This window comes from Danio aesculapii, chromosome 10 (genome assembly GCF_903798145.1).
Source record: "Danio aesculapii chromosome 10, fDanAes4.1, whole genome shotgun sequence".
Classification (NCBI taxonomy): Eukaryota; Metazoa; Chordata; class Actinopteri; order Cypriniformes; family Danionidae; genus Danio; species Danio aesculapii.
Window position 1 is genome coordinate 40,267,877 of NC_079444.1, and position 288,358 is coordinate 40,556,234.

The window sequence follows — 288,358 nt, forward strand, 5'->3', positions numbered from 1 at the left end:
CAGAGTCTTTTAGGTTGCTCCGTGATGGTTGATGTGACACTTCCTGAGATGATAAAATGGAACTTGTCAACCACTTGCCCCTGCTTTAGCACCATGGACCTAGACTTGGAGGGCTTAAAACTCATCCTAGCCCAAGCAATGAGTCTCTCAAGTCCTTGTAGGATCCACCTGCTCCCTGGGACCGTTGTTGTTGTGATGGTAAGGTCATCCATATACGCTCTAATAGGGGCCCTCTGCATTCCACTTTGGCTGACTTGACCACCATGTTCATGGCAAGAGCGAAAAGAAAAACTGAGATGGTGCAGCCTGTTATTATTCCTTTCCCAATGCGATGCCAGTTTGATGTTTCTGACCCAGATGTGACCCGCATCCTGAAATTATTGTAGTAATCCAGAATTAGGTCCTTAATCTTACTAGGAACATGATGGCGGTGAAGAGCGAGCTCGACCAGCTTGTGCGGTATGGACCCATAGACATTTGCCAGGTCCAACCACAAGACAACTAAGTCCCCTTTGTTCTCATGGGCCTCTCTGATGAGTTGTGTAACTACTCCAGTATGTTCTAAGCAGCCAGGCGCTCCAGGAACCCCCCCTTCTGCACTGAAGGATCGATATAATTGTTCTTGAGGAGGAACTCTGTCAGTCTTCGTGAGACGATGCTAAAAAACACTTTCCCTTCAACACTCAATAGAGAGATGGTTCGAAACTGGTTGATGTTTTTCGAGTTTTCCTCTTTAGGGATCCACACTCCCTCGGCACACCTCCACTGCTCAGCAACTCTTCCTCATTGTTAAATTACCTTCAAGATCTTCCACAGATGCCGGAGAAGCCTTGGGCAGCGCTTATATACCAAGTAAGGTATGCCACTAGGGCCTGGAGTAGATGCTGAGCGAGATGCCTGTATGATCTCCTTGACCTCCTTCAGGCTTGGCCCCCTCAAATTGAACTCTCTTTCTGGGGCGGCGGGGCTGATAAGAGCTTTGTTGGGCTCCAGTTCCTGCTCTCTCAGTGGATCGCTCACTGTGTTCTCAAGGAAGCGATTCACCTCCTCTTTTGAGCAATCAAGTCGACCGCTGCGTTTGTCCCAGAGCAGCTGTTTTGTAAAGCCGAAGGGATTGGTGATGAAGGCCGTTCGCTTTCTGGCTCTCTCTCGCCCTCGTCTCCGATGCCACTCCGCCCTGCGTAGGATCATCAGCCTCTTCCGCAAAATGTTTTTCAACTCCACTAATGGTTGCTTCTCCTCATCAGTAGCTTTCTTATACAGCTCCTGACGCAGGTGATGTATGTGGGTAGCCGTACGGTTCATAGTGTAGGAGGTGGGCTTGGTCTTTCCTTTCTCTACGCAACCAAATCTTTCTAGAGCATAGCTGAAGATGATGGTAGTCATAGTTTTGAGTCAGCTATCTGCATCTCCTTTGGCTATGGCTTGAATGATGTTGGACACATCTTCATCAAACTGCAGCCACTCTCTTTGCTTGCTGGCTGGGGGCCATTTAATATGCTGTTGAACTACTTTGCTTGGAATTTGAGGGTCTAGTACATGGAGGGACTTGGCTCTGTGGGTTGCCTCCTGGCCGGGCTCCTCCTGCGTCTCACCAGGTTCAGGACCTGTGCGTTGCACCTTACTCTCCTGCTCCAAAACAGTAACAGAATAGGCAAGGCAAGTTTATTTATATAGCACATATCATACACGGTGGCAATTCAAAGTGCTTTACATAAACGGGAATAAAAGAAACAAGTATAAGAGAAATAAAAACAAATCATAAACATGATAAAAAATAAAACAAATAAGCATAAAAGCAGATAAAATGTGTTATAAAAGAATTAAAAAGAAAAGAAAAACATAATAGTGCGATCTGGCGGACGTAGAACAGTGCTCATTCAGTATAGGCACAGCTAAACAGATGTGTTTTCAGTCTTGATTTGAATGTGCCTAATGTTGGAGCACATCTGATCATTTCTGGAAGCTGATTCCAGCAGTGAGGGGCGTAGTACCTGAAAGCTGATTCACTCTGCTTTGACTGAACTCTTGGAATTTCTATTTTATGATCCTAAAGATCTGAGTGATCTGTTAGGTTTGTATTCAGTGAGCATATCTGTAATGTATTGAGGTCCTAGCCCATTTAGTGATTTATAGACCAGTAATAATACTTTAAAATCTATTCTGAATGTAACTGGGAACCAGTGTAAAGACCTGAGGACAGGTGTGATGTGCTCTGATTTTCTGGTTCTGGTCAGAATTCTGGCTGCAGCATTCTGGATGAGCTGCAACTGTCTGACTGTCTTTTTGGGAAGGCCAGTGAGGAGGCTGTTACAGTAATCCTTCCTGCTGCTGATAAAAGCATGAACAAGTTTCTCCAAGTCTTCACTGGAAACAAAGCATCTGATTCTTGCAATGTTTTTGAGATGATAGTATGCTGATTTACTAACTGCTTTGACATGACTATTGAAACTCAGATTTGACTCCAGAATCACACCAAGATTCTTGACCTTATTTTTTGTTGTTTGACCCTTAGAGCCAAGGTACACATTCACCTTGAGAACCTCATCTCTGTTCCCAAACGCAATCACTTCAGTTTTCTCTTTGTTTAACTGAAGAAAGTTTTGGCACATCCAACTGTTAATTTTATCAATGCATTGGCAGAGGGTGTCAATGGGGCTGTAGTCATTAGGCAGTAAGGCTAGGTAGATCTGAGTGTCATCAGCATAGCTGTGGTAGGAGATTTGTTTTTTTTCCCTCATTATTTGGCTCAGAGGGAGTATATAAAGGTTGAACAGGAGAGGTGCCAGAATCGAGCCTTGTGGGACTCCACATGTTATAGGTGTCCACCTTGACCTATGATCACCTATACTGACATGATAACCTCTCCCTTCAAGGTAAGATCTGAACCATTTGAGGACCGTCCCAGACAGCCCAACCCAGTTTTCCAGCCTATCCAGAAGTATGCTGTGATCGACAGTGTCAAATGCGGCACTGAGATAGAGTAGTACGAGCACTGTTAGTTTGCCTGAATCTGTATTTAGGCGTATATCATTAATTATCTTTATAAGAGCGCTCTCTGTACTGTGATGTGGTCTAAAACCAGATTGAAAATTAACCTAAGGAGAAACTGACAGACATGAGTTTAGATCCCATTCAAAAAAACATATTGGGTCTTTTTGGGAAGTGTTACAAACAATCCTTTAGAGGATTTCAAGGTTATGAATCCAGGTTTGTGTTTTGTGTGTATGCTAATGCAAGAGATGTGTCTTTAATCTAGATTTTAACTGACAGAGTGTGTCTACCTCCCGAAGTGTGCTAGGAAGGCTGTTCCAGAATTTAGGTGCCAAATATGATGTAGCGAAATTAGCTTAAATAATGAATATTAATGATTAAAAATAAGTTGTTATTAATTCTGAATATACATAATTAACTTTGTTACTTTAAAGGGCACCTATGGTAAAAAATCTACTTTTCAAGCTGTTTGGACAGACATGTGTGCATGCATGGTGTATAGACCATCATATTGGGGTGATATAAGCACACCCAGTGCTTTTTTTTTTTTTTCAATTTAACAACATAAAAAACGGTGGACCAATTGGAGCTGTTTTCAAATCAACCGCTACCTGACGTAGGAGAGCGGTCCCCCCGCCCACCAATATTGATTGACAGGCGCGTCATCATATCCTCAGTTTGTTAATTCACATCCGCCATTTTCAGCGTGAGTCGAAGCAATATCACTAAAGGAACACCCTAGCTCTATTTTTAGATGAAAGGCTCATTGGGCTCAACACAAGATCAATATTCTCCACATTATCGCTCTAATCGGAATTATTGGTTGTATCTTTAGGTAGGTTTGCAAACATGTGTACTTCTCATCGAGTCTACCTTATACTTCAGCCATTTGCATTTCTCGTGATCCCAGAAGCTCCCTGTGATCTTAACTAGCATGCGTTTTAGAATTCTAAACATGGCTTTCTATCAGGGTACACTCAAGTCGACGGCTGGGCGCCGCGGGCCGCTGCAGAAACCTATGTTTAGAATTCAAAAATGCGTGGCGCGACGATTCGGGACACTTCATGTTTCTGGTGCGCCGTGTTGCGGCTTCGAGCGGCGCATCCGGTGCCTCAGTCAAAGTTAATTCAGTGTGTGTGGTTATTAGTTTTTGTGTACAAGCTCGGCACTTGAAACTAGCACACAGTTGGCTGTAAAACTGTACAAAGACACAAATGATTTTGTACTCTCTGCTTGGTCTGTGTCAGAGTCGTACATGTACGACTGAATAATGATCCTCTCTCTCTCCTTCTCCGTCTGCCTGTCTGTTGCAAACGCAGAGCGGGTGAGCTCATGGCCCCGCCCCCTTGTTACGTTGGTGGGAAGCCGAAACTAATTTACATGTGAAGCAACACACCCATAAATCAGCGAACTGTGGACACGCCCCCAACATGACACTTTTTAACACATCATAATAAAAAAATCTGAATTGTGTTTTAAACTGAACCTAAACTGACACACTCAGAAGAACCATAATATTAATATTAAATCATAGAAAAAGAGGTAAACTATGTTCCCTTTAACGAAATAAAAAAAGACTTCGTCCCCTCGTCTGAGCAGACTCTTTGATGGTTTATTTATTTAGAAAGCTAATTTTACTTGTGAAGTAGATGAATAGTTTTAGAAATTTTATTAAATATTATAAACGTAGCAGGGATCTTTTACCATTTAAGTGACCGTTTCTGTGAGGTAAAAACAAAGACAATCCAACGTGGTTATAAAGTAGTTTAATGACTTGTCTAAGACATAACAAACAAACATACGGTACACAAAGGAACAGCGAAGAAAATAAGAGAATTTAGATGAAAGAATAACAAATTTCACTCAGTTCCCCTCATGACAAGACCCCCAAGACTACAACAACACCTTTTTGATAAAGGGGCTCAGCTTAAAACACATGACTAATACCTGAATCTGGGTCTCTCTCGTGTTGTGCGAGTTTTCTCTGATGCTTGGAAGATGGATTCTTTAAGGAAGTCCTTTTGTCATTTTCCTGGAGTTTGCGACGTAGCTCGAAGGATATACAAACTTTAAACGGAGTTATAATTTGCTGGAAAATAAGTAACGTGTACTCAGGCGAGTCATGTGTCGGGGACCTTCTGCCAGGATTTTGGGGGTGTAAATGGATTTTGACTATTGGTCAAGTCACCCCTAGTATCTCCTCATTGACCAATGTTGTGAGAGAGAAGTCCCGCAGGAAACTTTCTTCTTTCACTGGTTTTGAGGTCATCCGAAGACACACTGACAGACTTAACTCATGATATAAAATTGCACCAATCATACACATTATCATCAAATGTTCTAGATCCTGAGCTGTAGGATTATGTACAGAGCAGAATGATAACAAATCTGACACTTTTAGAAGAACATAAAACATAATTCATGCATTCTTAGTTTATCTAATGCCCTAAAGTGTATATGCAAGTGTAAGCGAGAGATTAAGAGAGATAATACATAGGTTACGAACACATCACATGCACTTTGGACTGAATTTTTCTTGATTTCTGTGAGTCCATTTCAATAGAGCGTGTCTTTGGGTGTGTGTGGGTTTCCAAGGTGAATAGGGGGTGTCCCTCTGGTATGTCTTTGAAGTTGGGACAGGCTGGCTCTGGCCAGCATTTTGGTATAAGATGTCACAGGCTGAGTTTTACTCTAAGACTTTCCAGAGCCATGTACCATAAATGTCATACTAAGCTAGCCCAGACCCTTTCAGGAAAAAAAAATGGAATTTCACCTCCAGACTATGTTACAATGAGAAGGATCTACCACCTACAGTTGATTTTGATGTTCTGGGCATAATCAATTGTCCTGAATTAATTGAGCGTAGTGGACTTGAGGGGCTGTAATACACCAGGAACCAACTCGAATACTGGGGAGCTAAGCCATTCAGGACTTTGTAGGTAGTCATTAAGATTTAAAAATGTATACGATGTTTAATAGGGAGCCAATGCAATGCTTACAATAGTAATTTAAATAAAGAAAGAGTTCCTACATAATTTGATCACTGAGCTAAGCTGAAGGCGATACAAAACTTGAAGATCTGTAGCTATTGCAGATAAAAATCTGCAGTTGGAAATTTCTGTGCATTGTGTGTCTTAGCAAGTGCTGACAATGCTATGTAATTTTTATTCATTATATTTTACATGGCCTAGCAGCTTTGTGGCTGAGTTACTGCGTTTCCAATTGCTTTCACTTCTTGTTATAATACCACTAAGAGCTGACCATGGAATATTTAGTAGAGGGGAGATTTCACAAGTGGACATACTGTACAAGTGAAAACATACAACGGTACCCCACTTGAATCCACTGAGGTCATGAGAGGGACCCATGTTTTTCAAAGATGGAAAAAAATCATTTATTCCAAAACAAAACATTTTTTAAATATTTATTTATTTCCTCTGTTGTGATAATATTAAGACATTTCATTAGAATTACTGTAACAGTTCATATTTTAGTTAAGAAGACAGGAACCACAGGATAATACATGGAATTTAAATGTCTTATATTAATAACTAAATAAATACAAATACAATATAAAGAAAGCAAGTATTTTGTGGACAGTTGCTTTATTAATATGATCAAAATTTCAACAAAGTGTCTGAGGCCTGGTCCTCTCATCCTTCACTGCTGTCAGCTCTTTTTTCCTGCTGGAGACAGGTGTGCTGCACAGGTTTCGCTTACTACCACTTACATCACTGACCTTATTCTGCTCACACCATTCTGACACTTTTACTTGCATGATCAATAAAACAATATGTATTTTTTTATAAGACATAAAGTGCCGACAAGCAGGTCTGGAGTGGCCATGAGGAGAATTACACTTATTACTTATTTACTGGTGAAATCAACCCAACACCAACACATTTACTTTTAGGATGCAGAGAGCAAGTCTGTCGTCAATGAGCAGGTGGATTTACTAGCAGTGTTTGTTCGTCAATAATCGCAGCACTTGCAAACCGTTTTTGTGGCAGTTACAGATATTGAATATTACTATGGAATATAGAAACATTAAGCAAAAAGCAAAGTGAGAAGCATAATTTCTTGCCCCAGCCTAATTTGCATACATAATAAATGTGTGCTACGTAATTTCTTGAGTAAACTACACAAGCATTTACCAGCATTCATGCCCTCCTGAGTTGCTGGAATGTTTTACAATCTGAAATTGTTATTGATTTTTATTTATTCTCATTTCTGCATACGTGTTAAGCTATTGTGACACAATCTACATTGTAAAAGCGCACTATAAAAGCATAGATGACTTGACTTCAGTTATCGGTCATGCATCATTCATTTGTATTTATGGCAGCACAGAAATAACTTCAGTGTTAGTAAAAATTGCAAATAGAATCAAATATATCGTATCTACATTTATAGTGACAGCTTTGCAAGTAATTATACTTAATTTTCTATAAAAATATTTATCAGAGAGGACACCGGCTGAAATATTTTCAGAGTTACAATGAGTTTTGCTGTCTTTTTAAACCAGGGGTAAAATAAAGCATAAACCAGAGGATTCACACCTGAACTAGCATACAAAATCCACATTAAAACATTTATAGTTGAGGAAGAGATTCCAGTTAGAGAACAGATACAGTAAGGGATATAGCAAAGCAGATAAACTGACACAATGATTCCTAAAGTCAGAGCAGCTTTACTCTCAGATTTCCTCCTCACTGATCCCTCCATTACACGTTTACCACCCTTCATCAGAGAGTTTATAACCTTCACTTGCTGATGAACTACATAGAAAATCCTCAGATATAAAGTGATGATCAGAGTACAAGGAAAAATAAAAGACACAAACAGATCAATGACTATCCAACTGAAACTGATCATGAATGGACACTGTCCATAACAGACATCTGTTCTGTATGATGTGTCAAAATATCCATTATTAATTATAATGGCAGTGTTATATGCTGATAAACAAACCCAGCTCACACAGATGATCTTTAAAGTGTTAGTAATTGTGATTTTATGTGTGTACAGTAGAGGGTGACACACAGACACATAACGATCAACAGCAATTAAAACTAAATTACTAAGAGATGCTGGGAGAAGTAAATCAACAAATAATAAATAGAGTCCGCAGAAATTGTCTCCAAAATACCAACATGTCTCAATTACTCTGATGGCATCTATAGGCATGATGAGTCCAATAAACAGATCAGTTACAGCCAGAGAGAGAATTATCATGTTAGTTGGAGTGTGAAGCTTCTTGAAGTGAGAGATGGAGATGATCACCAGCAGGTTCAGAAACACAGTCCATGCTGTCAGCAATGACACAAACAAATAAATGATGATATATCCATGTCTGGAGCGTTGTTCCTTGACACATGATGAGTTGATGTCAGGAAAGCAGTATTGAGTCTCCTGATCCTCCGTCTCATAGGCCATGAGTGAGTCTCCTCCTGTTAGGAGTTTGTTCTGCTCTCCTTTCTGTCCTTTCATTTATACAGTGTCTGGATCAGACTGACCAACCCATCTACCGCCCACTCTGATGTAACGCATCAAAAAAAAATCCTTCTCTTTCTTGAACCTTAAATTTGAAATATAGTGCAAGTTAAGGTTTTCTGGCTTAAATCAGCAGCTGTCTTTTTAAATTCAGAGTGGCTCTTAAACTTATTTAATGTCACATACTGTATTTATAAGGTATAATTCACCCAGAAAAGTAATTTCTGTCTTCATGTAAGGATGTAGCCGCGGCCGCGAAATGACACGTGTGCTGATGCACTGTTTACTACTGAGAGGACACGTGTGTCTGCCATTGATGTCTACTTCAGTGAACAGAATCTGCATAGGCTGTGAATAACAGCTAATAAAGTTGTAAATAACGTTCAGTTTGTTATACAGCGATCGTTTACGAGTCACGCAGGAAGTTTGATTTGCGTGTGCGTGTGTGTGTTTTATCCCCAAAGTGACTGCAACAATGAGCGCAGTCGGCAGTGAAAGTGAAATCAGCGCGCACATCACTTAAATGATCATATCGTATTTTAGAGTTATGATTATGACAAACGCTTGATCTGTTTTTTCTTTCATAGTGAACACAGAGAAATAAATGTTTACTTGATTAGTATAACTACTCTAGCCTATATAATGTTGAAGATAATGCAAGTCAGAATCTGATAATGACAGATGTTTCATTTTACCAGTGATAAAAACGGTCTAATAATATTGTCAATGACAAATGACAAGTATACGTCTCAAACATAATAATTCAACATCAGAATTAGGAATAGTTGTATTTTGATGTCGTCATTTTACTGTGAATTAACAAACAGGACATATTGAAAGTCTGTTCAAGTCCACCATTCCAAGTTTATACAAAATTTAGCATATTAACCAACAGCAGATCTAAACATAGGCCTAATATTATTATTGTTGTTTACCATATGCTTTAGAATAAAAATAATAGCCTAATCATATTAACATTTATTTTACATCTACAAAATCCTGAGAAAATCGTGATCTTCATTTTAGCCAGAATCTTGCAGCTCTACTGTCATTTTTTTTTTATACTGAGGAATATTTTTTTATACTAGACCCAATCTTTTATTTATATATATATATATATATTCTAGACCATGTGCCCAAAACCCACATCTGAGACATTCAAACTGACCGATCAGAAGGTTAGAGTTTTCTCAGATGTGATGACAGTTACCACTTTTTGCACAAAGTCTTTTTCATTGGCCAAGTCAAAACTCTATCTAAAGCATCCAAATTTAACATGTCCATTTATTTCCCTTAACCTTTTACCAACCTTCAACAGAGTTTATAACCTTTACTTGCCAATGAACTACATAGAAAATCCTCAAATATCAAGTTATTATTGACACAGTGAAAAATACAAATCAGCGAGTATCCAACTAAAGTTCCTCATGACTAAACACTCTCCATAACACACATCAGTTCAGTTTGAAGGGTCAAAATATCCATTGTTTATTACAGCAAACCCAGCTCAGACTAATACTCATTAAGGTTTCAGTGATGGTATTTTCTGTGGGTGCAGTAAAGGGTAACACTTGTTTTTTTTTCAGTATTAATATTAATTTAGAAAATAAATATAATTTGTTGTAATACTGGGCTTGTAAAATGGCGGTGTTGGTACAGTAGGCCTCTCTCCTGGTAGTCACATTGGTTGGTCTGTCTTTGTTTCCTTTACTGATCAATGAAAACATCAGTGATGTAATAACTCTGAGGACCAATTATAATTGTTTTGATTTATTCTCTGTGTGTGTTATTGATATTGTTAGAGGTGATACTCCACTGTTTATTAAAGGTGTGAAATACCATGAACACACACACACAGCACTGAAGTGATGCAATGCTGCCTCAGATACAGTGAGTTAAGCTTTCTTGTTTGACCTGTGGATCAAAAAAGTGAACATAGTGGCTAAATAAAAATGGAATGAATAGCCTGAATTGTAGAGCTGCACAATTCTGGCTAAAATGAGAATCACAATTTTTTTTGGCTTAATCAAGATCACGATTTCCTCATGATTCTGTAGATGTAAAATAAAGGTTAATATGAGTAGACTATTATTACTGTTAATTCTCAAACATATGGTTTAACAACAATAATAATATTAGGCTTATGTTCAGGCTGCTGTTGGTTAATGCTAAGTTTTGAATGGTGGACTTGAACAGACTGTAAATATGTCCTGGTCATTGATGCACAGTTAAGTGATGACATCAGAATACGACTATTCATGATTCTGAAGTTGAATTATTATATGTTTGAGACATGCTTACAATCTGTCATTGACAACATTAATAGACAATTTTTTCACTGGTAAAATGAGACATCTGTCATTATCAGATTCGCTCTTGCATTATATTCATCATTATATAGGCTAGAGTAATTATACTGACACTGTTAAACATTTATTCTCATGCACAACACTGTGTTCGCTATGAAAGAAAAAAAACATATCAAATGCTTGTCGTAATCATAACTTTAAAATGTGAAATGATCATTTAAACGATGCAACGTGCAACAAACCGGACGTTATTAACAATGTTCTCACACCCTATGCAGATTCCGTTCACTAAAGTAGACATCAATGGCGGACACGCGTGTGTAAAACAAAGAAAAAAAATTGTAAATCCAAGGAATCAATTTTGAATATTTGTTTCAGTGTACTTTGACAGAAATCCCGTTTTTGGGTGAATTATACCTTATAAATACAGCATACGACTCTTCCAACACGATTTGGAGGTGTCCATGTTGTTGAGCAACGTTTATAAAACAATGTGAAGACTTGTGCGACCTCATTTATGCTTCTCCCAAACTTGAAAATATAATTAGCTGAATCGTAGAGATGCTGAATAAAGATCGTGTGAGGGGTTGAATCGAAATCGTGATCTTTCATCCATTAATCGTGCAGCCCTACTGTAATGCATTCATTCACTAATGTTATTGCAAATGTTTTGCATGGACAGTGTAATAATTTGGAACAATGCTATCACTGCTTTTTCAATTCTTAAAAATTATCTTAAATTGTGTAATGTTATACATGGTTTATAGCATGTTTTATAGCATTACAGACAATAGATATCTTCCAATATGAGAGACCATTTTACCAGTTTAATTACAATTGATGTTCTGTAAAAATATTGATCAGGGAGGATGCCAGAGTTAAGATGTTTGTTTTGACCAAGGGTGAAATAAAGCCTAAACCAGAGAATTCAGGCCTGAGCTAGCAAACAAAACCCATGTCAAAACACTTATAGTTGTGAACTCAAGGTTTGACTTACATGACTCTAATGTTAACCCTGGTTTAGTTTTAGCCCATGTCTATGAAATCAGGAATGCATTGCTTTATACTCTTGATTTAGCTTTGCTTGTAAATTTGATCTGTGTTTTTGCGCTTGCCTGTTTATAATTTGCTATAATAAAATAATAATAAATGGTCAAATATATGAATGTTTTTATGTATTTATACAATTACAGCATTTTATCCGAGAATTTCTTGTTGTGGTTGTTGTAAAGTACCAATATGTAGTGTATATTAGAAAGTTTGGTTAGAAAATATCATTGGTGAATACCGTTTTATAATTCTCTAAACATGTGGAATAATAATAAAATTTGGGGACGTTTTTGATCTTTCTATGCTGATGCTGTTTCAAGTTTAATATACAGAACAGAAAATCTCACATTTGAGTTTTACCATTTTCGAAATTTTATTCATTCATTTTCCTTCAGCTTCCCTTTATTCATCAGGGGTCACCACAGTGGAATGAACCGCCAACTTATCCAGCATATGTTTTACACAGCGGATGCCCTTCCAGCTGCAACCCAGCACTGGGAAACATCCATACACGCTTACATTCACACTCATACACTACTGCCAATTTAGTTTATTGAATTCAGCTGTACCGCATGTCATTGAACTGTGGGGGAAACTGGAGCACCTGGAGGAAACCCACGCCAACATGGGGAGAACTTGCAAACTCTACACTCCACACAGAGTTTCAGTCCTCTGTGGCAACCCCTGATGAATAAAGGGACTAAGCCAAAGGAAAACGAATGAATGCTCAAGTTGTAATAAATTTGTATTTAAAAATACTTCTTGAATTGCATTAATGTTGTTAAAGTGGTAAAAAAATAAGGAACATTTTTATGACTGTCAAAAACAAAAATGACACAGTATGTTAAATAATTTAACACTGTCTGTATGTGTTAAAAAGAACAACACACTGGGTGAGTTTGCCCTTAACTAGACAAAGGTGTGTTAAGAAAAACAGTTATGTGTTTTAACTCACTAGTTTTACATAACTTTTATTTTGGTTTCACACATTGCTTAATTTTGTGCATCATAAGTTACTTAAACATCAAGCTCATATATTGAAAGAAGCTCTGTAATACTGTATAACATTAGTAGTGAGAATTACAACTAGAAATGAAAACAATAAATATAGTGACAGCTTTGTAAATAATTAGATTTCATGTTTATTGTAAGATATTGATCAGAGAGGATGCCGGCTGAAGAATTTTCAGAGTTAAGATGAGTTTAGCTGTCTTTTTAAACCAGGGGTAAAACAAAGCATAAACCAGAGGATTCAGTCCTGAGTTAGTATACACAGCCCATATTATAACATTCATAGCTGTGGAAGAGATTACAGTTAGAGAGCAGATATAGAAAGGAATCCAGCAAAGCAGATAAACAGACACAATGATTCCTAAAGTCAGAGCAGCTTTACTCTCAGATTTCCTCTTCACTGAACCCTCCGTTACACGTTTACCACCCTTCATCAGAGAGTTTATAACCTTCACTTGCTGATGAACTACATAGAAAATCCTCAGATATAAAGTGATGATCAGAGGGCAAGGAAAAATAAAAGACACAAACAGATCAGTGACTGACCAACTAAAACTCATCATGGCTAAACACTGTCCATAACACTCATCAGATCTGTGTGAAGTGTCAAAATATCCATTATTAATTACAAGGGCAGTGATATAAGCTGATAAACAAGCCCAGCTCAGACAGATACTCACTAATGTTTTAGTGATGGTTATTTTCTGTGGGTACAGTAAAGGGTGACACACAGCCACATAACGATCAACAGCAATTAAAACTAAATTACCAAGAGATGTTGAGAAAAGTAATGAAATTAATAAAAAATAGAGTCCACAGAAAGTGTCTCCAAAATACCAGCACGTCTCAATCTGTCTGATGGCCTCCATAGGCATGGCAAGTCCAATAAACAGATCAGTTACAGCCAGAGAGAGAATAATCATGTTGGTTGGAGTGTGAAGCTTCTTGAAGTGAGAGATGGAGATGATCACCAGCAGGTTCAGAAACACAGTCCATACTGACAGCAGTGACACAAACACATAGATGATGATATATCCATGACTAGAGCGTTTTCCTTTAACACATGATGAGTTGATGTCAGGAAAGCAATATTGAGTCTCCTGATCCTCTGTCTCATAGGCCATGAGTGAGTCTCCTCCTGTTAGGAGTTTGTTCTGCTCTCCTTTCTGTCCTTTCATTTATACAGTGTCTGGATCAGACCGACCAACCCATTTAACACCCACTCTGATGTAATGCATCAAAAAAAATGTAAATCTTTTTCTTGAACATTAGCTTCATCTATGTATTCTGTTCAGGTTAAGTTTTTTTTTTCAGCTTAAAAATGAGTTTGTTTGCTGTAATCAGCTAAAAAAGCATTTTAAAAAGTTATGAACTGATTTCCATTGTAATGAGTGAAATAAGTAATTGATCCCCTATCAATCAGCAGGATTTCTAGCTACCAGATGTCTTTTATGCAGAGAAAAAGCTGAGATTAGAAGCAGTGTTCATTCATTTTCATTTCAGCTTAGTCCCTTTATTTATCAGGGGTTGCCACAGCGGAATGAACTTTACGCAGCGGAAGTCCTTCCAGCCGCAACCGAACACTAGGAAACAACCATACACACTCATCACACACATATGCTATGGTTAATTTAGCTTACCCAATTCACCTGTACCACATGTCTTTGGACTTGTGGGGGAAACCAGAGCACCCGGACGGAACCCGCACCAACACGGGGAGAACATGCAAACTTGACATAGAAATGCCAACTGACCCAGCCGAGGCTCGAACCAGTGACCTTCTTGCTGTGAGGCGACAGTGCTACCCACTGCGCCGCCCGTAGAAGCAGTGTCTAAAAACTAAATCAATTTCAAACTCTTCAGCATGGCAAAGAGCACAAAGGTCCAAAGATGTCAGAGAGAAGATTGCAGATCTGCACAAGGCTGGAATGGGCTACAATCTTGTCAATGATGTCAAGGCAGCTAAGAACTTAGTCACCAAGTTAACATTACATTACACCATCATGAACAGGTCACTCTGCTCGAGAACATGAACAGGCTTATAGTATCTGAAGCATGCCACTGAACATCTGAATGCCTCTTTGGCATCATCCCAGCTTTAGAGGAAAGGGAATGCCGTCTGTGACCCCAGGAACACCATCCCAGCTGTCAAACATGGTGGAAGCATTCAGCTTTGGGGTTGTTTATCTGCTAAGGGAACAGGACAACTGCACTGCATTAAATGGATGATGGACGGGACCATGTACCTTCAGATCTTGGGTGAGAACCATTAAAAACGGGTCGTGGATTGGTATTGCACCACGACAATCAACCAAAACAAATGGCCAAGGCAACATACAGTAGAAGTGACTCAAGAAGAAGCACATTAAGTTTTGGAGCGGCCAAGCCAGTCTCCAGACCTTAATCCCTTAGAAAATTTGGGGAGAAACCCAAAAGTTTGTTACTAACATGAGCCTTAAAACCTTAATGACTTAAATAGGGTCTGCCCAGCCTGATCTCACGAGAAAACGTAAGTATTTTACGTTTTGACAGTTTAGTTTGAGTTTAGTCGTACGAAATTGTACGATTTTAAAAAGGAGGCGTGGCACCTAACCCAACCCCTAAACCCAACCGTCATTGGCGGATGAGCAAATCGTACTAAATTGTACGAATTAGATCGTACGAATTAGCCACTAAATCAAAAAGTTCCGAATTGCCGTGAGATTGTGTTGGTCTGCCAAGAGGAGTGGGACAATATCCCTCTTGAGATGTACAAACCTGGTGGGCAGCTACAAGAAATGCCTGAGCTCTGCGAATTGCAAACTAAAGAAGAACTAACTGTTTTACTAAGATTTTTATTCTGTCACTCAGAGTTCAAATAAACCATTACAGTTTTAGACTGATTACACAGTGACTGCCCTTCCACCCAAAACCCAGTGCAGTGCCAGGAAACATACAAAATCAGCAGGAGATCAAATACCCCCCACTGTATGTTTGCAGGTACATGAATTCCCAAATAACAGATGAACCCTTTTTCTAACCACCTAAATGGGAAATTAGGTTGGTCATTAATATTTGCAAATAATGGCAGTGCTTGAATCATATGAATATGAATCATAGTTACATCACATTTTTCCACAATGGTCTAGAATACTTGATTCTGATTGGTCAGTTGCCACTTTCCAATGTATTATTATGAAACTAATAACACAGACTCATATGGGTACTTAGAATCATATGGTTGTATATCCATATGCTTGTCCCTCATGCCATGTTTTGGATGCTTTGGTCCCATCTTTGGACTGAATAATATGTAGGTTAATATGGAGCCCAACAAATAGATCAGTTACAGCCAGAGAGAGAATAATCATGTTGGTTGGAGTGTGAAGCTTCTTGAAGTAAGAGATGGAGATGATCACCAGCAGATTCAGAAACACAGTCCATGCTGTCAGAAATGACACAAACAAATATATGATGATCGATCCATGACTGGAGCGTCTCCCTTTTACACATGATGAGTTGATGTCAGGAAAGCAGTATTGAGTCTCCTGATCCTCTGTCTCATAGGCCATGAGTGAGTCTCCTCCTGTTAGGAGTTTGTTCTGCTCTCCTTTCTGTCCTTTCATTTATACAGTGTCTGGATCAGACTGACCAACCCATCTACCGCCCACTCTGATGTAATCTATGAAAAAACATCAGGCAATGTAGTTTTCATCTTTGAAACCAAGCAGAGTGAACATGCTGTTATTTATTTTTTTTTGTTCAGAAATCTGTACGGTGGCCAGGAAGTGCAAAACAACATTATAAAGTGTAAAACACTTTTACGAAGCTCGAGACAAATTTACATTTTGAAAAACATTTTCACCATCATAAGACACAATTACATAGGAAAAACTCTTTTACCAAGGACGAATCATTTACATTATTATCATTAGAAAAAAAATTAACAAGACGCAAAACACTTTTACAAGTCCCAAAACAAATTTACAATTACAGATTCCTTATGGAGAGGGAATGTACCACACACTGGAAGTGACGTGATTGTACCACACACTGGAAGTGACGTGATTGTACCACACACTGGAAGTGACGTGATTGTACCACACACTGGAAGTGACGTGATTGTACCACACACTGGAAGTGACGTGATTGTACCACACACTGGAAGTGACGTGATTGTACCACACACTGGAAGTGACGTGATTGTACCACACACTGGAAGTGACGTGATTGTACCACACACTGGAAGTGACGTGATTGTACCACACACTGGAAGTGACGTGATTGTACCACACACTGGAAGTGACGTGATTGTACCACACACTGGGAGTGACGTGATTGTACCACACACTGGAAGTGACGTGATTGTACCACACACTGGAAGTGACGTGATTGTACCACACACTGGAAGTGACGTGATTGTACCACACACTGGGAGTGATGTGATTGTACCACACACTGGAAATGACGTGATTGTACCACACACTGAAAGTGACACGGGGAAAAGTAGTGTTGTTAGTGAGCGTGGTAAATTCGTGCTGTGGAGTACATAGCGTAAATAAAGTTTATGGCAGCAGAACTGCGGTCGAGGGATGTTTTGCCCATTTTTTTGGTAAACGCATGAGCAGGTTAACGCGGTTTTGGTTCACGTGTGGTCGGTGCTTGGAGTTTATAAAGGACGCAGACCGGACAGAAACACCAAACATACAGTACACATCAATGTGTTCAATCTTTTAACGAGGGCCACTTGTACGCTGTAATCGTGGACATGATGTCAAGTCTACAAGGTGTAAATATCTGCTTAGGAACTCTTAACAGTAAACTGAATGAAGCCGATGTTAAGGTTTAACTGGTGTCCGTGTTAACTGGTGACCCTTTCCAGATTTTCACCATTGCAAATTGGCAGATTCGTCATTTTTTCAGAGCAACAAAACATGCCCAAACCAAATAAAGATTCTTGTTACTTGGTGTCAGTGTCATTGTAAATATTATTGATTTTAATATTTGTGTGGCAGAACAGTATATAAACAAAATTAATCTAAAAAATAATTATAATTCATGTCATCAACGGGATTCGAACCCAGGTCAATTTGTTCAGCGCGAGTAACAAGCGACCTATCTGACTGAGCTAACCAGGTTTATATAGTGATGTGGGTTTTGATATCTTTATCAGTCAACATATGCCATGCTCTGATTGTTTCCATGTACTTGCGTTTACATGTTTCTACATACTCTCACGCTGACATTTTCTCAGAATAGCTCTAATATGTTTTATTGCAGTTGGTCAAACCATGATTTTTATAGTTGTAGACTCATGTTAACCTGTGTCTACAAAGTCACACGAGCTGATGTGGTCCAGTGTGTGGAGCATTGCACGTCACTTCCAGTGTGTGGTACATTCCCTTTCCGTAAGGAATCTGTAATTGTAAATTTGTTTTGGGACTTGTAAAAGTGTTTTGCGTCTTGTTAATTTTTTTCTGAAATGTAAATCTGTTTCGTCCTTGGTAAAAGAGTTTTTCCTATGTAATTGTGTCTTATGATAGGTAATAATGTTTTTCAAAATGTAAATTTGTCTTGAGCTTTGTAAAAGTTTTGTAAAGTTGTTTTGCACTTCCCGGCCACCGAAAATCTGTGATGATTTTAGCATGGATGCTGAAATATGTCCAAGCAATCAAGCCATGTTCAATAATAAGACTCTGATTCAAGTGATTTCGTTTGCAGCACGGGATGTGCATCATTCATTGATGTACCTTCGAATCATTCATGTTCTTAAAAGCGCGAAAGAGATCGCATGCTGTTGTGTGTATGCGCTCCGTCTCAGAGACGAGCAGAGCACACACATCTAAAGTCGTCTTAATGTGAGCGCTTAAATGGTCAAATACATGCAAATTTGTGTAAAAACACGGTGTTTAGTGATTATTCTTATTAACCCTCATTTGTATAATAAACAAACGAGTTGAAAATCAAGACGTGAAAGAGAAACTATTAATCTGAACCGCACTGCTCTTAAAGTGACAGTGCACAATATTCCTGCTGCCAATTGTTTTTATCATCAAACAACAAATGGACAAAATCCCTCACTGCTCTTGACTGAAGGACTTTTGTAGCTATAATTAAAGATTTTTTTATTACAGTGAAGATGCTTAAAGCACAGTTTGTTTCATACTTTTATTCTATTGTATTTATTTCCCTTTCCTTATTTACAGTCAGATTTATTAGCCTTCCTAAATTATTAGCGACCCTTTCCCCCCCAATTACTATTTAATGTAAGGGTTTATTTTCAACACATTTCTAAACATAATAGTTTTAATAACTCATTTCTAATAACTGATTTCTTTTCTTTGCTATGATATAAAGTACATTATATTTGACTAGATATTTTTCAAGATACTAGTATTCAGATTAAAGTGCGATTCAAAAGCTTAATTAGGGTAATTAGGCAAGTATTTTCTTCTGCAGACAATCAAATATATATATTGCTTAAAGGGGCTAATAATATTAACTTTAAAACAGAGTTTAAAATATTTAAGCCTGTTTTTATCCTAGCCAAAATAAAACAAAAGACTTTCTCCAGAAGAAAAATTATTATAGGAAATACTGTGAAAAATTCCTCTGTTAAACATCATTTAGGAAATATTTATAAAAAACAAAACAAAAAAAAACACAGGAGGGCAAATAATGACTCCAACTGATAATCGTTTTGAATAATCGTGATTACATTTATGACCAAAATAATCGTGATTATGATTTTTCCCATAATCGAGCAGCCCTAATAAAAACACTTTTTTCCTTATGAATGGCTCCTCAGTTGTTGCACTGATGTGGTCAATTCTGTCTCACAGTCACTGCTGCACATCTGGACTGACTGTATTTGTCAGGAAGAATTACATTACACCCCTACTGTACATGAAGTGAAGTTGAACATCTCCCATGGCCTGCACAGTCACCAGATCTAAATATTATTGTGACACTTTGGGGTGTTTTGAAGGAGCAACTTAGGAAACATCATTAGATTCTGCACTCCTATTTATGGTTTGACGCTCTTTGTAGCTTAAGTCACACTGCAGAAACGTGTCTGAAATCTCCTGATACTGGTAATCACAATGGCCATTAAAGGGCTGTCAGTGAGCATGCCAAGTCAATGATCAAAGACCACAGATTTTAGCCTAGGATTATACAAATCTTTTCTTAAATTAGTCTCAGATGACCAAATTGTGGATAGAATCACACAGTATGAGCAGGGCTTTGGATCAACACTCTCAAGTTTCTTTTAATTTGTTTACATGATTCTGGGAGTCTATTCTATTACATGCCTATTCAGGGAGTTTTACTTGTGACCCAAAGGTCGAGCTTCAAGCCTTGATACCGGCAGTGGTTGTAGATTCAGAGTATGGTACACCATGCTTGGCCTCATATCTTTCTTTTGGTAACAGCATCTCTGAATAAATTGGTCAAGCATTTAGTATAGTAATATGTTGTTATATCTATTGGTTTTGTTTGTGTTATTAAATATTTACGTATGTTGATTGTTCATGTGTACAAACTTTTTCTTTAAAGTGTAAACAAAACAAATATGGACACTCAGTAGATATGGGTTTCCCTTGATTTAGATTCGTATGTACATTTTATCTTTGTTCTGTAAGCTTCTACATGACTGTTTTTACATTATCAACATATTATGAATGCATATAATACACATGACAACCTGAAGAGCTCCTTCCTTATTGTGTTGTGCCTGTAACTGGACTGACACCGTTTACTAGAACTTCTATGTTAAGCTGCTTTGACACAATCTACATTGTAAAAGCGCTGTAGAAATGTGTGAGTGAATTGAACTTAAGCAAGTGTTGTTTTGTAAGGTGCATTACAGAAAGTAATGATCAATGGGAATGGTTAATTATGTTATTCAATTAGTTTTTAATTCACTTCATTATACAATATGATCATTTTAGCATACAAATTATTGTTTTAAACTATTGTTGTGAATATGTGGGGTAATAATAAACAATTTGGTTATAAAATACCATCTGTAAAAAAAAAAAATCATGACTAAGTGACGCTACAGATTGTTGAAACTAGTCCAAACAAAAAAAAAAACCCTTCAGAGTGAATCAAGCTTCTCCATCACAGCACCCCATCTACCACCCTCCACCATCACAGTATATTGATACAGGATAGATCTTTCTGCTTTCAAGTGTAATCAAAGCTCACGGGGTGCCACGTATAACCACTGCAAATGTATGCATTTTAAAATGAAAAGCAGGGTGTGAACAGTCTTAATGTGGAACACGTCTCCCCATGGTCAGTCAGTCAGAGCAGGTGAGAAGCACAGTAATGTTAGTGGTCGATGACTATAAGTCAGTACTCAACAGAGGCTTTTCTTTGTATTTCATCCTATTAATAAATGCATGTGTAGGAGTGCTAAAACAAAACAGCTCAACATGTTTAATGAGGAACTAAAAATGAGACTGACAGGCATCTCCTTAGCCTTAGAAGCTCAGTGATTCTCCTCAGCCATAGTAACATTCATTAATGTTGTGTAAAAATATTGAGCAGAGAGGATGCCGGCTGAAATATTTTCAGAGTTAAGATGAGTTTAGCTGTCTTTTTAAACCAGGGGTAAAATAAAGCATAAACCAGAGGATTCATACCTGAACTAGCATGTACAGCAAATATTAAACCATTTATAGCTGTGGAAGAGATTACAGTTAGAGAGCAGATACAATATGGAATCCAACAAAGCAGATAAATGGACACAATGATTCCTAGAGTCAGAGCAGCTTTACTCTCAGATTTCCTCTTCACCGAACCCTTTGTTACACATTTACCACCCTTCATCAGAGAGTTTATAACCTTCACTTGCTGATGAACTACATAGAAAATCCTCAAATATAAAGTGATGATCAGAGTGCAAGGGAAAATAAAAGACATGAATAGTTCAGTAACTATCCAACTATAACTTATCACGAATAAACACTCTCCATAACACATAACATCTGTTTTGTGTGAAGTGTCAAAATATCCATTATTAATCAGAAGGGCAATGATATAAACTGAGAAGCAAACCCAGCTCAGACAGATACTCATTAGTGTTTTAGTGATGGTTATTTTCTGTGGGTACAGTAAAGGGTGACACACAGCCACATAACGATCAACAGCAATTAGAACTAAATTACTAAGAGATGCTGCAAGAAGCAATGCAACAAATAATAAATAGAGTCCACAGAAAGTGTCTCCAAAATACCAACATTTATCAGTCAGTCTGATGGCCTCTATAGGCATGATGAGTCCAATAAACAGATCAGTTACAGCCAGAGAGAGAATAATCATGTTAGTTGGAGTGTGAAGCTTCTTGAAGTGAGAGATGGAGATGATCACCAGCAGGTTCAGAAACACAGTCCATGCTGACAGCAATGATGCAAACAAATATGTGATGATATATCCATGACTGGAGCGTTTTCCTTTGACACATGATGAGTTGATGTCAGGAAAGCAGTATTGAGTCTCCTGATCCTCTGTCTCATAGGCCATGAGTGAGTCTCCTCCTGTTAGGAGTTTGTTCTGCTCTCCTTTCTGTCCTTTTATTTATACAGTGTCTGGATCAGACCGACCAACCCATCTACCGCCCACTCTGATGTAATCTATTAACAAAAGTATGATTTGTTTTTTATTTCTTAAATATAGGGCTTTAAATACCTTCAGTTCCTTCTGTCCAGGTTAGAATTTTCTCATTCTATTCAAAAGTGAAGGTCAGCTCAAGTGTGCTTTGTTTTGTGTCATTGTCTTGTTATTTTTTATTTTTACATATGTGGTTTAAACTTAGAATGATGCATTGATAAAAATATTACATAAAGGCCAAATTTTGTATACAGTTTGTTAAGATATATATTCTATCTGCAGGCTAAAACACTGAAGCGTTTTAAAGCCATGATTCATCAGTGGATCGCTCGTATGTCAGCTTATAAACAAACTAGCTGATCGACATGACTTTAAAACACTCCAGTGTCCCTGTATCTGTGGTTACACTCAACAGTGGTGAGTTCGATGAACTGATGACATTGATGACCAACCACAGTCATTTCTGTTGAGCATGTGAACACAATGGCAAATCAGCGCTACTTAAGAACATGCTCAACAACGCTGAAATGTGAGCGGGAAACGGACATTTTTAAAACTTCAGTACCGATTGGTACCGAATTGCAGTATCATGACAGCTGTACACAAGATGGCTCCATAGTCACAAAGCAGATACATAGGAATGTGTTTGTAAGTATATGGGTGTGAACATATTCATTTTCAGTCAAGTTCATTAAAGGGTCTTGAAACCCCCAGCATTCAGTTCAACTCCATCTCAGATTTTGAAAAAAAAAAACTGCTCCATGACGAGCGTGGAGCACTGAGAGCTAGGGATGGGTATTGTTAAGGTTTTAACGGTATTACTACTTTTATCAATACCATTTATCGGTTCATTACTTTAATGGTTCTCTTATCGGTACAAACAAAAAAAACAAAAACCAAATTGAACAGAATTAACAACCCTTTATTATTACTTTTTTTTTTTTAAGATTTATTTTTGGCCTTTTTGTCTTTATTTGTTAGAACAGTAATTAGACAGGAAGCGAAGTTGGAGAGAAAGATAGGGTAGGGTAGGGAAATGTCCTCGAGCCGGGATTCGAACTCGTGACGCCCTGACATGCTACATTTTTACGTTTTTAATATAAAATTAAACCAATAATTGTAAAACAAATATGTTTTTCCCTGTAAGAGAATGTACAATGGTTTGAAGGAAAGTGACTCCAGAATTAACCATTCTTCTGGAGAAAAATCAACATGATTGCCTTTTCTGTCAGAAGTCGGGATCTGTCTTGGTTTCTTGTGCTCCCTGCAGTTGAAAAATACCATCTTTGAGTTGCAGAATGCAGTTAAATGAGAGAATGTTTATGATTTGTCATTAAAACATTCACATAAATGAGCTAACTGTGTTTAGGGAGTGAACTGTGTTTTTATACAGATTTGGAGCATCTTGAAATGTAAAAAATACAGTTTTTTTTTTTTTTTTTAAATACCTTCTTAATAAGCGTAGTTTATTATTAGGCTATTTATAGGCTATATTTGTAAATACAGTAATGTAAAATCATTTTTAATGTTTAAGATTTATTTAGGCTACTGCAGAGAAAAATACTGCTTTCAATGTAACCGAATGTGTGTGTGTTTATTTAACTATTAATATTACACTAATTTAGGTGATTGACATAACGAAGGATGATGTAACGTTACTGTTAGTAGCTAGGCAGTCAAAAACGTTTCATTTGTCTTTCTACACTTTTGAAAGATACTTTCACTTAGCCAGATTGCTTGCGTTTTCGCTTATAGAAGAAAACAACAGGTTGCGTTTGTTGGAACGGGCATTGTCGCTGTCCACTCGGGAAATACAACACGTTTGGTTCACTCCGCAAGCTTACGAGCTGTGTGCGCGCATGCGAGTCTGTGTCGCGAGCTATGTGTGTGCACTTAGCACGAGCCTCCATTGAGTGCGTGCGCAGAGCCGAGAACTGTGAAACGTTCATACTTGATGCACTCGCCGGAAACACGAGCATTTCTCATGTGCAGTTGCCTGCTGTGCAGACGAATATCAAATATCGAAAATTAGTAAAGGTTGGCCAATTAAATTACGCTGCTGTAAGTAATGTTTATTCAGCAATAATTCTCCAGTACTGATAGCAGAATCGTTAACGTCAGAGCTTATCGATAATCCGGTCTTTTATAATGTAGCTCCGAAACCGATAAAGTAGGGTACCCATCCCTACTGAGAGCAGAGAGAGGAGTGGGCGTGTCCGGCAGAGAAGGGGAAAAAGAGGGAGATAAACAACTGTCAGTTGGCTCACCAACTCAAGACAAACAAAATGGCACAAATCGTCAGGAGATGCTTGATTTTATAGTTTAAGTTAAAATGTTCCATTTTAAATAAACAGTAAATACTTTAATGCCCTGCTACATATACAATAGGCTATTTAATTTAATTAAATAATCCTAAACACAATTTTATATAAACACTATAAATGAGGAGGACTTCTCCTGAGTCCCTGGGTCTAAATGCAGGCACAATAGATAGCAGTGCAGCAGGTCTCTTTCCTTCTCTGTTAAAACCATTAGCCCTGCCAGTAATCTGGAAGATATTAAACAGGTGCGAACACGGCAGCACAGATAGGTAATGTGTCTGTATGGTAACAAACTCGATTGATAAAAGACAAAGTCTGCCATTCTCCAATTCTCGTACAGCTCTCCCGACAAAAATGCTTGCTGCACACAAACAGCTTGGCTTTATCAGCCCTGACAGCATTGCAGGGAAAACTCTGTTGGTCATAGAAACAAACACATACAACCTTTCACATTCACCTAAATGCTGCGTGCCCTGCGCCGTCTCACAGCTTGGCAGGTCTGTCAATATGAGTCTGTCAAGAAGCACATGCTGTCTTGAATATTTAAGAAGCAAGGTCTTCTCATTGGATAAGAAAACTCAGTCTATGAATAATAATGAGAAACCAACACGTCATCACTGGACAGGCAGACAACATCACTGATTTTGATCCCGTCCCAAAAAAGATTTTAAACCCGAAAGATGAAATTAGCTGACAAAAGCTCAAAATTATCTAGTCTACAAACACACACAAGAAATACACATACGCCAAACATGAAGTTGGCGTGGACCAACGAACATTCTCACGTTCATTCCATCGTTAGTAAATCCAAATGTGAGCGTGAAACCTGGCGTATGCAAAGTTTTTGTGCGTACGCAGCGTTGGTCCCAGGTCAGCTCAAAAGTGTGCTTTGTTTTTTGTGTCATTGTCTTGTTATTTTTTTTTTACTTTTACATATGTGGTTTAAACTTGAAATGATGCATTGATAAAAATATTACATAAAGGCCAAATTTGGTATACAGTTTGTTTAAGTAATTATTCTATCTGCAGGCTAGCAGAAGCTACAGTTTGAACGCAATGCAAGAATGACACACACACACACACACACAAACAAACCCATCATACAAGTAAATATATACTGCTGTATGGAGATTTGTTATAGCAACTGTGCAAAATAAACCTTTTGACCATGTGAACAAAACATCCTCATTTATAGTTATGCACTGACACTGCAGCTGTGGTGATTCGTGCAGTTATAAACTGCCTAGTGATCTACCTTAAAAATATATATTTTTTACTTCTTAAGGTGCAGCTGGATTACAAATAGTTAGAACAGATTGTTTTATCCAAGTTTCTTTGCAAATCTTGTTTTGTGGACAGAAGTTGTGGACAGAGATAAAGTACATCCAAGAGGTTGTTATCACAGAATAAAGCCCTTCAGTCTTAAAAGCCTGAAAATAGACTGGATGTACTTGATCCCGCTTATTACACTACTTTCCACAAGACAAAATTAGACACAAAACATTGTTCTGATCTGTAATCATTTATCAAGAATTTAATTAAATGAAGGGCGTCACAGTAAGAAGATTGCTGGTTTAAGCCTCGGCTGGGTCAGTTGGCGTTTCTGTGTGGAGTTCGCATGCTCTCTCCGTGTTGGCGTGGGTTTCCTCCGGGTGCTCCGCTTTCCCCCACAGTCTAAAGACATGCGCTATAGGTGAATTGGGTAGGCTAAATTGGCCATAGTGTATTTGTGTGAATGTGTATGGGTGTTTCCCAGTGATAGGTTGCAGCTGGAAGGGCATCCACTGTGTAAAACATATGCTGGATAAGTTGGTGGTTCATTCCGCTGTGGCGACCCCTGATCCATAAAGGCACTAAGCCGAAAATAAAAATGAACGAATGAATAATTAAAAGAAAAACTAAACGAAACTCGCTGACTGAAGCTATTGGAGCATATAATAACCTGCATTATTCGGTCACAAGATGGCTCTCTATAGTCAAAAACATCAGTGAGACAGACAAGCAGATACATATGAATGTGTTTGTAAGTATATGGGTGTGAATATATTCACTTACAGTCAAGTTTATTTAAGGTTTCAGGATGAGCCTGTGTTATTTGATGGTTGTTATTTGAAAATACCATCCATTGGAATTTCATGACTGACCAATCAGAATTGAGTATCCCTAAATCTAATCTGCCTAATAATCAGTTCTGGAGGGATCTACAGTTTGGCTTCCCTTCATAAGGTAAAAATATTGTAGTTATTGCAATATTATAGGTACCTGCCATGAAGCTTCTAAATACTATGCATTACTCATTAGCCAAACAAGTGAAAATATTAGTTCTACAGTCAAGGTAATATGGGAAAAAGATTTGGGATGCACATTTGAAGATGATAACTGGGGGAAAATTGCGGGGAGTTTAAAATGAATGTCTAGAGATGTTAGAGCACGTCTTATCCAGTTTAAAATTTTACATGGATTTGACTGGACTCCTAAAAGCTTGTTTAGAGCAGGTTTCAAAAACAATCCAGAATGCTAGCAATGCCAAGAAGAAGCAGGTGACCTATTTCATGTATTATGGCAATGCCCAGAAGTCCAATATTTTTGGAGAGAGGAGAATGAAAACCTTGTAAAGATATTGCAGACCATGTATTTGGTCAAGCTTATACATACTTGGTGAACCCTGTGCCTTAAGCCACACGAATAAAGCTGAATCACAGTGGATACAGAGCTGTATCATGCTAGGCAGACGGGTGGATGTTAAAAACTGGAAATCTTTAAGTAGACCTCTGACCTTTGAGTGGCTCTCAGAGTTAGGACGAGTTGCAGCTTTTGAAAAACTCTCCTACAGTTTACATGGAAGGATTACAATTTATTTTGATAAATGGGGAGTTTTTTTCCGCCCACAATGCTAGCAAACATGTAACGAGAGAAAAAATAATTAAGGCTATGATAGTGCAACCCCCACCCCCTTTTTTATTTATTCATTTATTTGATTAATTTATTCTTTTTTCTTGTATGTGTTTTGGTTTGGTTTTTTATTTTATCAATTTATATGATATTATTTATTTATTGTATTTATTTATTTTGTATCATTCTGCTTTTGTTAATGCTCTGTATTTGATAATCATCTGCATTATTTGACATAAGAAAAATCAATAAAAAGTTCAAATCATAAAACAATTGAGTATCCCAGACAGCTGTATAATAATACGGATTAATACTGAGGCATGATAATATGTGCCTGTCAATCATTGACGGTAGGGAGAGATAACTGCACTGCTACATCACTGTGTCCTTGGCCTTAAAATCACTGGGTTTTGGATCTTGATTTAATTTTCATGAAATAAATAAAAGATTTTGTGTTTATACCACTCTAATACTACTTATAAATGTTGACTCTGTCAGCTATATGAACAAATTGCGGCATCGCTATATTTTATCAGACAAATTTTAGTTTTTTTGAACAATTCATTTCAATTACAGTAACAAATAAAAGGGCAGGTTTAATTAGTCTTATTTGCTTTATTCATTTTATCATGTGATTTGAGCATTTAATTATATGAGCAAACTCTTGTAGGTATTAAATATATTAATATATTTATTTTCTGATTTTGACTGAAATGATGTGCACCTTTGTTAAGCTGCTTCACAACGATAAATCTTGTAAAAAGCCCTATACAAGTAAACATGAATTGATCTTTAAACCGAAATCCATTCTCTCTTTCTCTGTAGCAGTGAATCATTATGAAAGTTTATCAACATTCCTGGATTCTGAATGAATTACAGTGAATTCATGTCTAAAGTCCTGTATCTATACTTCATAAATGCATCTTGATTATTAATATATTAGAGCAAGCATCCTTGCATTACTTTAACGAAGTGCATATTTCAGTAAAGAGGGGGAAGAAACCCCTGAATAAGTAGAAAGGAAATATTGAATGAATGATCATAATGAAATCAAGCGACAGCCTTCGATGCACAGCTGCAGCATAAATATAACCAGAATGGCAACATAAAGTGTCTGAGGCCTGGGGCTGTACCATGAAGTTAGATTAGCTGCAAGTTGTTTCAAAGTACCATCGCAGCTTGGCTTTAATTGCTCTTTGCTGCCATAGTATCATACACTGCAGGAGTTAATCTGCTCCAGGGCAGGTTATGTTCAGGATTAAAGATCCCAAACCCAGATTAAACCAATCAACTCTGAGCAAAGTCATAAATCAAGTTATAAATCAAATAAATAACTTGCTCCAAATTAAAGATTACTATTTAGGCAATAATCAAACATAAAATCATCTAAGTTTAATGAAATTAAATATTATGAAATATTACAATTATTTTAGATTTATATCAGTATTATATTTACAATTTTAGTTTAATTAGCATTTCTTTGTTTCATTAAATTTACAGATATGCATCTGCAATATAAATGTTTTTTTCCCAATCAGGGGAAAATGTAAGAAAAGATTGCACCATCATGGTAAAGGCCCCTGGTCCTCTCTTGATTTATTTTTCTTCTGGAGCTCTTCTGTTGGGTTAGAGACAGGTGTGCTACTCAGGTGACACTTATTCTCACTCACACCACTGTCCTCATTCTGCTCACAGCACTCTGACACACAACACTCTTTACAAATACTTACATTATCAACTAACTAGATCTATTTTTCATGAGCTAAATCACTAATAAGCAGGTCTGAAATGACCATGGGGAGAATTAAAACATATTAATTAGTTTGATGTTATCATTTCAACATTTCCAACATTCACTTTTTGGACAAGCCTCTGCCGAGTTCATTATTAATAAGGAGGTTTTGGCAGTGTTTGTATAGCAACAATCCCTGCACTTGCAAACACATGGTTTTGTGGCAGGTACAGATATCCTGAACATTACTGTAACGTCATTGAGACATATTAAGCAAAAAGCAAGGTGGGCCATATAATCTCCCCATACAGTAACTAATTTAGACAAATAGTAAATGTGACATGTAAATGCTTGATCTTTACTTTGTATTAACAGCATTTTGTATGTTATTTAAATGAGCTTCATGCTACGGCCTGACAATTACAAATAGAAATCAAGGATTATTATATTTACCTTTAATAGTGACAGCTTTGCAAGTTATTATAATTAATGTTGTGTAAAATATTGACCAGAGAGGATGCCGGCTGAAATATTCTCAGAGTTAAGATGAGTTTAGCTGTCTTTTTAAACCAGGGGTAAAATAGAGCATAAACCAGAGGATTCATACCTGAGTTAGCATACACAAGCAATAACAAAACATTTATGGTTGTGGAGGAGTTTACAGTTAGAGAGCAGATACAATATGGAATCCAGCTAAGCATATAACCTGTCACAATGATTCCTAAAGTCAGAGCAGCTTTACTCTCAGATTTCCTCCTCACTGAACCCTCCGTTACACATTTACCACCCTTCATCAGAGAGTTTATAACCTTCACTTGCTGATGAACTACATAGAAAATCCTCAAATATAAAGTGATGATCAGCATACAAGGAAACATAAAACCCACAAACAGATCAATGACTATCCAAGTAAAACTCATCATGAATAAACACTGTCCATAACACACATCTGTTCTGTGTGAAGTGACAAAATGTCCATTATTAACTACAAAAGTAGTGCAGTACGTTGAAAAGCAAACCCAGTTCAGACAGATGCTCATTATTGTTTTAGAGATGGTTATTTTCTGCGGGTACAGTAAAGGATGAGACACAGCCACATAACGATCAACAGCAATTAAAACTAAATTACCAAGAGATGCTGAGAGAAGTAATAAAATAAATATTAAATAGAGTCCACAGAAAGTGTCTCTAAAGTACCAGCACGTCTCAATCTGTCTGATGGCCTCTATAGGCATGACGAGTCCAACAAGAAGATCAGTTACAGCCAGAGAGAGAATAATCATGTTGGTTGGAGTGTGAAGCTTCTTGAAGTGAGAGATGGAGATGATCACCAGCAGGTTCAGACACACAGTCCATACTGACAGCAATGACACAAACACATAGATGATGATATATCCATGACTGGAGTGTTGTTCCTTGACACATGATGAGTTGATGTCAGGAAAGCAGTATTGAGTCTCCTGATCCTCTGTCTCATGGGCCATGAGTGAGTCTCCTCCTGTTAGGAGTTTGTTCTGCTCTCCTTTCTGTCCTTTCATTTATAAAGTGTCTCAGACTGACCAACCCACTCTGATGTAATGCAGTTTTTTTTCCTCTCTCTCTTTCTGAACATTAGGTTTGATATGGTGTTAAATTCTTCCGTCCAGGTTAGGGTTTTCTAATGCCGTTTAAAGTTCACTTCTGCTTGAAAGTGTGTGTTGTTTTTGTGCAGTCTTTTCTTCACTGTTGTGATCACATTAGCTGTCATCGCTGAGAAAGCAGCACTAGTGATTTCTCTCACACACACATACAGTGGTGTAAAAAGGGTCTTTGCCCCCTCACTCATTTCTTATTTGTTTGCATGTTTGTTACACTTTAATGTGTCAGATCATCAAACTAATTTAAATATTAGTCAAAGACAATATTAGTAATAACTAAATGCACTACAGAATGTTACGTTTACAGCGTCATACTCACTACTCTTGAGTACTTATGAAAGGGCTACTTTTTACTCATACTCTGAGTAATATTTACAACAGATACTTTTACTCGCACTACATTTTTAGGCAAGTAATGGTACTTTTACTTGAGTATGATTTTTCAGTACTCTTTCCACCACTGGGTTCTAGTAAGCCCAAATAGCAAAGAGAAATAAAAAATGCATGTAAAAAAACACCTTGGGCCTTAAGAGGATACGTTGCAGACATTTTTACTATATGTCCTCACTTTCCATGTAATAGGTCATGTATTTCACGTATGTCTATTAGGATCTGACATACAGCCGCACTGAAAAGACATGAGGTGAGGCTGGCAGTTGCTCTGCCACAATGAAGAGGGTGCACGTGAGCGTTATTATTCAGTGGTTGCTCTTCTATGTAGTAAAGTAAAATTGTATGTTTTGCTCTGACTGACAGCAAAAATTGTGGATGTAATAGCTCAGTTTCAATCAAAACGTAAATTAATGATTGACGACCACTGCCGGAGCTAAAGGGAGCTTCAAATGACAGGACAGAAGATAATGCAATCTATTCAAAGTAATTCAAGTCATTTCAAGACTTCATTTAAAAGTAAAGGTAAGACCAGTGTGCAAATCCTATGTTTGTGAGTGAGAAAGAGAGAGCGTGCATCCGCCACGGTGCTGTGTGTGTTGCTTGTTATAGTTGTCTGTAGCATCCAGCTGGGTGTTTTGGAGACATATTTAATCGTTATACATTTTACATTCTTCCTTGACCGAGTATGTACCTGTTATGTGTATAGAAAGAATGCTGATATGATATATGAAACACAATCGGTAGTTGGCAAATATATTGGGTGCATATTTTTGAAATCTGACTTTGAAAGAGTCAGTGCCTCACCAGCCACAAACCTCATCGCATGTCAGTGATTCCACCTATATGTTGCAGCGCATTGTGAGACATGCAAAAGCGCTTGAGAACTGAGATAGAAATTTTACATTTAGTCGTTTAGCTGACACTTTTGTCCAAAGTGACTTACAATTTAGGAGGCTTTCAGAAATTCAACAAGAAGAGGCAATACACACAAGAAGAGTTTCTACAGGTGGTTTGTCAAGCCCACTCCCCTGTGCGAGGCACACTCAGAATTTATAATACGGTTAGTGTGTGGTGAGGTGGGGGAGAGAGGAGGGGTCTTGGTTTTATTCACTGGGGTTCAGGTCTAATAGAAACTATTTGGGAGAGTGGCGGTATGATTGTAGGAAGCATTAAATCAAGGTAACTGAAGTATGCAATAGTTTAACTGTGACTTTATCAGAAGAGCAATGTCTTGTGTAGGTCAAGTTGATGGCCAGATTTATGTGTGCTCGTGAACTGGTTGAGGTTGAATGAAGTCATGAGAGAATGGAAATCTGTAGCATAAGGTTTGTCCAAGTAAATGTTGAAGTCACCCAATACTACAAGCCGGTTGTCATACTTAGGAAGGGTTAGGAAAGGAGGAGTCCATTTGATTCTTCAGTAAATACACCCAGCTGACCAGGAGAATGGCCAGAATGCGAAATTTAGTTTGTGAATTTTAGAATGTGCAATCTCCTCCTGATGAGGCAGGGAGTGTGGGTGAACGCAAAATTGTTAGAGAGGGCAGCTGGAGTGACTGAGTCCTGGGGACGAATCCAGGTCTCAGTCAAGGCCAGTATCTGAAGATCAGATTGTGCTGCAAATGCTGAAATGAAGTCTGCTTTGTTTACAGCCGACCAATGGAAACAGATTAGGGTGTATGTGATGATGGTGAGTGCGAAATAGGGTGTACGTTGTTGGTGCAGTGTTGCCATCTGCATGCGTTGTGTGTGCATGTGGTCGTGTGATGAAGAGCCTACTGTAGTGTTGTGTCATTGCTCGGTGGAGTCGCGCAGCTCGGTTCGAGGGTCTTTACTCTCGGCGGTCTTCACACAAGGAGGAGCAACACTACCGCTGGATGCTTCCGCTGACTCTACCGCATCAACATACTATCTAATTATTTACGCTCAAATGCACAAGAGCGTGAACATTGAGTTTCTGTTGTATCTTGCACTGCAATATTTAAACTGAAAAAAACATTTACATAAAATTGATCATTTATGTTAGTTCATAGTACATTAACAGGTACTGTACTCAACATTAAAAACATATCTTTAAATACTGGAAGCAGCAGTTTATTAACCTCACTAATTACACAAATATAAACAGTCATGACCATCATTGTATATCTACACAAGACAGAAGCAGTTAATTAGATTGAATAATATCACAAACATATCACAGTGATATGACTGTTTATTAGCACTATAACTGTTATATGAGTGTGATATTGTGTTTATTCAACAGTTTGATGGCACAAGTGTGTAAAGGCAATCAGAGAGTCTCAAAAACCCTTTTTTGTGAGGAAGTTATGGAAATGCATTCTTGCGCCAGCTGAGCAGAACTAGCCTGATCCCACGAGGAAACATAACTATTTTATGTTTTCTGTTAGTGGAACTTCATTCAGTTTGTGGAGTTCATATGAGTTAAGTCACACAGAAATTAAAGATTTTTAAAAGGAGGCATGGCACCAAACCTCAACCCTAAACCCAACCATCACTGTGATGTGAGTAAATCAGACTAAAATGTATGAATGAGATCACACAAATTATTCATTCGAAATTCATACCAGTTCATATTGTGAAGAGGAAGATGCGATATGCCAGACCCAACAATGCAGAAGAGCTGAAGTCCACTATCAGAGCAACCTGGGCTGTCATAACACCTGAGCAGTGCTACAGACGGATCCAACTCCATGCCGCACCGCATTGCTGCAGTAACCTAGGCAAAAGGAGCCCCAACTAAGTATTGAGTGCTGTGCATGCTCATACTTTTCTTGTTCATTCTTTTCAGTTGGCCGAGATTTCTAAAAATCCTTTTTTGTATTGGTTTTAAGTTACACTCAAATTTTCCGAGACACTGAATTTGGGATTTTCATTAGTTGTAATCTAAATCGTCAACATTAAAAGAAATAAACACTTGAAATATACCAGTCTGTGTGAAATGAATGTATCCATTATACTGTACAAGTTTCACTTCCTGAATAGAATTAGTGAAATAAATTAACTTGTTGAAGATTCTAATTATATGACCAGCACCTGCATAAGAATAACCTGAGGCCTGGTCCCCTTCGCCTTTACTCTGATTTCCCCTTCACTGAACCCTTCATTACCACCCTTCATCAGAGAGTTTATAACCTTCACTTGCTGATGAATATTCTTAAATATAAAGTTATATTTATCAAACAAGAAAAAAATAAAAGACAATAGATCAGAACAGATCAATGAACATCGAACTAAAACTCATCATGACTAAACAGTCCATAACACACGTCTGTTCTGTGTGTCAAAATAACCATTATTAATAACAAAAATCATGTTTTATGCTAAAAAAAGCAAACCCAGCTCAGAGAAATACTCATGAATGTGAGCACAGCAGTATATATCAGGGGCTCGAAATTGTGACTGTTCTGGTCGCATAAACGCCCGAAATTTTATCTATGCGAGCTCAAAATATATTTGGGAGCATTTGTGCGAGTACACAAAATTGTTGCCATGCGACCAGTTTTCACCGCATGAGCGGATTTAGGACACATTCACGCATTATGCATCTTTGCACCTAAAAACACCAAACGCAGCGCTCAGAAATAGATTTTAACAGTTGTCATGTCAACTTGCTGCAGTAAACAAAGCCCGAAATGCTTGCCCCACCTTAAGGGTTCTTCTTATTGGCCCACTGCTCTATAACAGACCGCGAATGGCTTGGTTAATATCTGTTGTCAATTACTCAGTTCAGATGACAAGGAACTACAGCCGCGAAAATGTAAAGCGCTGAAGATGAGAGAATGAATACAACACTGACCAATTTTGAAACCACCTAAAGTTACAAATAATGGCACATCTTATTAATGATCATGTGATGAATGTCACTCCAACATTTACGCTTTTCCAAGAGTGGATAAAAGACTTCCAGTGGTTAAAGTCCGCTATGAAAATGACTAAAGCATTCACCGTTAAGCCGGTGGGACGGAGTCTTCAGGTAACGGTGTTCGTCACATCTACACATTTTAAACACAAGATGTTCTAATGTTTTTTTAATCCTTCATTTAATCTTCACGATGTTGTTAGTCATGCGACTGGCACTGCGTTTACCATTACAAAAGGGCTTGCATTTGCTGAGATTAAACTAATATTGCAGCTCAAGAAAAGACCGGTATTGCTTTTAAGATGACATATGCAAATAATAAGCTCATCTCATTCACATCAAGCAGTGCGTGCAGGGCCGGTGAACGCATGCAGATTTTTGTTTGGTTGTCATTAGTTTTGTTAAATATGTTAATATAAAACATGTAGTAAGTTAAAGGTGCACATAATTTTCAGTGGGTTCGACTAAATTTTGTCTGGTGCGCATACATTTCTGAGGTTAGGAGCACCAATGCTACCAAGAATAAAGATTAAGTTCGAGCCCTGTATATTGAATAGTGTCAACAGAAAATGTAAAATCTAAAATACCAATACTTGTCAATCTGTCTGATGGCTAATGTTTATTGACTTTATAATAACATAAAATGAGCATTCTATTATACAAAATTTTGTTTTAAAGTATAAACATGTAGTGCATTTTAAACCATTTGCTTAGAAAATATCATTTGTAAATAACATTTTTGTTCTCACAACAAGTGGAATAATTATAATTTTTGGGGACATTTTAATGACCTTTCAATCTTTGTTGTTTCAGGTTTTATATACAGAATAGACAAATTCCTAAAGGTACATGTGTATAACTGATGTGACCTATTTAAAATCAGACATGAAGCTGTGTTCTGAATCAGGTTTAGTCTTACTGGTTTGATTGACTTTCAAGGCATTGCAGTAGTTCATTCCTAAAATTATAAGAGCTTGGTTAAGTAGATTTACAATGGGTTTTTTCTAACAGGAGTTTCTAATGCTGTGAAGCATAAGCCAAAATAAATGACTGGATCTTTGCTCAGTTGATCTTCAATTTGAACCGTATTCTCTCTTTGGGTCAGTGAATTATTGTCAAAAATGTGATTTATTTATTTTTTTTTTAATTATTATTATTTTTTTGTAGCTTGTGCTGTATATAGATTTATTCCCTCTGTTGTGATAATATTAAATAGTTATGAATGCTATGAATGATAGAATATGGTATATAGAAACATTAAGCACAAAAACAAGGTGAACCACATAACCTTTAATATCTTTATTTTGTATTTACAAAACATCATGAGTCGCATAAACTTCTTTTTATATATTACTATTTGTAAAAACACATTAGTATTGAAAACTACAAATATACATCATATTTACCTTTATTTGTGACAGCTTTGCAAGTTATTATAATAAGCATTGTGTAAAATATTGATCAGAGAGGATGCCGACTGAAATATTTTCAGAGTTGAGATGTGTTTGGCTGTCTTTTTAAATCAGGGGTAAAATGTTGAAAGTATTTTGAACCCAACTGTAATAGAAGAAAACAGGACAGACAGGATGAGTTTCAGTGTGATTTACCAATAGATGGCTGTAATACACTATTGTAGAGTATGATCTTGTAAGATGACACTGTGCAGCTTTAGAACATTGCAGATTCACTAAATGGAATATGCAGTAGTGGCTGTGGGCACAATTAATCTGTATTCTTAACATATCAATTATGAAATATTATTTCTACATTCACTTCTGGAATGAAGACAGAGCAAGTGTCAAGTTCAATATGAATGAGCAGGTGGCTTTGATAGCAGTGTTTGTGCGTGCATGTGCTTGGATAGTTGGTACACACAGTTTGTGTGGCTGATATGTAAATTCTGACTATTAATGTATAGCATATAGAAACATTAAGCACAAAGCAAGCTGAGCCCAAAAAAAACATTACTCAATTACACACATAATAAACGTGTTCTATGTGTACTGCTTAACTGGTTACTTTAGTTATCAGTCACTTTCTATTCACAGCAGTACACAAGTTACTTAAGCATACACTGATAATTTACTACAAAATTGATTATCATAAGATTATCTTATCTACCATTATTACTGTCAGCTTTGCAATTAAATGCAATTAATATTGTGCAAAAATATTGATCAGAGACGATGTAGACTGAAGTATTCTCAGAGTTAAAATGAGTTTAGATGACTTTTTAAACCAGGGGTAAAATAAAGCATAAACCAGAGGATTCACGCCGGAGTTAGTATACAGAAACCATGTCAAAACACTTATAGCTGTGGAAGAGTTTACAGTTAGAGAACAGATACAATATGGGATATAGCAAAGCAGATAAACTGACACAATGATTCCTAAAGTCAGAGCAGCTTTACTCTCAGATTTCCTCTTCACTGAACCCTCCGTTACACGTTTACCACCCTTCATCAGAGAGTTTATAACCTTCACTTGCTGATGAACTACATAGAAAATCCTCAAATATAAAGTGATGATCAGAGTACAAGGAAAAATAAAAGACATGAACAGATTAATTACTATCCTAGTAAAACTTATCATGACTGAACACTTTCCATAACACACATCTGTTCTCTGTGAAGTGTCGAAATATCCATTATTAATCACAAGGGTAGAACCATAAGCTGAGAAGCAAGCCCAGCTCAGACAGACACTCAATAATGCTTTAGTGATGGTTATTTTCTGTTGGTACAGTAAAGGGTGACACACAGCCACATAACGATCAACAGCAATTAAAACTAAATTACTAAGAGATGATGAGAGAAGTAATGACACAAATAATAAATAGAGTCCACAGAAAGTGTGTCCAAAGTACCAACACTTGTCAATCAGTCTGATGGCCTCTACAGGCATGGCAAGTCCAACAACCAGGTCATTTACAGCCAGAGAGAGAATAATCATGTTGGTTGGAGTGTGAAGCTTCTTGAAGTGAGAGATGGAGATGATCACCAGCAGGTTCAGAAACACAGTCCATACCGACAGCAATGACGCAAACACATATATGATATTATATCCATGTCTGGAGCGTTTTCCCTTGAGACATGATGAGTTCATGACAGGAAAGCAGTATTGAGTCTCCTGATCCTCTGTCTCATAGGCCATGAGTGAGTCTCCTCCTGTTAGGAGTTTGTTCTGCTCTCCTTTCTGTCCTTTCATTTATACAGTGTCTGGATCAGACTGACCAACCCATCTACCGCCCACTCTGATGTAATCTTTCAAACTGCTGTTTTTTTTCCCCCTTCTCCTGCATGAACATTAGCTTACTGTCAATTTCTTCTGTCCAGGTTAGGTTTCTCTGCCGCTGTTCAAAAGTACATTGGGTTTAGTTTTTGTGTCTTATTTTTTCACTGTCTTGTTATTGTTTATTATTTCTACATGAGAGTTACGTTATGGAGATGTCCCAAAGAGGCGTACCACCCAGACTGCTGCAAGGCTAGAGTGATGCATGGGAGTTGTTGGAGTACGTGCTCTATTATTCAATGCATTTTCAATACAAACTCAGGAGGAGGAGATCAATGTCAAAAATATTAGTAATTTATTAAGTACAGATTAATAATTCGATTAGGGCCCTGGGTCGCACAATTGTGTCCTATTGGTTACACAATGCTATCCAAGAGAACACACCAGGCGCTCTGCGAGTGCTTTCTCAGGACCAAAGACCCATTTTATATTCACATATAAAAAATTCCCCTTTTCTGCACAGTAGAACTGAACCAGTTAAATGCACATGCTTAGAGACCTCCATAGGCCCCAATATGTTTTCATAAATGGTTACACAGAAAATCAGAAGCGAGAGACGCACGTTATTTTTATTGTTTCTACTGCATATTTCTTGTCCAAGATAGCTCCTTCTTTGAGATGCTTCATTAGTATGCAAAGCACATCTTCACTCAAAGAAGAGATTTGGTTTATATATCAATTGTCAAAGCGTTCAAAATATTTCAAGTAAAGAATGACTGTAATGAGAATAATTCAGAATTTTTTCAGGGAAAGCACATATAACACACTTCTAATGAAAACATAAAGGATAACTCTATTGAACAAATGAATCTGTGGTATTACATGCGATTGTGAATTGCATAGCAATCTTACAAACACACTGTTTTACTACTGCCTAAGGTGCAGCTGGATTACAAATAGTTGGACATTTTATTCCAAGATTATTTACGAATCCTGTTTTGTGGACAGAAGTTAGGATAAAGTACATCTAAGAGGTTGTTATCGCAGAATAAAGCCCTTGTGTGCAAGATACATCATCTAGATGCACTGGGACGCATTGTCAGTGATGTATCCTGGGGTCATTGGGTGTTTCGGGTCTTTCATGATCAGACACCCTTGTCCAGGTGACCCAGCTGCGATTGATCAAACTTGCGTCCCAGTAGCCATCACGTACGGATCAGCCCTCTATATGCATAGCCATTTTGTGGCTTTCTCTGCAGATTCACAAACACACTTAATGGCCTTCTTCTTAGCTGCTATTGCTTGGCCTATTTAGTTGAAGACTTTACAGAGTGAACGACCTGCTGCTCAATAGGTGCTGTAATGATCCCCTACCAGACCATAATTGGCATGCTGGAGTCTCAATCTTGCCCCCACACGTTGAAGGTTGGCTGGACTGGGTAGTGTATCGAAAACAGCCTGGATGAGGAATCGCATGTGCTGGAAGTCTGCCTGCATTATGTGTTTCCAGGTGACCTTATGGTGTAGGCTACCCTCCTACTTTGTCCATGCCGCCGTTGCCTCAGCCCTGCTCACTCACTCTTCCTCCATGCCAACCTGAACTTCTTCCTGGATTAGCTGGTGTCTATCCTTTCCCCTGGCCTTGTCTACAAGAGTCTTTGGGGAAAAACCCAAGCCAGCTCTCCCTGTTGCCAATGTGCCAACCAATTCCTTCTGTCTGAGGCGAGGCCCCGCCACCTCCACTGCTCTCTGACTTCCACTTCCTCCCTGTTCTCACCACAATGCCAGCTCCAGACACTTTTTGGGAGTCTCTGTATTGCAGCGCTTCTCTTGTGCGTGCCACCTTAAATTCTTAAGTGAGTGCATTGAAAGGCAGCTTTTAGATGTTACTGGTACCATAGAGGGCTGCGCTGCTGAGACTGTGGGGCAGACCTAGCCATCTGCACAGAAAGCTTGTGATCTTTTTTTCCAGGGACTCTACTGTTTACATAGGGACTGAATAACCAACATAGGCTACAGCATGTGTGATAAGATGGAGTGATGGTAGATCCAGGCTTTAAATCTGCCTGGCAGTCCTGACTTGTCAACCTTGGTCAGCCAACTGTCCAACTCTTTGCTGAACTTTTGGATGGTGGTGGTGTCTTTCAGAGATGAGTTAAACAACTTTCCCAAACTCTTCACTGGCTGCTCAGTGATGCAGTTCCAGCCAACGTGAAATTAAATTTGTCTGTCCCCTTTTTTTAACACCATGGATCTTGTTGGCTTTAAGCTCATCCTTTCCCAAGTGATTAATTTCTCAAGAACTTGCAAAATCCACTTCCTTACTAGGACCGATATTGTTGTTACTGTTAGGTCATTTATCAATGCTCTTTTGGGGGCTGCTGCACACCAGACCTGGTTAGAGGGTCTTTACATTCTACCATAGCTCAATTAAACACCATGTTTATTGCCAGGGCAAAAAGGATAACTGAAATTGTACACTCAGTTATTATATGTTTTTCAAATTTATGCCAGTCTGATGTTTTTAAACCAGAAGTTACCCTGATCTTCAGTTTTATAAACTTGAAAAAAAAATCTGCGATGTATTCAATGTAGCTTATTACAGACAAAAAAAATTCTGATCTATATTAATTTATTAATTAAATGCAAAGCTGTCAGTGAGCTTTGGTTTAATATACAATAACCTGCATATGATTCAGTCAGAAGATGACTCCATATAGTCAAAAAAAGTAGTCTGACAGACAAGCAGATCCATATCAAAGATCAAAGCTGTCCCTTCAGGATTAATGTAAGGACTTGTCGGTCACTGGGGTTTTACAGGAATCAGTCTCCACTCCTCTATGACCACCACAGCAGCTGCTCAGGATACGGCCTGGTCCAGGATTATGGAAACCTTGGTAAAAAATAATAATGACTAACATAAGCGCAGATCAGGGGCGATTTTAGGGTTTTCATATAGGGGGGCTCAGCTCATTATAAGGTAAAATTTATATATATATATATATTACATTTATAAGAAATTTAATAGTAATGATACATGAATAGTAAAAAATGTTTGTTTAATATGGGTTGTATACTAGTATTCCACTGTATTACATAGACGGGCATAGCCATGAGTTCTGAATAAGCCAAACAGGTTCAACCCACCTGTTTACTGTAGTAAAACCACTTTTATTTTCAAGTGCATCGATTTCTTTCATGTATTAAATAAATAAACTGCCACTTTTCTAATTCAATGACATGCATATTTTTAAACGTACAGGCTAATTCACATATTTCAAAATCTGAATGATGATGATAATAATAATAAATAAGTATTTTTAATACTAGACAACACAATGTTTCTATCTGTCAGTGACAGTTATAATGACTACATTCACTAAGTGTTTCTGTCACTGTTTAATCCTCTCTGTGCAAGACTGTATGGTATAGCTAATGCCACACAAACTGTAAAGTGTTTAATATTGGTAGTTAATTTTGAAATAAAAATAGCGACATGTTCGTTAAGAATTACATTTTTCGCTGGAGGAAACAGCTGTGCTGATGAGGAGAAAACCCGACTGCTCCTCTGTGACATTGAAATACAGGTGATACAAGACTATCTATATCAAAAAAACTGCACATAAGCAGATATTATAACAATTTATCAATAAAACACACACCTTGTTTTCTCGCTGTCCATGGCTGTGGTTTGCTGATCAAATGAAAAACAAAAGATGGGGAGGAGCCAAATTCTGCCGCCGTTTTCTAATAAAATTTAAAGGGGACTGAGGAGATAATTTAGTGTACAGTTTATGAGCTAATAGCTAAAGTTTTAGGGGGGCTGAGTAGAAATATAGTGGGGCTATAGCCTCCCTAAAATAGGCCTAGCAACGCCCATGGCGCAGATGTTGTTCAAATTAAAATGTCTTTTGGGAAGTGTTCATGGCTCCAGTTGTTCTAAATAATACAGACTAACAATCCTATAGAGCATTTGTGTTTTATTTGTATGCTAATGCAAAGAGATGTGTCTTTAATCTAGGTCATGAAAGCATGAATAAGCTTTACCGCATCAGTCATTGATAGCATATGTCAAAGTTTGTCAACATTTTTAAGATGAAAAAATGCAGTTTTACAGATGCTTGAAATCTGGCCTTCAAATGACAGGTTCTATTAAAAATCACCCCCAAATTTTTGACTGAAGATGAGGACTGAACTAAGAATCCATCAAGGGTTAGACAGTATTCTAGGTTTTTGTGTGTGAGGTTTCTGGGTCCAATAAGCAAGACCTCAGTTTTATCTGAATTTAGTAATAAGAAGTTATTAGTCATCCAATTTTTAATATCAGCTATAGAAACTGTTAATTTCGTAAATTCATGCAAGTTATCAGGTTGAGAGGAGATATAAAGTTGTGTATCATCAGCATAACAGTGGAAGCTAACTCCATGTTTATTAATGATATCGCCTAGCAGTAGTGGATATATAGTGTGAAAAGTAAGGGACCAAGAACTGAGCCTTGTGGTACCCCACCAGTGTACTTTTAATCTGTATGATGCCTCTTCATTAATTGATACAAATTGATAATGTTCAGATAGATAACACCTAAACCAGGCCAATGCAGTTCCTGTAATACCAACATAATTTTCGAGCCCATCAAGGAGAATATTATGATTGATTGTATGAAATGCAGCACTGAGGTCCAATAACACTAAGAGAGAAATGCAACCACAATCAGACGACAGAAATAGGTCATGCCTGGCTATTTTATTTAATTTTTTTCCCTAATCTTTTTAGGTGTAACGGAGCAACTATGTCTAATGTGCTTGAAAGGACACAATCAATAGATTTAGTCGCAGTGTCAAGCTCTTCTAGGCTGCCTGGAATGCTATGGAAATTAAAAAGATCAGGTAGATAACCGAAAAAGTCATCTTTAGTGCTAGTGGTGATCATTCTACCATATTTATAAATAGAAGATGATTTTGTAGACCTATCAATGCACAATAAACAAGAGATTAAATAGTGATCTGAAATGTCATCACTCTGCTGCACAACTTCAACATTTTCAATATCTATACCATGAGATAATATCAGGTCTAAGGTATGATTATGTCGATGAGTAGGGCCTGAGACATGCTGTTTCACTCCAACAGAGGTTAGTATGTCTAGGAAGGCCAGACTTAAAGCATATTTTTCATTATCAATATGAATATTAAAATAACCGACAATTAAAATTTTACCTGTGGCCAGAATTATTTCAGATAAGAAATTAGCTAATTCTTTTGTAAAGTTGCTGTGGTGGCCTCGAGGCCTATATACAGTTGCCAATATAAATTTAGATTGAAATTTATTGTATAAATTGCACACTGAAATATACAACTCTATTACTTAAAAGGAATTATATTTGAAGTCAGATCGCTGAGTATAACTAAAAATATTACTGTATAATATGCCAACGTCTCCACCTTTGCCTTTAAAACGTGATTTGTGTTTATAATGATACCCTTCAGGTAAAGACTCGTTTAGGGGCATGTGATCACCTGGTTTTAGCCAGGTTTCTGTTAGACAAAGTGCATCTAGCTTTAGATCAGTTATCAAATCATTAACAAATTGAGTTTTAGAGGAGAGGTCTTATGTTCAATAATTTGAGTTTTATCTTCTGATAGCTTTTGTTTTTTATTTGATGAACATTAAACAGATTATTACCTTTGAATGGGTTTTGGAGTTTTTTATGTTTAGATGTTCAGGGAACAGACACAGTCTCTATGTTCTTAGGTGGCTCTATGTGCTGCAGATTTTCTGAGTTAGATAAACTATGGAGGCTAGCAGAAAGTTAAGCCAATCTGTCAGCTCCCTGACCTCGTCCCCAGTTAGTCAAGTGCCAACACAAAGGCCCAAACCCAATTCTATTTTTGTACCCCAACGCCTTCCCCTTGGCCCTTAAAACCGATGGTGAAGGGAAAGGGCTTTAAAACTTATTTTTAAAATAAAATTTTTTTGCTTCATATGAGATCAGACAATTAAGATTGCTGTAGTGATTCCAGCTATTTTTTAAATATTTATCTTCAGGAAATCACTGAAGGCATATATTATCATAACGATCTAATGTGGCAATAAGATCGTAACTATATTGCGCATTTACACAGTGGCCATATTCATTTATATAAACACACAAAAAAACAACATTAACATTATAGCAGACACTGTAAAAAGTCATTCCCAGCCACTAAACATTACTGACAGGGTATTGGAGTGTCATCGAGTGTCAGAATGTTGTGGGACTGCTATGGGATTGGGTCTAAGACTATATGCCAGATTACTAGAGAGGAGAGCTGCCCCAGCACGGGTGGAATGAAGACCATCTCTCTTCAACAGGTCAGGTCAACCCCAAAAACTTGGCCAATTGTCTACAAAACCTATGTTATTCAGTGGGCATCACATTGACATCCAGCCATTAAGTGATGAGAGTCGGCTGTGAAACTCGTCACCACGATAAGCGGGAAGGGGACCAGAACATATTATGGTGTCTGACACCGTCTTTGCAAGATCACACACCTCTTTAACATTACTTTTAGTGATCTCTGACATTACAGATAATGTACACTGTCAATTTTAAATTGAAAAAAGATTACATCATCATAGTTAAGGCCCCTGGTCCTCTCGTTCTTCACTGTCATCAACTCTGCTTTATTTTCCTTCTGGAGCCCTTCTGTTGGGCTGGAAACAGGTGTGCTGCACAGGTGATTCTTATTATCACTCACACCACTGTCCTCATTCTGCTCACAGCACTCTCAGACACACAACACTCCTTACAAATACTTAATCAACTAACTAGATTTATTTTTCATGAGATAAATCACTGATAAGCAGGTCTGGAGTGACCATGGGGAGAATTAAACTTATGAATTGGTTTGATATTTTCATTTCAACACATTCAACATTTACTTTTTGGACACAGAATGAACATGTGTCAATTTTATTATCAGTCAGGAGATATGAATATTACTGTAACGTCATATAGAAATATTAAGCACAAAGCAATGTGGGCCATATAATCTCAACAAACAGTGCCTAATTTAAATAAATGTTTAGTAAATGTGACACAACTTAAGTTACATCTTTACTTTGTATTAATAGCAGTATGTATGTTATTTAAATGTCAAACATTCTCTCTCTCTCTCTCTCTCTCTCTCTCTCTCTCTCTCTCTCTCTCTCTCTCTCTCTCTCTCTCTCTCTCTCTCTCTCTCTCTCTCTCTCTCTCTCTCTCTCTCTCTCTCTCTCTCTCTATATATATATATATATATATATATATATATATATATATATATAATATATATAGATATATAGATAGAGAGAGAGAGAGAGAGATTTTCATTGTTGCATGAAGTCAAATATATATATTTGACTTCATGCAACAATGAAAATTACAAATAGAATCAAAGATTAACAAATCTAGCTTTATTGGTTAAAGCTTTGCAAGTAATTATAATTAGTGTTGTGTAAAAACATTGATCAGAGAGGATGCTGAGTGAATATTTTCAGAGTTAAGATGAGTTTAGCTGTCTTTTTAAACCAGGGGTAAAATAAAGCATAAACCAGAGGATTCATACCTGAATTAGCATATACAAGCAATAACAAAACATTAATAGTTGTGGAAGAGATTACGGTTAGAGAACAGATACAGTAAGGAATCCAGCAAAGCATGTAAGCTGTCACAATGATTCCCAAAGTCAGAGCAGCTTTACTCTCAGATTTCCTCTTCACTGAACCCTCCGTTACACATTTACCACCCTTCATCAGAGAGTTTATAACCTTCACTTGCTGATGAACTACATAGAAAATCCTCAGATATAAAGTGATAACCAGGACACAAGGAAAAATAAAAGATACAAACAGATCAATGATTGTCCAAGTAAAACTCATCATGACCGAACACTTTCCATAACACACATCTGTTCTGTGTGAAGTGTCAAAATATCCATTATTAACTACAAAGGCAGTGATATAAGCTGAGAAGCAAGCCCAGTTCAGACAGATGCTCATTAATGTTTTAGTGATGGTTATTTTCTGTGGGTACAGTAAAGGGTGACACACAGCCACATAACGATCAACAGAAAGTAAAACTAAATTACTAAGAGATGCTGAGACCAGAAATGAAATAAATAATATATATATTGCACAGAAAATATCAACAAAATACCAGCACGTCTCAATCAGTCTGATGGCCTCTATAGGCATGACGAGTCCAACAAACAGATCATTTACAGCCAGAGAGAGAATAATCATGTTGGTTGGAGTGTGAAGCTTCTTGAAGTGAGAGATGGAGATGATCACCAGCAGGTTGAGAAACACAGTCCATGCTGACAGCAATGACACAAACACATATGTGATATAACCATGTCTATAGCGTTTCCCTTTGACACATGATGAGTTGATGTGAGGAAAGCAGTATTGAGTCTCCTGATCCTCTGTCTCATAGGCCATGAGTGAGTCTCCTCCTGTTAGGAGTTTGTTCTGCTCTCCTCTCTGTCCTTTCATTTATACAGTGTCTGACTCAGACTGACCAACCCACTCTGATGTAATGCAATAATTTTTTTTCTAGGACAATAGATTTGATAAACAATCGGGTTTTTTTTCTGTCCGGATGTTAGGATGCATTTCAGCTCAAGTGTTTGTTTTTTCTTCATGCTGGTATTTTCACATGAATGAATTACACATGTGGAACTCAGCTGAGGTGCTTGAATTTTATTTAAAATTATTTTTAAATACAAAATATCTTTAAAGAAAGTTTAAGGGTTGAAGAAAACATTCAGTAGCATGTTTATGTTGTAGTTCATGAACGACCACTTCAGGCTACTAAAGGATAATTTTTTAAATTAAAAATGATTGAAAAGTAACATCTACCCCACTTTCACATATTGGATAAATGTGTGTATTGTAGCTTATATACTACAGTGTATGTGTATGTAATATAATCATATATTAAAACATAACAGACAAGTTTCCATGACAAATTTATAACAGTTTTTTCTAGGGCAGTTTTTACCATGACATGACTGTTTTTCCACGAATAGCCAGATTCATCGCATGATAATAAGGTTTTTCAAAAACTTTATTCGTATTTTTCACGGCCCAGTGTCTGTGCCTGTTTTGTTTTTTCTTTCTATCTCTCTAGCTGTCATTCCTTAGGCCCGCCCATTGGTTGAGCTAGATGTCAATCATTGTTACTATTTTAATGATGTCATCATCAATGACCAATCAGATGTGGAATTCCCTATTTAAAAGGAAGCCGGCACAGAAGAACGTTAGTTTGCTTTTGCTTGCTCACTGTTGTGTGTTTTGCTGGGTTGTTTGATAGTTTATTGTGTTAAGTGTGTTCTGTTATCATTTGTGCTGGAATCTACCATAAGTGAGTTTTCCTTATGTTTTTCTTTCTGATCGCCTGATTCACAACATTATTTTGAGGACAGGGTAGATGTCACGTGACCTACATGCTGCTACATGTAGGATCTGCAAATGTACTATACACACTAGATTAGAAGTGTGCGCCAATCATTGTAAGTTTTGTTATACGTTTTGATTAGTAGAAAAGTTTAGATAGGGCGTGAAAACAAAGACTTTTTTTTTTCTTCCTTTTCTTGTTATTTTTTTCTTTGGCACCGCTTTTGTTCCTCTTCCCCTTTATTACAACCATTTATTTTATTTAGTTTTCTTTATTTTGTTTATACTCTGTTTGTTAACATTTACTCACCTTATAAAATAAATACTATTGAGGCATAACTGGTTGTTTGTCTGCTCCATTGCCACCATCATTCTTAAAGGGGTCGTACAATTTTCAATGTTGCTGTAACCCTATAGCGGTTACAATCTAAATAACCGTAATGCTAATAATTCTCATAAACTGACTTTCAAAACAAAACATTCAACTTTTTGTGCCACCTCCATCTCATAAATCATGTTCTCTAAGAGATTAGTTATTTTTACTGCATCACATTTCTGTTAATTAATTAATTTATTAGTTGTGTGCATTGGTTAATTTTGGACCATGTTCATACAGACCCTTTACTGAATTCAGCTATATTCAGTTATATACTTTTTTTTTGTGAATAGGCCTAACACAAATATCAGTCTTACAGATTTTTATTACAATGTGGTGATTATTGATTACGCCACATGGTCACGACCATGACTGCAGCACACTACAAACGCCCTAACCTTGTCTGCTTTGTGTTGAAGTCCAGCCCGCACTGTGCTTGGCTAATCTCATTGACCTCCGTCTGGTCTGCAAACATTGTTCTAGTTAATCACACTTATTGTACTCGTATCGGAGTCAATACATTATTGATTTTCATAATTGGCAAGACAAGCCTTGAGACCGGCCGCATATACAACTCCATGCCTCTTTAATAAAACATGTTACCTATGCATCAGTGTTAATCTCATTGTCGTCATCATTTTTGAACAAGTTTCTTCAGATGAAAACTAAATAAAAATCAAGTGATGATGACGACAACTATAATAAAAATATACTGACATCATGAGATGAGAATGAGTGAGGGATGTTTTTTGCTAAATATGCAATCAGAACTAATCTTGGTCGATAATGCAATATACAAACACGCAAAAAACAGGATACTCTGGTGATTTATATTAGATAGCTCATTTACTAAATCTAAGCAAAAATAAACCTCCACCATTAAAGGTAAAGGATTAAAAAGGCATCTACTTTATTTTTTTGGTCAAATGAAGTGTGTGGCAGAGAGAGCGAGAGCACAGAGCTGCACATTGGAGTAGAGCTCATTAATATTTACAACCCTTCCAAATATGGTCAATATATGGCGCTTCTGATTTTAAGGGGGTTTATGGAGTAATAAATGAGCCTATAAACCAGTTTTACAAAACACAATAGTGATACAAATAATGTTCTGGGAATGTGTTGGTTAATTTGTAGACATTTCTGTCTCAATTAAACATGTCAGTTTTGAGGCCGGGCGATGCAGTGGCGCAGTAGGTAGTGCTGTTGCCTCACAGCAAGAAGGTTGCTGGTTCGAGCCTCGGCTGGGTCAGTTGGCATTTCTGTGTGGAGTTTGCATGTTCTCCCTGCATTTGCGTGGGTTTCCTCCGGGTGCTCCGGTTTCCCCCACAGTCCAAAAACATTCGATACAGGTGAATTGGGTAGGCTAAATTGTCCGTAGTGTATGAGTGTGTGTGGATGTTTCCTAGAGATTGGTTGCAGCTGGAAGGGCATCCGCTGCGTAAAAACGTGCTGGATAAGTTGGCAGTTCATTCCGCTGTGGCGACCCTGGATTAATAAAAGGGACTAAGTTGAAAAAAAAAATGAATGAAATAAATGAATGTTTTGAGGCCAACTCAACGTCTTTAGGTTCATATTTCTTGGGCTTGCAAGAAAAAACACGCAGGGCTCTATTTTAACGATCTAGCCGCAAGGTCTGAAGGGCAGGGCGCAAAAGCATTAAGGCCGTATCCAGATCCCCTTTTGCTATTTTAATGAGGGGAAACTACGTTCTGCTGCGCATGGTCTAACAGGGTTAAGCTTATTCTCTTAATGAGTTATGGGTGTGTTTTGAGCATAAACCATCTCCCATTCCCTTTATGAGTCAGTTGCATCACATTTGCTATTTACATGGCAGACTTTGTTAGTGGAAAAACTGAATGCTTTACTAGCGAGAAAACAGCTAAACAGAGCATCTGCACCGCGAGAATGACAGAATGAACCTCCTCCATACTGCCTTTCACTTTCTCTCTTTCATGGATAAGGAAATGTGTTGTACGCAGAGACATCGATTAGCCTACATAATTAATTTAGTTTGTTGTAGATTTGTTTCAAAACTATTTCTAAATTCAGTTCTAATTTCCAGCAAATTAACAATTATAACAAAGTGTGTGTGTGTGTGTGGCACTTCTAAAAACGAAAGCATAATAGTCATGCACGTCTGTCAAGCATGTGTTCACATTGAAATACATTGGAAAGGTAGCACATTGGAATGGAAAATGCATTATGTGTACTAAATGAGCTCTCTGCATCTTGTCAATTATATAAACTGCCATGACATCAGCCTTGTGGCTCAGTTTCTGATTGGCTGTCTGTTGCCAAGCATTTAGGTGCCACAAAGACAGCTTCACAATGTGAGGTTAACGCCACAAATGTGATATGTGATCTATGTATAACATTGCAGACATGCAGCTCCACATGCTTTAATATAATTGCTCTCACAGAGCTTAGATGCAGTGCCACCCTCCAAAAAATTCTGTTTGTGGTGGACAAAGGAGGAAACAAACAAATAAATAAGGTGAATAAGATAACAACATGATTTTAATTCTCTTCTTCCTTTGCAAATTAACAGCACATTGTCACTAGTCAAGCTAACCTGACAGCTTAGACATAACCTGCTCATGTTAATGTTATGGTAGAGAGAATAAACTGAAATGTGACATACATTTTTCACTGTAAGAAAAGGCAGAGCCCACAGAAAGGGCCCAAAGGAAGCCAGAGGAAGAGTCCGAGAGAAAAGAGAACAATTAGAATGTTCTTTTATACATTTCTTTTGAGCATGTGACCAAAACCCACATCTGAGACATTCAAACTGACCAATCAGAAGATGGAGATCTTCCCCCGCTGTATGACAACATTGCAGACTCCTGATATATACACATTTCAGCCTATAGGCCCTGATCTTATAAGCACATCTGTGCATATAAGAATTCAAGTAATTCATCCCCTCTGTGATGATAAATTCATATTTTATTGCACAAAGTGTCTTTCTGACTGGCAAAGTAAAATGTCTGTAAAAAGCATCCAAATTCAGTATGTTGCTTTTATTTCAGAGTGCTCCACTTCAGCTACCCCACACTACTTTAACAGTTCATTTCCACTGAGCAGTATGATTTGGTACAGTACAGTATGCAATTGTTTCCACTGTCAGAAGTTGTGAATGATACCAGAATGGCGAATTGTACCTTCCCACTTTTTTTAGTACTTGGCACATTACTTAAACATTATTACAATTAATTTTCTGTAAAGATATTTATAAGAGAGGATGCAGACTGAAGTATTTTCAGAGTTAAAATATATTTAGCTGTCTTTTTAAACCAGGGGTAAAATAAAGCATAAACCAGAGGATTCATACCTGAGTTAGCATACACAACCCATGTCAGAACATTTATAGTTGTGGAGGAGTTTACAGCTATTGTACAGATATAGTAAGGAATCCAGCAAAGCAGATAAACTGACACAATGATTCCTAAAGTTAGAGCAGCTTTACTCTCAGATTTCCTCTTCAATGAACCTTCAGTTACACATTTACCACCCTTCATCAGAGAGTTTATAACCTTCACTTGCTGATGAACTACATAGAAAATCCTCAAATATAAAATGATGATCGTGATAAAGGGAAAAATAAAAGACATTATCAGATTAGTGACTATCCAACTAAAAAACATCATGACTGAACCTTGCCCATAACACACATCTGTTCTGTGTGAAGTGTCAAAATATCCATTATTAATAACAAACGTAATGTTATATGCTGAGAAGCAAACCCAGCTCAGACAGACACTCATGAGTGTTTTAGTGATGGTTATTTTCTGTGGGTACAGTAAAGGGTGACACACAGCCACATAACGATCAACAGCAATTAAAACCAAATTACTAAGAGATGCAGAGAGAAGCACTGCAATGCATAATAAATAGAGTGAACAGAAAGTGTCTCCAAAGTACCAACATGTCTCAATCATTCTGATGGCCTCTATAGGCATGGCGAGTCCAATAAACAGATCATTTACAGCCAGAGAGAGAATAATCATGTTGGTTGGAGTGTGAAGCTTCTTGAAATGAGAGATGGAGATGATCACCAGCAAGTTCAGAAACACAGTCCATGCTGACAGCAATGATGCAAACAAATATGTGGTGATATATCCATGACTTGAGTGTTTCCCAGTGACACATGATGAGTTGATGTCAGGAAAGCAGTATTGAGTCTCCTGATCCTCTGTCTCATAGGCCATGAGTGAGTCTCCTCCTGTTTGTAGTTTGTTCTGCTCTCCTTTCATTTATACTGTGTCATCTATTATGTACCACCCATTCTGATGTAATAATAATAATAAAAAAATAAAAAAACCTGAGCAGACCTTCAATCCTCTCAATCTTGATTTATTTTATTTGACCTGTTTTAAACCTAAATGGGGCATCTCTCTGTTTGTGTGCATACTCACATCAGGGTGTTTAATTATTTCTTAGGTTATATATTTTCCAGGTACATACTAAAAACATTCTGAATCACAATATTACCATCAGTTTAGCTTTTGCAATAGACAAGTCTGCTGTCTGTCATATTTTAGCAACCTGTCATAGTAACTAACGAACAATTCCTTAAAGTTCTGCAATATACATTAGAACACAATATTAAAGCTGTAGCCTACGTCACATCATAAAGGTGAACTAGCATCTGCTGATCATATTATATCTACAGATATCAGCAATGGCTGATTGACACATTTAGTTGATCTTGTTAAATAGGTTAAAAGCTGTAACCCAGATGTCATGTTTAGAGCGCTTTGACAAACATGTTTCCACTCTTAACTGCAAAATTGGAATGAATTTAAACTACTACATATGAGAGCTTTTGCTTTAAGTGCGGAAGTATTATGGCTGCCGTAGTCTAAAGCTAAATGCATTATGGGTGATGTAGTGAACAAATGTACTCACCAGAGTGTTTACCATACTGCTGCTAAAAACAAGGAAGAAATGTGTGCGTGCGTGCTTTTTCTCTGAAATTATTATATTCACGTCACCCTGGTGTGTTTGAATTGTACCTCAGATGAAATGGCAGTGTTGGAACAGTAGGCCTCTCTCCAGGCAGTCACATGGGTTGGTCTGCCTTTGTTTACTCAATGAAAGCATCAGTGACTGCGTTTACATGGACATCAGTAATCAAATTATTGCTTTAATTAAGACAATAATAAGATTAAGGTGTTTAGATGAGTTGCTTTTTGAATGTTTCTTTCATGATTCCCTTTTACATGTTGTAGCACATAATTAGATTAACGTCATTGCGTCACCGCGCTATCCGCATTTCCTCCGGAGTTTCATGTAATTTCGGGTGTTTCATTATTAATTTGTCGACTTTAACTGTGGTGGCACTTTCACTTTAATTCGGGCATTGGGGCATGCCCCCCGTGACAAACGAGATATTGGATGCAACTATGAACTGCTGGAAGAATTGTTTTAATGGAAGTTCATACCCGCATGCTGAATGGAAGAAAAAAAAAAACTCTGCATTTGACGATGCAGGTGTCTGTGGTCTGCATTGACTCGGTAGGTGCAAAGAGTGTCGTGTGCGTGGACTTTAAAAAAAAAAAAAAAAAAAATTCCAAATCCTCCAGAAACGCTCTTTTATTACCCCATAAAATTCCCCTAGAATTATAAGGTTCATATTGACTATATTTGGATCTGTTGTGAATATTAATGAGCTTCACTCTTACATACAGCTCTCACAGACACACACACAGCATGATGTATGCTGAAGCTGCTTATGCATTATGCTTTTGCTGCTGTGTAATAAATCAATAGCATTTCTGAGGCTAGTCAGGCAACTTAGACAACATTGAGTGATGCGGTGCTCATTGCTCATACTAGTGGTATTGGTGTAATCGTGGTTATTTTATTTAAAGTGTGAAAATGAAATTTAGTAGGATTAAGTAATATAAAATGATAAGTCAGTTAAAAATATTGATGTTATAAATTGTAAATATGTGGAAAATATTAACCAATTTGGTTAGAAATGATCATTTCTAAATAAATCAACAGATAAAAAAAAACTGTATTGTCATAAATAGACTATTCATAACTGTGCGTTCACACTGAAAGCGGTGAGAGCGTCCAAGGTCGCTTTGGCCGCCCTGGCGACAACGATGTCTGCCTTCAGCTCCGGCGGCGAGAGCGTCAAAATTCGCGACATTGATCTCGTATTTAAAGGAGCCATTGCAGCATATCAGTTACATTCCTGCATAAAACACGCTTTCTAGCATGAAAATGTTGCGCATTTCTTATCAAATTTATTTAACAATGGAAGATCAAGTTGCATGTGATGTGGCTTTGCTCCACTTAAATATCCAATATGTGTCCATATGTCTAAAATATTCTAAAGCAGCAATACTGTTTTGTATTGTCGCATAAAATTCCCGCGTTTTTAAAGATAAATATATACAACATTAATGCACATCAGTAACTCATCAGTAACTTATTTAATGCATGTTCCTGTAAGAAAGCAATGTAAATAATTGAAAATCCGGCAACCGCAATCATCAAACCCTTAGGAACAACTGTGGTCGGAACCAAAGTTCACAGGACTGTGTTCTCTGAACTCCTCTCAAGCGGTGGACTTCTTCATTCTGATTGCTTGCCGCCGAACTGCGTCATAGCTCATTACCATAAAGTTGACTTGATTTCAACTCTCCTCGACGCCCACACTGGCGAAGACGCGCCGCGCTGCTCTTCGCCGCTTATCGCTGCCGGCTCTCATAGAAAATTAATGACTTCCGGCTACTTTGACGCTCTCATAGCTTTCGATGTGAACGTACAGTAACAGTTGGGGACGTTTTAATAAAGCAGCGTTCTGAATCAGGTTTAGTACTGCTGTTTTGAAGGCCTGCTGATGGAGTCATGCGGTCTTAAAATGATAAGAACTTGAAGTTTGCTACATTTTTTTAACAGGAAGGGTATTATTTTTCTGACGTTGTGATTGTGAATCACATCCATAAATCACCGGGTCATTGCTCAGCTGATCTTCAAGCTGAACCTCATTCTCTGAGACTGAATCATTGTGAAAGTTTATCAGCTTTCCTTTATTCTGGATTTTTAGATCAGGGATTCTCAATCGGCCAGTCCAGTTTAAAGCAGAAGCTGGTCTTTTGCAATCTCCCTGTTAATATATAGTAAGTGTTATGGTAAGTAAAGTATTATAGTTAATAGTAAATAAAATTATATATTTTTTATAAAATGCTGATAATAGAAAAATAACAGAAGGCACAACAATATATATCTATTTGTTTTTTATTTGTTAATAAATAAAGGTTTAAATGAGCATTTTATACAAACATTTTAGAGAAAATGTCAGACATGTGGGCCTTAAAAAATTGATCGGATAAAGAAGTGGGCCCCGAAGTGAAAAAGGTTGAGAACTCCCTTTTTTAGAGTAAATATCTTATTTAAACAATGGTTGAATCAAATACATATTAAGTAAATTAAATACAAATGAATCATTAACATCTTGGATCAAGCATCCTCTCTGGGCAGTATTTGTATTGACCATAGCTTGTTTGAGTTTTTCTTTTCTTTCTATTTTCAATCTGGTAAAACACATTGTAGCTCACATTATAAATGTATTTCCTCTGTTCTGATAATATTAATACATATTTAATTAGCATTACTGTACCCTATATGGATATGTACAACAATATATGTGTACATTTTGAAGAGGCAGGACTTATCCAATGATAATCAGAAACTAAATGAAATGAATGAATAAATCATTCTTAACCAGCACCAGGACGTGGATGCACTGTGGCGCTGTTTTTGAACATGTCAGTGTTTACGAATAGATTACGTCAAAAAGAACATGAGTAATCTTGGCGAACTATACATCAGTCTAAAGCTACAACCCTCAACACTAGCTAGTTGTTTGTTATTTGGGAAGCTTATAAAGAATGTACTTGCTAAATTTGTGTAAATTTTACAGAAGACGCTTATTAGAAATGGTGCATATCATCCTTATAACAAGACGCACACATTCATTGCTGTACTCCACGGTTTATTTGGAACGGTAAGAGTCCTCAGAACAACATTCCATCTAACACATTTTGTCCACTGACACAATAGTGTTGAATTACAGATGGCTGTTCGCTTGTTTATGTCACCGTTTCTTCCGGAGACCTGTTGTTTACATTGTCTACTATGTTACTTACACACAAATAAAGGGCATCTTGGTAGTAAATAGCAAGATGATGTCATTGTTTACAGTGTTACAAATAAAATGAGACCACAAACTGAATAAAAAGTCAAAGTTATAGTTACTAAAATCTAAACAAAGCAGTTGAGTGTGTTCACATTCTGCATATGCTGTTTGTGAGCCGCTTTTAACCAGTAACTTACTTTCTAGTTTGACTGATGGAGAAATTGAAAGCAAGTAGTAACCCTTCATGGACAGGTGCTGCATAACTATAAACTGAACAGCAAACAGTTTTTATTGTAGTTAGAGTTTTAAGAATGTTAAAATAGGGCATTTATAGATATTAAACCCAAAGAAAGATTAGGTACCTCCTATCAGCTATTGATCACGTCTCTTCATTTTGTATTACAACATTAATAACTAATATCAAACATGCATTTATGTTTTATTAGTGATAGCTAATAATAAATTTTAATTAATGTTGAGCAAAACTATTGATCAGAGAGGATGCCGGCTGAAATATTTTCAGAGTTAAAATGAGTTTAGCTGTCTTTTTAAACCAGGGGTAAAATAAAGCATAAACCAGAGGATTCAGACCTGAGTTAGCATGAACAGCCCATATTAAAACATTCATAGCCGTGGAAGAGTTTACAGTTAGAGAACAGATATAGAAAGGAATCCAGCAAAGCAGATAAACAGTCACAATGATTCCTAAAGTCAGAGCAGCTTTACTCTCAGATTTCCTCTTAAACAAACCCTCTGTTACACATATTCCACCCTTCATCAGACAGTTTATAATCTTCACTTGCTGATGAACTACATAGAAAATCCTCAAATATAAAGTGATGATCAGTGTGCAAGGAAAAATAAAACCCACAAATAGATCAATGATTGTCCAACCAAAACTCATCATGAATAAACACTGTCCATAACACACATATGTTCTGTGTGAAGTGTCAAAATAGCCATTGTTAACTACAAGGGCAGTGCTATACGCTGAGAAGCAAACCCAGCTCAGAGAGATGCTCGTTAATGTTTTAGTGATGGTGATTTTCTGTGGGTACAGTAAAGGGTAACACACAGCCACATAACGATCAACAGCAATTAAAACTAAATTACTAAGAGATGCTGAGAGAAGTAATACAATAAATATTAAATAGAGCTTACAGAAAGTGTCTCTAAAGTACCAACACATCTCAATCAGTCTGATGGCTTCTACAGGCATGACAAGTCCAACAAACATATCAGTTACAGCCAGAGAGAGAATAATCATGTTGGTTGGAGTGTGAAGCTTCTTGAAGTGAGAGATGGAGATGATCACCAGCAGGTTCAGAAACACAGTCCATGCTGACAGCAATGACACAAACAAATATATAATATTATATTCATCAATGGAGCGTTTCCCCTTGACACATGATGAGTTGATGTTAGGAAAGCAGTATTGAGTCTCCTGATCTTCCGTCTCATAGGCCATGAGTGAGTCTCCTCCTGTTAGTAGTTTGTTCTGCTCTCCTTTCTGTCCCCTTTCTATTTATACTGTCTGGATCAGGCTGACCAACCCATTTATTACCCAGTCTGATGTAATGCATCAGTTTTATTTCCCTTGATCTTTCTTGAACAAAATGTATGAGATGCAGTTAGTTCTTGCAGCCATATTTAATAATTACAAAGGCAGTGCTATTAGCTAATTAGCAAAGCCAGCTCCGACAGATAATCATTATTGTTTTAGTAATGGTTATTTTTGTTGGTACAGTAAAGTATGCATATTGTGTTGTCCCTTCAAGCAAATTTGTTTTTGTGAAGTGTTTTACCTAAGGAGATTTTTATATAATGAGGGATGGTTAAATGTGTGATTATTTATTTTTCTTTGTATTCACTTTATCATACAATATGAGCATTTTATCATACAAAGTATTGCTGAAAAGGTAAATATGTGGTGTGTAACTGGTGTATATTAAAAAGTGTTAGAAAATACCATCTATAAGAAAACCTTTTCATTGTAAAAACAAATGAAATAATCACAACATTTGGAGACTTTGTACTCATTTTTCCATGTGGATGATGTTTCAGGTTTGATATACAGAACAGATAAAATCAAAACTGCACAGGTAAAACATTTTTGGCTGATTCAAGGCCACACATGAAGCTGTTTTCTAGATCAGGTTTAGTTTTTAAGGCATGACGATTGAGTATTGCAGTCCTATCTTGAAATTACAAGAGTTGGTGAAGTGGCTTTGCTGCATTTTGTAACATGAAGAGTTTTTTCTAATGTTGTGATTGTGAAATGCAAACCTAAAAGACCGGTTATTCCACTCAAACTACACACCTGCCACACCACTTTCAGATCTCCTCCTGATTACACAAACACACAGCTGAAGCTAATCAGAATTCCTTGAAAAGACAGTCAGACAGCTGCATCTCATCCAGAATGCTGCTACCAGGATTCTGACCAGAACCAGGAAATCAGAGCACATCACACCTGTTCCCAGGTCTTTACACTTGCTCCCAGTTACATTCAGAATAGATTTGAAAGTATTATTACTTGCCTATAAATCATTAAATGGCATAGGACCTCAATACCTTTAAAAGCTAGCTACTCCCAAACATTGCAAAAAAATATGAAAATTTTACATGGGACATAAAGCATTAATAAGCTGGCCTGGAATGGACATGGTGAGAATTTCACTCACAAATTTAGCTGGCGGTAGCATTTTAACTTTTTGCATGTATAGAGCAAGTGTCAATGTCATTATGAATGAGTTTAATACAGTTTTTGTATACCAACAAGCAAAACATTTCCAGACAAAAATATTCTAAATATTACCGTATGGTATATTAATCCTGAAGCAGACACATAACCCCAAATACCCAATTTAAACACATGATAAATAGGTGCTACATAACTGTTGGCTGGTTTAGGTAACATTAATCACATATCTTTTTTTTTTTTTTTTGATTTTTAACCTTTTGATAATTGATAAGAGAGTGGAAACAGGAATGCACAGGGAACAGGAAGAGGGGAAGATCGGCAAAGGACCTCAAGTCATCAAACAAACTTGGGTCACTGTAAATACCTTAGAGATATGCATCAATGCACTTATCCACTAAGCACACATATACACAGTTGAAGTCAGAATTATTAGCCCCGCTGAATTATTAGCCTCCCTGTTTATTTTTTCCCCAATTTCTGTTTAACAAAGAGAAGATTTTTTTTCAACACATTTCTAAACATAATAGTTTTAATAACTCATTTCTAATAACAGATTTATTTTATCTTTGCCATGATGACAGTAAATAATATTTTACTAGATATTTTTTCAAGACATTTCTGTACAGCTTAACATTTAAAGGCTTAACTAGGTAGGTTAGGGTAATTAGGCAAGTTATTGTATAACGATGGTTTGTTCTGTAGACTATCTAAAAAATATATAGCTTAAAGGGGCTAATAATGTTGACCTTAAAATTGTTTTTAAAAAAATTAAAAACTGCTTTTATTTTAGCCGAAATAAAACAAATAAGACTTTCTCCAAAAGAAAAAATATTATCAGACATACTGTAAAAATTTCATTGCTCTGTTAAACATCATTTGGGAAATATTAAAAAAAATCAAAGGGAGGCTAATAATTCTGACTTCAACTATATATATTGTGTGTGTGTATGTGTGTGTATATATATATATATATATATATATATATATATATATATATATATATATATATATATAAAAAAAATTAATGTTGCATATACATATTGATCAGAGAGGATGCCTGCTGTAATATTTCAGAGTTAAAATGAGTTTAACTGTCTTTTTAAACCAGGGGTAAAATAGAGCATAAACCAGAGGATTCAGACCTGAGTTAGCATGAACAGCCCATATTAAAACATTTATAACCGGGGGAGAGTTTACCGATAAAGAACAGATATAGTAAGGAATCCAGCAGAGCAAATAAACTGACACAATAATTCCTAAAGTCAGAGCAGCTTTACTCTCAGATTTCCTCTTAAACAAACCCTCTGTTACACATTTACCACCCTTCATCAGAGAGTTTTTAACCTTTACTTGCTGATGAACTACATAGAAAATCCTCAGATATAAAGTGATGATCAGCACACAAGGAAAAATAAAACAAATGAACAGATCAGTGACTATCCAACTAAAACTCATCATCACTAAACACTCTCCGTAACACAGATCTGTTCTGTGTGAAGTGTCAGAAAATCCACTATTAATTACAAATGTAGTGTTATAAGCTAATAAGCAAACCCAGCTTAGACAGATAGTCATTAAAGTTTTAGTGATTGTTATTTTCTGTGGTTACTGTAAAGGGTGACACACAGCCACATAACGATCAACAGCAATTAAAATTAAATTACTAAGAGATGTTGTAAGAAGTAATGACACAAATAATAAATAGAGTCCACAGAAAGTGTCTCCAAAGTACCAACACGTCTCAATCAGTCTGATGGCCTCTATAGGCATGACGAGTCCAACAAGAAGATCAGTTACAGCCAGAGAGAGAATAATCATGTTGGTTGGAGTGTGAAGCTTCTTGAAGTGAGAGATGGAGATGATCACCAGCAGGTTCAGAAACACAGTCCATGCTGACAGCAATGACACAAACAAGTATGTGATGATATATCCATTACTGGAGCGTCTCCCTTTAACACATGATGAGTTGATGTCAGGAAAGTAGTATTGAGTCTCCTGATCCTCTGTCTCATAGGCCATGAGTGAGTCTCCTTCTGTTAGGAGTTTGTTCTGCTCTCCTTTCACATTTTCATTGTAAAAGTCTACTATCACCTGCCAACCAGATGATATCTGCAGATTGACTGACACATTTAGGGCGCACTCACACTATGCTATCCGAACCATGCCCAGGCCCGTTTCCCGGATCGTTTGAGAATTGTTAGTGCTCTGAAATGGGCTTAGACGTGGTTCAGTTGGCTGACCCTGGCCCAATTGGAAGAGGTGTGCCAGAGCACGGTTCACTTAGGCTCACTTCAGCGCGGTTCACTTGAGCGCGCTTGAGCCTGAAGATGAGACGTGACTTTTAAGGTACTGCTTCATATGGATTTAATAATCATTCTTACTGTTCAATGAATGCAAACTGTCATAGATTATAAAAAACACAAACCCCTCACTGCACGATAGCTGCACCTTTAGCAAACCTCCTAATTCTTGCAGCACAAGGACTTTTATGATTGTTTATCAGCGTCAAAAGTGGCTGATCTCTTCGGCAAAATATTTGACTGCGTGTCACAGCATCCTGAACCACTAAAACTATATAAAGAAATCTCCACTGTGCTGAGCGAGAGCGCTTCTTAAACTGAACATGTGCTCATGGCCAGGAGTGCGGGCCGCCGGGGGAGATGGGAGGGGGACTTGCTTCGGCCCGGTTCAAGGCAACTGCACATAGTGTGAGTACGCCCTTACTTAATCTAGTTAAATTGGCCAAAAGCTGTAATCTAGATGCATTTACATCGTTTAAGTAGCCAATCTAAATCTGTGCCATTTCAAATCTTCTAAAGCATATAATTGGTGTGATGCCTGGTTCAGACTTATTTATAAACAGATCTTTCAAGCAATCTCACTTAAAAGGGTGGTTCAATGCTGTTTCATGCATGCAAAGTTATTTACGCCATTAATGAGTTAAACTCTCATGCTCAACTATGGGTCAAGTTTAAAAAATATATGATAAATAATTATTTGTAAGTATTGATTTGCAAAAAATGTATTTCCGGGGTGACCAGGTTAAACTTTTTTCAGATTCTGTCTCTATTTTATGTAACTAAGAGTAGACCTGCCCGATCGCGATTAGAAAAGTCATTTTTAAATAGTAAAAGCTGTGATTATTTCGATTAAAACTATGACGACAGCCGCGCTGACCATTAGAACCAATGGCAGGCCCTTTCATTGAGTGCGGAAACACAATGACCAATCACAGGTGTTTAAAAACTCGCTCAGCAGCGCTCAAAAAGCAAGCTGGATATAATTTACATTTATTTATTTGCTATAAATGCGCACGTTGTCTTCTATGAATGTATTCGAGTTTTGTTGATTTAGTTTTTTCTTTGAGCAGGTAAAAATAAAGGCACAGCTCAATATCTGACTGCTTGATTTAAAGGACTTAATTGTATTACAAATAATATATATTCATAAATGTAACATTTTAATACAAAAATTCTTGTGCTGTGAAGAATTTCTGGGATTTGCACATTGTTTGGAAGCATATGAATGTAAAAACATTCCAAAACAGTAATCAAGTCAAATCACATCAGAGCATGCTTATTTTTTCAGTATTGATGTAATGCTGTACTATGTGCTTGTGAAATGGCAGTGTTGGTACAGTAGGCCTCTCTTCAGGCAGTCGCATGAGTTGGTCTGTCTTTTGTTTACTTTTACTGATCAGTGAAAACATCAATGATGTAACAACTCTGAGGACCAATTATAATTGTTTTGATTTATTCTCTGTTATTGATATTATTAGACATGATCCTCTACTGAACTGTTCATTAAATGTGTGAAATACTGTGAACACACACACACACACACGCTAAAGTGATGCAATACTGCCTCGAATACAATGAGTTCAGCTTAATGTGTGACTATAATTGGAAAAATAACATGATGGCTTAAAAAAAATGTAATGAAAAACATAAAGCATTCACTAGTCTTTGTATGCAATGGCCTGCATGAACATTACTAAGAGATGCTGAGAAAAAATACATTTAAATGTCTCCAAAAAATTCCCACACAGAATCTGCACGTGTAGAAATCTGCAGATTTTAATCCCATCCACCATTAAGTCTATTTAGTTACTTGTGTAAATGTGTAAATTTATATTTATTGAATTTTTTTATATGAATTCCAGTAATATTATTGACCAATATAAAAATGTTTATGATTAAATTACAATAAAGTTTGTATATAATATTTTCTGTCTTTAGTAGATATACTATATAAGAGACTTGCTTTGTTTCCCAAATAAGTGGATCTAATTGGATTTGCATTGTAAACATAAAATAAATGTTTTAAATTGTATTATTTTTAATTTCATATTAAGTTTTAGTTTACTGCCAGATTTCTGCTTCTACTGGGGGTTGACAGGTCCTTCCCGATAGGTCGTGTTACTGATCGTGTTGGGCCAGCGAATGTGGACAATCTTTCTGAGAGAGGTGTGGATTCTTTGGGTGGTAGTTTTGGACATCTTCCAGGTTTCGACCCCGTACAACAATACTGACTTCACAATAGAGTTGAACAGACAGGTCTTGTTGGTCAAAGCAAGTTCTCTCGAAGCCCAGATGTTCTTGAGCTTGATGAAAGAGGTTCTTGCTTTGGCGATTCTTGCCTTAACGTCTGTATCTGTTCCACCCTGCTGGTTGATGATGCTGCCCAGGTAGGTAAAAGACTGTATCCCCTCCAGGGCACTTATAATCAGGAGTATTGGATTGTTGCAGCTCCAGTTGATCTTAAGAATCTTGGTCTTCTCTGTGTGAATGTTAGTCCAAACTGTGATGCTGTGGCTACAAACACAATGGTCTTCTCTTGCATCTGTTGTGGCTGTGGGTGCGAGACTGTTGGCAAAGTCTAAGTCTTTCAATTGGCTACACAGGTTCACTGGATTCCGGGCCTGCGTTCAATGGTGGATGTCTTCATGATCCAGTTGATAGTATTACAGAAACGGAATATGGATAACAAGCAACCCTGTCAGATTCCTGTCTTCACTTGAAAGCTGTTGGTGAGCATCCCTTGATGGATCACTCAGCAGGTTTTTCTCTCGTATGAGCTCTTGATCAGGCTGACCACCTTGGCTGGGATACCATAGTGCCAGAAGAGCTTCACAGAGTCCCCTCAGTCAACACTGTCAAACGTCATCTCATAGTTGACAAAGTTGATGTACAAGGGTCTGTTTCACTCCAATGACTGCTTGACTATGATGTGCAGCGTTGCAATCTGGTCCGTGCCTGATCCGTTCTGCAGGAAACCTGCTTGATCATCTCAAAATGGCTGATCGACAATGTCCTTCATCCGCTTTAGGAGGATTCGGTTGAAGTCCGGTTCGGTTGCTTGTCACTGACAGGTGTTTGATTGTCTCTGTAGTTGTTGCAGTTACTGAGGTCCTCTTTTTTATTAAGCTTGATTAAGTAACCCTCCTTCCAGTTGGTCGGTATCTCTTTCCCTCCCAGATCGTTCGAAGAGGGGAAAGAGCAACTCCACTGTTGCATCCAGATTTGCTTTCAGATTTCTGCTGGTATGCTGCCTGGTCAGCTTCCTCTCCATTCTTCATTCGGGTGATAGCCTTCTGCATCTCTCTGGTCAGCTTTTTCGCAGTTGATAGGGAGATCTTTGTTGGTTGTGTTGATGTCTGGAGGGTTTGGTGTACTGGTCTATTCAAAAGCTCCTTGAAATGTTCAGACCATTTAATAATCTGCTGCTCTACTCTTATGATGGCCCTTCCCTCCTGTCTCTGACGGGCCGTTCTGGCCTGTTGTACCCTACAGTTTTTTGTCGTGTTAACGGTTTCATGTTACCTTTATACACTGCCTACTCTGCCTCAGCAGTTAGTCCATCTATATAGTCTTTCTTTTCCTTCCTAATGCTCTTTTTTTTACTGCTCTATGGATTTCTGCATATTACTCTTAGGGCTTGACTTTTGATGCTCTAGTCTTGCTGTTGTTGACTGCCACCTTCTTTTGTTGCCTCTCTTCTAGCTTTTTAAGGTCAGGTGATCCACTCTTTGTTAGTGTTTTTTTCGTTCCACCACTTCTTGACAGTGACCTGCACACTACTTCCTCCCTCTTCCTTGTGCAGTTCATGTTGCACCTCAAACCTGAAGTCCAAACTCTTCCCTGACCTTTAGAGATCTTTAGACTGCTGACGTCATAATTCTCTACACTGTGTTGTTTCCTTCCAGTTCATCTTTAACTTCAGCTGCATGCTGCCTACTACTAGGTTGTTGTCAGAAGCCATGTCTGCTCCTCTTCTATCTCTAACGTTCTTAAGGGATCTACTAAACTTTTTGCTAATGCTGATGTGGTCAATATGTTTCTCTATCAAGCTGTCCGGTGATACCCAGATGCATTTGTGGATCTACTTAAGGTAAAAAAGGTTACCTCCGATGACCAATTTGTTGAGCACGCACAGTTCAAATCATGTTTAAAACAAAGAAATTGTTTGTTTGAAGAAGCAGATTCAGTGACATTTGAGCTGATCTGTACATCTCAAGCCAGTACGTGAAAAAAACATAACATGTTGGCCCTAGTTTGAACAGAGCTGAAGCAGTAGCCATGAAAAAGCGAAACTGCAGGTTGGACCAATATCCCTTCATCTGTGTCCTCTGATGCACACATGCACCATTGTGTGTAAATCTGAGAAGGCGCTGTTGTAATTTAGTCCTTACATTTAATCTTTAAATGATGTATAAAGCGACACGGTGGCTCAGGGGTTAGCAATGTCGCCTCAACAGCAGATTGCTGTTTGAGTCCCGGCTGGGTCAGTTGGCGTTTCTGTGTGGATGTGTGTGTGGTCTGTGTGTAATGTTTCCCTGTATTGGCGTGGGTTTCCTCCGGTTGCTCCAGTTTCCCTCACAGTCCAAGACATGCGCTATAGTGAATTGAATAAACTAAATTGGCCACAGTGTACGAGTGTGTATGAATGTTTCCCAGTACTGGTTGCAGCTGGAAGGGAATTTGCCAGGTAAAACATATGCTGGATAAGCTGGCGGTTCCTTCCACTGTAGCGATCCCTGATGAGGGGGCTAAGCCGTAGGAAAATGATTACATGAATTGTAAAATAATTATTCGTTGCTTCTCTTTACATCTCACTTGACTTTTCTTTAAAAAAAATTCCTTGGGTGAGGATGCTTGCACTTTAAGTGTCAGTTACATATCATGCCATGTCAAGTAGCAATTTGTAACTTAAGTAAACATCTCACATTATTATGCTTTACAATTATTCAATCAACTCATTGTTAGTTTAAATGATAATTGATCATGGAAATTGACATCCCTGGGTCTCCTCAGTGTTTCCACCTTGTGCTGAGATAAAGTGGGTCATGGTCATGGATAATGGTCAATGCTCATGTTGATATCAGATTTATTCATGACCACATATCAGTTGTCACTGAGAAATGATCAACATCTTTCAAGCAAAATCTAATTCCAACCGTTTATGTAATGCTTTTGTCATTTATGCCCTGTGTTTGTGCATTTTATCAGTTAAACACATCTTCAGTTCAAATTTCAGTTAAGGAGACTGGAACCACTGAATGATAAACAGAAACTAAATGTAATTTAAAAATAAACAAAGAAAAAATACAAGAACATAATGAAAGCAAGAAGCAGCTCTTCATAGACAGCTGCTGCATAAATATAAGCAGAACAGCATGATACAGTGTTTGAGGCCTGGACCTCACGTTCTTCACTGTTGTCAGCTCTCCCTTTTTTTTCTGGAGATCTTCTGTTGGGCTGGAGACAGGTGTGCTGCACAAATGATGCTCACTATCACTCACTCAACAGCTAATTGTATTTAATATACCGTAAAGCACTGATAAGCAGGTCTGGAGCTGCCATGCAGAGAATTATGAACTTATAGTTGGTGGTAGAGTTTTATTTCAACACTTCATCGTTCATTCTTGGGATAGAGAAAGAGTAAGTGTCAACTTCATCATAAATAAACAGGTAGCAACGTTTGTTGCTTGCAAGCCCACATATTTTGTGACCGTTAGAAATATGATTATATGACATTGAAATTACAAGTGCAAAACAAGGTGAACCATATAAACCTCCTTTACGCTATTCACACCGATATTAACGTGGACTACATATTGCTGTCAGTCACATATCTTTTTGTATTTGCAGCAGTACATCATAAGCTACTTAAACATATTTTTCTGTTTATACTTTACTGTGTGCATATAACAGTAGTGGTGAAAATTACTAATAGAAAATTTAAGACTGGTATTATCTGCTGTATTTGTGACAGCTTTGCAAGTGATTATCATTCATTACGTGAAAAAATATTGATCAGAGAAGATGCCCGGCAAAATATTGTCAGAGTTAAAAGGGAGTTTAGCCGTTTTTTTAACCAGCGATAAAATAAAGCATAAACCAGAGGATTCAGACCTGAGTTAGCATGCAAAGTCCATATTAAAAACATTAGAGTTGTGGAAGAGATTACAGTTAGAGAACAAATATAGTATGGGATATAGCAAAGCATATAAACTGATACCATAATTCCTAAAGTCAGAGCAGCTTAATCTCAGATTTCTTCTTCACTGAACCTCACTTACACATTTACCACCCTTCATCAGAGAGTTTATATCCTTCACTTGCCTGATGAACTACATAGAAGATCCTCAATATAACATTGATGATCATGGTGCAAGGAAAATTAAAGAAATGCACAGATCAAGTGACTGTCCCAACTAAAACTTAACATGAATAAACACCTCTCCATGACACACATCTATTCCGTGTGAAGTGCCAAAATGTCCATTATTACTATAAGGCTAGTGTTATAGCTGATATGGCAAGCCCAGTTTCAGACAGATACTCATTAACATGTTAGTGACGGTTATTTCTGTGGGTACAGTAAAGGGTGACACACAGCCATATAACGATCAACAGCAATTAAAACTAATTACCAAGAGATGTTGAGAGAAGTATGACACGATATAAATAGAGTCCACAGAAAGTGGTCCTCCAAAGTACCAACACTTGTCATCAGTCTGATGGCCTCTACAGGCATGACAAATCCAATAAGCAGATCAGTTACAGCCAGAGAGAGAATAATCATGTTGGTTGGAGTGTGAAGCTTCTTGAAGTGAGAGATGGAGATGATCACCAGCAGGTTCAGAAACACAGTCCATGCTGACAACAGTGACACAAAAAAATATGTGATATTAAATCCATGTCTTAAGCGTTGTTCCTTGACACATGATGAGTTGATGTCAGGAAAGCAGTATTGAGTCTCCTGATCCTCTGTCTCATAGGCCATGACTGAGTCTTGCCCTGTTAGGAGTTTGTTCTGCTCTCCTTTCTGTCCTTTCATTTATACAGTGTCTGGATCAGACTGACAAACCCATCTACCGCCCACTCTGATGTAATCTATCAAAATGTTTTTATTTTTTTTCCTCCAGTCTGTTTGTTGAACATTAACTGTTAAATTCAGTATGTTTCTTGAGTTCAGGTTAGCGTTTTCTACTGCTGGTCAAAAGTAAAGTCGAGCTCAAAAATGGGTTTAGATTTTGTATTGTTATTATGTATTTCCACATGAAAGCTGGGCACAGGTGGAACTGAATTGACCTCTGGTGTGGAGGTCACTGCTTCAATTAGCTGCTGAAAAGCTTTATTTGTGTGGCTCTGGTGCTAAATTGATGTTGGTCAACTTCTTTCAGGTGACAGTTGTGGCCTAAAGGTCAGGAGATGGGTTTGTGACCCAAAGATCAGAGGTTTGAGTTTTGATACCAGCAGGAATTGGTGTATTGTATAGTGTGGTAAATTCCAGGGCTGGGAAATGAATTAAATTGAAATAGCAGATGTGATTAATCAAAAGCTGCAGGTATCATACACACTTTCTTAGGGTAACATGGCAAGTACTCCAAGACCAGTCCTAAGTGGAATAGGGGTTGCACAGGGTTCAACTGGTTTACTTTATTGCTCTGCCATGATGCTTTTTGATTGACGTTGACTAGTTGCACTTCACAGATCATACGATTCCAGACCTGAACAAAATGGCAGCCTCACACAAAAAGGTTTACACTGGCTCCCAGGTAAATTCAGAATAGATTTTAAAGTATTATTACTTTTCTATAGATCACTAAATGGCCTGGACCTCAATACATTACAGATATGCTCACTGTATACAAACCTAACAGATCACTCAGATCTTTAGGATCAAATAAACTAGAAATTCCAAGAGTTCAGTCAAAGCAGGTGAATCGGCTTTCAGCTATTACGCCCCTCACTGCTGGAATCAGCTTCTAGAAATGATCAGATGTGCTCCAACATTAGGCACATTCATATCAAGACTGAAAACACATCTGTTTAGCTGTGCCTTTACTGAATGAGCATTGTGCTACGTCCGACAGATCGCACTATTGTGTCTTTCTTTTCTTCATTCTTTATAATGTTTTCAAAGAAAAAAGAAAATTGTACTTCATTCTCTCTCTCTCTCTCTTCTCTCTCTCTCTCCTCTCTCTCTCTCTCTCTCTCGCTCCTCCTCCTCCCTCTCTCCTCTCTCTCTCTCTCCTCTCTCTCTCTCTCTATATATATATATATATATATATATATAATATATATATATATATATATATATAGAATATAGATGAGAGAGAGAGAGAGAGATTTTCATTGTTGCATGAAGTCAAATATATATTTTGACTTCATGCAACAATGAAAATTACAAATAGAATCAAAGATTAAAATCTAGCTTTATTGGTTAAAGCTTTGCAGTAATTATAATTAGTGTTGTGTAAAAACATTGATCAGAGAGGATGCTGAGTGAATATTTTCAGAGTTAAGATGAGTTTAGCTGTCTTTTAAACCAGGGGTAAAATAAAGCATAAACCAGAGGATTCATACCTGAATTAGCATATACAAGCAATAACAAAACATTAATAGTTGTGGAAGAGATTACGGTTAGAGACAGATACAGTAAGGAATCCAGCAAAGCATGTAAGCTGTCACAATGATTCCCAAAGTCAGAGCAGCTTTACGCTCAGATTTCCTCTTCACCGAACCCTCCGTTACACATTTACCACCCTTCATCAGAGAGTTTATAACCTTCACTTGCTGATGAACTACATAGAAAATCCTCAGATATAAAGTGATGATCAGGACACAAGGAAAAATAAAGATACAAACAGATCAATGATTGTCCAAGTAAACTCATCATGACCGAACACTTTCCATAACACACATCTGTTCTGTGTGAAGTGTCAAAATATCCATTATTAACTACAAAGGCAGTGATATAAGCTGAGAAGCAAGCCCAGTTCAGACAGATGCTCATTAATGTTTTAGTGATGGTTATTTTCTGTGGGTACAGTAAAGGGTGACACACAGCCACATAACGATCACAGAAAGTAAAACTAAATTACTAAGAGATGCTGAGACCAGAAGAAATAAATAATATATATATTGCACAGAAATATCACAAAATACCAGCACGTCTCAATCAGTCTGATGGCCTCTATAGGCATGACGAGTCCAACAAACAGATCATTTACAGCCAGAGAGAGAATAATCATGTTGGTTGGAGTGTGAAGCTTCTTGAAGTGAGAGATGGAGATGATCACCAGCAGGTTGAGAAACACAGTCCATGCTGACAGCAATGACACAAACACATATGTGATATAACCATGTCTATAGCGTTTCCCTTTGACACATGATGAGTTGATGTGAGGAAAGCAGTATTGAGTCTCCTGATCCTCTGTCTCATAGGCCATGAGTGAGTCTCCTCCTGTTAGGAGTTTGTTCTGCTCTCCTCTCTGTCCTTTCATTTATACAGTGTCTGACTCAGACTGACCAACCCACTCTGATGTAATGCAATAATTTTTTTTCTAGGACAATAGATTTGATAAACAATCGGGTTTTTTTTCTGTCCGGATGTTAGGATGCATTTCAGCTCAAGTGTTTGTTTTTTCTTCATGCTGGTATTTTCACATGAATGAATTACACATGTGGAACTCAGCTGAGGTGCTTGAATTTTATTTAAAATTATTTTTAAATACAAAATATCTTTAAAGAAAGTTTAAGGGTTGAAGAAAACATTCAGTAGCATGTTTATGTTGTAGTTCATGAACGACCACTTCAGGCTACTAAAGGATAATTTTTTAAATTAAAAATGATTGAAAAGTAACATCTACCCCACTTTCACATATTGGATAAATGTGTGTATTGTAGCTTATATACAGTGTATGTGTATGTAAATAATCATATATTAAAACATAACAGACAAGTTTCCATGACAAATTTATAACAGTTTTTTCTAGGGCAGTTTTTACCATGACATGACTGTTTTTCCACGAATAGCCAGATTCATCGCATGATAATAAGGTTTTTCAAAAACTTTATTCGTATTTTTCACGGCCCAGTGTCTGTGCCTGTTTTGTTTTTTCTTTCTATCTCTCTAGCTGTCATTCCTTAGGCCCGCCCATTGGTTGAGCTAGATGTCAATCATTGTTACTATTTTAATGATGTCATCATCAATGACCAATCAGATGTGGAATTCCCTATTTAAAAGAAGCCGGCACAGAAGAACGTTAGTTTGCTTTTGCTTGCTCACTGTTGTGGTTTTGCTGGGTTTTTGATAGTTTATTGTGTTAAGTGTGTTCTGTTATCATTTGTGCTGGAATCTACATAAGTGAGTTTTCTTATGTTTTTCTTCTGATCGCCTGATTCACAACATTATTTGAGGACAGGGTAGATGTCACGTGATCCTACATGCTGCTACATGTAGATCTGCAAATGTACTATACACACTAGATTAGAAGTGTGCGCCAATCATTGTAAGTTTTGTTATACGTTTTGATAGTAGAAAAGTTTAGATAGGGCTGTGAAAACAAAGACTTTTTTTTTTCTTCCTTTTCTTGTTATTTTTTTCTTGGGCACCGCTTTGTTCCTCTTCCCCTTTATTACAACCATTTATTTTATTTAGTTTTCTTATTTTGTTTATACTCTGTTTGTTAACATTTACTCACCTTTATAAAATAAATTACTATTGAGGCATAATCTGGTTGTTTGTCTGCTCCATTGCCACCATCATCTTAAAGGGGTCGTACAATTTTCAATGTTGCTGTACCCTATAGCGGTTACAATCTAAATAACCGTAATGCTAATAATTCTCATAAACTGACTTTCAAACCAAAACATTCACTTTTTGTGCCACCTCCATCTCCTAAATCATGTTCCTAAGAGATAGTTATTTTTACTGCATCACATTTCTGTTAATTAATTAATTTATTAGTTGTGTGCATTGGTTAATTTTGGACCATGTTCATACAGACCCTTTACTGAATTCAGCTATATTCAGTTATATACTTTTTTTTTGTGATAGGCCTAACACAAATATCAGTCTTACAGATTTTTTATTACAATGATGGTGATTATTGATTACGCCACATGGTCACGACCATGACTGCAGCACACTACAAACGCCCTAACCTTGTCTGCTTTGTGTTGAAGTCCAGCCCGCACTGTGCTTGGCTAATCTCATTGACCTCCGTCTGGTCTGCAAAACATTGTTCTAGTTAATCACACTTATTGTACTCGTATCGGAGTCAATACATTATTGATTTTCATAATTGGCAAGACAAGCCTTGAGACCGGCCGCATATACAACTCCATGCCTCTTTAATAAACATGTTACCTATGCATCAGTGTTAATCTCATTGGTCGTCATCATTTTGAACAAGTTTCTTCAGATGAAAACTAAATAAAAATCAAGTGATGATGACGACAACTATAATAAAATATACTGACATCATGAGATGAGAATGAGTGAGGGATGTTTTTTGGCTAAATATGCAATCAGAACTAATCTTGGTCGATAATGACAATATACAAACACGCAAAAAAAAACAGGATACTCTGGTGATTTATATTAGATAGCTCATTTACTAAATCTAAGCAAAAATAAACCTCCACCATGTAAAGGTAAGGATTAAAAAGGCATACTACTTTATTTTTTTGGTCAAATGAAGTGTGTGGCAGAGAGAGCGAGAGCACAGAGCTGCACATTGGAGTAGAGCTCATTATATTTACAACCCCTTCCAAATATGGTCATATATGGGCGCTTCTGATTTTAAGGGGGTTTATGGAGTAATAAATGAGCCTATAAACCAGTTTACAAACACAATAGTGATACAAATAATGTTGCTGGGAATGTGTTGGTTACTTTGTAGACATTTCTGTCTCAATTAAACATTGCAGTTTGAGGCCGGGAGCGATGCACGTTGCGCAAGTAGGTAGTGCTGTCTGCCTCACCGCAAGAAGGTTGCTGGTCGAGGCCCGGGCTGGGTCAGCTTGGCATTTCTGGTGGCGTTTGCATGTTTTCCCTCCTGCATTTGCGTGGGTTTCCTCCGGGTGCCTCCGGTTCCCCCACAGTCCAAAAACAATTCGAGAATACAGGGTGAATTGGGTTAGGCTAAATTGTCCGTAGTGTATGAGTGTGTGTGGATGTTTCCTAGAGATTGGTTGCAGCTGGAAGGGCATCCGCTGCGTAAAACGTGCTGGATAAGTTGGCAGTTCATTCCGCTGTGGCGACCCTGGATTAATAAAAGGGACTAAGTTGAAAAAAAAATGAATGAAATAAATGAATGTTTTGAGGCCACTCAACGTCTTTAGGTCATATTTCTTGGGCTTGCAAGAAAAAACACGCAGGCTCTATTTTAACGATCTAGCCGCAAGGTCTGAAGGGCAGGGCGCAAAAGCATTAAGGCCGTATCCAGATCCCCTTTTGCCTATTTAATGAGGGGAAACTACGTTCTGCTGCGCATGGTCTAAACAGGGTTAAGCTTATTCTCTTAATGAGTTATGGTGTGTTTTGAGCATAAACCATCTCCCATTCCCTTTATGAGTCAGTTGCATCACATTTGCTATTTACATGGCAGACTTTGTTAGTGGAAAAACTGAATGCTTTACTAGCGAGAAAACAGCTAAACAGAGCATCTGCACCGCGAGAATGACAGAATGAACCTCCTCCATACTGCCTTTCACTTTCTCTCTTTCATGGATAAGGAAATGTGTTGTACGCAGAGACATCGATTAGCCTACATAATTAATTAGTTTGTTGTAGATTTGTTTCAAAACTATTTCTAAATTCAGTTCTAATTTCCAGCAAATTAACAATTATAACAAAGTGTGTGTGTGTGTGTGGCACTTCTAAAAACGAAAGCATAATAGTCATGCACGTCTGTCAAGCATGTGTTCACATTGAAATACATTGGAAAGGTAGCACATTGGAATGGAAAATGCATTATGTGTACTAAATGAGCCCTCTGCATCTTGTCAATTATATAAACTGCCATGACATCAGCCTTGTGGCTCAGTTTCTGATTGGCTGTCTGTTGCCAAGCATTTAGGTGCCACAAAGACAGCTTCACAATGTGAGGTTAACGCCACAAATGTGATATGTGATCTATGTATAACATTGCAGACATGCAGCTCCACATGCTTAATATAATTGCTCTCACAGAGCTTAGATGCAGTGCCACCCTCCAAAAAATTCTGTTTGTGGTGGACAAAGGAGGAAACAAACAAATAAATAAGGTGAATAAGATAACAACATGATTTTAATTCTCTTCTTCCTTTGCAAATTAACAGCACATTGTCACTAGTCAAGCTAACCTGACAGCTTAGACATAACCTGCTCATGTTAATGTTATGGTAGAGAGAATAAACTGAAATGTGACATACATTTTTCACTGTAAGAAAAGGCAGAGCCCACAGAAAGGGCCCAAAGGAAGCCAGAGGAAGAGTCCGAGAGAAAAGAGAACAATTAGAATGTTCTTTTATACATTTCTTTTGAGCATGTGACCAAAACCCACATCTGAGACATTCAAACTGACCAATCAGAAGATGGAGATCTTCCCCCGCTGTATGACAACATTGCAGACTCCTGATATATACACATTTCAGCCTATAGGCCCTGATCTTATAAGCACATCTGTGCATATAAGAATTCAAGTAATTCATCCCCTCTGTGATGATAAATTCATATTTTATTGCACAAAGTGTCTTTCTGACTGGCAAAGTAAAATGTCTGTAAAAGCATCCAAATTCAGTATGTTGCTTTTATTTCAGAGTGCTCCACTTCAGCTACCCCACACTACTTTAACAGTTCATTTCCACTGAGCAGTATGATTTGGTACAGTACAGTATGCAATTGTTTCCACTGTCAGAAGTTGTGAATGATACCAGAATGGCGAATTGTACCTTCCCACTTTTTTTAGTACTTGGCACATTACTTAAACATTATTACAATTAATTTTCTGTAAAGATATTTATAAGAGAGGATGCAGACTGAAGTATTTTCAGAGTTAAAATATATTTAGCTGTCTTTTTAAACCAGGGGTAAAATAAAGCATAAACCAGAGGATTCATACCTGAGTTAGCATACACAACCCATGTCAGAACATTTATAGTTGTGGAGGAGTTTACAGCTATTGTACAGATATAGTAAGGAATCCAGCAAAGCAGATAAACTGACACAATGATTCCTAAAGTTAGAGCAGCTTTACTCTCAGATTTCCTCTTCAATGAACCTTCAGTTACACATTTACCACCCTTCATCAGAGAGTTTATAACCTTCACTTGCTGATGAACTACATAGAAAATCCTCAAATATAAAATGATGATCGTGATACAGGGAAAAATAAAAGACATTATCAGATTAGTGACTATCCAACTAAAAAACATCATGACTGAACCTTGCCCATAACACACATCTGTTCTGTGTGAAGTGTCAAAATATCCATTATTAATAACAAACGTAATGTTATATGCTGAGAAGCAAACCCAGCTCAGACAGACACTCATGAGTGTTTTAGTGATGGTTATTTCTGTGGGTACAGTAAAGGGTGACACACAGCCACATAACGATCAACAGCAATTAAAACCAAATTACTAAGAGATGCAGAGAGAAGCACTGCAATGCATAATAAATAGAGTGAACAGAAAGTGTCTCCAAAGTACCAACATGTCTCAATCATTCTGATGGCCTCTATAGGCATGGCGAGTCCAATAAACAGATCATTTACAGCCAGAGAGAGAATAATCATGTTGGTTGGAGTGTGAAGCTTCTTGAAATGAGAGATGGAGATGATCACCAGCAAGTTCAGAAACACAGTCCATGCTGACAGCAATGATGCAAACAAATATGTGGTGATATATCCATGACTTGAGTGTTTCCCAGTGACACATGATGAGTTGATGTCAGGAAAGCAGTATTGAGTCTCCTGATCCTCTGTCTCATAGGCCATGAGTGAGTCTCCTCCTGTTTGTAGTTTGTTCTGCTCTCCTTTCATTTATACTGTGTCATCTATTATGTACCACCCATTCTGATGTAATAATAATAATAAAAAAATAAAAAAACCTGAGCAGACCTTCAATCCTCTCAATCTTGATTTATTTTATTTGACCTGTTTTAAACCTAAATGGGGCATCTCTCTGTTTGTGTGCATACTCACATCAGGGTGTTTAATTATTTCTTAGGTTATATATTTTCCAGGTACATACTAAAAACATTCTGAATCACAATATTACCATCAGTTTAGCTTTTGCAATAGACAAGTCTGCTGTCTGTCATATTTTAGCAACCTGTCATAGTAACTAACGAACAATTCCTTAAAGTTCTGCAATATACATTAGAACACAATATTAAAGCTGTAGCCTACGTCACATCATAAAGGTGAACTAGCATCTGCTGATCATATTATATCTACAGATATCAGCAATGGCTGATTGACACATTTAGTTGATCTTGTTAAATAGGTTAAAAGCTGTAACCCAGATGTCATGTTTAGAGCGCTTTGACAAACATGTTTCCACTCTTAACTGCAAAATTGGAATGAATTTAAACTACTACATATGAGAGCTTTTGCTTTAAGTGCGGAAGTATTATGGCTGCCGTAGTCTAAAGCTAAATGCATTATGGGTGATGTAGTGAACAAATGTACTCACCAGAGTGTTTACCATACTGCTGCTAAAAACAAGGAAGAAATGTGTGCGTGCGTGCTTTTTCTCTCAAATTATTATATTCACGTCACCCTGGTGTGTTTGAATTGTACCTCAGATGAAATGGCAGTGTTGGAACAGTAGGCCTCTCTCCAGGCAGTCACATGGGTTGGTCTGCCTTTGTTTACTCAATGAAAGCATCAGTGACTGCGTTTACATGGACATCAGTAATCAAATTATTTGCTTTAATTAAGACAATAATAAGATTAAGGTGTTTAGATGAGTTGCTTTTTGAATGTTTCTTTCATGATTCCCTTTTACATGTTGTAGCACATAATTAGATTAACGTCATTGCGTCACCGCGCTATCCGCATTTCCTCCGGAGTTTCATGTAATTTCGGGTGTTTCATTATTAATTTGTCGACTTTAACTGTGGTGGCACTTTCACTTTCATTCGGGCATTGGGGCATGCCCCCCGTGACAAACGAGATATTGGATGCAACTATGAACTGCTGGAAGAATTGTTTTAATGGAAGTTCATACCCGCATGCTGAATGGAAGAAAAAAAAAAACTCTGCATTTGACGATGCAGGTGTCTGTGGTCTGCATTGACTCGGTAGGTGCAAAGAGTGTCGTGTGCGTGGACTTTAAAAAAAAAAAAAAAAAAATTCCAAATCCTCCAGAAACGCTCTTTTATTACCCCATAAAATTCCCCTAGAATTATAAGGTTCATATTGACTATATTTGGATCTGTTGTGAATATTAATGAGCTTCACTCTTACATACAGCTCTCACAGACACACACACAGCATGATGTATGCTGAAGCTGCTTATGCATTATGCTTTTGCTGCTGTGTAATAAATCAATAGCATTTCTGAGGCTAGTCAGGCAACTTAGACAACATTGAGTGATGCGGTGCTCATTGCTCATACTAGTGGTATTGGTGTAATCGTGGTTATTTTATTTAAAGTGTGAAAATGAAATTTAGTAGGATTAAGTAATATAAAATGATAAGTCAGTTAAAAATATTGATGTTATAAATTGTAAATATGTGGAAAATATTAACCAATTTGGTTAGAAATGATCATTTCTAAATAAATCAACAGATAAAAAAAACTGTATTGTCATAAATAGACTATTCATAACTGTGCGTTCACACTGAAAGCGGTTGAGAGCGTCCAAGGTCGCTTTGGCCGCCCTGGCGACAACGATGTCTGCCTTCAGCTCCGGCGGCGAGAGCGTCAAAATTCGCGACATTGATCTCGTATTTAAAGGAGCCATTGCAGCATATCAGTTACATTCCTGCATAAAACACGCTTTCTAGCATGAAAATGTTGCGCATTTCTTATCAAATTTATTTAACAATGGAAGATCAAGTTGCATGTGATGTGGCTTTGCTCCACTTAAATATCCAATATGTGTCCATATGTCTAAAATATTCTAAAGCAGCAATACTGTTTTGTATTGTCGCATAAAATTCCCGCGTTTTTAAAGATAAATATATACAACATTAATGCACATCAGTAACTCATCAGTAACTTATTTAATGCATGTTCCTGTAAGAAAGCAATGTAAATAATTGAAAATCCGGCAACCGCAATCATCAAACCCTTAGGAACAACTGTGGTCGGAACCAAAGTTCACAGGACTGTGTTCTCTGAACTCCTCTCAAGCGGTGGACTTCTTCATTCTGATTGCTTGCCGCCGAACTGCGTCATAGCTCATTACCATAAAGTTGACTTGATTTCAACTCTCCTCGACGCCCACACTGGCGAAGACGCGCCGCGCTGCTCTTCGCCGCTTATCGCTGCCGGCTCTCATAGAAAATTAATGACTTCCGGCTACTTTGACGCTCTCATAGCTTTCGATGTGAACGTACAGTAACAGTTGGGGACGTTTTAATAAAGCAGCGTTCTGAATCAGGTTTAGTACTGCTGTTTTGAAGGCCTGCTGATGGAGTCATGCGGTCTTAAAATGATAAGAACTTGAAGTTTGCTACATTTTTTTAACAGGAAGGGTATTATTTTTCTGACGTTGTGATTGTGAATCACATCCATAAATCACCGGGTCATTGCTCAGCTGATCTTCAAGCTGAACCTCATTCTCTGAGACTGAATCATTGTGAAAGTTTATCAGCTTTCCTTTATTCTGGATTTTTAGATCAGGGATTCTCAATCGGCCAGTCCAGTTTAAAGCAGAAGCTGGTCTTTTGCAATCTCCCTGTTAATATATAGTAAGTGTTATGGTAAGTAAAGTATTATAGTTAATAGTAAATAAAATTATATATTTTTTATAAAATGCTGATAATAGAAAAATAACAGAAGGCACAACAATATATATCTATTTGTTTTTTATTTGTTAATAAATAAAGGTTTAAATGAGCATTTTATACAAACATTTTAGAGAAAATGTCAGACATGTGGGCCTTAAAAAATTGATCGGATAAAGAAGTGGGCCCCGAAGTGAAAAAGGTTGAGAACTCCCTTTTTTAGAGTAAATATCTTATTTAAACAATGGTTGAATCAAATACATATTAAGTAAATTAAATACAAATGAATCATTAACATCTTGGATCAAGCATCCTCTCTGGGCAGTATTTGTATTGACCATAGCTTGTTTGAGTTTTTCTTTTCTTTCTATTTTCAATCTGGTAAAACACATTGTAGCTCACATTATAAATGTATTTCCTCTGTTCTGATAATATTAATACATATTTAATTAGCATTACTGTACCCTATATGGATATGTACAACAACATATGTGTACATTTTGAAGAGGCAGGACTTATCCAATGATAATCAGAAACTAAATGAAATGAATGAATAAATCATTCTTAACCAGCACCAGGACGTGGATGCACTGTGGCGCTGTTTTTGAACATGTCAGTGTTTACGAATAGATTACGTCAAAAAGAACATGAGTAATCTTGGCGAACTATACATCAGTCTAAAGCTACAACCCTCAACACTAGCTAGTTGTTTGTTATTTGGGAAGCTTATAAAGAATGTACTTGCTAAATTTGTGTAAATTTTACAGAAGACGCTTATTAGAAATGGTGCATATCATCCTTATAACAAGACGCACACATTCATTGCTGTACTCCACGGTTTATTTGGAACGGTAAGAGTCCTCAGAACAACATTCCATCTAACACATTTTGTCCACTGACACAATAGTGTTGAATTACAGATGGCTGTTCGCTTGTTTATGTCACCGTTTCTTCCGGAGACCTGTTGTTTACATTGTCTACTATGTTACTTACACACAAATAAAGGGCATCTTGGTAGTAAATAGCAAGATGATGTCATTGTTTACAGTGTTACAAATAAAATGAGACCACAAACTGAATAAAAAGTCAAAGTTATAGTTACTAAAATCTAAACAAAGCAGTTGAGTGTGTTCACATTCTGCATATGCTGTTTGTGAGCCGCTTTTAACCAGTAACTTACTTTCTAGTTTGACTGATGGAGAAATTGAAAGCAAGTAGTAACCCTTCATGGACAGGTGCTGCATAACTATAAACTGAACAGCAAACAGTTTTTATTGTAGTTAGAGTTTTAAGAATGTTAAAATAGGGCATTTATAGATATTAAACCCAAAGAAAGATTAGGTACCTCCTATCAGCTATTGATCACGTCTCTTCATTTTGTATTACAACATTAATAACTAATATCAAACATGCATTTATGTTTTATTAGTGATAGCTAATAATAAATTTTAATTAATGTTGAGCAAAACTATTGATCAGAGAGGATGCCGGCTGAAATATTTTCAGAGTTAAAATGAGTTTAGCTGTCTTTTTAAACCAGGGGTAAAATAAAGCATAAACCAGAGGATTCAGACCTGAGTTAGCATGAACAGCCCATATTAAAACATTCATAGCTGTGGAAGAGTTTACAGTTAGAGAACAGATATAGAAAGGAATCCAGCAAAGCAGATAAACAGTCACAATGATTCCTAAAGTCAGAGCAGCTTTACTCTCAGATTTCCTCTTAAACAAACCCTCTGTTACACATATTCCACCCTTCATCAGACAGTTTATAATCTTCACTTGCTGATGAACTACATAGAAAATCCTCAAATATAAAGTGATGATCAGTGTGCAAGGAAAAATAAAACCCACAAATAGATCAATGATTGTCCAACCAAAACTCATCATGAATAAACACTGTCCATAACACACATATGTTCTGTGTGAAGTGTCAAAATAGCCATTGTTAACTACAAGGGCAGTGCTATACGCTGAGAAGCAAACCCAGCTCAGAGAGATGCTCGTTAATGTTTTAGTGATGGTGATTTTCTGTGGGTACAGTAAAGGGTAACACACAGCCACATAACGATCAACAGCAATTAAAACTAAATTACTAAGAGATGCTGAGAGAAGTAATACAATAAATATTAAATAGAGCTTACAGAAAGTGTCTCTAAAGTACCAACACATCTCAATCAGTCTGATGGCTTCTACAGGCATGACAAGTCCAACAAACATATCAGTTACAGCCAGAGAGAGAATAATCATGTTGGTTGGAGTGTGAAGCTTCTTGAAGTGAGAGATGGAGATGATCACCAGCAGGTTCAGAAACACAGTCCATGCTGACAGCAATGACACAAACAAATATATAATATTATATTCATCAATGGAGCGTTTCCCCTTGACACATGATGAGTTGATGTTAGGAAAGCAGTATTGAGTCTCCTGATCTTCCGTCTCATAGGCCATGAGTGAGTCTCCTCCTGTTAGTAGTTTGTTCTGCTCTCCTTTCTGTCCCCTTTCTATTTATACTGTCTGGATCAGGCTGACCAACCCATTTATTACCCAGTCTGATGTAATGCATCAGTTTTATTTCCCTTGATCTTTCTTGAACAAAATGTATGAGATGCAGTTAGTTCTTGCAGCCATATTTAATAATTACAAAGGCAGTGCTATTAGCTAATTAGCAAAGCCAGCTCCGACAGATAATCATTATTGTTTTAGTAATGGTTATTTTTTGTTGGTACAGTAAAGTATGCATATTGTGTTGTCCCTTCAAGCAAATTTGTTTTTGTGAAGTGTTTTACCTAAGGAGATTTTTATATAATGAGGGATGGTTAAATGTGTGATTATTTATTTTTCTTTGTATTCACTTTATCATACAATATGAGCATTTTATCATACAAAGTATTGCTGAAAAGGTAAATATGTGGTGTGTAACTGGTGTATATTAAAAAAGTGTTAGAAAATACCATCTATAAGAAAACCTTTTCATTGTAAAAACAAATGAAATAATCACAACATTTGGAGACTTTGTACTCATTTTTCCATGTGGATGATGTTTCAGGTTTGATATACAGAACAGATAAAATCAAAACTGCACAGGTAAAACATTTTGGCTGATTCAAGGCCACACATGAAGCTGTTTTCTAGATCAGGTTTAGTTTTTAAGGCATGACGATTGAGTATTGCAGTCCTATCTTGAAATTACAAGAGTTGGTGAAGTGGCTTTGCTGCATTTTGTAACATGAAGAGTTTTTTCTAATGTTGTGATTGTGAAATGCAAACCTAAAAGACCGGTTATTCCACTCAAACTACACACCTGCCACACCACTTTCAGATCTCCTCCTGATTACACAAACACACAGCTGAAGCTAATCAGAATTCCTTGAAAAGACAGTCAGACAGCTGCATCTCATCCAGAATGCTGCTACCAGGATTCTGACCAGAACCAGGAAATCAGAGCACATCACACCTGTTCCCAGGTCTTTACACTTGCTCCCAGTTACATTCAGAATAGATTTGAAAGTATTATTACTTGCCTATAAATCATTAAATGGCATAGGACCTCAATACCTTTAAAAGCTAGCTACTCCCAAACATTGCAAAAAAATATGAAAATTTTACATGGGACATAAAGCATTAATAAGCTGGCCTGGAATGGACATGGTGAGAATTTCACTCACAAATTTAGCTGGCGGTAGCATTTTAACTTTTTGCATGTATAGAGCAAGTGTCAATGTCATTATGAATGAGTTTAATACAGTTTTTGTATACCAACAAGCAAAACATTTCCAGACAAAAATATTCTAAATATTACCGTATGGTATATTAATCCTGAAGCAGACACATAACCCCAAATACCCAATTTAAACACATGATAAATAGGTGCTACATAACTGTTGGCTGGTTTAGGTAACATTAATCACATATCTTTTTTTTTTTTTTTTGATTTTTAACCTTTTGATAATTGATAAGAGAGTGGAAACAGGAATGCACAGGGAACAGGAAGAGGGGAAGATCGGCAAAGGACCTCAAGTCATCAAACAAACTTGGGTCACTGTAAATACCTTAGAGATATGCATCAATGCACTTATCCACTAAGCACACATATACACAGTTGAAGTCAGAATTATTAGCCCCGCTGAATTATTAGCCTCCCTGTTTATTTTTTCCCCAATTTCTGTTTAACAAAGAGAAGATTTTTTTTCAACACATTTCTAAACATAATAGTTTTAATAACTCATTTCTAATAACAGATTTATTTTATCTTTGCCATGATGACAGTAAATAATATTTTACTAGATATTTTTTCAAGACATTTCTGTACAGCTTAACATTTAAAGGCTTAACTAGGTAGGTTAGGGTAATTAGGCAAGTTATTGTATAACGATGGTTTGTTCTGTAGACTATCTAAAAAATATATAGCTTAAAGGGGCTAATAATGTTGACCTTAAAATTGTTTTTAAAAAATTAAAAACTGCTTTTATTTTAGCCGAAATAAAACAAATAAGACTTTCTCCAAAAGAAAAAATATTATCAGACATACTGTAAAAATTTCATTGCTCTGTTAAACATCATTTGGGAAATATTAAAAAAAATCAAAGGGAGGCTAATAATTCTGACTTCAACTATATATATTGTGTGTGTGTATGTGTGTGTATATATATATATATATATATATATATATATATATATATATATATATATATATACAAAAAAAATTAATGTTGCATATACATATTGATCAGAGAGGATGCCTGCTGTAATATTTTCAGAGTTAAAATGAGTTTAACTGTCTTTTTAAACCAGGGGTAAAATAGAGCATAAACCAGAGGATTCAGACCTGAGTTAGCATGAACAGCCCATATTAAAACATTTATAACCGGGGGAGAGTTTACCGATAAAGAACAGATATAGTAAGGAATCCAGCAGAGCAAATAAACTGACACAATAATTCCTAAAGTCAGAGCAGCTTTACTCTCAGATTTCCTCTTAAACAAACCCTCTGTTACACATTTACCACCCTTCATCAGAGAGTTTTTAACCTTTACTTGCTGATGAACTACATAGAAAATCCTCAGATATAAAGTGATGATCAGCACACAAGGAAAAATAAAACAAATGAACAGATCAGTGACTATCCAACTAAAACTCATCATCACTAAACACTCTCCGTAACACAGATCTGTTCTGTGTGAAGTGTCAGAAAATCCACTATTAATTACAAATGTAGTGTTATAAGCTAATAAGCAAACCCAGCTTAGACAGATAGTCATTAAAGTTTTAGTGATTGTTATTTTCTGTGGTTACTGTAAAGGGTGACACACAGCCACATAACGATCAACAGCAATTAAAATTAAATTACTAAGAGATGTTGTAAGAAGTAATGACACAAATAATAAATAGAGTCCACAGAAAGTGTCTCCAAAGTACCAACACGTCTCAATCAGTCTGATGGCCTCTATAGGCATGACGAGTCCAACAAGAAGATCAGTTACAGCCAGAGAGAGAATAATCATGTTGGTTGGAGTGTGAAGCTTCTTGAAGTGAGAGATGGAGATGATCACCAGCAGGTTCAGAAACACAGTCCATGCTGACAGCAATGACACAAACAAGTATGTGATGATATATCCATTACTGGAGCGTCTCCCTTTAACACATGATGAGTTGATGTCAGGAAAGTAGTATTGAGTCTCCGTGATCCTCTGTCTCATAGGCCATGAGTGAGTCTCCTTCTGTTAGGAGTTTGTTCTGCTCTCCTTTCACATTTTCATTGTAAAAGTCTACTATCACCTGCCAACCAGATGATATCTGCAGATTGACTGACACATTTAGGGCGCACTCACACTATGCTATCCGAACCATGCCCAGGCCCGTTTCCCGGATCGTTTGAGAATTGTTAGTGCTCTGAAATGGGCTTAGACGTGGTTCAGTTGGCTGACCCTGGCCCAATTGGAAGAGGTGTGCCAGAGCACGGTTCACTTAGGCTCACTTCAGCGCGGTTCACTTGAGCGCGCTTGAGCCTGAAGATGAGACGTGACTTTTAAGGTACTGCTTCATATGGATTTAATAATCATTCTTACTGTTCAATGAATGCAAACTGTCATAGATTATAAAAAACACAAACCCCTCACTGCACGATAGCTGCACCTTTAGCAAACCTCCTAATTCTTGCAGCACAAGGACTTTTATGATTGTTTATCAGCGTCAAAAGTGGCTGATCTCTTCGGCAAAATATTTGACTGCGTGTCACAGCATCCTGAACCACTAAAACTATATAAAGAAATCTCCACTGTGCTGAGCGAGAGCGCTTCTTAAACTGAACATGTGCTCATGGCCAGGAGTGCGGGCCGCCGGGGGAGATGGGAGGGGGACTTGCTTCGGCCCGGTTCAAGGCAACTGCACATAGTGTGAGTACGCCCTTACTTAATCTAGTTAAATTGGCCAAAAGCTGTAATCTAGATGCATTTACATCGTTTAAGTAGCCAATCTAAATCTGTGCCATTTCAAATCTTCTAAAGCATATAATTGGTGTGATGCCTGGTTCAGACTTATTTATAAACAGATCTTTCAAGCAATCTCACTTAAAAGGGTGGTTCAATGCTGTTTCATGCATGCAAAGTTATTTACGCCATTAATGAGTTAAACTCTCATGCTCAACTATGGGTCAAGTTTAAAAAATATATGATAAATAATTATTTGTAAGTATTGATTTGCAAAAAATGTATTTCCGGGGTGACCAGGTTAAACTTTTTTCAGATTCTGTCTCTATTTTATGTAACTAAGAGTAGACCTGCCCGATCGCGATTAGAAAAGTCATTTTTAAATAGTAAAAGCTGTGATTATTTCGATTAAAACTATGACGACAGCCGCGCTGACCATTAGAACCAATGGCAGGCCCTTTCATTGAGTGCGGAAACACAATGACCAATCACAGGTGTTTAAAAACTCGCTCAGCAGCGCTCAAAAAGCAAGCTGGATATAATTTACATTTATTTATTTGCTATAAATGCGCACGTTGTCTTCTATGAATGTATTCGAGTTTTGTTTGATTTAGTTTTTTCTTTGAGCAGGTAAAAATAAAGGCACAGCTCAAATATCTGACTGCTTGATTTAAAGGACTTAATTGTATTACAAATAATATATATTCATAAATGTAACATTTTAATACAAAAATTCTTGTGCTGTGAAGAATTTCTGGGATTTGCACATTGTTTGGAAGCATATGAATGTAAAAACATTCCAAAACAGTAATCAAGTCAAATCACATCAGAGCATGCTTATTTTTTTCAGTATTGATGTAATGCTGTACTATGTGCTTGTGAAATGGCAGTGTTGGTACAGTAGGCCTCTCTTCAGGCAGTCGCATGAGTTGGTCTGTCTTTTGTTTACTTTTACTGATCAGTGAAAACATCAATGATGTAACAACTCTGAGGACCAATTATAATTGTTTTGATTTATTCTCTGTTATTGATATTATTAGACATGATCCTCTACTGAACTGTTCATTAAATGTGTGAAATACTGTGAACACACACACACACACACGCTAAAGTGATGCAATACTGCCTCGAATACAATGAGTTCAGCTTAATGTGTGACTATAATTGGAAAAATAAACATGATGGCTTAAAAAAAATGTAATGAAAAACATAAAGCATTCACTAGTCTTTGTATGCAATGGCCTGCATGAACATTACTAAGAGATGCTGAGAAAAAATACATTTAAATGTCTCCAAAAAATTCCCACACAGAATCTGCACGTGTAGAAATCTGCAGATTTTAATCCCATCCACCATTAAGTCTATTTATTTACTTGTGTAAATGTGTAAATTTATATTTATTGAATTTTTTTATATGAATTCCAGTAATATTATTGACCAATATAAAAATGTTTATGATTAAATTACAATAAAGTTTGTAATATAATATTTTCTGTCTTTTAGTAGATATACTATATAAGAGACTTGCTTTGTTTCCCAAATAAGTGGATCTAATTGGATTTGCATTGTAAACATAAAATAAATGTTTTAAATTGTATTATTTTTAATTTCATATTAAGTTTTTAGTTTACTGCCAGATTTCTGCTTCTACTGGGGGTTGACAGGTCCTTCCCGATAGGTCGTGTTACTGATCGTGTTGGGCCAGCGAATGTGGACAATCTTTCTGAGAGAGGTGTGGATTCTTTGGGTGGTAGTTTTGGACATCTTCCAGGTTTCGACCCCGTACAACAATACTGACTTCACAATAGAGTTGAACAGACAGGTCTTGTTGGTCAAAGCAAGTTCTCTCGAAGCCCAGATGTTCTTGAGCTTGATGAAAGAGGTTCTTGCTTTGGCGATTCTTGCCTTAACGTCTGTATCTGTTCCACCCTGCTGGTTGATGATGCTGCCCAGGTAGGTAAAAGACTGTATCCCCTCCAGGGCACTTATAATCAGGAGTATTGGATTGTTGCAGCTCCAGTTGATCTTAAGAATCTTGGTCTTCTCTGTGTGAATGTTAAGTCCAAACTGTGATGCTGTGGCTACAAACACAATGGTCTTCTCTTGCATCTGTTGTGGCTGTGGGTGCGAGACTGTTGGCAAAGTCTAAGTCTTTCAATTGGCTACACAGGGTTCACTGGATTCCGGGCCTGCGTTCAATGGTGGATGTCTTCATGATCCAGTTGATAGTATTACAGAAACGGAATATGGATAACAAGCAACCCTGTCAGATTCCTGTCTTCACTTGAAAGCTGTTGGTGAGCATCCCTTGATGGATCACTCAGCAGGTTTTTCTCTCGTATGAGCTCTTGATCAGGCTGACCACCTTGGCTGGGATACCATAGTGCCAGAAGAGCTTCAACAGAGTCCCTCAGTCAACACTGTCAAACGTCATCTCATAGTTGACAAAGTTGATGTACAAGGGTCTGTTTCACTCCAATGACTGCTTGACTATGATGTGCAGCGTTGCAATCTGGTCCGTGCCTGATCCGTTCTGCAGGAAACCTGCTTGATCATCTCAAAATGGCTGATCGACAATGTCCTTCATCCGCTTTAGGAGGATTCGGTTGAAGTCCGGTTCGGTTGCTTGTCACTGACAGGTGTTTGATGTCTCTGTAGTTGTTGCAGTTACTGAGGTCCTCTTTTTTATTAAGCTTGATTAAGTAACCCTCCTTCCAGTTGGTCGGTATCTCTTTCCCCTCCCAGATCGTTTCGAAGAGGGGAAAGAGCAACTCCACTGTTGCATCCAGATTTGCTTTCAGATTTCTGCTGGTATGCTGCCTGGTCCAGCTTCCTCTCCATTCTTCATTCGGGTGATAGCCTTCTGCATCTCTCTGGTCAGCTTTTCGCAGTTGATAGGGAGATCTTTGTTGGTTGTGTTGATGTCTGGAGGGTTTGGTGTACTGGTCTATTCAAAAGCTCCTTGAAATGTTCAGACCATTTAATAATCTGCTGCTCTACTCTTATGATGGCCCTTCCCTCCTTGTCTCTGACGGGCCGTTCTGGCCTGTTGTACCCTACAGTTTTTTGTCGTGTTAACGGTTTCATGTTACCTTTATACACTGCCTACTCTGCCTCAGCAGTTAGTCCATCTATATAGTCTTTCTTTTCCTTCCTAATGCTCTTTTTTTTACTGCTCTATGGATTTCTGCATATTACTCTTAGGGCTTGACTTTTGATGCTCTAGTCTTGCTGTTGTTGACTGCCACCTTCTTTTGTTGCCTCTCTTCTAGCTTTTTTAAGGTCAGGTGATCCACTCTTTGTTAGTGTTTTTTTCGTTCCGACCACTTCTTGACAGTGACCTGCACACTACTTCCTCCCTCTTCCTTGTGCAGTTCATGTTGCACCTCAAACCTGAAGTCCAAACTCTTCCCTGACCTTTAGAGATCTTTAGACTGCTGACGTCATAATTCTCTACACTGTGTTGTTTCCTTCCAGTTCATCTTTAACTTCAGCTGCATGCTGCCTACTACTAGGTTGTTGTCAGAAGCCATGTCTGCTCCTCTTCTATCTCTAACGTTCTTAAGGGATCTACTAAACTTTTTGCTAATGCTGATGTGGTCAATATGTTTCTCTATCAAGCTGTCCGGTGATACCCAGATGCATTTGTGGATCTACTTAAGGTAAAAAAGGTTACCTCCGATGACCAATTTGTTGAGCACGCACAGTTCAAATCATGTTTAAAACAAAGAAATTGTTTGTTTGAAGAAGCAGATTCAGGTGACATTTGAGCTGATCTGTACATCTCAAGCCAGTACGTGAAAAAACAATAACATGTTGGCCCTAGTTTGAACAGAGCTGAAGCAGTAGCCATGAAAAAGCGAAACTGCAGGTTGGACCAATATCCCTTCATCTGTGTCCTCTGATGCACACATGCACCATTGTGTGTAAATCTGAGAAGGCGCTGTTGTAATTTAGTCCTTACATTTAATCTTTAAATGATGTATAAAGCGACACGGTGGCTCAGTGGTTAGCAATGTCGCCTCACAGCAAGATTGCTGGTTTGAGTCCCGGCTGGGTCAGTTGGCGTTTCTGTGTGGATGTGTGTGTGGTCTGTGTGTATGTTTCCCCTGTATTGGCGTGGGTTTCCTCCGGTTGCTCCAGTTTCCCTCACAGTCCAAAGACATGCGCTATAGGTGAATTGAATAAACTAAATTGGCCACAGTGTACGAGTGTGTATGAATGTTTCCCAGTACTGGGTTGCAGCTGGAAGGGAATTTGCCATGTAAAACATATGCTGGATAAGCTGGCGGTTCATTCCACTGTAGCGATCCCTGATGAGGGGGCTAAGCCGTAGGAAAATGATTACATGAATTTGTAAAATAATTATTCGTTGCTTCTCTTTACAATCTCACTTGACTTTTCTTTAAAAAAAAATTCCTTGGGTGAGGATGCTTGCACTTTAAGTGTCATTTACATATCATGCCATGTCAAGTAGCAATTTGTAACTTAAGTAAACATCTCACATTATTATGCTTTACAATTATTCAATCAACTCATTGTTAGTTTAAATGATAATTGATCATGGAAATTGACATCCCTGGGTCTCCTCAGTTTTCCACCTTGTGCTGAGATAAAGTGGGTCATGGTCATGGATAATGGTCATGCTCATGTTTGATATCAGATTTATTCATGACCACATATCAGTTGTCACTGAGAAATGATCAACATCTTTCAAGCAAAATCTAATTCCAACCGTTTATGTAATGCTTTTGTCATTTATGCCCTGTGTTTGTGCATTTTATCAGTTAAACACATCTTCAGTTCAAATTTCAGTTAAGGAGACTGGAACCACTGAATGATAAACAGAAACTAAATGTAATTTAAAAATAAACAAAGAAAAAATACAAAGAACATAATGAAAGCAAGAAGCAGCTCTTCATAGACAGCTGCTGCATAAATATAAGCAGAACAGCATGATACAGTGTTTGAGGCCTGGACCTCACGTTCTTCACTGTTGTCAGCTCTCCTTTTTTTTCTGGAGATCTTCTGTTGGGCTGGAGACAGGTGTGCTGCACAAATGATGCTCACTATCACTCACTCAACAAGCTAATTGTATTTAATATACCGTAAAGCACTGATAAGCAGGTCTGGAGCTGCCATGCAGAGAATTATGAACTTATAGTTGGTGGTAGAGTTTTATTTCAACACTTCATCGTTCATTCTTGGGATAGAGAAAGAGTAAGTGTCAACTTCATCATAAATAAACAGGTAGCAACGTTTGTTGCTTGCAAGCCCACATATTTTGTGACCGTTAGAAATATGATTATATGACATTGAAATTACAAGTGCAAAACAAGGTGAACCATATAAACCTCCTTTACGCTATTCACACCGATATTAACGTGGACTACATATTGCTGTCAGTCACATATCTTTTTGTATTTGCAGCAGTACATCATAAGCTACTTAAACATATTTTTCTGTTTATACTTTACTGTGTGCAATATAACATTAGTGGTGAAAATTACTAATAGAAAATTTAAGACTGGTATATCTGCCTGTATTTGTGACAGCTTTGCAAGTGATTATCATTCATTACGTGAAAAAATATTGATCAGAGAAGATGCCGGCAAAAATATTTTCAGAGTTAAAATGAGTTTAGCCGTTTTTTTAAACCAGCGATAAAATAAAGCATAAACCAGAGGATTCAGACCTGAGTTAGCATGCAAAGTCCATATTAAAACATTTAGAGTTGTGGAAGAGATTACAGTTAGAGAACAAATATAGTATGGGATATAGCAAAGCATATAAACTGATACCATAATTCCTAAAGTCAGAGCAGCTTTAATCTCAGATTTCTTCTTCACTGAACCCTCACTTACACATTTACCACCCTTCATCAGAGAGTTTATATCCTTCACTTGCTGATGAACTACATAGAAGATCCTCAAATATAACATTATGATCATGGTGCAAGGAAAAATTAAAGAAATGCACAGATCAGTGACTGTCCAACTAAAACTTAACATGAATAAACACTCTCCATGACACACATCTATTCCGTGTGAAGTGCCAAAATGTCCATTATTAACTATAAGGCTAGTGTTATAAGCTGATATGCAAGCCCAGTTCAGACAGATACTCATTAACATGTTAGTGACGGTTATTTTCTGTGGGTACAGTAAAGGGTGACACACAGCCATATAACGATCAACAGCAATTAAAACTAAATTACCAAGAGATGTTGAGAGAAGTAATGACACGAATAATAAATAGAGTCCACAGAAAGTGTCTCCAAAGTACCAACACTTGTCAGTCAGTCTGATGGCCTCTACAGGCATGACAAATCCAATAAGCAGATCAGTTACAGCCAGAGAGAGAATAATCATGTTGGTTGGAGTGTGAAGCTTCTTGAAGTGAGAGATGGAGATGATCACCAGCAGGTTCAGAAACACAGTCCATGCTGACAACAGTGACACAAAAAAATATGTGATATTAAATCCATGTCTTAAGCGTTGTTCCTTGACACATGATGAGTTGATGTCAGGAAAGCAGTATTGAGTCTCCTGATCCTCTGTCTCATAGGCCATGACTGAGTCTTGCCCTGTTAGGAGTTTGTTCTGCTCTCCTTTCTGTCCTTTCATTTATACAGTGTCTGGATCAGACTGACAAACCCATCTACCGCCCACTCTGATGTAATCTATCAAAATGTTTTTATTTTTTTTCCTCCAGTCTGTTTGTTGAACATTAACTGTTAAATTCAGTATGTTTCTTGAGTTCAGGTTAGCGTTTTCTACTGCTGGTCAAAAGTAAAGTCGAGCTCAAAAATGGGTTTAGATTTTGTATTGTTATTATGTATTTCCACATGAAAGCTGGGCACAGGTGGAACTGAATTGACCTCTGGTGTGGAGGTCACTGCTTCAATTAGCTGCTGAAAAGCTTTTATTTGTGTGGCTCTGGTGCTAAATTGATGTTGGTCAACTTCTTTCAGGTGACAGTTGTGGCCTAAAGGTCAGGGAGATGGGTTTGTGACCCAAAGATCAGAGGTTTGAGTTTTGATACCAGCAGGAATTGGTGTATTGTATAGTGTGGTAAATTCCAGGGCTGGGAAATGAATTAAATTGAAATAGCAGATGTGATTAATCAAAAGCTGCAGGTATCATACACACTTTCTTAGGGTAACATGGCAAGTACTCCAAGACCAGTCCTAAGTGGAATAGGGGTTGCACAGGGGTTCAACTGGTTTACTTTATTGCTCTGCCATGATGCTTTTTGATTGACGTTGACTAGTTGCACTTCACAGATCATACGATTCCAGACCTGAACAAAATGGCAGCCTCACACAAAAAGGTTTACACTGGCTCCCAGGTAAATTCAGAATAGATTTTAAAGTATTATTACTTTTCTATAGATCACTAAATGGCCTGGACCTCAATACATTACAGATATGCTCACTGTATACAAACCTAACAGATCACTCAGATCTTTAGGATCAAATAAACTAGAAATTCCAAGAGTTCAGTCAAAGCAGGGTGAATCGGCTTTCAGCTATTACGCCCCTCACTGCTGGAATCAGCTTCTAGAAATGATCAGATGTGCTCCAACATTAGGCACATTCATATCAAGACTGAAAACACATCTGTTTAGCTGTGCCTTTACTGAATGAGCATTGTGCTACGTCCGACAGATCGCACTATTGTGTCTTTCTTTTCTTCATTCTTTTATAATGTTTTCAAAGAAAAAAGAAAATTGTACTTTCACAATTGACCCCATATCTGGACATTTTTAATATTTTAGACCCGGTTCAATCTGGTTTTAGAGCAAAACACAGCACTGAGTCTGCACTACTGAAAGTCACAAATGACATTTTACTCTCCATGGATTCTGGGTCATCTGCGATTTTAATACTTTTAGACCCAAGCACTGCTTTTGATACTGTAGATCACAACATTTAATTGAAACGACTTGAGCGTGTTGTTGGGGTTCAGGGCCTTGCCTTACAGTGGTTCTCCTCATATCTAAAGAGGAGATTTTTTTTCTGTAAATATAGGATCCTTTACTTCACCACCTAAACCCATTCATTGTGGTGTTCCACAAGGATCCATTCTTGGCCCTCTTTTATTTTCTCTTTATATGCTTCCTGCAAGCTCAATACTCCGCAAACATAACATAAACTATCACTATGCTATGCTGATGATCTCCAACTATACTTTCCCATCAAACTAGGAAAAGATTTATCTTTAGAAAATCTTTTCTTTTGCCTAACCGACATCAAGACCTGGATGACTAATAACTCTCTGCAACTAAATGAAAATAAAACAGAAGTGTTATTATTAGGTCCAGCTGCTACCAACGATTCTATTAAAACTCAGCTAGGAGTCCTTAATGAAAATCTGCACAATCACGCCAAGAATCTCGAAGTTATCTTTGATCCATTCTTGCAGTTTGACAAACATGTAAATGCAGTTGTGAAGAGCAGTTTTTTCCAGCTTAGATTGGTGGCAAAAGTTAAACTGTTTCTTTCTAAAAAAGATTTATAAATAGTAACACATGCTTTAATCTCCTCTCGGTTAGACAACTGGTTAGGAAGATTCTACGGGCCGATACAGTTATGGGGGCCCCAGAGACATTATCAATGGCCCACGACAATTCCCTCCCCCCCACGCGCCTATTCCACATACCCAAAACCAACTCCCCTTTGTTTTGCACTAAAATTTGTCATTGAAAAGGTTGCATTTTTTGTAACGTGTAATGAGCTGTCAAACAGCATGTGTATATACACTACCTGACAAAAATCTGGTCACCTATCCAAGTTTTATGAACAACAAAAAATGATAACAAAATAACAAGACTTCAAGTTGATCATTTGGCATCAGAAATGGCTTATGTGAAAGGCAAAGGCTTGTAGATTATGCTTATTTTACCAAAATAAAATATGATCATACCCTGACTTTTAATGATTTAAATAGGACAGTAAGGTCTGACTTTGCTTAGGCAAAAGTCTTGTCACTTAACAGACAGTAACAAATATAAAGTCATGGTGCAGTGGAAAAAGAATGAATATTTTGTATGACTCCATCATGAGCTTGGAGGACTGCATCCATACATCTCTGCAATGACTCAAATCACTTATTAATAAATCTGGAAAGACAAAGAAAGCGTTCTTGCAGGACTTCCCAAGTTCATCAGGATTCTTTGGATTAATCTTCAATGCCTCCTCCTCCATCTTACCCAGGACATGCTCAATAATGTTCATTCTGGTGACTGGGCTGGCCAATCCTGGAGCCATAGCCGGCCCTCCCTATAAGCGAACTAAGCGGCTGCTTAGGGCCCCGCTGCCACTAGGGGGCCCTCACAACCCTCTAGTGGTGCGAGCCGCTTCCTTGCTGAAATCATTTTTATTTGCATTTTACAAATGATCTTCATTGACAGTGCTTTAGTGCTTAAATATTTCGAAATTTTCACAAAAAAAAATCATAACTTTATTAAAGTTGAATTTGTTTTCGTGTTAAAGTCATGTGATCAACAGGAAGCTCGCAGCATCTCATTTCTCAGATGCGTTCTGTGTTCTCACGGTTCGAGTTTGTTCTTCCAAGGTAACAACCCGCAAGACTGACTGGTCGCCACAAGAACACGATCCTGTGCACAGACACTGCCATGGCCTTTGCTTCATTGCCTGCCCCGTTATATACCTGATTTATTTTGGAAATTGGACCGCGTAAAATTAAACAAAACTAACATTCTTCTTCGGACGTAGGAAAAATGACGACGAGAAGACACAAATACAAAATCATTTTTAGCATCGCTTTTAAGTGCTAATGATGATGTTAAAGACATAATCCAGTAGCACATTTATTGAAAAAAAGGCAATTACTGATTAGTAAACGTCGTATACTTATATGAAATAATTTATTTTTTACCTAGTTTTACAGACCCGTTATTTAGTCTGAAACGGATTTTACTAAAATGAAATATTGAAGCGTCTTTCACTGACATATTTTGCACACAGGTAAAATTTTTTCCTGAGACATATAAAAGTTATGTTCTAATTTAATTAATCATAGTTTAATATAAGCTCTGGACCCTGCATCTCAAATGTAAGGAACAGGGAAGGAGACTCAAGGAAATAATAAAGTTGTGTTTGGGTATTAACATGAACCCAGTGTTTGTTGCTTCTCTTTTTCTATGTTTTTTTTAATATAAATATTTTTCATATTTACTTTATATTATTTGCTTATTGGTTTTATTATTTATGACTCAATATTTGCATTAATGTTATTTGTTTTGTTGATGTTGTTTGAGTTTTTAATGAGTTCATAATGTATATTTTATTACCAAGTAGTGCATTTTCACTTTTGGCTAAATATTGCTTAATGTCTTTCATTGCAGGGTTTTTACTTTTGGAATTAAAAAAAAAAAAAAAAAAAAAAAACCCTCTGAATCTTTTATAGAATCTTCAATCTGTTTGCCAAATTAATAAAATATGTTTTAAACACTTCAGAAGGATACAAAGTAGAAATCACTGGTCCCTTTTTTATTAAAATAGTTTAATTCTTTTTTTGAAGCTGTTAGTTGACAAAAACAGTGCCGTTTTAAAATGTCCAAGTCATTCAGAGAGTTATTAAGTAGAAGAAATCAGGCTTTACTTTTCTGTTTTATTGATTGTATTTAATAAGCAGTAAAATCATTGTGGGCCTGTTTGTAATGGCAATACTACAGAACACTATTTACAGCAAGGTTGGGCCCCAAAATCATTCTGCTTAGGGCCCCCAAATGTACAGGGCCGGCCCTACCTGGAGCACCTTGACCTTCTTTGCTTTCAGGAACTTTGATGCGGAGGCTAAAGTATGACAAAACAGAGCTATCCTGCCCTCTCCTGTGGTTGTAATGTAATAAGCAGCACAAATGTCTTGATACCTCAGGCTGTTGATGTTGCTATCCACTCTGCAGATCTCTCGCATGCAACCATACTGAATGCAACCCCAAACCATGATTTTTTTATTCACCAAACTTGACTGATTTCTATGAGAATCTTGGGCCCATGCGGGTTCCATTAGGTCTTCTGCAGTATTTGTGATGACTGGGATGCAGTTCAACAGATTCATCAGAAAAATCGATCTTCTGCCACTTTTCCAAATGATCAACTAGAAGTTATCTGTTGCTTTGACAACTGGGATCAACAACAAGACTTTTTTCAGTTAGGCAATGGGCATGTTTACACTTATTAATTAGCATTTCAACATTCACTTTTTTTGGGTGAAGATTAAGTGTTAAGTTCATTATCAATGAGCTGGTCGTTTTGAAAGCAGTGTTTGTATATCAACAATTCCAGCAAATAAACTTTTTTTTTTCTGGCAGAAACAGAAGTTTTGAATATCACTGTATATGGCCTATAGAATTATCAAGCATAAAAGCCACATAACCTTCAATACACAATCTATACACACAAAATAAACATGTGCTACACAGTATAATTGATTGACTGGATACTTTAGCTATCACTCACATATCTTTACTTTTTATTTACAGCAGCACAGAAGTTATTTAAACTCTTTAACATGAGCTTCATGCAATTTAATAAAAATAACACAAGTGAGAGCTTTGCAAGTAATTGTAATTAATGTTGTGTAAAAATATTCATCACAGAGGATGCCGGCTGAAATATTTTTAGAGTCAAAAGGAGTTTAACAGTCTTTTTAAACCAGGGGTAAAATAAAGCATAAACCAGAGGATTCAGACCTGAGTTAGCATGCAAAGTCCATATTAAAACATTTATAGCTGTGGAGGAGATTACAGTTAGAGAACAGATACAGTATGGGATATAGCAAAGCAGATAAACTGACACAATGATTCCTAAAGTCAGAGCAGCTTTAAATTCAGATTTTCTCTTAACTGAACCCTCCGTTACACATTTACCACCCTTCATCACAGAGAGTTTATAACCTTCACTTGCTGATGAACTACATAGAAAATCCTCAAATATAACATTATGATCAGCATACATGGGAAAATAAAAGACATGAACAGATCAATGACTAACCAACTAAAACTCATCATGAATAAACACTCTCCATAACACACATCTGTTCTCTGTGAACTGTCAAAATGTCCATTATTAATTACAAGGGCAGTGCAGTAAGCTGAGAAGCAAACCCAGTTCAGACAGATGCTCATTAACGTTTTTGTCATGGTTATTTTCTGTGGGTACAGTAAAGGGTGACACACAGCCACATAACGATCAACAGCAATTAAAACTAAATTACCAAGAGACAATGCAAGAAGTAATGACACGAATAATAAATAGAGTCCACAGAAAGTGTCTCCAAAGTACCAACACTTCTCAATCAGTCTGATGGCCTCTATAGGCATGACAAGTCCAACAAACAGATCAGTTACAGCCAGAGAGAGAATAATCATGTTGGTTGGAGTGTGAAGCTTCTTGAAGTGAGAGATGGAGATGATCACCAGCAGGTTCAGAAACACAGTCCATGCTGACAGCAATGACACAAACAAATATATGATATATCCATAACTTGAGCGTCTCTCCTTGACACATGATGAGTTGATGTCAGGAAAGCAGTATTGAGTCTCCTGATCCTCTGTCTCATAAGCCATGAGTGAGTCTCCTCCTGTTAGGAGTTTGTTCTGCTCTCCTTTCTGTTCTTTCATTTATACAGTGTTTAGATAAGACTGACCAACCCATCTACCGCCCACTCTGATGTAATCTTAAAAATGTTTTTTTTTTGTCCTCCAGTCTGTTTGTTGAACATTAACTGTTAAATTCAGAATGTTTCTTGAGTTCAGGTTAGCGTTTTCTACTGCTGGTCAAAAGTAAAGTCGAGCTCAAAAATGAGTTTAGATTTTGTATTGTTATTTTGTATTTCCACATGAAAGCTGGGCACAGGTGGAACTGAATTGACCTCTGGTGTGGAGGTCACTGCTTCAATTAGCTGCTGAAAAGCTTTTATTTGTGTGGCTCTGGTGCTAAATTGATGTTGGTCAACTTCTTTTAGGTGGCAGTTGTGGCCTAAAGGTCAGGGAGATGGATTTGTGGCCCAAAGATCAGAGGTTTGAGTTTTGATACCAGCAGGAATTGGTGTATTGTATAGTGTGGTAAATTCCAAGGCTGGGTAATAAATTAAATTGAAATAGCAGATGTGATTAATCAAAAGCTGCAGGTATCATACTGTAACGAATATGGCCGATCAGACACATAATTATTTTGCTTTAATTCAACAAATGCGTCAGCCAACACAGCTCCAACTTCTACCCAGGAAAAGACTGAATGGTCAGTTGTAATCTGATTCCAACGTACTTACAACACAAAGGAATGTGCTCACAGCACTGGACAGAGACATGGTCAAAACTTATATAAGCTCCTTGCTTAAGACTGATGTTTTAATGTAAACTTTTATTCTCTCTTTATGTGTAATCAGGTGTTTTGCAACATTTCCCTTGCTCCTGTATTAATATTATGGTTTTAATACTTCTGCAATCAATGTTTAACTCTACTCTACTAACTCAATCTAACCTTAGACAAAAAGAATCTAGCCAAGGACCTAAAGGAACAGAACCCAGAGATGGGAGACCTAAGACCCAAAGACCTAAGAGAGAGACCTAAGCAGAGATCAATGACAAACCATGGTTCACTGTAAAACTCAGACAGCTACGTCAGGCCAAGGAGGTTGCTTACAGCAGTGGTTCTCAAACTTTTAAGCCAGCGACCCCCAATGTAAGATCGTCAAGACCTCGCGACCCCCCACTACCAAACCATATACAAACAATAAAAATAACTTATTTTAAGTTTTATAAACAGATTTATTGCATTTGAAATCAACACTAATCAAAACTAACAAGCAAAAAAAAAAAAAAATATATATATATATATATGCATGCGTGAGGAAAATATGTCTCAATGAAATCCCGTTATCACAAGAAACACATTTTTAAAGCATAATTGAGTGACCAAAAGACACGGAAGAACCGCTCACCGGCCCTGCACACACTGTTTGACATGAATTTATCTGTTAACAATACGTTAACTGCACTGTGTTCTCACAGATGGTATCTGATTTTGCACAGATGCTTTTGACATACCTTATTATTTGTATCCATCATTTTAATAGCAATACCGGTCTATTCATGAGCTGCAAGATTAGTTTAATCTTGGTCAGTGCAAGCCCTTTTGCGATGGTGTATGTGGTGTTAAATTTTACATATAGCTGCCACTTGCATGGCTGACAGCGTCTGGCCATTAAATAAAGGATTAAACAGAACCTCTCGTGCTTAAAATGTGTAGATGTGGCAAACAGTTACCTGAAAATTCCGTCCCACAGACTTTACAGTGAATGCTTTAGTTATTTTCATAGCAGACTTGAAGCCAATGGAAGTCTTATCCACTCTTCGAAAAATGTAGATGGTGGATTAACATTCACCACGTGATCAGTAATCAGATGTGCCATTATTTGTAGCTTTAGCTGGTTTCTAAAACTAAATCTGTCAGTGTTGTTTTCATTCTCTCATCTTCAGCGCGTTACATTTTCGCGTTTGTAGTTCCTGTCATCTGAAGGCAGAAGGCGTTGACTGAATGATTCAGTCTAGCGCAGTGGGCCAATAAGAAGAGCGCAAAGGCGGGACAAGCATTGCCGGCTTTGTTTGCTGCAGCAAGTTGACATGACAACAGTTTTAAACTGTTCCTAAAGGCTGCGTTTTAAGTGCAAAGATGCACTCTGCCTGAATGTGTCCTAAATACTTTATGAATTAATCAGTAAAATCTTTTAAAAATCTGAAAATATTAGCTTTCACTTGTAATACTGAAAAATATATATTAAAATCACTGAAAATTACACAATTTTTAAATCACTCTCGTGACCCCTTGAAATTATTCTGCGACCCCCAGTTTAAGAACCACTGGCTTACAGGAATGAGGAGAGGGCCTTGTATAAGCAGGCAAAATACACACTGGAAAAAGAGATCAGAGTCGCAAAAAGGAACTATTCTGAGAAACTAAGAAGTCGGTTCTCTTCCAGCAACTCAGCATCCATGTGGAAAAGTTTGAAAAACATCACAAGCTACAAGACACCAAGACTACAAGACACCATCCCCCTGCACTGTAGACAATGAACGACTTGCAAATGACCTGAATGAGTTTTACTGCCGGTTTGAGAAAACCCCCCACACCCACTCTGAACTGCTCTTCACGCCACCATTAACACCTCCACCACGCCCTGCATCCCCCATACCTGCACTTCAGTTCAGTGAAGTTGATGTGGGCCAGTTCTTCTGGAAACAGAAGAGAAACAAAGCATCAGGTCCAGATTTTATAACACCAGCCTGTTTAAAATCCTGTGCTGACCAACTGGCCCCCATCTTCACCCTGATCTTCAACAGATCACTGAAGCTGTGTGAAGTGCCCTCCTGCCTCAAACGCTCCACCATCATCCCCATCCCAAAGAAACAAAAACTTACAGGACTAAATGACTACAGACCGGTGGCACTAACATCTGTGGTCATGAAGTCTTTTGAAAAACTGGTGCGGGCCCACCTGAAGGACATCACTGAGCCCTCACTGGACTCTCTTTAGTTTGCATACAGAGCAAACAGGTCTGTGGTAGATGCAGTCAATATGGGACTGCATTATGTTCTGCAACACCTAGACAGACCAGGGACCTATGTGAGGATCTTGTTTGTTGACTTCAGCTCAGCATTTAACACTATCATCCCAAAACTTCTCCTGACCAAATTAACTCAGCTCTCTGTACCCACCTCTGTCTGTCAGTGGATGAACAGCTTCCTAACGGACAGGCAGCAGCTGGTGAAGCTGGGAAAATTCCCATCTAGTATTAGCACAATCAGCACTGGCACTCCCCAGGGGTGTGTCCTCTTCCCACTGCTTTTCTCCCTGTACACGAATGACTGCACTTCAAAAGACTCCTCTGTCAAACTCTTGAAGTTTTCAGACGATACCACACTCATCGGCCTCATTCAGGACGGTGATGAGTCTGCTTACAGACAGGAGGTTAAGGAGTTGGCTGTCTGGTGCAGTCACAACAACCTGGAGCTCAACACGCTCAAAAAAGTGGAGATGACAGTGGACTTCAGGAGAACCCCTCTGCTCTCCCCCCACTAAGCATTATGGACAGCATTGTGGCAGCAGTGGTGTCATTAAGGTTCCTGGGCACCACCATCTCTCAGGACCTGAAGTGGGACACTCACATTGACTCCATTGTCAAAAAAGCTCAACAGAGGCTGTACTTTCTTCGTCAGCTGAGGAAGTTCAACCTCCCAAATGAGCTGCTGAAAGAGTTCTACACGTCCATCATTGAATCAGTCATCTGCACATCAAAAACTGTCTGGTTTAGCTCAGCTACCAAATACGATCTCCAAAGATTATGTCGAATAGTTCGGACTGCTGAGCGAATCACTGGTACAACCCTTCCTACTCCTCAAGAACTGTACTTATCCAGAGCGAGCAAAAGGGCTGCCAAAATCACCCTGGACCCCTCACACCCAGCACACTGCCTCTTCGAACTGTTACCTTCTGGTCGACGCTACAGAGCACTGCGCACCAGAACAGCCCGACACAGAAACAGTTTCTTCCCTCAGGCAATCCAGCTCATGAACACTTGATGATAATAATTGCGGAACCAACATCACTACTTGCTATACACTTTTTTACACAACACACATGCCAATTTGCACATAACAGCTGCACATATAACGTTGTATATAGTAATAAACATGTACATACACTTGCCAATTTGCATATTTTGCATTCACTACTTTATTTTTTTTTTATATATATTTATTATCTGTTTTTTGTCCTGTCTCTGTAATTCTGTTGCACTATAGACGCTCTGTCACGGAAACAAATTCCTCCTATGTGTGAACATACCTGGCAATAAAGCTCTTTCTGATTCTGATTCATGTCTGTCACTGTGTTGTTTATCTGATGCAGCTGAGGCGAAGATTGAGGCACACTTTGACAGGCACGTGGGAACGGTGGGTGGGGAGAACTAGCATTAAAGACACAGGCAACAAAAACAGCTACATATAGTGTTCAGAGCAGAAAATCCAATTTTCTGAAAGGTATCATAAATAATCTGATGGGTATTTTGTGCTGAAACTTTACAGACACATTCTGGAGACACAAAAGACTTCTTAAAAATATAAAGCGGTTCATGGTTCTGCTCCAGGTTACATTTGTGACCTGATATCCATTTCCTATACCTCTCGCTGTCTACGCTCTGCCTCAAGTCCTACGCTGTTTCAGCTTCACTGCAATCTCAGCACCATGGGAGGTAGGGCATTCTCTTTCCGTGCTCCCAAACTGCGGAATGCTCTTCCCACTGACATTAGGAATGCCGGTTTATTGGACGCTTTTAAAAAGCTACTTAAAACTCATCTTTTTAGGACTTTTTTAAATTTGTGATATCTTTTATTCTTTCTTTGTTTTTTGTTTTTTTGTTTTTTTATTGTTTAATGTGCTTTGTTGTTTTTACTTTCTTGTAAGCGCTTTGGGTTTTAGAAAAGCGTGTTATAAATAAAATATATTATTATTATTATTAAATCTTGAAAAAGGGGTAAAATAGGTGCTCTTTAATGATCTGCCATGACGCTTTTTGATTGATGTTGACTAATCGCACAATTACATGATTTTTGACCTGAACAACATGACAGCCTTACACACAAAGGTTGGTTCACCGAAGGAAACTGCCCTCTGATCATTGAAATGATTGTTATTTATCTTATGTCAACATCAACATTTAACATGAACTTTGAATGATTAAACAGGTGTCCGCTCGTTAGATCACTCCATGTTAAAAATACCCTACAGCAGATGTAAATAAATTATTTGTTTTTTTTAACTAAAATTAACAATACTCCTAAAGTGGTGGCTGTAGATATGGTCGCCATTAAAGAGACATTGATGGAATTAAAGGACTCGGTGAATGGCCTACAGAAGGAAAAACAGAATGGAAAAGGTGGAGGGATGAATTTATCAACTGGATGATGTGACTGAAGGGCTAAAGACATGCAAAGAGAACATAAAGAAAACGATAAAAACGTTATAAGAGCATGTCCAAGTGCTTAAAAATCAAGGTAAAAGGAATGATGTGCCACTTGTTGGGCTAAAAGAAAAGTATGGGACTCTGGAGAGATGCGTGAAGAAAATTCTGAGTTAAAGCTTGGGAATCAGGTTGAGGCAGTCAGCACAGAATAAAGTCCTGCAAGCTGCAGAAGAAACATTGTGGATTTGACGAAGAATGGTAGGTTGTCTGTCTTTCCAGACATGACAAAAGAATTGGCAGAGAAAAGAAAGATGTGCCTGCCTGCCAGCCAAAAAAGCACTCCAGCTTAATATGAGGCATATACTGACTTTCCCCTCCACACTAAGCTTCAAAAATGTCGGAGGCAGAACGCTTCATCAACACACTATCCAAAGTGGGGACATAATCAAGTACAAACTTACAGGACGGTGAGTTTCACAATGGATGATGAGCGTTAAAAGTGATATAAAGACCAAAGATGGGGGAGCAAGTAAAGCAAATAAATTGTGGCATATTGCAAAACATTTGCATCTTGTGTTTTATTGATGAAGTCACCAACGACTATCCGACGTTGACTTGCATTTAATGACATAAAAAAAGTTGACTTCAGAAAATCTAAAGTCATTTAACCCCAACTGAAAAAGCTTGTACCATAAGTAGCTAAGCTAAAGTCTCACTACTAAAAAAATATAGCTAAGCTACAACAATGCAAAAAAAAAAAAAAAAAAACAGGTCTGGATGGGCCCGTTATGAATGAGCATTTCAGCATTCACTTTCTTGGATGAGGAGAAAGTGTTAAGTTCATTATCAAGCAGGTAGTTTTGAAAGTAATGTTTGTACATCAATTATCCCAGCACACAGTAAAAACACAGATTTTAAAAACAGATATTCTGAATATCACTGTATGGATTATAGAAATATTGAACAGAAAACTTGAGCCACAAATGAAAAAAAATGGGGCAAAAGCTGAGCCACATAACACCATAATATCCAATTTGCACACCCAACAAATGTGTCCTATACAGTATAATTGATTTACTAGATACTTTAGCTATCACTCACATATCTTTACTTTTTATTTACAGCAGCACAGAAGTTATTTAAACTCTTTAACATGAGCTTCATGCAATTTAATAAAAATAACACAAGTGAGAGCTTTGCAAGTAATTGTAATTAATGTTGTGTAAAAATACTCATCACAGAGGATGCCGGCTGAAATATTTTTAGAGTCAAAAGGAGTTTAACAGTCTTTTTAAACCAGGGGTAAAATAAAGCATAAACCAGAGGATTCAGACCTGAGTTAGCATGCAAAGTCCATATTAAAACATTTAGAGTTGTGGAGGAGATTACAGTTAGAGAACAGATACAGTATGGGATATAGCAAAGCATATAAACTGACACAATGACTCCTAAAGTCAGAGCAGCTTTAAATTCAGATTTCCTCTTCAATGAACCTTCAGTTACACATTTACCACCCTTCATCAGAGAGTTTATAACCTTCACTTGCTGATGAACTGCACAGAAAATCCTCAAATATAACATTATGATCAGCATACAAGGGAAAATAAAAGACATGAACAGATCAGTGACTATCCAACTAAAACTCATCATGACTAAACACTCTCCATAACACACATCTGTTCTGTGTGAAGTGTCAAAATGTCCATTATTAATTACAAGGGCAGTGCAGTAAGCAGAGAAGCAAACCCAGTTCAGACAGATGCTCATTAACGTTTTTGTCATGGTTATTTTCTGTGGGTACAGTAAAGGGTGACACACAGCCACATAACGATCAACAGCAATTAAAACTAAATTACCAAGAGATGTTGAGAGAAGTAATGACACAAATAATAAATAGAGTCCACAGAAAGTGTCTCCAAAGTACCAACATTTGTCAGTCAGTCTGATGGCCTCTACAGGCATGATGAGTCCAACAAATAGATCAGTTACAGCCAGAGAGAGAATAATCATGTTAGTTGGAGTGTGAAGCTTCTTGAAGTGAGAGATGGAGATGATCACCAGCAGGTTCAGAAACACAGTCCATGCTGACAGCAGTGACACAAACAAATATATGATATATCCATAACTTGAGCGTCTCTCCTTGACACATGATGAGTTGATGTCAGGAAAGCAGTATTGAGTCTCCTGATCCTCTGTCTCATAGGCCATGAGTGAGTCTCCTCCTGTTAGGAGTTTGTTCTGCTCTCCTTTTTGTCCTTTCATTTATACAGTGTCTGGATCAGACTGATCAACCCATCTACCGCCCACTCTGATGTCATTTATAGGATTTTGTTTTTCTATCCTGAACATTATGGCTTTATAATACAATTATTTTCCTTTGCATAAATAAGTGTTTTCTTGCCACTTTTCAAATATGCAGTTCAGCTCAAAAATTATTTTTGGGGCAATTTTTTCTTCACTGTTTTGTTATTGTTTTGTATTTCCACATAAAAGTGGTGCACGTCTGAAACTGAACTGAAGTCAGATGTGGTGATCATTGTTTTAATCAGCTGCTGTAAATTGTACAGCAATACATAAATATCTCTATGAAAAAAATCAGGGCAAAAATATGTAAAAAATTCAGGGATTAAAATGTTTCAAAAATTATTATTTTCTACATAAATATAAAAACCACTGACTCCATACCTTCCTCATGCCTTTTTTCAGTTCATTCATGACCATTTACATTTGTATGATGTTATTATTAGTATTATTAGTATAATTAGCATTGTTTATTATATGTATATTTATATTTGTTTTAATGAAAAGAAATTTGTTTAGATTTGTCCACCTGGCAGGTTTTGGAGATGTATGCGTATATGAGGCATATGAGGCACTATATGAGGCATAAGAATAGGAAGTGTGTTTGGATATAACTGGATATAATAGTTTTCTGACCACACTTCGTTATTATTGTTCATTTATTCATTTGTTGGAAATTAGAACTAAATTTAGAAACTGTTTTTGAAACAAATCTTTCAAAAGAGGTCAATTGGAGGAGGCTCAATCTTTATCCTCACATAGATTGTTTGTTTAACTGTTTTCTCACTAGAAGCATTCAGTTTTTCCAATTACAAAGTCCACTATGTAAATAGCAAATGCACCATGGCGTGATGCAGCTGACTCTTAAAAAGAATGGGAGAGGAGACTCTGATTGGTTTAATGCATGTTATGCTCAAAACACACCCATAACTCATTAAGAGAATAAGCACAACCCTGTTAGACCATGCGCCACAGCGCAGAATGTATTTTTCCATTCTTAAAATAGCAAAAGTGGATTCGGACACACCTCTAATGCTTTTGCACCATGCGCTTTAGACTCTGTGCCTAGATTGTTCAAATTTGAGCCCAATGTCAAGAATACAGCATTTATAGCTGCATTTATAAACTGTATACTAATGTCTATTAATGTAGAGTCGATGCTTAAATGATGAATGCACTATTTGCTAATGCGTAATGAATGATTCATAGTGTGACATTATTAGAAAGTGTTATTATAGTGCTAGCTAACACAGTTTTGTGTGGTAATACTGTGTGGCGTATAGAAATATTAACCCTCTACCGCATGGTGTTGCCATTTGGCAACATGATATTTATGTTAATTTGCCTGCCACTGTTTCTTTAAGACCAACGTTCTAATTTTTATGTTGGAAAGAGAACACCTTAGTTTAGCCAATGATGTGCTTTGGTGAAGTCACATGACGTGCGTTGTTTTTCTTGTGTTGTGATTTCTGACAGACTGGCGTTTATTGTGAGTAGTTGCTGAATGCAAATGTAAACGTCAATAAAATCAAAGGATCAAATTATGTCAGATCCACAAAAAAAATCTGAAACATCACCTCCAGTAAGTCATGGAGTAAGTCATATTCACAACTCAAAGTTTTCATAAAAAAATATTTTTTGTAAGTCGATCAAATGTGTGTGTTGCCAAATGGCAACACTGTTCAATAATGTGCAATATTGCAATGGATTAGCTGTGAAATGGGTCAGCTGCGATATTTTAAGTTGTAACAATAACAACATGACTGCTAGTAATATATGCCAATTAGTCACAGGTTAATGACATTTGAATTATGGTTAAAATCTAATTTTAATGTCAATACTTTTGATTAAAAATGAATACAGGGAACAGTGTATTGGTGAGGGCCACCATGTTCTGTGGTAAGTGAAAGACGAAAAGGACAGAACTGGCTCTTCCTGCAGATGAAATTGAAGATGAGATGGGTTTTAGTGACCATGAGAATGATGCATACTGGACATTTGATAAGAGCAGTGATGGACAAAGTTCAGGTAAGTTAGCTCAGAGGCAGATAAGACAGGTGTAGTATAGTATTTAGTATAATATATAAACATTGTTAGCTAGTAGCTACATTATTCTGATGAATCTGGATATATTAGACTTGTTATTTATTTGTTATAATATTAACTGGAGAAAATATTTATATTTACTGTATGTTATATACATGATAATACAGTAGTATATTTGTTTTCAATAATATTCAGCAAAAAAAGAATGGAAACAGGAAAGCTGTTGGAATATGAGTTGTTGAAAAGTGTGCATAAGGTGTCATTTATAAGTTCTGTGTTAAAGCTTATAATACTGCAACACATTAAATCAAATTAAATCATTTCAAACAAACTTATTATTAATAACAAAATTATTAATTAAAAGGAAAGTTTTAGATTTGAAATTTCTAAGTTGGATCCACTGTTGGTCGTTGTTGCCATGTGGCAACATATCATACAATACCTTAAAAAAAAAACATATCCAATTTTTTTACAGCACTTCAAGTTAAGCCATTCTAAGAAAATCTATCATATTTTTATAATCTATCATAATGCGTGCAGTAGAGGGTTAAGCAATACAGAAGATACTTCAATCAAACACACTCTGAAATGAGCTTTATACATTTTAGGGAAAATTACAAATAGAAATCAAAGATCAGGATGTATTTGTTATTTATTTATTAGTGACAGCTTTGCAAAAAATTGTTCTTAATGTGGTGTAAAAATATTGATCAGAGAGGACCCCAACTGAAAGATTTTCAGAGTTAATATAAGTTTAGCTGTCTTTTTAAACCAGGGGTAAAATAGAGCATAAACCAGAGGATTTAAACTTGAGTTAGTGTGCACAACCCATATTAAAAAATTGACAGTTGTGGAAGAGTTTACAGTTAAAGAACAGATGTAGTAAGGAATATAACAAAGCAGATAAATGGACACAATGATTCCTAAAGTCAGAGCAGCTTTACTCTCAGATTTCCTCTTGACTGTACCTTCCCTAACACATTTACCACCCTTCATCAGAGAGTTTATAACCTTACTTGCTGATGAACTACATAGAAAATCCTCAAATATAAAGTGATAATAAGCACACAGGGAAAAATAAAACCTATGAAAAGATCAGTGACTATCCAACTAAAACTAATCATAACTTTACACTCTCCATAACACACATCTGTTATGTGTGAAGTGTCAAAATATCCATTATTACTTACAAAGGTAGTGTTATAAGCTAATAAGAAAACCCAGCTCAGACAGATACTGATTAATGTTTTAGAGATGGTTATAATTTGAGGGTACTCTAAAGGGTGACACACAGCCAAATAACGATCAACAGCAATTAAAACTAAATTACAAAGAGATGATGAGAGAAGTAATGAGATAAATATTGAATAGAGTCCACAGAAAGTGTCTCCAAAGTACCAACACATCTCAATAAGTCTGATGGCCTCTATAGGCATGATGAGTCCAATAAACAGATCAGTTACAGCCAGAGAGAGAATAATCATGTTAGTTGGAGTGTGAAGCTTCTTGAAGTGAGAGATGGAGATGATCACCAGCAGGTTCAGAAACACAGTCCATGCTGACAGCAGTGACACAAACAAAATATAATATTATATTCATCAATGGAACGTTTCCCCTTGACACATGATGAGTTGATGTTAGGAAAGCAGTATTAAGTCTCCTGATCCTCTGTCTCATAGGCCATGAGTGAGTCTCCTCCTGTTAGGAATTTGTTCTGCTCTCCTTTCTGTCCTTTCATTTATACAGTGTCTGGATCAGACTGACCAACCCACTATGACGTAATCTATCAGAAACAGTTTTTTCTTCCTTTTTTTTTTCTTGAACATTAACTTTGCAATACATTCAGGGCCCTATCATACACCCAGCGCAAGGTGCAACGCAATTGTTGTTTGCTAGTTTCAGCTTGACGCAAAAGTCGTTTTGATGTTTTGCACCACGCTGTTTAAATAGCAAATGTATTTGCGCTCATATGTGCACCCATAGGCGTTCTGGTCTAAAAAAGGAGGCGTGTTGAGGCGCATTTCTGGCACGTTGCTATTTTGAGGAACCTAAACAGACTGTTTAATAGACCAGAACAAATCAGGTCTATAGTCCAGAGCAGAGCGCGTTAGTTGTGCGCCTCGCTTACATATTGCTTAATGCACACAGGATGTACAGCAATACGCAAATATCTTTACAAATAAAAAGGAATTAAAATATAAAAAATATTATTTTCTAGCCTACAGAAATATAAAAACCATACTTTCATGCCTTTTTCATCTCAGGGGGCTTTTTCAGTTTATTCATAACAATTTGCTTTTGTATAATATTATTATTAGTAGTAGTAGTATTTATTATATGCATATTTATATTTGTTTTATTAAAAACAAGCTTAAACTTGTCCACCTGTCAGGTTTTAGACCATATGGAGCACAGCATGTATATTTGGATATAACTCAGTTTTTTGACCACACTTCATTATTATTGTTCATTTATTCGTTTGCTGGAAATTAGAACTGAATTTAGAAATAGTTTGGAAACAAATCTTTGTACTTAACAAACGAAATTAATTATGTATAGGCTAATGGATATCTGAGCATACTACATGTTTCCCTATCCACGAGAGTGAAAGCAAAAGTAAATAATAAGGAGGCTCATCTCTCATTCTCGTGCTTTGGTTGCTCTGTTTAACTGTTTTTATTGCTAGTGAAGCGCTCAGTTTTTCCACTTACAAAGTTCGCCACGTAAATAGCAAATGCGTGATGGCGTGACGCAACTGACTCTTAAAGGGAATGGGAAATGAGACACTGATTGGTTTGTTCTGAAAACCCACCTATAACTCATTAAGAGAATAAGCTCAACCCTGTAAGACCATGCACCATGGTGCAAAGCAAAATTTTTCTTTCTCCTTAAAATAGCAAAAGTGGATTCTGACACGCCCTTAATGCGTATGCGCCCTGCGCTTTAGGCTTTGCGCATGGATCATCAAAATAGAGCCCTGAGTGTCTTTTGTCTAGGTTCGAGTTTTCAGCAGTTCAGCTCAAAAATTATTATTTTTTTTTTGTTCTTGGAAGTGGACATCACAGGATATTCTGCCATGGTTCTTATTCGGGGAAAAAAAAACATGTTCAATATGAAGATCATCATAATTAATTGCTATAAATCCTTTACTTGAGAGGCTCTGGAGCTCATCTGAGTGAGTCACTTTAGTGTGGTTTGGATTAAAGTCCACTAATTGTAGTTAGATATGCTGGAACCAAATAGTCAGGAATAAAGTACATCAAGAAGGTTGTTATCACAGAAAAAAAAGTCCTGACAGGCTTATTGGCACCCCGACACAAAGCAGAGCACTGTTGTATACGACTGAAGGGCTTTATTCTGAGAAAACAACCATCATGGATGTACTTTATACCACTTATTACACATCTATTTGCCACAATATTGACTCAAAACATTGTACTGAGCCGACATAGTTTATTAGTTCTTTAATTAAAGAACACAAATCTGCCGAAAAATAATAACAGCTGAATTCACTAACCTGAGCATTCACTAACCTGTGCATTACGTCACAAAACAGTCAAAAATGCAAAGCTGACACAAACAAAAGCAGTCGAATGGGGCACATACTAACCTACATATTATTAATACAGAATTCATTCACACCATCAAACAGACAAAAACAGCAGACAAACAGTTTAGCGGTTGTTATAGTTATCCAGTTTAGGACTGACAGTTTCATTTTATAAGAACTTCTATGTTAAGCTGCTTTGACCCAATCTACATTGTAAAAGTGCTGTAGAAATACAAATGAATTGAATTCAGCAGTTGTTCAGATCAACATATCTTGAAATGTCACGGCTGACCAATCAGAATTGAGTATATTAGACAGTCAATAACGATTAGTCAAGCAATAAATGCACTGTACTTTAAAAATAAATCTTTACATATTAAAGTATTAATTAAACCTTAATAATTTCTATTAATTCATAGTGCTTTAACACAGCTCAACATTTAAAACTGTGTCTGTAAGTACAGAAATCAGCCTTTTTTTTTTTTAAATGGGTGCATTTGACTTTTTTGTTCTGGCCCTCAAAAAAAAATAATAATAATAATTTGAAAATGTTGTTAGCTCACACTGATCATAGAATAGCCGGCCTACATGCAATCAATATTAGTATAAATACGCAATATATATTTGTGCAATTTAATTAATTATATGGTATAAATACTTGTATGATATATTTGTATATCTTTAATATCTTAACATGAACTGGCTCTTACACATTTAATTCGATGGAACGACTCACACCCAAATTCGTTTAAAGGGCACCTATTTTACCCTTTTTCAAGATTTAAGATAAGTCTTTTGTGTCTGCAGAATGTGTCTGTAGCTGTTTTTGTGTCCTGAGCCTGTAATGCTAGTTCTCCCTCATAGTGTGCCTTAACAGCAGAGTGACAGGCATGAAGGAAGCAGATCTGTTAATGTACAAAATAAACCTGATTTAACGTCCACAAACCGGGATTGAAGCGTCTTCTTTTATAATCGTACTGAAACACGGCTGTGGTAATAAAGGTGGTAAAATCACGGTATTTCATTACAAACATGCACTGCTTTAAAACTCATTCTTGATCAAATTTGATGATGATTGATGATCACAGAGAGTTGAACAGATCTTTTAATCCCAGTTGCTTTCTGCAAGCCCTGTCTATGCGTTACTAGGGGGACATGTTAATATGCGGCTGTCAATCAAATCAGTGGCCGGGGGAAACTCAACATGGAAGGGATTTGGATCCTATTTTAATGTCAAGAAAAAAAAGGAGACTTATTATCTTGATATCACCCTGATATGACTGTGAACACACTATACCTACACACAGTTCTGTCCAAACAGCTTACGAAAGGTGATTTTCATCATAGGTGGCCTTTAATCCAATGCATCAGGTATTTGTTTCAGAAAACTAAATGATTATATTCATGAATACACTGCCTGACAAATTCATACATGCTTAGTAGTGACTCCCTTCTGTGATTTGGTGCCATTGTGTACACGTTTGATTCGTAGCAGAGATTGTGTGAACTACGCACAACACCACCCTTTTTATGCAGACTCTGGAACAGTTCACAGATGTGACTGCAACTCTGTCTGTGCACACAGAGACCAAATTTATTCACATTCTTGCTCCAATTGATTATGATTATGTTGCACAAGCCTATGCTACAATATGTCCCATGCTATTGGATTCACATCAAACTGAACAAAATCTGAGGCAATGTCCACATGTACACAGGCATTTTTTAACAGTTCATTTAAAACCCAACTTCATTTTAAAAAATGTAAATAAAATAAACTCTCCACATAAAAAGGCACATGTTAAGGTCACGCCAAATTAGCAGGGGGGCATAAAAGCCTTTTATGCATAGTTGACCAAATGTGTAACAAAGAATTTGCGCAAGTACACTGCACACAAATAAAAGCAAATGTGGGAACAAAATGGATGTCAATCCAGCAGTGCTGAATATGTGACGTTTTTGCCATGAATTTGCTGAGTTTGCCTCAATGACTTCTTCCGCATGCAATGTAATGTGTATTTATATAGCACGTTTCTTGTGTATGGCCATACACCCAAAGCGCTTCACAATCATGAGGGGGGTCTCACATGTCTACATGCCTAAATGCATTGAGTTGCTGCCATGTGATGTGAGGGTGCCCTCTTGCTTATGGTATGAATGAAACATAAATGACATTACAATGTGTAATCATAAAGACAACAGATAATTACATAAAATATATTTTTTGTATTGTATAGAATTGTCTTTAATATTCAAGAAAAATACTTTTTAAGATATCTTAGCACATCACTCCAGTTGGGTCTTTAAATTTTTTCCAGTTACATTTAGGATTGATTTCTGTTATTCATTTAGAATAATAATTGTATGATAATAATAATAATAATCATCATTTTATTTATTTCTAAGTACATTTCTAGAAGCAGGTGGTTCACCCAGGGTGCCATTTAAACTTGAACCGCCCTGACGTGAGACATGTAGGTTTTCTACATGACGCATTGTGAATAAAATTAATCACAAAGTCTAGAGACACAATATGGAAATGTTATATCAAAAATTGTGTTTATCTACACAAAATGCATGTGAGCTTGAACTGCACGCAAACCTGAAATAGTGGATGTGGTTCTCCTGTTACAGGGTCCTTTAAAACTACAGGAACTGAAGCCCCGCAGAAAAAAGAAAACAAAGTTATTTTACAGTATTATCTCAATCAATATGTGTCTTATTATTTCCATAAATATTTTGGATCCATTTTTAAAACTATAACCTACCTTTTTCTATATTGTAGACAACAACTATAAAAACACACATGATACTCTGCATTTCAGCTATTTTATTTAACTGACATTTTACCAAACAATATTTTACTTCAGCAACATCACAACAGATGTGGATCAAAAAAGGCATTTTTTTTTTGTAAAAGGTTCGCAAAAATAAGTTTCACTAAAACCAAAAGACTGTTAAGTAGCACATAGCCAAACTAAAATTAGAAGCTAGCATAATTTGGCTGTGTAAACTTAAAATAAAAATAGCCTGAATTTTTTTTTTTTTTTACCACAGCTATAAAACTTAAACATTAGGTAAAATAACATTTCTTTCAAAATGATCAGTCAGTGGAGCTAAATAAAATTAAGCCGGCCTAATTTGACTGTGCTGCTTGCTCTTAACACAAAAACACTGTAAATATATTTTACCATGCATGGCTAATAAAAATTAACATAAGGACTACATATTTTTATTCAAAAAGATCAGTCGGTCTACATGCTCCGATGAAAGCCGATTGCCAAGTTTATTTACAATTAAACCGGCGATGGAAAAAATGCACTCAGCAGGCACAGAAGTTGCAGGATCAGCCAGGTACCACTGGACAAGGGTTCTTAGCCTTGCAAATAGAGACTCATTATTTACTTTGCACCACAATAAAGGATCCAGGTTTAGAGAGATGCATGGCTCCCAAGTAGCTTTCGATTTGTGTCATCTGGTGATACATCACTCATACCGTAGTCTTAGCCGAAAAGAGTGTTGAGACACGGCGCGCACATGACAGCTGAAAGTATCACAAACCAGACGCGTACATTCGCATGGTATTTAAAATGAAACCATTCAGATGGCGCAGCAGAATTTTGAACAGTGTCCTGAGTCGTGGCTGGACACTGCTGTGTACCCTGATAGAAACCTACGTTTAGAATTATGAAATACATGACGCTGCGTTAGCCGTGGCACGACGTGGCACTTCTGGTGTGTGACCCCATATTCTCGATCTGCGATCAGATCTCGTCTTTAGACCGCAACTCCCTGCAGCCATGCCCAGGGCCAGATGGAATTTGCGGACGTTTTTTGCTATTTCAGCGGAGAATTTTGGTAAAAATCTGCAGATTTCTGTGGAATTATTTTGGGAGTATCATAACTAAAACCTTAATATGTGAAATTAAAAATATTATCTTTTTAACTTGTATTAAATGTTTAAAATGCAAATCTAATTAGATTCACTTTATTTGGAAAACAAAGCAAGTCTCTCATTTAATATATCTACTAAAAGACAGAAAATATTACTGTACAAACTGCATTGTACATAAATTAGATGAACATTTTCATATTAGTCAATAATATTACTGTAATTAATTTAAAATCTGAATAAATATAGATATTACATTTACTCAAGTTAATAAACAGAATTAATGATGGGCTAAAAATCAGCTGAATTCTGCGCGCGCAGATTTCGTGTGGGCCTAGCCATGACCAATCAAATATCAAACTACTGCCCAAATGCCAGCATAACTAATCAGAAAGAATAAAAGTAATTTAATTTAAGCCAATCGATCATCATTTTTAATGCTCGATCGTCACTGAAGCGTTCGATTAATCGATTAATCAAATAATTGTGCACATCCCTACTAAACACTGTCCATAACACACATTTGTTCAGTGTGAGGAGTCAAAATGTCCATTATAAATTACAAGAGTAGTGTTAAAGACTATGGAATAAACCCAGCTAAGAAAGATACTTGCTAACGTTTTAGCCATGGTTATTTTCTGTTGGTACAGTAAAGGATGACACACAGCCACATAACGATCAACAGCAATTAAAACTAAATTACTAAGAGATGCTGAAAGAAATAATGTCACAAATTAATAAATAGAGTCCACAGAAAGTGTCTCCAAAGTACCAACATGTCTCAGTTAGTCTGATGGCCTCCACAGGCATGATGAGTCCAATAAACAGATCAGTTACAGCCAGAGAGAGAATAATCATGTTAGTTGGAGTGTGAAGCTTCTTGAAGTGAGAGATGGAGATGATCACCAGCAGGTTCAGAAACACAGTCCATGCTGACAGCAATGACACAAACAAATATATGATATTATAATCACTCTCCTTGACAATGATGAGTTGATGTCACTTTGCAATACATTCAGTGTCCGTCATCTAGATTTAAGTCTTCTGCTGCTGTTTAAAAAAATGCAGTTCAGCTAAAAAATGAGTTGATTTTTGTTCTTGGAAGTGGACATCACAGGATATTCTGCCATGGTTCTCATTCGGGAAGAAAACGTGTTTAATATGAAGGTCATTATAATTAGTTGCTATAAATCCTTTACTTGAGAGGCTCTGGAGCTCATCTGAGTGAGTCATTTTAGTGTGGTTTGGATTAATTGTAGATTTACAAATAAAGATATGCTGGACCAATAGTCAGAAATAAAGTACATCAAAAAGATTGTTACCACAGAAAAAAAGTCCTGGCAGGCTTATTGGCAGCCCGACACTGGAGGGTTTTATTCTGAAAAACAACCATCCTGTATGTACTTGATCCCACTTATTACACAACTATTTGCCACAAAACAAAAAAAAAATACTCAAAACATTGTTCTGAGCTTTAATAGTTTATTAAATCCTTAAGTAAACACAAATCTGACAAAAAAATGAACTACGCACAACATCCCTCTTTTTATGCAGACTCAGGAACAGTTCACAGATGTGACTGCAACTCTGTCTGTGCACACAGAGACCAAATTTATTCACATTCTTCCTAATTTTGCACAAGCCTGTGCTACAGTGTGTCTTGTGCCATTAGATTCACATCCATATAAATAAAATCTGCGGCAATGTCCACATGTACACAGGCATTTTTGTAAACAGAAAGTGCAATTTGTGTGGACAGACAAGGCATATACTCCCAAGGAAACCCTCACAAACCACACAAAAATGCCACCTGGTCCACCAGGCGCTCGAGCCAGCATCCTTGTTGTGAGGTGACAGTGCTAACTACTGAAACGTAATTACAGTTAATGTTGTGTAAAAATATTGATCAGAGAGGATGCCGGCTGAAATATTTTCAGAGTTAAAATGAATTTAGCTGTCTTTTTAAACCAGCTGTAAAATAAAGCATAAACCAGAGGATTCAGACCTGAGTTAGCATGCACAAACCATATTAAAACATTTGTAGTTGTAGAAGAGATTACAGCTAGAGAACAGATAAAGTAAGGAATATAACAAAGCATATAAACTGACACAATGATTCCTAAAGTCAGAGCAGCTTTACTCTCAGATTTCCTCTTCACTGAACCCTCCGTTACACATTTACCACCCTTCATCAGAGAGTTTATAACCTTCACTTGCTGATGAACTACATAGAAAATCCTCAGATATAACATTATGATCAGGCTACAAGGAAAAATAAAACACATGAACAGATCTGTGACTATCCAACTAAAACTCATCATGAATAAACACTCTCCATAACACACATCTGTTCTCTGTGAAGTGTCAAAATATCCATTATGAATTATAGAGGCAGTGCAGTAAGCTGAGATCCAAACCCAGCTCAGACAGATGCTCATTAATGTTTTAGTGATGGTTATTTTCTGTTGGTACAGTAAAGGGTGACACACAGCCACATAACGATCAACAGCAATTAAAACTAAATTACCAAGAGATGTTGAGAGAAGTAATGACACAAATATTAAATAGAGTCCACAGAAAGTGTCTCCAAAGTACCAACACGTCTCAATCAGTCTGATGGCCTCTATAGGCATGATGAGTCCAATAAACAGATCAGTTACAGCCAGAGAGAGAATTATCATGTTGGTTGGAGTGTGAAGCTTCTTGAAGTGAGAGATGGAGATGATCACCAGCAGGTTCAGAAACACAGTCCATGCTGACAGCAATGACACAAACACATAGATGATATACCCATGACTAGAGGGTTGTCCCTTGACACATGATGAGTTGATGTGAGGAAAGCAGTATTGAGTCTCCTGATCCTCTGTCTCATAGGCCATGAGTGAGTCTCCTCCTGTTAGGAGTTTGTTCTGCTCTCCTTTCTGTCCTTTCATTTATACAGTGTCTGGATCAGACCAACCCATCTACTGCCCTGATGTAATCTATGAAAAAAAACTCTTAAATAATTTGACCAGCAAAGACATGCCGGATGACAATAGCTAATAATGATTAGTCAAGTGATAAAAAAAACTCACTCTTTTGTATTACTCCACCCACATAGAGTGGTAGCAGATCAATAAACTCCCTACAGTTTGACAAATATTGCAGCTGTTGGACAGCAATGTACTTTTGAGGCTTTCAGGCGAGAATGTAGTTGTTTACATTGCAACTATGATTAGATTGCAGTTTATTTATAAGGACAGTGCCTATTTTAAATATTTATAATTTCGAAGATACAGCGCTCTGGCATCCATCAGCTTGTCATACTGAGCAGAGCAAAGACAGTTGACGCTGTCCATCCACAAGATGGTGACAGAGCACATAATAAGCCCTTAGAGGAGAAAAACGATTGTTAAACTACAGCTGATCAAATAATTATTAAACTGGTAAGTGACATTCTAAATTGATCTCTCTCTTTTGTATGTTGTAGTGCTGTATTTATAGTAGTTGTAGTGTATTGAGCTTAAGATGGGACTCGCATCTCAGGAATGTATGCATTTTGTGTTGTCACTCTGTATAATCCTCAGTTACTTTTTGGTTGGCCATCTGTTTGTTTCTAATTGAGTCTCCTGTTTTCGTTACTGCAGACTAATTCAGTAAAAAGAAATGCCCGCATGTGTTTAGCTTTTTTTTCTTATCACACACTGAAGAAAATGATTCAAAGATGATTCCTTGGATTTACTCATTTTTTTTTACATTAAGTGGTTGTAAACAATTTATTTAAGCTGAATTTAAACAAACAAATTGAGTTGAACATTGCTCAGTTTAATTTGTTAGTTTAAATTCAACACAAATAAATTGTTTGCAACAGTTTTGCATGCAACACTTTTTTCAGTGCAGAAACATCAGCAATGTGGTAGTTTTTGGGTTAATTATTGTGATATCCCAATTGCAACAGAGAAATAATGGGAATTGTTTCTATACAGATGGCATTTTTTATGCTGTTCAGCGTTATAATCTTAAAATGTGAGCAAAATCACCTGTTTAGTCATCACTTTAGACATTATGCTAAAGAATCATTAAAATACTAGCTCTAAAATGACGTTTCTGCTGTTCTTACGTGAGCTGCTATATGAGCTGTATGAGTAGATCCTCATAAAAAAGTTTTTTTAGACTCTCAGTGTTTGATTTTCTTCTTATATACATGATTATGGTGTCGAATTGTTGTATAAACGCAATATCACACTCGTTACAGTGCAATATGGCTATATATCATTGCTGTTGGGACATTAAGGCGCTCGGCCACTCACCAGTGCTGATATACAGCATATTACACTGCAACTAATGTGATATTTATATATAAACAACCCCAAATAAAAAAAAAAGTATGGAAAAAAACAAATAAACAGAAAGTGATTTCTAAATTTACTTTGACATGTATTTCATTGCAGACAATACAACAAACAATTTTTAATGTGTTCCTAATGTTGTTTTTTATTAAACATGTATTCCAATGTTGGAATTTTTTTGCAACACATTAAAAAAAAAAAAGTCAATCATTTACCACTTTGTGATGCTGCCATTCCTTTTCACAACACAAGACATTAAGGGACTGAAGACACCAAGTGATGAAGTGTTTTATGAGTAATTTTGTCCAAATCTTCATGCAAACAGTACGGGTCTTCATTGGCACATTTTGTGCTTCAAAATGCATCACACATTCTCTATTTCAGACAAATCAGGGCTGCAGGCAGGCCAGCCAAGTACCTGTATCCTCTTCCTCCACAACCAGCACATCGTAATGTGTGCAGAATCTGGTTTTGCGTTGTCTTGTTCAAACATGCATGGTCGTCCATGGAAAAGGCAGCATATTGTGCTCTAAAATCTTTACAGCATTAAGGGTGCTATGTACATTACAGCATTAAGGGTGCTACGTACATTACAGCATTAAGGGTGCTATGTACATTACAGCATTAAGGGTGCTATGTACATTACAGCATTAAGGGTGCTATGTACATTACAGCATTAAGGGTGCTATTTACATTACAGCATTAAGGGTGCTATGACAGACATCAATGCCAGATCCTGTCTTTTGGACTTGTTGCTGGTGATGCACTGAAATTCCTCCAGATCCCTTGAATAATTTAATTATTTTCTGGGCTGTTGAAGGTGAAAAAAAACCAAATGTCTTCCTATCTTTATTTGAGAAACATTGTTTTTAAATATTTCAATCATTTTCTCACATATTTGTTGGCAAGCTGACAATCCTCTGCCCATCTTTGCTCCTGAAGGAGTAAAACTTTTTTGGATGCTGCTTTTGTACCAAATCATATTTACAATCACTTGTTGACATCATCTGTTTCAAATCACATCATTTAACAAATATACCTAATTACTAGCCCTAAATTGCTCCTATCACACCTTTTTTTTGGAATATGCTGCAGGTCTAAATGACAGGAAACGATGTATATTTAAAAATGAAATAAAGTTGACCAGACAAAACAGGAAATAGTGTGTTCATATTGTCTGCAATGAAATACAAGTCAAAAATTTGAAAAGTCACTACTTTCTTTTTTTATTTGTGTTTCCCATACTGTCCCAACCTTTTCTTATATGGGGTTGTATTATTGTTAAGTAAAACATATGTGTTGATTGTATATATAAATAAATATATTTCTCTCAGAAGCACAGCAGGTAAAATTAAGCATCAGTGTTCTGTTGCTTAGGCTGTTGTTTGTGCATGTAAAAATGCATTCATAAAGATATTTTCAAGCATCAAAGTGCTTAAAAAACAGGTGCTTTTTAGCAAGAAAGTGAACTGAAAATATCTCTGAAGTGTTTTGATCATTTAAACTACTTTGTAATATTATTTACAATAATAAGAATATTTGTTTTATATTTATATATTTGGTTTATATAAGGATCAAGTAAGTGTGTTACAGGATGCCCTCACCCCGTTATATAAAAAAAAATGTTAATATATTAAAACATATATACGTTATATATAAATAAAATAAAGAAGTGGGCTCCCCCAAAGGCCACGGTATAGTTCAAACACTGCCTGTCTGTAATGCAATGCCCTACTAATTTATTTCTGAGTAATGTGTATGGTTTTTATTGTGATTGAGTCATCATGATTATTTTAAGAGGTGTAATAATTTATGTTACATGACACTGATTAAAAACTACAGGAGTAAAAATCTTTTGGTGGATTGAAGACCACAGAGTTGTGTTTTGAATCAGGTTTAGATGTAGTTTTGTTTTGATTTTTCTAATGTTGTGTTTGTGAAGCACACACCTAAATGACTGAGGCATTGCTTTGTGAAAGTGAATTATGGTAAAGTGTATCAGATTTCCTGAATTTTGCATGACATTTATAGTTAAATGTCTACATTAACTATAAATCTATGGTTTATTTTACAGCTGATATAGAGGTAATGCATTTTAATTACTGATAAATTGAAAAATGCATCGTCTTGTCAGTATTCTCATTGATCTTCAAACATGATTTTTTGTAAAAGATAAAAAAAATACATTTCAGTTGCAAATTAACAAGTGACAAATGCAAACTAAGCTTAATCAAAAACAGAAATAATAATAAAAATGACAAAGAAGATTTAAAAGCAAGAGGCAGCACTTGATAGACAACTGCTGCATAAATTTAAGCAGAACAGCATCATAAAGTGTCTGAGGCCTGGTCCTGTTGCTGTTGTCTGCTCTGCTTTTTTCCACTTGGAGCTCTTCTGTTGGCTTGGTCCACTAACCTCATCACATCACAAAGCGACTTTATGCCCTTTTTTGATGAGGCATAAAGCTATGATAAACAGGTCTGGAGTAGCCATGAGGAAAAATAGACTTCATTTCAACACATATGTGATGTGAAAAGAGCAAATGTCAATTTTGTTATCAATGAGCATGTGGTTTTGGTAGCAATGTTTGTACACCAAAAATCCAAACACACAGCTTTTGTGGTGGAAATAGATATTATAAATATTACTGTATTGAGATTTAGAAATATTAAGCAAAAAGCAAGACATTCATAACTCCATATCTAATTTAATTTAATTATCATTCACATATATCATTTGCATTTATAGAAGTACAGACGTTCCTTAAACCTTAAACATACACTTTGAAATGAGCTTATATAAATCAAAGATTGTCATATTTACTTTCATTATGAACAGCTTTGCAAGTTATTATAATTGATGTTGTGTAAAAATATTGATCAGAGAGGATGCCGGCTGAAATATTTTCAGAGTTAAAATGAGTTTAGCTGTCTTTTTAAACCAGCTGTAAAATAAAGCATAAACCAGAGGATTCAGACCTGAGTTAGCATGCACAAACCATACTAAAACATTTATAGTTGTAGAAGAGATTACAGTTAGAGAACAGATAAAGTAAGGAATATAACAAAGCATATAAACTGACACAATGATTCCTAAAGTCAGAGCAGCTTTACTCTCAGATTTCCTCTTCACTGAACCCTCCGTTACACATTTACCACCCTTCATCAGAGAGTTTATAACCTTCACTTGCTGATGAACTACATAGAAAATCCTCAAATATAAAGTGATGATCAGGCTACAAGGGAAAATAAAACACATGAACAGATCTGTGACTATCCAACTAAAACTCATCATGGCTAAACACTCTCCATAACACACATCTGTTCTGTGTGAAGTGTCAAAATATCCATTATGAATTATAGAGGCAGTGCAGTAAGCTGAGATGCAAACCCAGCTCAGACAGATGCTCATTAATGTTTTAGAGATGGTTATTTTCCGTTGGTACAGTAAAGGGTGACACACAGCCACATAACGATCAACAGCAATTAAAACTAAATTACCAAGAGATGTAGAGAGAAGCAATGACACAAATATTAAATAGAGTCCACAGAAAGTGTCTCCAAAGTACCAACATGTCTCAATCAGTCTGATGGCCTCTATAGGCATGATGAGTCCAATAAACAGATCAGTTACAGCCAGAGAGAGAATTATCATGTTGGTTGGAGTGTGAAGCTTCTTGAAGTGAGAGATGGAGATGATCACCAGCAGGTTCAGAAACGCAGTCCATGCTGACAGCAATGACACAAACACATAGATGATATATCCATGGCTAGAGAGTTGTCCCTTGACACATGATGAGTTGATGTTAGGAAAGCAGTATTGAGTCTCCTGATCCTCTGTCTCATAGGCCATGGGTGGGTCACCACCTTTAAGGAGTTTGTTCTGCTCTCCTTTCTGTCCTTTCATTTATACAGTGTCTGGATCAGACCAACCCATCTACTGCCCTGATGTAATCTATGAAAAAAAACTCTTAAATAATTTGACCAGCAAAGACATGCCGGATGACAATAGCTAATAATGATTAGTCAAGTGATAAAAAAACTCACTCTTTTGTATTACTCCACCCACATAGAGCGGTAGCAGATCAATAAACTCCCTACAGTTTGACAAATATTGCAGCTGTTGGACAGCAATGTACTTTTGAGGCTTTCAGGCGAGAATGTAGTTGTTTACATTGCAACTATGATTAGATTGCAGTTTATTTATAAGGACAGTGCCTATTTTAAATATTTATAATTTCGAAGATACAGCGCTCTGGCATCCATCAGCTTGTCATACTGAGCAGAGCAAAGACAGTTGACGCTGTCCATCCACAAGATGGTGACAGAGCACATAATAAGCCCTTAGAGAAGAAAAACGATTGTTAAACTACAGCTGATCAAATCATTATTAAACTGGTAAGTGACATTCTAAATTGATCTCTCTCTTTTGTATGTTGTAGTGCTGTATTTATAGTAGTTGTAGTGTATTGAGCTTAAGATGGGACTCGCATCTCAGGAATGTATGCATTTTGTGTTGTCACTCTGTATAATCCTCAATTACTTTTGGTTGGCCATCTGTTTGTTTCTAATTGAGTCTCCTGTTTTCGTTACTGCAGACTAATTCAGTAAAAAGAAATGCCCGCATGTGTTTAGCTTTTTTTTCTTATCACACACTGAAAAAAATTATTCAAAGATGATTCCTTGGATTTACTCATTTTTTTTACATTAAGTGGTTGTAAACAATTTATTTAAGCTGAATTTAAACAAACAAATTGAGTTGAACATTGCTCAGTTTAATTTGTTAGTTTAAATTCAACACAAATAAATTGTTTGCAACAGTTTTGCATGCAACACTTTTTTTCAGTGCAGAAACATCAGCAATGTGGTAGTTTTTGGGTTAATTATTGTTATATCCCAATTGCAACAGAGAAATAATGGGAATTGTTTCTATACAGATGGCATTTCATGCTGTTCAGCGTTATAATCTTAAAATGTGAGCAAAATCACCTGTTTGGTCATCACTTTAGACATTATGCTAAAGAATCATTCAAATACTAGCTCTAAAATGGCATTTCTGCTGTTATTATTATGTGAGCTGCTATATGAGCTGTATGAGTAGTTCCTCATAAAAAAGTTTTTTTAGACTCTCAGTGTTTGATTTTCTTCTTATACACATGATTATGGCGTCGAATTGTTGTATAAACGCAATATCACACTCGTTACAGTGCAATATGGCTATATATCATTGCTGTTGGGACATTAAGGCGCTCGGCCACTCACCAGTGCTGATATACAGCATATTACACTGCAACTCATGTGATATTTATATATAAACAACCCCGAATAAAAAAAAAAAGTATGGAAAAAACAAATAAACAGAAAGTGATTTCTAAATTTACTTTGACATGTATTTCATTGCAGACAATACAACAAACAATTTTTAATGTGTTCCTAATGTTGTTTTTTATTAAACATGTATTCCAATGTTGGAATTTTTTTGCAACACATTAAAAAAAAAAAGTCAATCATTTACCACTTGGTGATGCTGCCATTCCTTTTCACAACACAAGACATTAAGGGACTGAAGACACCAAGTGATGAAGTGTTTTATGAGTAATTTTGTCCAAATCTTCATGCAAACAGTACGGGTCTTCATTGGCACATTTTGTGCTTCAAAATGCATCACACATTCTCTATTTCAGACAAATCAGGGCTGCAGGCAGGCCAGCCAAGTACCTGTATCCTCTTCCTCCACAACCAGCACATCGTAATGTGTGCAGAATCTGGTTTTGCGTTGTCTTGTTCAAACATGCATGGTCGTCCATGGAAAAGGCAGCATATTGTGCTCTAAAATCTTTACAGCATTAAGGGTGCTATGTACATTACAGCATTAAGGGTGCTACGTACATTACAGCATTAAGGGTGCTATGACAGACATCAATGCCAGATCCTGTCTTTTGGACTTGTTGCTGGTGATGCACTGAAATTCCTCCAGATTCCTTGAATAATTTAATTATTTTCTGGGCTGTTGAAGGTGAAAAAAAACCAAATGTCTTCCTAACTTTATTTGAGAAACATTGTTTTTAAATATTTCAATCATTTTCTCACATATTTGTTGGCAAGCTGACAATCCTCTGCCCATCTTTGCTCCTGAAGGAGTAAAACATTTTTGGATGCTGCTTTTGTACCAAATCATATTTACAATCACTTGTTGACATCATCTGTTTCAAATCACATCATTTAACAAATCTACCTAATTACTAGCCCTAAATCCTATCACACCTTTTTTTTTGGGAATATGCTGCAGGTCTAAATGACAGGAAACGATGTATATTTAAAAATGAAATAAAGTTGACCAGACAAAACAGGAAATAGTGTGTTCATATTGTCTGCAATGAAATACAAGTCAAAAATTTGAAAAGTCACTACTTTCTTTTTTTATTTGTGTTTCCCATACTGTCCCAACCTTTTCTGATATGGGGTTGTATTATTGTTAAGTAAAACATATGTGTTGATTGTATATATAAATAAATATATTTCTCTCAGAAGCACAGCAGGTAAAATTAAGCATCAGTGTTCTGTTGCTTAGGCTGTTGTTTGTGCATGTAAAAATGCATTCATAAAGATATTTTCAATCATCAAAGTGCTTAAAAAACAGGTGCTTTTTAGCAAGAAAGTGAACTGAAAATATCTCTGAAGTGTTTTGATCATTTAGACTACTTTGTAATATTATTTACAATTATAAGAATATTTGTTTTATATTTATATATTTGGTTTATATTTTATATAAGGATCATGTAAGTGTGTTACAGGATGCCCTCACCCCGTTATATAAACATTTTTAATATATTAAAACATATATACGTTATATATAAATAAAATAAAGAAGTGGGCTCCCTCAAGGGCCACGGTATAGTTCAAACACTGCCTGTCTGTAATGCAATGCCCTATTAATTTATTTCTGAGTAATGTGTATGGTTTTTATTGTGATTGTGTCATCATGATTATTTTAAGAGGTGTAATAATTTATGTTACATGACACTGATTAAAAACTACAGGAGTAAAAATCTTTTGGTGGATTGAAGACCACAGAGTTGTGTTTTGAATCAGGTTTAGATGTAGTTTTGTTTTGATTTTTCTAATGTTGTGTTTGTGAAGCACACACCTAAATGACTGAGGCATTGCTTTGTGAAAGTGAATTATGGTAAAGTGTATCAGATTTCCTGAATTCTGCATGACATTTATAGTTAAATGTCTACATTAACTATAAATCTATGGTTTATTTTACAGCTGATATAGAGGTAATGCATTTTAATTACTGATAAATTGAAAAATGCATCGTCTTGTCAGTATTCTCATTGATCTTCAAACATGATTTTTTGTAAAAGATAAAAAAAATACATTTCAGTTGCAAATTAACAAGTGACAAATACAAACTAAGCTTAATCAAAAACAGAAATAATAATAAAAATGACAAAGAAGATTATAAAAGCAAGAGGCAGCACTTAATAGACAACTGCTGCATAAATTTAAGCAGAACAGCATCATAAAGTGTCTGAGGCCTGGTCCTGTTGCTGTTGTCTGCTCTGCTTTTTTCCACTTGGAGCTCTTCTGTTGGCTTGGTCCACTAACCTCATCACATCACAAAGCGACTTTATGCCCTTTTTTGATGAGGCATAAAGCTATGATAAACAGGTCTGGAGTAGCCATGAGGAAAAATAGACTTCATTTCAACACATATGTGATGTGAAAAGAGCAAATGTCAATTTTGTTATCAATGAGCATGTGGTTTTGGTAGCAATGTTTGTACACCAAAAATCCAAAGCTTTTCAAACACACAGCTTTTGTGGTGGAAATAGATATTATAAATATTACTGTATTGAGATTTAGAAATATTAAGCAAAAAGCAAGACATTCATAACTCCATATCTAATTTAATTTAATTATCATTCACATATATCATTTGCATTTATAGAAGTACAGACGTTCCTTAAACCTTAAACATACACTTTGAAATAAGCTTATATAAATCAAAGATTGTCATATTTACTTTCATTATGGACAGCTTTGCAAGTTATTATAATTGATGTTGTGTAAAAATATTGATCAGAGAGGATGCCGGCTGAAATATTTTCAGAGTTAAGATGAGTTTAGCTGTTTTTTTAAACCAGGGGTAAAATAGAGCATAAACCAGAGGATTCATACCTGAGTTAGAATACACAGCCCATATTAAACTATGTATAGCCGTGGAAGACTTTACAGTCAGAGAACAGATACAGTACGGAATATAGCAAAGCAGATAAATGGACACAATGATTCCTAAAATCAGAGCAGCTTTACTCTCAGATTTCCTCTTCACCGAACCCTTTGTTACACATTTACCACCCTTCATCAGAGAGTTTATAACCTTCACTTGCTGATGAACTACAAAGAAAATCCTCAGATATAAAGTGATGATCAGCATACAAGGGAAAATTAAAGACATGAACAGATCAACTGCTATCCAACTAAAACTCATCTCAAATGAACATCGTCCATAACACACATATGTTCTGTGTGAAGTGTCAAAATGTCCATTATTAACTACAAGTGTAGTGTTATAGACTGTAGAATAAACCCAGCTCAGACAGATACTCATTAGTGTTTTAGTGATGGTTATTTTCTGTGGGTAGTGTAAAGGGTGACACACAGCCACATAACGATCAACAGCAATTAAAACTAAATTACTAAGAGATGCTGAGAGAAGTAAAGAAATAAATAATAAATAGAGTCCACAGAAAATGTCCCCAAAGTACCAGCACGTCTCAATCAGTCTGATGGCCTCTATAGGCATGATAACTCCAATAAGCAGATCAGCCACAGCCAGAGAGAGAATAATCATGTTGGTTGGAGTGTGAAGCTTCTTGAAGTGAGAGATGGAGATGATCACCAGCAGGTTCAGTAACACAGTCCATGCTGACTGCAATGACACACACAAATATATGATGTTATATCCATGACTGAAGGGTTGTTTCTTGACACATGATGAGTTGATGCCAGGAAAGCAGTATTGAGTCTCCTGATCCTCTGTCTCATAGGCCATGAGTGAGTCTCCTCCAGTTGAGAGTTTGTTCTGTTCTCCTTTCTGTCTTTTTATTTATACAGTGTCTGGATCAAACTGAACAACCCATCTACCGCCCACTATGATACTGCATAATAATGTTATTTATTATTCATTATTATTTATTGCCCTAAATAATTAAAAACCATCAATAACCTCTCACGTTTTTTGTTTTTTTGGGGTACAAATAACAAATCTCGATTGTATTTCAGCACTTTATTTCTTAAATTCTTAAAAGGTAGCATTATTGTGTGTTGAGTGGTTGAAAATGATATTAAACTGTGTAGCTGCATTTCTGTCTCACTGCAAATATGAATTTATGCTTTAAAAAATGTATAAGCAAATGGATCCCAGATAATGGTTTAATGCTCTTCAAAGAAAACCATTAGTGTGCGCTCATCTAAGAAAATCTTAAAGGCAGGTGCTCCATCAAGCCAAAAACAATAGAGAAAGCAGAAAGAATCTGACGACCTGATGAAAACATCGTAGGTCGAAGCGTTGTGCAATTGAATCGTTAGAGTGGCAGTGTGTCGATTCTTTCTACTCTTCCATGCTCTACAAACACACTGGATAGCATTATATTTTTCATGTCTGTGTTGTTTGATAATTATTTGGCTTATCACCAGACCTGGGCCTAGTTATCAACTGGTATTAAGAGTGTTTTGCTTATTTGATTATATAAGTGAATGATGCAAAATGTGAGTGTAAAGTGGGACTAAAACTATTTGAGCTTGATCAGTTTCAACTGTGCCGTACAACCCTAGTCCTGTCTGAAACACCATCAAGCCGCTTGACTTAATCTCCTCACATGATAAATGAAATCTGAGTCCTGCTGTGATCGGTGATGCAACACATTTCATCACAGTGTCTTTTCTCTAACAGAACTAAATGATATTTATTACTATAAAATGTAAATGTTTGTGGTGATGTGTCTGGTTGTGCTCAAATATCAGGCACATTCAAATCATGACTTAAAACACATCTGTTTAGCTGTCTATACATGAAATGAGCACTGTGCTCTGTCTGACAGATCCCAGTATTTTTGTCTTTTTCTTTTTTCCAATTTTAATCATATTTATTCTTTTGTTATTTTTTAAACTGGTTGTGTAGGAAGCCAAATAATCATTTGCATTTATTTATATGGCAAAACATGTCTTTTTCACCAAGAAGGTCCATTCTGACTCCAAAGGCAGATACTGATAAGATCAGGGCCTGGTTAATATGTGGACTTTTTTACGATGTGGTCACATGTTGATTGGTCAGTTTGTATGTCTCAGTATTTCTGTCACATGGTCGAGAAAGAGATAAAATAGCCGGTACACATTGCTCTGGCCATCTTTTCCTGCTATCAGGCTCTCTTTGAGGCCTACTCTATGTCTTTCTCTCTCTCTCTCTCTCAGGTAACTTATTTTAAATTTAAGCTGGGTACAATTAATATAATATGTTTTTTATCATTTCATGTTTTATCATTTTACAGTTATTTGTAATTAATTCAGTTGTAACCATCGCAAGTTATTACTTTTGATTTAACATCAACACTTAATTGCTCCATATTGCAATACAATCCAATCTCATAATTGCAACGCTCTCCCACATTTTAAGCTATTATAGCTGTCCTTATTTACGTTTTTGGTATAAGATTGCAGAAGGATGGTTTGACTTGAAATGTACAGTTTTTCACCATCATACTAATACTTTATAGTCGTTCGGTTTAAACTGCTGTGGTTAAATACGATTCTTACAGTTGTATTTTGTGTTTCTTTCATTCTTGCTTATGTAAAAAATTTTGAATTACCATTGTGCATGAAATGTGCTATATAAATAAACTTGCCTTGCCTTGATGTGGTGGGCAAATGAAGAACAGGTTTTGCTGCACAACACGGTCAACAACGGCTATTGCAGCAAACCTATTGGCCAGAAACCAGAACTGAACATTTTTGTTTTAAATATCAGTCTCATCTCTGTTCTGTTCTTTTAAACACAACATTAACAGAGACGATCTTTCAGTTCTTTTATGTGTTTTTATGTGTGATCTTCAAGTCCTTTGCTGCTAACCTATTATTACAATTTATTTTGATGCTTCAACAAAGTCTCATCTTTCATATTGTCAAATTCATAATGACATTAAAACAGTAAGTATTGTTTAAGTGTTCCTTAATGTTCAAGTATAAGCAGCACTGAGAAGCTTGTGTTTCCTCCTGATACATGACAACATCTGCAGGATGCACTAAGTAGGCCAAACTGCACTCAATGTGTGAAAATACTGATGCTGTAAAAGAACGGCAGATGTTAATACTCGGCAAGACTACTGAAATGAATCACAAAAATTATGTTTTAAAAATGACACTTTTTTATTCATTATTTATTTTGGACCTGCTTAGGGCAGATTTTTCAGTCCCGCTTCTCCAATTGTCACTGGATTCTGTCGCACTTCAGCAAAAAAACAAATGTTACTTTCTTGCAATGTTACATTTCGTCCTGCACCCTTCACAAATTCCAGCAGGTAACAGTATATAGATTTTCCCAGTGTGTTCTGTCTCTGTATGCATAATTTGTCAGAGATATGCCAAGAGGATCAATTGCAGAAAGCATGCCAAAAGTTGACCCTGTAAAATCTATAGAATAAGAAAAATGATAGAATAAATAGCTTACTAAATAATTTTCACCTGTTTGCTATCAAATCTGCTCCTAAATTGGACTTTTCTTTTTCTGCACTGTTGCACTAATTTATATTAATTGCATGTTTAAGACCCTGTAGTATTTTAATATTCCACAGCACACGTTATATTTACCCACAGATATTAATCCACCTTTTAAATGCAATTTGTGGACAAAATGTCATCATTTTCATTTTCAGAATTTGTTTTCTTATTTTATGGCTGTATAAAGAAATGAGTACAACACATTGTAGTAACAATAAGTCACACTAGCAGAATACAGAAACACAAATACAACTTTCATAAATTATCATTTGTAAAAATGTCCACCAGAGAAGATGCTGGCTGAAATATCTTGAGTGAAAGCATGTGTCTTACTGATCTTCTAAACCAAGGGTAAAATAAAGCATGGATTAGAGGATTCAGACCTGAGTTCATATAGAAAACCCATGTTAAAATATTCACTATTCTATAGGCCATTGTTGTATTCCCTGCCAGAGCAATAATATAGAGAGGTAACCAACAGAGAACATGAACTGCTACAATTATACCTAATGTTAAAGCAGCTTTGCTCTCAGATTTACTACCCTTCATCAGAGAGTTTATAACCTTCACTTGCTGATGCACAACACAGAAAATCCTCAAATATAAAGTGATGATCAGAGTACAAGGAAACAACAAGGATACGAACAGATCAACGACTTTCCATGTAAAACTTATTATGACAGAACACTCTCCATAACACACAGCTGTTTCATTTAAAGTGTCAAAATGTCCATTACTGCCTGAAAGAGCAGTGTTATAAGCTGAAGCGCAAAACCAGCACAGACAGATAGTCATTAAAGTTTTAGTTGTGGTTATTTTCTGTGGGTACAGTAAAGGGTGACACACAGCCACATAACGATCAACAGCAATTAGAACTAAATTACTGAGAGATGTTGAGCCCAGCAGTCCCATGATTATCATAAACAGTCCACAGAAAGTGTGTCCAAAATACCAACACGTCTCAATCAGTCTGATGGCCTCCACAGGCATCACAATAAGTCCGACAAGCAGGTCAGCAACAGCCAGAGAGAGAATAATCATGTTGGTTGGAGTGTGAAGCTTCTTGAAGTGAGAGATGGAGATGATCACCAGCAGGTTCAGAAACACAGTCCATGCTGATAGCAATGAAAAAAACACATACATGATATTGTTTTGATGTTTGGAGATTTTTTCCTTGACACATGATGAGTTGATGTCAGGAAAGCAGTATTGAGTCTCCTGATCCTCTGTCTCATAGGCCATGAGTGAGTCTCCTCCTGTTAGGAGTTTGTTCTGCTCTCCTTTCTGTCCTTTCATTTATACAGTGTCTGGATCAGATTGACCAACCCATCTACCGTCCTCTTTGATGCTGCATAATGATGTTATTTAATTATTAGTTACTGTCCTAAATAATTAATTTAGCCACGCACCAAAAACCTGTTTCACATGTTGTTGTTGTTGTTTTTTTTGTACAAATAGCAATCTCGAGTGTATTTCAGCAATTTATTTCTTAAATTCTTTAAAGGTAGCATTATTGTGTGTTTAGTGGTTGAAAGTGATATTAGACTTTGTATCTGCACTTCAGTCTCATTGCAAATATGAATATATGTTTTTAAAAGCAAATGGATCACAGATAATGGATTAAAGTACCAATGTGGCAATTCTTTCTACTTTTCCATGCTCTACAAACACATTGGATAGCATAATATTTTTCATGTCTGTGTTGCTTGATAATCATTTAGCTTATCAGCAAACTTGGGTCTAGTTTGCAACTGGTGTTATCCTTCTGAGGGGTCTGAGATAATTTTGGGGCCCCTAAGATGTTTTGACATGCTTTGACATTTCTGCTTATTTCAGCTACTTATTACATAGTACTGGCCAACACGTAATTTTTATATTCAGTATAAATTGTGCTACAATAATATTTGAGAAATGTTGATGTACATGCTTGCATTTTTTAGAAAAAACATTATGCGTGGTTAGTATGTTTTGGAGAAAAAAAATGTCGCTGAAATAAGGTTTAAAAAAAACACACTAAATGGGCCTGAACAAGACTTTTGAGTAACTAGTCTTGTAGACTAAAATATTAACTTCACAATTATGCAAAAATTATTTTGTTCTCTGACTCAAAGAAAACATTACAATGAATTACAATTTGTAAAGTCTATTTTGGGTCAGCACTGTATGCATGGGAGTGACAATGGTCATGAATAATTCACACCTAGAGAAACAAAAGACACTCCCCCACTGGCTAATGTTCACCCATTAAGGGCATTGTAAAGCAATGTTCAGCTGCAACAGCTAACCCAAACTAAATGCTTGTTGTATTACTTGCTGTGTTATGACCATGCTAACACCATGTAAACACTATGACTAAACAATGTATGTGCACTGATACAGCATGCACAAAACCATACATTTGAAATGGTATAAAACGTGTTTGCAAAACTGTTGTGATTAAAACGGTTTCTTGTCCATTAACTCAGCATTTAATAATAATTTCTGAATGAGTCTGAGACACTGACGTAGCGTAATGGCAAAAAGCTTTTAACACGAGAATAAATAATATTTTAAACATGAACAACAATTATTTTAAATGAAAATAATATTTTAAGACTTATACTTATATATATACACATTACCTAAATAGTTGCAGCCTTAGTTAACTCTTTCTAACCTTTCACTGGTTCAACTATGCTAAAATAAAAAATTAAATAAATAGCACGTATAACCTGCGTCACATTCTGAATAAAGCAGCATCAGATCACGGTGGTCCCGTGAGGTTAAATGGGTCCTAATTACAACTTATTCCTGAGAATGAAAATGAAATGACCTTTCTAGGCAGTGCGCTGTGTTTGTTTGTGGGCGTGCACTAGTTCAGGCAGCTGTCATCATCATTTGTTTTGTACGACTTGATGCGCGTTCTGCCAGGAGAATTCAAAATTAGTTGGAAAGTTCACATTCCAAGCTTTATGCAGGCATGTCTCTCATGTATATCTCTCATGTATTCTTAGAGATTCTGCTGTTTTGTTTTGTTTTCTAACCACAGTTTACATGTCGCGCGCATCTCAAGTATAATCCGCGGGTCAGGCTGGTCAGGTGGGTCGGGTAATAAAAAAATACATTATGATTAATTGCGGGTCGGTTGCGGGTGGATGTAGCTGGACATGGCAGTTAACCGTCGAAAAAGCAGAATGGGCTATGCAGAATGGGAAGATGAGATGCCCAAAATAATGGATGAAGTGCAAGAGTAGCCCACTGTTCAAAGTTTCAGTTAGAGGAGTCAGAGGAAAATCTGCTATCGTTCTGGAGAAAACAAGATCGCTTATTTCCACAACTGCAGCGTCTTGCGTGGAAAATCTTGTTCATTCCTACAATCGGTGCGAGCGAACGCTCAATTCAGTGCAGCTGGCCGGGTTTTGGAGGCAAGGCGGAATCGCCCGAATCCAGGCACAATAGATGCTATTCTGTTTTAGGCCAAAAAAAAGGCCAAGTAAACACAACATAGCTGCCGTTTAGGCTGAAGCGGCACCCTTTTTGTTATCTTGTTCTTGTATCTGTAAAAGCTAAAATGTCTTATTTTTACTTTATCTATTTGAAAATATAGAAAATGCTGTCTAAAGACAAACTTTAGTTTTTATAAATAAATGTTCGTTTTAAAATGTTTACGATGACCAGAGCCGGCGCATCCATAGAGGCAACCCAGGTGGCCGCCTACGGTGGCAGAATACAGAGGGCGGCGTTGAATTTAGAAACATTTCGAGTCTCCCTCAACCTTGCATGCTTTCCTCTTTTACATCATGTTCACACGCACAAGTCCAATGAGAAGTCAATAGTTATGAAACCCCAGTAAGGCTATATTATTCTCTAAAACATTGGATGAAGTGATTTTTTTTCTCCTTAAAACAGATGATGCCAATGTATTTCCTATGAGTCTGCTGTTTTAGCAATTATAATCTTCCATGCTTGATGGATTGCAATGTCTGCAATGGAAACAACCATCATCGCACTGCAATCATAACAGCTTGCCAGAATATTTTGGTTGCTTAGTCAGCTTTTTCATTGAACCAGAAAAAAACTTAAAAGGAAGATAATGGCATGGTCTACCTACTACACTATTGCTTTCCGCTGTGGGCCTAGTAATTTTACAATAATTGTATTGACCTCTCATAAAAAAGTCAGAAGGTCACTTTTTACATGATGAGAATGACAAGGATCTCATTAAAATACAGCAGTGAATCATATGAGAATTGGTTTAAATCCAGTAAACTCTGAAGACTAATCATTATCATGATGGTTTGTTATTGAGTAGAAGTGTTGTTAACACCTGTGCTAAATACAGTCATGACCGTTCATTAAAGGTGTGAATAAAAACAAAGGTACAGTAAACACACACTCTCAGTGAGAGATAAAGAGATCGAGAATACCCTGATGATCATTACTCAGGGGTCAGTTACATAATGTTTTGTTTTGATGTATTTTAGAGCAAGAATTACATCAACCATCGATAGGTTTGACAAAAATATCTCATGATTCTTGCAAATAAAGGACAAATAATTATTTTATAATTTACAACAGAATACAATTTGAATGTTTTTATTAAAATTTTAATTGAATTTAATAGTACTTCATTTCTATACAACACTAATCACATTATTAATAGGTGTTCTTCCCCTTCCACAACACCACACCTTCCATTACACTTTTTCCATTCTTCATCAAGTTAATTTTCACTTGTTGATGCACAACACAGTAAATCATAAAAAAAAAACTTCAAATATAAAGTTATCATCACAGTAAAGGGAAATGGCAAACACTATAGAACACATCTGTACCATGTGTAGTGTCAAAATGTTAATTGCTACTAGAAAGGGCAGTGATATAGTCTTATAAGCAAAACTAGCAGAGGCAGACTGTCACAAAAGTTTAAGTTATGTTATTTCTGTGGAGGAGATATGGCTGCTCAGTGGTTAGCACTGTTGCCTTATAGCAAGAAGGTCACTGGTTTGAGTCACAGCTGAGCCAGGAGGCACTTTAGAGTTTGCATGTTCTCCCCGTGTTCACATAGGTTTCCTCCGGGTTCTCAGATTTTTTTCCCCCACAGTCCAAATACATGCAGTATATGTGAATTGACCAAAGTGAATGAGTGTGTATGTGAATGACAGAGTGCATGGGTTCATTCTACTGTGGTGACCTCTGATAAATCAAGGACTAAACCAAAGGAGATACAGGAGTTGTTGACACACAGCCACAAAATGATCAAGGGGTGGTCCAGAATTTATTTTTAAGGCTTGGTTGTGTTTATAAGATGCAAAGCAATATGCTCATGCTTCATTTGTAGAAAATCTCTTTTTTTTGTCATATATCTTACTTTGACTACATACAGCTACTCAGCTAACATGAAAATGTCATATTTCCTGGTTCCTCTGAAAGGCCTAATTGGCTCTAATTGGTCAGCTAGCATAAAGTGTTGTGATTCGCTGATCAGCTCCAGTCACCAGGAAGCGTCACATGTCTTCAAACGTGTGCTTTTTCCTAGTGATGGGATGTTCGGATCATTTTACTGACTCTGACCTTTAAGTCTTGCTCAGTGAGATGAATGAATCTTTTTGAGTCATTTCGTTCATTTTGCCAAAATATTATTAAAATGATATGGGTTGCTTCCAAACTCATCTACAACTACACCAAATGTTGATCACACGACAAACAAGTCATAACTAGAATGCTATAAGAAATAGAAAATAACTATTTATTGTTTACCTGGTTATTTGCCTATAATTATGTCAGCTCACCTCTTCTGACAGATTTCAGTGGTTCGTTCATGTCACACAGACAGTCCTATATATATATATATATATATATATATATAAGGACCAAAGCGCTATATATATATAAGCTTGACCAAAGCGCACATTCTGAGCCTAAAGGAGCCATGATTAATTAATCTTTGATGCTTTCTGGTTTGAGTCATTCGTTCATTTCATGACAGAATGTAAGGCAAGGCAAGGCAAGTTTATTTATATAGCACATTTCATACACCGTGGCAATTCAAAGTGCTTTACATAAACAGGAATAAAAGAAAAAAGTATAAGAGAAATAAAAACAAATAATAATAAAAATGGTTAAAAAAAATTAAATAAAATAAATAAGCATAAAAACAGATAAAATGTGTTATAAAAGAATGAAAAAGAAGAGAAAAACATATTAGCGTGATCTGTCGGACGTAGCACAGTGCTCATTCAGTAAAGGCACAGCTAAACAGATGTGTTTTCAGTCTGGATTTGAATGTGCCTAATGTTGGAGCATGTCTGATCATTTCTGGAGGCTGATTCCATAAGTGAGGGGTGTAGTAGCTGAAAGCCGATTCACCCTGCTTTGACTGAACTCTTGGAATTTCTAGTTTATATGATCCTAAAGATGAATGATCTGTTAGGTTTGTATTCAGTGAGCATATCTGTAATGTATTGAGGTCCTAGGGCATTTAGTGATTTACAAACCAGTAATAATACTTTAAAATCTATTCTGAATGTAACTGGGAGCCAATGTAAAGACCTGAGGACAGGTGTGATGTGCTCTGATTTCCTGGTTCTGGTCAGAATTCTGGCCGCAGCGTTCTGGATGACTTGTAACTGTCTGACTGTCTTTTTGTGAAGGCCAGTGAGGAGACCGTTACAGTAATCCACCCTGCTGCTGATAAAAGCATGAACAAGTTTCTCTAAGTCTTCACTGGAAATGAACGGATCAAATCTTTTTCCGGCTCTAAATGCATATGATTAGCTTCTGTCCTTCACGTGATGAACGAATTACTCAAACCCGATAGAAGACTCGAAAAAGGAACTAATCTTCTACTCCACCAGCACAAATGTGTGTGTGTGTGTGTGCAAATGAACAAATTACTCCCTGAGAGAACTCATCATATTTGAGTCATACAAAAGATAATTAAAATTAACGAATCATTCAAGAATGACCCATCACTAGTGTAAACATTCAGTCAGCGTAGCTGTTAGCCACAGCAGTTTGTGCTTTAATTTGACAGAAAGTGAAGAGTGCACAGTACTCACTCCTGCTCCCTAAAATAAAATCTGACAAGTGTATTTTACATCCATTCGGAACAAGTATGTGTAAGTAATATACAACATTATTATATCTTTTGCGAGTTAGTTATTTGAGCTGTACAACGCAGGGAAAGCACCCACATGTGGTGTTTACAGAGGTTTGACTGATAAATATGAATTTTTAGTTAAATTGTTAATGGTGCCAAACAGCATTTTCCTTTGTTTACATCCTTGTTTACGTGTTTGCTACAACATACCATTAACGCTAGAAATTGTGCATGCAATCGATCAATTTTAGCAAATAAAAATACCTACAGGTTGTGGCTCACAATCCACAGCTTTGTCTGTTAGAGGAGTTTTTAGCCTGATCCAGCTCTGAACTGATTCAGATTCTGGAGATTATTTGTCAAATGCTAGAGTTGTGTTTTTTATAATTTTCTGGTACATAATTAAAATTAAACTGTAAGCACTTCTCTCTTTGTGTCGTGTCCTTTGGAAGCCCAAATACAGAAACAGAATAAGCTCTGTGGAAATAGTGTTTGGACGGCATTTTAGCCTTTTCTGCTATAACATTACAGCGCCTCTGACCACACCCCTTCACTGCGCACGGTGTATGCGCATGGTGAATGCACATATCCTGAAACCCCTGTGATCTCACTAGCCCGAATGTATTTTTTTGCAGTCCCCAAACTTTGTTTGCTGAAGGCTTTGCTAAGCTAACTCTGTAAAAGCTAATGTCTCCTTCGCATGGAACTTGTAGCATTTTGCATTCAGATGTTGTTTATGTTCACACAGCTACATTACACATCAACTAAAGCTTAAAATATGATATCATAGTGGACCACCTCTTTAAAACAGAATTACTAAGATAAGGTAAATGGAGCTGTACCGAAAGTTTATAAGACAATACTTCAGCAACATGCACTTCCTTCTGTCAGCCAGTAATTTTCATGCAGGACAATATTAAATTAAAATAAACCTTTTGCTGAAATGCAGATCCTCCCGTTCAGTATTTAATTAACAATCAATTCCACCCTGAATGAAATTGCTGATTCAAGACATTTGGCCAAAGCTTTACAGATCATTTTGAACTATGCACTTTCCGGGGATAATAGGTGATAAGTAGTGCATAATGCTGGAAATATGTCAGGTTTAAGTAAAACTAAAAAATTTTTGTTCATGTCTTGCAATGGACCCTTTTCACAAGACTGTTATGAAGCATTTAACGGTCATCATAATCTTACATTTTTAATATTTAGATATTTTTTTTTTAAATGTATGAACATTTATTTGTATTTATTCATCATCTTTGCATCAAATTACAAAAAATGAATTTTCGCTTGTACGGTGTTATTAATGCAGTGTCTATGGGGTGAGACAGTAAATTTGACGTTATTCTCTCAGTTTCACAATTTTTTTTCCCTTTTCTAAAAGTCTTGATAATACCATTGTGGAGTTTTTCTTTTATTATTTCAGTAAATAGGATTGTAAAAAAATTATTTGTTGTACTTTCTCATTCACTGCGCTCTAAGTTTACTCAATCATGACGCCATCCGCTACTGAGAAATACGGAAATATGAAAAGGGTCTATAGAGGAGGTATTAAAACTTGTTACTTCACAATAACAATATAGTTGACCAAAAGTGTTTAAAGTATTCTGAGGGTTATCTGCTGAAACCCAAAGCTATGTTATTTTATAATTAATCAACTGACTGCTTGTGTTACATTTCTTATGTTATCTTCTACTGTATGTGTAATTGAGTTTGTAAAGCTAAATGTAGAGTCATATAGACATAACATGTAGAGACATATTTCAACAGAACTAAATTGAATCAAAAACTAATCAAATGTTCAATCATGACAGCTGATTGAGAGTATAAATATAAACATTTGTTATGTTTGTTCCTCCCTCACACAAAGTCAGTAATGTAAGATTTGAGATTTATACTGGAACTAAACATGTTTAGTTGTAAAAACAAACAAAAAAAAAAAACATAAAACAATGCGTCTCTGTAATAGACTTTCATGACACAGAAGTAAAGTTATTTTGTGAATATCCCCATGGGAATTGATAAAGCCAATCAAAGTCAATAAATCAAATAAGATCCAAGTGCAGCTTTTTTTCCAATAGTAAGTGTAAAAAGAATGGTCAAACCATTCTGCAAATAATGATTTTCCAGGGCAAGACAAAAGAGTAATCCAATAAGAGGCAATGGTCAGGCAGCAAATCAGAAACCAGGCAAAACAGTCCAGTTAATACAGACAATCTACTTTGCTAACAGAAGCAGACTGTGAAACTGTGGAGGACCTGGGACATGGAGTAATGATGAACTGTGGAATAAGGGATGACATGGGACAGTGGAGCAGTGGTAGACTGTGAAGTAATGGAGGACCTGGGACATGGTGAAGCAGTAGACCAGGGGTGTGTCTGTGGCATCATAGACAATTTTGCTCACTGGCCTCTGTCCTTCATGCCCTCCTAACCATCCCCATTTCTACTAATTGCCTTCATCAATTTGACTCTCTCCACCAATAAGCTGGTGTGTAGTGTGCAGTCGGATGCAGAATATAATGAAATGAAAAAGTAAATGTAAAGACCAACACTGTAGAGCAGAGAACCAAACTTGAAATGTAGGCAGGAGCTGTAGACCACATCATTAAAGCACACCTGGTCACGCAGCTCACAACATAACATTTCTGACATAGCCCTCAACAGACCTATCTCCCTCATTAAGGCAAATGAGGCAAGATGCTCAGTTCCACTGGTCAGGTGTGCAGTAAAGTTGCTGGAAACTGTGTTTGCCAAAGCATTTCTGAAACAGGCTGGTGTGACACAAAAAAAAATCCAAGGACAGTTTATTTACATGTGTGGTAAAAACAGAATAGGTCAAACAATAACATGCAGTGGTCAGGGAGAAAAGTTAAATTATAGCAAAACAACACTTGCAAGTGCAACAAGTGCACGTTAAATAGTCTGACTAATTGGACGTGTTTGTATGTGATTGGTACCTAGGTAAAGGACAGTGAGGAAAGGAGTCCTGAAGAAACCACAAGTATTAAATCCCTTTGAAATACATGTTTGATCAGATTCAATTTGGCCCTTGGAATTTTTGAAAATGTAAAACAAATCATGAATTAATAAACAAACATTTATTTTATATAAATATCTAAAATAGCTTGAAACATGGCCCATATAATGAAGTGAGTTTTACATATATAAGGAAGGAAGGTGTTATGTTTTTGTATCACTAAGGATTCCAAAATCCCCTCACCACCACTGTTATGTTTGTGCTCAAGGAACGATGCAGACAACCATTTAGTGGGAAACCTCGTTTACGGTGACATGCTGCTCAAATACACTCCTCACTCGTGCCAACTGGCGCTCAACGTACAGCAACGTACCATAATACACTGTACAAATGTTCATGCCCAATACATTACAAAAGAAAGAAAGAAAGAAAGAAAGAAGCCCTATTCAGGGATAATCTTTAAAAATGTCCAAGAGTGAGGATGCTGGCTCCAATATTTTAAGAGTTAAGATGCATTTAACTGATATTTTAAACCAGCGATAAAATAAAGCATAGATCAGAGGATTCAGACAGGAGTTAATGTACAAAGACCAAATCAGAAATGTCATTGTGGAAGATATTACTGTGGTCCCTATAACAGACAACATATAGTAGGGAATATAGCAAAGTAGATAAACTGTCACAACAATTCCTAATGTAAGAGCAGCTTTGCGCTCAGATTTTCTCTTCACTGAACCATCCATTGCACATTTACCACCCTTTATGATAGAATTGATAACTTTTACTTGCTGATAGGCAACATAAAATATTCTCAAATATAAAGTTATGATCAGAGTGCAAGGTACTAAAAAGGAAAGGAAGAGGTCAGTAAACGTCCATGAAAAACTGACTATTAAAGTGCATTGTCCATGGCACATGTTTGTTTTTTGCAAAACGTCAAAATGTCTGCTACTAACTAGAAATGCAATATTGTTAGTCAAGCAGACAAACCAGCAGATAAAGATGCTAATTAAAGTTTTAGTCATTGTTATTTTCTGTGGGTACAATAAAGGGTGACAAACAGCCACATAACGATCAACAGCAATTAAAATTAAATTACTAAGAGATGCTGAGAGGAGAAGTCCCATGATTATCATGTACAGGTCACACAAAGTGTCTCCAAAATACCAACATGTCTCAATCAGCTTGACGGCATCAACAGGCATCACAATAAGTCCAATAAGCAGATCATTTACAGCCAGAGAGAGAATAATCATGTTAGTTGGAGTGTGAAGCTTCTTGAAGTGAGAGATGGAGATGATCACCAGCAGGTTCAGAAACACAGTCCATGCTGACAACAACGATACAAACAAATATGTAATATTATATCCATGACTTGAGCGTTTTCCCTTGACACATGATGAGTTGATGTCAGGAAAGCAGTATTGAGTCTCCTGATCCTCTGTCTCATAGGCCATGAGTGAGTCTCCTCCTGTTAGGAGTTTGATCTGCTCTCCTTTCTGACCTTTCATTTATACAGTGTCTGGATCAGACTAAACAACCCATCTACCGCCCACTATGATGCTGCAAAATCAATTCAGACAAATGATTTGTTTTCAATTTCTTGAAAAAATTCTTTTTTTTTTGGGTGGGGGGTGGGGGTTAAGCCCCATAATAACAATATTCTTGTATTCTGTGATAAAGTTGACAAGGAATTTATCTGTGTATTGTGTCTTTGTTTAATTGTAAAATAAAAAACACTCATCGGTCACTTAAAATACACAAGCCCTTCTATTTGAATGTTATTTTGTTTAGTTTTTTAGTTTGATTGTTTTTAGATGGAAAAAAATTTTCTAAATGGATTGCAGCAATATGTTTGCTCTAAGTCTTTTTTGTTATAGTCGTGGTCTGAATTTGTTTTATATTGAGAATGATTTTTATAACTGCCTTTATCATTATTTTTATATTCATTGTACTCGGTTTGAACGGGCCTTAAAAATGGTCAAAAGCTTAAAACTGATGCACAGCTGATGGTTCAGTGATCTGGACTTATAACCTGCTCTAGAGTTGACCTTACAAAGATTGCAGGTTTGATTCCCAGCAACAGCAGTAGTTATAAACAGCCCTACAATGCTCATGAGTAACGTGCCTTTAAACAAAGAAAAAGTGAGTGAACTGCAGAAAGTAAGCCTGCTCTGCATTTGTGTCTGTGCATATGGATAGGTAAAATGTAAATGTACTCAAAACCGAGTATGGGTAACCATGTTTGGTCATCACATCACTAATTTAAAAATGTGTAGCATCTGAAAAAGATCAGACAGGCAATGTTTTTTATATTTTAAAAGTACAATTCACAGCACCCTTCACCAAACAAGCAAGCCATGCAGGCTATAATTGCTCCCCTCAATACCTCCACTAAGAAAAAGTCTCTGGTCACACTGGTGATAAAAAAGATCAATATATATATATATATATATATATATATATATATATATATATATATATATATATATGTGTGTGTGTGTGTGTGTGTGTGTGTGTGTGTGTGTGTGTCACAAGTTTAATGTAAACAGAACTTGCATTAAAAAGTTTGGTAAATAATTTCAATAATTTGGGAAACACGATAGAGCAGTGGGTCGCGTTGTTGCCTCATAACAAGAAGGTCACTGGTTCGACCCCTGGCTAGGTCAGTTGGCTTTTTTTGTGTGGAATTTGCATGTTCTCCTGGTGTTGGCGTGGGTTTCCTCTGGGTGTTCTGGTTTCCCCCACAAGTCCAAAGACAAGCGCTATAGGTGAATTGAAAAGGCTAAATTGGCTGTAGTGTATGTGAGAATGCAAGTGTGTATAGGTGTTTCCCAGTGCTGGGTTTTGGCTGGAATGGCATCCGCTGCGTAAAACACATGCTGGATAAGTCGGCGCTGTGGCAACCTCTGATTAATAAAAGGACTAAGCCGAAAAGAAAATTAATGAATTTCAATCATATTATTAATGATTTCTTTAGGTTCAAGTAGTATTTGTAAATTAAGCTCAGAATCCATTCACAGGAAGAATAGTGATTCGTTTAGTATATCGCAGAATTGATTTCTCGAGCATTTTCTTTTAACCACAGCTCTGGTGGCCACTAAAATTAACGTTCTGGCAATTAGTACAATCAATGCTGAATGAACTAGTTAATGAACTTAAATCTGCCAAATCAAGTTATTACATTTAACTGATCCATATTTACATAACAAATCAATCATAACTCGTTACGATTAATTACATATACCTGCCTATGAGCTATTTTGTTACAAATTTACAAGCCATGACCCTTAAAACAAAGCTTTTATTAGATATAAATAAACTTTTGTGGGTGTAATGTGTCCGACCCATAGAGGTATAAATGTCCCATGTGAAAAGATGATCGTAGTTGACTCTAAAAAAACTCTGTATCAACTCAAATAAAATTAAAAAGAGGCCAGAATGATCCAGAACACAATGTTAAAGTTGGCTTAACTACCAGAACCACCTCTCATGCAAAAAGTTTATATCGTTTGGTAAAATACTGACATTAACCCACTGGATAGTCAGTACAAACGTGCTACAACTGTACAGAGTGAACTTTACAGTGGAAAAGTAATTAATATTAAATGACAGAATGAAGTAATTGTACATCATTGATGTATGCAAATGGAAGCGTGGATCAGTCTCTTAAATTAATCATGTGAGGCGATCTGAAAATATCTATTGTCAGAAAACATATTGATATGAAAACTCAGAAGATCAATTAAAATGTTATGATATATATTCTGCACACATTACTGGTGTAGAGATGATCATCTGCTGAACTGATCGTGCTCAAGATGTGAAAACACACACACACACACACACACACACACACACACACACACACACACACACACACACACACACACACTTCAGCACTAATACAACAGCTTCTCAGATGATACATTATCAGATTGTCATTATTAAAAGGCCAAAAGCAGTGATATTATTATTATTATTATTATTATTATTAATACATTTTATTTATAGTGCGCTTTTCTAACAGGCATACAAGGCAAACAAAGCAGAACAATAGAAATAGTAAAAAAAGAAAAAGACTACAATAAAATATGAACGATTCAATTCAATTGGATGATAAAATTAATAAAAATAATAAATAAAGTTAAACGTAACGGTAAAAAGGTGAGTCTTGAGAAGTTTCTTAAAACATTCCAGAGAAACGGCATTCCTGATACTGATGGGTAGGCCATTTCATAACTTACAGGCACTGTACGAAAAAGCACGACCACCCATAGTCTTCAGTTTACAGCATGGCTGATACAACAAAAGTCCAAATGAAGAACGAAGACTGCGGGTAGGAGTGGAGAGAGTTACCAGGTCACAGATGTAGTCAGGTGTTAGCCCATGCACTGCTTTGTATGTTAAGATTAGAGTCTTAAAATCAATACGTGACTTAACAGGAAGCCAGTGACGTTGCTGAAGTACTGGAGTGACATGGTGGTGCGAGGAAGTATGTATTAAAACGCATGCAGCAGAATTTTGAATGTACTGTAAACATCTCAGAGAGCTAGCTGGTAGGCCCCGAAAAGTGAGTAACAGAAGTCAACCAAAAAAAAAAGGTCTAATCCGCGCAATGTCACGTAGGTGAAAGAAGGCTATTTTAGTCAAGTGTTTGAAATGTAAGTTAAAACTAAGCTGTGCATCAAAAAGCACCCCAAGGTTGCGCACCTGGGTAGAGGGAGACACTTGAAGATCACCAACAGAGAGTTTAAAATCATTACACTGGTTAACATTGGTAGGAGTGCCAATTAGTAGAACCTCTGTTTTAGAACTGTTTAATTTAAGGAAATTTTGATTCATCCAGGCCTTAACTTCCAGTAAACTGGCAGATAAAACTGAGGCAGAGGTGAGATCAGGGCGAGCACTGATGTAAATCTGTGTGTCATCAGTGTAGCAGTGATACCCCAGGCCAAATTTATGCATGATCTGTCCAAGAGGCAACATGTAAATACTAAAGTGGGCCAAGGACAGATTCTTGGGGGACACCCTGGCGCAGAGGGACAGTCTGAGATCTATGACCACCCATGCAGACTTCAGCTCAGTTTGAACATTCAAGGTTCAGCCTCATGCAGTTCAGCTAAATCCAACAATAAATCACACTTTATGCATTCACTGATTTCATTTAAAATTATTAAGGGATTCAGAAGCAAATACAGAGGAAAACTCTGTCTTTGTTAATAAAGAGTCATTATTAATATTGAAATAATTAAACACTGAACTACAATATTACAGCACAGAATTGTGGTTTTGGTGTTTGACATGACTGATCATGGCAGTGACATTACTGTTATGGTCAGACACATGCATGATACATATTGCTGATACCAAAAGCACTGAAATAAGCATGATGAAATATACAAACAATTTGGACTTAATCCACAATTATTCAATATAATTATTGACATCCCTTTAAAGACAATGTATCTTTGAGTTGTGTACCTCGAATCATTCCTAGTATTGTGTTTATGAACAATAAATATGATATCCAGTGTCCTCTGATTGTGTTTTCATGTGTAGTTTACATATTGGGATTAAATAATTCTATATTATCTTTATCAATTAGAAAAAAAATCCATTTATAAAAACAAAAATCAAGCAGTAAAAATGTCTAAGAGTGAGGATGCCGGCTCCAGTATTTTAAGAGTTAAAATGTGTTTTACTGATATTTTAAACCAGTGGTAAAATAAAGCATAGATAAGAGGATTCAGACCACAGCTAACATAAAAAGCCCACAACAGATATGTCATTGTGTCAGGAGAGATTACTGTAGGCCCTATTATAGATGATATATAATATGGAATATAGCAAAGCAGATAAACTGTCACAATGATTCCTAAAGTCAGAGCAGCTTTACTCTCAGATTTCCTCTTCACTGAACCCTCCGTTACACATTTACCACCCTTCATCAGAGAGTTTATAACCTTCACCTGCTTAAACGCAACATAAAAAATCCTCACATATGCAGTGATGATCAAAATACAAGGCAACAGAAAAGAGTATATCTCATCAAATACAATGAAAATAAAAGTAGGATAAAAGCCACACTCTCCATAACAAACATCTGTTATGTTTGAACTCTCTAAATGTTTGTTTTGGAATACAATGACTGTGCTGTAAGCTAAGGAAATAAAACAGCAGACACAGATAGATATTAAAGTTTTAGTGATGGTTATTTTCTGTGGGTACAGTAAAGGGTGACAGACAGCCACATAACGATCAGCAGCAATTAAAACTAAATTACTAAGAGATGTTGAGCCAAGCAGTGCCATGACAATCAAAAACAGTCCACAGAAAGTGTCTCCAAAGTACCAACACGTCTCAATCAGTCTGACGGCCTCCACAGGCATCACAATAAGTCCAACAAACAGATCAGCCACAGCCAGAGAAAGAATAATCATGTTGGTTGGAGTGTGAAGCTTCTTGAAGTGAGAGATGGAGATGATCACCAGCAGGTTCAGAAACACAGTCCATGCTGATAGCAATGAAAAAAACACATACATGATAATGTATTCATATCTGGAGCGTTGTCCCTTGACACATGATGAGTTGATGTCAGGAAAGCAGTATTGAGTCTCCTGATCCTCTGTCTCATAGGCCATGAGTGAGTCTCCTCCTGTTAGGAGTTTGTTCTGCTCTCCTTTCTGTCCTTTCATTTATACAGTGTCTGGATCAGACTGACCAACCCATCTACCGCCCACTCTGATGCTGCATAATGGCTTAATCATCTTCTTTGCTCTAAAGCAGAGTCTGCAGTGGCCTTCGTACACAATAATCAGATTTTAATCGGATTAAAACAATCCTCTGATTAAGAATCTATTATGTAAACAGCTATTTTTGATTACCTTAGTCCAACTTAAGTCATAATCAAACTAAACAGAAATCAAATTAAGACATGTAGAGAAGGACCACAGACACCTGCATCGTGAAAAGCGGACTGCTTATTTTACATTGCAAGATGCTCCAAAACTGTATTAAAAACACAGTTCACTCCCAAAACACAGTTAACTCATTTATGTGAATGTGTTAATGAAAAATCATAAACATTCTCTCATTTAACTGCATTTTGCAACTCAAAGATGGTATTTTTCAACTGCAGGGAGCACAAGAAACCAAGACAGATCCCGACTTCTGACAGAAAAGGCAATCATGTTGATTTTTCTCCAGAAGAATGATTAAAAACTGAGAGTTATTTTCCTTCAAACCATTGTACATTCTTTTACAGAAAAAAAAAAACTATTTGTTTGTTTTACAATTGTTGGTTTTGTTTTATTTTTTATTAAAAACGTAATAATAAAGTGTTGTTAATTCTCTTCAATTAGTTTTTTTTCATAAAAAAAAACACTACAAAAAGAACGTTAAGAGAACCGTTAAAATACCGAACTGATAAGTGGTATCAATAAAAGTAGTAATACCATTAAAACTATAACGATACCCATCCCTAACGCCTACCGTACGATGATTGAAATCACCAAATGGACTTAATAGCTAAATGCACAAAAGAAACTGCATGTATTCTATCAGTGCTGTGCAATTTGGTTTCTGCCACTATTTACTGGTCACTCGTAGCTTGTTAATCAGGGTTTACAGTACAAAATCCACAACAGTACAGTGTCTAGATCAGACTGAACAACCCATCTACCGCCCACTCTGATGTTGCATAATAAATAATACATTTTATTTTGTTGTCCCAAATAGTTCAATTTGGGGCCTGTATAGCAGCCATCTATTTTTCTCCTATCTTTATGTCATCTGGCCATGAATCAAGACAAAATACTGAGAAGTACCAACTAATCTCTGATATTGTGTGGTGTGTTTTCTTTTGTGGTGATATTTTGGTTGTCTTGTGTGGCACCATTGGCGTCCACATTTAGAACTGTCCCTTAAAATATTTTCTTACTCATAATCCACTTACCAAATCAATTTCAAATCAATCTAGGCATGGAAACAAAAATAAAAATCTCTATGTAATGTTGAACTTCACCTAAGCATTAATATGCATACAGTAATAAACAAGGTCGCATACATAAGAGTATCTCAAACAGCACATATTAAGTATACTGATTTCTTATTTTCTTGTATGTTTGTCACACTTTAAAGTTTTGAAATGAAGGTTTTCATTATTAAAGGAAAACTAAATGCAAAACTAAATAGAACAGAGTGAAAAAGTGTTTGCCCCTAAACCTAATAATTGGTTGGGTCACCCTTAGCAGCAACAACTGCAATCAAGCTTTTTCAATAACTTGCAATGATTCTGTTACAGCACTGTGAAGAAATTCTGGCCCGCTCATCTTTGTAGATTTTTTGTAATTTAGCCACACTGGAGGGTTTCATGAACTGCCTTTTTAAGGTCATGCCACAGCATCTCGATTGGATTCAGGTCAGGACTTTGAACTGGACTGAGGTCACTAACACATGGCTGGACATTCACCTTCATGATATTTTGGTACGGAGTAGAATTCATAGTTTCCATTTATCACAGCAAGTCGTCCAGGTCCTGAAGCAGCAAAACAACCCCAGACCATCACACTACTACCACCACATTTTACTGTTGGTATGATGTTACTTTTGCGCCACATATAATGGGAAAAACACCTTCCTCTTTGTCTCGTCATTCCAATATTTTCCAAAAAGTCTTGGGGATCATCAAGATGCTTTCTGGCAAAACTGAGACTAACCTTTATGTTCTTTTTACTCAGCAATGGTTTTCATCTTGGAACTCCGCCATGCAAATCATTTTTGCCCAGTACCTTTTTATGGTAAAGTCATAATCACTCACCATAACAGAGGCAAGTGAGGTCTGCAGTTCTTTTTATGTTGCTGTGTGGTCTTTTGTGACCTCTTGGACGAGTTGACTCTGTGCTCTTAGGGTAACTTTGGTTGGCTGGCCAGTCCTAGGAAAGTTTTCCACTGTTTTTTGTTCTTTTCATAATGGCGCTTGGTGTGGTTCGCTGCAGTTCCAAAGCTTTAGAAATGGCTTTATAAACTTTTCCAGACTGGTAGATCTCATTTTCATTTATAATTTGTTTTTGTACTTGTTTGGATCTTGGCATGATGTCTAGCATTTGATGTTCTTTTGGTCTAATTCACTTTGTCATCTAGGCTATATTTAAGTGATTTCTTGATTGTGAACAGGTGTGGCAGTGAGAGGTGTATAGAAACTAAACTCAGATGTGATAAACAGTTTTAACGGGGGGATACTTTCACACAGGGCTATGTAGCTTAGGATTTTGTGTTCCCTTAATAATAAAAACCTTAATTTAAAAACTACATGTTGTGATTATTTGCGTTTTCATTGACAAACAATTAATTTTGTTTGATGATCTGAAACATTAAAGTTTGTTATGCATGCGAAAAATATGATATCACTGGGGGGATATCACTTTTTCACACCGTTGTATACATTTATGTGGATGTATATGGAGTAGATTTGATTTTCTCCATTTTGTTTCCAGTTTGTAAAATGGACAATTTGATGATGATGTTCTTTTGTATACGATAGCCAATTAACATGACATTTTCAACCAAAAACAGGAACTATTAAGGATGTTGTTTGGGGACTGAAAACGCATAAATCTTAAAACTGGATATACATTTTTTCAAAAACACAGCTGCTGAAAATATCTTAGAACAGTGGTTCTCAAACTATTAAGCCAGCGACCCCCAATGTAAGATCGTCAATAACTCGCAACCCCCCACAACCAAAGCATATCCAAACAATAAAAATAACTTATTTTCAGCTGTTCACAATATTTTAACTATATTCACTATACATTACAGGGCTCGAAATTAACATTTTTGCTTGGTAGCACTGGTGCTCCTAAATTTTTTAATTTAGGCGCAACAGCCAAAATTTAGTCGCACCCACCAATTATCGCACCGTTACTACAAGTTTTATAAACAGATTTATTGCATTTGAAATCAACACTAATCAAAACTAACAAGCAAAAAAATATATCTATATATGCATGCGTGAGGAAAATATGTCTCAATGAAATCCCGTTATCATAAGAAAATACATTTTTAGAGCATAATTGAGTGACCAAAAAATACACGGACCGCTCACCGGCCCTGCACACACTGCTTAACATGAATTCATTAATGAATCTGTTAACAATACGTTAACTGTACTGTGTTCTCACAGATGGTGTCTGATATAGCACAGATGCTTTTGACATATACTTTATTATTCGCATACGTCATTTTAATAGCAATACCGGTCTTTTCATGAGCTGCAATATTAGTTTAATCTTAGTCAGTGCAAGCCCTTTTGCGATGGTGTACGTGGTGTAGTGTCTCTGTCATTCTTTCACTCACATAATGGTACAGCTAGAGCCTGCTTTTTTTATTAGCAGGTGTGTCATCAGCAATGGTGCTTGACAAAGATGAGGATTTTTTATGGAGTAAGTCTCATTTACAAAATAAATGTAGTAGAAGGTTGCTCCTCGCAGAACTTGGAGATTTTATGGTCATAAAATTAATAAATGCACATCAATATTGCTGTTTGTGGCTCAGTAAAAATGTTATTTGCAAAATTCATATTGTTATATCATATTACTTAACATTGGGCGCATGGCTATCTGAAGTTTCAAATAACTGTATAAATTAATCATAGCGTGATATATTCTAATCTATATCCACTACTACGTGATATCAAAAACATGAACAAAACTCAACATTTTTAAATGTTAAAATCAGTTAACCAAAAAAAAAAAAGCAACAAAAAGCACAAACAGCACCGAGTACAGAGCACAGTCCTTCTCAGAATAGGTTTATTAGGCCATTGAAGCTTTTATGCATCTATTTACATAAAAAAATAAAGCTATTCAGTTATTTGACCACCAGTTATTTTTAACTCTCTACAAGCTAAGATTAAATAATGATTTGTTTGTATGACAGATAAGACTTTATGGGAGAAAATTTATTTATCTGTAAAAATGTCCAAGAGTGAGGATGCTGGCTCCAATATTTTAAGAGTTAAGATGTGTTTAACTGATACTTTAAACCAGCGGTAAAATAAAGCATAGATAAGAGGATTCACTACACAATTAACATACAAAGTCCACAACAGATATGTCATTGAAGTTGAAGAGACCCCCATTACAGACAATAAATAGTATGGAATAAAGCAAAGCAGATAGACAGTCACAACAATCCCTAATGTAAGAGCAGCTTTGTGCTCAGATTTCCTCCTGACTGAACCTTCCTTTACACATTTACCACCCTTCATCAAAGAGTTTATAACCTTCACTTGCTGTTGAGCAACATAAAATATCCTCAAATATACTGTGATTATTACAACACAAGGCAACAGAAAGGAATATATCTCATCAATGATGATGTAAGTAAAACTAAGATTTAAGACACACATGCCATAACACACATCTGTTCTGTTTGAAGATGTGTTGTTGACTACAAAAACAGTGGAGTAAGTAGAGGAAAACAACCAAGGCAGATACTTACTAATGTTTTAGTTATGGTTATGTTCTGTGGGTACAGTAAAGGGTGACACACAGCCACATAACGATCAACAGCAATTAAAACTAAATTACTAAGAGATGTTGAGCCAATCAGCCCCATGATTATCATAAACAGTCCACACAAAGTATCTCCAAAGTACCAACATGTCTCAATCAGTTTGACGGCCTCAACAGGCATCACAATAAGTCCAATAAGTAGATCAGTTACAGCCAGAGAGAGAATAATCATGTTGGTTGGAGTGTGAAGCTTCTTGAAGTGAGAGATGGAGATGATCCCCAGTAGGTTCAGAAACACAGTCCATGCTGACAGCAGTGAAAAAAACACATACATGATATTGTATTCATGTCTAGAGCGTTTTTCCTTGACACATGATGAGTTGATGTCAGGAAAGCAGTATTGAGTCTCCAGATCCTCTGTTTCATAGGCCATGAGTGAGTCTCCTCCTCTTATGGCCCGTTTCCACTGAGTGGTACGGTACGGTTCGGTTTGGTTTGGTACGCTTTTATAGCCGTTTCCACTGTCAAAAAGCATACCGAACCGAACCGTACCACTTTTTCGGCACCCTTTCGAAAGGGTACCAAACACGAGAAAGGGTACCAAAAGGCGGAGCTAGACGCGCAGCTGAACGCTATTGGTTTACAGAGATACGTCATTCGCTTACGCAACAAGCCAGAATGAAAACAAAAAAACCGCCATGTTTGAAATACACGCACAGCGAGAGATTACAGCAGAATTATTTTTACATTTAATAACGAGCCATGGTCGACCTGGGCTCAAAATAACCTTGTCGTCTTGATAAACAGCCACAAAGCCATGGAGTAGAGCAGATTTACCCTGTGCCGCGAAGTTTTTTTACGAGGCAGTCTGAGGCGCGAGCGGTTTCGCTTTCTTGCTAGCGCTCGCGCGCATCTAACATTATATCTGAAATAACAAACTTCTTGAGCTGATGATAATAACCTGCGCTTGATTATTGATGTGCTTTTGAAACCCGATCCTGTCAGACACTGACAAACGCGAGAGTGAAGCGCGGAAAAAACAAGAGAGGAGCCGGAAAAAAAGGAGCACATTATTTTTGAGCAGACGTGAACACACTGCCTTATTTAATTATTATTGTTATCATCACCTTTTGGACTAATATGAACTCATAATGATGGAATTGTTCTCTAACAGAGGCTACATGTGCTGCTGAAGATTATAGACACAGATGAGAGGTTTTCGCTGACTGTAGGCTATATATTGTGCTGTTTTTTAACCTAAATACGGACGAAATGTCTGCTCTTTGTAGTTCTTCTGTAATTGATAACATATCGAATACTGTAAGGGGCTGTTTGTGTTTATATATGTTCATTTATTTAGTTATTTAATATAATTACAGACGTTACAGTGGGCTGTTTCGCACTGTCATTGATCTGCAGTTATAATCAACTCATGTTCATTGAAAAGTTAGTAATAAACATTTCTACACAAGTATTTATGTGTGTAAAGCATCTGTTTTGTGAGAAGTGCTTCTCATATGATATGTAAGTGACCTGTACAGCTTTATTGTAGACATTTCCTCGAGCTAGAATGACGTCGACTGAAACTTTGTCATACACCACGCCCACCAAAAGGGTACCCTTGTTAGTGGAAACGCAAGCTTGATAAAGGTGACCCGTACCAAACCGAACCGTACCGTACCGTACCAGTCAGTGGAAACGAGCCATTAGGAATATTCTCTGCTCTCCTTTTATTTATACAGTGCTTGGATCATACTGATTAACCTATCTACCACTCACTTTGATGCTGCATCATCACTAATAATTATAATACTTATACTACATCCAAACCTAGTAGACATATTTCTGTGCATGTGAGCCAAAAAAGATGACAATTGTATAAAACTGTTGCTTTTACATGGTGTTTTAGGCAGGATATTCCCAGCATTGTATATAAAAATAAATAAATAAGTCAAATTGTTTTTTAAAGACCAAAATTAAACGTAACTTGTTAATAGTACCTTACAGATCAAACGTTTTTTTGCCCACAATGTGTAAAGCAGAGGTACTTATGTTGTACTATAGAAGTACTTATGTTTTAGGCCAAGAGTGCCACATTTAATCCACATAACATTCCACAAATAAGACCCACAAACTGTACCAATTATTTAGGACTTTAATTCCCTTAAGGCCGTGGTAGTAGTACACTATGAGCAAATGCAGTTCATCATGTAGCAAAGTCTTGTTATGCCTGTTTCACACCGCAAGTGAAAGCAGTGCGTGAGCAGAGCGTGTGCAGCGCGTATGGAGAGCAGAAGCAGCGAGCAGGCGTTTGCATTTCACACCAGCTGCGTCTGCAGCACGCAGCTCTTCAGCAGCTGCTGCAGAGATCAACCTACCTCTGTCTATTCTATCTAGTTACATATCTCTCTCTATATATACAAATACACTTCTAAAAAAACTTTCATCTACACCAAGGCTCGCGGCATCTTCCTCCTATGCTGTTTCTTTAACCTGCAAGTCTTTATTTTACAAATGATATAGATAGATCATACAGTACTGTATGCTTCTAAAGCTCTATGAGGAATGTCACTCATGTCTGGTTCACTCAGAACACAATGGCCTGTGATATCATGTCATTTGGTTTTTGATTGTCAGGTTGTTGTAGGCCTAGTTATAATAATTTTTATACAATATAGTTATGATATTTATACATGATCAGACTAGTGTTACTTTCTCCGCTTCAGTAATGTCCAGCGGCAGAGTAACAGCTCATGCAAAGGATGAGACGGACAAAAGTAATCAATGCATGCCCTTCTTTTACTGATTTTCGTGTTGTCAGGTTCACAGTGCAAACAGCTGCTGGGTGGAATAACTTGAGTGAACATAAAACAAAGCCGAATAAAGCTTTCTTCCTCTGCTTCAACTGCACAGCACACGGCAAGCTCACATCATCCAGCATGCGTGTCGAACTACACTACCCACAATACACTTCGCTATGGACTACAACTCCCGTAAATAGCAGTCTTAAAGCGGCCACTTTCCCCTCTCCTGCAACACTAGTGTGTAACTTAAGCAAAACAGACTATATATAAACCAGTGGCAATTATTAACGCATTTATTGGGTAAAATTGCTACTTTTTACTGTCATTCAATGTGTTTTGATCAATATCAATGCACTGTCACTTTAATAGAGCGTGAGCAGCGTGGCAAAAATAGACCCAGCGCTGAAACTATCGCAGCACTGCTGCTTCAGCGACGCTCATGCCTCGCGCTGATGCGCTGCTGCAGCGTACGGTATGAAAGCTTCAATCTGTTTATATGGACGCCAAAAAAACACGCGCTGCTGACGTTTGCGGTGTGAAACAGGCTTAAGTCCTATAATGGTTATTCAGTTTCATTAAAAAATGTGAGTAAATGATGAGAGAATTATAATTTGGGCTGATAAAATCAGTGATTAACCACTTGCAATCTTAATCTCAGTGATAGAAATATACCACTAATTCTTACCTATTCCATCCGTACCCCTTCATGTATTTTCAAAGACTGATTGGCTGGAAGAGCAGCAGTCAATCAACTAGATGCTTAAGCCTGCACTGATTCACATGACACTCTAATGGCATCATTTGGAAATAGAAGCCCAGAACATGAATACAAAAGTAAAGGAGAAAAGACCATAAGCACACAAAACAATTATTAAATATGAGCGAAAAAAAAAAAAAAGATATTGTTGGCAATTCGGAGAACTCAGTATGTTTCGGTTTTGTGCAATATGAATTTGAATGTGCCTCCATTTTTGATTCATGCTTATTTTTGGATCTGTGATTGAATTGTTACTCCTAAAGAAGAAATACTTTTTTTTTGTATTTGTGTGTTATAATTTTACGTTTATTTATTTACTTATTTTTAAAATAGGGTTATTTTTTCAATCTATGAAAATTGATCGCAAAGGGCACAGGTGAGGCTCGTTAACACAAGCCACAATCCTCCAACAGTTCTCTGTCCAACCCCACACATCAAAAATGCATTAACTGAAGAACAGCTAGATCAAACTGAGAACAAAAGTCAGCAACAGTAAGAATGGAAAAAAAGACCAATTTCTTAACTATTGGTTGCATAATTGTGAACCTTTTACATAAGAATATATAAAAAAGAATTAAAGAACAAATATTAAGACCCTGAAAAATATCTTAATTGAAAAAACAAAAATAAATTTTTTAAAGTGCAAAATACTAATTAAAGGTCTCTTCAGTTATTTATTTTTTTACCATCAGCAAATGGTAGAAAGCGCTGCGAGCAGGAACATAAGAAAATAAAATATTATTAACTGACCAACTGCTAAAGGTTGAGTCTCTAAAGTTTCAATTTCACACAGCTTCTTGATGAATTTTTGATCCAGTTTCGAGCTGAAAAATATCTTTCACACTGGGTAGCAGAAATAGGCAGTTATTGTTAAATGAATAAAAATGTGCAGTATGGTTAGTGCAAACGTTCACATGACCAGAGCAGTTTAATCTGTATTTGTATCATAAGATTATGGCTGTATCAATGTTCCCAAACAAAACATTATTCATTTTATAATAATATATATTGCACATATTAGCTTTAACATTAATACACTTGCAGTAGCTGGATTGAAACACACCTTTTCTCCACAGCACATAAAATAATGTCACTTTTAATAATTTTATTTATCAAAATTCATTTTATTTGCATAATATATTGCACAGATTCCACCCTACTTCCCACATGGGAAAAGCACGACAATGTAAAAGACAGAACTGCAAACTCATGTGCAAATCTGACACTGTTTATCAGAGCACTTTATCTTTCTGGGCTTTTTAAAGAAGAGTTAAATATGGGAATGCCTCTAATTAAATTTTCCTTCTGCCCGAAAGTAATACCATTCTTTCTTTTAAACTGTAATGGCCCTCAGCAACAGAATGATTTCTTATTCTTATTTAACAGACAATTAAAACGATAAAAATGTTTAGCATTTAACACCTTTCACATGACAGCTATAGAAAACGAAAGCAGAATCCGGGACATGTTAGGTGATTTAGAAATCCTGGCTGAATGCATTTTTAAGTCCCAAATAGAGGACATGTCTGGGAAAAGAGGATGTATTGTCACCCAAAATAATGAGCTCGATCAGTCTATTTAGTAAAAGGCTTTTCTTCTCAGCGTGTCCTCGCGCTCTTCTTAAAGCTACTACCAAAGTCAGAACATTTGTCCAGCACGTCTCTGTGGGTCTGGAGCAGCAGAGCATCCGAGTCTGTGGTTGAGTTTTCTGTTTCTCACACACACAGAAGCGGGCTGCTGAGGATAAGTCTTATGTGTGGGAAGCGCTGGTGTTGTAAATGGGTATCACACTGGATGAACCACGATATACCCTGACTGAATTGTAAATGTTTTAAATGAGGCTCGCACGATGTGTGCTAGGTCGCCATTCGGTGCCTTGCGTACTAAATCAACGTAAAGATCATTTGACGTGTACCGTTGATCGCGTCAGCATGTGCTACCGTCACAATAGATTTTTATTGTAATACACCATAACTTAGTGTAAAGAGCATGTTAAATCTTTAAGGGACAGCTGAGCGTATTAACATGTCCGGTAGTTAAGTGTATAATCATATCAGCAAGACCAGACGTGCGCAAAGCAACCAGGAATAAAAGGTGTGTTCAGTTCGCTAGGATCATCAATCATCATCAAACGCGATCAAGAGTGAGTTTTACAAGTTTAAAATGTTTTAAAACAGAGCATGTGTGTAATGAATTACAGCGATTTAGCTTAGCTTTACTTCATCAGCACAGCTGCGTGTCAGAACAATTATAAAGGAAGACGCTTCAATCCCGGTTTGGTGACGTTAAATCAGTTTTTTTTTGTTCATTAACATAACAGATATTCATACAGCAGTGAGGATTAACTCTGTATCATGTCACATATGTGTGCAAACAGAGTGCGAAGCTAAACGGGCCCTCTGTCTGTCTGTCTGTCTGTCTGTCTGTGTGTGTGTGTGTGTGTGCGTGAACTTTGTGTGACTCATCTATGCAACTGCACAATAAATACTCTGGTAACGTAAATACTTTGGTAAAGTTCTTACTGTAGTATTTCTCACAAATGCTACGTGAGATCTGCTTCCTTTATGAATGATCTGTTGTCTGACGCAGCCGAGGGAGGAGATTAAGGCACGCAGAAAGGCACGTAGAAACGGTGGGCGGGGAGGACTAGCCGCCTTAAAGGAGTAGTACATTAAAACCACCACCCAGTGAAAAAATGTATAAATAGGACTTTAATAAAAGATATAATGAAAAATCTGATGGGTGTTTTGAGCTGAAACTTTACAGAAACATTCTGGAGATGCAAAACACTTATATTAAATCTGAAAAAAGGGCTAACCTAGGTGCCCTTTAAATAAACAGTACAACTTATTTTTAAAAAAATTACCTTGAAATAATAATAATAACAATAATTGAGTTTACAGTCACTGTAATTCTTTTACATTTTTTTAATTGTTTTATTTGTTTATTATTGTAAAAGTCTTAAACTCAATTGGAAATAAATCTGATTAAATTTGATCTTTAATATTTGATTTACGTTTCAATTACTAAACAATTATGCTATACTGTCTATCCAGTCAAAGTTTATAGGGATTTGAAGAATTTAGTTACTTACTGAGTTTTTTTGACAGTGTAATTAGTAAAGTTACTTTTCAGACAGTGTATTAAGTAAAGTTCTTTAAATGCTTTATTGATGATGTAATTAGTGATTTATCCAACACTAGTGTGTGCAACATTAAAAGTGACAAAGAACATGCAAAATCATTACACGCAACAACCAAGAGACTGTTCAGACTGTATGATGAGAAGATGAAGAATTCCTACTGTATGATGACTGAAATCACAAATGGATTTAAATAATAACTAAATGCACTAAAGAAACTGCATGTATTCTATCAGTTCTGCACAATTTAGTACTATTTGCTGGACACTCACAGCTTGTTAATCAGGGTTTACAGTACACAATCTAAGCATTAAAGTATCAGCACAGCTAGATTTTTGCCCCTTCGGTTACACAGATATCCCTCTGCATGTATCAACCTTTTTGGCTGCATATGGGTAGTTGACAAATAGGCAGTAAAAAAAGCCTGGGAAAAAAATACAAAAAAGGAAAAGAAACTAGATATATTTAAGTCAGTTGTTTTATAAAATATAATATAAAGGCACTAACTTTATAAATGTTTCAGTTTTTTAAACATTTTACTGAGCTATGGTGTGTGGTAGTAAACAGCTATTAATAATATACAAACTGTTAAACAGCGATGGATCTTCATTGTTGAACACATATCTTCATATATTTATTAACATTTTTATCACTCCACAGAACACTGTCACACTTACAGAAAGGTTATTTTTGAGGGTTTTTCATTCTAAAATTAAATATTTCAACTACATATTAGATTTTTGAATTATTTGCTTAATTCTCTTGCAGCTTTTTTGCAGACTTCATGAATTAGTCTGTATGTTTTGTGAACATTTCATTTAAGGTGTAAAGTCAATGTGCTGTAATCCATATTTTAATATAAATAAATGATATTTTATTCCATTCAAAGCAACATACATGTACAGAGATGCAGGGCCTGCTTTGACTGATCTTGGTCCTGAATGTGAATACAATTCCTGACCCCTTGCACAATGACTATTATAAGAATTATGTTCAATGTTCCAAAACATTTGTTAAATTTATTTAAATGGAAGCGACAATATATCTACATGTTTAAATTGTGCAACTGTATACATTTTGTATTTAGAGCTTATCTGAAATAAATATTTTTTAATATTATTCACATTACTCAATGCATGAACTATTTGTAAAGCACGTTTAAATGATTTAGTACTTTTAACTGTACAAATGCTGCCAAAAAGAAGATAAAACATTGTGGGCCTATGTTGCAATAAAAACTGAAAGATCAGAGATAGCCATAAGTATAAACCCACACAGGCTCTCTCTCTCTCTCGTTAGAAAAGTGATCAAAAGCGTACAAACACTTAAACACCAAGTGTACATAGTAGTCTGTCACCCTTGTCTTGGTCAGATTAAACAAGACAAATCTTAATACCAGGTGGAAACAGGGACAAAATGTTGTCTGCCGTAAAACTAACCAAGAATGTATCTGAAGAAAAGACATGATATGAAGGAAATAGAGGATTTAGTCATGCTAAGTAGTTAACATGTATAACAGTTTTACAAATACATGGCCAGTTTTTTCACATCCAGAAGCCCCAATGCCTCATAATCAATTTAAAACAAAATCTGTCAGTGTTGTTTTCATTCTCTCTGATCCAGACCTTTACAGTTTTGCAGCTGTAGCTTCCTGTCATCGGAACTGAGTGATTGACAGCTGATATTAACCAATCCATTCACGTTCTGTTCTAGCGCAGTGGGCCAATAAGAAGAGCTTGAAGGCGGGACAAGCATTGCAGGCTTAGTTTACTGCAGCAAGTTGACTTTTTAACTGTTTTAAACCATACCAGAGCGCTGCATTTGCTGTTTTTACATGCAAAGATGCATAATGCGTGAATGCCTCCTAAATCCACGCGTGTGGTGAACATTTTGCTTTGAAAACTGGTCGCACCACAACAATTTTATGCACTCGCACAAATGCTCCCAAATATATTTTGAGGTCGCATAGATCAAATTTCGGGCACATATGCAACAAAAACGGTCGCAATTTCGAGCCCTGGTAATATGTGGTTTCTTCAATGGGGTGATTTAGTTCATTTAGTGCTATGTTCTAAAAGGAAATACTCATGCAATCGCATGAGAGTGCCTTCACTTTCTAGTCTGATTACTCAGAGCCTTGTCCACTTGCATTGTATTCTCATATTGATAATAGAGTCGACTTTAATATTTCACCAACAGGTCAAGGATAACCTATCAAATCACCATGAAAGAGCTTTAATATTTGGTATGAGATGTGCTCTGCTCTTCTTTCTTTAGTGTTGAATGAGGCCACCAAGTATATATAGAGGTGCACAGCTGTATATTGAAACTAACCTGCATCGTGATCAAAAGCAGAAAAGCAGGGCCTGATAAATGTGAGGCTTCCAGCAATGGACCTTTACTGTAGCAGTCACAAATTGTCATTGATTATTATGAGTGTTATGAATGTTCGTTGAGGCTAATTCCAGTTTGATTAATGTGGTGTATGAAGGGGACAAATGTGCTCTCCTGGTTCTTCTTTTCGGATTACACATACTTAACACCCGATCCCTATGTTGAGTTGCAAATGCCCATAAACAAACACAGCAGAACGGACATTTTTATAGTCAGAAATAATTTGGAATTATGACCTTTATGATTTATGATCATGATATTACTGTCATCAGATGTTGCTTTATGCAGAAGGTGACAAGTGTCACCTTGGAATTATAAGCTTCTATCTGCGTTCTGAATGATTTTGAGATATTGAGCTTCAAAGTTTTTGCATTCCATATAACTAACAGTATGTGTGTAAAAAAATGTTTTAATAAAAAAGTCTTAAAATGTAAACAACTTTTAAAAAACATCCCATAATGTAAATAAGCTGTCATTTAATAAGAATATGTCAATAACTCAATTTTGACAAAAGTGTCAGATAGAACCTTGTAAGGTGACGAAGTGCTAAACGTGTAAATGTGTTAAAAGTTTTTTTGTTTTTGTTTTTAACAATCTTTTTAATGAGATGTAATAAAAATATGACAATTTAACATCACAATCATATTTACATCTTTGTTTTTTAATTTAGGGGAAAAGACAAAAATAATGGGGAAAAGAACAAAAGCAAACAAAAAAATAAAAATAAAATAATTACAAGGGTAATAAATAGGGGAAAAAGGAGGGGTGGGGGGCACAGGGTGTTTGAATCAGTAACAGATTATTTTAGAGAAAACATGAGGAACAAATAAACAAACATTTTGGGTTTCATGGGCAGTTGTATAGATACCATTTAAAAAAAAAAAAACATAGCCACCTCTTTCCAAATTCCTGTACCTTCGGGCAATCCCACATACAAGAGTGTGCCTTTGTCAACTGAGTATTTGATGCATGTGTCAGGTATATTTGGGTTAATTTTATGTAAACTGACTGGAGTGATGAATGTTCTCATAATCCAGTTGTACTGTATTAATTTAAGATTACTATTAAATGTTAATGATTGAGCTTTTGAACATATTTCCTCCCATTCATCTAGTGGAATATTAACATTTAATTCTTCTCTCCAGGAAGCCAATTTAAATTCTGATGATTCTGTCGAGCATGATTCTAACATCTTATAGAACATAGATACTAAACCTTTTAATTGAGCAGGTTTTGATAACAGGTCTTTGTAAGAATGGGTTTTAAACCACAGTGGTTCGAACTGTAGTTCTGCCGAATGACTAAAGAGTTATCAGTATGTTGGTAAAAAAAACTGCACATTTCTAGTCAAACCATTCTTCTGCAATCTCATACCAAAATCGCAAATAAGGGCAGTATTAATAGCTAAAAATGTGGGAGAGCGTTGATATTATGTGATTGTATTGTATTGCAATATGGAACAATTAAGTGTTAATGTTAAATCAAAAGTAATTTACAAATATTTGAAAATGAAATGATTTAATTGCAATAACTGGTTACAACTGAATTAATTACGAAATAACTGAATAAAATGATAAAATATTAAATGAAATGAATGGCAGCAACCCAATGCATTTAAGCATGTAGACATGGTAAAGACAATCTATTGCAGTTCAACCTGAGCATCAGAATGGTTGTTGGTGCCAGACGGGCTGGTCTGAGTATTTCAGAAACTGCTGATCTACTGGGATTTTCACACATAATCATCTCTAGGGTTTACAGAGAATGGTCCAAATAAGAGGAAATATCCAGTGAGCGGCAGTTCTGTGGGTGCAAATGCCGTGTTGATGCCAGAGATCAGAAGAGAATGGCCAGACTGGTTCCAGCTGATAGAAAGGCAACAGTAACTCAAATAACCACTCATTACAACTGAGGTATGCAGAAGAGCATCTATGAAAGCACAACACATTGAACCTTGAGGCAGATGGGTTACAGCAGCAGAAGACCACACTAGGTGCCACTCCTGTCTGCTAAAAACAAGAAACTGACATCTGTTTCACACCGCAAGCGAAAGCAGAGCATGCGCAGCGCATATAGAGAGCAGAAGCAGCACGCAGGCGTTTGCCTTTCACACCAGCTGCGTCTGCAGTACGCAGCTCTTCAGCAGCTGCTGCAGAGATCAATCTATCTCTGTCTATTCTATCTAGTTACATATATCTCTCTATATATGCAAATATACTTTAAAAAAAACTCCAAAAGTGCTCTCCAAATGTTTTACCAAACTTTTCACCTGCACCAAGGCTCGCGGCAACCTCCTCCTATGCTGTTTCATTAACCTGTAAGTCTTTATTTTACAAATGATATAGATCATACAGTACTGTGTGCTTCTCAAGCTCTATGAAGAGTGTCATTCATGTCTGGTTCACTCAGTAGACCATCGCCTGTGATATCATGTCATTTGGTTTTTGATTGTCAGGATGATGTAGGCCTATAGATTTAATAATATTTATACAATATAGTTATAATGATATTTATATATGATCAAACTAGTGTTACTTTCTCTAGCGATGTCCAGCGGCAGAGTAACAGCTCGTGCAAAGGATGAGACGGACAAAAGTAATCAATGCATGCCCTTCTTTTACTTATTTTCGAGTTGTCAGGTTCACAGTGCAAACAGCTCCTGGGTGGAATAACTTGAGTGAACGTGAAACAAAGCCGAATAAAGCTTTCTTCCTCTGCTACACTACCCACAATACACTTCGCTATAGACTACAACTTCCGTAAATAGTAGTCTTAAAGTGGCCACTTTCTATTTCCCCTCTCCTGCAACACTAGTGAGCAACTTAAGCAAAACTGATACTAAAGTTGTTTTACATTTGGTTTTGTAGTTCGGCCCTAATAAATGTTTGTTGCTGTTTTTAATCGTTTAAGTTCATTTGATTGACTATATATAAATCAGTGGATATTATTAACGCATTTATTGGGTAAAATTGCTACTTTTTACTGTCATTCAATGTGTTTTGGTCATTATCAATGCACTGTCACTTTAATTTAGTGTGAGCAGCGAGGCAAAAATAGACCCAGCGCCGAAACTATCGCGGCACTAACCACATTAACAAAACTATGAATATATATATATATATACATGAACATATTTCAATGTTGAAAATGTCATCGCACCCAGACTAACCCAGTATTAATGAACGTGTCATATACAAACAATAACAAAAAAGCCATACTGTATGTAACTGCGTTAGAGTCTATAGTTCTAACAGTGGGGCAAACAGTTTACAAGTTAAGATGTGTTTAACTGATATTTTAAACCATCTGTAAAAAAAGGCATAGACAAGTGGATTTAGACTTGAGTTAATATACAAACTCCATATCAGAAATGTCATGGTGGTAGAGGAGATCATTGTACCAGTTACAGGTAATATATGCAATATATAAAATGGAATGTAACAAAGTAAATAAATTGCCACAATTATTCCTAATGTTAGAGCAGCTTTACTCTCAGATTTCCTCCTTACAGATCCTTCCATTGCACATTTACCACCCTTCATCAGAGAGTTTATAACTTTCACTTGCTGATGTGCAACATAAAATATCCTCAAATATAAAGTTATGATCAGGGTACAAGGTAATACAAAAGAAAAGAACAGGTCAGTGAATATCCATGAAAAACTTACAACAAAATAACACTTTCCAAAACACATGTTTTGTCTTTGTTTGTTTTCAAAATATCTCCCACTAATCAAAAACCCAGCATTGTAGCTTGAAGAGAAAAACCAGCACAGGCAGATGCTAATTAAAGTTTTAGTTGTGGTTATTTTTCGTTGGTACAGTAAAGGGTGACACACAGCCACATATCGATCAACAGCAATTAAAACCAAATTACACATAGATGATGAGACAGTTAACATCATAATTATCATGAACAGCTCACACAAAGTGTCTCCAAAATACCAACACGTCTCAATCAGTTTGACAGCCTCCACAGGCATCACAATAAGTCCAATAAGCAAATCAGCCACAGCCAGAGAGAGAATAATCATGTTGGTTGGAGTGTGAAGCTTCTTGAAGTGAGAGATGGAGATGATCACCAGCAGGTTTAGAAACACAGTCCATGCTGACAGCAATGAAAAAAACACATACATGATATTGTATTCATGTTTGGAGCGTTTCCCCTTGACACATGATGAGTTGATGTCAGGAAAGCAGTATTGAGTCTCCTGATCCTCAGTCTCATAGGCCATGAGTGAGTCTCCTCCTGTTAGGAGTTTGTTTTGCTCTCTTTTCTGTTCTTTCATTTATACAGTGTCTGGATTAAACTGACCAGCCCATCTACCGCCCATTCTGATAATGCATAATGAATAATAAAATTTTAATTTTCATAATAAATTTAAATATGGTGGGCAAATTTCTAAGCAAATAAGCCAAAAATGAAAACAATGGACTGAAAAATAGCTTTGATGTGCTATAGTGTCCAACTATTCATATATATATAATGACAATGGAAACAAAATTTAAAAATGAGAATAGTGGAAAAATAGATAGTTTACCTGGAATTGAAAATTGTTATATTACAATTTATCAGGATGTTGTTGTTGTTTTTTATTTGGTTAAATTTTATTTGTGAACATCAATTATAAAATGACAAAAAAACAATAATTTAGTACTGGCAATAACCGCTAAAATGGTATCGCAATCCCATGGCTCTTTTGCCATGGTACTTTTGAGGGTGGGGGCAGCCCGCTGCTGCAATGGCACATTGAGTGCATGTTGAACTGTGCTTTTTTCTCTCAGACACTCTCCTGCTTTCATAGTGAGAAATTGTGGGATGCACATTCAGGTCAACTTAGTGACCACCCACAGCTTATGGACAGAGCTAATTCACAAATTGAAATATGGAATTATTTTGCACATGTTGCGATCAGTCAGTCGGTCGGTCAGTCGAATGTGGGTGGTGAATTTTTAGATTAGATTAGATTCAACTTTATTGTCATTACACATGTACAAGTACAATGCAACGAAATGCAGTTTAGGTCTAACCAGCAGTGCAATAGCAGCAAGTGCAGGATACAGGTATAAGTAATAAAGTGCAGTTATAGAAAAATTATGGTAATATTTACAGATAGATGTACTATGAACATTATATACAGGTTGTATTAGCTATGAACAGATTTACAATAAATGAATATATGTACAGGATGCTATTAATAATCAGAAGTGTGCAGATAGATAAACATAATTACAAATGTCCATGTGCTGTGGGTGTGTACAGTTCAAATAAGTGAATCAGTGCAATGTAGTGCAATGAATATGTGCAAATGTTAAATAGTGCAGTGATTGTGAGGAGTATAAGTTAGAGGAGTGTGGGGGGTGTATTGGGGGGGCAAAAGAGTCAGTGAGGGGCAGAGTTCAAAAGGAAGACAGCTCTGGGGAAAAAGCTGTTCCTCCGTCTGCTGGTTTTTGTCCAGGGGAGCCTGAAGCGCCTGCCGGAAGGCAGGAGAGAAAACAGTCAGTGAGCAGGGTGAGAGGTGTCCTTAAGAATACTGCGTGCTCGGCGCAGACAGTGTTTCTTCTGGATATCCTCAATGGCTGGCAGTGTAGTCCCTGTGATGCGTTGGGCAGTTTTCACCACCCGCTGCAGTGCCTTACGCTCAGCAACAGAGCAGCTTCCATACCAGACCGTGACGCAGTTGGTCAGGATGCTTTCTATTGTGCAGCAGTAGAAGTTCACCAAGACGGCTGATGAAAGCTGGTTCTTCTTGAGTTGCCTCAAGAAGAATAGGCGCTGGTGAGCCTTCTTGACCAGGCTGGAGGTGTTGGTGGTCCAGGAAAGGTCCTTTAAGATGTGGGTCCCCAGGAACTTGAAGGATGAGACAGGCTCAACGGCCATCCCATTAATGTGGATGGGATCATGCGAGCCCGTTCGTCCCTTCCTGAAGTCCACAATGAGCTCCTTGGTCTTGTTGGTGTTAAGGAGCAGATTATTGTCGGTGCACCAGGTGGCCAGATGCTGTATCTCCTTCCTGTAGGCAGTCTCATCATTATTGCTGATTAGACTAATCACTGTGGTGTCATCTGCAAATTTGATGATGGTGTTGGATCTGTTTACAGTCCTACAGTCGATGGTAAAAAGGGAGTAGAGGAAGGGGCTCAGCACGCAGCCCTGTGGTACACCAGTGTTGAGTGTGACGGTGGTGGAGCAGATGTGGCCTGATCTAACATTCTGAGGTCTGTTAGTCAGAAAGTCCATAACCCAGTTGCAGAGAGACGTGTCGATATCCAGGTCTCTGAGTTTGATCACTAGCTTAGAGGGTATGACAGTGTTGAATGCTGAGCTGAAGTCAACAAACAGCATTCGTGCATAAGTGTTTTTATTGTCCAGGTGTGTGAGTACAGAGTGCAGTGCTATGGAGATGGCATCTTCTGTGCTCCTGTTCCCACGGTAGGCAAACTGATGTGGGTCCAGTGTGGATGGCAGAGAGTCTTTCAGATGTGCCAGGACCAACCGCTCGAAGCACTTCATGATGATGGGTGTGAGTGCTACAGGGCGGTAGTCATTCAGGCATGTTGGGCTGGAGTGTTTGAGCACTGGCACAATAGAGGTGGTTTTAAAGCATGTTGGCACAGTTGCTAGGTTAAGCGACAGGTTGAAAATGTCTGTGAATACCCCAGTGAGCTGTTCTGCACATGCTTTGAGGACGCGCCCAGGGATACTGTCTGGTCCAGCAGCCTTACGCACATTGATCCGACTAAGTGCGGTGTAGACTTCTGAGGAGGTGAGTGTGATAGGTGAGTGGTCTGTTGAGGTAGTGTTCCTGGTGTAGGGTTCTGTATTGTCTCTTTCAAAGCGGGCATAAAAGTCATTTAGCTCGTTCAGGAAGGAGACATTTGTGGCTGTGGGTGTGGACTGGCTGGGTTTGTAGTTGCTGATGGCCTGGATGCCCTGCCACATGCGTCAAGGATCAGAGTTGGAAAAGTGCTCCTCTAGCTTTAGCTTGTAGCAGTGCTTGGCCTTTTTGATGCCCCTCTTCAGATTAGCCCTGGAAGTGCTGTAGGCCTGTGCATCCCCTGATCTGAAGGCAGTGTTGCGTGCCTTCAGCAGAAGGCGCACCTCCTTGTTCATCCATGGCTTTTGATTTGGGTATGTGGTGATCTGTTTCTGGGTTGTAACACTGTCTATGGTGGTGTTGATATATTCCAGAACAGAGGAAGTGTAACTGTCAATGTCTGTGTGAGAGCCACATGTGGCCTGGGAAGTAAACATACTCCAGTCTGTGTGTTCAAACCTGTCCTGGAATTATCCTCCAGGATGGTCGCACTCTCGCTTAATGACAGCGGTGATCAGATGTCTATCGCGGCATAAGAGATTGAGTCATCATGTTTGGAGGAAACCATTGAGTCCAGCCTGTATCATGATAGATATGCTTTCCTAGGCAGCTTCGGTGGTTGGGTTGAAGGTGAGCCTTTCTTCCCAGTGTAGGGTCGGGGATTATTCCTGCAAGAAATACACAGTGCAATGAAAGTGCAGTTTTTCTCTCTCTCTGCCTGTGAAGTCTTGAATGTTGCCAGTCTGACCTTCTAGCTCGCCAGTGCACGGACTATCTTCTTGCACCTCCAGCCTCCCCTATGGGATCCTAGGAGCAATGTGAGGGCCAGTCTCTCACTTTCAGCACTCTCTCGGCATGCACTGATGTTGCGTCAGTGATTGTAGTCATGGTGCCCAGTTCGTCGAGATGGCTCTTCGAGTGATCGGACTTGCAATTCAATAAACTAAACAGCCTCCCAAGTTCAGAGCAGTGCATTTCACTATGGTTAAACAACACAGCCACCCATGTCTTGGGCAAAAATTACTGACTCTGCACGGGGTGAGCTTGCTCTTTTCCCGAGTGACCCAAAGCCCCTAGTCAAGATGCCAGAGCACCATATCCCTGTTCATAATCAACTGATTCCGAGACTGTGCCAAAATGAGTCAACCATTTGTGGATGTAACTACATATTTTGGTACTTGATAAAGGTTTGTCAAAGTAATCCTGAGCCCATGTTGAGATATAATTCATAGATAAATAATGATTCTTGATGCAGTGCCGCCTGAGGGAGATCCCGGTAGTTCAGCTTAGGCTTGCGCCCATGTCCTTTTCGTACTGAATTTCCTCCAGATTCCTTGAATATTTTAATCATGTTATGCACTATTGGCGGTGAAATATCCAAATGTCTTCATATCTTTCGAGGAACATTGTTTTTACACATTTCAATAATTTTTTCATGTATTTGTTGGCAAACTGGCGATCCTCTGTCTATTTTTGCTCCATAAGGACTAGACCTTTCTTGGATGATGCTTTTGTTCCAAATGATAATTATAATCACCTGCTTACATCACCGGTTTCAATTCACATCATTTAACTAATTTACCTGATTACTAGCCCTAAATTGCTCATGTCCCTAATTTTGTTGTAATGTGTTGCAGGTCTGAATGACAGGAAATTATGTATATTTAGAAATGAATTTAAGTTGACCTGACAAGAAATGAAGTATTTTTGTGTTCACATTGTCTGCAATAAAATACAAGTTCCAGTTTATTTGGAAATCACTACCTTCTTTTTTTATTTGCGTTTTCCATACCGTCCCAACTTTTTCTGATTTGGGGTTGTAGGTTGAAAGGACAGGAGGATGCAAGTAGAGTGTGGCTGTTTGTAAAACATACAGTGCCATCTGCTGTTAAAAACTAAGCTCAGAATCCATTCAAGAGAGAATAGTGATGCATTTTTTAAATCTCAGAATTAATGTAGTATTGAATTTTTCCTTTGATGTTTCATCACAGCTTTTGTGTCACTAAAATGAAGTGCTTACATCAAATGATTACATATAACTGATCAAAATATGCAAAATTATTATAACTAGTTATTATATTTTCTCATATTACCGTATGAGCTAATTTGCAACAAATTGATGATTACCAGCCATGACTCCTAAAAGAAAAACAAAGCTCTTATTAGACATCAATAAACAGTTATGGGTGTAATGTAATCTACCCATACAGCTATAAATGCCCCACATAAAAGGATGGTCATGGCTGACATAAACAGCCTCTGTATCAACTAAAAGTAGCACAGAATGTTGTAAAGCACAATGTTAAAGTTGACTACCAGTTAACTTTACCAGTTAACCACCAGAACCATCTCACATACTAAAAGACTATGACCTCAATTGATGGATAAGTTTAAATCATTACACCTATGCAACAACTGTACAGACTGAGGTCTAAGGTGGAAAGGAAATTAATATTAAATGAAAATAACGTCACATTACTAATTTATGCAAATAGATTTGTAGGTGTGATATTTCTCAAATTAATTATGTGTTTAACTAGTGTCTTATTACCTGTCTATTATTAAGATATTGGTGATTTATTAGTATTTAAAAAGTACATAATTCATGATCTTATCTTGCATCCCTAATCCTAACCAATACCAAAACCCAACTACTACCTAATAACTATTAATCAACAGCAAATTAGGATTTGGAGTTTGAGCTAAATCTCATAGTCAACCAGAATTGTACCTTAAAGTAAAGGGTGTATTAATTAAAATGTTATGATTTTTTTCCACACACATTACAGTTGTGGAGATGATGTCCTACTGAACTGTTTAATAAATATGTAAAACACACACACTTCATTCTGCATTAATGCAAAATCTCCTCATTACGTCATTACAAACAGGCCAAAGGCATTGCAGATTTCAGTCCATTTTGGCCCTCCAAGACTATGACAACAAGTCCAATAATCAGAACTAAATTAAAGATCAACTAAGATCAACATTGAATGATCGTCAGAATTATTATGGGAACAGTAAGTAGGCAAACTCTTTGTTAGCAAACAATGAAAAATATTATTATTAAAACTGTTAAGCGTAAAGTATTATATTACAGCATCAACATAAGTTATGGACAGATATATAGAGTCCACTGATTTTTTTAGTGTTTTCATGTCTAGTTTACATACTGAGACAAAATACCTTTATATTAGTTTGTGTTCATCAGTAATAAATAAATAAAAATCAACCTGTAAAAATGTCTAAGAGTGAGGATGCTGGCTCCAGTATTTTAAGGGTTAAGATGTGTTTAACTGATATTTTAAACCAGCGGTAAAATAAAGCATAGATAAGAGGATTCAAAGCACAGCTACCATAAAAAGCCCACAACAGATATGTCATGGTGTCAAGAGAGATTACTGTAGGCCCTATTATAGACAATATATAGTATGGAATATAGCAAAGCAGATAAACTGTCACAATGATTCCTAATGTCAAAGCAGCTTTGTGCTCAGATTTCCTCTTCACTGAACCCTCCGTTACACATTTACCACTCTTCATCAGAGAGTTTATAACCTTCACTTGCTTAAAAGCAACATAAAAGATCCTCATATATGCAGTAATGATTACAGTACAAGGTAACACAAAGTAATAAATCTCATTAATGACAATGTAAATAAAACTAGGATTAAAGCTACACTCTCCATAACACAGATCTGTTCTCTGTGAACTGTCAGAATGTTTATTTTGAACAATAACAACAGTGCTGTAAGCTGAAGAAAAAATCCAGCAGAGACAGATAGAGATTAAAGTTTTAGTGATAGTAATTTTCTGTGGGTATAGTAGAGGGTGACACACAGCCACATACCGATCAACAGCAATTAAAACTAAATTACTAAGAGATGTAGAGCCAAGCAGTGCCATAATTGTCAAAAACAGTCCACAGAAAGTGTCTCCAAAGTACCAACACGTCTCAATCAGTTTGATGGCCTCTACAGGCATCACAATGAGTCCAACAAGCAGATCAGCAACAGCCAGAGAGAGAATAATCATGTTGGTTGGAGTGTGAAGCTTCTTGAAGTGAGAGATGGAGATGATCACCAGCAGGTTTAAAAACACAGTCCATGCTGACAGCAATGAAAAAAACATATACATGGTATTGTATTCATGTTTGGAGCGTTTTCCTTTAATACATGATGAGTTGATGTTAGGAAAGCAGTATTGAGTCTCCTGATCCTCTGTCTCATAGGCCATGAGTGAGTCTCCTCCAGTTAAGAGTGTGTTTTGGTCTCTTTTCTGTCCTTTTTATACAGTGTCTGGATCAGACCAACCAACCAATCTCCCGCCTACTCTGATGCTGTTGCATAATAATGATAATTATTTTCATTATTTAAAGCTTTAATTTTATATTGTTGTGTACATAAGCCAAAATACATAGAACTGATAACTTAAAAAAAACAACTAAAACTTTAAAGGGTCCCGAAACACCAAAACACATTTTTTAAGCTGTTGACAGTTGTATATGTGTCCAAAGCTGCTAAAAACACCATTAGGACACATATATTTCACAAAAGAATAAAAATAGGTTGTTTTTGCGTTGCTTCGAGCAAATTCGTTCTTCCGGTTTGAAACTAATTTCTGAAGCTGCGTCACGCCGATTCGATCCTTGCGTGTATTCCAGCGTGGAGAGTGGACGTTGGTACCTGCGAGTGCATCGTGATGTCTTTGAAGTGCACCATTAATTCATGACAAATACTTGGTTCAAACCAATCAGTGCACTCTATTGTGTATGCGGTGCATGTTCATTAATATGCATGATAGCTTCGAGGACTGTTTTTAACTGTTAAAGTGTTCAGACGGCAGAGAGATGCCACGTTGTGTTGCCAAAACAAGTGGAAGAAGAAGAATTGTTTGGAGACACAGATCGTCAGTGTTGCGTTTTTAAATGTGCTGCCAAGAAGGTTTTGTTTTCATTTCCCTGCTATGAGAGCGCAGCTGAACTTACGTGTGGAGTACAGTGCATGTGACAAAAATACGCTAGTAATGAACATTTTTTACCCGAGAGCTTTTCGCATCTGGAAATGGTGAAATCCCGATTTACTGCTCGTTTCCTTTTAAAAAAGACGCGGTTCCAGTTGGTGTTGATTGTCCCAAAGGAATCACTTAGTACATTTGTCCAATCCTTATTCAGTGTATTAAAAGATAATATGGTTTCAATTTTAACTTAAAGCATAAGTCTAACAAGGGAGTGTTCAGTGTTGCTGTTAACCTTTCTTCAATAACCATCAGTAAAACTGTAGTATTGTTGTGTATATTACCTTTAAACTTCATCAGCACAGCTGCGTGTCAGAACAATTATAAAGGAAGACGCTTTAATCCCGGTTTGTGGACGTTAAATCAGGTTTATTGTGTGCATTAATATAACAGATATCCATACAGCAGTGGAGATTAATCTGTATCATGTCACATTTGCGTGCAAAAAGATTCCAAAGCTAAACGTGCGCTCTGTCTGTCTGTGTGTGTGTCTCTACTGTGGTGTGTGTGTGCGCGTGTATCTGTGTGTGTGTGTGCGTGTGCGCGCGCGTGAACTTTGTGTGACTCTGCGATGCAACTGCACAATAAATACTCATTGGTAAAGTTCTGACTGTAGTATTTCTCACAAACGCTACGTGAGATCTGCTTCCTTTAAGTCTGTCTGTTGTCTGACGCAGCCGAGGGAGGATATTAAGGCACGCAGAAAGGCACGTAGAAACGGTGGGCGGGGAGAACTAATATTGATTCCTCACAGCCTTTAATTTCAATTAATTTCAATGTTCAATCTAATTTCAATGTTTTGAATAATGAGCGGACTCTTCAGTTTGAGAGATTCATATAACATACTTTTAGATTTAAGGTCTGCATGTTGTCATTACTTTCTGTTATGCTGTGTTTACACCAGACGCGGACTGTGTGAATAAATTGCACTATTCGCACGTGAACATTTTGAGTTTACTCGATTTATTCGCACGTCAAATTCACAACAGACATGGATTCGTGTCATGGGCAGGGCTTCTGTCTGCCCAGTAACTCCAGTTTTATTGCTAATTTGGCTGACATAGATTTTATTGAGAGAATAGCTGTGTTTGTGTCTTATGAAGTCCTCTAGATCCATTAAGTGGTGTACCCAGCTCTGTGAGTTCATCAACTCTTCAAGAAACTACACCTGGATGATGGAAGCTTTAAGTGGTGCTTCCGATTGAGCCGAGCTCAGATTGATGAACTGTTGTCTGGTGTCGGCAGGAGGATTTTTTTCTCTGGGACACCAACAACAGGCGCTATGTCAGAATCACGCTCCTACAAGACATAGCTTCTGATTGGTTAATGCGGCAAAACGTTCAACTCGCGCCGTGTCATTTGTGCCGCAGGATGTCTATTCGTGTCCTTGCAATGACTTAACTTGTAAACAACTCGCACTTGGCTCTTCGTGCGCATCTGGTGTGAACACACCATTGCACACTGCATGAAATGTAATTTCAATAAATTTCAATAAAAAGGGTGCATTAATCAACATTTGTCTCTGCTGGTTTTGCTGTTTATTTTACAACATTGAAAATGTAATTTGTAGTGAACGGTGCCCATGGAACGAATGGTGCCATTATTAACGTGAGACAACGAAAATACCAACGCAAACCTCTCCTGTATTCTGACATTCCAATACTTCAGAGTTCAACTTTATCTGAAACAGTCAAGGGCAAGAGAAGAGCACGACGTGACCAGAAGAGGGCGCGCAGGACACAGGAACGGAGAGGAAGGGAGATGCTACCTCTCTTGGACCCTCATCTGTTCCTACCCTCTCCTGAGCTCCTATCCTCTGAGTGCACACAACTCGCGCAGCTGACCCTGAAGACCTGAGACTCTGCTCGCTAAGTCCGGAGGTCTCATAGTCATCGTAAATTAAGGGTGCCTCTCATTGCTAATACCTTGTGGAATGCTTAATGCCTTAAAAGTATCTAGACAATGTGTATGAGAGTGTTTGTATGTTGATTTATGTTCTAAAATGTGCCTATGGAACAACTATAAATTTGTTCACATAAGACATGACCTATAAGTTTTGCTGAATAGTAGAATTCTTAACTGAGTGGTCAGACCACATCATATTGGTTAGTCCTTTAGCGATTTATAATTAGTGTTTTGATATATTAGGTAACACCCAGATGGTGTACGGGTAATTATATGCAGTACGTCAAGTCCTCACTGATATATGAGGTGTAGTTATGTGCATGACCTGATTTTGGAAGTATAAAAGCTGAACCAAACTGACCAGCTTTGCGCTTCCCGATTTCTGTATATTGAGTTGGTTGCCCTTTATCCTCAACAGAGGATAAAGTAAGGATTTTGTTTCTGTCATTTGTCCTTTGTTTATTCTACCTTTTCACTGGATTTTATTTTATTAATAAAAGTGTATTTTATTACTTTTCTTCAACTGGAGTGGACATTGACTTCCTTTTCCAGCACCCATCAAGAGTTACCCTGTGTGGTAAAGTATGAATCTAATTTATTCTCTAGCAAAATACATTATAAAGACGATCCTTTAACTAAACCCTAGCTAAGAAATATAGCGAAGGGAGGATTCTGGTTTATCTTTATTTAATTAGGGTGATTAAATAAAGGCGATCCAGCACAAATTAGTAACAGATATTTTGAAATATCACACAAAACATTAGACATTTCTCAATTTCTATTTTTGTCTGTACTAATGTTCAAATCTCCTGATGTGTTCTTCCCCTAACCTATAGTGAAAGTAATTGTAGTTATTAATTGTAGCTTGCTGTTGCTAATATACCAACAGTTACCATGAAGTTCAAACAACCTGAATGTGACAAAACAAATAAATTATGAACATTTGGAATCAGTTGTAGCCATTTAAAATATATTAAGAAAAAAAAAAGCACAAGAAAGTTCTACAAACCCCTTTACACAAGTTTCAACCACTGTTGTGCTCATGCATAAAGAAAAAAATATTTCATTATGCAGCATCATAGTGGGCGGAAGATGGGTTGGTCAGTCTGATCCAGACACAGTATAAATAAAAGTACAGAAAGGAGAGCAGAACAAACTCCTAACAGGAGGAGACTCACTCATGGCCTATGAGACAGCGGATCAGGAGACTCAATACTGCTTTCCTCACATCAACTCATCATGTGTCAAGGAGAGACGCTCCAAACATGAATACAATATAATTTACCTGTTAGTATCACTGCTGTCAGCATGGACTGTGTTTCTAAACCTGCTGGTGATCATCTCCATCTCTCACTTCAAGAAGCTTCACACTCCAACCAACATGATTATTCTCTCTCTGGCTGTGGCTGATCTGCTTACTGGGCTTATTGTGATACCAATTGAGGGCATCAAACAAACCGAGACATGTTGGTACTTTGGAGACACCTTGTGTGGACTCTATGTAATCACTGTTAGGCTGCTGCTCTCTGCATCTCTGAGCAATATTGTTTTAATTGCTCTTGATCGTTATTTTGCTGTGTGTCACCCTTTACTGTACCCACAAAAAATAACTACAACTAAAACTTTGATAAGCATCTGTATGTGCTGGCTTTGCTGTTCAGTTTACAACATTGAATATGTAATTAGTAATGGCTATTTTAAAATCTCACACAAAACCCTGTGTTATGGACAGTGCACTGTTATGTTCAGCCCTGCTTGGAGATTAGCTGATTTAATATTTTCCTTCCTACTTCCTTGTACTGTGATTATAACTGTGTATCTGAGGATATTTTACATTGTACAATTTCAAGTAAAAGTGATAAACTCTCTGATGAAGGGTGGTAAATGTGCAGTAGAGGGTTCAACAAAGAGGAAATCTGAAAGCAAAGCTGCTCTGACATTAGGAATCATTGTGACAGTTTATCTGTTTTGCTGGATCCCTTTCTACATCTGTTCTCTAACAAAAATGACAGCAATCACTACTACTACAATGACATTTTTAACATGGACTTTGTTTGTTAGCTGTGGTTTAAACCCTCTAGTCTATGCTTTATTTTACAGATGGTTTAAAATATCAGTTAAATGCATTATAACTCTACGAATACTTCAGCCAGCATCCTCTCTCATGGATATTTTTAACTGAATGTCATTCATGATTCAATAGTAAAATTCATATTTCACTCAAAATTGACTGAAGATGCTACTATCTCTTCTGTGTTCAAATCAAGCATTATATTGCTATCTTCACTGAAAAGCAATTCACAAGTGCACTACATTTATAAAATCTTAAATTAATGAATACAAATACTGAAATGTTTGGAAATGATTTTGAATGAGATTGCATGTGCTTTTCATGTGCAGAGCAGTTGCTGTAGACTGATATACATTAAAGACAACATTTATACATTATTACACCATGTGTTTGCAAATAATTCTGAGAGGTTGTAGAGCAAGCACCAAACTCACATTCACCCATTTATTACTAATATTCCTCCCAGAATACCTGTAAATGTGAGTGCCCCATTGTAACAGCACTTACTAGTTATTTCTTTGCTGTATTTCCTGTTTGTCTGATTAAATAAAAAGAAATCTAAACCAACTTTTTACGATATTTATATATCTCTGCTCTCTGGTGACCTGAAGTGCTTCTATTATCCTCATTTATATGTTGCTATGGATAAAAGTGTCTCCTAAATGACTAAATACAAATGAAGTCTTTGTATCATGTTTGTGATTACTGATGCACCTACAGCAATCTTGACTCCATATGAATGCTTGTCTATGGCACAATCTGTGCACTTTCCAACTGAGCACTGTCAGTGGGTAATGTTACCAGTAACTTTGACGCACTGAAACTGAAATACTGCTTTTACTTTTGTCTTTAACCAGATGGCAGTGCTCTTCGTCTGTGTCGAGATTCCGAAATACAACCCATGCTAACACTAACAACGCAACTAGGTAAATGATTATATCATTTTGAAAATGCCACTATGTTGTAAAGTGCAATGTAAGTGCATTGGACAGAAGCAACTGTTTACAGGGTAAAAGTTTAAAATATATTTATTTATCTCAAACATATCACTTTTAACGATTCATATTTGGACAAATTTGGATTCTCTAAGGAATTGTAAATTAAATCTTTAATCATTAGCTGCAAATTAAAGATTTGAGCATGCTTTTAGTGGTGTACAAAGACTGACTACAAACACTCTTAGATGGTTGTGCTTATGCAAACAAAGTATATATAAATAAAATAATTATGATTACACAGCAGTCGAGAACAGGAGACTCAATAATGCTTTCCTGCCATCGCCCCAATCCCAGTTCTATTTTTGTACCCCTACCCCTTGGCCCTTGAAACAGATCGTGAAGGGGGAGGGCTTCAAATTTTACCCCTAAGAAATGGGACAGCACTACAACACCTGAACACGTCATCATATGTCATGGCAATCTCTTCCTTCATATGAGATCAGACGATCAAATGCTGTAGTTATTCCAGGTTATTTTTTCATATTTATCTTCAGGAAATCACTGAAGGCATATATCATGTTATTATAACGATATAATGTGGCAATAAGATCATAACTATATAGCCCATTTACACAGTGGCCATATTCATTAATATAAACACGCAAACACAACATTAACATTATAGCAGACACCGTAAAAAGCTCATTCCCAGCCACTAGACTTTTCTGACAGGGTATTCGAATGTCATCGAGTTACCGAATGTTGTGGGACTGCTATACAGGAGTTATGATTATGGATTATATATAGCGAAATTTAGCGTTTTTTATTTTACAGGCTTTTTTTAAAGCATGACAGTAAACAGGAGCGCGGTTGTGAATTTATTAAAACATGTTTGTTGTAAAAAAAACGTAATAATGGCAAAAAATACTAAGTTGTTGATCTCCTTACTTCCAGGTGCTTCCGTTGTGGCTGGTGTATTCTGGGAAATTTTCTTACCCCTTGGTTTCAAATGTGGTGCTGAAAAAATCTCCATTCGAATGGGTATCTACCACTTCCCCTTAGCCCTACGCCTTCAAGCTAAAGAGAATTGGGACACCCCTACCCCTTCACGTGAACACGCAAAATGAGGGGTAGGGGTAAGGGGAAGAGGAAGGGCTAAGGGGTAGAATTGGGATTGGGCCATCATGTCACGGCAAAATACTCCACACATGGACTGTGTTTCTGAACTTGCTGGTGATCATCTCCATCTCACACATCAAGAAGCTTGACAATTCAACAAATATGATTATTCGCTCTCTGAGTGTAACTGATTTGCTTTTTGGCCTTATTGCGATGGCAATACAGAGCATCGAACTAATTAAGAGATGTTGCTACTTTAGGGACACATTCTGTCAATGGTTTTGTAATTATTTTTAAGCTGTCCCTCTTGATAACTCTGTGCAATAAAGATTCAATTGATGTTGATTAATATGTGATTGGGTAACCCTTTATTGAAAAGATAATAAAAAAAAAAAACACATTTCCATGAGTACAGAATGCAGAGTGTGCACATTGACATGACATTTATCATATGTCATGGGAAACCTCAGTCGTCACATAAAACACTTTATGAAAAAGTAGAAGGTTGAACGTCTGTAAAGTTCATTTAAACTCCTAAACTGAAAAACACATCTTGTTTCTAACTATCATTAGGATGTCAAATGAAAAACAGACTAAACAAGCATACTCTCACCAATCTTAGTTCCTTATTATTTAAATACACTTTTTGCTGTCATAGTATTTTTAACCCCTCTCAGCAGCATTAAATGTTTGGTGTCCACACCTAAATGCCTCTTTTGTAGCACAATTGCAGTGAAAAGTTCAAGGCCTACTTCAACAAAACTGAACACACACTGTAAAATGAGAACAAATCAATTGATCTCTTAAAGTCAGGACCACAGACTCTGAAATGTGTATTTATGCATAAACAATGTTCTATGGAAATAATAAAAAATAAAACAATCTTAAATATAAGGTGAATAATCTCTACTGATAGCATGGTTGATCACAGTGTTGATTATATATACACAGAAGATAAAATATGCACTGAATGTAAAAGAAGCATTATCAAAGCTATTAACTTATCCGAATGATCAAAAAGTCATCTTGGCCAAATAAAAGTAAGCCCATGGCAGAACGTCAAAAAAGGTTAGGCATGGTCAGTACTTTTTTTCTCTATTAAAAATGTCCATCAATATAAATAAAATCTGTATTCTACCATTAGAGTTTTTGCTTCAAAAGTGGGGAAAATATTTTACAAGTTAAGATGTGTTTAACTGATATTTTAAACCAGCTGTAAAATAAAGCATAGATGAGAGGATTCACGCTTGAGTTAATATACAAAGTCCATATTATAAATGTCATTGTGGTAGAAGAAATGATTGTAGTACCTGTTACAGATAACATATACAATATATAAAACGGAATGTAGCAAAGTAAATAAACTGTCACAATTATTCCTAATGTTAGAGCAGCTTTGCTCTCAGATTTTCTCTTCACTGAACCCTCCAATACACATTTACCACCCTTCATCATAGAGTTTATAACCTTCACTTGCTGATGTGCAACATAAAATATCCTCAAATATAAAGTAATAATCAGAGTACAAGGTAATAAAAAGGAAAATAACAGGTCAGTGAATACCCATGAAAAACTTATTACTAAATAACATTTTCCATAACATGTGCTGAGGCTTTGGTTGATTTCAAAATATCTGCCACTAATCAAATATCCAGCATTGTAGGTTAATGAGAAAAACCAGCACAAAGAGATGCTTATTAAAGTTTTTGTTGTGGTTATTTTCTGTGGGTACATTAAAGGAAGACAAACAGCCACATAACGATCCACAGCGATTATAACTAAGTTACAGATAGATGTGGAGACAGTTAGTCCCATGATTATCATAAAAAGGTCACACAAAGTGTCTCCAAAGTACCAGCACGTCTCAATCAGTTTGATGGCCTCTACAGGCATCACAATAAGTCCAACAAGCAGATCAGCAACAGCCAGAGAGAGAATAATCATGTTGGTTGGAGTGTGAAGCTTCTTGAAGTGAGAGATGGAGATGATCACCAGCAGGTTCAGAAACACAGTCCATGCTGACAGCAATGAAAAAAACACATACATGATATTGTATACATGTTTGGAGCGTTTCCCCTTGACACATGATGAGTTGATGTCAGGAAAGCAGTATTGAGTCTCCTGATCCTCTGTCTCATAGGCCATGAGTGAGTCTCCTCCTGAAAGGAGTTTGTTCTGCTCGTCTTTCTGTCCTTTCATTTATACAGTGTCTGGATCAGACTGACCAGCCCATCTACCGCCCACTATGATGCTGCATAATGATAATAATGATAATATTAATAATAATATTAATTATATGATAATATTATTTCATAATAATTTCAAATTTGGTGGTCAAATTCTGTGTATTTAAGACAAAAGACATGGGAAAAAATAAATTTAATAAGACTAAAACTTTAATAAGTATCTATTTGCTGTTTAGTTTACAACACTGAGAACAGAATTAGTAACATATAAGAAAATAGTATAATACTTATAATCTATACTTTACTGTAACAGATTAATTATTATAGCTTTAGGTCATGACCAAAAGGACAGGATATCAGAGGCCAAAAAGAGCTTTTTTTGCAGGGTGGCAGGGCACACTATTAGAGACAGAATAAGAAGCTATGCAGAAAAGTAGATCTCTATGAACATGACTGATCACTGGCTTAACGTGTATATTAGAAAATTTGTCATGTAAATTTGTGATGGAGCAACAGACATTTGCTATTCAAGTTGAGTGGGAGTGGATGCTTATCTGCAAAAGTGCTTTGCGTGTGCACCCGTGAACCACTTTAGTGTACCCCTGACTGTAAGAATAAAGATACAGAGGAACGATAATGTTGCGATGACTTTCAGAGTGAATTTTCTTTCTAGCTGGTGAATGATAAAACACTGACAGCCAGTCAGAATCCACTGAAATATAAAGAGCTTACAGAATTTAAAGCTACGGATGGCTCTTACCCATCTAGAAAATAAAGACACTTATGTTAGAATGCCAGACAACACGGTGGCGCAGTGGGTAGCACTGTCTCCTCACAGCAAGAAGGTCGCTGGTGCGAGCCTCGGCTGGGTCAGTTGGCATTTCTGTGCAGAGTTTGCATGTTCTCCCCGTGATTGCGTGGGTTTCCTCCAGGTGCTCCGGTTTTCCCCACATGTTCAAAGACATGCACTATAGGTGAATTGAGTAAGCTAAATTGTCTGTAGTGTATGTGTGTGAATGAAAGTGTATAGGTGTTTCACTGTGATGGGTTGTGGCTGGAAGCGCATTCACTGCATAAAACATGCTGAATAAGTTGCCGGTTCATTCGTGTGGCAACCCCTGATTAATAAAGGGACAAAGCCGAAAAGAAAATGAATGAATCAATGTTAGAATGCTGTTCAACACAATATTCCCACAACAGATCATTAATAAACTCAACCTGCTCGAACCTAACACCTCCCTCTGCAAACAGATCCTGGACTTTCTAACTGAAAAACTTCAATCCATGTCAGCCACAATGAATACACATTGAGCACTACCACACTGAGCGCAGTGAAGAACTGATGAACTTTAAATAATTTTAATTATGAAATGAATCAAAACAAACAGGTGGCAGCACCTCACGTTGACTACCGCCAAACTGAAAGCAAAACAACCAAAGTGTCCAGGCCTGGTCTCGTCTTCCACTTCTGTCTCTCCTCCTTTTAATATCCAGAGCTCCTTTGTGAGACTCTTTAACACTCAAGGCACCAGCCTCACACAATCATGGCTCTCGGCCCTGCCCCAGTGGCTACGGAGATTTATTTAGTTTACATAACTACTATGTAGACATCGGTAAACAATTCCTTCAATGCAAATCCGCTACACTGCACAAGAATTCCATAAACAGGATTTTTATTTAATCACTTACATTTAATTATCAGCAATTTACTTTTTAATTTATATTTTTTATATTGGATTATATTAAATTATTTGCCAATTTTCAGACAGAAACAACACATCATGAATGAAAATCTTCACACAAAAAATCAAAAATCAAAAAAGACATGCACTCCACAAGAAGCAACTGATGTTATACTCAAAATGCTGGTCACTGACATATTTGCAACACCCAGTAGGTTATTTTAATGTGAATGTAATAAAAGGGCAAAATGTATTAACTTTTTTTAAAATCATTTATGAAAGTAATAGCTGCAGCCCTTGATGTGAAGGAGATTTAGATGCCACAGATTTAAAAGGCAGGCAAACTAATGTCTTCTTACCATATATAAAGGAAAATATGTAAATATGATAATCCTAAAAGTAACAAAAACAAGTGAAGACCTCAAACAAGTATACTCAAAAAACATCTTATTGACCAAACCCAATGCTACTCATGTATTGAATAAAGCAAAATAGAAAATATTAACTAAATGAAAATGAAACGTTAACAAAACTATTCGGAAGTGCATTTCAAAATTATTTTAATAAATTTTAATTTTAGTACTGTTTTATCTCTGTAAATCAATGCATCAACGATAAATCTAAACGATAACACTTTATAATAACTACACACTATAAATCATTTATTAAGCATTAGCAAATAGGGAATTCATTATTTGTTAAGCATTAACTCTACATTAATAAACATTAGTAAGCAGTTTATAACTGCATTGACAAATGCTGTTTCTTGACTTACAACCACATTTATAATGTGCTTAATAATTGTACTTTTATTCTTTGTTAATGATTTATTTTTATATTACTAAATTAAGCATTGCATTATTTACAAACCAGGTATTCAGAATGATTAATACAATTTTCAAACTAACATTCATAAATGTTATTATTCAGGCATATACTAATAGTTAATTTGTATGTTAATAAACGCTTTATTAACTCAACTTCATCCAGTTTTGTGACCTAATCTAAAGTGAGGACTATTTATGCTTTATAAATCCCTTATAAATGACAATTAAAGGCTCAGTTAAATTCTAAACAGGAAAAAAGAAAATAAATGACATTATTAGTTTCTTTTCATTTGAAGATACACAAATGAAACTGCATCAAATAAAAAATCTTATGTAAAATATAATTACTGTACAGTTTAGACATTGCATCCTATTATATTGTTAAAGCATCATATTGTTGTTGTTTTATCCAATTTGATGTTATATTTTGACACTCCTGTTATCCTGCAATGTTTAAATTTTACAGTAATTGAACTTTTTAGATAGGATTGCAAAGTTGTATCGTTCATTTGATACTGAGCCTTTAATTGTCATTTAAAAGAGATTTATAAATCATAAATAAAAGTCCTCACTTTAGGTCACAAAACTGCATGAAGTTGAGTATAAAGCATTTATTAACATACAGTACATAGTAACCATTACTGTATGCCTGAATATTAAGAATTATAAACGCTAATTTCAATAGTTTATTAATCATTTACTAACTCATTCTGAATGATCTTAAAAACCTACAACTACTCCTAAATAAAAATAGTTTGTAAATAATCCAATACAGAATTTAATAATGAAAAATCAACCAGTCACAAATTATGAAAGTACAATTATTAAGCACATTATAAATGTGGTTATACGTCAAGAATAGAGCATTTGTAGCTGCAGTTATAAACTGCTTACTAATGTTTATTAATGTAGAGTAAGTGCTTAAATAATTAATTCACTAGATGCTAATGCTTAATAAATGATTCATAGTGTGTAGTTTTTATAAAAGTGTTATACGTGTTACCAACTAAACATTAATACCATACTGCATGTTAGAGTTTATGGTTTAACAGTGGCGACAATATTTTACAAGTTAAGATGTGTTTAATTGATAATTTAAACCAGCTGTAAAATAAAGCATAGACAAGTGGATTCAGACTTGAGTTAACATACAAACTCCATATTAGAAATGTCATGGTGGAAGAAGAGATAATTGTACCGGTTACAGGTAATATATGCAATATATAAAATGGAATGTAACAAAGCAAATAAATTGCCACAATTATTCCTAATGTTAGAGCAGCTTTGCTCTCAGATTTCCTCCTTACACATCCTTCCATTGCACATTTACCACCCTTCATCAGAGAGTTTATAACCTTCACTTGCTGATGTGCAACATAAAATATCCTCAAATATAAAGTTATGATCAGGGTACAAGGTAATACAAAAGAAAAGAACAGGTCAGTGAACTGCCATGAAAAACTTACAGCAAAATAACACATTCCATAACAAACGTTTTGTCTTTGGCTGGTTTCAAAATATCTGTCACTAATCAAAAACCCAGCATTGTAGGATGAAGAGAAAAGCCAGCACAGACAGATGCTTAAAGTTTTAGTTGTGGTTATTTTTCGTTGGTATAGTAAAGGGTGACACACAGCCACATATCGATCAACAGCAATTAAAACTAAATTGCACATGGACGATGAGACAGTTAACATCATAATTATCATGAACAGCTCACACAAAGTGTCTCCAAAATACCAACATGTCTCAATCAGTTTGACGGCCTCCACAGGCATCACAATAAGGCCAATAAGCAAATCAGCCACAGCCAGAGAGAGAATAATCATGTTGGTTGGAGTGTGAAGCTTCTTAAAGTAAGAGATGGAGATGATCACCAGCAGGTTCAGAAACACAGTCCATGCTGATAGCAATGAAAAAAACATATACATGATATTGTATTCATGACTTGATCGTTTTCCCTTGACACATGATGAGTTGATGTGAGGAAAGCAGTATTGAGTCTCCTGATCCTCTGTCTCATAGGCCATGAGTGAGTCTCCTCCTGTTAGGAGTTTGTTCTGCTCTCCTTTCTGCCCTTTCATTTATACAGTGTCTGGATCAGATTGACCAACCCATCTACCAACCACTCTGCAGGTGCACCTTCAGATCTAATGTCTACATGAGGTTTTCATTCATTTCTTTAACACACTGAAAGATATTTTTCAAAAGTTTATAATAAGGGTACTGTAATCGCCATTTGTCTCTGCCGGTTTTGCTGCTTAGTTTACAACATTGAAAATGTAATTAGAAACAGATGTCTCTTTATCTAATGCCTTGTGTGATATCCCACACAAGACATTAGATATTTCTCAATATGCAATTTTGTATAACATCCTTTAATAAATACATATTTCATAGATTTATTTGATGCATATATATTACAATTTTTTAAAGTTCTTCTGTGTTGTATAAACGAAAAATGTCATTTTTTGATTGAATGTATATGAAATTATAATTGGGTTGCTTGGTACCCTATCTGTGACTACACAAAAAATAATGAAAGCTAGGAGCTATTACAATCAATAATGCAAATAAAAAAACACTTTATGACCACTGCAGTCAAATAGAAACAATCCATAATCAAGAAGTCAATATGATTTTCTTTTTAAAAAACATCTAATCTAAGTTAAGACTTCTTTGCAACAAAAAAGTCTAAACACTTCTTGTGGCCACTGTGTAAAGCTTTGGACGACTGACAATGGAAGAGATGGTGAATCCCTATCCAATAATTCTAATGCATTCTATGAAGTGCTCTAACAGGTCTCGAGAGGGGGCTCTTTGGTAAGGCAGAGGACAACTGTCTAAGACACTTGTAAAGCGAAGTGACGCTGACAACGGAAGTACGGCTCCAAACGCACGTTTATTATACGGAGAATGGTCAGGCAAGCAACAGTCAACACAGGAGCAAACAGATGTATACACGCAATCCAGCATGAATGGTCAAAGGCAGGCAGCAGACAAGAATAAACAAAGCAAAGATCGGTACACTGCAGGACTAGGCAAGGGAAATGCATGGTAATGTTCACAGTAACGTATAACAAGACTCAGCAAAGTCTGTGTGTAAGTCACCCCTGGCCACTAGGGAAATTCAAGAGGATCTGGCGGCCCTGGCCATCTGGGAATTCAGTAAGATCTGGCGCGCTAGGCCATTCGAAGAATTCAAGAGGATCTGACGCCCTCGGCCATTCAGGGAATTGGGGAGGATCTGGTGCCCCTGGTCATTCAAGGAGTTCGGGAAGATCTGACACCCCTGGCAATTTCAGGGATTCAGGGGAATCTGGCACCCGCCATTCAGGGAATTCAAGAGGAACTGGCTCCCGCCATTCTAGGACTTCAGGAGGATCTGGCACCCACTATTCAGGGGATTTAGGAGGATCTTGCTCCCACCATTTGAGGAATTTGGGAGGATCTGGCGCCCTCTCCAGGGACTCAGGAAGGAGATCTGGCAACTCTGGAGGATCTGGCAGTGACGGAGGATGTGGCGGCTCTGGCAGTAACAGATCTGAAAGTGACAGCAGCTCTAGCAACTCAAGTAGTGGAGGCCATTCTTGTGGCTCAGGTAAGGGTGATTCAAGAACAGAAACTGTGACAGGATGCAGGTTTATTATGCGGAGATTGGTCAGGCAAGCAACAGTCAACACAGGAGCAAATAGATGTATACAGGCAATCATAGTCAATAAGCAGGAGGATGGTCAAAGGCAGGCAACAGACATGAACAGACAAAGGCAAGGGACATGCATTGTAATGTTCACAGTAACGTACAACAAGACTCAGCAAAGTCTGTGTGTTAGTCTGCTGTATAAATAGTCCAACTAAGCAGTGAGTTAGCAATCAGCCAGGATTAGGAACCGGTGTGTGTGTGCAGTGCATGACTGGATAGTCCATATAATTGCGAACTTGTAGTTCTATGTGATACTGTGTGTTTACCAGTGATCTGCACAGGCTGGATCGCTGGTGATTGTGACAACACTGCTGGCGACAAGTCTGCTGCATAAAGGACAAAGATGTCCATCCTGCTCCCCATCCTCTCCCACATTTTATAGTGCAGATTGGCCTGCTTTACTGTGTCACCCAGCGGAGGGGGGTAGAAAAACAGCTACTGGTAGAAGATCCTGGAGTTGGATTACTCCCAACTCCCAAACATTTGGAAAGGCAAGACGGTAAGTAAGCAGTGAGAGGTTTTACATTTTTGCCCAAAGAATGTCTTTAATAAAAATTAGTGTACAGTAACAGAACTACCAACAATTTTACACTTCAGTTTCAATCCACTGTTTGATCGACTCATGTCATTATGCAGCATCATAGAGTGGGCGGTAGATGGGTTGGTCTGTATAATCCAGACACTGTATAAATGAAAGGACAGAAAGGAGAGCAGAACAAACTCCTAACAGGAGGAGACTCACTCATGGCCTATGAGACAGAGGATCAGGAGACTCAATACTGCTTTCCTCACATCAACTCATCTTGTGTCAAGGAGAAACGCTCCAGACATGAATACACTATCATTTATCTGTTAGTATCACTGCTGTCAGCATGGACTGTGTTTCTGAACCTGCTGGTGATCATCTCCATCTCTCACTTCAAGAAGCTTCACACTCCAACCAACATGATTATTCTCTCTCTGGCTGTGGCTGATCTGCTTACTGGACTTATTGGTATACCAATTGAGGGCATCAAACAAATTGAGACATGTTGGTACTTTGGAGACACCTTCTGTGGACTCTATGTAATCACTGTTAGGCTATTGCTCTCTGCATCTCTGAGCAATATTGTTTTAATTGCTATTGATCGTTATGTGGCTGTGTGTCACCCTTTACTGTACCCACAAAAGATAACTACAACTAAAACTTTGATAAGCATCTGTATGTGCTGGTTTTGCTGTTCGGTTTACAGTATTGTCTATGTAATCAATAATGGATTTTTCAATATCTCACACAAAACCCTGTGTTATGGACAGTGCACTGTTATGTTTAGCCCTGCTTGGAGAATAGCTGATTTAATATGTTCCTTCTTGCTTCCTTGTACTCTGATAATTACTGTGTATCTGAGGATTTTTTACATTGTACACTGGCAAGTGAAGGTTATAAACTCTCTGATGAAGGGTGGTAAATGTGTAACAGAAAGTTCAGTGAGGAGGAAATCTGAAAGCAAAGCTGCTCTGACATTAGGAATCATTGTGACAGTTTATCTGTTTTGCTGGATCCCTTTCTACATCTGTTCTCTAACAAAAATGACAGCAATCACTACTACTACAATAACATTTCTAACATGGACTATGTTTGTTAGCTGTGGTTTAAACCCTCTAATTTATGCTTTATTTTACAGATGGTTTAAAATATCAGTTAAATGCATTATAACTCTACGAATACTTCAGCCAGCATCCTCTCTCATGGATATTTTTAACTGAATGTCATTCATGATTCAATAGTAAAATTCATATTTCACTCAAAATTGACTGAAGATGCTACTATCTCTTCTGTGTTCAAATCAAGCATTATATTGTCATCTTCACTGAAAAGCAATTCCCAAGCGCACTACATTTATAAAATCTTAAATTAATGAATACAAATACTGAATTGTTTGGAAATGATTTTGAATGAGATTGCATGTGCTTTTCATGTGCAGAGCAGTTGCTGTACACTGATATACATTAATCACAACATTTATACATTATTACACCATGTGTTTGCAAATAATTCTGAGAGGTTGTAGTGCAAGTACCAAACTCACATTCACCCATTTATTACTGATATTCCTCCCAGAATACCTGTAAATGTGAGTGCCCCATTGTAATAGCACTTATGAGTTATTTCTTTGCTGTATTTCCTGTTTGTCTGATTAAATAAAAAGAAATCTAAACCAACTTTTTACGATATTTATATATCTCTGCTCTCTGGTGACCTGAAGTGCTTCTATTATTCTCATTTATATGTCGCTATGGATAAAACTGTCTCCTAAATGACTAAATACAAATGAAGTCTTTGTATCACGTTTGTGTTTACTGATGCACCTACAGCAATCCTGACTCCATATGAATGCTTGTCTATGGCACAAAGTGGGCACTTTTTAACTGAGCACTCTCAATGGGTAATGGTACAAGCAACTCTGAAACACTGAAAATGCTTTTACTTCTGTCTTTCACTAGATGTCAGTGCTCTTGGACTGTGTCTAGATTTACAATTACAATTCATGCGAACAGTAATGATGCAACCAGGTAAATGATTATGTTGTGAAGGTTTACCGAGTAAAAAGTTTAAAATATTTTTATTTTTCTTTATTTGTGTTTCATATTTGACATGGATTATGTAGAGACTATGTAGAGACTGACTACAAACACTCTTACATGGTTGTGCTTATGCAATAACAAATATCAAAATAAAATAATTGTCATTACACAGCATCAGAGTGGGTGGTAGATAGGCTGATCAGTCTGGTCCAAACAAAAAGGAGAGAAAGGAAAGCAGAACAAACTCCTAACAGGAGGACACTCACTCATGGCCTATGAGAAAGAGGATCAGGAGACTCAATACTGCTTTCCTGACATCAACTTATCATGTGTCAAGGAACGACGCTTAAGACATGGATTTAATATCATATATGTGTTTGTGTCATTGCTCTCAGCATGGACTGTGTTTCTGAACCTGCAGGTGATCATCTCCATCTCTTACTTCCAGGAGCTTAACAATCCAAAAAAATATATTATTTCTTTCACCATAACTGATCAGCTTGTTGGCCTTATTGCGATGCCAATACAGAGCCTCAAACCAATAAAAAAAAGTTTGGTACTTTATGAACACATTCTGTCAATTGTTTTGTAATTTTTTTTAAGCTGCTCCTTTTGATAACTCGTCACAAAATAGATTTAATTGATGTTGATTGTTATGTGGTTTTGTGTAACCCTTTATTTAAAAAAAATAAACCAAAAAAGGTACATTTGCATGAGAACAGAATGCAGAGTGCACACATTGACATGACATTTATCATATGTCATGGGAAACCTCAGTCGTCACATAAAACAATTTATGATGAAAAAGAGGAAAGTGAAATAACTGAAGACACAAATGTCATTAGATGAAGTTCTTATAAACTCCAATATTGAATAACAAATAAAACAATTATAAAACTTCTTAATACTTTTTTCTGTGTAAAAACATGATGTTACGCTAAATATAGACTAAAATAAGCATACTCTCACCAATCTTAGTTCCTTGATACTGAAATATACGTTTTGCTGTAACCGTATTTTTAACCCTTATCAGCAGCATCTAACAGTTGGAGTAGGCATCTAAATGCTTTTTGAAAAGCTCTACTGTAGCACATTTATTTAGTACAATTTAAACAGATTTTTAGCATTAAAAAATCATTTACACCCAAAATAACTACATGTAGATAACTGAACAAGAAAGATTATCTGTTGATTATTTCTAATTATGGAAATGTGAATTTCTACATGACATGTAATACAAGAGTGTGAAGACCAACTCAACAAAAAATTTACACGCACATCATAGAATGATGGACCAGTCTCTGAAATGTGTATTTTTGCATAAACAATGGTCTATGTCCTAATAAAAATTAAAAAAGTAATCTTAAGTATTTCACTTGAAATAAAATGAATTATCTCTACTGATACCATAGTTGAGCACATTGTTAATTATACATATGACAGACAAAATACACACTGAATGTACAGTAATTAGCAAAACTATTAAAATATTTAATGTTCAAAATATCATCTAACCCTAAACAAAATAGGGAATGTTAAAAAGTTAAAAAAGATTAGGCATGGTAATGATTAGTGTTGTTTTCCTCTATTAGAAAATGTCAACGTACAAAAATAAATTGAAAAATAAAAATCTAAGCTACCATTAGAGTTTTTGCTTCAAAAGTGGGGACAATATTTTACAAGTTAAGATGTGTTTAACTGATATTTTAAACCAGCTGTAAAAAAGGCATAGATATGAGGATTAACGCTTGAGTTAATATAAAAAGTCCATAATAGAAATGTCATTGTGGTAGAAATTACTGTAGTACCTGCTTGGGTTGGGTATCGTTTGGGGTTATTTCAATACCGGTGCTAAATCGATACTTTTAAACAGTACTGGTGCCAAAACGGTGCCTGAACCGATACTTTTTAGCCACAAAATTATGACAAAAAAAAATATTTAAATCATTATAATTAAACAATATAAATATATATTTATAATAAGTTTAAATTAAACAGCAATTAATATTTTATATATTTTAATTGCATTAATATATTTCTTTTGATCATTTGTTTGTTAGCATGAATGCAAGATTTGGCATTTAACATTACATTAGTTTACTACTAACCTGTGGAAAGGCTGTCATCAAAATCAGGGAAGACTTTTTTTTTTCTGGGTTTGGGGCTTGTGACTACTTTTACATGGACATCAGTGATCTAATGATTTGCCTTAACCTGAATAAGCTGTATTAAGTCCCCTGATTCGCTGTCTCATAGGCCATGAGTGAGTCTCCTCCTGTTAAGGAGTTTGTTCTGCTCTCCTTTCTGTTCTTTCATTTATATCAGGGGTGTCCAAACTCGGTCCTGGAGGGCCGATGTCCTGCATAGTTTAGCTCCAACTTCCTTCAACAAGCCTGCCTGGAAGCTTCTAGTATACCTAGAAAGAGCTTGATTAGCTGGTTCAGGTGTGATTAATTGGGGTTGGAACTAAAATATGCAGGACACCAGCCCTCCAGGACCGAGTTTGGACAACCCTGATTTATATAGTTTCTAGATCAGACTGACCGACCAATCTACTGCCCACTCTGATGCTGTATAGTGACAGAGTGTGTGAACTGAAAAAAGCCGTTTGCTAAAATAAACAACACATTTTTCTAATTATATTCTCTTGTGTTGCACACAAAAACGTCACAAACTTCCTTTGACTACTTGACACCTCCTTTATAACTCTTTGTTTTTGTCTTGTTGCTAAAAGAAACAATAATATTAACAGTTCCATTTCTTCATAGTCACCACTTTGAATTTATTTTTAATTCGATATTAGCTGTAAAAAAGTACCTAAAATATTTATATACTTTTTTGTGGCCACTTTATAAAGCGTAGCCACATTTGAACCACACAAAACACAAAGGCCCACAAAATACATAACTTTTATTCATTTAAGGCAGTATTCGGAAGTTTTGTAAATGTAGTTAATTATCTAGCAGTAAGTATTGCTGGTTCATTAATTAGAGATGCTCTGTTGTTAACATAGATCAAAGAACCTGAGAAACATTCAGATCCTGACAGGCAGCATACAGAATAGACTGAACACTTGAGTAAACATCTATACTTCATGTACATGGGCTTCATTCAATATTATTATCTGCTAATTTAATTTTATGCTTAGATTATAGTAAGTTAGTAGGAAAACATTTTTAACCAGCATGTCTCCATTTTAGTTTAATGTCAGTAGGTTTAATGTACCACAATTTCAGTCAGATAGTTTTTTTGTTCCTTTTATTTTATTTTATTCCTATTTATTTTAAAATTATACTACCTATTTTTAATCACCCAAAAATAATGTATGCTGGTCCTTTGTGTGCATCATGATAAAAGCAATCAAACTGGCTAATTTGTGCTTGTCTATTTCTCCATGGTTTTACTTTTATTTAAAACTTTAGCACTCACGAAAGTGCTTTTGTTCCAGAGACAGCCCAAATGACTATCATAAAATAAAAAATGAATAATATTAATAAATCCCTACCATGCGAAGATGATTGTTTAAGGCCCAATCCCAAATCTACCCCTTACCCGTAGCCCTTGTTTGGCGCATGCACGCCAAGGGGTAGGGATGTCCTAATTCTCTTTAGCTTTAAGGCGTAGGGCTAAGGGGAAGGGGTGAATAGCCCTTCGAATGAAAATTTTTCAGGACCACACTCGAAACCAAGGGGTAAGAAAATTTCCCAGAATACACCAGTCACAACAGCAGCATTGCTGAACCCGGAAGTAAGGAGATCCACAAATTAGTATTTTGTCATTATTACGAATTTTTATGACAAACAAACACATTTTTTAATATATCCATAACCGCGTTCATGTTTTACCGCCATGCTTTTGAAAAAAGCGCAAAAAAAAAAAAATAAATAAATAAATTTCTGTAAACACCTGTATAGCAGTCCCACAACCTTCTGACACTTGATGACATTCAAATACCCTGTCAGTAATGTCTAGTGGCTGAGAATGAGCTTTTACAGTGTCTGCTATAATGTTAATGTTGTGTTTGTGTGTTTACATAGATGAATATGGCCACTGTGTAAATACACAGTAGAGTTACGATCTTATTGCCACATTAGATCATTATGATAACATAATATATGCCTTCAGGGATATAATGAAGATAAACACCAAAAAATAGCACAACTGGAATAACTACAGCAGTTGCCATCGTCTGATCGCACATGAAGCATGAGATTGCAATGACATATGATGACATATGTGCAGGTGCTGTAGTGCTGTCCCAATTCTTAGGGGTAAATCCTAAGCCCTTAAAGCCCTTCCCTTTAACCCTTAGTTGTAAGGGCCAAGGGGAAGGGGTAGGGGTACAAAAATAGAATTGGGATTGAGCCAAAGTGTCATTCTCCGAGTATGATAGAGTTTAATAATGTTAGTCAAAAAGAGGACTTAGAGAAAGTTTGACTTAACATGTAATAACTTACAATTTTACAAGCTCACAGAAAATAATAAATTAAAAATCCACAGGCTATGGTGCACTACATACTGCTGACATACAGACACACACACAGTGTTTGTGATGTGAAGGATTTACTCTCTGTTAGGATTGATTTCCCCAAAAAAGAATAAGAAAATTCCATTTTCATTCTTGGGTTAAGTATATTTTAATAAATGAACAATTAAACAACACAAGAAACACATTTGCGTTCCAATATACTGTTCCGCTAAGTATCAAAAAAGTATTTATATCATTACGCAGCATCAGAATGGGCGGTAGATGGGCTGGTCAGTCTGATCCAGACACTGTATAAATGAAAGGACAGAAAGGAGAGCAGAACAAACTCTTAACAGGAGGAGACTCACTCATGGCCTATAAGACTGCAGGACAAGGCAGTTCTAGCAAAGTGGTTGGTAAAGTTCAGTGAATTTACCTAAAAATGGTCTTAAAACTGAGCCCTGAGGCACCTGTGACCTGGACATCTCACTCACATCTCCGAAATATGACTAGCCTACCTTAACCAATAGCCTTGTGGTTAAGTGCGCTAACACATAGCATGCCAATGGCGACCCAAGTTTGATTCCTGACTCAAGGACCTTTGCCAGTCCTCTCTCTGCTCCCCACACATTCCTGTCTCAACTTTTCTCAATCCTGTTCAATATAAAGGTTAAAACCCCCTAAACATATTAATTAAATGAACTTCCTGACAAGTAAGAACTGAACCACAGGAGTACAGTTCCTGGGAAGTCAAAAACTGTAGACATATCCATCATGGTGAGCACTGAGGATTTAGTGATTCGTTTTTGCGATTGTTTTAGAACTTTCAATTCAGTTGCCCAGAGAATGACTAGTAATAATAAACCGCAGAAAACAGTCAAACTGCTTGCTCTACAAACAAGTGTGTTCATGACTATATAAAAAGTTGAATAATATAATAAGAAAATATTCATGTGCAACATCAAGAAGTTTAACAAGCTGCTTTTAACATCTAAAAATGGAAAAGAATGAGACTAGAAGTCCCGAGCCAAAAAGATTTCAATGGCTTTATACTGCTATTGAGAGGTTTTCTACACCTTTGACACTCATCAGACCACCATCAGCAGAGAGCAGAGAGAGCATACTGACTGACTGCTCAGCTTCAAGTCAAAAGAGTACATGCCATCTTCCTCCTCATCTAAGCAATCAAATACACAATGTTCACAATGAAATGGTGGTACAGAATCTAAAAAGGGTTAAAACAAAGGCCTATGTATTGGACAAAATCCAATCAATCTTTTAAATAATTAATTAATTCTTCATAATGCAGCACCAAATAACCAGATTTTCTAATATAGCTTTGTGTGGTCATATTTTAATTACTCTTTTATTAATATATATGGAATTTCTATTGCATGTACATTACATTAATTGCAAAAACATGCTAAATTTTATCTCATCAAAATAAACTCCCTGTCCTTTCAGCACAATGCAGCATCAGTGTATTGCATGTGTTTGTTTCACACCCAAAAGTTCACAAGAGGATTGTCACAAAACTGGTGCTAACAGGGCTCACAGGATTATGTTTCTGTGACATAGCAAATAGACAAACACGCGGATATCCCAAGATGATTCGTTTCTGTGCAAAGTTAGCAAACAAGTTGTCCAAATTAACAAAGGTGCCATGTCACTGTCTGAATGACAGGTCAGTCAGGCCTCAGATCTTAGAGAAATTTGGGCCCTTTAACAGAGGCAAAGAACATTGGACATACATGCCACAATAATAAAATATATATATAGAATAAAATATATATATATATAAAATAGAATATATCAAACCAATTTTCAAACCAACATTAAACCAATTCATTTGATAACCAATTTCAAACCAATTTTGTAGACCCAAATGGCAAGCCTTTATATCCACTTGCATATCATTTAATTAATAAATGTCTTACCTTCGAAATTAAAGGGATAGTCCACCCAGAAATGAAAATCTTCTCCAAATGAAGATATTTTGAAGAAAGCAGAAAACCTGTAAGAATTTATTTCAATAGTATTTGTTTTTCCTACTATGTAGGGCAATGGTTACAGGTTCTCAGTATTGTTCAAAAATTGTTTGTGCTCAAGAGAATAGAGAATCTCACAAAGGTTTCAGACCATTTGAGGGCAAGTATGAGTTCATTTTTATTTTTGTGTGAACTATCCTTTTAACTTAATTCTGTGTTTGTGCTCTTTCTATATGTGACCTTTCAGCTTGATGTTCTGCTCATTTCTACTGTCTGTGGCTTTGCTTATTGGTAAACCTCTACATTTGACTAACTGTCTTTTTGACCGACAAACAGATTATAAGACACATAAATAGCTACACAATGCCTTTAGGACACACAATCCACTCTAATGATATATCATTCGTTAATTTTCTTTTCAGCTTAATCCCTTTATTAATCAGGGGTCGCCACAGCGGAATGAACCTGAAAACTTATCCAGCATATGTTTTACACAGTGGATGCCCTTCCAGCTGCAATCCATTACTGGGAAACACCCATACACACTCATTCACAACGGAAAATTTAGTTTATTCAATTCTAATAATATTTATAAAAAAATATTTAAACAACATACTGGCAGTTCAAATACTATTATGGTGCTTTCAAAGAGATCTGTTAGTACTTCAAAGTTACTCTGTGTGACTGGTTTACAATCATCTAAGAGTTGCATCACTAAGAATTTGTTTATTTATTAATATTGTTTATTTACTTTTTTATAGCTACCTTCATTAGGCATATAGAAAATAATTAGCCCATTATTACACCCATTCTGAATCTGAATTAAGGATAAACTGTGCCGATGTAACTGTGATATTTACAGCAAACATTTTATCTTAAGGGTACCTAACATCCTAAATTCACTACAAAGATGGAATCCAATAACTCTTAGTTTGCTCCCACTAAAGATTTAAAGAAAGATGTAGGGGTAAAAAAATAACATTACGAGCATTTTCAACAACATCAATTCACAGCCAGTCACAGTAAGATGATATAAATCTATTTTAATGAACTATGATTTATGATTATAAAGACTATAATTTTATAATCATTCTAATGTATCAATTATTCTAATGAAATTTGTGTGCATCCATCAAAGCAAAAGTTGGGAAAATAAAATATTTTTATCATTATGCAGCATCAGAATGGGTGGGAAAAGGGTGGGATAATTTGACCCAGACACTATAAATGAAAGGGCAGAAAGGAGAGCAGAACAAACTCCTAACAGGAGGAGACTCACTCATGGCCTATGAGACAGAGGATCAGGAGACTCAATACTGCTTTCCTGCCATTAACTCATCATGTGTCAAGGGGAAACGTTCCAAACATGAATATAATATCTTTTACCTATTTGTATTGTTACTGTCAGCATGGACTGTGTTTCTGAACCTGCTGGTGATCATCTCCATCTCTCACTTCAAGAAGCTTCACACTCCAACCAACCTGCTCATTCTCTCTCTGGCTGTGGCTGATTTGTTTGTTGGACTTATTGTGATACCAACTGAGGGTATCAAGCAAATTGAGACATGTTGGTACTTTGGAGACACTTACTGTGGACTGTTTGTAATTATTGTTAGGTTGCTCCTTTCTACATCTCTTAGTAATTTAGTTTTAATTGCTGTTGATCGTTATATGGCTGTGTGTTATTCCTTACAGTACCCACAAAGAATAACCAAAACTAAAACCGTAATAAGCATCTGTCTTTGTTGGTTTTGTTGTTCAGTTTACAATATTTGGTATGTCATTGGTAACGGGTATTTTAGCATATCTAACAAAACACTGTGTTATGGCCAGTGCATGGTTTTGATCACTCCAACTTGGAGATTCATTGATTTAATATTTTCCTTCCTTTTTCCTTGTACTGTGATCATCACTGCATATGTGAGGATATTTTATGTCGTGCAAAAGCAAGTGAAGGTTATAAACTCTCAAATAAATGGTGTAAAATGTGTAGTGGAAGTTTCAATCAAGAGGAAATCTGAGAGTAAAGCTGCTCTGACATTGGGAATCATTGTGACAGCTTATCTGCTTTGCTGGATTCCTTTCTATATTTGTTCTCTAACAAAAATCACAACGATCACATCCACTACTATGACACTACTAGTATGGACCTTCCATTTAAACTCAGGTCTAAATCCTATCGTCTATGCTTTGTTTTACCGCTGGTTTAAAATATCCATTAAACACATTGTAACGCTCCGAATATTTCAGCCAGCATCCTCTCTAATGGACATTTTTACTGATAGTCATTCATGACTGGTGGGGCTATGTGTTTACTGTTGTGTTTTAGCGCAACCTCTGAGATCCCTAAAAATACACCAATTACAGCAAAAATGTTCTCAAACACATGCTCATGTACATTAATGACATACAGTTCATTAATCAACATTAAATTAATAATAAAGGGAGATGCAGAATGCATCCTAATTCTCTTTTATTACTAAAACATCAGATAAATTATGGCATACTAATATCCTTTTTCTGTCTTCGAAGGCATCAAGACAAGCATCTTTTAAACATAAGGCAACTCTATGAGAACATGTACCCTTGAAATATTGGTAGTACATTATTAGTACTTATATTTTTATTTATTTCATTAAATGGTGAATAATATAAACAAATTTGTGTGTGCTGTGTATTTTGTGTATATTCCAAGTATCCTCTTATTAACTGAAATTCTTTACAGTCTATTTGTATGTCAATAGATTTGTTTTGCTGTATGGTTTTATTCTGTGCAAAAGTACACATCTTAAGTTCATAATGTTTAATGTTGAAATGCAGTGTAATTAAAATGGACTTTAAACTAGCATTTGTGTGTGCCGTGTATTTGCATTTACATTATAAATATCTTGCTATTTGTTCAAACTGTGTTAAAAATAAATTCAGTCAGGCCTACTATTGTAAATAGGTTATCTGTTATTGAAAGCCATTGTGTTTGGCTTTTTGAATTTGTTCTGCCACATCTGGACAACGGTAGGAGAGCTGCAACACTTTTACCTCTCCCCTAAAACACAACAGGTACAATATTACAAAGATTTAAAAGCTGTACACAATTTATCTGTAAATGTCATTTTCCTGCTTTTGTGGCCAAAATATTTGCAGCATTTAGAGCCGTTTTTGCTTGTTATTTTACATGAAGGACTCTACAATATAATCTGCACTGGTTTTAATATACATTTAGATATATGGAGATAATCTAAAAAATAAATGCCATCAACATTTTTTCTGAGGGTTGTGGGTTGTCGTTTTAGATACTTTAATAAAGGGGACGACCCATTACAATATTTAGGATTTTCCTCTGGGATTTATATGATGTTATGTCCCCGCTTCTTAGTTTTAAATGCAGACTTCATCCATTTTATGTATTTATGAAATACAAAACGATGTTCTTTTTTTTCCCCCCAAAACAAAAAGTCTGCGAAATAAACAATATTATCTTTTTTTTTAACCCAATCAAGTGTTTTACATGTCTTATTACTGAGATTGGTATTTTAAACCACTCGTTACAATCAGAATAAAATTTTAATTCTAGTTACAAATGAATCTTTTTTTATTCCAATATATTTACCAAATGGAGGTAACAAGTTGTGATGATTCAGGTTAGGGAAAGGACGAGTAAAACCATGGGTTGATTAACCAAAAAATAAAACAAAAAGACAACAAAACAATCCTGAATGGGGAAAACGTTGACAAAAACAAACTTGACTGGGTTGGCAGGGAAAGTCTGGGAAGAGCAGTGCTGGATAAGACATAACACTGCAAAACTTTATGACGAACTGGCACAAAAAAGCAGACATGAGGAAGCTATACGCATGAGCAATTTGGCAAACAAACAAGTGAACATCATAAACTAATAATGGGTTAACAAGATGGCAAGAAGACAATAGACAGGAGAGCACATGGTACAAAGACACAACACAAGCCATGTGCTCACAAGAAAACAGAACTAGAACATGCAGCCAATGAGAGAACTCATTAACCGCACGTTCACACATAACAACAGCACGTGGCCAAGTGTAGACACAAGTCATGTGCAACAAACAACAACAACACAGACAGAACGCAAGACACAAGTACATGATAAATAAAACACTTACCATGCGCTCACAAATGCAACGTGCATGTTCATGGTTCCAGCGGCAACCGAAACTGTAACCAACTAGACTGGAGCACTGAGAACAAAACACCATGCCGCAAACAAACAACACACCAGGACGAGAGAGTACACACGAACCTAGCCTTATCGGGAGTGCGTGCATGCTCGCTACAAAGACAAGAACGCACATATATTCAGAACAATGACAAGAGACACGTAACTGACAAGACAATGACCAGTGGCCGGACTCTGTCACAGAAACAGGAATGAACAAGACTGAATTGGCAGAATCCTGACACAAATGAACTGCAAATAGGTTTTAGGGCTCTTGAATTGAAACATTAATAAAGTAACCATCTATTAGGGCGAATAATGCACACTAACAAAAAGCAAAACTATCAATTAAAGATGTTCAATAATTAAAGATGTTCAATAATTGTGATAAAATTACTGAACTTTGGAAAAAAATTAATCTACAGGTCTTTTCACACTGCACCTAACCTCAATAATTTAAAGGGTGCCATGTATAAGGGTTACCTGCTGTCCAATCAGTAACAGTGACACTAACAATGTTAACCCAGGGTTCAGGTTTGTAAAGTGTGAAACTTCTGTTAAGGAATACTGGGCATTATTCATTAACCCCAAATTTAGCAGTGTGAAAAGAGACTCAATTCCTTTTAGCTGGGGATTAAGATGACTCAGGGTTATGTTGGGAAAAGGAATATATTTTTTATTATTTTTGTCTCTTTCTTTTCAATAAACAATTGTATTTGTATTGGTTAAAGGTGATATATTAACTAAACTACTCGAGTATGATACGCCCTGCATACTAATGAAGCATATTTGCAGAGATAGATAAAAGAAATGCAAAGGCCTCATTGTCTAAAATTAACTTGAGCTCTGCAGCTAAACTTCCTGTGAGCAGAGATTGGTGGAAACTGAACACAGAATATGCAGTTGAGAAGTCTTATGCTTTCAATGTTGTGCAAATAATTCATAGAAAAAGAGGACGTATGTATGGGTGCGGCCAATGGAGGATGGGAGAATGATTGACAAGTGACGAATTTTCAGAGTCAGGAAATGAAAATTGTTGCGCACCTCCTGAATGTAATTCTTCCATTGCATTGGGCATACCAGAATTCTGTGAATCAAATTATTCATTTTTATCCAATAAATTACTAATATGTTTGACATTACCCTCACCTGACATTTTTTTATTGAACACGCATGGAATTGATTAATTATTCCAACAGTTACCTCTTTTAAGTGTAAAAAGCCCTTATGTGACCTGTTTAAAATCACCTCGAGATGCTTCTCACACAGTCTCTTAGAAATTCCTTTTTTAATGCTGCTGAACATTATTTTTAATGAGTTATTGAAAGGAACTTTCAGGCCAAAAGAAATATTAAATAGTAGTAGTTATTTGGTCATTTGTTCTTAGTTTTACAAAAGCTGTCAGAGCACTCAGTTATTTGACATTTTTTTTTGGCTTCATTTATTAGTATGGTAGAGGATTTTAAATAAATATTCAATAATTGATAATTCTAATAATAAAGGATTTAATGATTAAAACAAATTATTTATGAGATTAAAAATCGGGTAAATAATATAATTAGTCAAATATGCAGCATCAAAGTGGGTGGGCCAGTCTAATCTGGACTCTGTATAAATGAAAGGATAGAAAGGAGAGCAGAGCAAACTCCTAACAGGAGGACTCTCACTCATGGCCTATGAGACAGAGGATCAGGGGACTCAATACTGCTTTCCTGACATCAACTCATCATGTGTCAAGGGACAGCGCTCCAGACTTGAATATCATATCATGTATGTGTTTGTGTCATTGCTGTCAGCATGGACTGTGTTTCTGAACCTGCTGGTGATCATCTCCATCTCTCACTTCAAGAAGCTTCACACTCCAACCAACCTGCTCATTCTCTCTCTGGCTGTGGCTGATTTGTTTGTTGGACTTATTGTGATACCAATCGAGGGTATCAAGCAAATTGAGACATGTTGGTATTTTGGAGACACTTACTGTGGACTGTATGTAATTACCGTTAGGTTGCTCCTTTCTTCATCTCTTGTTAATTTAGTTTTAATTGCTGTTGATCGTTATATGGCTGTGTGTCATTCCTTACTGTACCCACAAAAAATAACCACAACTAGAACTTTAATAAGCATTTTTCTCTGTTGGTCTTGCTGTTCAGTTTACATTATTTCATCTGTAATTAGTAATGGATATTTTGACATGTCAAACAAAACACTCTGTTATGGCCAATGTATTGTTCTGATTAGTCCTGCTTGGAGATTCATTGATTTGATCTGCTCCTTCCTTTTTCCTTGTACTGTGATCATCACTGCATATTTGAGGATATTTTATGTCGTGCACAAGCAAGTGCAAGTTATAAACTCTCAAATAAATGGTGTAAAATGTGTAATGGAAGTTTCAGTGAAGAGAAAATCTGAAAGTAAGGCTGCTCTGACATTGGGAATCATTGTGGCAGCTTATCTACTTTGCTGGATTCCTTTCTATATTTGTTCTCTAACAAAAACAACAGCAATCTCAGCCACTACAATGACATTTTTAACATGGACATTTTATATAAACTCAGGTCTGAATCCTATCGTCTATGCTTTATTTTACAGCTGGTTTAAAATATCCGTTAAACACATTGTAACTCTCAGAATATTTCATCCAGCATCCTCTTTAATAGACATTTTCACAGATGGTCATTCATGATAGGATTTTATTTCGCTTTAGTGTTAACTTTGAGCACAACTTTTGAGATGAATGAAATTAAATTTACAACATATGTGATATGATAATACACATTTTGATACAAAAATGAACACTCGGTTAACTAAACATGCCAGGATCAAACCTGAATAATTACTTAATTTAAAAGCAAGAGAGATGTTAGGCAGAAAAAAAAATGCTTCTGTCAACAACAATAAAATGTAAATCAACTGGGGCTTTAAAAGTGAAATGTGTACATACAAAATTATTCATTGTGATTAAATGTTGACTGTTTGAACTGTCATATGTGAGTGCTTTGTATTGTTATTCACAATAATCAAGATGCAAAGAAGATTACACTAATAGAACCACTGATCCCCATTATCTAAGATGTAGCTGGAAATGAAGGCAGGATTTCAAAATGAAGTCAGATTTAATAAATACATTGCTGAATAAAAAATAAATAAAAGCAAATTGGAAAAAAATCATTATTAAATAAAGGACTTTCTTATGCGAGCTTGGCATGGCCTAACTAAAGTGATGCTTGATATGTAAATTGTTTGCACCAAGCTTGTAAAAATATACACATTGTTTGATTAAATGTAATCTGATTTAAGAGTCAAGTGGGGTGAAACAATTTAATTTACAGCTAAATATTGGTGCCAGCATCCTCACACTTGCATATTTTTACCTATTAAATATTATAATTTAAGTACTTATAAATTAATATAATTTTATACACAAAATATTAGATGCATATACAAATGATGCATCAACCACGTTGAGAATTCAATGTCACATCAAAAACTTTTTTTTAGCCTATGCTCAATAGAGAATAGTTCATAACTGTACCAGCCAACACACTTGCATTCATAAGGGTGCACTCACATTAGGTACAGTTGCCTTGAACCATGCCAGTGCGTGATTGTGTACCATCCCCTCTCCCCCTTGGCCTGCACACACACAATGTATGTTTACCTACAGGACCTGAGCATGCTTACATCATCGATGATACGACTGTTCAGTTTAATAGGAAGGGAAGTGCTCTAACTCAGCACAGTGGAGATTGCTTTAGTTATATCATTTTCTATTATTTTTTGTGGTTTGGGATGCAGTGACACACAGTCAAACTCTTTGCAGAACAGATCAACCACTTTTGAGGCTGATAAATTATTATGAAAGACCTCGTATTGCAGGTATTAGGGGGTTTCCTGAAGATATAGCTGACATGCAGCAAGGGGTTTGCGTCTTTAATAAACTACGACAGTTTGTGTTTATTGAAAATTAAGAATGATTAATAAATCCATATGAAACAGTCCCCCAAAAGTGACGTCGCATCTTCAGTTTCGGGCTCAGGCACGCTTTGCGCTCACACTACAGGCATACATCGCCAAAGCCCAAGTAAACCTTGCTCTGGCACACTTCTTCTAACCGGGCCAGGGTCAGCATACTGAACTATGCCTGAGCCCTATTAAGAGCACTCACACTTCTTAAACGAATTGGGAAACGTGCCTGGGCATGGTTCAGATACCATAGTGTGATTGCACCCTAAGTGTCCTATAGGAAATACAGTGGTGTGAAAAAGTGGTTGCCCCATACTGAGTTCTTTTTTTTTTTTTTTTTTTTTTTTGCATGTTGGTCACACTTTGTTTCAGATCATCAAGCAAATGTAAATATTTGTCAAAGATAAAACACCATGCTGTTTTAAATGAAAGTTTTTATTGTTAATGTAGTTAGTGTAAATGGCAGACAAATGAGGCTGACTGCCACGTACCTGGCCTGAAAACCCAAACTGACATAAGATATGATCTAGGAGGAGGTGGGGATGGAGGAGGGAGTTCACAATTAACAAAACCCTATTATACAAAATTTTTAACTTAAATAACATTTTTATTTTACTGAAATGCATTAAATCAAGAATGGCAATATTATAGAACTTGAAAATTAGACATGCAAGTCCTGCATCCAGGATATCAGAAACATTTTTAGCAACATTTAAGACAAGAAAAAAAATATTGTGGATTTTTGTGCAATATTAAAAAAAAATCTGACAATATATTAAAAAAAACAGTTGATGCCAAAAAATAGAAAATGTTTTGCAGTGTGCTTTTATGCTGATATCTTGGTTGGTCTAGACCTGTTGCGAACAGCTGATACTTGGAGGTTAGTTAACAGCGGTAACAGAAATATAAGAGCAGTAACAGAATATTCTGACATACATTACACAGTTAAGAAAGATTGTGGCTCAGCATTGCAAATATAATTAAGAAATAACAAAAGCAGCAGCACGGTGGTGCAATGGGTAACACTGTCACCTCACAGAAGGTTCAAGCCAAGGCTGGGTCAGTTGGCATTTCTGTTTGGAGTTTGCATGTTCTCCTCATGTTGGCATGGGTTTCCTCAGGGTGCTCCGGTTTCCCCCACAGTCCAAAGACCTGCGCTTTAGGTCAACTGGGTGAGCTAAATTGTCTGTAGTGTTTGCGTGTGAATGAGAGTGTATGCGTGTTTCCCAGTGATGGGTTGCAGCTGGAAGGGCACTCGCTGGGTAAACATATGCTGGATAAGTTGGCGGTTCCTTCTGCTGTGGCGACCCCAGATTAATAAAGCGACTAAGCAGAAAAGAAAATGAATGAATGAACGACTGAATGAATAACATAAGTCAAAAAAGGCCAAAGTGATGATACATTAAGCAACTTTTAGATCAATGTCAAAAAGTTTGTCTATTCAAATGCAGCAAACAAATGCACCTGTCAAGGCTTATTATTTTTCTGCTTCAGGCCTGCTCCATCATGATATTTTTTAAATACAAAATTGATTCTGAACTTTTGAAAATCAATTGAGAATAATTTGGGAAAGAATCGCAACGCATTGATGGATTGTTTGTTTGTTTTTTTCTTCCTACCCCTAGAAAATAACCAAGAACACATCAATCTGCAATATCACCAGGCAACATTCTCCAAAAAGTTGTCCCATTGCAAATGCACATCTACATAGAAATCAAACTATCCTCTTAAGGCCCAATGTGTTTTTTTTACATGCATTTTTTTTTCTCTTTGCTATTTGGGCTTATTGGAACCTAATTAGAATAAAAATCTAAGTGTCATCTTTTGATATGATGTACTTTTAGAGGAAAATTATGCCCATATATGTGGACTCGTGGTCCGAATTTACATAAAACACTTTTTCCTGAATATTTTATAATGCATATTTAACAGATTTTTTTTAACTTGCTTTGACTATCAGAGAGTAAAAACAACAGTTAAGAGTAGGGTTTGGGACATTTCAACTGCAATACAGTTGCAGGATGACACTGTATGTCTGTAACAAAATATAAAACGTTCAAAGTATTTTAAATAGCCACTTAAAAACTAAAATGTGCTTGGAGGCTATAAAGATGTCCCAATTACAAGAAGACTGTGTTAAATTGTAGAAAAGGTTTTTGCATTGCCTTATCTCTAATACCAACATAATGATAGAATGGGTGAATTTTATTTTTAAGTTCCAGGCCAAATACATTGACAGGAAGTCAACTGTGTATGTTGAATTTGGAGGCATATACTGTAACTACCTAGACCATGGAAGAATGAAGTGGCATACTCTTTTAATACATATAACATGAAATAATACTTAATGTGCATATGTCAGTACTAAACAAGACTATATAACCCTAAATAACACTGAATATATAACACTTAGTTGAACTACATTTTCTTCTGATCAGATTTAAAGACCTCATGTAAAAAAGTAAAGCCTAACAGAAAAACACATTTGCAATGGCTTTAAATGCATGAAAACAAATGAGAAAATGCTTAATCCTTGGTTACATATTATTTTTTACATTGTTTTCAAAACAATGTTATCTTTATATCCTTAAAAATATATTAAAGAGAACAAATTCAGAAAAATCATTAGACAAATTTAAGTTTTCTGTTTTTATAAAACATTGTCATTGTCCAGTGATGCTACAATCACTTGTTGAACACACAGTCCTTGTCTCCACACAGTATCTGATGTTTTAAAAAAAGAAAAAAAAGTCAAGATTATGTACCATTAAAGCCACTGTTTCTGTCATGCTACAAACTCTGAACATTTATTATTTTTTCCAGCATGAAATTACTTTCTTTAATGTGTTTCTTTAGCATAGCCTTTAACAAAGGTTTAACCAGTGACCAAGCACTGTTGTTTACACAATTACGTGGAAAATTAGTAAGATTTCAATTACGGCACTATTTAGTGAAACAAATACACATATTTTTAAGGGTTTTATTAAATAGTTTTTATGTGAAGCACTTTCAAGCAAGTGTAGGAGAATGAACTCACTTTGCCTTTATGTAATCATATGCATGTAATTTAAACTCATGTTTGCAGTGATTCTATGAATGTTATGCATTTACCAACATTCATCAGGTATAACTTCCACTTGGTGATGTACACAAAATACATTCAAACAGAAAATAAGGTCACTGCACAAAGAAAGAAGATGATTTTTTTTTCCAGCGATCGAAAGGAATTCATCATTTATCCTCAGGGAAAAGATTGAAGTATTCTGATGATGGTTTAAAAATTCTTAGAGTCAGAATGTGTTTGGCTGATATTCTAAACCATTTATAAAACAGAGAATAGATGAGCGGATTCATACAGGAATTCATGTACAAAATCTAGCATGTTACATTAAGTTCAACAGATTCTGTTACTTCATTTCCTTCAATAAGAGTGACTATATAATATGGTATCCAACACGTAAAGAAAACCATTACAACAATCCCCAAAGTTTTTCCTGCCTTTCGTTGTGACTTGTTGACCCCTGTCACAGAATTTACCACTTTGGCCTGATGTTTCGCAACACAAAAAATCTTTACATATATAGACATTATTACACAAGAAGGGGCAACCAAAGTGAAAATGAGGTCTGTGACAAAATGTTCAAACTTAAAAAAAATTGTACAGTGTCCATAACATCTGTCTAGTGTCTTTGAGTAAAACATAGTATTGTACAATATAATAAAAGAATATACACCAGAGCAAAGCCAGTTTATAACAATGCAAATAACAATTCTATCAGTCGTGACCCTTACTGTATATCTCAGAGGATCACTCACGGCAATGTAACGATCTACAGATACAAACACTAAATTACCAAGAGATGCTGTAACGACCATAAAAATAATGAATAAAAATAGAAAACAAAATGTCTCTCCAAAGTACCAGCATGACTCTATGTATCGTATTCCCATTAAAGGTATAACAATCAGTCCCACAATCAGATCAGCCACAGCCAGAGAGAGAACAATCATGTTGGTTGGAGTGTGAACCTGTCTGAAGTGAGAGATGGAGATGATCACCAGCAGGTTCAGAAACACAGCAAACACTGATAAAAAAGAAATGAACATGTACAAAATTACATTTTCCACTTTAGGCATGATCTTTTTGACACATGACAAATTCTTGTCTGGAAAGCAATACTGGATTTCTTCAGTATTGTCCTCCATAATCCTTTGACCAGACATTTTATCAATTTACTATATTTAAAAATGTAGCTTGCCCCTGTTAATCCTTCATCAATAGACCACTGAACATGTAGTGCAATGCTGTGGTTCCTTCGACTTTCTGTTTTCTTTCTCTGATTCACTTCTAATTTATAAGGACAGAAAAGACAGACATCCTATTAAACGTGAGGTAACTAAGAAGCACTTGTGCTTTAGTCACAAGGGAATGACAAAACTAGATTTATCAATGTATCAACTGTACAGAAAGTTCGATTTAACTCTTTATATGGCACTCATTGGAAAAAACCTTGGAAATCACCTAGAGTGTTACTGGTGGTTATTGCAAGACTTTTTTTTACTTTGATGACATCACATTTAGAAATAATTTAGCCTTGCACAAAAACACAAGGTGGATAGGGTGTCAGATCTTCTTGCAAAAGGAGGAAGTTTATCATTTAGGTATAAAGTACATCCATAAAGTTATTGCCTAACATGCAAATCACCAACCTAACCTGAAGCGAAGCACTGTTGTAAAAGACTGAAGAGCTTTATTCCTGCGAAAACAACGATGCTGGATGTAAACTATCCTGCTTATTACACAGCTCCTTGGCACAAAACATAAAAATTAGCATAGGTGAGCATAGATTAATGTTTTGAATCTACATTAATCTTGAAATTAACCTAGATTAATCTAGATTAAAATGGCTCATTTCAATTCTGCAGAAGGCATTCAGAATATGTGTGCTATCCAAATAATTACTAAATATAAGTCTTTGAGAACGGGTTTCTGAAGCCAGGTGGCGCATTAGACCAGCGGCTCATCTCCTGTTTCCAAAATGCTTCACAAACTGCTTGAGAAACTGTTCTACTATGATAACTGGTGATGAAAATAATTTATGTTAAATAAGATGTACTTGTGTTTACTAACTGTTTATTTAGTTAAACATGAATTGTGAACTGTAGGCCTACATAAGCTCCAAACAGCGATTTTTGATTACCTTAATACAACTAAATTCATAACTGAACTAAACAGAAATAGAATTAAGATGTGGAGTATGCATATATTAGTGGCATTATTGAAGTAAACACCGTGATCAAACTATTACCGTCATGTAGGACTTTTTACCATATTTTCCCACAAGATCCACACACGCGGCTGTCAGTAAAGGACACATGCACGCACGCACACACATCGCGAAATGCGGAAGTTTTTTCTTTCCATTCGGCGTGTGTTTTTACATTCCATAACACTCTCACCAGTCCTTACTCCTTATTTGCGTCCAATACCCGTTTGTTACAGAGGCATGAACAAAATGTTCATGAGTGAAAGTGAAACTGCAGAACTGCAGTTAAAGTCATCCAAAACTACAGGAAACTCTTACATGAAAGCACTTAACGTAAACACCTGAATTATATTATTGGCAATTAAGGCAAATAACTAGATTAAAGATGTCCATGTAAACATCAGTAGTGTCTTCGAGGTAAGTGAAAGATCTAGAAAGGTATCCTGCTGATTTGATTCATACTTTTTTGTTCGAGCTAAAATATCAAGGTGAAAGTCACCATAGCTTGCGTAGAATAGACCCAGCTCCCAACCCAACTTTGAGAATAGATTAAAGACGATTTTTTTTTTATCTCGCGTTAACACAGCACGTTCATGCCGATAATGGCCCACCACTAAAAATTAGACAAAACACTGTTCTGAGCCGTGGTCATTTATTAATTCTTTAATTAAATGCAAAGCTCAAAGAAACAAAAACAGCTGAATGGAACTGAAACATTCACTAACTTTGTATTATTCAATTACAAGATGGCACCACACAAAAATGCAAAGCTGACAGAAACTAAACCAAGTGAACAGAGCAAACATTAACCTTATTCATTCACAAGATGGCACCAAACATTGAAAACAGCAGCCTCACAGAAAAGCAGATACAAATGAATGTGGATGTAAAAAAATTAATGTGAATGTATTCACTGATGGTCAAAGAGATTCAAATGTTCCTATTTATTCAGCGATTGTTATCTCAGATCAACAGTGTTACATTGACCATTGCCTACACTACTTCTCTTTACACGTGAATCCTCACGTCCGTTGTCTAGCGTTCCATTGTTACAGAACACTCAGCCATAAATGGACCCAGCAGGAACTGAGATTATGTGTCTCAGTCAGGGGAAACTCACTATCGAGGAGTATGTGGTAGGACGTCACTAATCTGGCTCATTTAACATCTTTAGATGAGCTATGCCTTATGATATTTTTTCACGGCAGGCAACGGGGCTTGCTGCCTAATACATTAACAATATTATGCTGCCATCACCGCCCTTCTGTGCCCTGTTTATGAGTTTGAACCGCAGCCAGTTTACAAACTGGCTGCCACCAAACATCAATGCCAAAGCTGCAAGATCCTCCATCATTACTAGATCCTCCGTCACTGCCAGATCTTCTTGAATTCCTCAAATGGTGGGAACCAGCCAGATCCTCTCGAAACCCCCGAATGGCCACCGCCAGAGTCCCTCGAATGGTGGGCGCCAGATCCTCCCAAGTGCCACAAATGGCCAGAGCTGCGACCTGAGCCATGTGACTTCCCAGTTCAGCCAGTGCCATGTGACTATCCAGTGCCGCCAGAGCCGTGACAATCCAGTGCTGACAGAGCTGTCTGAACCACCAGTGTCTCCTGATCCAAAGCCTCCTGACCCACCGGGGTTGTCTGGACCGACAGTGCTTCCTGAACTTTAGCCTCCTGACCCATTGGGGTTGTCTGAACTGCCAGTCTCCCCTTACCCAGGACCTCCTTACCCACTGAGGTTGTATGACCCACCAGTGTCTGCTGAACCAAAGCCTCCTGACCTACTGGGGTTATCTAAACCACCAGTGCTTCCTGAACCAAAACTTCTGACCCACTGGGGTTGTCTGAACCGCCAGTGAACCCCGCTGGGGTTGTCTGACTCATCAGTACCTGCTGAACCAGAGCCACCAGGCCCACCACAGCTCCACACTTTAGCGTTTGTTTTTTTTTTGTTTTTGTTTTTTTTGTCTTGCCGTATCTAGCTGTGTTTTTGAATCTTTGTCTTGTTTTATAGTTTCCATTGCTTTCACCGCCAGTACTGACCACTCGCCTGTTTTAACTATGTATTGTGGATTACCTGTATGCTTCTGTTTGCCCCCGATTTTGACCACTTTGTGCACTACTGCTCTTTAAATAAACTGCATGTGGATCCTTGCATCTGTTGTCCAGCGTTTAATCATTACAGATTCATAATCTAGTATTTTAGACAACTGTGTAATAATACTTTTTATCAGGGGCCCAAAAGCAAAGGAAGGTCCAGTTACAATCTGCCAAACTACAAGCTAATCCATGTTTGCACTAGATGGAACATAGCATTTTTTTGGAAACAGCAGCCTGCCACTGAACACACTGCTTATAAGGAAGATAAAGAGAAGAGAAAGCATGGGCAACCTGACAAAGAAAAACATAATAATCCAAGAGGTCACGAAATTGATGTTCACTCTGTAATTGATGTCACTCCTCACTGAAGAAAAAGAATAGTAGTATTGCATGTCTTTGTACACATATATATATATATATATATATATATATATATATATATATATATATATATATATATATATATATATATATATATATATATATATATATATATATAGGATTGATTGATGTAACTTTATTACACTACTTATAATCCCTTTTTCTCTTCTGAAAACTGGACTGACGCATTTATAATTAACTAGAATGTCTTTGTTAAGCTGCTTTGACACAATCTACATTGAAAAAGTGCTATAGACAAAAATGAATTGGGGGATTCCCACACTGCAAGGTGATTGACCATGTTGGCCAATCAGAAAGAACAATATGAATGTTGAGGTCATAAGGCAAAAACTCCTATTGTAGTGTCCACATGACCACACTGTACCCAGAATTTTGGAAAATCTTCACCCTGACCAGAGTTTTCAGAAAGTTTTAATTTCAGTCACCTGATACTGTTTTCGTTTGGACAATGCAAAATCGGGTAGAAAAAAGTATGGTTTTGAAAAACCTATATTCATGTGGACAGGGCCTATGTCAAGCTCACAGAAACAATCATATGTTGAACAGCAGAGTCTGTCTCCACACTGTCACAGTGCCTGATGTTTTAATTATGTTCTCTAACAAAAAAAGTCAAGTTTACCATTACACACACACTGATGCTAAAAAACTATAATATTGATTTTTTTACAACTTGAAATGATTATATTGTGTTTCTTTAGCATATTCCAAGCACTGATGTGTACACAATTGTGGAAAATTTGTGAAATTTTAATAATGGCACTATTTAGTCAAAAGGAAGCACACATATTAAGGGTTTGCTTTAATTATTTTTATCATGTGAAGCACTTTCAAGCATTTTGTAAGTAAATAAACTCATTTTCCCTTTATATAATCATACATTTAAATTAAACTCATGTTTGCAGTGGTCCTATGTTATGCATTTACCACCATTTATCAGATAGTTTATAATTTTCACTTTTTGATTTACATAAAATACACTCAAACAGAAAATAATGAACACTGTAAAAGAAGGTATTTTTTCACTGAGTGAGGAATTCATCATTTATCCTCAGGGAAAAGATTGAAGTATTCTGATGATGGTTTAAAAATTCTTAGAGTCAGAATGTGTTTGGCTGATATTCTAAACCATTTATAAAACAGAGAATAGATGAGCGGATTCATACAGGAATTCATGTACAAAATCCATAATGTTATATTATATCCCATAGATTCTGTTGACTCATTTCCTTCAATAAGAGTAACTATATAGTATGGTATCCAACACATAAAATAAACCATTACAACAATCCCCAGAGTTTTTCCTGCCTTTCTTTGTGACTTGCTGACCCCTGTCACAGAATTTACCACCTTGGCCTGATGTTTCGCAACACAAAAAATCTTCACATATATAGACATAATTACACAAGAAGGGGCAACAAAGGTGACAATAAGGTCTGTGACAAAATGTTCAAACTTTAAAAAAATTGTACAGTGTCCATAACACCCATCATGTGTCTCTGGGTAGAACATAGTATTGTATAACATGATGACTGAATATACACAACAGCAAAGCCAGTTTATAACAATGCAAATAACAATTCTATCAGTTGTGACCTTTACTGTATATCTCAGAGGATCACTCACGGCAATGTAACGATCTACAGATACAAAAACTAAATTACCAAGAGATCCAGAAACAACTGCATAAGCAATAAATGAAAATAGAGAACAAAATGTCTCTCCAAAGTACCAGCATGACTCAATGAATCTAATGCCCATTAATGGTATAACAATCAGTCCCACAATCAGATCAGCCACAGCCAGAGAGAGAATAATCATGTTGGTTGGAGTGTGAAGCTGCCTGAAGTGAGAGATGGAGATAATCACCAGGAGGTTCAGAAACACAGCAAACACTGATAATAAAGTAACGAAAAAATACAAAATTGTATATTCCACTTCAGGCATGATCACTTTGACACATGACAAATTGTTGTTTGGAAAGCAATACTGGATTTCATTATTGTCCTCATTGATGCTCATCCCAAACATTTCCACAATTGACTGAATATATCTTCACAAAGCTTGCTCTGTTTTTCTTTCTATAGCCCACTCTAGCTGTAGTTCAATAGTTCAGTTACTTTGACTGTCAACTCTCACTGATTTAACTGCAATTTATATATAAACATATATACAGGGACAGCCCACTAACTGTCAGTTTGATATTTCTGCATAAAACCTGCCTACTGTTTAAATATTCAACCAATTCAGTGATGAGCTACGATGTGTAATTTAAATTAAGTGAATGCACAAATATCTATTTAGATTCAAATATTGACAGTTAAATAAGGGTTTCAAAATAATTATGTGGCACATATTGACCATGTTCATTTATAAAATAATACATCATTTTAAGAAATATTTGTAAAATAATTACTTTTTGTAACAAACAGTATCTGTTAAAAAAACAATTATTAACCTGCATATTATTCAGTCACAAGATGACGCTAATCAAAACGCAAAGATGACAGAAACAAAACCAGATGAATGGAGCATATACTAACCCATGTATTATTCATTCACACGATGATGCATATGGAAGTATATGGATTTATACAGATTCATTGATGGTCAAAATGTTTCAAATACCCTGGATGAGCCTGTGTTACACGATTATTCTGTATTATAATCTTGTTATCTCAGAATAACTTGCATTGGAATGATGTATTTGAGACAATCGTACATTTTGACAGAGGCCCAAATGCAAAGGACGGCCTAGATACACCTACAAAATCACAAGCTAATCCATGTTTCCACTGGATGTCCTTTGACATGTTAAGAGTTATTCACATAAATAAGTTACCAGTGATTTGGGAGTTAACAACGTAGGAATAAGCAGGTTTTATTTTTTATATAATTTCTTAATAAGAATAGTTTATTATTAGGCTATTCATATGCTACATTTGTAAATACAGTAATGTAAAAGCATTTTCATTTAGGCTACTGCAGAAAAAAACTGTTTTCAGTGTAACCGAATGTGTGTGTTTATTAAACTATTACTATTATACTAATTTGTGATTGACTGCTAGCATAACGATGTGAATGATACCTTTAGCTAGTCAGTGAAAAACTTTTCATTTGTTTTTCTGCAGTTAATGCACTTTTGAAAGATGCTTAGCCAGATTGCTTGCATTTCTGCTTATACAAGAAAACAACTTGTTGGCTTTGTTTCACGTGGCAAAGTCGCAGTCCACTCGGGAAATACAACGCGTTTGGTACTCTCCGCCACTCCACAAGCTTACGAGCTGTGTGTGTGCAAGTCTGTATCGCGAGCTATGCGTGTACGCTTAGCGCGAGCCTCCACTGAGCACACGTGCACAGCCGAGAACTGTGAAGGCTTTTATATTTGACACGCTTGTACTATTGGGCGAAAACACGAGCATTTCTCATGTGAGATTGCCACTTGTGAGGACGAATATCGCAAATTAGAAAAGGTTCGTCAGTTAATTATGTTACTGTAAGTAATGTTTATTTGCCAATAATTTTCCAGTACTGTTAGCAGAACCGTTGACGTCAGAGCTTATCGATACAACTGTCTTTTATAATTTAGCACAGATACAGATAAAGTACTGAGTTTTGGGACCCATCCCTAATTGTATGCGATCATATTTGGATCATAGTGCATCATTATAGGGTGTATCATATCACATTACATTGGAAACTTTGTCATGAATATCTTAAAACTGGCCAAGAAATGGGCGTTGACCTTTTTTTCCGATATCATGAAATTTACTTGTAGACCGGTGCATGATTTTATTCTTTAGGAAGCTATTTGAAGATGGGTGTTGCTTACAATATTGAGGAAGAATGACAACTGGACAAATTCAGAGCAGAAACAAGACACCCACTGATTTGCCTGTCCTAAATGAGTTCCATGTGACCAGGAAGTGTAAAAGTCTTTTAAGGGGGAGGGTGTTTGATTAAATTTTATCACTGATACATTGTTTTATATATATTTATATATATATATATATATATATATATATATATATATATATATATATATATATATATATATATATATGAGAGAGTAAATTTTGATTTCATGGCGACTTTAATGTATTGTATTATTGACTATTCATCAGCTTTGGCTATGGAGATGCACATTCCTAATAAGAACTAATAAAATTTTTTTTAAAAAGATGTTTGGCCGCTGCTTAAAATGTTACTTGTTTATGGCTTTCTCTAAAAGTAAAAATAATTAAAGACAGAAAATTCTGATGAAAAAACAAAAACAGAATAATGCACCGGAAATTTAAGAAAACTAAAAAAATTAAGATCACTCGTCTATTTGAGTTTTTTAGTCTGTTCAATAGTCAATCCTTTTTTCATGACAGAAACAGTATGAAAGTATGTTAGAATAGTATGTAAGAGTATTAGACTCATGTAGAATATTGTGATAAATCATACACATTTACCATGTGTTTATAACACATTATATATTATCATATTATTTTTACAAAACATCTTATATTTATGTTATGCAGAAAAAAATGCCTCTGTCAACAACAATAAAATGTAAATAAACTGAGGCTTTCGGGTATCTACTTTAAAAGTAAAATGTGTACATACAAAATTATTCATTGTGATTAAATATAAACTGTTTGAAGTGCTTTGTATTGTTATTCACAACAATCAAGATGCAAAGAAGATTACACTAATAGAACCACTGATCCCCATTATCTAAGATGTTGCTGGAAATGAAGGCAGGACTTAAATGAAGTCAAACTGAACAAATACATTGCTATTGAACAAAAATTATTGTTAAATTAAGGACTTTATGCGAGCTTGGCAAGGCCTAACTACAGTGATGCTTGTTTTATAAATTGTTTGCACCAAGCTTGTAAAAATGTACACATTTTTTGATTAAATGTAATCTGATTTAAAAGTGTAGTGAAATATTTAATTTACAGCTTAATATTGGTGCCAGCATCCTCACATATTTTTGCATATTTTTACCTGTTAAATATTATAATTTTAAGTACTTATAAATTAATATAATTTATACACAAAATATTAGATGCATATACAAATGATGCATTAGCCATGTTGAGCATTCAATGTTTAGTGCTATAGGCCTTTTTTTACTTTTGCTCAAATAGCATTCACTAAGAGAATAGTTCATAACTGTACCAGCCAACATGCTTGCATTCCTAAGTATCCTATAGGAAATACAGTGGTGTGAAAAAGTGGTTGCCCCATACTGAGTTCTCTTTTTTTTCACACTTTGTATTCATCAAGCAAATGTAAATATTAGTCAATGATTAGGGGCTCTATTTTGACGATCCATGCGCAAAGCAAAAAGCGCAGGGCGCACAAGCATTAAGGGCATGTCGGAATCCACTTTTGCTATTTTACCGCGGCGCATGGTCTAAAAGGGTTGAGCTTATTTTCTTAATGAGTTATAGGTGTGTTTTGAGAATAAACCAATCAGAGTCTCATCTCCCATTCCCTTTAAGAGTCAGTTGCGTCACACCATGGTGCATTTGCTATTTACATGGCGGACTTTGTAAGTGGAACACTTCACTAGAGAGAAAACAGTTAAACAGAGCATCCACAGCGCGAGAATGAGAGATGAGCCTCTTGATTATTTAATTTCACTTTCACTCTCGTGGTTAGGGAAACTTCTTGTATGCACAGACATCTATTAGCCTATACATAATTAATTTCCTTTGTTAAGTGCAAAGATTTGTTTCAAAACTATTTTTAAATTCAGTTCTAATTTCCAGCAAACGAATAAATCAATAATAACGAAGTGTGTTAAAAAAACTGCGTTATATCCAAATACACATGCTGTGCTCCATATGGTCCAAAACCTGACAGGTGGACAAATCTAAGCTTGTTTTTAATAAAACAAATATAAATATGCATATAATAAATAAAACTGCTAATAATAGTATTATACAAAAACAAATTGTTATGAATAAACTGTAAAACCCCCCCGAGATGAAGAAGGCATGAAAGTATGGTTTTTATATTTATGTAGGCTAGAAAGTAATATGTTTTCTAATATTTTAATCCTTTATAGTTATATCCTATATACATACATCCTTATTATATCCTATACATATCCCTAATATTTTAATTCTTTTTCATATGTAAAGATACTTGCGTATTGCTGTACACCCTGTCTGTATTAAGCAATGTGTAAGCGAGGCGCATAACTAACGCGCTCTGCGCTGGACAATAGACCAGCTTTGTTCTGGTCTGTTGAAAAGTCTATTATAGTTTCTCAAAATAGCAATGCGCCTCAACACGCCTCCTTTTTTAGATTAGAACTCCTATGGGCACACATATGAGCGCAAATGCAAACGACTCTTGCGGCAAGCTGAAACTAGCAAACAGCAATTGTGTCTCGCCTTGCGCCGCATTGCGCCGGGTGTATGATAGGGCCCAAAATATCATGCTGTTTTTAAATGAAAGTTTTTATTGTTCATGTAGTTAATGTAATGTAAATGGCAGACAAACGAGGCTGATTGCGGTGTACCTGGCCTAAAAATCTCAAAAAAAAACATAAGATATGAGCTAGGAGGAGATGGGGATGGTGGAGGGAGTTTAGAACTAGCATACAGCCAAGTACTGAAGATAGACCAGATGTATGTATTTAAATAGAGTATTTAAATAGAGCACTGTGTTGAATGTCAGAACCAGGTTGGTACACATAACGATCAGCTGAAACAAGCCTCAATGTTGCTATGATGATGCAGACTTATCTTTCTTTCTAAACCTGCTGGTGATCATCTCCATCTCTCACTTCAAGAAGCTTCATACTCCAGCCGGCATGATTATACTCTCTCTGGCTGTGGCTGATCTGCTTATGAGACTGATATTGTTTTACCACTGATGGACATCAGATATGTTCAGATTTTGGTACTTTAGACAGACATTTTGTTCTTTGTTTATTCATTATACTGTTGTTTCAGCATCTCTTGGTTATTCAGTTTGTATAGATTCATAAATAAAACAAATTGCTGTGAAAGACCCTCTGCAATAATCAACAAGGATCACAACCAACAAAACCCTATTATGTAACATTTTTAACCTAAATAACAATTTTATATTACTGAAATGCATTAAACCAAGAATGGCACTATTATAGAACTATGCTGATATCTTGGTCTGTCTAGGCCTGTTGCGAACAGCTGATAGGCTGGTTGGAGGTTAGTTAACAGCGATAAAAGAAATATAAGAGCAGTAATAGAAATAGATCAACACACCCTTGATATGTTGACATGCATTATACAGTTAAGAAGTATTGTGGCTCAGCATTGCAAATATAAATAAGGTATAACAAAAGCTGCGGGGGCAGTGGGTAGCGCTGTCCCTCACAGCAAGAAGGTTGTTGGTTCGAGCCTCGGCTGGGTCAGTTGGCATTTCTGTTAATTTCAGGTCAATCGGGTGAGCTAAATTGTCTGTCGTCTATGGGTGTGAATGAGAGTGTATAGGTGTTTCCCAGTGATAGGCTGCAGCTGGAAGGGCATCCGCTGCATTAGGTTCATTCTGCTGTGTGACCCCAAATTAATGAAGCGACTAAGCCGGAAAGAAAATAAATGAATTAATAACAAAAGCCAAAAATGGCCAGACAGATGATACATTTAGAGCAATGTCAAAAAGTTTGTCCATCTTCATCCAAATGCAGCAAACAAATGTGCCTGTCAATGCTTATTATTTTTCTGTTTCTAGCCCATGTATGCACAGACCTGCCCCACTGAGATATTTTTTGAATACAGAATTAATTCTGAACTTTTGAGAATCGATTAAGAATAATTTGGGAAAGAATCGCAGTTAATTGATGGATTGTTTTTTTTAACTCCCACCCTTAGAAAATAGCCAAGCAACATCAATCTGCAATATCACCCGGCAGCACTGTTCAAAATGTTGACCCATGGTAAATGCACATCTACATGGCAATAAAACTATAACGATGCCCCAATGGTGAGAAGACACTGTGTTAAATTGTAAAGGTTTTTGCATTGCCTTATCTCTAATACCAACATAATGATAGAACGGATGAATTTTATTTTTAAGCTCCAAGCCAAATACATTACAAAAAGTCAACTGCGTATCTTGAATTTGGAGGCATATTCTGTAACTACCTAGATCATGTAAAATGAAGTGACGCATGTCAGAACTAAACAAGACTATATAACACTAAATATCACTGACTATATAACACTAGTTGATGTACATTTTCTTGTGATAAGATTTAAAGACCTCATTTCAAAAAGTAAAGCCTAACAGAAAAACATATCTGAAATGGCTTTAAATGAATGACAACAAATGAGAACATGCTTAATCTATGGTTACATCTTATTTTTCCATTGTTCCATTGTCAGAACAAAGTTATCTTTAAATCCTTAAAACATATATTAAAGAGAACAAATTCAGACAAGAAAAAACTTGACAAATCTAGGGATTTCTGTTTTTATAAACATTGTCATTTTCCAGCGACATTACAATCACTTGTTGAACAGCACAGTCCTCGTCTCCACACTGTCAGTCTCCTGATGTTTTCTCAAAAAAAAAAAGTCAGGTTTATGTACCGTTACAGGCAGTGTATCCATCATGCTACAAACTCTGAACATTTATTTATTTATTTTTTGCAGCCTAAAATTACTCTCTCTAATGTGTATCTTTAGCATAATCTTTAACAAAGGTTAAACCAGACACTAAGCAGTGATGCGTACAAAATGATGTGGAAAATTTGGTAAATTTCCATTATGGCACTTTTTAGTGAAACAAATACACATATTTTTAAGGGTTTTATTAAATAGTTTTTATGTGAAGCACTTTCAAGCATGTGTATGAGAATAAACTCAATTTGCCTTTATGTAATCATATGCATGTAATTTAAACTCATGTTTGCAGTGATTCTATGAATGTTATGCATTTACCAACATTCATCAGGTATAACTTCCACTTGGTGATGTACACAAAATACATTCAAACAGAAAATAAGGTCACTGCACAAAGAAACAAGATGATTTTTTTTCCAGCGATCGAAAGGAATTCATCATTTATCCTCAGGGAAAAGATTTAAGTATTGTGATGATGGTTTAAAAATTCTTAAAGTCAGAATGTGTTTGGCTGATATTCTAAACCACTTATAAAACAGAGAATAGATGAGCGGATTCATACAGGAATTCATGTACAAAATCCAGCATGTTACATTAAGTTCAACAGATTCTGTTACTTCATTTCCTTCAATAAGAGTGACAATATAATATGGTATCCAACACATAAAGAAAACCATTACAACAATCCCCAAAGTTTTTCCTGCCTTTTGCTGTGACTTGCTGACCCCTGTCACAGAATTTACAACCTTTGCCTGATGTTTCGCAACACAAAAAATCTTTACATATATAGACATTATTACACAAGAAGGGGCAACAAAAGTGACAATGAGGTCTGTGACAAAATGTTCAAACTTAAAAAAAATTGTGCAGTGTCCATAACATCTGTCTAGCGTCTTTGAGTAGAACACTGTGTTGTACAATATAATAAAAGAATAAACACCACAGCAAAGCCAGTTTATAACAATACAAATAACAATTCTATCAGTTGTGACCCTTACTGTATATCTCAGAGGATCACTCACGGCAATGTAACGATCTACAGATACAAACACTAAATTACCAAGAGATGCTGTAACGACCATAAAAATAATGAATAAAAATAGAAAACAAAATGTTTCTCCAAAGTACCAGCAAGATTCTATGTACCTAATGCCCATTAAAGGTATAACAATCAGTCCCACAATCAGATCAGCCACAGCCAGAGAGAGAACAATCATGTTGGTTGGAGTGTGAAGCTGCCTGAAGTGAGAGATGGAGATGATCACCAGCAGGTTCAGAAACACAGCAAACACTGATAACAAAGAAATGAAAACGTACAAAACTACATATTCCACTTTAGGCATAATCTCTTTGACACATGACAAATTGTTGTCTGGAAAGCAATACTGGATTTCTTGAGTATTGTCCTCCATAATCCTTTGACCAGACATTTTATCAATTTACTATATTTAAAAATGTAGCTTGCCCCTGTTAATCCTTCATTAATAGACCACATTAGATTCACTTCTAATATATAGGTACAGAAAAGAGAGACATCCCATTAAACGTGAGGTAACTAAGAAGCACTTGTGCTTTAGTCACAAGGGAATGACATAACTAGATTTATCAATGTATCAACTGTACAGAAAGTTCGATTTAACCCTTTATACGCAATCGTTGGGAAAAACCTTGGAAAACACCTGGAGTGTTACTGGTGGTTATCACAAGACTTTTTAACTTTTATGACATCACATATAGAAATAATTTAGCCTTGCAAAAACCCCTCAAGGTGGATAGGGTGTCAGATCTTCCTGCTAAACAAGGAAGTTGATAAGTTGGGTATAAAGTACATCCATAGCATTATTGCCTAACATGCAAATTACTAACCCAACCTGAAGCGAAGCACTGTTGTATAAGACTGAAGAGCTTTTTTCCTGTAAAAACAACCATCCTGGATGTACATCATCCTGCTTATTACACAGCTACTTGGCACAAAACATAAAAATTAGACAAAACACTGTTCTGAGCCGTGGTAATTTATCAATTCTTTAATTAAATCCAAAGCTGACAGAAACAAACACAGCTGAATGGGACCGAATGAAACATTGACTAACTATGTATTATTTAATCACAAGATGGCACCACACAAAAATGCAAAGCTGACAGAAACTAAACCAAGTGAATAGAGCAAACACTAACCTACATATTATTCATTCACAAGATGGCACTAAACATTGGAAAACAGCAGCCTTACAGAAAAGCAGATACAAATGAATGTCGATGTAAGAAAATGAATGTGAACGTATTCACTGATGGTCAAAAAGATTCAAAATTTTCTATTTATTCAGCGATTGTTATCTTAGATTAACGGTGTTACAATCACCAGTGATCTAGTGGCTGCAGAGAGCTGAAGAACTACACGCATGAAATGTTAACGAACTATAACTCCCAACATACACCTCGCACACACCGGTTCCTGATTCGCACTGATTAAACACACAGCTGGTAACTCATCATGGACTGATTACCCGGACTTTATATTCACCTCTCACATTCAAACACATTGCTGAGTCTTGCTATTGTAACACCACAAAGTGTTTTCTTGTCTTGCCGTGTCTAGTCATGTTTTTGACCCTTGTTTTATCGTTTCTATTGCTTTCGCCTCCTGTCCTAATCACTCACCTTTTTTGGCTACATATTGTGGATTACCTGTATGCTTCTGTTTGCCCATTTTTGACTCTTGCATGCACCACTTCTCTTTAAATAAACTGTACATGAATCCTCATGTCCGTTGTCTAGCGTCCCATTGTAACAGAAGACTCAGTCACAAATGGATCCAGCAGGAACTGATATTATACGTCTCCCTCAAGGGGAACGCACTATTGAGGAGTATGTGGAGGACATCATTAATCTGGCTCATTTTACATCTTTAGATGAAGTATACCTTATGATATTATTTCACGGCAGCCGATGGGGCTTGCTGCCCAATACATTAACAATATTGTGCTGGCGTCACCCTGACTCCTGTGTCCCGTTTATGAGTCTGAACTACAGCCAGTTTACAAACTGACTGCCGCCAGTCCATTATTGCCAGAGCTGCAAGATCCTCCATCACTGCCAGATCCTCAGTCACTGCCAGAGCCACCAGATCTTCCCGAATTCCCCAAATGACAGGAACCAGCCAGATCCTCAAGAATACCCCTAATAGAAGCCATCAGATCCTCCTGAGTCCCTCGAATAGTGAGCGCCAGAGTGTGATTTATTTGACTTCCCAGTGGCGCTAGAGCCCTGTAAATTTCCAGTGCAGACAGTGACGCGTGACTATCTAATGCTGCCAGAACCTTGACGGTCTAGTGTTGACAGAGCTGTCTGAACTGCCAGTGTCACCCGATCCTAGAGCCTCCTGAGCCACCAGGGTTGTCTGGACCGACAGTGCCTCCTGAACTTGAGCCTCCTGATCTATTTGGGTTGTCTGAACTGCCGGTGTCTCCGGACGCAGAACCTCCTAACCCACTGACGTTGTATGACCCACCAGTGTCTGCTGAACCAAAGCTTCCTGACCTACTGGGGTTGTCTGAACCACCAGTGCTTCCTGAACCAGAACCTCCTGACTAGGGTTGGGTAACGAAACCCGGTGCCATTATAGCACCGGTACCTTTGTAACCGGTATGTACCGGATCAAATCAGCATATGAATTTTAGTGCCTAATTTCAATGCCACGGGTGCTGTGACAAGGACGTAAGAAAGGGGTGCATCAAAGGCACACATAGGTACGCGTTGTCACACCATCTCTAAACATTTCATTCTAAACAACTTCAAAAGGTATCAAATTCAGAGGCCTCTCTCTGCGTGCTTTAGGTGACAGTTGCACTCGCTCTCTTGGGCACTCACTCTCTCTGTCATTACGGTCATTACACTTACGCACATTAGCCTAGTTCCCCGCATTCGTCAAAGGTTGATGCCCAAATTGACACAGGTAATAGCGATTTTAACACTTTTAATATAGGAAGTCCTCGGCTATGCAGAGACCATCATTAATCAGAAATCTAGTGTACATAGTTTTACGTTAGGAAATGCAGTATTGAATTTAGAAACAGTCTGCAAGTACCAAAGAACAGATCTAACACATTGATCAAATATAGTTGAGTCACGCTCATGTAAGTCATATTCAACTCGTTTAGTTTTGCTTTCATTCATTTTTGATTTTCGTCTTCACATGATTTAATTACAACACATTTTAAACATAATAGTTTAACTCACTAATTTCTAATATCTACTTTTTTTATCTTACCCATAGTGACAGTGAATGCATAACATTTTACTTGTGATTTTGCAAGACAGTTGTATTCAGACAAAGTCCCTTGAAGTGTTTTATAGTCTTTTATTCAGATTAAAGTGTAATTTTAAGACTTAATCAGTTAACTACGAAAGTTGAAATAATTAGTAAAATTATTTTGTAACTGATATGTTGTGTATATCAAAAATATACAGTAAATATTTCTTAAGGAGGCTATTAATACTGACCTTAATTTTTTTTTTTATTAAAAACTGCTTTTATTCAAGAAATAAACAAGATATACAACTTATTACGACTCCAGAATAATTATTTTTTCAGGAAACACTGTGAAAATTTTCAGAAACATTATTTCAAATGAATGGGAGGGCAAAAAAAGCAACTCATGTGAACATCTTGATATAAACTGAATCCGTTGTTGCATTATTTATATGCAAACTTTGGCCGGTGCGACAAAATCTCTCAGCAGCAACAAGACTACAGCAGCGTGAGAGAGCAGATTTTACCTTTTAGTGGTGGACATGACTCTAAGAGTGAAATAGTGGATTTCTTATTTTTTTATTTTAACAGTTTTTTTTTTTTTACCTAAACACACTGAAAAGAAACAGTGTCATGTAAAAGGTGTTAAATGCTAAACTTTTAAAAAATGTGTCAGTTATAAGAAGAATAAATAATAATAACAACAGAATACCGAATTATTCTGTTGCTGAGAGCCATTTAAGTTGAATAGAAAGGATGGTATTACTTAGGGTTTGAACTGTGTAATATATTATGCAAATAAAATAAATAGAAATATTCTTAGGTCACATTATTTTATATGCCATGAGGAAAATGTGTTTCAATCTAGCCACCACCGAAAGTATATTTCAGACCTGTGGGAAGCACTGAACACATTCAATTTCTTGCACTCAACTACAATATGGATGTCTTTATTGCATTGTCTAGCTTATGAAAACTGAGTTTAAGGTTTAATTTCTATCAAGAGATTAAGTTATACTTGAACCCTTGTATCTTTCTCACTCACTTATAGATCATTTTGACAAAATAAAATGTTCTGCACCCTATCAATACTTTTGAGAAAGCATCTCAATCAGAACTTTTGGTGTAACCAGTATTAAAACAAATATTGTAAATTATTATAATAATATATAGAATATATATTATAATAAAATTAATAATGTTTTGTTTGGGACCATTGATACAGCCATAATCTTCTAATGATACAAACACAGATTAAACTGCTCTGGTCATGTGAATGTTTGCACTATGTGATACTGCACATTTTTATTAACTTAACAATAACCTTTAGCAATAGCTCCCTATTTCTGCTGCCCAGTGTGAAAGATATTTTTTCAGCTCGAAACTGAATCAAAAATTCAACAAGAAGCTGTCTAGGCATGTCCACAACTGAAGACTTAATTCAGATCAGTTTAAAGAGGCCTTTGTTAGAGCAATTTGATTCCGGTCCTGCTGTGGGCCGCTAGCTAAACTCCATACAGCTTAAATTATAAATAATTATTAAATACTATTTAAGCTGTAGTTACAGGGAAATAAAACCCAGTGTACTTATTGTATTCAAATGAATGAAACTGCTTTGCTATTAAAGATCTCCTCATGTACATTTATTAGGCAAAAACACTATTTATTTTATATATTTTCACTGCGCTCCTAAAATTCTTTAATGTGCTAGAAATTTTTCGACTTAAGAGCGAACTTGTGCTTCTTCTGAAAAAAGTAAGCGTCAAGGCCTGGCTCACAAATACAATCACTTGTTGAACAGCACAGTCTTTTTCTCCACACTGTCACAGTCTCTGATGTTTTAATTATTTTCTCTAAAAGTTTACCATTTCAGGCACTAACTCTGTCATGCTGAAAACTCTGAATATTGATTTTTTCCAACTTGAAATTATTTTCTTAAATGTGTTTCTTTAGCATATTCTTTAACAAAGGTTAAACTAGAGACCAAGGCTGGTGCGTTATGGCACTATTTAGTGAAAATTAAGCATATTTTTAAGGGTTTTCTTTGATTCAATTTATGTGAAGCACTTTCAAGCATTTTGTAAGTAAATAAACTCATTTTCCCTTTATATAATCATACATTTAAATTAAACTCATGTTTGCAGTGGTTCTATGTTATGCATTTACCACCATTTATCAGATAGTTTATAATTTTCACTTTATGATATACATAAAATACACTCAAACAGAAAATAATGAACACTGTAAAAGAAGGTATTTTTTCAGTGACTGAGGAATTCATCATTTATCCTCAGGGAAAAGATTGAAGTATTCTGATGATGGTTTAAAAATTCTTAAAGTCAGAATGTGTTTGGCTGATATTCTAAACCATTTATAAAACAGAGAATAGATGAGCGGATTCATACAGGAATTCAAATATAAAATCCATAATGTTATATTATATCCCATAGATTCTGTTGACTCATTTCCTTCAATAAGAGTGACTATATAGAATGGTATCCAACACATAAAATAAACCATTACAACAATCCCCAAAGTTTTTCCTGCCTTTCGTTGTGACTTGCTGACCCCTGTCACAGAATTTGCAAACTTGGCCTGATGTTTCGCAACACAAAAAATCTTCACATATATAGACAAGATTACACAAGAAGGGGCAACAAAAGTGACAATAAGGTCTGTGACAAAGTGTTCAAACTTAAAAAAAATTGTACAGTGTCCATAACACCCATCATGTGTCTCTGGGTAGAACATAGTATTGTATAACATGATGACTGAATATACACAACAGCAAAGCCAGTTTATAACAATACAAATAACAATTCTATCAGTTGTGACCCTTACTGTATATCTCAGAGGATCACTCACAGCAATGTAACGATCTACAGATACAAAAACTAAATTACCAAGAGATACAGAAACAACAGTGTAAGCAATAAATGAAAATACAGAACAAAATGTCTCTCCAAAGTACCAGCATGACTCAATGAATCTAATGCCCATTAAAGGTATAACAATCATTCCCACAATCAGATCAGCCACAGCCAGAGAGAGAACAATCATGTTGGTTGGAGTGTGAAGCTGCCTGAAGTGAGAGATGGAGATAATCACCAGGAGGTTCAGAAACACAGCAAACACTGATAATAAAGAAACGAAAATGTACAAAATGGTATATTCCACTTTAGGCTTGCTGTCTTTGACACATGACAAATTGTTGTTTGGAAAGCAAAACTGGATTTCATTATTGTCCTCATTGATGCTCATCCCAAACATTTCCACAATTGACTGAATATATTTTCACAAAGCTTGCTCTGTTTATCTTTCTATAGCCCACTCTAGCTGTAGTTCAATAGTTGAGTTACTTTGACTGTCAACTCTCACTGATTTGACTGCAATTTATATATAAACATATATACAGGGACAGCCCACTAACTGTGAAGTTTGATATTTCTGCATAAAACCTGCCTACTGTTTAAATATTTAAAGAATTCAGTGATGAGCTATGACATGTAATTTAAATTAAGTGAATGACCCAATATTTATTTAGATTCAGATATTGACATTTAAATAAGGGTTTCAAAATAATTATGTGGCACATATTGACCATGTTCATTTATAAAATAATACATCATTTTAAGAAATATTTATAAAATAGTTACTTTTTGTAACAAACAGTATCTGTTAAAAAACAATTATTAACCTGCATATTATTCAGTCACAAGATGATGCTAGTCAAAACGCAAAGCTTGCCGAAACAAAGACAGATGAATAAGGCATATACCAACCAGTGTTTCCTCTAAGCTTTTTTTCAGCTGTGACAGCAGACCTTTAACACAAATCTACCAACTACCTATGGCATTATTTCAATGACAAATGGAGAAATGTCGTGAGAATAGTATTACAAGTCGAGATCGCATTTATGCAATATGAGCATGATAATCTTTTTGCTTGCGCGCCGATTTCCTCTGTTCGTGCACAAAACCTTTTGCACACCCCCTCAAATATACGCTGCTCAAGCGCAGATCTTCTTGTGCACTCTCAAATAAACGCTGCTGAAGTGCAATTTAGCGCGTTTATGTAGCGAGCATGTCTCCAACATTAATTAGAGTTGCTAGGAATATTTATGAATGTCTTCAATTGATCTAGAGCGGCAATAATGCGTCCTGACATAAAGTGAAACGGCAATAAACTCCAGCAAGATAAAGTCATTGTATGCAGAACCAGACTTTTATCTATAAATAATTTAAAATGATGGAAACTGTGTTCATCCTAACTGAAAGCTATACGGTGTGTTTGCTGGCCTCATGCATCACGCACCTGTCAGTCAGTCAGTCAGCACGTAACCTTATAGGGTTAAACAAATAATGCACAGCACTAGTACGATTACAGAAAAGTTTGCGCTGTTATAATTCACATACCTTTTAATACGTTTTGGGGCAATTATAACCCGGTATTAAATACAACAACAATGACTGGATGTTTTGAATGAGAAGCTGGAATGTGGCCATGGCGGTATAAATTTTGGTGTGGCGCCATGGCATTGATAAATGAATGTAGCGGAAACCATGCTAACCCATGTATTATTCATTCACATGATGATGCCAAACAGTGGAAAACCGTGGATGACAAAAAAGCAGATACATATGAATGTGGAAGTATATGGATGTATATAGATTCATTGATGGTCAAAATGATTCAAATACCCTGGATGAGCCTGTGTTACTCGGTTAATCGACATTATAATCTTGTTATCTCAGAATAACATACATTGGAATGTTGCGACTGACTAATCAGAATCAAGTATTAGAGACAATCGTACATTTTAACAAAGGCCCAAATGCAAAGGGCGGCCTAGTTACACCTACAAAACTACAAGCTAATCCATGTTTGCACTAGATGGAACACAGTTCCTTTGACATGTTAGAATATTTTTAAGAGCAGCAATAAAAACCATTGTATGCAATCATATTTAAATCACAATGCATCATTATTAGGGTTGGGTACCGAAACCCGGTGCCATTAGAGCACCGGTACCTTTGTAACCGGTGTGTACCGGATCAAATCAGCATATGAATTTGGGTGCCTAATATGGGTGCCACTGGTGCTGCGACAAGGATGTAAGAAGTATCAATGGGTGCATCAAAAGCACACATAGGTACGCGTTGTCACACCATCTCTAAACATTGAATTCTAAATAACTTTGAGGAATACGGACAGGCGATGCCAGGCGTTTGTTCTTGTTGCTTAGGGAATGGACGCACACAACGCACGCAGTACAGCACATTCGGTGAGTGAGAGCGACTCTCTTCAGATCAACACATTCATCAAATTTGCTTAAACTAAGCATTCTAATGCGTATTTTACAAGCAATAATTTTGACACATGACAGATGCTTTACAAAAATTGCATGTAAGGGGGAAACACTTCAAACTTAATGACACATTTACGTTTTTTCTTTCTATTTAACGTGCGGTATCAAATTCCATTTAAAGAGCACTCTTCCACTAGTCCCCGTGTCAACAAGCTTAGTAGTTTTACGTTAGGAAATGCAGTACTGAATTTACAAACAGTCGGCATTTACCAAAGAACAGATGTAACACATTGATCAAATGTAGTTTTCAATCACGCTCATGTAAGTCATATTCAACTCGTTTAGTTTGGCCTTCATTCATTTTTGATTTCCGTCTTCAACACATGATTTATTTACAACACATTTTTAAACATAATAGTTCAACTAACTAATTTCTAATATCTACTTTTTTATCTTCCCCATGGTGGCAGTCAGTGCATAACATTTTACTAGTTATATATAACATTTTACCCCCAGTTTCACTGGTCTAGAACCATGACTGACTATAACATGTAAGACAGGATCATGAAAGGAACATTCAAAAAGCAACTCATGTGAACACCTTGATCATATTATTGTCTTATTCAGATTAAGGCAAATCATTAGATTACTGATAACCATGTAAACATAGCCACAAGCCCCAACCCAAGAAAAAAGGAGTTCAGTATGTTGATGACAGCCTTTCCACAGGTTAGCAGTAAGCTAATGTATTTTCATAATGCAAATCTTAAATTCATGCTAACCAACAAATGATCAAAGGAAATATATTCATGTAATTCAAATATATAAAATATGAATTGATGTTTACTTTAAACTTTAATTATATTGTTCTATAAATTTTTTTTTTTTTTAAGATTTTGTTAAGTAAAAGATTTTTCTAGAGTCATCCATACTGGCTCAAAAGTATCGGTTCAGGCACCCGTTTTAAAAGTACTAACCCCATTTAAAAGAAATAACCCCAAACGATACCCAACCCTAATCATTATAGGGTGTATCATATCACATCACATTGAAAGCTGTCATGAATATCTTAAAACTGGCCAAGAAATGTGCGTTAAGATTGACCTTTTTTCAGATATCATGACATAAATCCACTTAAAACGTTGAATCAGAAACAAAATGTAGACTGATTCATGATTTTGTTCTTTAAAAACCAATTTGATTATTGAAAGATGGGTGTTGTCATCTCTGGGAAATGATAAAATATATATATATATATATATATATATATATATATATATATATATATATATATATATATATATATATATATATATATATATATATGTAGTATGGTTAAATGGAATACCGCGGGATCTAATAAAAAATAGCAATGGTGTCAGTTTCAATACCGTCATAAAAAACAATGCACTTATATAGGAGACAAGTATTAAATATTTATTTAATACCTAAAAATGCGTATGCGTCATTGTCATCACGGAACAGTGTCGAGGAGAGAGAGAGGTGAGGTAGGATGGCGAGTCACGCACCAAGTGACCTGGTCTGGAAAAAGAACACAACCTCTGCAGTTTGGCAGTATTTCGGGTTTCGACCGAACGAGAAGGGAGACGTGGTAAATAAGAACTAGAGGTCTGCATTCCCGCTGCTGTACCGCGGGACCAGACCAGATTTCTTGCAGTGCGGGAATAAATTTCTGGTAATAAGCTTCAGCTATGGAAATGCACATTCCTAATAAGAACAAAAAAGATGTTTGGCCACTGCTTAAAATGTTACTTGTTTATGGCTTACTCTAAAGTAAAAATAATTAAAGACAGAAAATTCTGATGAAAAAACTAAAACAAAATAATGCACCGGAAAGAAAACCACTTGTCTATTTAAGTTTTTTCAGTCTGTTCAATGGTCAAAGCCTTTTTTCATGACAGAAACAGCATTGAAGTATGTTAGAATAGTATGTAAGAGTATTACTCATCTAGACAAAGAATATTGTTATAAACCATACACATTTACCATATACTTATAACACATATGCATTATCTTATTATTTATACAAAACATCTTATATTTGCAGCCGTTCACTATGAATGTTACAAATTAACCCCCTTTAATTGAGGAGCTTTTAACCTACACGTGCTGATGTACAAGAGAATCTTCTGAAAAAAATTATCAATACTGTGGAATGAAAAAACATTTTTAAAAACGCATATCAGATAAAAGCAAAGACTTTACTTTTTTAAAAACTTATCGATCATTTATCCTCAGGGAATAGATTGAAGTATTCTGATGATGGTTTTAAAATTTTTAGAGTTAAAATGTGTTTGGCTGATATTCTAAACCATTTATAAAACAGAGAATAGATGAGCGGATTCATACAGGAATTCATGTACACTATCCAGCATGTTACATTAAACTCAACCGATTCTGTTAGTTCATTTCCTTCTATAAGAATTACAATATAATATGGTATCCAACACATAAAGAAAACCATTACAACAATACCCAGAGTTTTTCCTGCCTTTCTTTGTGACTTGCTGACCCCTGTCACAGAATTTACAACCTTGGCCTGATGTTTCGCAACACAAAAGATTTTCACATATATAGACATTATTACACAAGAAGGGGCAACAAAAGTGACAATAAGGTCTGTGACAAAATGTTCAAACTTAAAAGAAACTCGGCAGTCTCCATAACACCCATTTTGTGTCTCTGAGTAGAAAACAGAATTGTATAAAATAATGAAAGAATATATGCTAGAGCAGAGCCAGTTTATAACAATACAAATAACAATTCTATCAGTTGTGACCTTTACTGTGTATCTTAGAGGATCACTCACAGCAATGTAACGATCTAAAGATATAAGGACTAAATTACCAAGAGATCCAGAAACTACAGCAAAAGTAATGAATAAAAATACAGAACAAAATGTCTCTCCATAGTACCAGCATGAGTCTATGAATCTAATACCCATAAATGGTATAACAATTAGTCCCACAATCAGATCAGCCACAGCCAGAGAGAGAATGAGCAGGTTGGTTGGAGTGTGAAGCTGCCTGAAGTGAGAGATGGAGATGATCACCAGCAGGTTCAGAAACACAGTAAAAACAGATGCTAAAAAAATAAAAATATACAATACAAACATAGTCAGTTTGAAGTTTGATTTCTTTGAAGCATGACAAATTATTGTTTGGAAAGCAAAATTGTATTTCTAGATTCTTGTCCTTTATGATCCTCTTGTCAAACATTTTTCACAGTTGATTACACTCTCATTTGTAAAGCTGTAGTGCATAGTCCAAGTCCAACTTCCAAACTTCTTTCACTGATTTAACTCTCATTTATATGTGCTGAAAACTGGAACATCCCATTAACTGTGTGGTCTGATTATACTATTTAATCCCACCCACTGTTAAATATTCAAATTGATTCCTTGACATGTATTTTAACAGGTTTTATAGTCTATCACGCAATACAAACTATGGAATATAACACATTTCAGAAAGAATAATCAAAAGAGTTTTTACTTGGTCTTGAGTTTTTTTTTAAGAATTTGTGTATCAACTGAAATAAAGAGAAACTGTGATAAGAATGTTTTATGATATACTGAAAAGTTCTGGTTTGTTACTTTTTTTAGAGGTAAAAATAAGTTTGAAATAACTTTGCTCTATATATTGTCACACCAGATGCGGATGAAGCGCTGAGCATGAGTGATTTACATGTTTTATCAATGCAAAGACGCAAATAGACATCCTGCGGTGCATTTTGCACAAATGACGTGATTCGCGCGAGTTGAGTAATTTGCGCAAATTGTTCAAGTTGGAAAATCTGAACTTCTGCGGAAATTCATGCCACGTTAATCAATCATGAGCATGCTCTTGTAGGAGAGTGATTATGACGTTGTGCCTGTTGTTGGTGTTTCGAAGTGAAATCCTCTTGCCGACACCGGACAACAGTTCATCAAACTGGGCTAGGCTCAGTCTGAAGCACCACTGAAAGCGGCCATCCTCCAGGTATAGTTTTTGGAGGAGAGATGAACTCACAGAGCTGGATGCACCTCTGAATGGATCTAGTGCACTCAGACACGGAGCCGAACGAATCTACGTTGTTTTTCAGCCTTCCTAAAGCACAAAAAGCACAGCCACTATCTCAATAAAATCCATGTTAGCCATTTAGCAACGAAGCAACAAATTCGTTGCTTCGTCACCGGGCAGACAAAAGCCCTGCTTATGATACAAATCCTTGTCTATTGTCAAGAGAATTTGATGCGCGAATGAATCGAATTCATTGCTAAGAATTCATTGCTTCATTTGCTGCCAGAGTCATTGGGCTGACAAAAGCCCTGCTCATGACGCAAATCCTTGTCTATTGTCAAGTTAATTTGATGCGCAAATGAATCGAATTTGACGTGCGAATGAAGCAAGTAAACTCAGAATGTTCACGCGCCTATTTAAGCAAGATTAGCTTGATTTATCTGCATGTGCCACATCAGATGTAAACACTGCATCATACTTTCAACGCGGAGCAGAGTTTACCGGGGTTCAAGTCTAGCGAAGGATGGTATCAGACACCAGGAAATATAAAACTCCAAAAAAAGCAGTGTGACATTTGTAATGTCAAAGCAAATAGAAAACCCATTGCGGCCATGTGTTTCTGCCGCAATGGCTTTTCTATTTGCTTTTGAAAACATTATTGGTTGGGTTTAGGGAAAGGGGTGTGTGAGTGAGTTGATACTAAGCTGATATAATATGCAAGACAACAAGTCGACCGGCTTCTCTCATGAACATGCAAGAAGGATGTTGAGATTGACAGAAATGTATACCACAGCCTCTGGTGGATTTACAAGAAATGGCCCCAGTAATGTATTTGAGATTGTCAAAAATGTACACTATGGCACTATAACAGTTAGCAACAGGAATTAGATATATCTTATAACAAGATCATGGCGGATGATTTAGTTTGCAACTTTCTGGGCATCAATAATCTTTTTTTATATAACTTTTTTAGGTGCACTCAACACCACTTTATTTCCAGAGTTTAACCTCTAGCAAAAAAAAAGTGACTGGGTGTAAATTTTTACACCTTGACATCCCTACTCTCAATAACAAAATAAACAGAACAAAACAGCGTTTACAGTTTAGCAGTAAATAAATCTGACCATAGTGATATGAACATGTTTGCATGAGTTATGAAATGTGGCACTACAGGAAAGACACATTTATTTAAAGGCTTCACTTTACAATTAACCATACTGCTTCAAACTCACAAATATCACATCTATTTCATATAGATCTACTGTAACTGAAACATAAAAAAATAATAACAAATGAAAAGAAACAGCAAAGCGAAACTCATGTTGAAGCAAGACTGGAGCAAACTTGGTTTTATAAATGAGAATGTCCGATATACGAGTAGGTCATGCAATAGAGATGCAAACTAGTTCAGCATTAACACCACAGTGTGTGCATCAAAAGTTGTCACATCACATGAAGTGCACTATTAAGGCCTATTACTGTGTAAATCTTAAATTGTATTCATATTGCAATTTACTCCATTTCCTCCATTACTGTGTTTTCAAATTTATAACCTATTTGGATATTATTAACATTAAAAAAGTAAAAATGTTAACTTTCTATTTTACTCTGAAATCATGATCTTTTGGTATTTTACTTTTCACTTTTTTAACATTTTTCATTTATTTAAATCTAAATGTTAGTAAAATCCATTGATTAAAGGTCAATTACAGGTCACTAAGCTTTGACTCACCAACAAGCGAAGCTATTGCATCAGTCTGTTGTGTGTGTTTGTCTGTGTTTTTGACACCTTTAATGAATGGCTCAGTGAAGTATTATCTAGGTATTTTCAAAGGTGTTAACAGGCACCTCTGTGTGCACATTTCCTAAATAACAAACCATAACAACTCTAATTGATCTTCAGAGGGTACAGTAACTGATTTTTACAAATGCTTAATAATTAGTCCCGGAATGAATTACTGGAATCACAACATTGCTCAATGGCATCCCTGGCCCTTTGTGTATAGTGATGGCATCAATCAATGGCAAGTTCAACATGAGGGCATCATGCTCACACTGACTGGCTTAAATCTTCTCTCTCAAGACATACAACACTGTACTGATTGTCTGACCAATGAAGTTTACTTGAAAATAAATGATGCCTAACCTGCCATTAACAACTTTCCTGCTGAGTTTTGATGTTTGTGAATTAATGTATGCCATTTAAGAGTGAAACACTTTGCTTTAAATATATATATATCTTGAATGAAGCAAATTATTGTATTTAAAGAGGTGCAGAATTGTATTTTTCGAAAAGAGAATCCATTTAACATAGGAGCCCAATTCACAGTGCACTGATAGATGCCAACAAATGGGAATAATCATTGGATTAAAGCACATCACTTCTCAGGCATTTCATGAGGAGATAAGTGCAAACTCAGCATCTTAAATCTCTGAAATCGCACTTCAACAGGAACTAGCACAGTAACACGGTTACCTGACAAAACCTGATAGAGTATTTGTTGCCATCAGTGAGTCTTCATGAGCTCGCTTGGATCCAAAAACCCAAGGTCCAATCCAAACCCAAGAATGTTCAGATCCAAAACCTTTACTTGTGCCTCCAAATTTAAAATTAATGTGCTTTTTTTTTCAAATGGCCTTGATCAAACCCATCACCTTTAACAGAGTGCCTAGTGATGATTATGATGAGCGATTGAGCAGGAATATAGTGTATACTTGCAAGTTGGAGATAAGAGCATTCTGAGAAACTCATGTAGAAAATTAACATGTTTTTAAATCTCACACAGAAATCCATCTGATAGCTAGATGTGAGGAAATCCACTCAGTTCATGACCATAAATATTCATGCAGGAAAGGCCTTTTTTCCTGCGCATGATTGCATTACTGTAAATGAGGTAAACAGAATAGATCACAACTGAAAACCAAACTCAGGAATAACTTGTATGCATCAGGCAGACATTAATACAAAGTAATTAGACATTAAATCAGACATTTAAAAAATGTTAAATAGAAAAGAGGAATGAAAAAACATCCATATCCATTACCAGGACAGCCGACTGGTGTGGTGACTGACTGCATGACTGCAAGATGTGCAGGTCAGCATCATTGACTTTTAGGTCCAGTCAGATTAAAAAACTGGGTCAGACTCCAGTCTAATTTCATCAGGTACTTTATGAAATGGATTTTTGCTTTAAAATATGAATTAATGCACACTGAGTTATGTATTTTAGGACCTGAGATGAACTCTACAAAAGTCTTACAATATAGAATTGAGCACTACATTAGCCAGAGGCAAGAAAATGTGCAGCGAACATGTAATTTGTCATTGTCTAGTGCTCAGTTACTACAGTTCACACTACAGTTGGTTTCACGCAAACTATGTAATTGATACTGTCACTTCACGTCAATATGGAAAAAAAGTTGCAGTTTCAGAGTGGGTGGTAGGTGGGTTGGTCAATCCGATCTTACAACTGTATAAATGAAAAGCACAGAAAGGAGAGCAGGACAAACTCCTAACAGGAGAAGACTCACTCATGGCCTACGAGACAGAGGAGACTCAATACTGCTATCCCGCCTTCAACTCATCATGTGTCAAAGGGAAACGCTCCAATTATGAATCCAATATCTTGTATGTGTTTTTTTCATTGCTGTCAGCATGGACTGTGTTTCTGAACCTGCTGGTGATCATCTCCATCTCTCACTTCAAGAAGCTTCACACTCCAACCAACATGATTATTCTCTCTCTGTCTGTGGCTGATCTGCTTGTTGGACTTATTGTGATGCCAATAGAGGCCATTGAACTCATTGAGACTTGTTGGTACTTTGGAGATGCATTGTGTAACCTGTTTTTAATACTAATGGGTCTCCTTACTTCTACATCTCTTTGTAGTTTAGTTTTCATAGCTGTGGATCGTTATGTGGCTGTGTGTCACCCTTTAATGTATCCACAGACAATAACAATGAACAGGACTTTAATTATTGTTTGTTTCAGCTGGTTTTTTTCTTCAGCTTATAATATTATTTTAAGCATCACACATACAACAGACGGGTGCTATGGTGAATGTAATGTTCAACTAACTTTTGAATGGAAAGCGACTGATTTAGTACTTTCCTTCCTGCTTCCTTGTACAGTGATCATAACTTTACATTTGAGGATATTTTATGTTGTACATCAGCAAGTTAAAGTGATCAACTCTCAAATGAAGAGTGAAAAATGTGTAACGGAAGGTTCAGTAAAGAGAAAATCTGAGAGCAAAGCTGCTTTGATATTAGGAATTATTGTGGCAATTCATCTGATTTGCTTTATTACGTATTATATCCTGACTCTAACTGATAGCATAGCAATTCCACCCGCCGTACTCTCCTGTCTAATATGGTTTTTATACATTAATTCAAGTCTGGATCCTCTTCTCTATGCTCTCTTTTACACCTGGTTTAGAAAATCAATCAAACACATCTTAACTCTTAAAATATTTCAACCGGAATCCTCTCAGGTCAATATTTTGACAAATCATTAATGATGTTTTAATAGAATTTGTTTAAAAATGACAGAGCCTGTTTCATTTTCTCAAAGTGCACCCTCTTTTGTAACTTAGAAAGCATTTTAGATTTTATTCAAACAAATACACAAAAAACATGTAAATGTTTGTCCCATCGACTTGCTCATTCTCTGTATGTTGCTGACATGATAAGGAGACTTATTGTGATGCCTATGGAGGCCATCGAACTGATTGAGATGTGTTGGAACTTTGGAGATACGTTGTATGACTTGTTACTGATAATTGTGGTCTTCTTTTAGTTTTTTTTAATTTAGTTTTGATTGCTGTTGATGATTACATAGCTGTGAGTTACCCCCTTACTGTATCCAATGAAAAAAAATAACAATGACAAGAACATTATTGTTTGTTTCTGCTGGTTTAATGTTCAGCTTACAATACTGTTTTAAGTATTCCACACAGAACAGATGAGTGTCACTGTGAATGCAGTGTTAAGCTATCTTTTTAAATGGAGAGCCACTACTACAATATTTTCCATCCTGTTTCATTGTGCACTGATTATTACTTTACATCTGAGCATATTTAATCTTTTACATCAACAAGTTAAAAAGATAAACTCTCAAATAAAGAGATGCAGATGTGTAATATAGGCTTCACTTGAGAGAAAATCTGAGAGCAAAGCAGCTCTGACATTAGGAATAATTGTGACAATTCATCTGATTTTGCTGGATTCCAGTTTAACTGATAGCATGACAATCCCACACACATTCTACATGCTCTAAGGCCTAATATGGGTCTTGTATATTCGTTCATGTCTGTATCCTCCTTTCTATGCTTTCTTTTACATCAATCAATCAATCAATCAATCAATCAAAAACATCTTAACTCTTAAAAATAGTTTACCCAAAATGTAATTCTGACATGATTTATTCATTTATTTATTTATTAGTATTATCATTTATTAACAAAAGATTATATATTCAAACATGCTGGTAATTGGCAGCCATTGACTTGTATAATGATTTTATTCAGAAGTCAATGGACGTCAGCAACCAGCATCATCCAAAATATCTTCTTTTGAGTTCAACAGAAAAAAGAAACTCAAAGGTTTAAACCAGGTGAGGGTTTTGATGATGAGGTCATTTTTATTTCTGGCTAAACTAAAGCTAGCATCCTCTCAGGTCAGCATTTTAACAATCACCCAGACATGTTTAATGGAATTTGTGTTTTAAGCTGATAAAGCTGGTGTCCTGACATTTCATCTTACCCATAATATTATGCTACCAACACTGTATTTGAATGTTTTTGAGGTTGGGGTTAGGGATTGGGGTACGTTAGGGAGATATTAGAGCCACATATCAGGCCAGTCCACATCAAAACTTATGCTGGTACACAATCTGACAGGTAGCATATTTCATCAACAAAAAGCACTACCTACTTTTTGAATGGGAGGTAGGAAAATCTGACTCCGATTTGACCTGTCATAAAGGTCAACCTGTATTGTAATTTAGAAGGGGTTTCAGATTAAGATTTAAACAAATCATTCAAATTAACATGCAAATAGCATACGTTTTAGGGCTGCTCGATTTTGGGAAAAATCATAATCACGATTATTCAAATTATCAGTTGAAGTCTTTTAAATTATTAGCGCTCCTGAGAATTAATATTAATATATATATATATATATATATATATATATATATATATATATATATATATATATATATATATATATATATATATATATATATATATATATATATATTTCCCAAATTATGTTTTACAGAGCAAGGAATTTTAACAGTACTTCCTATAATATTTTTTCCTCTGGAGAAAGGTTTATTTTTATTTTGGCTAGACTAAAAGCAGGTTTAAATATTTTGAAACCTCTTTTAAGGTCAATATTATTAGCCCCTTCAAGCAATATGTATATTTGATTGTCTGGAGAAGAAACTACTGTTATACAATGACTTGCCTAATTACCCTAATTAAGCCTTTGAATAACACTTTGAATCTGACTGCTTGTATTTTGAAAAATATCTAGTAAAATATTATGTGCTGTCATCATGGCAAAGATAAAAGAAATCAGTTATTAGAAATGAGTTATTAGAAATTATTATGTTTAGAAATGTGTTGAAAAAACATCTTTCCATTAAACAGAAATTGGGGGAAAGGGTCGTTAATAACTTCAACTGCATTTATACAGTTATTTTCCTCCCTGCAAAGGAAAGAGAAATAAATACAATAGAATAAAAATATATAACAAACTGTGCTTTAAGCATCTTCACTGTAAGAAAAAAAACTTTAGCTGCAAAACAGATCCAATCACATATCCTATATCTCTATTTTTATATGCTTTCATTCACTGTAAATTAGTAGTCAGCCTGAGCAAGTTAGTGTACAATTGTGTCCTTTTTTTCTTTTTTGGACAGGAAATACAATGCCATTATAGAATTTCAGACAGGGTAGATGGGTTGGCCATTCTGAGCTCAACACTATAAATGAAAGTACAGAAAGGAGAGCAGAACAAACTCCTAACAGGAGGAGACTCACTCATGGCCTATGAGACAGAGGATCAGGAGACTCAATACTGCTTTCCTGACATCAACTCATCATGTGTCAAAGGGAAACGCTCCACTTATGAATACTATAGCATGTATGTGTTTTTTTCATTGCTGACAGCATGGACTGTGTTTCTGAACCTGCTGGTGATCATCTCCATCTCTCACTTCAAGAAGCTTCACACTCCAACCAACATGCTCATTCTCTCTCTGGCTGTAAACGATCTACTTGTTGGACTTATTGTGATGCCATTAGAGGCCATCAAGCTGATTGGGACGTGTTGGTACTTCGGAGATTTATTGTGTGACCTGTTCTTGATAATGATGGGTCTTCTCCTCTCTACATCTCTTTGTAATTTGGTTTTAATTGCTGTTGATCGTTATGTAGCTGTGTGTCACCCTTTACTGTACACACAGAAAATCACAATGACTAGAACATTATTTATTGTTTGTTTCTGCTGGGTTTTTTCTTCATCTTATAATATTGCTATTGTAAGAAGTACCTCACCGGGAACAAACAGGTGTTATGGCGAATGTAATGTTAAGCTATCTTTTGAATGGAGAGTAACAGATTTGATATTTTCCTTCCTGCTTCCTTGTACACTGATCATAACTTTACATTTGAGGATATTTTATGCTGTACATCAGCAAGTGAAAGTGATCAACTCTCAAATGAAGAGAGGTAAAGGTGCAATGGGGGGATCAGTGAAGAAAAAAACAGAGAGCAAAGCAGCTCTGTCATTAGGAATAATTGTCGCAATACATCTGCTTTGCTGGATTCCATACTTTATCTTGACTCTAACTGATAGCATAGCAATTCCACCCACCGTTTTATATTGTCTAATATGGGTCTTGTATATAAATTCATGTCTGGATCCTCTTTTCTATGCTTTCTTTTACACCTGGTTTAGAAAATCAATCAAACACATCTTAACTCTTAAAATATTTCAGCTAGCATCCTCTCACGTCAACATTTTTACAAATAATTCATGAAGTTGTATTTCAAACTGATTAAGCCTGTTTCACCCTGTATTGTAATAAAGAATGCATTGTAGATTTTGATGTAAACAAATACAAATATTTAAAATGTAAATGCAACAGGTTTACCCATTTTTTACTTCACGCTATTGAACCTCATATGAAACCTTGATTTAAAATGTAATTCTGATCTTCAGAAGAAACACCTGCATGCAACACATTGCATTAATCTCAAATAAAAAACTTCCAAGGACATATAACTATACCAACAAAAACAATTACCACACGCCAGTAAAACCAAAATATCAAAATGTGCTTTTACAGTTCCATGGCTTTTCGTCTAATATTGCTAAACCTTTATATTCATTAACTGAAGTATAGATTCAATCACATATCCTATATCGTTATTTCTATACGAAGTTCATTTAGTGTAAATGAGTTGTCGTGTCGTGTATAATTGTAGATCTTAAATTTTTTTTTGGACAAGAAAAACAATGCAATTAAAGAATTTCAGACTGGATGGATGGGTTGGCCATTCTGAGCTGAACACTATAAATGAAAGGACAGAAAGGAGAGCAGAACAAACTCCTAACAGGCGGAGACTCACTCATGGCCTATGAGTATCAGGAGACTCAATACTGCTTTTCTGCTATAAACTCATCATGTGTCAAGGAGAAACGATCCAGTTATGAATATTATATCATGTATGTGTTTTTTTCATTGCTGTCAGCATGGACTGTGTTTCTGAACCTGCTGGTGATCATCTCCATCTCTCACTTCAAGAAGCTTCACACTCCAACCAACATGATTATTCTCTCTTTGGCTGTTGCTGACATGCTAATGGGACTTATTGTAATGCCTGTGGATGCCATCAAGCTGATTGAGACATGTTGGTACTTTGGAGAAAGTTTGTGTGATCTGTTTCTTACAATTATGGGTCTGGTTCTTTCAACATCTCTTGGTAATTTAGTTTTGATTGCTGTTGATCGTTATGTAGCTGTGTGTCACCCTTTAGTGTATCCACTAAAAATAACAATGACTAAAATGTTAATCATTGTCAGTTGCTGCTGGCTTTTTTCTTCAGCTTATAATATTACAATTGTAAAAAGTACCTCACAGAGAACAGATGGGTGTTATGGCGAATGTAATGCTATCCTTACATATGAATGGAGAGCTACTGATTTAATATTTTCATTCCTGCTTCCGTGTACAATAATCATAACTTTACATTTGAGGATATTTTATGTTGTGCATCAGCAAGTGAAAGTAATAAACTCTCAAATGAAGCGAGGAAAATCTGTAATGGAGGGTTCAGTGAAGAGAAAATCTGAGAGCAAAGCTGCTCTGACTTTAGGAATAATTGTAGCAATTCATCTGCTTTGCTGGATTCCATACTATATCTTGACTCTAACTGATAGCATAGCAATTCCACCCACCGTATTATATTGTCTAATTTGGGTCTTATATATTAATTCATGTCTGAATCCTATTCTCTATGCTTTCTTTTACCCATGGTTTAGAAAATCATTCAAACACATCTTAACTCTTAAAATATTTCAGCTAGCATCCTCTCATGTCAACATTTTCACAAGTAATTAGTAATCAAATAAAAAAAGTAAATAAGTACATTAAGTATACGATTTTGCAATTAGTATAGTAAGTAATTTTTTTTGAGCCTGTTTCAATTCCTTACAAAGTGTACCTTATTTTGTAATTTAGATTATATTTTAGATCAGTTTATTAGATGATAAAAGGGAAAATAAATGTCCAAAATAACAAAAGTATTTTAATTGATATTTTTCGGCCACATTTCAATAAAAAGGAAAAACTTGAACAGCAAAACTGCCTCTAAATATATGCTGAGTAATTGTGAGAACAATCAATATGTATATACTTTTAAAATAGTTTGAAACATGCAAATCCCAAATTAAATTTAGACAAATATACAAGAAACAGACATTAATTTAACAAGTTTCAAAATGTATTACTTCATGTTTATCAACCTCACATTAAACCTAACTTTAAAATGTAATTCTTCATTTGAACACTCTACATACTTGGTGCATTAATTATCTATTATAAAATTCTCATTACATCTACCAAAAGGGTTCTTAGTAAGTGGATAGAGTTTCCCATTTAAAAGAGATTTCTAGATTCCAGATAAACGAATATATGCCTGTACAATTCCAGTTCTTGTCAAAGCTTCATAGTCTATGTTGACATATATATAATTTGTCAAATATCTTATGTCTTTATTTCTACATGCTTTCTTTCGCTGTTTTATTTAGAAGTGAATTGAAGCAGTGGTTGTACACGCTGCCTTTTTTTCTACAGAAAAACCAGCAATGCCATTAGAGGATCAGGATACACAATACGGCTTTCCTGTCATCCACTAATCATGTGTCATAGGAAACGCTCCATAAATGAATGCAATTTTGTGTGTTGTTCATTGATGTCAGATTGCTGTCAGCATGGACTGTGTTTCTGAACCTGCTGGTGATCATCTCCATCTAACACTTCAAGCAGCTTCACACTTCGACAAATATGATAACTCTCTCTCTGGCTGTTACAGATCTGAATTGTTAAGATACCAATAGAAGACATTAAAGTAACCCTAAACCCTAACATGGTGGTATTTTGGATACACATTGTGTGGAGTGTTTATAAAAACATGATTTACTTCTATCAGCATCTCTTAGTAATGTAGTTTTATTTGCTGTTGATCTTTACATAGCTACATGTCACCCTTTACAGTACCTACTAAAAGTAAACAAACAAACAAACAACAAATAAAACGTTAATGAGAATTATTTGCTGGTTTCAATCATTTGCATCATGATCATACCTTTATATTTCAGGAGACAATATTTTGTACAAAATTATTAATATACTTTTAAAAACGTTTTAAATTAAGTTGCCAGAAAGACACCTTTAATTAAAATGTATTATCATCATCATCATCATCAGTATTATTATTATTATTATTATTATTATTATTATTATTATTATTATTATTATTAATAATAATAATAATAATAATAAAAGACAATTCATCTGCTTTGCTGGATTCCATCTGGAAAACAGTCAGTGCTGCAATCATTTCCAGATTTCTAACGTAGACCTTATTAGCTCGGGTTTTAATCCAGCCATCTAAGCTTTATTTTATATTGGATAGTTTTAAAAAAGGCAATTAAATACATCTGAACTTTTAAATTATTGTATAATTTGATAACTAAACTTTTTTTACTTAATTCAGCTTAATAAGAAAGTACTTGACATTTAAAATCAACAATGAAGCAGGCTAGAACAATGCTTTCTGGAAGTACCTTGTGATGTAATCAGAGAAGATGCTCTTTGGTGGGGTCTCAATTATAATAATAAGAAAAAAATGCAATCCACTTCCCCAGATACAAAGACTTAAAAAGGATTTATTGTCTTATTTTCAATGGTTACTTGACATTTTTTGTTAAGACCAAGACATCCATGAGCAGTTTATTTTCTTAAGTCTATTGGCTATTTTTTTTTTCTTTACATACATTTTAATTCATGAGAACCATTACAGCTCGCACTTACTGACACATTAAAGATCTAAACCTCTGAAATCAAAATGTATACTTTTATTTTGCTTTTAAAAGGTTTAGTTCAGCTTTATTGGCACGACAACTGAACAGCAATATTGCAAAAGCATTGTAAAGTTGTCTATGTACAGTAAAAAAAAGTTTAAGAAAAGATTAATAATTAAATCATTAAAAATAAATTCCATTCAGTCTCTTTTCACACATATTTAGCGCCAGTGTAACAGTGAAAGCTCATATATGCTTCTTTTGTGATATTTAGAACAAATAAAGTTTTTCTCGTTCTCTGTTAGCTGTATAGATTTGTTTGCTTTAAATTAATTTACACCTTTTTTCCTATAAAATCATGAGACATGGAGAAGCAACTGTATAATGTGCATGCAAATATAACATTTAGTCAAATAAACAGTCCAACAAAATAGCTCTCTACAACTCTTCTTAAACTCTCAGAAACAAAAAGGTACAACAATATTCACTGTGGTGGTATTTCATCCAGTTTCTCAATTTAAAAAAAAGATATCTCTGATATGAACAACATTTTTTACAAAACAAGATTCCCAATCAAATCCATATTCCATATTTGTTAATTTGCTTATCAAAAGAAAACAAAATCAAATTTACCCTTAAAGTCCATGAAGACACTATAAATGTATATTGGAATTAACACTAGATCAGCATTATTTACCATATATAAAGCAATACTTTTGCCTGCGTTAGTTTTCTACTACCAGTTTCTACATTTTATAAAGAAGAATATCTCAGGCATTCAACAAACTCTTTAACAAGACAAAAGATTTAGTGTCACTCTAATCTAATCATTAAATCCAAATATTTCGAAACACAACATACACAAAAACTGATGCTTTACTAGCCCTCACAACAATGTTCACAATAAAACCCAACTAAACCATTTGCAAACAGATTATAGATTATATAAAAAGGAAGATTAATCCAAAATTAACATTTTGTAATCGTTTAAAGCTGCATTGTTTTCTTTCATTTCATGAACAAATGAGATTTTTTTAGGCTCCATAAAAGATAAAGTCAGAGTTTTGGGACGACACATAAGTGAAAATATTTTGGCCAGAACTACCCCTCTTGTACATTCTTTAGCTTTACATTTATGTAACAGCAGGAGATTATTTCTCTTCTATGAAAAGGTTGAAGTATTGTGATGAAGGTTCGAATATTTTCAGAGTTACAATGTATTTTGTTGATATCCGAAACCATCTGTAATACATTGCATAAATTATTGGATTCATTAATGAATTCATGCATAAAATCCAGTACATTATATTAATTACAAGGGAGTCACTGGTGTCTTGCCCAAGAGTAAGAGCAGCTATATAATATGGTATCCAACAAAGCAGATAGACCATTACAACAACCCCTAAAGATTTTGCAGCCTTTTTTTCTGACTTGACCTTTTTGACTGTGAGTGCATTTATATGCTCAGCTTGATGTTTTGCTATAAAGCAGATTTTCATATATAAATAAATTATTAAACAACATGGGGTCACTAAACAGACTACAACATCTGTTATTATATATTCCAACCTAATAAAAAGTATACATTCCCCAACACATGCATGGTTTTTCTCTGGATGGAGTACAGCTTCATACATAATAAGTAAAGAATATATGCAGGAAAACACCCAGTTTACAACAATAGAAAAAACTGCTCTGTTAGTATCAACTCTTGTTGTATATCTCAAAGGGTCATTAACAGCAATGTAACGATCCACAGAAATAATAATCAAATTGCCTAGAGATGCTGTTGTAACCACATATAAAATAAGAGGAAATATTGAGCAAAAGATTTCTCCAAAGTACCAGCATGGCTCAATCAATTTCAGGCCAAGTACTGGCATAAGAATCAGTCCAACAATCAGATCAGCCATTGCCAAAGAGAAGATCAGCACATTGGTTGGAGTGTGGAGCTGTTTGAAGTGAGCGATAGAGATGATCACCAACAAGTTCAGAAACACAGTTAACACCGATACTGTAGAAATGAATATGTACACAAAAATGTACTCGGCTCCAGGTTTTACATTTCTGGTACAAGACAAGTTGTTGTTTGGAAAGCAGTATAGGATTGTTTCGTTTTCAGCGTTTGTCCCTCTCCAGTTAGACATTTTGATGAAAGAAGAGTCTGCGCGTCATAAGAGAACTATTCCAAATCTGTATGAGAATGTTGGTCAGTTTGGCCTACTGGAGCTCATCACTGACTTGACTGTTTTATACTTGAAGTACAGCGACCACCCTTTCAGAATGATGCTTGATTATGCACCCTTCGACCCACCTACCTGTTAAATATTCATAGAGCTGTTTAATATGTCCAATAATCATATCCAGTAAAAAAATAGCACAGGGGTTCACGAAGTTAAAACTGGTGGGAGGGGGGCGTGGGGTGGGGGGTGCTCGATCACGAAGTGAAGAACGGGGGGGTTGAGGGGGAGGGGGGACTGGGAGTTGGCGATCAAGAAGTTTCATTCATTTGAGGGGCATTTTTTCTCCAAGAGAAAAAAGCACATGTCCTCTGCTAATAATCATTTTATGAAAAAGAATAGTTCAGGGGTTCTTTCCATTTTATTATGGTTACTTGTAATGACACTTGCAATAAGTTTGAAAACTTACTATTAGAAAAAATTCAGAGTTTCGTATTAATGCACAACAAACTGACAGCATCTTACATGCAAACATTTGAAAAATAGTCACAAAACTTAAATACAAGGTTTCAAAAGTTCATTTGCTCACCTGCCATCTCAGATAAATGCTAAGGACTATACAAAGTGTTATCCTAATGTATGGTATAACACAAAAATAAGACTGAATTCCTCTGTAGAACTACAATCCAACCCGTTTTTTTAAGATCTTAAAACTCAGGGCTTCTGGCAGTACCCAGAATAGGAAAAGTCTACTAAAGGAAGTCGAGCCTTCTTATTTATGGCTCCTAAACTCTGAATAGCCTTTTTAATAATGTGCAAGGCTCAGACCCAAAACTAGATTAAAGACCTATCTTATTAGTAAAGCATACACACAGTGCATCACATAACGGTTTGATGTAAAAGTATGCTCCATACAGATGAGTGGGCTTGACAAACCACCTGTAGGACACACTTCTGTCTTAATTCACAAGATATTTTGTTAGAAATACTCATATGTTTTAGATGCTTGTTTTTATGTTTGTTTATATAACTACTAACTTTATATCAATTTATTTTTTGCATTGATATTTAATATCTCTTGTTTAAATACACTATGAACAGCAGCTATGCTACTTATTTTATTTATTCTCTATTTCCACCTGGGGATACTCATCCCGAGGCCTCTAGAGATCATGCAGCTCCTGTTATGCAATCTAAAACCTGTGAAGAAATGATGCCATGGTATCAATAATCCTGGACCAGGCCGTATCATGAGAAGATGCTGTGGTGGTGATGGAGGAGTGGATAGCATGTGACTGATTCCTGAAAGACCACAGTGACAGACAAGTCTTCGAATTGATCCCATGGGCCAGCCTGAACACCCACTGGTGACCTACTCAAACCTGCAGTTCTCCATGATGGATGTCCAGTGTTCTCAAGCCTCCATCACCTAGACTGCAGCTCTGCACATGAAGTTTGGCCAGAGGAGAAATGGCCGTGTCCAACTGAGCCTGGTTTCTCTTGAGGTTTTTTTCCTTCACTTTCGTCAATTGGTGAAGTTATGTTCCTTACTACTGTCACCTCTGGCTTGCCTGGTTTGGGAGCTGTGCATAGATGGATTTGCTCTTCAGTGTTTGGACTTTCAGCAGTAAAAATTAAACCACACTGAACTGAACTAAACTGAACTTTAACTCTAAAAACTGGACTGACGGAGTTTTAATTTACTAAAACTTCTATGTTAAACTGCTTTGACACAATCTACATTGTAAATGCGCTATATAAAAAAAAAACATTAATTAAACTGAATTGAACTTGAAATAGGCTGTCAAGGTGGTGCAGTGAGTAACACAATCGCCTCACAGTAAGGTCACTGGTTCGAGCCCCAGCTGGGTCAGTTGGCATTTCTGTGCGGAGTTTGCAAGTTCTCCCCGTGTTAGCTTGGGTTTCCTCCGGGTGCTCCAGTTTCCCCCACAGTCCAAAGACATGCGGTACAGGTGAATTGAATACACTATATTGGCCGTAGTTTATGTGTGTGGATGCAAGAGTGTATGGGTGTTCCCCAGTGTTGGGTTGCGGCTGGAAGGCCATCCGCCGCGTAAAACATATGCTGGATGAGTTGGCGGTTCATTCCACTGTGGCAACCCCTGATTAATAAAAGGGACTAAGCCGAAAAGAAAATGAATGAATGAATGAATGAACTTGTAATAAAATTTTGGACTCCCAAAGTATGAACAAAATTACTGTTGACGATGATCTCAGCAGCAAAAGTCTGTGACAAAGTCGGGGAATCACAGGAAAAGCAAGCAGTCTAAAATACAGCATGACAGCTGCTAGACACAAGTGAAATTAAGACAGGAAAATATATTAACATTTTATATGGCTGGATGGAATTTAAGAAACCCATATGAGTGAAAAAATAATGATATGCTTCATAATACTGAAAATATTAATTAAATGTATTAAAAGTAAAATGTTTCTTCCTGAATGCATAGATTTTATTTTTAAGATTTTTTGACATTTTTGCCTAAAGGATGAGCATGTATTTAGTTAGGAAGTGAAGTTGGAAAGGTCTGCAAGCCAGGATTCGAATTCGGGACGGATAAAAAAAGGCACTATGTGTCGGAGCAAACTGCCCAGAAGGCTATCAGTGGCCACAGATTTTTAAAAATTTGATAAATTGTAAAGTCCAGGACACACCAAGCTGTCATCAAAAAACTAGCGGTGATGAAAAGCAACTGTTAAAAAAATTTACCTCAGAAAAACTGATCAGTCATATGCACACATTAGTCACCAAGATGATTTGTAGAGAGGCACATTTTACTATATATGCTGTTAATTATTCAAGTTTGCTCATTATTTAATGTACGAATAAATCTGTATAATAGCAATAGTCTTAGAGCCATCATTAATTTTTTATAACAGAATTATTGTGATTCCAATATAAGCCATTTAAGTAACCCTAAACCCTAAAATGGTGATATTTTGGATATACATTGTGTGGAGTGTTTATAAAAACTTGAGTCAGCATCTCTTAGTAATGTAATTTTAATTGCTATTGATCTTTACATCGCTGCATACCTTTATATTTCAGGAGATTCTATGTTGTACAAAATTTTTTATTTACTTTTAAAAGACAATTCATCTGCTTTGCTGGATTTCATCTGGAAAATACAGTCAATGCTGCAATCATTTCCAAATTTCTGATATGGACCTATTAACTCGGGTCTGAATTCAGTTTGTATGATTTAATTTTACTCAAAAAAAGGCAATTAAATGTATTTTAACTTTTAAATTATGTTATGTAGGATACTCTCACATGGTCGTTTACAATTACCACTAATTACTTTACATTATTATCCTTCATAACAAAGTTCAAAATAAAATCCCAACTAAACCAATCTTAAACAGATTCTACTTTAAGTATAGTTAATCCAAAAATTAACATTCTGTAATTATTTAAACCTGTATGTGTCTCTTAAATTTTAACAATTATGACATTTTTCAAAGAAAACATCAGTTTTGTCATTCCATTTGGATGAAATAAATTGAGGCGAGTTAACACCCTTTATACATGCTTTAGCTTTACATTAATGTAACCACAAAATAGATTATTTCTCTTCTATGAAAAGGTTGAAGTATTGTGATGAAGGTTCAAATATTTTTAGAGTTATAATGTATTTTGTTGATATTCGAAACCATCTATAAAACATTGCATAAATTAATGGATTCATTAATGAATTCATGCATAAAATCCAGTACATTATATTAATTACAAGGGAGTCACCGGTGTCTTGCCCAAGAGTAAGAGCAGCTATATAATATGGTATCCAACAAAGCAGATAGACCATTACAACAACCCCTAAGGATTTTGCAGCCTTTTTTTCTGACTTGACCTTTTTGACTGTGAGTGCATTTATATGCTCAGCTTGATGTTTTGCTATGAAGCAGATTTTCATATATAAATAAATTATTAAACAACATGGGGTCACTAAAGTGACTAAGACGTCTGTTATTATATATTCCAACTTAATAAAAAGTATACATTCCCCAATACATGTATGGTTTTTCTCTGGATAGAGTACAGATTCATACAAAATAAGAAATGAATATATGCTGGAAAACACCCAGTTTACAACAATAGAAAAAACTGCTCTGTTAGTATCAACTCTTGTTGTATATCTCAAAGGGTCATTAACAGCAATGTAACGATCCACAGATATAATAATCAAATTACCTAGAGATGCTGTTACAACCACATAAAAAATAAAAGGAAATATTGAGCAAAAGATTTCTCCAAAGTACCAGCATGGCTCAATCAATTTGAGGCCATGTACTGGCATGAGAATCAGTCCAACAATCAGATCAGCCATTGCCAAAGAGAAGATCAGCACATTGGTTGGAGTGTGGAGCTGTTTGAAGTGAGCGATAGAGATGATCACCAACAAGTTCAGAAACACAGTTAACACCGATACTGTAGAAATGAATATGTACACAAAAATGTACTCGGCTCCAGGTTTTACATTTCTGGTACAAGACAAGTTGTTGTTTGGAAAGCAGTATAGGATTGTTTCGTTTTCAGCGTTTGTCCCTCTCCAGTTAGACATTTTGATGAAAGAAGAGTCTGCGCGTCATAAGAGAACTATTCCAAATCTGTATGAGAATGTTGGTCAGTTTGGCCTACTGGAGCTCATCACTGACTCGACTGTTTTATACTTGAAGTACAGCGACCACCCTTTCAGAATGATGCTTGATTATGCACCCATCGACCCACCTACCTGTTAAATATTCATAGAGCTGTTTAATATGTCCAATAATCATGTCCTGATGACACAGTTGCAATAGGTTTAGCAATTTACTATCGGAAAAAAAATCTATAAGTAGTTGCATTTTAATGCACAAAAAAACTGACAATCTTATATGCAAACATTTGAAAAATAGTCTTAAATACAAGGTCTCACAAGGTCATTTTCTCACCTGCATCTCACATAAATGCTAAGGACCATACAAAGCGATATCCTAATGTACGATATAACACAAAAACAAGACTGAATTGCTCTGTAGCTCTTACAATAAAATTATAATTATAAAATTATTACTCCCAAAAAAAGTATGAAAGAAATTACTGTTGACGATGATCTCAACAGCAGCAAAAGTCTGTGACAAAGTCAAGAAATCAATGGAAAAGCAAGCAGTCTGAAATACAGAATGACAGCTGCTGGACACAAGTGAAATTAAGAATGGAGAATATATTAACATTTTATATGGCTGGGTGGAATTTAAAAAACACATGAGTGGAAAACAATTATGATTTGCTTAATACTGAAAATAATAATTAAAATAAATATAATTATTTAAAATTTAAATATAATCAAATATAAATTATTAAATATTTTGATTTAATAAACAATTCAATATATATTTAATTAGCATTTTTGCTTTTTTTTTAGGATCAGAAAGTATTTATACAAGTGAAGTTGGAGAGGTTTGCAGGTCAGGACTCGAAATCTAGACATATAAAAAAAATAATGAAAACCGACTAGGCATGGGACGATAACCATTTTCAAGGTATACCGCGGTTTGGAAAAGCCAAGGTTTTAAAACCACCAAAATTTCTGCTATATCGTTCCTAAGGTATATGTACGATTTTTTTATTTACTTTTTTTGTTTGTTTTTTAGGACAACAGTATCTCCAGCCAAAAAGATATCCAAAGATGCCGTTTTATATTGTAAAGAAATCTGTGTTTTTGAAACAAATGAAGACAGCAGAAGTCAATGATTCATTTGAAACGTTTAGCCTGACATGGTAACTGTTCCAAAATATTTCAAAAGTTTCTCAAAATTAAATATAACGTGTTCAAAGGGGAAAAAAGTTGTAGCTTTTCACCAAGACATTTTAAAAGAATATATTTTAGAGCAGCAATCACAATACCGTGAAACCATCATATTTTTATCTAAGGTTATTGTACTGTCAGAATCTTATACTGGCCCATGCCTAAAACTGACTATGTTAGAAAAATTACCTCAGAAAAACTGATCAGTCACGTGCACTCCTTAGTCAACAAGATGATTTGTAGAGAGGAGCATTTTGCTACATGTGTGGTTAATGTTATTCATTATTCAAGATTGTTCATTATTTAATGTATGAATACATCTGTATAATGGCAATAGTCTTAAAGCCATCGTTATTTTATATAATAAAAACAAACTGATGAACATTAATGTTGCTATTGAAACTTTGGAAGAAATATAGGTCTAGCCTGTTTTTTTTTTTTCTTCTTATGTACAATTGTAATGTTTGCACATCTCAGTAGATAATAAATATATAGCCTATTTGCAGATGGGATTGCTGCAGATATAGACAGCTTTTTCCTTATGAAGGTGCAAAAAGCGCATGCTTGTTTGCAAGTGGCTGTTCTCCATTTAAGGTGTAATCAAGCACCAGTCAACATGAGGTAGTGACACAGTTGGCCTTCATTGCCACTAGTTCTATCTAGCTAGGCTGCTTCTACTTGGATTAGATTCAATTTTATTGTCATTACACATGTACAAGTACAAGGCAACGAAATGCAGTTTAGGTTTAACCTACTTGTTCTTATATGAAGAAAAAATATCCTGGTATCTGTATCAAGTAAATATGCAGTCAGAGCCATTATTACCCGACATGGTACTCGTAAGATCACAAGAGACCAAAAAAATGGTTAAACTGTGGTAAAGGCCAAAAAGTGCACCAGAAACTCCTGATCAAGGAAGAAGGAAACAACAAAGAGAAACCAGATTGCTGCAACATGTATTGGTTTCTAACAGATAAACCACTAATGGTACAATACATATAAGAATGTAAACTATTAATATATTATTTGTCATGTGTTTATGCCGACAAAAACATTCTCAAAGCCTTTTTCTAAACAATACAAGCTTGTTAGTCTTGTACAGTTCCAAGTGTTTTGGTATAATAATGAGTAGGCCCATCTCATTCCCAGTGGAAGAGGTTAAATCACTGGTTGCATCAGATCAAGTCTGTTTACCTAACACCTCAGATTGTTAGGCTTTAACAGCATGTTTAATGAGACTGACAAACGCTAACAGACACTCAGGGGAATTACACATTTTGACATAAAAACAGCGTCCAGTAGAAAAGTGCTGATTGGTCACAAATGAGTTCACAGAATTATTGCATTGTCAACCACAAAGGACACTAGAGACTAGGCTGTACCTCACCTCATTTTTTTTCACTTAACATAAAAATAAATGACATGTCAATTAAGACACCAAACAGTTGTAACACGTACTAATGGCCTCTCTAGTGCATTACGCATGTTGTCAGACAAATAACAAAGTCAAAAGAAGTAAAAGTGTTGACTAGTCACAAAAGAAAACTGGAGATGATGCTGAACTTTGAGGATGACCTTTGACAATTATTTCTTTAAACACGTACCTTCATGATGACAGGATTGCTTAAATGATGATTTGGTCCTTTTCTCCTTAGAGATGATGAATCTGCTGATTGCCCGTCTCTACCTACCTTACCTTCTGGCCTGGGGTTGTCATACACAAGATATTCACATTACAGGGTTTCCACACACACTGGCCAAACTAATGACATGAGTATACGTAAATGTGACCTGTCCATTTCCAAATCTAGTTGATTTAAATATATTATAGCTGAAACAATTATATAATAAGAGCATATCCAATAGTGTGTATATTTACTATTTACTAAATTATGATTTTAAAAGTTATTTTAAAATGTACACAACAAATAACATCTGTAGAATTCAATTTAATCTATGGGGGTAAACTAATTTTTACACCCAAACATTCATTTTCATAACTATATATTTTTTTACATTATTCAGCAGGCCAGGAACTCCAAATGTTATAACAATCACTTAAAAGTTCTTAGTAACTGTGGAAACCCTGGTAAAGGTGAAGTGTGTAATTTTATTAATTGCAAAATACTTCTATAACAGTCAAAAGTATAGAGACAAATTTAAATGAATCATTCGTGGCTAAACTTCAGGACTCCATAATGCTCACTAAACAGTGAACCGCTATTTGACCTTGACCTTTATCATTGATTCCATTGGTTGAGCTAAAACATTTGTGCAGCTAAACACTTTATACCAGGGCTATTCAACTGACAACCCAAGCAGTAACTCATCTTCATCCAGCCAGAATTTACAATGGTTTATGGATGTCACAGGGCGAAATTTTTCACATGGTTAACTACTTATAGCAACATTTGGTATTATGAACAGAGGGGTGTTTAAGGTACATGTTTTATATAATTTTCATTCATCAAGGCAGTCCCTTTCAATATACAAGGTGATGAATTGTTTTTGAATGCGTGTTCACTTTTCATTTTCTTCATTTGTACTCTGTGTACAGCAATACAGTAGTCCCTCGCTATAACGCAGTTCACCTTTCGCGGCCTCGCAATTTCACATTTTTTTTTTTTGCAATTTCACATGCTTATTTTTGTTTTATTTTTTTACAGCGCACTGTGATCTGCATCCTGACTGACTGTAGACCATTGTCAATCAATCTCCTCCGTGTCTCCTGTACAGTACAGAATGCGTTCGGCTTGCCAAATTAACATAATCAATCACTAGCAGTGTGAGTTCAAACAAAGAAACAAAAAGAGTTGGAACTGTCAGCAGCAAGACCATCATAAAGGGGGTAACACACTGTATGCACTGCGCCATGCAGTGGCATGCATTTTAGAAATGTAAACATAGATTTATATCAGGGTACACACACCAGTGCCGCAAGTTGGTGGCTGTCTGGGGTACCCAGCTACGACTCAGAACACTGTTCATATTTCTGCTGCGCCACAGAGCGCCATCTGAATAATTTCATTTTAAAGAGCCCATATTATGGCTTTTTGAAAATGCCCTTCCATGTAGTGTGTCACACAGCTCTAAGTGAAGTGAAATATCCAGCTAAGGCTTAAATCTGTAAGTGTACAGTGTTTAAAACTATTGATTCATCTATAAAAGAGTCGACTCATAGTGCTTCAAACGAGTCGTCTTGATAACGAGTTATTAGGTGTTTCGCGATGACGCAGCTACGAAACACAAGTAGTTGCACGCGCAAGCCCGGGAGATTTGAAACCTGCGGCTCCGCCCACTAACAGAAAAAAGTCACACACACACACACACAGAGACACACACAGACACCGGTAGAATGAAGTCACGATGTGCAGATGGAGATTATTGACAGTTCACCCAAAGATGAAACATCAGCAATATAGCCTAGCCTTGAGCAGATCGAGAGCCTCTGGAAACTACCTGCTTACAAAGAAGACTTCATCAGTTTGTTAAAGGAAGGATCAGTATAGACTGTCAGAACAAGGATCAGTGGATCATGAATCAGTTTCTTCCCCCATTTCACCAGTGTAAGTACGTGCGATTAAAATTGTTGCCTCGTTTACTCTAGCTTGCAAATTATGCATTTAGTTGTGTTTTGTTACTTGTAACCGCGTGTGCTGTATCAGGTTAACTCTTTATATTCTCATATCGCGTGTAAAGCCACGTTAAAAAACGCGACGCGTGCCGCTTTGTTTATGGATAGCCAGCTATGTGTGTGTGTGTAATGTGTGTGTGTGTGGCTCCTCTGAGGACGGTCGTTTGTGTGAGTGTCTCCTCTTAGGAGGTTGATGTGTGTGTGTGTGCGTGTCTCTGAATAGGGTAAAGCTCTAGGCAAAGGGTGATCAAAGGGACCCGTTTGTAAAGTGAGGACTTTAGGGGGTGTCGCGGTTGAAATCTTAGGGTTGTAATCGCGGATGTAACTGAGGACGCGGAGGGGGAGGGAGGTGTCGCCGCCGCGCCGTCTCTATTCTAGACGCGCCGGCCCTGTGTGTGCGTGTGTGTAAAAAGAGCAAGTAGACTGCTAAGACATATCCTCGCCAGTTCTTGGACTTTTTGCTTGATAAAATAGTTAGTCGTCAGTATTTTCTAGTCCATCGTCTGTATTTACATTCACCCACTGGCAGCCAAAATCCACTATGAAGCGTGTGTACACTGTGACTACTTTTATATTGTTGATAATCTGCTGGGCATTTCACTCTGTCTCGCCCTGAAGCCTGTCAGTGTCGTCGACCAATCGCAGCAGCCTGTCATTGGTCCAATCAGCGCAGATTAGCTTCGCGCTGAGGACGGGTTTGGGTACAAATGAATCGCTGAACGATTCATATGGGAGTCGCTGGGATAACTAGGTAAAAATAAATGCATATTATAAGACCATCAAAGTGTTGTTTGACCTTGCATGCATATTAGACTGTTGTTGGAGACCCTTACAACCTAAATATGACCCTATTTCATCTATAATATGGGCTCTTTAAATAACATGTGAATGTGCACATCCGATGTGTGTTACTTCCAACTGTCATGTGCACAGCGCATCCGACTCCATCCCCTTAAGTTTGAAGTCTGCTTTAGCTTTGTGGATCAATGACTGCAGCAAAAAGAACATTACACTGGACGCTAACATTATCGGCACGAAAGCTAAAAAGCTTTATGAACCTTTTGCTGAAAGCAAATAATGTTTGGCCCGACAACAGGTTTTGATCTTTGGTTTCATTCTGTAATACTGGACTTATTTTTCTGTGAAGGTTTGAACTTTGAGAGTGTTTAAACAAGAGAAAAGTGTGAAAATGTTAGTGCCTGTCTCAGAAAAGTGTATAAAGTGTGTAGTGAGGGGTTTTACAGCTTTAAAACATCTAGAACAAGTATTAAAAAAAAAAAAAAAAAGCTTACCACTTCACTGATTTCACCTATCGCGGGTTATTTTTAGAACGTAACTCCCGCAAATAACGAGGGTCTACTGTACTGAATACAAATAATACACTACTAAGTTAAACATCTAAGACAGTTTCTTTGTGTGTGTGTGTGTGTGTGTGTGTGTGTGTGTGTAGTAGTAGTAGTAGCAGGACATTTCAGTCAGAAAGTTATATATAGGTACATTTCAGTCAGGCCTCAAATATATAATACATTATATAGAACTATTAGAAATCTTACACACACTTGCACAGGTCCTATACATTGCTGAATTGCTGGTTCAATGGCAGTTTGCAGAGAATGGGTGGTGAAGAACTGGAGGTTTACACTTGGTGCACCTCACATTTTTTAATTTGTTAATGCAACCCTCAGATGAGCCAAACTGAATAGCCCTGGTTTAGAATTTATCATTAGTTTTTTGGGGGGTTTTGCCACCAGTTCTACAGATATTATATTACACACTCCACCTCACAATATGTTAAGTGATAATTCACCCAAAAATTCATTTAAATTATTTTTCTTTTCTGAACAACAAAATGAAATATTTTGAATAATTAACTTTAATTTTATTGACTCCAATTTTATGGGTGAACTATACTTTTGACAAAAAAAAAAATTTCCTACTTGATTCGTGGCTTGCAATATGGTGGATGACCTGGAGATGTGTGTGGTGTTCTTCAAAACCTCTGTCATCTATGTTAAACCTTTTGGTCCATGAACTTCGTGAAGGCCTGTTTTGCTGGAACCTCAAAGAAAGAAAATGATTACATAATAGTTTAAATATGTGCTAACTTATTCAACTAAACTTTATATGTACAACAAAACATATTTGTGTCTAATTTGAATTAATGCTTAAATAAAATGTATATTGTTTCTCCTCACACACAAAATGTTTTTCTTTTATATGCACTTTTACTGTCCTCAGAGTGTAAGGATGGCTAACTCTCACCATAAAATTAGACCCTGAGAACTGTTATGGAATTCTACGAGGCAAGACCATGAAAATTGTCAGACAATAAAACAATAAACTTTCTAATCTGAGAAGATCTAGGTTGTGTCCGTGAGCAGATGAAACTGGCCAGCATACTGACTCTAAGTTAGGCAACTTCGGGTAAACAAAGACACATTAAATGAAATGATGAGACCTTTAAAATAGTCAAATATCTAAATTCATTCCTCATATAAGAACATGATCAATTCCTTATTAGGAACACCGTTGAAATTTAATGACCCCTTGAAATTGGAGTCAGGTTAAATTTTGAGCTGGAAACAATTTAAAATAAATAAAAAATATTTCTTTTCACATGTGCTAAAAAGGCTTACACACATTTAACGCTTACCCATGCTGTTAGTTCCGTCATTGAACTAATAGATGGACCCTTACAGGAGCTTGCAATAGCCTACTTAAAGCAGCCAAGACGTCATGTAATGGCGGTTCTGTCAGATAAAAAGAAAATTGACATAAAATATTCGGTTATCACTCACCTCTTTACATTCACATACAAGTAAATTACACACAAGTTACAGTAAGTGAGTTACACACAAGTTTTTACTGTGTTTACAGTTTTATTTTACAACTTTAGACAAAAATCTGCAACATTATAAACCAAATTAGACTCCTAAAATGTGTCCACGTAACGTTATGCTGTGTTCCCGCGCTTGAAGAACGTAAACCAGACAAGCAAACATTACCGATGACAATACACGACTAAATGGCCTTAAATGTGTGGATAAATGATACTGTATACTTTCAGGTTCTACAATTAGGGAAACGAACACTGTCTCACCAAAAGTACCATCTATTTGGAGTACATCTTCATAGGAGTTCGTAACACCTTAAGTTATTTAATAGACAGCATGGTTTGATGATCGGTCGGTCAGTTACTATTGTCAGTTTGGGTATTTTCATAAAACCCACGTGTGCAATCAATTGCGGACATTATTAGCTTATTAACATGCATAAACGTTTAAAATTTACATTAACACAAGTCCTAATAGCCGTATTTTTAGTTAAACTGGTAGATTACCTGAAATATGAGGTTATAAAGCAAAGCCTGAGGTGATTCTCCCGCTCGAAGTTTTGACTCTCTGCTGCTCTCGAAGAAAATGTCGCGATAGCTCCACCTAAAGGAAAATTACATTAAGTGGGTTATATATCTTGTTCACTTTTAAATTTTATATTTATTAAAACGACTATATTTCAATGCTAAAATCGCAAAAAGTCGGCTACAAAACACGCATTTTATTCTATTGTTTATATTTGAAAGTTTGTGGTCACGTGATCAGTCACTGCTGATTGGTGTGAATGAACGAGATCATTTCTACAAAATATTATTTAAATCTGTTCAGATCAGGGTGCTGATTCATATTATTCATATTTTGAACAACTTATTAGTGGACCTCAGTAAGGTGGCAGAATTTTTTAAGTCACTTAAAATCATACACTAAAAGTGTATGGCAGATTTGTGCAACAAACTGAGGTAGTACATTTGGTTGTAACCATATAGGCATATATCCCAAAAGTCCTAAAAGGTCCACATATTGATAAATAATGTTACGATGGCTTTTTTAATGTTGAGATATAATACAGTAGAATTGCCTCTTGCTACAGTTATTAAAATAGCTTGACAGCAAGCAGGAAATGTTCTTGGGCCAATGGTATCATCACATTGAAATGGTCTATAGCTGTAGTGTTAAAGGGATAGTTACACAGTGTCTTTTTTAAAAGAACTTAAAATCTTTTCGGATGCCTTGGCTAGAATGAAAACAAAAATTGCCTTAAAAATGTTTCATTTATTGGTATCATATAACTTGCCATAGCCGATATCTGTTTTATGATGATTTCCTTTTATGTTTTTTCTTTTCACTCTTAATTTTATCTTTAGTTTGAATAATGTTTGTCATTAAATTTTTTACAATTTTTGTATTTTTGTATATTATTTTGTGTTGAGCCTTCCATTTGTGATACACAATTTGTAAAATTGAATGCCATTTTGTTGTATTTGGATTTTGTATTTCAAATTTAAAAATAAATAAATAAATAAATAAATAAACAAATAAAGTGTTAAAGGGATAGTTCACCCAAAAATGAAAACCATTATTCTCCCTTCACTTGTTCCTCACCAATTTGACTTTCTTCCTTCTGATGAACATAAAGATAAATAAATAAAATAAAAACTGGAAACCCATATTTGTTTTTCCTACTATTGATGTCAATGTTTACATCTTTTTTTCTTCAAAAATATTTTCTGATTAACAGAATAAAGAAACTCATTAAAGTTTATAACCACTTGTGGGCGAGAAAGAGTACATTCTCATTTTGGGTGAACTATCACTTTAAGCAACTAACCAACAGAGCATTCAGAAGAGGTAATTGTGATCCACCCTTTAAAAAAACACCTCACGTCGTTTTCACTTTCAGTAACTGCAGAGTCTCACTAGAACTTGTCTTTTTGGCTTGTTTTGTCTATTTATATTGAAACGATCTGAAACTTCGAATGATTTCAGCATGTCAAAAGGTAAGTTGTTTTTTTATTGTTGTATATTTTCAAAAATTGAAGGCTTAATCAAAAGAATCTCCATTGAGTGCATCTGTGACTCACTGATGTTATCTAACAGAGATGCTGTTTACAGTTGATTTCAGCTGTAACAAATGGGAGGCAAGATCTTAAGTCTGATTCAAAGGAAATATACATATTGATGTAAATATTTTTAACTAAAAATTGTGTATGGGGGCGTACTTTTATTAGCATTTACTAATATATATTTAAAATATATCAGCTAACATTTTAATGCAATAAATAACTGCATGTGAACTATATATGTTTATAAAGCAATTCATCCTTTACAAGCCATAACATGAATAATAATTGCTACATTATTAGATTTTTCCAGATAGAAGTTTTCCAGTTCTGGGTTGCTGCTGAAAGGGCATCTACTGTGTAAAACATATGCCGTAATAGTTGGCGGTTCATTCCGCTGTGGCGACCTCTGATAAATAAGGACTAAGCCAAAGAAAAACAAATGAATGAATGTAATTAGATAATGCATGAACTTACGTTAACAAACCTTGGTATTATATTACAGGACATCACAACACTGAGGAGGACTTTAATGGACCCCTAACATTTTTTCTGATAGGGGCAAACAGCTGGTGTAAGTGTATGGTAGGAAATAAAATTATTGGGTTTGAACATTTCCTACCAGAGCATTTTACATATGCTGATGAGGTATCATTGCAAATAAATGACCAATGGATTACTGTTATGCAAAAGCCTGAGACTATAATGCAGAGGTTAACGGAGACATCATCTAGATGTGCTTGGATGATTTTATTTGTCCTGCAGCATGACCATGTTTCTCAGAGGGATATGGACGCATTTGCTAATTTCCAGCAGAGGTTTGGAATAGAAATGGAGGAAAATACTGTTGTAGTGCTGTTCAATAGTAAAGATAACACATCAGCAGGGGCAAATAATGAGAACCTGGAAAGGACACTTAGTCGGTATGGAAGGAAATTGTGGATTTTTAACAAAAATCTGGAGCAAAGTCAAGTGATTAAACAACTAATTGCACATAAGAAATGTGCGCCTGAGTTGCACAATGCTGATAGGTAAGACTAAAAATCACAGTTTAATACATCGATGCATTCATCAATGCATCCATTAATTTATATAGTTTCTCCCTAAATGCAGATCATCACATCAGACAAAATTGGTGGAAAGAGAGATTCCTAAACCACAAGAAGCAATTACACAAGATCAAATGTCAGGTAATGTCCATTATAATTTATAATTTTGCACAAAGATGACTAAAACAATATGCATTTCTGATTTCAATTATGCCACTCAGACACGAACAAAAATGTTTAAAAATACACATTTCTATGACTATAATGACTCAATAATATGAGAAAAACCTACATGATTGCAAAAAAAAAATGCTTTTCTTACTTACATCATGTCTTGTTTCTAGTCCAAGTATCTAAAAACTCAGGCCCGTAGCCAGGGCATGAGATAATTTGTCCTATTTTGACTGCTATTCCATCCTAAATTGTAAAAATAACCCATTGAAGACCATGTGGAATGCTCTGTTGGCTGTCGTGACTTCAGCTAATCAGTTATGACCAATGCAAACAATTATTTTTCATGAGTCCAACATCTGCGCAAGAAAACATACAATCTGACGAAAGTAAAGTCAACTTTCACTACTGATCTACTGTATTGTTGTTAAATAGAGGAAACATTTTACAAGTAAGTTTTATTCTAGATCTTGGACCCTTTTTGTGAAACAAAAATTGATCAATAAAAAAGGGTGTGAAGCACCAAAGGCGGCCTTTATTAAAGTTAATTTTAATACTGATCAGGCTATTGTTAGTCGTGGAACTTTTTACAAGAGAAAAATCTATAAAAATTGTGAAGCTCTATATTATTATTGTTTATTTATTAGTTTATTCAAATGGCCAAATTCTAACCGAGGAAAACTGCTTAAAATGTCATTAAACTGCAGTATTCATAAACCTCATAATTAAATTCAAAATGAGGCAAATAACTGCAAAAAGGTCCACCCCTTTCACCAGGCTGGCTACAGACCAGAAGCATTGTCTAGAAGCATTTTCTAGACAAGCAATACTCCAAAATTAAGTGAGATTTTCCTTAAAAGAAAATAATCTTGCTTTTCATTTTGACATAAGATTGTTTTGCTTACCACATTGGCAGATTATTTAGCTTCTTTTAGGGGAAAAACTCACTTAATTTTGACACATTGTTTCTGAAAATAAGACAATATTTATATATTTTACTTGTCTAGAAAATGCTTCTTGATTTAAAAAGTTTTAGATAATTGGACTAAAAACAAGACAAAAATTCCAAGTAAGAAAGTAGTGTTTTACCATGGTATATATGCAAACAATTTTCTATTTGAGTGAACAAAATTTATGACAAGAACATGTAAGATCTAAAAACACACACATAAAACAGTAATGTAGCGCTGGCTTTGAACTTTGAGCTTGCAGATGTCAGATATTGTATATTATTTAGGTAATCTAATTCTCCTTATGGTAGAGATAGAAACATTTTACAGACAAATTATTCTTAGGATTAACTGTAAACCTGTTATGATATATGTTTTGCTTTTCAGGGGGTAAACAAGCTGCTGTCAAGAAGAAAAACACTTTGACAATTGTCCTGCTGGGTCAGACAGGAAGTGGAAAAAGCGCTACTGGAAACACCATCCTGAGAAAACAGCACTTTGAATCACGTGCCAGTTCAGTGCCAGTAACAAAGGTGTGCCAGTTTGGAGAGGAATCTGTATGTGGAATCAGGATCAAGGTAATTGACACCCCTGACTTCTTCGATGAAGACTTAAAAAACCAAAAAGAACAGATTAGAAAGTACAAAGAGCTCACTCAGCAAAGACCTGATGTGTATTTGCTGGTCTTGGAGCTCGGACGTTATACAGATGGAGAGAGAGTGATAGTTCAGAACATACAGAGAATGTTTGGTGCTGAACTGGTAAAAGAAACCATCATTATGTTCACCAGCAAGGAGAAATTAAGAGGAAAATCTCTATCAGAGTACATTAAAAACACTGACACGCAACTGCAAAAGCTGGTCAGATCCTGTGGATCACGGTGTCATGCGTTTAACAACAACAACGACAATCTTTCTCAGGTGGAGAGACTATTAGAGATGATTCTGGAAATGAAAAGGAAAAATGGATGTACTGACATTTCTGAAGACTATTCATTCAATAAGAAATCTGAGAAAAAAGAGTGCATAATCCAATAGAGTCTGACAAGGGATTCTTTCCTTATACAGTTCACCTAAAAAATGAACATTTTCTCACCATTTACTCACACAAAAATAAACTTTTATGAATTACTAATTTTGAAACCAAAACAACTGTCAGGGTTCTGCCACTCTGGTCTTGTAAATTCTTGTTTTGGTGGCAGAGTCCGGACACTAGCTCTGTTTTGTCTTGTCCTGTAGTGCTCGGCTCGAGTTTTCTTGGGTCGAGCACTTGTTTTGTCATTGTCTGGGTGCGCGTCATCAAAGGTGCGCGCGGACCGTGCGCGCTCCCGCTTGATGCGGGCGCGCGGGGTCTGCGCGTCCTTGGGACGCGCGCTCTTGTACTCGTGTTTGTGTTGTTTCGTCAGCATCGCGCTGTTTCATTCTCAGCGTCTCCGTCTTGTTGGTTTCGGTTTTGGTTGGCGCTGAGATGAAACATGCGCGTTGCATTTATGTGAGCGCACGGTAAGGTGTTCACTTATCGTGTGCTCGTGTCTTGCGTCTGTTGTCAAAGCACGTGGCTCTGTGTTTACATTAGTCGCGTGCTTTTGTTGTGTGCTTTGTGTCTTGTCATACGAACACTCGGTTAATGAGTTCTCTCATTGGCTGCGTGTTCTAGTCTTGTTTAATGTGAGCACCTGGCTTGTGTTGTCTCCTTGTGTCAGGTGCTCTCCCGTCTATTGTCTAGTCCCACCCTCCTTGTTAACCCATTATTAGTTAATTATGTTCATCTGTTGTGTATTAATTTAACCCTGCTTATATTCTCCTGATGTCTGCTGTCCTGTGCCAGTTCGTCATCGTATGTCGTCAATATTTCCCAGTCCTGTATGTGTTCCAGTCTTGATCCCTGTCCAGCCCTGCTTCGTCCAGCCAACCCAGTCAAGTTTGTTTCTCTGTTTGTGTTCTAGTTTAGTGTTTTCCCCCTCGGGGTAGTTTGTTTTGCTGTTTTTGCCTTTTTATTTTTGTATTATTATAATAAATATTTACTTTACTCTGCATTTGGGTCCTCGCCCCTTTTTCCCCTTACTGAACCGTGACAGTACGAACTGGCCACATGAGGACCCAGCGGAGTAAAGATGGCTCCCTCTCCAGCCGCATTTCCCAGTTCCTGCACCTACAATCACTGCAGCAACGCGGCTCGGATCTAGAGGAGTTTGCGGATAAATTCCGTAGGGCAGCTGAGGGGCTACATTTCAATGACTGGTTGCTGATGACCCACCTAAATTATGCTCTGGACAAGCCCCTTCTTCCTCTGCAGATCCAGAGAATGGTGAGCTGGTCATACAAGCAGTTTATTGATTACATGGTTCAGCAGAAGGAGAGAGTGATCCTTCAAGAGGAAAGGATCCCTTGCACCACCACCAGCACCACCTCCCAGCCCATGTCCAGCCCTCAAGGACTGACCCGCACTCAGAAGCGGAGGTTAAAGAGGAAGGCCTCTGCTGCAGTGTCGGCTCCAGCCCCAGAGCGCCCGCCAGTGTCGGCTCCAGCCCCAGAGCGCCCGCCAGTGTCGGCTCCAGCCCCAGAGCGCCCGCCAGTGTCGGCTCCAGCCCCAGAGCGCCCGCCAGTGTCGGCTCCAGCCCCAGAGCGCCCGCCAGTGTCGGCTCCAGCCCCAGAGCGCCCGCCAGTGTCGGCTCCAGCCCCAGAGCGCCCGCCAGTGTCGGCTCCAGCCCCAGAGCGCCCGCCAGTGTCGGCTCCAGCCCCAGAGCGCCCGCCAGTGTCGGCTCCAGCCCCAGAGCGCCCGCCAGTGTCGGCTCCAGCCCCAGAGCGCCCGCCAGTGTCGGCTCCAGCCCCAGAGCGCCCGCCAGTGTCGGCTCCAGCCCCAGAGCGCCCGCCAGTGTCGGCTCCAGCCCCAGAGCGCCGCTCCGTGCCGGCTCCAGCCCCAGAGCGCCCGCCAGTGTCGGCTCCAGCCCCAGAGCGCCGCCCCGTGCCGGCTCCAGCCCCGGTTATTGCCTTGCCGGCACCACCCAGACGTCTTGTCCTGCCGGACCCAGCCCCGGTCATTGCCTTGCCGGCACCACCCAGACGTCTTGCCCCGCCGGCCCCAGCGTGGCTCATTGCCCTGCCGGCACCACCCAGACGTCTTGCCCTGCCGGCACCACCCAGACGTCTTGCCCTGCCGGCCCCACCCAGACGTCTAGCCCTGCCGGCCCCACCCAGACGTCTAGCCCTGCCGGCCCCACCCAGACGTCTAGCCCTGCCGGCCCCCACCCAGACGTCTAGCCCTGCCGGCCCCACCCAGACGTCTAGCCCTGCCGGCCCCACCCAGACGTCTAGCCCTGCCGGCCCCACCCAGACGTCTAGCCCTGCCGGCCCCACCCAGACGTCTAGCCCTGCCGGCCCCACCCAGACGTCTTGCCCTGCCGGTCCCAGCCCGGCTCCTTGCCTTGCCAGGACCATCCAGACGTCTTGCCCTGCCAGCCCCAGCCCGGCTCCTTGCCCAGCTGGCTCCCCACGGGCCTTCACCCCAGCCGGCTCCCCACGGGCCTCCTGTCCAGCCGGCTCCAGCCCTGCCGGCTCCCCGCAGGCCTTCATCCAAGCCGGCTCCCCACAGGCCTCCTGTCCAGCCGGCTCCAGCCCTGCCGGCTCCCCATAGGGCTCCAGCCCTGCCGGCTCCCCATAGGGCTCCAGCCCTGCCGGCTCCCCATAGGCCTCCTGTCCAGCCGGCTCCCCTCAGGCCTTCGGTCAAGCCGCCTCCAGCTTTGGTGGCTTCCCTCAGGCCTCCTGTCCAGCCGGCGCCCTGCAGGCCTTCAGTCAAGCCGACTCCAGTCCTGCCGGCTCCCCACAAGCCTCCTGTCCAGCCGGCTCCCCTCAGGCCTTCAGTCAAGCCGCCTCCAGCTTTGGTGGCTCCCCTCAGGCCTCCTGTCCAGCCGGCTCCCCTCAGGCCTTCAGTCAAGCCGCCTCCAGCTTTGGTGGCTCCCCTCAGGCCTCATGTCCAGCCGGCTCCCCTCAGGCGTTCAGTCAAGCCGCCTCCAGCTTTGGTGGCTCCCCTCAGGCCTCCTGTCCAGCCGGCGTCCTGCAGGTCTTCAGTCAAGCCGGCCCTCCACAGGCCTCCTGTCCAGCCGGCTCCCCTCAGGTCTTCAGTCAAGCCGACTCCAGCCCTGCCGGCTCCCCACAGGCCTCCAGCCCTGCTGGCTCCCATCAGGCAACCTGCCTTGTCTCCCCTGACAGACTGTCCCTGGGTCGTCCCTCCTGCTCCTCCCTGGTGTGCCCCTCTACCACCCTGGACGGACCCTCCGGCTCCACTCTGGTTTCCTGCCGGGGTACTGACCCATTGAACCCGCCCTGGACTGTCCCTCTGGTCCCGCCCTGGACTGTACCTCCTGTCCCTCCCTGGTCTTGCCCTCCCATCCCTCCCTTGTTCGTTTTGTTGGGTCTGGCTTGGCTCCCCTCCCTCCCCCCCTTCATGTTATCTTGCCTGTTCACTTCCCTGTCTTGTGTTTGTTGATGTTGCCTGTTTTGTTGTCTCGTGGTGTTTCTTGTTTGTCTTGTACCTTGTTGGATGTTCCCTTTAGGGACGCCAGGTGGCGTCCCTTTTGGGGGGGGCTAGTGTCAGGGTTCTGCCACTCTGGTCTTGTAAATTCTTGTTTTGGTGGCAGAGTCCGGACACTAGCTCTGTTTTGTCTTGTCCTGTAGTGCTCGGCTCGAGTTTTCTTGGGTCGAGCACTTGTTTTGTCATTGTCTGGGTGCGCGTCATCAAAGGTGCGCGCGGACCGTGCGCGCTCCCGCTTGATGCGGGCGCGCGGGGTCTGCGCGTCCTTGGGACGCGCGCTCTTGTACTCGTGTTTGTGTTGTTTCGTCAGCATCGCGCTGTTTCATTCTCAGCGTCTCCGTCTTGTTGGTTTCGGTTTTGGTTGGCGCTGAGATGAAACATGCGCGTTGCATTTATGTGAGCGCACGGTAAGGTGTTCACTTATCGTGTGCTCGTGTCTTGCGTCTGTTGTCAAAGCACGTGGCTCTGTGTTTACATTGGTCGCGTGCTTTTGTTGTGTGCTTTGTGTCTTGTCATACGAACACGCGGTTAATGAGTTCTCTCATTGGCTGCGTGTTCTAGTCTTGTTTAATGTGAGCACCTGGCTTGTGTTGTCTCCTTGTGTCAGGTGCTCTCCCGTCTATTGTCTAGTCCCACCCTCCTTGTTAACCCATTATTAGTTAATTATGTTCATCTGTTGTGTATTAATTTAACCCTGCTTATATTCTCCTGATGTCTGCTGTCCTGTGCCAGTTCGTCATCGTATGTCGTCAATATTTCCCAGTCCTGTATGTGTTCCAGTCTTGATCCCTGTCCAGCCCTGCTTCGTCCAGCCAACCCAGTCAAGTTTGTTTCTCTGTTTGTGTTCTAGTTTAGTGTTTTCCCCCTCGGGGTAGTTTGTTTTGCTGTTTTTGCCTTTTTTATTTTTGTATTATTATAATAAATATTTACTTTACTCTGCATTTGGGTCCTCGCCCCTTTTTCCCCTTACTGAACCGTGACAACATGTTCTGAAGAATGTTGAAAATCGGCAGTCATTCTCATACATAGTAGGAATAAAAATACTTGTTATATTCACCAGCAATCTAGCATTTGTAGTTCGTACTAGATTTGTAGTTCAGTTGCAGAATTGTAGTTCTCTGAACCAACTAAACCAAACTACAAATCCCAGAATTCATTGCTCCAATCACTCCTTCCACAGCTGACAGTCATCAGACACTGACACACACACACACAGCTGAAACTTATCTTCACTGATTACCTGGACTATACACCACACTTTCACACAAACTTTGCTGAGTCTTGTTATCCTGTAGCATCATGAAGCGTTAATCCTGTCTAGTCTTTCTGTGTTTTGATCCTTGCCTTGTTTTCCTGTTTTGATTCTTTGCTGCCGGGACTGACCGTTTGCCTGTATTTTTGACTACAATCTTGGATTAGCTTTATGCTCCTGTTTGCTACTGTTTGACCATTGTCTGTCTGACTACTCTTAGTAATAAACTGCGTGTAGATCCTCAACTCCGTTGTCCAGCATTCCTATTGTACAATACTATTGAAGTCTATAGCTACCAGTTTTTAACATTCTTCAACATATTTTTTTTTTTGTGTTCTTTTGTGTAACTGTCAACCCTCCCGTTTTTTCTGGGATTCTCCCGTATTTTACAGTTCTATCCCGATATCATCCCGCAAAGGTATTTTCCCATATTTCTCCCATATTTTCAACCTTTCTCTGAAGGGTGGCAATAAACATTAAAGAGCCAATCCTCCCTATGTGCAACCTATACCGCTGAACCCTCCCTTGCTCTTAAATGAGAGTCTGTTCGGTGCTTTCGTTTTATTTAGGCATGAAAACTCTTTGAAATAAATATAGAAATGGTGGGATCTTCTTTCCTCTTCTTTTCATTACAATTGTTGTCGCTCCTCCTATGCAATCCTCAAAACAGTCATATAGTGGTGCATGACTGTCAGCTGGCGCGCTCCATAGTGATAAATAGACGCTGTTTCCCAAACGCATTCTGTATGCCCTATTTGAAGGGGAGCGAGCGTCTGGGTTTTGAGTGCATGTTTGAACAGACATATACACATAATTAATAATACCATCTACAGATGTCGATCTTGGTGTGTTTTTTTCCAAACACAGCTCATTTTGTCCTAAATGAGCAAAAAAATTTAGGAAAGCAATCAAATACTTTCATTATAACGTAGATGTGTGCATTTTTAAAGTGACACCTCTGTTATTTAATGTAATCGAACGAAAACTCCAAATAAATGAGAGATTCATTTGTTGCTCTTTAATCAGAATGTGTAAGTTAAACAGTGAAGAAAAGGTTAATGAGATTTGATAACTTGATTCTATTTCTTTATAATAGCTTAATTTTAATAAGCTGAACTGCTAATTTATTTGCTGCTAATGTATACTATTTATTTTTGTCTTTTGTAAATAATAATAATAAAACATATTACTGACCATTTAACTGTTTATTTACAATAAAACAGCTCCAGATAAACAGATTTAGTCATTTGGGGATTTATTCAGACGGGGAAGGGGGGGAGGAGATATCCCTTATTATGGTGGGTATATCCCATATTTTCACATCCCAATGTTGACAGGTATGGTTCACAAAAAAAAAGAAACTCAAGAAATGGAGGGTTTTCACTGAACTATCCCATTAAGTAGTTGATTGTATTTTGTTTTGTGATTGTAAATAGCTATATATTTTATTTAGCTGTGATCAAATGAATTTACATCACTTTTAAATTGCATGTCAGCATTATAAAGCAAATGAAAGATGTGCATTTTCTTTAAAAAGCCTTTTTTTCATTTGCTTTACTGCTTTATTTATCAGATATATTTACAAAAACGTTAGTAAAACAGATAAACTGAGGCAAATACATTTGGACTGTAACCCAATATTATAAACAGCGTACATTGTTTTTCACATCAAATTGCTAATTTTGTTTGTTAGTCAAAGGAAAAAGTTAGAGAATGTGGTTTTACAAGGCAGCATATTTTTCAGATGTTTTGTCTCAAAGTTTTTCTTGTAAGCTTCTGGCCTGAGAATGCAAACTATTGTTTACCTATTATCTAAGTCCATAATTAACATTCCTTTACATTTAAAAACATATTCTGAGGTTCTTCCTTATGAGAAGCAAGCTGAAGAATTTCTTCCTGCTACAAAACATTCTGCATAGCAGCCGATCAGCATAAAAGATATACACTGGTTAATATATTTTACTAGTCAATAAGTTATTATGCAGTTTTGTACATTTGAAAATTGAGTGGTCAAGTGTCAAAAATTTGCATGAGGAATATTTATAATTTTAGAAAAGTTATACTTTAGTGACTTTTGTTGGTTTATGTATTTAATAATGAAATTTAATATATAAACATTTTACTACACTATACCTGACAAAAGTATTGTTGCCTATCCAAGTTTTAGGAACAGCAAATAATAACTCGACTTCTAGTTGATCATTTGGTATCAGAAGTGGCTTAAATGAAAAGCAAAGGCCTCTAGACTACGCTTATTTGACCAAAATAAAATATGATCAAGCCTTGATTTTTAAAGAATTAATTAGGATAGTAAGGTCTGACTTTGCTTAGACAAAAGTCTTGTCACTTAACAGAAATAATGTCCAGTTTAGATTATAAAGTCATGGTGCAGTGGAAAAAGAATGAATATTGTGTATGACTCCCATGTGCTTGGAGGACTGCATCCATACATCTCTGCAATCACTCAAATCACTTATTAATAAAGTCATCTGGAATGGCAAAGAAAGCGTTCCTGCAGGACTCCCAGAGTTCATCAAGATGCTTTGATTTCATCTTCAATGCCTCCTCCATCTTACCCCAGACATGCTCAATAATGTTCATGTCTGGTGACTGGTCTGGCCAATCTTGGAGCACCTTGACCTTCTTTGCTTTCAGGAACTTTGATGTGGAGGCTGAAGTATGAGAAGGAGCGCTATCCTGCTGAAGAATTTAATGTAATGGGCAGCACAAATGTCTTGATACCTCAGGCTGTTGATGTTGCCTCACCAAACTTGACTGCTTTCTGTGAGAATCTTGGGTCCATGCGGGTTCCAGTAGGTCTTCTGCAGTATTTGTGATGATTGGGATGCAGTTCAACTGATGATTCATGGGAAAAAATGACCTTCTGCCACTTTTCCAAATGATCAACTAGAAAACAAGTTATTATTTGTTGCTCTCACAACTGGGATCAACGACAAAACTTTTGTCAGGTAGTGTATATTGCTCCTTATATATATATATACACACAGGACACTGCATCATTAATAACTTTTTCTGCTATCACCCAGCCCTGATGGATAAAATATAGAGAAAAGTCTCTATTGACATCACCCTCTACTGTGCTTCTCTCATTTATGCTTTTTACTAAACACACTAGGTTTATGGATTTGTGCTACTTTTGTAAGTTTTGTTTTAAGATACGACAACTCTGACAACTAACATTTTCATGTCAGCATAGGGGTGGTATACCCCAACCCCAATTTTTTTATCTTGAAAAGAAAAAATAATTCAAAATCAAAACAAGCTTGCATTACCATAGCAATAACAAAAAGGGGAATTGGAGATTTTTTATAAAACAATTTGCATTACATTTGAGTGGGCGGTAGATGGGTTGCTCCAGGCACTGTATAAATGAAAGGACAGAAAGGAGAGCAGAACAAACTCCTAACAGGAGGAGACTCACTCATGGCCTATGAGACAGAGGATCTGGAGACTCAATACTGCTTTCCTGACATCAACTCATCATGTGTCAAGGAACAACACTCCAGTCACGGATATATCATCACATATTTGTTCATATCACTGCTGTCAGCATGGACTGTGTTTCTAAACCTGCTGGTGATCATCTCCATCTCTCACTTCAAGAAGCTTCACACTCCAACCAACATGATTATTCTCTCTCTGGCTGTTGCTGACATGCTTATTGGCCTTATTGTGATGCCTGTGGAGGCCGTTATACTGATTGAGACGTGTTGGTACTTTGGGAACACTTTCTGTGTTCTGTATTTAATATTAATTGGGCTTATTTTCTCAGCATCTCTTAGTAATTTAGTTTTAATTGCTGTTGATCGTTATGTGGCTGTGTGTCACCCTTTACTGTACCCACAGAAAATAACCATCACTAACATGTTATTGACTATCTGTCTGTGCTGGGTTTGCTTTTCAGCTTACAGCACTGCCCTTGTAATTAATAATGAATATTTTGACTCTTCACAAAAAACAGATGTGTGTTATGGACGGTGTTTAATCATGATGAGTTTTAGTTGGATAGTCATTGATCTGTTCATGTGTTTTATTTTTCCCTGTATCACGATCATAACTTTATATTTAAAAATTTTCCATGCTGCACATCAGCAAGTGAAGGTTATAAACTCTCTAATAAAGCATGATAAATGTGTAACGGAGGGTTCAGTGAAGAGAAAATCTGAGAGTAAAGCTGCTTTAACATTAGGAATCGTTGTGTCCATTTATCTGCTTTGCTATATCCCATACTATATCTGTTCTTTATCTGTAAACTCCTCCACAACTATTAATGTTTTAATATGGGTTGTGTATGCCAACTCAGGTGTGAATCCTCTGGTTTATGCTCTATTTTACCCCTGGTTTAAAAAGACAGCTAAACTCATCTTAACTCTGAAAATATGTCAGTCGGCATCTTCTCTGATTAATATGTTTACAGAAAACGAATTGTAACTAAAGTGTTAAAGCTGTCTCTCATAACGGTAGATATTATTTTATGTGATTCTATTAAGAGTATTAATTAAAACAATTACATTAAAAACATTTAAAAATAATACGACAAAATTGTTAGTGATAACATGGTCTCATTTGTTTCTAGCTTCTACATTCATTATATTGTGTGTTCATGTGGGGCATTGGAGATGTTGGAGGTAAATAATGTTCAGATAATTAATTGATGTTTTATGATATTCATTACATTTTGATAAAGCCATTATGTTTATTTTTTCAATCAACAGATCACGGGAAAGCAGAACTCATTAAAGCTGTGTTGAAGTGTTCAGTCTGTGTGTGTATAATATTTCACACCTTCAATGAATGGTTCAGTGGAGGATCATAAATACCAGCAATATCAAAACAAATAATAACATAAAAATACAAATCTAAACAATTATAATTTGTCCTCAGAGTTGTTACATCATTGATGTTTTCATTGATCAGTAAGAGTAAACAAAGACAGACCAACCCATGTGACTGCTTAGAGAGAGGCCTACTGTACCAACACTGCCATTTTACAAGCCCATGTATGCCCATACATACATTGTGCGACTTCTTTGAGCTTCCAGCAAGGTTCCAATTCAAGAAGAGTTGAAAGATCACATGTGATGTAAAACAAAAGCTCTCAATTCATGTGCTCACACTATATGATCTGATTGCTCAGCAGCAGCTTGACTGCTCACACTGTACGCAACACCTGCTGCTTCTTTTTGTTTGATGGTGGTTGGCAAACCAATACATGGTGTATTTACACCACCCAATGTGAAGGAGTGTGAAGCTCAGGTGGAAAGATATTAAAACCACAACAAATTATATATTTTTCCTAATCAGATCTGTATCTCACACAAATATGAACAGAATATCATACACTGAATTATTTCTGTGCATTCTGGAATATATTCATTTATATTGTACCAGAGCACCCCTATGAATCCAGTAGTGTGTGTGTTTCTGTTTTTGTGCAGGTGCAGTGAGGGCAAACCCATTCAGTTTTTATCTTTATTTCAACTCTGTGATTCCCCCATGAGAGCGGAGCAATATTTGTGACATGTCAGAAAACCATCCAGATTGAAAGAAGAGTCACATGAGTCAGAATTCAGCTCAAAATCGGACCCAAACATTGTGTATGTCTAGCTTTAGTGAGCACCTCTCCTTTGCTAACAAAATCCATCTATCTCACAGCTGTGACATATCAAAACGCCGATCCGACAGCATGATTATTGCACTGGTTCGCCTTAATCTGGCCACGATTAAAGGCAAATAATGTGCAGTTTTATCACATAGCACAATGACACAGATGTCGCAGGTTTCCTATCCGCTGTCTCCCCCATTGTATGTTCCATTGTATGTTAAAATTAGTTGAACATTTGTGGTAATTGTTGTATTTGTTTCTTTTTATTTATATTTAAAAAAGAAAATCAAAAATCACAGGGGGGCTAATAATTCTGACTTCAACTGTATGATCCGATTGCTCAGCAGCAGCTTGATTGTCCACACTGTATGTAACACCAGCTGCTGCTGCTCCTTTTTTGTTGGATGGCGGTTGGCAAACAAGTATGTGAGCCAACACGAAGCGACAACACAGTTGTTGTTTTTTTGGCCACTAGTTGTTTGGCATTGCCTTGGTGTGTGGGTAATGTGGGTGGCATATCATGGTTGTTACATCCTTGTACAATGTTTAAGATGAGGGCAGAATATTTTACTTTGTTTTACTTTTATAGAAAACACACGGATGGGTTGTTTTAGGATTTTTAGGGTTTTTGGATTAGTGCCACTTTTGTAAGTTTTGTTATGGAGAGAGATTAGGTGAGATACTACAGTAAAATCTTGGACATTGATGATTTATTTACATATTAGTATAGGCAGTAGATGTAAGTGTTAGTTTTATCACTTTCTTTTATTTGGAACATTCCCATTATTATAAATATAATAAATGTATAAAATATTTGTAAAGAAATAATATTAAATATAGCATTTAGTCTTAAAAAGCAAAAAAGCAAAACAATTAAAGATCAAAACAAGCTGGCATCACCATAGCAATTATAAACAGTGGAGTGGGAGGATATTTATTTATTTATTTATTTATTTATTTATTTATTTATTTTACATCAGAGTGGGCGTTAGATGGGCTGTTAAGTCTGATCCAGACACTGTATAAATGAAAGGACAGAAAGGAGATTAGAACAAACTCCTAACAGGAGGAGACTCACTCATGGCCTATGAGACAGAGGATCAGGAGACTCAATACTGCTTTCCTAACATCAACTCATCTTGTATTAAAGGAAAACGCTCCATTCATGGATATAATATCATGTATGTGTTCTTTTCACTGCTGTCAGTATGGACTGTGTTTCTCAACCTGCTGGTGATCATCTCCATCTCTCACTTCAAGAAGCTTCACACTCCAACCAACATGATTATTCTCTCTCTGGCTGTAAATGATCTGTTTATTGGCCTTATTGTGATGCCCATACAGGCCATCAAACAGATTGAGACGTGTTGGTACTTTGGGGACACTTTCTGTGGACTCAGTTTAATATTAATCGGAGTGATTTTCTCTGCATCTTTTAGTAATTTGGTTTTAATTGCTGTTGATCGTTATGTGGCTGTGTGTCACCCTTTACTGTACCCACAGAAAATAACCATCACTAACATGTTGATGAGTATCTGTCTGTGCTGGGTTTATTACTCTGCTTATAACACTGCCTTTGTAATTAACAATGGATATTTTGACACTTCATACAGTACAGAAGTGTGTTATGGAGACTGTCCAGTCATAATGAGTTTTGGTTGGATAGTCACTGATCTGTTCATGTCTTTTATTCTTCCCTGTGTCATAATGATAACTTTATATCTGAGGATTTTCTATGTAGTTCATCAGCAAGTGAAGGTTATAAACTCTCTGATGAAGGGTGGTAAATGTGTAATGAAGGGTTCAGTGAAGAGGAAATCTGAGAGTAAAGCTGCTTTAACATTAGGAATCATTGTGTCAGTTTATCTGCTTTGCTATATCCCATACTATATTTGTACTTTATCTGTTAACTCCTCCACAACTATAACTGTTTTGGGATGGACTGTGTATGCTAACTCAGGTCTGAATCCTCTGGTTTATGCTTTATTTTACCCCTGGTTTAAAAAGACAGTGAAACACGTCTTGACTCTGACAATATTTCAGCCGGCATCCTCTCTGTTTAATATTTTTACAGAAGATTAAAGTAACTAGTAAAGCTGTCTCTTATAATGGAAGATATTATTATCTGTGCTTATATTAATGCTATTTATCAAAACTATTGCATATAAACATAAGATCACTTTTAAGAATAATAAAACAAAATTGGTAGTGATAAAAAACTTCTTTATTCATTGCATTGCGCATTAATGGGTCATTGGAGATGCTCGAGGTAAATAATGTTCAAATAACATAGCGATTCAATTATGTATAAGGATAATTATTACATTTTTGCTAAGCCACTGTGTTTATTTTTCCAATCCTCAGCTCACACATTAAAGCTCTACTCATTGTTCTTCTCAATAAAGCAGTGATGCATCACTTCAGTGTGTGTGTGTGTGTGTCTGTACACAACGATTCACACCTTTAATGAACGGTTCAGCGGAGGATCATGAATATCAACAATATCAATAACATATGAAAAACAATTAGAATTGGTCCTCAGAGTGGTTTTCATTGATCAGTAAGAGTAAACAAAGGCAGACTAACCCATGTGACTGCCAGCAGAGAGGCCTACTGTCTACAGAAAGGCCTTTTTATAAGCCCAGAGTACAGTTTTACAAAAAGATATATATATATATATATATATATATATATATATATATATATATATATATATATATATACACAGTTGAAGTCAGAATTCTTAAATTATTATTAGCCCCCCTTTGAATATTTTTTCTTTTTACAGTATGTCTGGTAACATTTTTTTCTTCTGGAGAAAGTCTAATTTGTTTTATTTTAGCTAGAATAGAAGCAGTTTTTAAATTTTTAATCACCATTTTAAGGTCAAAATTATTATCCCCTTTAAGCTATATATATATATATATATATATATATATATATATATATATATATATATATATATATATATATATATATATATATACACATACATGTATTACCCACTCTGATGTAAATATATATAATAATATAATATAGTCTACAGAACAAACTATCATTATATACGTTTAGAAATGTCTTCTCTCCGTTAAACAGAAATTGGGGAAAAAATAATGATGGGGGCTAATAATTCAGAGGAGCTAATAATTGAGGGGGGCTAATAATTCAGATTTCAACTGTGTGTATATATATATATATATATATATATATATATATATATATATATATATATATATATATATATATATATATATATATATATATATATATATATATACACACACACACACACACACACAGTTGAAGTCAGAATTATTAGTTATATATTATTTATGTATATATATATATATATATATATATATATATATATATATATATATATATATATATATATATATAATTAATAATTAATCTAATTAATCTAATAATATATATATAAAATATAAGACGGTCCTCTTCGAAAAACAAACATATTAAAATTGTAAAGCAAAAAGTGCAATAACAACGAACAGAGCTGTCATCATGGCAGCAGGTTCACAGAGTTTGCACTACTGTCACAAAAAAGACAGCTGGATGATCTTTGCTTACTAACATTAATGAGTATCTATATGAGCTGGGTTTGCTACTGACAGCCCTTGTAATTTATAACAGATATTTTGACACTTCACACAGAACAGATGTGTGTTATGGAGAGTGTTTAATCATGATAAGGTTTAGTTGGATACTGACTGATCTATTAATGTATTTTATTCTTCTCTGTATCATAATCATAACTTGAGGATTTTCCATGTAGTTCATCAGCAAGTGAAGGTTATAAACTCTCTGATGAAGGGTGGTAAACGTGTAATGGAGGGTTCAGTGAAAAGAAGACCTGAGAGTAAAGCTGCTTTACATTAGAAATCATTGTGTCAGTTTATCTGCTTTGCTATATCCCATACTATATCTGTACTTTGACTGTAAACTCTTTGATAACTATAAATGTTTTAATGTGAACTGTATGCTAACTCCTGTGAATCCTCTGACTCATGCTTTATTTTACCCCTGGTTTATAAAGACAGCTAAACTCATCTTAACTCTTTCAGTCCGCATCCTCTCTGCTCAATATTTTTACAGAACATGAATTGTAGCTAAACTAGTAAACTCTCTCTCATAATGATAACAATGATAACATTGTTCTTTTGGAGGTAAATAATGTTCAGATAACAAAGCAACTCACTGATGTATTAGGATATTCATTACATTTTTATCAAGCCATTATGTTTATGTTTTTAATCAAAAGGTCACACATGAAAGCAGAACTCATTAAAGCTGTGTTGCAGTGCTCAGTCTGTGTGTGTGTATAATATTTCACACTTTAATAAACGGACCAGTGGAGGATTATGAATATCAGCAATATCAATAACACATGAAACTCAAATAAAACAGTTATAATTGGTCCTCAGAGTTGTTACATCATTGATGTTTTCATTGATCAGTAAGAGTAAACAAAGACACACCAACCCATGTGACTACTTGGAGAGAGGCCTACTGTACCAACACTGCCATTTTACCAGCCCAGAGTACAGTTATATATATATATATATATATATATATATATATATATATATATATATATATATATATATATATATATATATATATATATATATATATATATATATATATATATATACAGCTGAAGTCAGAATTGATACAAATGATATCAATATTTCATCTACATGCTTTTCACCTACATGCTTGTCCTCTTTGTTTGCTGTCTATAATGTATTGTTTGACCTGTATTTGTGAGCTGTTTGGAGCTTTATTTAATTTGGAGACAAAAGATTTAGGCATCACATCCTGAAGGCAACAATTTTAATGGTTTTGTGTCCATACATGTATGAATACAGTAATGCCTGTGTCCAGATGAAATGGGAAAACTGGGTTAAAACTGTGTAATGTGTATTCCACACCTACATGTGGCGCTGTAAACAAACAGACAGAGCTGTAGGATAGACTAAAATCAATGCTGTGAGCATGGAACTGAAGTCTTTATTTAGCATATTGATTACAGACATAAACAGGACAGTGTGATGGATTTAAAATATCTGCATTTACCTGTTAATGCATCTCTACTGATCATCAATCTCAGTGGTCTAGCTAGCAGGAGAAGCACTGTAGCATCGAGAGCAACACCGAGTAAGTACATTTAGACCTGTTTTCAGTTGCTGTGTTTGGTTAGAGAACGCTTAGACTTGTTTCAGCTGGTTGTGTATTGGTTGTTGGACATTTAAAATTGTTTTCAGCTATCTGTGTTTAGTGTTTGGTTAGAGAACAGTTAGACTTGTTTCAGCTGGTTGTGTATTGGTTGTTGGACATTTAAAATTGTTTTTCAGCTATCTGTGTTTAGTACTAGCAAGTTTTAGCCACTGTTTCCTTTTGTTTACTGTAAGAGCTTGCGTGCAGAGCCGGAGGTTTTTTCGTGTTTTTTATGTGTTTACTAATTCCTGTTGTTACTAATACTCGCAGAGCACGGGAGGTACGCTGCAGGCGCAACCCTCACAACCTTCGATCAATTCATGTATCCTCTATTTCACAACTCTCTCTCTCTGTGGGCCTCTGGAATTGTCAATCTGCTGTTAACAAAGCAGATTTTATTACCTCCATAGCCACTCATTCTGACTTTAGTCTCATGGCTCTAACTGAAACCTGGCTGAGACCGGAGGACACTGCTACACATGCAGCTCTTTCTACTAATTTCTCTCTTTCCCACACTCCTCGTCAGACAGGGAGAGGGGGTGGGACTGGACTACTGATTTCCAAAGAATGGAAATTCACTCAGAGACCGTCCCTGCCAAAAATCAGCTCTTTTGAATTCCATGCAGTCACCATTATCCACCCCTTTCGCATAAATGTGGTTGTCATCTACCGCCCACCGGGTACATTAGGTCACTTCTTGGATGAACTGGATGTTCTTCTCTCATCTTTTTCTGATTATGACACTCCCTTGTTGGTGCTAGGTGACTTCAACATCCACATAGAAAGACCTCAAGCTGCTGACTTCCAGACTCTGCTTGCATCTTTCGACCTCAAAAGAGCACCTACTTCTGCTACTCACAAATCAGGTAATCAACTAGACCTTATTTACACTCGACAATGCCTCGCTGACCAAACACTAGTAACTCCACTACAAACATCGGATCATTTCCTTCTCTCTCTCAACATCCACATTACTCCTGAGCCGCCACACACTCCTACTCTAGTTGCCTTTCGCAGAAACCTACGCTCTCTCTCACCCAACAGACTATCCACCATTGGTTCTAACTCTCTTCCTCCATCTTGCAAACTCTCTGCACTTGATACGAACAGTGCAACTGATACACTCTGCTCCACGCTAACATCATGTCTAGACAGACTATGCCCTCTGACATCCAGACCAACCCGAGCCAGTCCTCCTGCACCCTGGCTCTCTGATGTTCTCCGTGAGCATCGCTCAAAACTTCGGGCTGCTGAGAGAAGCTGGCGAAAAACAAAAAATCCTGAACAGCTCATAACATACCAAACTCTTCTGTCTTCTTTCTCGACTGAGGTTACTTCTGCAAAGCAGACATACTTCCGTCAGAAAGTCAACAGTGCCACCAATCCTCGCTTGCTTTTTAAAACATTTTCATCCCTCCTTCACCCTCCTCCTCCACCCGCATCCTCCACACTCACTACTGATGACTTTGCTACATTCTTTTATACCAAAACTGCAAAAATCAGTGCTCAATTTGCTGCACCTACAACAAACACGCAAGATACACCACCAACACCACACACGCTCACCTCTTTCTCCCAGCTCTCTGAGTCTGAGGTGTCCAATCTCATGCTATCAAGCCATGCAACCACCTGTCCGCTAGATCCCATTCCCTCTCATCTCCTGCAAGCCATTTCTCCTGCAGTCATACCAACACTGACTCACATAATTAACACATCTCTTGACTCTGGTCTATTCCCTACTTCATTTAAGCAGGCTAGGGTAACCCCTCTGCTAAAGAAACCCAACCTGGATCAAACGCTACTTGAAAACTACCGACCGGTATCCCTGCTTCCATTCATGGCCAAGATTTTGGAGAAAGTAGTGTTCAATCAAGTCCTAGACTTTCTTACTCAAAACAACCTCATGGACAACAAGCAATCTGGCTTTAAGAAAGGCCACTCAACTGAGACTGCCCTGCTCTCGGTCGTGGAGGACCTCAGACTGGCTAAAGCAGACTCTAAATCATCTGTCCTCATCTTGCTGGATCTATCAGCTGCTTTTGACACTGTAAACCACCAGATCCTGCTATCTACGCTTGAGTCACTGGGCGTCACAGGCACTGTTATTCAATGGTTCAGTTCCTACCTCTCGGACAGGTCATTCAGGGTGTCGTGGAGGGGAGAGGTGTCCAACCTACAGCATCTATACACTGGGGTACCTCAGGGCTCTGTGCTTGGACCACTTCTCTTCTCCATCTACACGGCATCTTTAGGAACAGTCATCCAGAAACATGGTTTTTCCTACCACTGCTATGCTGATGACACCCAGCTATACCTCTCTTTCCACCCTGATGACCCCTCGGTTCCAGCTCGCATTTCAGCCTGCCTGTCAGACATTTCACTCTGGATGCAAGATCATCATCTCCAGCTTAACCTCATGAAAACGGAAATGCTTGAAGTCTCTGCCAACCCGACCCTTCACCATAACTTTTCAATCCAGATGGATGGAGCAACCATCACTGCATCCAAAATGGTAAAAAGCCTTGGAGTTACGATTGATGACCAACTGAACTTCTCTGACCACATTTCTAGAACTGCCCGATCTTGCAGATTCGCACTCTACAACATCAGAAAGGTCCGACCCTTCCTATCTGAACATACAGCTCAACTCATTGTTCAAGCTCTTGTCCTCTCCAAACTGGACTATTGCAACTCGCTGCTAGCCGGGCTACCAGCTAGTTCTATCAAACCTCTTCAGCTGCTTCAGAACGCAGCAGCACGAGTGGTCTTTGATGAACCCAAAAGAGCACATGTCACTCCGCTACTCACCCGTTTGCACTGGCTTCCAGTTGCTGCCCGCATCAAATTCAAAGCTCTGATGTTTGCTTACAAAGTGACCTCTAGCTGTGCTCCTTCGTATCTGCTCTCACTCCTGCAGATATATGTGCCCTCCAGAAACTTGCGTTCTGTGAATGAACGTCGCCTCGTTGTTCCATCCCAAAGAGGGAAGAAATCACTTTCCCGAACTCTCACATTCAATCTGCCCAGTTGGTGGAATGAACTCCCTAACTACATCAGAACAGCCGAGTCACTTGCTGTCTTCAAGAAACGACTAAAAACGCAACTGTTTAGTCTCCACTTTTCCTCCTAATCTGCAATTGCCTCTCTGGCTATACCACTAACTGAGCCCTCTTTCTCTCTCTCTCTCTCTCTCTCTCTCTATTAAAAAAAAAAAAAAAAAAAAAAAAAAATTCTACTAATGTTTTTGCTTCTTAGACTTTTACACGCCTGAAACTTGTCTATAGCGCTTGTTCACTGCTGCTCTTATAGTTGTGCAAATTGCTTCCTTGTCCTCATTTGTAAGTCGCTTTGGATAAAAGCGTCTGCTAAATGACTAAATGTAAATGTAAATGTAAAATGTGGTTCTCAACCCCCGGGCAATTGTTACCAGGCCGCACAAGAAATCATTCATTATTTCCGTTTTATTTATTATCCAAGTCTGAATGATCAATTATTTTGAAAAGTCTTTTATTTTGAAAAATGACTGTATTCTCTCGGTGACAGTACATCTCAGTCACTTGAGCGCCCCAATTTAACCCACAAGCAGCAAACGGAGTAAGAAACAGATGCCTTTCTTTGCTAAGGGGAAAAGGCCCAGTGAAGGACCCACGAACTGCCAAGGAATGGATCCGCAAACCACTTGTCAAAAAAAATCAGGTGAATCCATCTTGTCTGTGCAAGAAGATAAACTGATGGAGATCGCAAATGACGGCAGCCTTTTAGGGGCCGTTCACATATCATGTCTTTTCTAGAGTTTGCACAAGTTCTTTGTTTCCAATGAAGATGTACGGCGTGATGCGCTTGCACCTTCCAGACGCACACAGTTGAATGAAACCCGCAAGCGCACTGCGGGTCATGTGACAAGAATTGACCAATCAGCTTCAGCTTGTATGGAAAATACATATTTCGGTAGACTAATTATCTCAGACAAACACAGAACACACAAACATTGCAGTGCTTTGTAATTTTCTCCAGAAGTAAAACTTGTATCAGAGTTACAGCAATGTTTTGTCAGCTTGTCATCCTCTGAGAAAACGAATGATGGTCACCTAGCAACCTACAAAACACCCTAGTCCGCAGTAAAATTGTCAAGCGTTGACCTGTCCGCGGTGATAAAAAAGTTAAGGAACACTGATCTAGGCGATACAGCAGTACCAGGTTTAGTTGTAATAGTTTCTTTTTACTTTTGCAGATTGACCGATATCTGATGACATGTGAATAATGTCTTGCTCTTTATTTTGTAAGAATGATCTTCAAGGATGGTAGGATAGCCAATAGGCTTCATCAGTTAACGTCAGTCCAGCTAGTTAGCTTGGTGTGTTGCACTTGTCATCTCTTGTTAGATTAATGTTCATTGGCCCAATTGAGCATGTAGAAACTGCATCAACTGAAGAGAACGCTCTGGTTATTCAGTAATGAATCAGAGTTCGATTGTGATGTAGTGAAGTCACATACAGTAGAAATTAAATATTTTAAGTCAAGAAGAAAGACAATTCAAAACACTTCTTAAATGTTTGCAAACAATCTGGATTATTAGATTATCAGACATATTTGCAGGAGTGAATCCCTCAGTGGTGAGTGACAGTTACTGAGATAATAGCACTAAACACTGCTTTGTTTGGGCTTTGCATGTGCACATTGGAAGTTCCAGTTGCCAGTTGTGAACGAGAAAACCGATGCTCGTGCTACCGACCGCGTCCTTCCACGCAGATGCATAACGTAGTCTCTTGTTTCAGTCGGCTTTCGTGTTCTCGTGCATCTTTTTGATCCAGATGGAACCAGACCTGATCCGATGCATAACGACAACACAATTTATTTTCATCGGCACTAGTTGTCTGCCATCGGCCTGGTGTGTAGCAGCCTTAAGAGTATTGTATTAATGTGGGTGGCATATCATGCTTGTTAGATCCCTGTATGTTTAAACTGGGTGGCTGAGTATTTTACTGTGTAAATCCAAAACTCGCCCCTACAATGCCTGTCCCATGTGGGCGAAAATGGTTCTAAACTATTGCAGATTGACCTAAATTTGCTGATATGTGGCTGGGGCCTTGCTCTTTGTCCTGATCTGCAAAGGTAGTGGGTGGCTAGTATGATTGGGGTAGGGAGGTTTAAGATTACTTTTGTATGCTACAAGAGTATTGCAGTATGTAATGTGGATGGTGTATCACTTTTAACCCCTTCATCCTTTAATGGATAAAACAATGATTGTAGTATTTAGCTTTAAAAATAGAGAAGAAAAACAATTCAAGATCAAAACTAGCTTGCATTACTATAGCAACTATAAACAGTAGACTGGGGGGATTTTTTTTTTAACTTTCAATTGGGAGGATCAAGCATTCAGACACTGTATAAATGAAAGGACAGAAAGGAGAGCAGAACAAACTCCTAACAGGAGGAGACTCACTCATGGCCTATAAGACAGAGGATCAGGAGACTCAATACTGCTTTCCTGACATCAACTCATCATGCGTCAAGGAACAACACTCCAATTATGGATATAATATCATGTATGTGTTCTTTTCACTGCTGTCAGCATGGACTGTGTTT

The 288,358-nt window shown here is 36.7% G+C and overlaps 37 protein-coding genes and 10 pseudogenes across 37 annotated transcripts in view; 10 read left to right on the forward strand and 37 right to left on the reverse strand.

Annotated features, from left to right (window-relative positions):
• The window catches only part of LOC130236820 (uncharacterized), a 2,991-nt pseudogene extending 1,474 nt beyond the window's left edge, over positions 1-1,517 (reverse strand).
• A 5,914-nt stretch (positions 1,518-7,431) lies between these two features.
• On the reverse strand, positions 7,432-8,484 carry LOC130236637 (trace amine-associated receptor 13c-like). The gene has a single exon (XM_056467381.1). It carries the CDS (start codon positions 8,482-8,484, stop codon positions 7,432-7,434), a length of 1,053 nt encoding a protein of 350 aa, XP_056323356.1.
• A 4,504-nt stretch (positions 8,485-12,988) lies between these two features.
• On the reverse strand, positions 12,989-14,035 carry LOC130236448 (trace amine-associated receptor 13c-like). The gene has a single exon (XM_056467155.1). The coding sequence runs from the start codon at positions 14,033-14,035 to the stop codon at positions 12,989-12,991; it is 1,047 nt and encodes a 348-aa protein (XP_056323130.1).
• Positions 14,036-21,365: 7,330 nt separating this feature from the next.
• Positions 21,366-22,415, reverse strand: LOC130236547 (trace amine-associated receptor 13c-like). Its single transcript, XM_056467271.1, has one exon. The coding sequence runs from the start codon at positions 22,365-22,367 to the stop codon at positions 21,366-21,368; it is 1,002 nt and encodes a 333-aa protein (XP_056323246.1). The 5' UTR covers positions 22,368-22,415.
• A 7,439-nt stretch (positions 22,416-29,854) lies between these two features.
• LOC130235941 (trace amine-associated receptor 13c-like) lies at positions 29,855-30,937 on the reverse strand. The gene has a single exon (XM_056466473.1). It carries the CDS (start codon positions 30,935-30,937, stop codon positions 29,855-29,857), a length of 1,083 nt encoding a protein of 360 aa, XP_056322448.1.
• A 6,528-nt stretch (positions 30,938-37,465) lies between these two features.
• On the reverse strand, positions 37,466-38,518 carry LOC130235753 (trace amine-associated receptor 13c-like). The gene has a single exon (XM_056466203.1). The coding sequence runs from the start codon at positions 38,516-38,518 to the stop codon at positions 37,466-37,468; it is 1,053 nt and encodes a 350-aa protein (XP_056322178.1).
• A 7,512-nt stretch (positions 38,519-46,030) lies between these two features.
• LOC130235761 (trace amine-associated receptor 13c-like) lies at positions 46,031-47,056 on the reverse strand. Its single transcript, XM_056466211.1, has one exon. It carries the CDS (start codon positions 47,054-47,056, stop codon positions 46,031-46,033), a length of 1,026 nt encoding a protein of 341 aa, XP_056322186.1.
• A 4,488-nt stretch (positions 47,057-51,544) lies between these two features.
• Positions 51,545-52,579, reverse strand: LOC130236568 (trace amine-associated receptor 13c-like). Its single transcript, XM_056467297.1, has one exon. The coding sequence runs from the start codon at positions 52,541-52,543 to the stop codon at positions 51,545-51,547; it is 999 nt and encodes a 332-aa protein (XP_056323272.1). The 5' UTR covers positions 52,544-52,579.
• Positions 52,580-56,959: 4,380 nt separating this feature from the next.
• Positions 56,960-58,003, reverse strand: LOC130236604 (trace amine-associated receptor 13c-like). The gene has a single exon (XM_056467341.1). It carries the CDS (start codon positions 57,956-57,958, stop codon positions 56,960-56,962), a length of 999 nt encoding a protein of 332 aa, XP_056323316.1. The 5' UTR covers positions 57,959-58,003.
• A 2,235-nt stretch (positions 58,004-60,238) lies between these two features.
• On the reverse strand, positions 60,239-61,213 carry LOC130236039 (trace amine-associated receptor 13c-like; annotated as a pseudogene).
• Positions 61,214-63,575: 2,362 nt separating this feature from the next.
• Positions 63,576-70,988, reverse strand: LOC130235942 (uncharacterized; annotated as a pseudogene).
• A 4,483-nt stretch (positions 70,989-75,471) lies between these two features.
• Positions 75,472-76,505, reverse strand: LOC130236578 (trace amine-associated receptor 13c-like; annotated as a pseudogene).
• Positions 76,506-80,885: 4,380 nt separating this feature from the next.
• On the reverse strand, positions 80,886-81,929 carry LOC130236609 (trace amine-associated receptor 13c-like). Its single transcript, XM_056467347.1, has one exon. It carries the CDS (start codon positions 81,882-81,884, stop codon positions 80,886-80,888), a length of 999 nt encoding a protein of 332 aa, XP_056323322.1. The 5' UTR covers positions 81,885-81,929.
• A 2,210-nt stretch (positions 81,930-84,139) lies between these two features.
• On the reverse strand, positions 84,140-85,175 carry LOC130235745 (trace amine-associated receptor 13c-like; annotated as a pseudogene).
• Positions 85,176-87,508: 2,333 nt separating this feature from the next.
• Positions 87,509-90,512, reverse strand: LOC130235943 (uncharacterized; annotated as a pseudogene).
• Positions 90,513-91,431: 919 nt separating this feature from the next.
• On the reverse strand, positions 91,432-92,487 carry LOC130235723 (trace amine-associated receptor 13c-like). The gene has a single exon (XM_056466145.1). It carries the CDS (start codon positions 92,485-92,487, stop codon positions 91,432-91,434), a length of 1,056 nt encoding a protein of 351 aa, XP_056322120.1.
• Positions 92,488-97,460: 4,973 nt separating this feature from the next.
• LOC130236470 (trace amine-associated receptor 13c-like) lies at positions 97,461-98,512 on the reverse strand (annotated as a pseudogene).
• A 6,554-nt stretch (positions 98,513-105,066) lies between these two features.
• LOC130236548 (trace amine-associated receptor 13c-like) lies at positions 105,067-106,116 on the reverse strand. Its single transcript, XM_056467272.1, has one exon. It carries the CDS (start codon positions 106,114-106,116, stop codon positions 105,067-105,069), a length of 1,050 nt encoding a protein of 349 aa, XP_056323247.1.
• Positions 106,117-108,888: 2,772 nt separating this feature from the next.
• Positions 108,889-109,846, reverse strand: LOC130235944 (trace amine-associated receptor 13c-like; annotated as a pseudogene).
• A 7,680-nt stretch (positions 109,847-117,526) lies between these two features.
• Positions 117,527-118,576, reverse strand: LOC130236508 (trace amine-associated receptor 13c-like). Its single transcript, XM_056467232.1, has one exon. The coding sequence runs from the start codon at positions 118,574-118,576 to the stop codon at positions 117,527-117,529; it is 1,050 nt and encodes a 349-aa protein (XP_056323207.1).
• A 4,245-nt stretch (positions 118,577-122,821) lies between these two features.
• On the reverse strand, positions 122,822-123,877 carry LOC130236531 (trace amine-associated receptor 13c-like). Its single transcript, XM_056467255.1, has one exon. It carries the CDS (start codon positions 123,875-123,877, stop codon positions 122,822-122,824), a length of 1,056 nt encoding a protein of 351 aa, XP_056323230.1.
• Positions 123,878-128,029: 4,152 nt separating this feature from the next.
• LOC130236619 (trace amine-associated receptor 13c-like) lies at positions 128,030-129,082 on the reverse strand. The gene has a single exon (XM_056467358.1). It carries the CDS (start codon positions 129,032-129,034, stop codon positions 128,030-128,032), a length of 1,005 nt encoding a protein of 334 aa, XP_056323333.1. The 5' UTR covers positions 129,035-129,082.
• A 2,927-nt stretch (positions 129,083-132,009) lies between these two features.
• LOC130235945 (trace amine-associated receptor 13c-like) lies at positions 132,010-132,996 on the reverse strand. The gene has a single exon (XM_056466474.1). It carries the CDS (start codon positions 132,994-132,996, stop codon positions 132,010-132,012), a length of 987 nt encoding a protein of 328 aa, XP_056322449.1.
• A 9,267-nt stretch (positions 132,997-142,263) lies between these two features.
• On the reverse strand, positions 142,264-143,328 carry LOC130235946 (trace amine-associated receptor 13c-like). The gene has a single exon (XM_056466475.1). The coding sequence runs from the start codon at positions 143,326-143,328 to the stop codon at positions 142,264-142,266; it is 1,065 nt and encodes a 354-aa protein (XP_056322450.1).
• A 4,125-nt stretch (positions 143,329-147,453) lies between these two features.
• LOC130235948 (trace amine-associated receptor 13c-like) lies at positions 147,454-148,515 on the reverse strand. Its single transcript, XM_056466476.1, has one exon. The coding sequence runs from the start codon at positions 148,513-148,515 to the stop codon at positions 147,454-147,456; it is 1,062 nt and encodes a 353-aa protein (XP_056322451.1).
• Positions 148,516-152,780: 4,265 nt separating this feature from the next.
• On the reverse strand, positions 152,781-153,772 carry LOC130235824 (trace amine-associated receptor 13c-like; annotated as a pseudogene).
• An 11,900-nt stretch (positions 153,773-165,672) lies between these two features.
• LOC130235949 (trace amine-associated receptor 13c-like) lies at positions 165,673-166,722 on the reverse strand. The gene has a single exon (XM_056466477.1). The coding sequence runs from the start codon at positions 166,720-166,722 to the stop codon at positions 165,673-165,675; it is 1,050 nt and encodes a 349-aa protein (XP_056322452.1).
• Positions 166,723-172,479: 5,757 nt separating this feature from the next.
• On the reverse strand, positions 172,480-173,532 carry LOC130235765 (trace amine-associated receptor 13c-like). The gene has a single exon (XM_056466216.1). It carries the CDS (start codon positions 173,485-173,487, stop codon positions 172,480-172,482), a length of 1,008 nt encoding a protein of 335 aa, XP_056322191.1. The 5' UTR covers positions 173,488-173,532.
• A 3,805-nt stretch (positions 173,533-177,337) lies between these two features.
• LOC130235950 (trace amine-associated receptor 13c-like) lies at positions 177,338-178,354 on the forward strand. The gene has a single exon (XM_056466478.1). The coding sequence runs from the start codon at positions 177,353-177,355 to the stop codon at positions 178,352-178,354; it is 1,002 nt and encodes a 333-aa protein (XP_056322453.1). The 5' UTR covers positions 177,338-177,352.
• A 3,086-nt stretch (positions 178,355-181,440) lies between these two features.
• On the reverse strand, positions 181,441-182,499 carry LOC130235951 (trace amine-associated receptor 13c-like). Its single transcript, XM_056466480.1, has one exon. It carries the CDS (start codon positions 182,497-182,499, stop codon positions 181,441-181,443), a length of 1,059 nt encoding a protein of 352 aa, XP_056322455.1.
• A 3,527-nt stretch (positions 182,500-186,026) lies between these two features.
• Positions 186,027-187,025, reverse strand: LOC130235952 (trace amine-associated receptor 13c-like). Its single transcript, XM_056466481.1, has one exon. It carries the CDS (start codon positions 187,023-187,025, stop codon positions 186,027-186,029), a length of 999 nt encoding a protein of 332 aa, XP_056322456.1.
• A 2,363-nt stretch (positions 187,026-189,388) lies between these two features.
• LOC130235953 (trace amine-associated receptor 13c-like) lies at positions 189,389-190,444 on the forward strand. Its single transcript, XM_056466482.1, has one exon. It carries the CDS (start codon positions 189,389-189,391, stop codon positions 190,442-190,444), a length of 1,056 nt encoding a protein of 351 aa, XP_056322457.1.
• An 8,502-nt stretch (positions 190,445-198,946) lies between these two features.
• On the forward strand, positions 198,947-200,014 carry LOC130235752 (trace amine-associated receptor 13c-like). Its single transcript, XM_056466202.1, has one exon. It carries the CDS (start codon positions 198,947-198,949, stop codon positions 200,012-200,014), a length of 1,068 nt encoding a protein of 355 aa, XP_056322177.1.
• Positions 200,015-203,523: 3,509 nt separating this feature from the next.
• Positions 203,524-204,591, forward strand: LOC130235760 (trace amine-associated receptor 13c-like; annotated as a pseudogene).
• A 4,511-nt stretch (positions 204,592-209,102) lies between these two features.
• Positions 209,103-210,095, reverse strand: LOC130235754 (trace amine-associated receptor 8a-like). Its single transcript, XM_056466204.1, is given in 1 exon segment — positions 209,103-210,095. A coding segment is annotated over 1 exon segment (993 nt).
• Positions 210,096-214,684: 4,589 nt separating this feature from the next.
• On the reverse strand, positions 214,685-215,674 carry LOC130236792 (trace amine-associated receptor 8a-like). Its single transcript, XM_056467553.1, has one exon. It carries the CDS (start codon positions 215,672-215,674, stop codon positions 214,685-214,687), a length of 990 nt encoding a protein of 329 aa, XP_056323528.1.
• A 7,021-nt stretch (positions 215,675-222,695) lies between these two features.
• On the reverse strand, positions 222,696-223,688 carry LOC130236790 (trace amine-associated receptor 13c-like). Its single transcript, XM_056467551.1, has one exon. It carries the CDS (start codon positions 223,686-223,688, stop codon positions 222,696-222,698), a length of 993 nt encoding a protein of 330 aa, XP_056323526.1.
• Positions 223,689-228,790: 5,102 nt separating this feature from the next.
• LOC130236785 (trace amine-associated receptor 13c-like) lies at positions 228,791-229,780 on the reverse strand. Its single transcript, XM_056467545.1, has one exon. The coding sequence runs from the start codon at positions 229,778-229,780 to the stop codon at positions 228,791-228,793; it is 990 nt and encodes a 329-aa protein (XP_056323520.1).
• A 4,283-nt stretch (positions 229,781-234,063) lies between these two features.
• Positions 234,064-235,057, reverse strand: LOC130235748 (trace amine-associated receptor 8a-like). The gene is given in 2 exon segments (XM_056466196.1): positions 234,064-234,948; positions 234,950-235,057. Coding segments are annotated over 2 exon segments (993 nt in total).
• A 4,316-nt stretch (positions 235,058-239,373) lies between these two features.
• Positions 239,374-240,357, forward strand: LOC130235954 (trace amine-associated receptor 13c-like). Its single transcript, XM_056466483.1, has one exon. It carries the CDS (start codon positions 239,374-239,376, stop codon positions 240,355-240,357), a length of 984 nt encoding a protein of 327 aa, XP_056322458.1.
• Positions 240,358-244,430: 4,073 nt separating this feature from the next.
• LOC130235955 (trace amine-associated receptor 13c-like) lies at positions 244,431-246,271 on the forward strand. The gene is made up of 2 exons (XM_056466484.1): positions 244,431-245,466; positions 246,210-246,271. Exons 1-2 carry the CDS (start codon positions 244,431-244,433, stop codon positions 246,269-246,271), a joined length of 1,098 nt encoding a protein of 365 aa, XP_056322459.1.
• Positions 246,272-248,589: 2,318 nt separating this feature from the next.
• Positions 248,590-249,552, reverse strand: LOC130235956 (trace amine-associated receptor 13c-like). Its single transcript, XM_056466485.1, has 2 exons — positions 249,502-249,552; positions 248,590-249,390 (listed from the first exon to the last, which is right to left on the reverse strand). Exon 2 carries the CDS (start codon positions 249,349-249,351, stop codon positions 248,590-248,592), a length of 762 nt encoding a protein of 253 aa, XP_056322460.1. The 5' UTR covers positions 249,352-249,390; positions 249,502-249,552.
• Positions 249,553-253,205: 3,653 nt separating this feature from the next.
• On the reverse strand, positions 253,206-254,201 carry LOC130236833 (trace amine-associated receptor 13c-like). Its single transcript, XM_056467603.1, has one exon. It carries the CDS (start codon positions 254,199-254,201, stop codon positions 253,206-253,208), a length of 996 nt encoding a protein of 331 aa, XP_056323578.1.
• Positions 254,202-263,811: 9,610 nt separating this feature from the next.
• Positions 263,812-267,171, forward strand: zgc:172131 (uncharacterized protein LOC100002821 homolog). Its single transcript, XM_056467060.1, has 4 exons — positions 263,812-263,893; positions 264,462-264,987; positions 265,070-265,146; positions 266,514-267,171. Exons 1-4 carry the CDS (start codon positions 263,884-263,886, stop codon positions 267,161-267,163), a joined length of 1,263 nt encoding a protein of 420 aa, XP_056323035.1. The 5' UTR covers positions 263,812-263,883; the 3' UTR covers positions 267,164-267,171.
• An 8,127-nt stretch (positions 267,172-275,298) lies between these two features.
• Positions 275,299-276,360, forward strand: LOC130236524 (trace amine-associated receptor 13c-like). Its single transcript, XM_056467247.1, has one exon. The coding sequence runs from the start codon at positions 275,299-275,301 to the stop codon at positions 276,358-276,360; it is 1,062 nt and encodes a 353-aa protein (XP_056323222.1).
• A 2,200-nt stretch (positions 276,361-278,560) lies between these two features.
• LOC130236620 (trace amine-associated receptor 13c-like) lies at positions 278,561-279,616 on the forward strand. The gene has a single exon (XM_056467359.1). It carries the CDS (start codon positions 278,615-278,617, stop codon positions 279,614-279,616), a length of 1,002 nt encoding a protein of 333 aa, XP_056323334.1. The 5' UTR covers positions 278,561-278,614.
• An 8,547-nt stretch (positions 279,617-288,163) lies between these two features.
• Positions 288,164-288,358, forward strand: part of LOC130236468 (trace amine-associated receptor 13c-like) — a 1,062-nt gene continuing 867 nt past the window's right edge. The window contains exon 1 of the mRNA XM_056467185.1: positions 288,164-288,358. This exon is cut by the window's right edge and continues 867 nt beyond it. Within this exon, the coding sequence (XP_056323160.1) occupies positions 288,164-288,358 (195 nt within the window).

Bases quoted from the DNA above. Each gene is read 5' to 3' on its own strand.
- LOC130235941 (XM_056466473.1), bottom strand. From the start codon at position 30,937: ATGAAAGGACAGAAAGGAGAGCAGAACAAACTCCTAACAGGAGGAGAC.
- LOC130235752 (XM_056466202.1), top strand. From the start codon at position 198,947: ATGAAAGGGCAGAAAGGAGAGCAGAACAAACTCCTAACAGGAGGAGAC.
- LOC130235765 (XM_056466216.1), bottom strand. From the start codon at position 173,487: ATGGCCTATGAGACAGAGGATCAGGAGACTCAATACTGCTTTCCTAAC.
- LOC130235946 (XM_056466475.1), bottom strand. From the start codon at position 143,328: ATGAAAGGTCAGAAAGGAGAGCAGATCAAACTCCTAACAGGAGGAGAC.
- LOC130236609 (XM_056467347.1), bottom strand. From the start codon at position 81,884: ATGGCCTATGAGACGGAAGATCAGGAGACTCAATACTGCTTTCCTAAC.
- LOC130236637 (XM_056467381.1), bottom strand. From the start codon at position 8,484: ATGAAAGGACAGAAAGGAGAGCAGAACAAACTCCTAACAGGAGGAGAC.
- LOC130236531 (XM_056467255.1), bottom strand. From the start codon at position 123,877: ATGAAAGGACAGAAAGGAGAGCAGAACAAACTCCTTAAAGGTGGTGAC.
- zgc:172131 (XM_056467060.1), top strand. The intron at 264,988-265,069 runs GTAAGACTAAAA...CCCTAAATGCAG, and splicing joins GAGTTGCACAATGCTGATAG to ATCATCACATCAGACAAAAT. The intron at 265,147-266,513 runs GTAATGTCCATT...TTTGCTTTTCAG, and splicing joins TACACAAGATCAAATGTCAG to GGGGTAAACAAGCTGCTGTC.
- LOC130236833 (XM_056467603.1), bottom strand. From the start codon at position 254,201: ATGTCTAACTGGAGAGGGACAAACGCTGAAAACGAAACAATCCTATAC.
- LOC130235956 (XM_056466485.1), bottom strand. From the start codon at position 249,351: ATGGCTGATCTGATTGTTGGACTGATTCTTATGCCAGTACTTGGCCTG.
- LOC130235949 (XM_056466477.1), bottom strand. From the start codon at position 166,722: ATGAAAGAACAGAAAAGAGAGCAAAACAAACTCCTAACAGGAGGAGAC.
- LOC130235753 (XM_056466203.1), bottom strand. From the start codon at position 38,518: ATGAAAGGACAGAAAGGAGAGCAGAACAAACTCCTAACAGGAGGAGAC.
- LOC130236448 (XM_056467155.1), bottom strand. From the start codon at position 14,035: ATGAAAGGACAGAAAGGAGAGCAGAACAAACTCCTAACAGGAGGAGAC.
- LOC130236620 (XM_056467359.1), top strand. From the start codon at position 278,615: ATGGCCTATGAGACAGAGGATCAGGAGACTCAATACTGCTTTCCTAAC.
- LOC130236619 (XM_056467358.1), bottom strand. From the start codon at position 129,034: ATGGCCTATGAGACAGAGGATCAGGAGACTCAATACTGCTTTCCTGGC.
- LOC130235954 (XM_056466483.1), top strand. From the start codon at position 239,374: ATGGCCTACGAGACAGAGGAGACTCAATACTGCTATCCCGCCTTCAAC.
- LOC130236547 (XM_056467271.1), bottom strand. From the start codon at position 22,367: ATGGCCTATGAGACAGAGGATCAGGAGACTCAATACTGCTTTCCTGAC.
- LOC130235952 (XM_056466481.1), bottom strand. From the start codon at position 187,025: ATGGCCTATGAGACAGAGGATCAGGAGACTCAATACTGCTTTCCTCAC.
- LOC130236604 (XM_056467341.1), bottom strand. From the start codon at position 57,958: ATGGCCTATGAGACGGAAGATCAGGAGACTCAATACTGCTTTCCTAAC.
- LOC130235945 (XM_056466474.1), bottom strand. From the start codon at position 132,996: ATGGCCTATGAGACAGAGGATCAGGAGACTCAATACTGCTTTCCTGAC.
- LOC130235761 (XM_056466211.1), bottom strand. From the start codon at position 47,056: ATGAAAGGACAGAGAGGAGAGCAGAACAAACTCCTAACAGGAGGAGAC.
- LOC130236785 (XM_056467545.1), bottom strand. From the start codon at position 229,780: ATGTTTGGGATGAGCATCAATGAGGACAATAATGAAATCCAGTTTTGC.
- LOC130236792 (XM_056467553.1), bottom strand. From the start codon at position 215,674: ATGTTTGGGATGAGCATCAATGAGGACAATAATGAAATCCAGTATTGC.
- LOC130236790 (XM_056467551.1), bottom strand. From the start codon at position 223,688: ATGTCTGGTCAAAGGATTATGGAGGACAATACTCAAGAAATCCAGTAT.
- LOC130236548 (XM_056467272.1), bottom strand. From the start codon at position 106,116: ATGAAAGGACAAAAAGGAGAGCAGAACAAACTCCTAACAGGAGGAGAC.
- LOC130236524 (XM_056467247.1), top strand. From the start codon at position 275,299: ATGAAAGGACAGAAAGGAGAGCAGAACAAACTCCTAACAGGAGGAGAC.
- LOC130235948 (XM_056466476.1), bottom strand. From the start codon at position 148,515: ATGAAAGGACAGAAAGGAGAGCAGAACAAACTCCTAACAGGAGGAGAC.
- LOC130235953 (XM_056466482.1), top strand. From the start codon at position 189,389: ATGAAAGGACAGAAAGGAGAGCAGAACAAACTCCTAACAGGAGGAGAC.
- LOC130236568 (XM_056467297.1), bottom strand. From the start codon at position 52,543: ATGGCCTATGAGACAGAGGATCAGGAGACTCAATACTGCTTTCCTGAC.
- LOC130236508 (XM_056467232.1), bottom strand. From the start codon at position 118,576: ATGAAAGGACAGAAAGGAGAGCAGAACAAACTCCTAACAGGAGGAGAC.
- LOC130235950 (XM_056466478.1), top strand. From the start codon at position 177,353: ATGGCCTATGAGACAGCGGATCAGGAGACTCAATACTGCTTTCCTCAC.
- LOC130235951 (XM_056466480.1), bottom strand. From the start codon at position 182,499: ATGAAAGGACAGAAAGACGAGCAGAACAAACTCCTTTCAGGAGGAGAC.
- LOC130235723 (XM_056466145.1), bottom strand. From the start codon at position 92,487: ATGAAAGGACAGAAAGGAGAGCAGAACAAACTCCTAACAGGGCAAGAC.
- LOC130235955 (XM_056466484.1), top strand. From the start codon at position 244,431: ATGAAAGGACAGAAAGGAGAGCAGAACAAACTCCTAACAGGCGGAGAC. The intron at 245,467-246,209 runs GTAATTAGTAAT...TTTTTTCTACAG, and splicing joins TCATGTCAACATTTTCACAA to AAAAACCAGCAATGCCATTA.